Below are 263503 nucleotides of genomic sequence, written 5' to 3' on the forward strand. Positions count from 1 at the left end.
CTTTTCATTTAACGGGGTCTATCTTCACCATAGAAACGACACCACATTTCATCAGTCCCCTTAGGAATATGTGTTGCATTCTGTGCAAGTTCCTATAGGGAGAAGTAACACGAAATAGGAATGGGCTCTGTCCTCAAGGACTCTACAGTCTAGTAGAGGAGATAAATGTGTACAAAATAAATGAGTTACAAATTATTATGTGAAAAGTACCAGAGGAGAGATAAAGTGCTCTTAGAGTTCATCAAGACAAGGCAAGAATTTCTTGCCAGTCATGGACACAGTACAGGATGATGGACATTTGGGGGAGCCCACCACGGGGAGAGTACATGGCAGGCAGAGCAAACAGTGGGAACAGAGTCACAGAGACGGGAGACCGCAGGATGTGCCTGCAAAGCCATTTGGTTTGGTGCCATTGTGGGGTGTCGAGTGGTAAGTGCTGGTGAAGGACTGGGATGGAGGTTGTGGATGCCCTGTTTCCTCCTTCCCTTGCCATGTCTCTGCATGAATGTGACCCTCACAGAGGTTTTTTTTTTTTTTTTTTTTTTTTTTGGCTCTGTACTAGGTTTGTCTGGTGCTGTCTAAAGACTTCTGTGTGGAGAGCTCCAGCTCTGTAAAAAGATATCAAATTTGATCCCGGTGAACAATACCAGGAAGAAAGCTTTCAACTCCCTCATGCTCCCAGTCTTGTGAAAACAAATGATACTCCCCAGTCTCATTCTCAGCTTATCAGGTGGAGCTGGGAAGCCCTGGGAAAGAAAAATTTGGAGGCTAAAGATTCTGTGTCCCAGTGAAAGAAACGTCCTTTCGCCTTCTACCTTGTCACCTTGCCTCTAGGTCCGTTTGCACCATGGCCACCAAAGTGAACATTCCACGACCCCAATCAGATTCCCCATAAAAATATGTGATGGCCCCCCTCTGCCCTCAGTGTAGAGTCCAAGTTCCTTATTATGGTGTGTGGGGTGCCTTCTTCACTGACCCCCTTCCTCGGTGCAGACAAACAGCTCAGGAGACCCTGGGAAGAGTCAGAGAAGCCACAGATCGGGTGTTCAGACCCGGGTTCTTGAACTGACTCTGTTGCTCTGTGCATCTCAGTTCTTTTGTTGGGTCGTCAATGTTTAATTTCCTATTTGCTTCTCTCCTTGCCTCTTCCTGGCCCCCCAGATTGATTGCAAGCAGTGTGAGGCTGGGTGCTGTGTCTTACTCCCCGATAGCTCCTACAGCCTAGTTCAGGGCCTGGCACCTGGTGAGCGGACATAAGTACTGTGGAGTGAGTCCGTGAGTAATTGCTCAAGGGCTCCTGAGGCTTCTTCTAATGCATGTGTCCTGGAGGGAGCCGTTTATCCTCTGGGAGTGTTTGTTTGCTCACTTATTTGCAGGGGGAAATGAGATAGCAGCGAGGTGTTCTGCAAGCACTATGTCTCTGCGTCCCAGCCTTCCTGCATGCAGCTGGGGGCAGGCAGCCCAGCCCACTGGGCTTCTCCCCATCTCAGGGCCCCTCTCCCAAGCTCCTTTGTGCAGGGTGAGCTGCAGAGCCCCCTGTTCGAGTGGCTGCCCAGGGCTGGTGGCCCGATGAAAACTTCTCTTGTTCCACTCGGCACAATGTCGCCATTATGGCCCCTACCCAGGGAAATGACACACGTCTGCTGGTCCACCCCGGGCCCCGGAAAGCAGATAGAGATATGGGTGGTGGCTGCTGGGAGAAAAAGAAAGAGTTTCATGGCTGAAAACCCCTCCTCTGGTTGAACCTTCGGGTTTCTGTTCCAGGGCACGGGGCTCCTACCTGCACCCGGGCCACCGGGCTCGGCTTCAGTGGGGAACGGAGCCCAGTGCGCTGGTTGTGTCTGGAGGAAAAGAGCTTTTGTTTTTATGCCCAAAGGCTGCACCTATTTATGTTTTTATGCCTAACACTGCCGCAGGGGCTACCTACCTCTCTTCTGAAAGGCTGCGTCGTGGGCCCCATTTTCACCTCTGTGCTGCAGGATGAGACCAGGCTGCAGCAGTCCACAGGGAATTTCTGAAACCTGGAACCACAAAAACTTGAGAGCAGAGAGGAACTGGAGAGGTAGTCTCTCCACTGGTCAGGTAAGGAAACTACAGCCCAAAGCACACAAGGCCTAAGAGGCAGGGCCAGGAGTGGTGTCCAAGGACACCAGACTTGATGTCGCCAGAGCCACACTCCTGCCCCCATAACTCATTCTCTGCCATTTGTGGGACACACTGGGGGAAGAAAAGCATGATCAAAGGCATGATCTTCAACCTCTCTGAACCCTCGATGACTCATCTAAAAATCATCTAAAAATCAGGGGCTAACAACAGCCCCCTCACAGGGGGCTTGTGAGGCTTCAATACGACTGTGTATGTAGTGTGCTTGGTGCCTGGCCTGGCACAGAGGAAGCGTTCTCCAAATTTAGCTCGCACTCTTCAGGGAGGTAGTTGTTGTACGGTGGCCAAATTCATGGGCTTCGGGGTGAGACATCCCTGAGTTCAGGTTCAGGCTCTGCTATGTTCAGGCAGCTGTGAAACCTTAAAACGAATTACTTATCGAGAGCTCAATGTCCTCATCTGTAAAAGAAGTACCTAGAGGATTAAATGAGATATGTCAGGTGCTCACTCCAGTGCCTGACGCATTGTCAGAGTGTGAGTTATTATTGCAATCAATATGGGTTTCCTCTGCAGAGGTGGTCAAATGCTGCTGGAAATGTTAAGGGAGACTGACATCGCAGCCACACACCCAGGCTGCCCCCTGCAGGCGGGTTTATGTAAATCAAACCATTGGAAATGTGATAGATTCTGCCAGATTCTTTGCCTTCCCTGCAAGAACACCTCATATTCTTAAATAGGAGGCTGACAGAGCTTCCAGCTACTGTTACCCACAGGGTCTGTCAAAGGGTGGAATTTTGTGTGTATATTTTAAAAAAGTTAAATAGTGCTGCTATTTTGTCAGAAGGACAAATTACACAGGACCATTTCTCCTGGTCCAGGTGGGTAAGACCCTGTCTGTGAGTTAGACAGACAATACCTTCTTTATCCACACGAAGGCATAGGAGACTTCACTTGAGACTCCCCTGTTAAGGTTAATTTTCTCTAGGAGCAGGCATATTGGTCACGACTCCTTTGGTGGCAAGTGACAGAATCAAAACTCAAACCAGCTTAAACCAAAAAAGGAATTCATTCGCTCAGAGGTAACTGGGGAGCTGAAGGGAATGAGGCTGGCAAGCAGAGCAGTCACCGCTTTGTCTCCATCTCCTGACTCTGCCTTCCTGTGCTTAGTCTTCATCTTCAGGTGGTCCCTTTCAGCCTGTGGGGAAGAAGGTCCGGCCACTGAAGGCCTGCTGGTCTTTGTAGGTGGAGAGTCCAGGGGAGAAAGTCATTCCTCTTTTCCTGCAGTTCCAGCACTGGCCAGAGGTGGCACTGGTAGTCTGGGTAAACCACCTGATCAAGGCATGTAGGAAATGCTGAAGGGTCAAAGGCACACAGGACACCTCCCCTGCAGCCAGGTACTGAGCTTGAAGTACATGATTCCGTCCTTACCACCCTGTGAAGTAAGTGCTGTCATTCCTATTTTGCAAGCTAATTTCACATGGTATATTAGTGTGCTAGGGCTGTCCAAACAAAATCCCACGGACCAGGGCGGGGGAGGGGGTGGGGGCTTAAACAATGGAAATTTATTTTCTCACAGCCCTGGAGGCTGAAAGTCCAAGCTCAAGGTGCCAACAGAATTGGTGTCCTCTGAGGCCACCCTCCTGCTGCGTCTTCACATGGGCTTTCCTCTGTCACTTGGTGTCTCTGTGTGTCCCAGTCTCCTCTTCTCATAGGGGTACTAGGCTAATTGGAGGGCCCACCCTAATGGGGAATGCACGTCTCCTCCCCTCCCACTTCCCTCAGACAGAGCAATGCTTCCCATAGTGTGGAATTCAGACTACTGGTGGAAATGTGGTTGGATTTAGATGTTACACAGACCACCATATTGGTAGAGTTACCAATTTATTTGAATTTGTATTAAAAGCATATCTATCACTGGTCCTTATGAATCCATACTTTCCCTGATGTTGCTTTAAAATAGAAATGTCGGGGTGCCTGGGTGGCTCAGTTGGTTAAGCGACTGCCTTCGGCTCAGGTCATGATCCCGGGGTCCTGGGATCGAGTCCCGCATAGGGCTCCCTGCTCGGCCAGAGGCCTGCTTCTCCCCCTCCCACTCCCCTGCTTGTGTTCCCTCTCATGCTCTCTCTCTCTCTCTGTCAATTAAATAAGTAAATAAAATCTTTAAAAAAAATAGAAATGTCATGGAATGCCTGGGTGGCTCAGTCATTAAGCGTCTGCCTTTGGCTCAGGTCGTGATCCCAGGGTGCTGGGATCGAGCCCCTCATTGGGCTCCCTGCTCAGCGGGAAGCCTGCTTCTCCCTCTCCCACTCCCCCTGCTTGTGTTCCCTCTCTCGCTGTCTCTCTCTCTATCAAATAAATAAATAAATAAATAAATAAATAAATAAATAAAATCTTTAAAAAAAAATGTCAGGTATGAGTCAATTGAGAGAAAAATACCAGGTAAATAGCATCATGTAAATAAAGAATCTGGTGAAAATTGAGAAGGTTGTGTTTGAGTGACTGAAATTCGGGGAACACTTCTGGTCATGGGCATAGAAGTCACCTTACTTTTGACCCGATTCATCTGCACACTTGGCCCCAGTTTGAACCATGTGAGAGGGTGGGTGAGTGTGTGTGTGTGTGTGTGTGTGTGTGTGTGTGTGTGTGACTGCAGGCCTTTGGTTTCTCTTGCCTATGCTCCTGTACCAGTCATTTTGGACCAGACCGGGTGAAGAGGCAAGGGGATCCTGGGTGGTAACGAGAAGCTGGCCCTTGTCTTCATAGCTTCGGAATTTTATTTATTGAGGGTCTCCCTCCAGGGCTCTTGAGTGGCTTGACCACAGCTCATGGCTGTGTATATAAGTAGGTGTTTATCATTGTGTAGGCAAGATTTTTAATTTTTTTTTTAAAGATTTTATTTATTTGAGAGAGAATGAGAGATAGCACGAAAGGGAAGAGGGTCAGAGGGAGAAGCAGACTCCCTGCCGAGCAAGGAGCTCGATGCGGGACTCGATCCCGGGACTCCAGGACCATGACCTGAGCCGAAGGCCGTCGCTTAACCAACTGAGCCACCCAGGCACCCTGTGTAGGCAAGATTTTTGAGCACCTTGAAGTCGATGTGAAACGAAGCATTTAAAACTTAATTCCACGTGGGGTATTAACGGAGCTGGCATAGTTCTGTGGAGTTAATTACTATGAATTTTAGCAGTGCTTTCCCCTCCTTGAATTTCAAGCCCTCCTCCATGTTGGGCTCTTCGGCAGCCAGCTGCGGCTGCTGACACCTTCCACAGCTTGTTCCCCGTTTCTGCTCCAGGGGCCTGGTGTGAGGGACGGGCCCCAGTGCAGGCGAGCTGGCGGCTTGTCCTGCTCTGCTCAGATGCTCCGTGGGCCTGTTTCTGTGGCTGCAAAATGTGGCCATTGTATTGACTTTAAGCTCTCACGTTCTGTGATTTCTGTGCTCCCTCCCCCTTATATTCTGCTTTATTAGCGTAAGGTTGCCCCCCAGTGTTCAGAAAGGTCATGTGCACGGAGAAAAGTTCCCTTCTTGAACTTCGGCAAGGCTGGTGTGGTGGTGTTTGTCCGTAAAAGGAAGACGGTTTAGAGCAGCACTTCCCTAACCTCACTATGTGTGTGAATCACCCGCAGTCTTCTTAAAATACAGATGTGGATTGAGTTGGCCAGGGGTGCGGCATGGAATGCGGCATATCTCACAAGCTCCCAAGGTGACTCCAATGCTGCTGGCTGGGGACCACACTCCAAGGAACAAGGCCCAGAGCGATTTTCCCTGCTTCTAGTAGGTTAGCAACCACAGTGCAATCCAGACAATATCCACAAAGCCTGAATGAATGAGAGGCATTCAGTCTCCCTGCATGTTCTGGACCCTGCCTGCCTTTCTCCTTCTCTTTCTTTTTAAAGTAGGCTCCATGCCCAGTGTGGAGTCCAATGCGGGGCTTGCACTCATGACCCTGAGATCAAGATCAAGACCTGAGCTGAGATCAAGAGTTGGATGCTTAACCAACTGAGCCACCCAGGCACCCCCCACCCCTTCTAATCTCATTCTCCCCTTCACTCACTCTTCTCTGTCTTCACTGGAACATTCAGTTCCCCAAATACACTGAACTCTCACCAACCACAGTGCCTTTGCACATGCTGTCTCTATGCTTAGAGAGCTCCTGCCCCTACTTTTCCTTTGCATACTTCGTTTTCATCCTTCAGCGAGTATGTGAAGCAAGCTCCTTTCTGCTCCTCTCTGTGGTACTCCATCTGTTGTCTGTGCAGCCGTTATCTTTGTGTGTCATCTCTTTTCCTGTTACTTACTTACAGTCTGTTCCCTCCTCTAGACCAGAGCTACATAAGAGCTCACACTGCCGTACTCACTGTTGAATCTTCAGTGCTCCTGCCTCCCCCTAGATGCTCAGTAAGTATTTCCTGGGTGTGTGTGTGTAGGCAGGGAGCAAAGGAGCATTCTTTAGTGTCCTTTTGCACATTTGAGCCACCTGTCTGGAGGGGCCATGGTGGGGATGATTCTTAGAAGAATCATCTGATGAGAGGTCAGGAAAGGAGATACTTTTAAGCCACATTTCATCTTCAGAGATGTCAGAAGTGAGATAAGTGTTTATCTTAGGATACAAATAGGAAATACAGTAGAAAGAGAGTAAGTCTAACATATCTTAGAGTTATGTCAAATTAGTTTATGAAACGTTGGATTAAACAAAGGACAGGCCTTTGTGGGATTTTGGCAGTGTACACTGTGGGTCTCTAAGGGGAGGGACAGTGACTGTGGCAGGGACACTGTGATTCACTTATCCAGAGGCCCTTCCTTGTCTGCCTGTCTCTTTTCTTTCCCAGCACAGCACTTGCCACCCACTATCGAGGCTCAAAATGCCAAATACTCAACTTCCCAGCCTTCTGTGCAGCAAGGGCATGAACCTATTCCCTAGTTCTGCCAGTGGGACCTGAGAAGTCTACTGAGGACTTCTGGGATAGTTTTCTGATCAAAAGAGACACATAAAGGGAAATTTCTTTCCTGTTTTTTGATGTGGTGGTGTGAAGACACGATGCCTGGAGCCACAGCAGCCTTTTGTAAACATGAGGAGTCACATCTCAGGACAAAAGCCACTGTATTGAGGATGGTGGAGTGGAGAGATGTAGAGAACCTGGGCCCCTGATGGCATCATCAAAGTGTTGAATTGATTAGCCCTGCACTTGGATTTCCAGTTGTGCAGGACAATATGGACTTTCATTGTTTAAGTCACTTTTAAGAAGGCGCTCCTTACTTGCAGCTGAAAGCATCCTGACTGCTAAGAGGGTCTAAGCTGGTGTCTCTAAGCCCAAACAGGCTGGACTTGGCTTCTGGCTCCATCACCGTAATTATAAGTCCTCTTGAAAGCTGTTTTCTCATCTGTGAGTTATAAATAATTATTCTTATCTCCTCCCTCTTGGGTTGTTACAGAGGCTGACGTGACATGATGGGTGTAAAGTCTTCAGTATAGACCTCGGTACACTGTCAGTACTCAATAATGAAAACTATTATTATTATTGTTAGTTTTTGGATCATGGAACCATAGCTGTTGGAATATCCTCCACCATCTTGCAGAACCCCATTCTGCAGGACACAATCTGGGTGATGCTTACCTTGTCACATTTTCTTAATTTACAGAAGGAGAAACTGAGGCCAAGAGAGAGCTGCTCTCTAGACTCTTTTATTTTGGAAAATGTGCACAGTTCAGCCTCTTCCCATATCACACATTTCCACTCATACCAGAAACAACAGAAGGACACGGGTCTGGGTTGAAATTATGTGCTTTTATGGGAAACAAAAATACCCAACAACAATAACAAAAGCCCTTCATCTTGCCAAGTTCTCAACCAGTGAAAATGAGGCAGTTTCGATGATTGCGTCTGGCTGGGGACATTTCTAAGGGGTCAGGACAGTTGAAAGACACTGGCCAAAAAGAGAGTTGCAGAGAGGGTTGATGTTTTAAATGAGAGTATGTTAGACCTCCTTCTGGCCTCTCATCCTATCACCCTTTCAAGTTACAGTCTCCTTTCAGTTTACAAAGATCCTTCCTGAACTTTGCTCAAATGCAAGCTCTTCCAGAAAGTGTTCCTTGGTCTGCACCAACTTGCATCTGCTTTCTCAGTAATTTCACAAACACGTTCTCATGCCATCTCCCATCACTTCCTGCCTTGCATCCATCATGTGTGAGTCCATGCCTGACGACACCCAGGGTTAGCAGGCATGCCCCCCAGCCCAGATCCTGTGTTGATCATCTCAGTGTCCCCATCTCCCTCCCCCATTCAGTGCTCAGGATACAGCAGGTGCTCAGCTTCAGCAGGTGCTCAGTGAGGGTTTGCTGGATTGGAGTCAGTTCCCTATTTGCCACGTCACATCACCAGCCTCTCGAGAGTCCTAATGGTTATTTCCATATTTCCACTTCTTCACCTTCCCTCTATGACCTCAAAATGATCTACATCAAGGCATCTCCAAGAAGGAACAGACCCCACCAAACATCACCAACTGGGGGGGTCAAAGGTTTGGGGAAGGGAGGAGAGAAGTTAACATCAAGCTTTCGTCCCTGTTCAAGAAGGCAAGAGGGCAGGAAAGCAGCCACCGGGGAAATCCAGGGTGATCATGAGCAGTGCTGGCCACTGCTTCATTTTGGAATTCCATAAGCAGCCATTCTTCCAAAGGTTTCCCCTATGAAACACGGCCAACTTTGAAGTGGGAGCTGATGACTGGTGGGGGACTGGTTCAGTTGCCCTTCTAGCCCAGGGACCATCGGGCCTAGACCGGGAAGCTTTCTTTGGGACGTGGCCTGTATTATGTTTAGAGGGGTGTTAGAGGTTGTCTGTCTAGTTGTTCTGTTGGAGCTATGATGGGAACGTTAGCCCTGTGGTGTGTTGAGTTGTCAGGCACATAGATCGTAGTAAGGCTGAAGAATACGGGCTGTAATAATGGGCCTCTCCTCCAAAGTGGGGGGGAAGGGTCAGGAGGTGCTGGGAGCAGTGAGGGCGAGCGGAGGGTCGCAAGAGGTCCTGCAGCTCCAGTTCTAACAGGTGCCCTGCTCTGGCCCCTGCTGCCAGCTCCCGTGCCTTCCCTTGTCTCCACGTCGGGGCCAGGCAAAGGGGCCAGCTGGAAGTGGTGGAGGGAAGGGAAGTGCCTTGTCTTCTCCTACCATGAAACTTGGACAAGGGAGAGGTTAGGATCCAGGGCAGAAGGAAGAGGACTGAGGAGCTTCAGAGAGGCCAAGGCCCTAGCCACTTCTGTTTGCTGCTGTCTTGAGTAGATCCGAGGCCTCCACGGCGAAGTGCATCACCCCTAGAGAGCACCGAACTCCTAACTGGGGGAGATGAGAAATTTCTTCACGGGCTCTCAAAGGTGCTCAGTGACTTTGGGAGATCACTGTGGATCCTCCCATGTGAGGGCCCCTCTGGGGCCAGTAAGGTGTGAAAACTGCATGGTCAGCATCTACCCTGGTGACTGGGGAAAGAGCCGAGAAGCAGAGAGAAGAGAGACTTCTTCAGGCACCTCCTTTAGGAAAGAGAGTTGGACCTTGGGGGACTCAGGTTAGGACAGATGTTTCAGTATAAAAAGGATCCCCAGTAAAAGGATGGGAGTCTCCTCAAATCCCTTCCCAAACCCTAGAGCACTTAGAAAAGAGAAAGTAAGGAGCATAAAAATATCTCGATGACGTGGGCTTGCCTGACAGTACAGAAAAGCAAGTCTCATGGCAGGCAGTGTGTCCCATTACACAAGAGAAGATTATACCGAGCTTCAGTATAGAGATTTTACATATATCTTTATATAAATGCATATATATTTATAGAGCCTCTGCCTAGAACAGCCGGGCTTGCTTCTTCAGTTCATTCCTCTTCCAGAGGGCCAGCCGGTCAAACTCGGAGATGGTCATGCCGAAGACCTGGTAGAACTCCTCCTGGGACAGGTGGCGCTGAAAAGAGGTGGGAGGGGACAGAGAGGGAACAGCCTGAGGATGACAGGTGGAGGCTGGGGGCAGGTGTGGGCAGAAGCGGACCCTGTGTGTTTCCTCTGGGTGTGCCGTGCCTGGCACAGCATCTGACCCGCGGAGGCGTGGGATGAGAAGTGGTGGAATGCAAGACTGTGTGCATGAATGTTTCCTGGAAGGGGCCTCCGTAGCTGGTCTGCAGAGGCCTTCCCTGCCCAAGACTCAGGTGGGGATTCGGCCTCACCCAAGTGCCTCTCTATGCCTCGTGGCCTCCCCTGTCTGCATCCTGCGCCTTGCATTCTGTGCCCCGGAGGGTGTTTGAATTAATACGATTCTTCCTAACTTTGGGAGTAAAAGGGGGGCATGGCCAAGGTTTTAGGCTGTACTTCCTCTTGTTAGTATTTTTACAAACGAGCTGGAAGGCTATTCCTCAGGCCAGTCAATGAAAAAAACTGATGTTCATATTTCTCCACCCACTGAAATGTCATTTTGTTTCTTTCTTACATGAAAACAAATATGCCATATAATGAAACAGGGTTCTGCATTCCTTGACAGGTTTTCTCCCTCCTTTCTGCCTGCCCTCCCTCCTGCCCTTCCAAACAGCCCAGGAAGTTGATACATTGTCAAAAGCTTTCAGAGTTAGAAATATATGGCACCTGAAATGTGGCAAAATGTTAACAATTTGTGCATTTAGGTGAATGGTAGAAGGAGGTTCATTTTACTCATCTTGCAACTTTTCTGGAGGTCTGAAATTTTTCAAAATAAAAATTTAAATTATGTTTGAAAGGAGATATATAGGGTATATATCCTCCCTGAAAACCTCCTGGAATCACTGAGATGACCTGTTGGTAGCAATCATGGTAGCCCACTGAATGTTGAAGGAGATTCACTGAGAATTACGTATACAGCCACACGGTAATTAGCCCATTCTCTGGCCTACGTGAACTGATATTTTGGCCACATTTCCGGATCTTGAGGCAAAGGTAACTTTGATACTTTTGATATATATCATTGGTTGCTGGTGGCTTTGAGCTGATTTTCCAATACCAGGAATTCCTTGCATTGCATTTCTGTCATGCCCATGAATATATATATGGTCGCCCCCATTTTCTCACTTAATCCTTCCAACCCCTCTGAAAACCAGACATTATTTCTTTCTAATTAAAAGATGAGAAAACCAGAAGTCAGAAGTCAAAGAGTTAAAATGACTAACTTGACGAAGAGGGAGGGCGGGAAGGAGGGAGGGAGGGACGGAGGGGAGCTGGGTAAGTAGCAGAGCTGAGACCAAAGGCCAGGCCTTCTGCTTGCAAACACAGTGCACTCTTGCTGCCCCCTTGGCCAATCCCATTAAACATTCATAAATAAGTCTTTCTATTATGAAAAATTTCAAAAATACTCAAAGGAGAGAAAATAGCATAATGTACACCCAGGCCCATTACCCAGATTCAATAGTTATCAAGAGTTTGTCACATTTGCTTCACCTACTGTGTTTTGCTGAAGTATTTTCAAGCACACTTTTAGACAGCGTATCGATTCCTGCCTCTCTACCACACCATCATCTCCCCCACATACTGGATATTTTCTTAGGTAACCATGAGGGCATGAGCAAACCTAAAAACAATTGACAATAATTGTTGCCCATAATAAAATTCTCCCAATTGTCTCAAAACATCTTTTTACAGTTTGGCTGTTTGAATAAGGCTTCAAACAGCATCCACATATCACAGTTGGTTGTTGTACCCCTTCAGTGTCTCCAGGCCAGACAGTGCCTTCTTTGGTCCATGCTGTGTACTTGTCAATGTTTGTCTCACTGGCACTCGAGCGAGGGCTGAGAAATGCTGTGGACACGGGGGAGTTCTCTTCTCAGCTCCTTCCACGGTAAAGACTGAGGGGGACTGTCGGTTAGTCTCATCTGTTCTTTTTTTGTTGGAGGGTGACGGTTACTATTGATTCTCTAGCCCATTTTCTCTGCTGTGCCCCAAAATCTTTTTCACGAGTTTCGATGCCAAGGAATGGCTGACTCAACTTGAGTCCAGGGTCCGCTGCAGAACACGCTGGAGTAGCCTGAGGCTCCCGGCTCCCCCTCTGTGAAGGACCAGCTGGAGCCTCCTCTCTCTTGCGAGTTCTCAGAGCCCCTAATGCCGGCCTTTTCCCTATGACGCTCTCCACAGGCTTGAAAGCATAAAGATGAAGTGCACGGGCTTTCGAGCCAGGCAGACATAGGTGTGTGACCTTGGACAAGTTACTTCAGTCCACTGAGCCTCGATTTCCTCTTCTGGAAAGTGGGAGCTTGCTAGCACCTACCTCCTGGATATAGTGAGGGTGAATGCGACCGCGCAGGTCGTGGACAGCGGCCCGCACGAGGGAAGCACTCAGCTGCGGGTCCCCCTTCACTCCTGCAACGATCTCTTCACGTGTCTGTCTTGTGGGGGAGTCTGGTCCTCATGCCCTTTGATTTCATTTCCTCCTCATCCTCTTCCCTGTGCTCATGTGGCGCAGCCACGCTCACCACTTGCTGTCCTCGCCTGGGTTGGGGCCTTTGCCGTGGCTCTTCCCTCTGCCTGGGATGCTCTTCCTCCTTGTATAAGCATGGCTAACTCCCTCTCCTATTTTGAGTCTTTGTTCGCATGTCAGGTACTCAGATCTGCTCTGACCACCTGGTTTAACCCTGCCGCTTACCTCTCCCTCCAACCCCCAATTCTCTGCTCTCCTTTAACTTCTTCCCTCAGCCCTATTCGTTTCCCATGTTCTAGATCATTTATTTATTACTTGTGATATTTGGGGCCTGTCTCCTCAAGTGAGAATGCCAGCTCCAAGGGGGCAGGGGTCCCCATTTTGTTCACTGATATAGTGCAAGCACCTAGAACAGGACCTAGTCTATATAACAGACTTCCAATACATATCTTTTGGGTGAATGACAATCTACACTCTGAGCTCCTTGAGGAGCTCTTCAGTCCTCCCCTTGAACTGGTGCAGGGGGTTGGGCAATGTTTGTAGCCCTGCGCTCTGGGCTCAGGCTCCATGGTAGACATCCCTGGGAGACTCTGAAAAATACCAGTGCCTGAGCTCCTTCCCCAGATCGCGATTTAATTGGTCTAGGCTGGCGTGTAGTATCAGTATTTTTAAGAAGCTTCTGATTCTTAGGGCAGGTTACGCTTCCCTAGTGGGAGCTTCTGGGTGTCCTGGAGGATGTAAAAGGGCAATCGGTCCTCCGGGATGAACTAGGTTTCCATCCCTTCACGCTGGCTCCACTGAGCTGCCCTGGGAGCTGTCCCCTTCAGCACCGGCAGCTACTCGCTGCTGGACCGTAAAGGAGGCCCTTGTTATAAATGTGGGGATAATCACCCGCTTGCTGGGCTGCTAGCCCAGCCTGCTAGAGCTGGAGGGACTCACAGAGCTTCCTGGCTTGCTCACATTCCCCTCTCTCTGCCCCAACCCTTTATTCTGGGCAAATTCCCAGCAGCCAGGTGAATGGTGGTTGATATGCTCATCCCAAGGGGTGCTGAGCCTCCTCTCTTAGAAACCTGCATTCGATTCGACATTTTCCAGTACTTCCCCTGGTCCAGGCCTCATGGTAGAGGACTGACCATTTTTGTCAGACAGAGGAAATGGATAGCTGGGTGCTCTGATACAAAGGAAGGGGGAGAGGTGTTTGATCTGCAGTCTGGACACAGGGTTGGGAGAGGCTGGAGGAGGGGTGAGGGACACATCCTGGGGAGGTCTGGGGGGCCCTGGGACACACAAGCATCACTACAGGGAGGCCCTAAGGTGTGAGGAGGCTGGCGAGATGGGAAGGGCATTCTAAGAAAGGGAGAGGCAGGGAGAAGCACCATAGAAAGGGCAGAGTGTGCTCCAGGATCGGGGCCCAGGGACTGGAACTCCAGGCCAAATGGAGTGGACCGCTGCAAAGCCCGATGCTGTGCTCAGCCCTGCCTCTGCTTTATTGATGCTGTCCCACTCATCATGAAGCTCTCTTTCCCCTCTCCACCCATCCAAACCTGCTCCTTCGATGTCTATGCATCCAGGACACCACCAGACTCTGTGCCAAGGCCTCTGTGGGTAGTGCCTCACTTACTTCCATTGGCACCTTGAAGGAAACACAATTGCCCCACGCCAAAGGGGAAAAAACTAAGGTTTGGAGAGGTTGTTCCTTGGCCAAGATGGCTGTCTAGGGACGGCAGGACCAGGGCTGGACCTGGAGTCTGATGTGAGACCACTTTATGCTTTTACCTTCTACACAGCGCTGACTCCCCCACGCTCCCCACGAGGAGCACCAGTTTTCTGTACCATCCCGCAGAAAACCGGTGCTGTGTTTCTGCTTATCAACCAGACTGCAGGCCCCTGCCGGCAGGGACCAAATCCAGCTCTTGTCTTAAGTCTACAAAAGCATCAGGTGGGGACACGCCATAGCCGTGCACCACAGATGCTAATTGAACTGAGAAGGCAGCACAACAATGTTTAGTCTTAGGCTAAAGATACCAGGTTGGCGTCTCCGTTTTTTCCACAAGGATGTGACCTTAAAGCTCTTCATTCTGCCTGCCCTCCCGAGCTGGGTTACATCAGGCAACTTCTGGAACCCTCTTCAAACCCAAAGGCTCCTGCTCAGTTTTCTAGACTCACCTCTAAACGTGTCCGGTCCACATCCTTGGGCAGCCGATTTCTTCCTCTTGTGGTCACCAGCAGCAGCTCATAAGGGTAGATCTGGGGAGAGAGGACGGGGTGGGGCTGGGGCACGAGGCTGGCTGAAGGTGGTGAGCTTATCCCTCCAGCCACATTTTTGTGTCTGGGCACCTCCTCTCCCCAGACAGGGCCAGAGATGAAAGTCTGGAGGAAGGGCTGCGTCTGTTCTCCTTGGGGGTGCCTGGAGGCCTCAAGGTACCTTCTCCCCAAAGGCAAAACCCGAGTCCCCTAATACTGCTAGGAATGAGCTTGGTGGCATTTGACATTAATGTGGCATAAGGCTTCCTAATTGTAAATGTCTAATGTCTGGTGATTGGCAAGCCTCCAGAAAGTCTCTGAGTCCCACAGGGAATTGTCTGATTTTAGTGGGCAAGAGACATAGGGCAGAATTCAGGGAAAGGAGGCCAAGAAGGGACTGGAAATGCTGGTCTGAAGAGGACCCTTGAGGTTATTTATTTGATGGTCCCTTTCCTGTGTAGATAGTGCTGTCATCTTCCTGCTGGGTCCCAGTGGAGCAGCATCCGGGGTCTCAGAGACCCCCAGAGTCTCTGTGTCTCCTTTACCTTGTACTCTGTGGAGAGACAAGAGAGACACACAAAATGGAAATACATTGGTTTTTGCTTTGCATCACTACACTAGACACTAGTCTTAGAGACTCTGTCCTTGTCGAATTCACCCCGAATCAAGGCTGGTACAAGCACAATGGATAGCTGGAGATACGGGTTGGGCTGATCCAAAGATAGGGTTTTAGACGAAAAATGACTTTTGTGATAATTAGAATAGTAATAAGAATCTGAGATTGTGAAGCACTTGGGCAAGATCCTCCATCCTCCAGAGGAATCCCCCAGTGTTTTGATGCAGGCTTGTCCTCCTGCCTGAGCCGGCTTATACAAGCTGGGGGAGGCAAGCAGGAGAGCATCACTGGCAGAGAGCATGAAGCTCATGGAACGTGGGCTGGGAACAATGTGCATTTGGCTCTGAGTGTTTCCCTCCACCCGGGGCTGGCAGGCGACTCTAGCTCAGCAGTACGACCCTGCAATGGCTCTGGGAACCCAGATGAGACAGATGGCCTGGAGATCACCCAAGGCCAGGGACTTGAGAGGGTGAGGGAAGAGGAGGGGAAAAGGGAGGGAATGGGAAGTGAAAGGGAGTGTGGGAACTCGGGGTTTGGACAGAGCCCAGCGTGGGGCCAGAATCTGTAGTGATCGTTGGTGGAAGGTCAAGCCACAGTTATCAGCAGTGCATCCAAAGCTGCTGCGAGTCCCAGGGGAGGCTGGTACTCACCTCGCATGCCCCAGTTGACGGCGTTCATGCTGTCATAGTGGAAGAGGTCTGCGCTGGGTGTCTGCAGGGGAGACAGAACCAGGGCTGGCCTGAGCAAGCTCACTGCTGCCTCCCTGAAGCATTCCCCCACCTCCCGAAAATGGCCTGGGGTGGACGGGACACGGCTCTTCCAGAGAAGCCTCGGTCTCAAGTCAGGGTGACCTAACTCGCAGCCACATCCCTGGTGCCTGGCGGTGGCACGCAGTAGGCACTCGATAAATATTCATTTCTTGGTGAACTACATTTCATGCTTTCTTTTGCTGCTCTAATACCACTTTTCCTATGAAATCTGCCCTGGCAGCTCTATTTAAAATTGCAAGGGGCGCCCGGGTGGCTCAGTCGGTTGAGCGGCTGCCTTCGGCTCAGGTCATGATCCCGGAGTCCCGGGATAGAGCCACACGGCAAGCTCCCTGCTCAGCGGGGAGTCTGCTTCTCCCTCTCCCTCTGCCCCTCCTCCCTGCTCATGCTCGCTCTCTTTCTCACTCCAATAAATAAATAAAATCTTTTTTTTAAAAAAAGATTTTATTTATTTGAGAGAGAGAGAATGAGAGCGAGCACGAGAGGGAAGAGGTCAGAGGGAGCAGCAGACTCCCCGCCGAGCAGGGAGCCCGATGCGGGACTCCGGGATCATGGCCTGAGCTGAAGGCAGCCGCTTAATCGACTAAGCCACCCGGGCGCCCAAGAAATAAAATCTTTAAAAAAAATAAATAAAATTGCAAGTTGCCCCCTCCCCAAACTGCTAATCCCCCCTTACCCTGCTCCACATTTTCCTTCCCCCCCTCCCCCGGCACGTTATTACCTTCTACATTCTCTGTAGTGTGACTTGCATACTATTTACTACTTGCTTTCTGTTTCTCTCTGCAAGAATAGAAGCTCCAAGGGGCAGGGCTCACTGATGTATTCCAAGTACCCGGCGTATATGAAAGCTTTCAATAAATATCTGTTGCATGAGCAAAAGTCACGTCTAGGCTTTGAGAGTGTGGAGCTAATGCTGGAATTGCTAACATCTTGGGAGCGACGGTCCCAGCACAGCCTCTCTTACCCTGTGCAGCCCGTTCCTTCGGTAGGCAGGCAGGGAGGCAGATTTGGAGATGAGGGGGTCTGAAAAGAAACAGCCAAACAATTCCCAGGAGCCCCAAGCCAGGGGTCCCTGTCCCGGATGCTGTCTGGCTACACATGGCCAATACTGTTCCCCGACCTCGTGGGAAGTGGGAAGGGGCAGAGGCCACCAGCTCCTCCCCCTGCTCTATAGACATGCAACTGACCATCTCAGGCATGCCTCGCCCGGGCAGAACTCCAGGCCGGCCCAAAGCCCATGTGCACGGTCTTGTGGCCTCACCCTGCGCACATCTATGCTCCTGTGATGAACCCCTGTGTCCTGGCCACAGCTGCCTCTGGACAAAGGCCCTGAATTTGGATTTGAGCTCAGAGCCCAGACAGGCAGGCTCCCAGGCAGGTGGAAGAGACGCATGTTCTTTCTCTCTGGGATCTATTGGGTATGGCAACCCTGGTTCCAGGACCAAAGATGGAGGTCTATGTCTGACAAACACAATGGGGTGGGCCATTTGCGATCAGTACTGTGCTGGGACATCTCAGCTACAGGGGACCTGCAACCAACTTGGCTCTGGCTCTCACAGGACACGACAGGCTGAAGGTAGGGCAGGCAGAACCTACCGCTGTCAGCCAGGTAGTGGGACCGAGGGGCTGCAAGAGAGAAAAGCCAGAGATCAGCATTCATGGGGACAGATGGACATGGTGGAAAGTTCATGGGGACAGACAGACATGGCTCCCATTCCTGGGCTACCCTAGCTGGTGGAGAGGAGGAGCCTCCTTCACTACCTCCTTTCTCACTGGTCAGTTTCCAATTGCTGCACCTGTACGGCATCCTCTCTCCCCTGCCCAGCACCCGGTGCAAAGCAGGTACTCTCTGGTATTTGCTGCACAGATGCCATTGAACAGAAATGGACTTTGAGCAGCACCGGTGCACTGCACAGAGCCCAGAGCCAGGGGCTGAAAACAGTGCCCCTAGGTGGTCGAGCAGGGAAACAGGTTCATCAATTTAGCCTGGCTCTGCCATTAACAGATACTTAACTTCTATATGTTACTCAATCATGATTTGGTTTTCTCATAGTAAAATGGAGAAGGATAGTGTCTCCTTTATAGGGTTATTGTGAGGAATAAATGACATATAATACCATAAGGTATTAGCACAGTGTCTGACAACACACAAAACCCTCAATAAAACTGGCTTGATCATCTTTACTATCACCATCTTCAGTCTCACCTAAGGTCAAGGTGCAGTATGGTAAAGATGGAACAGCTTATGGCCTTGGAGTCCCTCTGACTTGGGCCTGATTCTGGCTCTTTCATTTACCAGCTTATTGATCTTGGGCAAGCAGTAAGCTCAGGTCTCTCATCTATAAAGTAGGTGATGAGAATCCCTCTATATTGCCAGTCTTTGTGAGGACCAAGAGTGATAATGTATTTACAAATGCCTGGCACAGAGGACTAACCATCAAGTATTGAGTTGAGACAGGATTTCCTGGTAGGACTGACTCCCACAGGGGTAAGGAAGGGAGGGAAGCATGTGTTTGTCCAGAAAGAGGGAGAAGTTTACAATAAGAGGATCTCTGGGCAGAGTGTTTGCATCAAGCTTCTGCTTGTTTACCTCCTATGATGAGGGCCTCACTACCTCAAGAGCCAGTCCCTCATATCTTCGAGCCATTCAGGCTATTACAAGACATTTTTCTTTACATTGAGCCTGACTACAAGTCACAGCTTTCAGATACCCCAAAGAAACAAGTGCCTGCTCATGGCAGAATATGGTCTTACTTAGTGTCCCATACAGCACCTTGCCAAGTCTGTATTCTAGACCCAGGCAAGGCCACAGGAGTTCAGATTCTTTGAGGGAGGTGAGAGGAAGTGCCCCCAGCCTGGCGGACTTCCAGGGTGGTGCTTACAGCCATTGAGGGACATCTCATAGCCAGCTGTGTGCAGGGCCTCCCGGCTGCTGGTGGAGCTGCGGGGTGGGGTCCAGGGATCCGCATAGGAGCTGGACCGGGCCTTCATCTCCTCCTTCAGAATCAGGCGGCCGATTCCGGTCTGGAGCTGGGCGTCGGGGAGGAGCAAGATGAAGTGGGAAGGAAGCAGAGAACGTGAAACAGAACAGGCTTGGGACAAAGGCCGGGTGGCCAGATTCCGGGGAACCGCTGTCATTTTCGCCTTTCCAGCATCCCTCCCTCCCCGCAGCCTCACAGCTTCCTTTGGGACTTCGTCTCTCTTCACAAGTGGTCCTGTGCTCTGGGGAGGGGGAGGTGGGGCTGGTGGAGGGCACCAAAAGCCGGCCTGGCCCACGGCGGGTGCGTGGAAGGCTCCAGCCGGGCCAGGGAGGGCCTTCCTTGGGACTCTGGCTGTTGTTGCTGGCACCCATCTTTTTAAAAACACGTTTTATTGTGGTGAAATTCACATCAGATACAATTAACCACTTTAAAGTAAATGCTTCAGTGGCATTTAGTACAACCACCACTTCTATCTAGTTCCAAACAGTTTTTAACCCCTCCCCCAAGAGACCCTGGACCCAGGAAGTAGTCATTCCCTCTCTCCCTCCCCTGCCAGGCCCTGGTATTCACCAGCCTGTGTCTGGCTCTGTGGATTTACCTATTCTGCACATCTCGTATAAATGGAACCATCCAATATGTGGGCTTTTGTGTCTGGCTTCTTTCCCTCAACATAATGTCTTCGAGGTTGTCCACATGGTGGCCTGTATCAGTCCTTCGTTCCTTTTTATGTCTGGGTAACATTCCACTGCATGGATGCACCGCATTTTGCTTCTCCATTTGTGAACGGATGGACATCTGGGTGATTTTCCCTTTTGGTTCTTGTGAGTAGTGCTGCTATGAAGATCACGGACGTGTGCTTGTTTGAGTCTTGGTTTTCAATTCTTCTGGGTAAATATTTCCCCAGGAGTGCAATTGCCGGGTCATAGGGTAAATCTGTGTTTAACTTTTTGAGGAACTTCCAAACTGTTTTCCCTGGTGGCCACACCATTTTCCACTCCCACCAGCAGTGCATGAAAGCTGCCAGCACCCACTTGCCACCACAGGAGAACCTGCACAAGCATGAGGCCAACACAGCGGTGAGCCAGCACAGGAGAAGAGAGAGACAACTTTCCTGTGGCAGTTTGCTGAGCAGCTGGATCTACCCATACATGAAACTCCTCCTACCGTTTGACTTTTTGGTTATGCAAAGCTACAGGTTTCTTTTTTCTCACATAAGTGGGTTTGAATTTGGTTTCCGTCACTAGCAAATGATCAAACCCTTAGTAACACACTGTCTAGGCATCTCATCCAGGGTGGAGCCTGCTCACCTTGTGCATGCTGCGGTCAAAATCGTCCTCCTCGCCTCCAGATGAGAACCTTCTGGCTCGGGGCACTGCCAAAAGACAGCTAGGATCAGCTCCCGCGTGTGCTCTCCACTCAGCCTGCCCCCGGCAGAGGGCACAGAGGGACGCAGAGCCTCGACAGGCGGGGGTTTCCTCTCGGCCCCAGCACTTTGTAGCCGAGTGGCCCTGAGCGAGTGTACTTTGGTGAACCGCCCCTCTGCCAGGGGCCTCCTGTACGGAGAGGCCCAGCAGCCCTTCCCTTTCTTGGGCGTGAGGAGCAGGGGAAACTGACGGCCCAAACACGGCTAATGAGCCTCGATATTGGGACTTTTGCTGTTGCTGGTGGGAGAGAGAAGTCCTCTTTCTGTCCAGGGTAGGATATTAAGCCTAGATGGGCTGGAGCTCATCTTGCCATGACCGGGGCAGGGCCAACCTGAGTACGGAGACACCCCAGGGACAGGACACGCTCTGATGACGGCGGTCATTCACCTCTGCATCCAGCTGTGCCTCACAAACTTTCACTCTCGTGACCCAGAAAATCCCTGTTTTGGCTTAAGCCAATTGGAGCTTTTTTTTTTTTTTTTTTGGTTTGTTCTTTTGTTGAACAAAAAATCATTGAAATGATGTAGGATCCCTCTTCCCACCACGCCTCCCCCCAAACACATGTGTCTCTCAGAGATCTCTGTCTCCTTTGGGGTGTAGTGGTGCTTGCGTCTTAGGTCCTTTTCCAAATGCAGAAGTTTTGGAGGGCAAGGAAGGGACCATCTCCGAGCTCCTGTGAAGCTTTGCTCAGAATGGACATTCAATTAGTAAAGGCTGTGTGCTGAATCAAAAAGGAGCTTGATGAAAATGCCTCCCCGTGCTTGAAAGAAACAGCTTGAGATGGCCGACTGGGTGGGATGGCGCCCCAAGGACCATGAAGACCCCATCAGGGTGCCTACGAGAGTCTTCCATCTCGCACAAACTGCCTTTTCTATCTTCCAAACCGCTTTCCACCCCACAGCCAAAGTGGTCTCTTAAACCCACACAGCTGATCTCGTCACCTTCAGTGGCTTCCTACTGTTTAGGATGGAGACCCAAATCCTTGCTTCAGCGCACAAGGCCTCGTGGGATCTGGCCCCTCACCCCCCACCTGCCTCCCTTCTTCTCTGGCTCCCAGTTAAGCTGACAGCCTTTCTTTTCCTCCAGGGGAACCTGCCCTCCCACCCCAGGTCTTTGCAAATGTGATTCTATACTCTGCTGGCTTACCTCCGCCCCACTCTTCCTGTGGCAGTGCAGTTTCTGCTTTGAGAAGGTTTTGTCACATTCCAGGCTGGACAATGTGCCCCTGTCATCATCTCCCACCTCCTGTGTCACCTCCTTCCTGCACATCACCTCCCTCTCCAGCTACAGCCTAGGTCTCCTCCACGAGGGCGAGGACCTGCTCTATTTTGCTTCCCAGTGACTCGCTAGAGCCCAAGACTGGCCCTCAGTACAAATGCTTGCTGAATGAATAAATGAACGACTGTGTGAAGGAGGGGGCAGCCGTCCTAACCCTGTGTCCTTGGTGCAGGTGACAGGGCTCTGGTCCAGGCTCCTCTGTGGGGTGCGTTACCTTTGGGGGACCCATGGTAGGTCCAGAACTCGGACTCTGCAGCATAGTAGGGGTCCGGTGAGTAGGCTGGACTGTACTTGGAGGCCTGGCTGATGTCCTCACTTGTTTTGCTCTTGGTTGCTGTTGACAGATCACCTGCAAAGGACCCAAGGAGAGAGCTTCAGGGAAGCAGAGTGTCCTAGAAGAGTGTGCTGTACACTTTTTACCTACCCTTACAGGCTCCAGCCCAGGGGAGTGAGGACACTTTGAGGCCAGGGTTTGAGACTTGGAGCATCAGAGCTGAAATAGCCCTGAGGCCAAGCCCCTCATGTTACAGCTGGGAATCTGGACGCCAGAGAGGGGAAGGGGCTTGCTGAAGACCACACGGCAAGTAGACCAGACTTGGACCAGACCCCAGCTCAGGGCTTCTGCTACCACATCCCATGGACCCCCAGGTCTGCTCCCAAGTGAACACTAAGGCCATGGCTCCCCCAAGTAAGATTAGACAGGTCCCAGGTGATCCCATGCCCTTACCTTCCTTAGCCTCTAAAAGCCTGTTTCGTTTGGGATTTGAGCCATACCTAGGGTGGAAATGGCCAGAGAGAGCCATGCGGCCTATCAACTTTCTCCTCGCGCTGAAATGCCAAACCTTGCTTGGGGAGATGATATGGCCCAAGGAAAGGAACACCGGACAGGGAACCAGCAATACTGGCTTCTGGCCCCGGCTCTGCCACTTAGCTGTAACACTGGGCACATCCTGCCCCTCTCTGCCTCAGTTTCCTTATCAGTAAATATCGAACCGGTCTGCTGGGTCAGGTGCCACCCGGCTTCAAGCTTCCACGACATGGACCATCAGACCTACACAAAACCTGGGGCAGTGACCTTAGCATGGCCCGAAGCCTGGCAAGAGGCTGACTGGGGCCGAGAGAGGGCTGGGGCAACAAGTGGGCCCCTGACATTTCTCAGGAGAGAAGGGACAGTCCCACACCCCGTGCAGCCAGAGCAGCAGAGGGGCCTGGGGTCGGCCCTTGGCCAGCTCCAGCCTGTGTGCCCTCCCCCAGCAGCACTGGCTTCCAAAGCTTCCAAAGCTTCCAAAGCTTGCAGATTCTTAGACCTGGGTCCTGGGCAGTGCCTCCCACCCCAACTGATGTCATTCAGCCTTTTCAGGTGCCCGCTTATCCAGGCAATCTACCTCCTCCCCAACTCCTCCTGAGCCTGCTCTGGTGCTGCCCCTCAGAGCCCATCTGGAAAATCCCACACAGTCCCGAGGCATTTGAGACCTGAGGGCCTCTTTTGGACAAACTGGCTTTGTCAGGGTCGGTATCTTTCTGTGGCCACTCGGGGTACATGGCTTGCCCTCCACAGCCATACAGATATATGCACGTGTGCACAGACTCACCTGGAGCCCAGCCCGGGCTCCTCTGAAACTGAGGACGTTTGTCTAAATTGTCAGGTCTTAAGCCAGAGCCATCATTTATATTTGTATGGCCTCTCCGCCAGCTCAGTGAGCTCAGATCCCAGTACTGGGCTCTTTGCACCTGTGTTTCGAGGCTTCTCCAATTCTGCACTCCCCTCTGTTACCCAGGTAGCCTGCAGGCATGGGAGGGTGATACAGGGTAACTTCTGCACCTCTGCATCCTCAAGGCAAAGGGTGTGCTTTGTCAGCTGAGGCTCAGTAAGTGCGTTTGCAAGAAGGAACAGGGGGTCTCCGTGATGCCTGACTCGGTGGTTCTCATACGGAGTGCAGGTAGGAATCATGAATGAGGCCAGTTACCGTGTGGATTCCTAGGTCACGCTCCCAGTTTTTCTAATAAGAAAGTCTAGGGCAGGGGAGGGGCCAGGGCACCTGCTTTTTAAATAAGTCTCTCAGGTACAGGGGTTCCATAGACCGTTCTCGAAGAAACACTGAAGGAATGAATGGAAGAATGAAGGCACCCTCATTGAAGCCCTGCTCCTTTCTCATCCACATCTCCTCCCCAAGCTTTCATTTACTCTTATGACACCATGACGGAGAATAGCTTAGAGCAGTGGTTTCCAAGCTGGGCCGGGCTTTGGAATCACCTGGAGAAACTTACAAACACAAAATTGCGATGCAGTAGGTCTGGGGTGGGGTTCAGGAATCTTAATGCATCCCCCATGATTCTAATGACCGTCGAAGTTTGAGCAGCCATGCCTTGGAGTGCTCCCAGTGGTCCGTGCATTTGACAAGCGTTACCCTGCCCGTGGAATTTAGGACACCAGACAGCAGGGAAGGGGGGTTGGAAAGGAGGTGGGCAAATATTCAGGGGACATGAGGCCTTCCTTGCTCTTTTGAAGGGACACCAAACTCCTCCCCAGTGTCACCACAAGTGATTGGGGGATAGCCACCAAGAAAGACCGAATTGCAGCCTTGCATGTGTCCCTTCTGGTGGCCCCTGTAGACCATCGGCACAGATGGTTAAAGGCCCCGCCCCCTGTCTGGCCATGCCCTCTCTGCCCGGACCGTACCATGCCTTTTGTAGATCGGGGGTTTCCGGTAGATGTTACTTTCTCCAGCTGCCAGGCAGACAAGGAAGGGACCATAGGGAGGAGAGAGAGAGAGAGAAACAGAGAGAGAGAGAGAGAGAGAGGAAGAAGGAGACAGCAGTTGGTCAGCTGATCTCGGAAAGAGAGGCAGCCAGCATCTTTCCCGAGGGTCCACCATCTTTCCCTGGTGGACATGCTCTTCCAAAACTCAACTTCCCACCTCAACCCATGAGGTTCTAAGAATGGTGAGAGGAGAGGAATGGATGGATTCTAACGGTGCTGAGGAAGGGACTTGGGCTTGAATGGTGGGCATGCAGGCACGAGGTGGCGCGTGCTCAGCAGGATCCCATGCAGGGAGGTGCCCCCTGCCTCCACCCAGCAGCCACGCCTCATTCCACATGGAAGTCCCCAGAATGCTGCAGCCGCCCGTTCAGCATGATCCGCCTCCCACTCCCTCAAAAATAGATAGGATGGGACCTTTCTGGGGCAGTTGAGAAAGGTATAGATGAAACAGCAGGATGAGTTCCTGGGGAAAAGCGAGTGGGGAGTAAAATCTGAGCTTAGAGTTGGGAGACCCGGTTCCAGGTCGGGCTCTGCTGAACTCAGGGTGAGACCCTGTCTAAACCATCTACAAGGTCACCTAGCCCCTGGCTGCCTCTTATCTCCTATCACGCCCCCTCCTGCTCACCATTCCAGCCACCGTGGACTGCTACCAGTTCAGTGTTTTAGGGCCTTTGCACTTGCTATGCCCTCTGCCCAGGATTTTTTCCCTAGGATCTTTACATGGCTGGCTCCTTCTCATCTTTTGACTTCAGTGTCGCCTCCTCCAAGAAGCCCTTCCTGACCACTCTACCTAGCCCAGCCTCCCCCACCCAGTCACTCTATCACGATGCCCTGTTTTATTATGTTTACTGCACATATCATTTACCTGAAATTACCCTTTTACTGGTTTGCGTACTCATTTATTAACTTTCTCCCCATGTATAAACACCATAAAGGCAGGATCTGGGCTAGTTTAAGCACATTTGCAACCTCAGGGCCGAGAACAGTGCCTGGCTGTACAGAGAGAACAACAGAAAGGCTCAGGGAAGTTAAGGAACCGGCCTGAGGCCACAGGCTTCTAAGTGGTGGAATTGGGATTCGGTCCCAAGAGTTGTGATGCAAAAGCGCGTGACTTTCAGCACGGTTACTGGGTTACTGCCGCGTGCCATCAGGGCCCTCAGGCACAGAGGCACTTCTCCTGCAGCTTCCTGGCGGGCTTGATCCGAGCTGGCTGTGTCAAAGGGGTGGACTAAGGGCGTGTCAGGACTGGAGGGTGGGTTAGTGTGGGGGACTGGTTAGGGAGGGTCCCTCGCTGCCGGTGCCAGCGCCCAGCGACCCCACGGAGCATGCACCCATGCCCGGGATTGTGGGCTGGCAGCCTACCTGGGATGTGAAAGTGCTTGGGAGCCTGGTAAGAGGTCGGAGTGGAGGACCTCACATCTAACTGGCTATGGTATGGAGAGCTCCGGCCACTCTCGGGCCCTGGAGCGCGCAGGCAGTGGTCCCCAGAGAGAACAGAGGCACAGAGAAAACAGGCATTACCGCGGTGGCACTGAAGGCAGCAGTGACATGATGACAGCAGGGATGGTAGGAAGGGGCTGTGCTCTCATGCACCGTGTCTGCAGAAACAGGCTCGACCCGCTTTTCTGGCCTCACCCCGGAGTCAGAGTTCGTTGTGGTAAGCATCAACTCCACCGGGCTTCAGGGAGGTGTCTTTGGACCCCTTGGCTCCCCACCACCCTCTCAATTGCGTCTTTCCTCCACCCAAGCACCTGCTTCACCCCTAACCTCCAGGCGGCTGTGGATGACCTGACCGGAGGGGGTAAGGCTGGGCCTGTTTCTGGTCCCCTGGCCCTCTGGAGGGGGCAGGCCAAAGGACAAGGACAGAGGAGTCTTCTTCCAGCCCGGGCTGCTGGGCTGCCTGCCACCCTCTTCTCTTGGCAGCTTACCACCCACCTTCTTGCTGCTTCTCAGCTCCATGTGCCCCTTCTCTCCCCCGGCCAGGGGCATGTCAGTTAGGCCTGGCTGGTGACCTGGGTGGCCACAGGCCTCCAGAGGGCCCTGGTGTGACGGAGATCCTGGGGGAAGCCCTGGGCTGTCTCTGCAGCTGGCGACAGTCAGCCACTGCATGGTCCCCCTGGCTCTTCCTGTTCCTTTGGGGTCTTCCCCCTTCCTTACCGGAGCGGTAGTAGTGGTGAGGCGAGCGGGAAAAGGTGGGGGACATGCCCTGCCGGCTGTAGGTGGGGGAGTCGATGTATCCTGGGCTGGAGGCCCTTCTCTGTCGGAGGTCCAGGTGCTCGTAGATGTCCTGGGGGAGGAAGTAGGCCATGAGCCAGGCCGGCAATTAAGCAGGTCTGTGGCCCAAGGGTCTAGCGGGCAGGTGGGGGAGTGACGTGGAATCCGGGATTCTAGGGGGCTGAGGATCCAAATTCATGGTACTGCCCTTCTGAATACCGAGGCCCCCTCCCTGGGTTACACATATAGCCCGAGGAAAACTGCAGGCAATTTTGGGGGCCTTCACCGATCACTCAGTTCCTTGAATAGAACCCGTGGGTCAGGTGTCTGGAATCCTGAGCATCAGGATACAATCCAAGTATCCCAGGAGCATCAGGGAGGCTCCCTTTGGGGAGAAAAGGCACATCCTCTACCATTTAGCTACAGCCACTTCCTCCAGGTTGTGCTCCTAAGGCTCCCGTCTGTGCCCTGGTCGGGGAGCACCGTGCGGAGCTGGGGTGGGGGGGGGTGAAACCAGGGGTCTGCTACGGCCAGCATAAAGGGACACAGTTATAGAAAAGGTCTCCCCGGACCAGCTCAATTACCTGGGAGTAGGGAGATAGTGTTCCCAGCGACTTAGAAGCGAAGAGTTTGAAGGCCATCGTGGAAGAAGCAGAGGAGAGAGAGGAGGGAGAGAGGGAGGGGGGTTAGGTAGCTGAGCGGAGAGCACACCTGTAGCAGCTCCGGGGGCCTCCCTCCCCAGACAGCAGCCGTGCTAAGCGGGCTGGAGCACTAGCAGTGCCAACACACAGTAGGGAACCCTGAGATCATGCCCTTCATTTACCAGTGGGAAACCAAGGCCCAGAGAGGGAACGGGGTGGCTTGCGGCCTCTCAGGTACAATGTGGTAGGGTCTTCACTTGGACCCAGGCTTCGCCACCACAAGCTCAGAGCCATTTTGTGATCCTGCCCTGTCTCTCTACCAGTTCGTGACCCCTCTGTGGTTCATGAGGACAGTGTGCAGGTCCAGAGACCCGAATGTAGGGCCAACCAAGGGCTGGACTGCTGCCATCAATGTGGGAGTTGGGCTGGTGGGTGGTGTGGCAGGCTGGAGATGGAATGTTCCGTCTGCAAAGGGCAGCGGCGGCTCAGCCCCTGGGACACCTGCCCAACAATAACACCGCTCCTTACATTTCCAAGACAAGTCAGAAATGCAGGTTCTTATGTGAAATCTCTGCATGTTTAAATGATGGCAACTCATTTACATTTTTAAAAGATACTTAGTGAAACAAAACAAATCTGGGAATTGGCTTTGACCTGTGGGCCCAGTGTGCCATTTCTGGCTTCAGGGGCATCAGTCTCCACCTGGTACCCCTGCCCTGGTCCATTTCAGGGGCCAGAGCCCCGAGACTCTCAGCACTGGGCTCTCCAACCAAATGAACCCTAATTCCTTTAGAGAGGAAAGGGACAGTGGTGGGGTGGGGACAAGAGCCTGGGTCCCTGCTCCCCAGGCCAGGGCTCCTTCTTTCAACAATCTTCGCTCAGGGGCCCTGAATGGGGTTAGGACTCGCCGGAGATATAGCCTGCCAGGACCTTCAGGGTAACGGCCACCTGCCTTCTCCAGAGCAAGCTTTCTCTTGTCCAGCAACCATTTAATTCTTTCAAAAGCCATCCGATGCTGAGTTCTTAAAAAGCGTCTCTTGCTTTGAACGTAGGGGCTTAAGGTCAGGTGCAAAACCCAGAGAACCTACCTACCAGGGATTGTAAACCTAAATGGCCACTGAGCCTGTCAGGGATGAAAGCCATGGGCTGTGTCTAAAATTACTCCACTAGAAGAAAAACAGTAATTCAAGTGATAAGTGGTCACAGGTTCTTGGCTTCAATGCTGGGGTTCTCAGGGGGTGGTGGAAACAGGGGAGAACTGGGGAGGCTGTGCCCTGCCTATAGGAGGCGCTGCTCCCTCCTCTGGATAGTGGAAATACACCTGCTCTGATTTTTCAAGAAAAGCCAGATTTTTGGGTGAAATCACTTGATTTTTAAATGCTGACTATACATTCTAGTTTAAAAGAGTGCAGGGGCTGACACTGTGGAGGCCAACGTGTCTGTGATGGAGTGGCTGGGGACCTTGCGGGCCTTCTCTCCTCCAACAGCCCTGGAGAGGGCCAAGACGCCGTACCTCTCCATAGCCACATCTCTCCAGCATCTCGTCGGACGTGTATCTGGAATGAGGCTCGTAGGAAATGAGGTCGGGGCGTTGTACCTCGTAGATGGACTTAACCTTGGGGAGAGCTGCCAGGTCTTTGTAATTAAGGATCTCATTATCCACTTTAGCCTGGGGAAGAGGAAAGGTACAGGAAAGAGGCAGAGAGATAAGAGGGAAAAGAGAGAGGAAACAAAAACCAGGCACAGGGGGGATGAGCTTCTCCAGTTTCCACTAAAAACAGAATATTGGGATGGAAGACGCACAGAATGTTAGAATCAGGCAGGTCTTAGAGGCCACCCCTTCCAACAGGGCTCACACTGGTTGAGCGCATTTTATGTGTGAGGCCCTGCACTTTGCAGGTATTGTCTCCTCCAAGGGTCCTGATGCCTCTGTGGAGTCAGCGTCAATGTTATTACTGTTTTCCAGATGGGGCTCCGATGGTTCTGCACTTTGCGCTACTTAGCCAGTAGGTTTGAATCCTGTCTGAACTACCCAACCTGGGTGGGGACTGCCTTCCAACCCCATGCAGGGGGGACATCTTCACTCACAGCTCCTTGAAGGTGATGGAGGTGGTAAAGACAGAATTAATCACAGAGAGTGAAACCCGAGCTAACATTTGGTGAGTACTTAGGATGAGGCAGATGCTGTCTGAAGTCCCTGGTAGGGCTATATACAACTCACGGTGCTACTTAGTGGGCACTAATATCATTTTCGTTTCTGAATAAGGAAAGAGGCACGGAGAAGTCAATGAACTTGCCCAGGGTCACACAACTAATAAGTAGCACAATCAGAATTCAAGCCCAGCCAGTCTAGCCTGAGGACTTGCCTTCCCAGTGGCCCCTGCTGGCTTTGCAGGGTGGGGAGCTCACTGTCTTACAGCCGGCAGAGGGCTGCCCTCAGAAAACAGGCCCTACACTGAACTGAGACAAGCCTCTACCTACTACCTGACCTTGGCTGAGTCCAGCCCTCTAGAACAGCATGGATTAAGAGACAGCTTCCCCTCGTGTGGGACAGACCACTTCTCATGGCTCCCGAGGCCCTGTCCTGTCCATGTCTGCATCCTCCAGCTGCTCCCTCTGTGCCTGGCTTCTGCTGTGGTCAACCAGGATCTGTCCCCCCATAACTACTGTGACTTGCAAGGTCCTGACGTGAGATAAATTGAGAGGCCACTAGACAGAGACTCCAGGGAAACTGTATTATCCAAATAACATTCTTCCAGTGCCTGGGGGCCCAGGTGAGTCTCAAGGCCAAAACTACTGGAGAGAAAGCAACTCTCATAAAGACCTTACAAGCATTGCTCCTCGAAACATATTCCAAGGCCCTTCCACCATTCTGTCCCCCGTGGCAGCCCGCTGTTGTTTGGACACTGGGCTGTTCATTCTGCATTGCCTCCAGATCCACCATGCATTCCTCCTTGCCCTGATTTGGGCTCCCAGACCCCATGGGCTGCATCAGAAGCTCCCTGGCTTTCAGCTGGGCGGGGCGGGGAGGGCACCTGCCGACTGGGGGGTGGTGGAGAGAGAGGCTGCGCACCTGTCCCCTGGCACTGCCCTGGCATCAGCGGCTGTGGTGGGCATGGCGCCCACCTGGGAATGCCTTTCACAGCTCTAGCTTCTGCCAGACCTTCTCTTCAGGTCGAGGGTGGCGACAGTGCCTGCTGTTGTAGACCCTGGATGCCGGCACGATGTCTTGTGGGTCCCCTAACCCAGCCTAGGCCTCTGTAAATGGTCCCTTCACAAAACCGTCCTCAGCAAAACTCTCAGGAGTGTGCCATCTCATTTCTGCCAGAGCCTGCCCGGGTCAGGCACCATGCTTGAGCCAATTTGGGCGTGTGTGGGCCAAGGGAACCTTATTAGGATGGTCCCCTTGCTGAAGTAACTGCCGCCTTTTGTCGCGGGATGTTAGACCTCGTCCTTGAGAGCTCTTGGCATCTTGCAAACTTGTCTCGACCCATCGATATTCATCTCAGTGCTTTAGTCCAAACCTCAAAAATACTATATTTATATGTCTTCTTATAGCTACTATGTTTATAGGGTTATAAATGAGCTTTAGATTTAGAGGCACAGTGACTGAACAGAGGCTTCACAACATAATGAGCCAGGAAGGAAGGAAGAAAACACATGGAGCTGGTCGAAATCAAACCTCCTGAAGATGATTCTAGCAGTCAGTGGGGGGTGAGGCAAAGTTTGAAAGAAACTGCTCCCCCCAGGTTCATTGATAATTCTATTTTTAATACCAAACCTCAGTATTTATGAAAATCAAACCCAATACTCTACCTCTCTGCCTGTTACTGCATGTCCTGAAAGTGGTCGGGTGGTTTCTTCCCTGAGTTTGGAAGCCATGTTTAGAATGGTCTGATTTAAAACACGGCCCACGTGACATGTGCGGTCATTCCCCAGAGCAGCTGAAGGTGAGGTGGTATAACGGGCAAGCCAGGAGACACATGCCTATGGCAGCATACACGGGTAGCTGAGCTCAGTGTACGAGCCCCCAGTTGGACGGCACAATGGCAGGTGTCCCCAGATGCTCTTGTTCATCTCTGTGGAGCTGACCCTCAGAGGGGCAATCTTTCTCCAGGACTCCAGGGTGAACATCATTCATCATTAGGGCTAACTTGTTTCACAAAGGTAGCAGGGAAGACCAGCCAGGGATTAAAGGTATCAGAGCACTGCTGTATATATATCCCAAGTTTGCATATCCTGGTAACTCTCCTGGGGACATGCTCACTTTGTTAATAACCTTCTCACGGTGTAGGCCCTGAAATTTAGCTCATTAATCCTGCTGTGTCTGGCCCCATTCATAGCACCGAGGGGATAATCGTCTGTTTTTGTTCTGGACAGGAATCTTCAATGAGGATGGCCTGTGATCAAAGCGCTTGTTTTCTGTGGGAGCCGCAAGGCAGTATTGACCATATGAAGTTGCTGTCAACGATAACTCTTATGTCTGATTTTCATTTGAACAGAGGAAGAAAGGAAAGGAAGCAGCCCCATTAGTGGGCATTATCCGGGATCAAGGAGGAAACTGGATGTGGATTTGGGGTAAAATAATAATGGAGCAATGGTGGTCAGGGCCCACCCAGGGCTGGCTGGTTTGGGGACTGTATCTAGAACTTCTTATCAGGAGCAGTCTTCCTACTCTAGACCATTCCCCTCCCTCCACCCCTCCACCCAATTTTGGTCTTCTTGGCCCCTCCAGCTTGGGGAAGGCTGGAAGAGTCTACAGTCAGATGGCTCATCTCCTTTGCTCATCTCTGTCCTCCCTGGCTCTGCCTCCCTCACCTGCTTTAACTTACTTCTATTTCTCTCTCGGGTCTGAGCTTAAATGTTTCCTCCTCAGGATTCTTCTTCCAGTTGGCCCGAGACTATCTGTCCCTCTGTCCTTCTGTAGCCTCATTAGAGCACCCTGCACTTTTTCTTCCTAGCACTTACCAGAACTGTGACTGCTTATCCATGGGTTATGTGGATAACACATATTCAATGTCATGAGGCGGTTCACCACCATTTTCCAGCACAGAAGCCAGCACTTAGCCCAGAGGAGACACTTAGCACACATTTGTTGAATGAATGAATGAATGAATGAATGAATGATATATCCAAAGGACCTCTGAGGTCATCTGACTCAACTCTTGTCCTTTCTGCCATGTCCCTGCAAATGATGAGTGTCTCTGTTTGAATGCCTCTGAGGATGGGAGCTCAGATACATGCCTGTGGTCTTCTCCATCTCTGAACTCCTTATGTCACTAGAAAGCTCTTCTTTACATTTGCAACTCCTTTATGCCGTGTTTCCATATTCATACGGCTTCTTCTTCCATTCTGCCTTCTTATCACACACCCCTACCTCTACATTGACCTCCCACCCAGTCCCCACTCTGAATACCACTCTGACCCCAGAGTTTTGTCCCACTCTTAGCTCGGTTAAGCAGTGGGGAAGGAGGCACATTGCGATGGTTTCAGAGCTCACCAGGGGCTCTTCTGTCTTTGACTTTTCTGTGCTCCTGCTAAACTTGACATCAGCCCCGTAACTCTGTGTTTACTAGGCTCTGTGCTCCATGCGGGCAGGGTCCACGTCCTCCCTGTGCCCCACTGTGTCCCCAGGACCTAGCACAGAGTCTCTAGCACATGACAGACACACACGAGATATTAGTTGGATGAAAACCTGACAGCTGTCTTTGGCTGTCCTTAGAAACGCTTTAGGTAGCAGACCTGCGGATAAGAAAGGCCTCTGGGTGGCTGAAAATTGATACATACGCAGATGACTCGGTTGGGTGACCCAATGCTGGATCCAGGGGGTGAGATGGAAGTTTCGGATGTCCGCCTATGCTGTGGGAGAGACCAGACAGAAGGAGTGAGAAGCTGTACCTCCAGCCGGTGGGGAGGGGAGGAGGGGCGGGGAGGAAGAAGGCAGCTCTGTAGGGAACAGCGACAACACGGTTAAATACACTTGCTGGCTTTCTGTACTTTCTCTTTATTTTCTACCTTTGTAATCAATGTCTGAGTGTGAATGAAATTGGAAATACACAGGACTTCAGGCTGTTGGACAGAATTTGGATTTGTGGGTTTTTTTTTTTTACATATTTGTAATTGACCTTTTAGATAGGCTTTTATTCATAAAACTTTTCATTTGGGGTTATCCTGCCAATAATGTATTTACTTGAACGGGAACAAAATTGGTTAGTACTCACTCCTTAGCAGTTTGTTTATATAAAATGTACAAGCAGGTTAAACTTCCTGTAATTGCATAAAGTACTGATTCTTTACAGTGTATCCCTTGCAAATTGACATCAGCCTAAGTGATAAACTTAAAAAATCTTTCCCTGAGCAACGGCAACGATGCGTTAATGGCTCCCTCGGCAGAAGGAGGGACTATGTCGACCTTCCTGCAAGCTGCGAGAGGGACGGCATGCTGGAGTCAAAAAGCGAACAGACTGGGAACTGAGGGCCCCTAGTGAACTATGTGATTTTAGAGATACCAGATTCCCGATCTGTAAAATGAAGGGGCTGGTCTGAAGGATTGTGAAATTGCCGGTGGATCTCTCAGGCCACAATTTAGAATTAAAGCATTCTACCTGGGGATCTATAGCAGTGTCTCCTAAACTGTGCATTGTGAACTGGTGCTGATTCTGGCAAAATGAATTTAGGGGGAGCATTTGATGACACTGAGTTGCAAAATGGGAGAGTAAAATGCAAAATTTCATTGGTTTAACCAAGAGGAATGTATTTCATTCCTCTTGGTTAAATCAAGGAGGAAGTCTTAACTTAGTGCTGATGTATTTCAGCAACTTTCTCAACAGCTGTTCATTTCCTTTTTTTTTTTTTAAATAAAGAGAGTAGAGGCAAAACCATCTAGCTGGAATTTCTAAGATTTATTTTTAAGAAACATTTCCTTTTCATTGAATGTATTTTATAGTTACCTTCTATTTATAGCAAGTAATACTGGCTTTCTACTTGGCGGTATAAAGTTTTATTTTAAAATAAGTTCTGTTAAGTGAAGAGTAGTGGGTTGATTTAAAGAAGAATATTAAGTATGTAATGATACGGGGGTGCACAGATGTGGCAAAAGCATCGGGGTTGTAGAAGGATAACTGAATTTGAGAAATGCCACCAAAAAGGTAGAAATTGAGGAAAGAAAGGGCAATTAGGTCTTTTTACATCTTAAATGGAGAGGACTTGGAAGAAACAGGAGGAAAAGAGCCCTCAAGGCTCAAACAAAATTATACATCAATAGACCAGTTCTTCTGCAAAATGTAGAGGCACTTCGGACATCATCAAGTGCCTGTCCACAGCATGTACCCAGCTTTCTCCTCCACAGCGTCAGGGACTCAGGAGCTGGGCTCCTCCCTGCAGTCCTTGGATCAAGAACCCATATTCACAGGACTTCTTGGTACTAGTCAGAGCACAGGACTTCAGAGGGACGCAGGACTGCGGTGGCCCAGTGTGTGTCTGGGGACACCGGCTGTGCTCTTGCCTGCTGCATTACTGTAGGCAAATCACCACCCTCTTTAGACTTTGAATTTCTCACCAGCAAAGAGAAGATACAATTCCTTGCCCCATCCGATCCACAGGCTTAAAGAAAGCAAATCAGACAGTGGCTGTGAAGATGCTTTACAAACTGTCAATTCCTGTATCAACGCTATTATTCCTAATAAATGACATGAGGCTGGGGAAAACCCCCAGTGTGTCAGCTTCAACGAGGCTACCATCTTGGTGAGCAATGCTAAGGTGAAAGCCTGGCCCCAGAAATGCTAAAAACTCACAATTTTACAGTTTTCAAAGTGCTCTCCCATCCAATGTCTTTATCCCCTTAAATGCCCCACGAGGCAGGTGTTACCGTTAAGGAAATCTAAGGATACGGCCATACATCTGGGAGTGTGCATACTAAGGAAAGCCTCCCTACTAAAGCACAGTCCCCCCAACCAAGTGGCAAAAAGTGTGGTCTGGTACCACTACCAGCTTACTTACCTTTAACTTCTTCTCTGCCCGGGCTGCCTGTTTGCAGATGGGGTGCCAAACCTCAGAACCTACGGGGCCAGCAAAATAACAAAGGCTCAGACCTTTCACATCTACTAGCTCTCTCGCCACCCCTCACCTCAGTTTACTCCTTCGGCAGGACATGCCCTACACAGCAGCCAGGAGGACCGCCCCTGGTGAACCAGGCTCTATGCTGCTCCATCGATCAGCCACTCCCGCTCTTTCTGCCTGTCCAAATCCTACCCATTTCTCAAGGTCCAGATCTCACACAGCATCTTCTTGCAAACTTTCTTACCTGCCAACAGGGAGTGACTTCTCTCTTCTCTGCGGTCCATAGTTCTTTGTATCTTTCTTAACACATACGACCTCAAATCACAGTGGCTTGTGGATTCATGACCCTAACTAAATTAGAAGCTCCTCCGGGCAGGGGCTGAGCTTTATTCATTGCTGGCTCTCCTGTAGCATCCAGCATGGGATCTTGCTCTCAGCAGAGGCCCCATCCATGTTTGCGGGGTGAACAGATGAGTGGATGATTGGCAGTGAGTGACACGTAGCAGGTGGTCAATAAATACTTGTTGAATGAATGAATGGCAGTGGAGGTAAAATAAAGCGACAGATCATGGTGACCTCTAGCCTTCCTTTCCCTTCAAAGACTTCTGACAGTGTACAAGAGCTGTCATACTGAAGGGGGGAGGTGTCATGATGTATAGTCTGCTTGAGGCCACTGTCTTGACCTGCTAATTCCTAAGAGGCTCCAGACTCTTCAAATTTAGTATATTGCAAATGCCTGCATTTTAGTGTGTGTGTGTGTGTGGGGGGGCTGTCCAGTTGGCCAGCCCCAAACTTGAGAGGCCAGTTTGGAAAGGCATGAGCAACAGGTGGCTGGTCACATGTTGAGAAGAAGCCCCAAATATTACACATTCCCCAAAGAAGAAACAGGTGTCCTGGATTAGAAGGAAAAGTAGGAACATATTATCCCCCTGGTGCCATTGCTCTGATTACCAGCCCGAAAAGGAAAGGAGCCAGCAAATGGCTGGATTCCTGAGCACCCAGATGGTATTTGTTTGTCTGACTTTGTTTTTAGGATATACTTTCCATTATGGTTTGTTGCCTGGAACCCTGGGACTGGAATGCTGGCCAACTGATGGGGGTGGTGGTGTGAAGTCGAAAAATCAGCCCCTGAAACGTGATGCAGAGAGGATAGGCCCGAGGTAAGGAGCACGGGATCTTGTTTCTGGAGCCTGGATTCTTGCCTCTGCTTGGCCCCTAACACATTCTCTCTTGCATCCCCGTTTCTTCATTGGAATAACAATGAGGTGGAATTGGGACAGTCTTGGAGGTTGTTTTCATCTCCAAATTTTTAATTCTAGTCCCAGTTCGTCATTTATGAGATAGATAGGGATCTTTCAGTTTCGTTGGCTGATTTTCTTGTGAGCTCCTAGTAATTCAACATGAATTTAATGCCTGCTAAGGTAAAGTGCAATGGTTCCTGGAGCCCAGTAGAGGGACTCCAGGACTGTGGCTTGAGCAAGCCGGGCTGTCACAGGGTGTGTCTGCTCCCAAGCGGTGGGTGGGGATCCTTGCTTCGGGGAGTTTTAGAGAGAGCATTTCCGGGTCCCGGGATGCTGCTGAATCCACCAGGAGCTATTTATCCCCGTGGCTCTGGCAGGAAGCCTATGTCACAGGTCATTGTAGGAAACGGCTGAGGGAGTTGTCTAAGAAGGACATGAGATGAAGAGAAAGAGGCATATGAAGGGAAAGGGTCAGGCAGAAGTCCTCATGGGGGGAAATGATGTGTAAAGAGAGGAGGTCAAACTTGATGGTCTCTCCACGCTGCTCACATAATCTGTTCTGAAATAAAGCTGAGCCGCAAATGGCTTCAGCACTCAGCTCACAGGAAAGCAGGTTTATAGAAGAAGTGAGGGGGGAGAATCAAAAGGGAGAAAGAAAATATAATTAGAGATGAAAAGAAATCAGAAGTTTGGGAGTTGGCAGGATAGCATCTAAACTAAAGAGGGAAGGAATCTGTTGGTTGTGAGCAACAGACTTAGGTAAATTAAGGCAAGAAAGGGTGATCTGTTCATGAAGACCCCTAGGAAATGGTGGTTGGCTGAGCTTTTGCACCAGCCACTAGTTCAACGACATGCCACAGACAGAAAGACAGTGTCCAGAGTGAAGAAGGTTGTTACTCTCTTCCATGCACTTTCTCCCCAGAGCTTAAGACAGCACCTGGCTCAAGTGTGTTTCCTAAAGACATAAATGAATGACTGGTTGGATCCCACCTCTGTATTTTCTTTTTTCTAAAAAAATATTCTATTTATTTACGAGAGAGAGAGAGAGAGAGAGAGAGAAAGAGAGAATCTCAGGCAGACTCTGCGCTAGTGTGGCGCCTGACTTGGGGCTCAATCTCACGACCCTGAAATCATGACCCCAGCTGAAACCGAGTCAGACACTTAACAGACTGAGCCACCCAGGTGCTCCCACCTCTGTATTTTAAAATGAGACACAGGATGAAAGGCACCCAGAGGATGATGGTAACCAGGATGGAGAGGGGACCTGAAATTAGGCCATGAGGCAGGGTCTTCACCACAGAGAAGAGAGGATTTAGCAGAATAGTGAAAAAGGGTTTTGAGTATTTTAATGCCTCTCTGCGGGAAGAGCAATGATCTTGTTCTGCATGTCTTGTAACATAGAACAAGGACCAAGGGCAGAAGTTTCAGGGAAAGAAAATTCAATGTCTGAGGAGTGAATGGGTCCATTCTGAGAGTGAGCTCCCTGTCCCTGGAAGTATGTAAGTACACACTGGGTGGATACATGCTCAGCAAGGATATTATAGAGGAGACATATAATGAGGTATTTACACTAGTGGATGTTTACTTTCCCTCCCAACCCTTGGAGATTCTGTATTTTCATCTTCACAGATTTCTCTGTATAGAAAAAATGAATTATTTGCCCCTATCCAATGAATTAGCCTGGAATGTAAGTTCTATAAGGAGCGGGATTCACCTCTGTCTTATCTGCAGATACAGCTGCAGGGACTGCAGATTCTCAATAAATACTCATGGAGTGAATGAATAAGAAACATGTTATTCTGTTTTAGGCCAGTTGAGTTCTCCAAGCTGGGCTCAGCAATTTGGACAAGCAGTACAATCTAGACTCTGATTTGACAGCTATAATTTCAGAGTGAGTTTCTATCAGAATATTCACTAGACTGGGGTTTGTCCAAGTGTGAGCTGTGGCCCAGTTGTCTAGAAGCCTGGTAAAACGCAGATTCCTGGGCTCCCATGGAGCCCCTGAAGTCACCTCCTGGGGGCGGGGCCTGAGAATCTGTGATGCTAACAAGCTCCATGGTGACTTAGGACTCCAAAGTGGAGAACCACAGGACTGAATACTAGTTAACACTCCAACTTCGTTCCTTTGGAATGGGATGGGATAAAGAAACCAATTGTATAAGACAGAAGAACGTTTTAATTTCTTGTAGGAAGTCAACCCTTTTTGCTGGTTAGATTCCTGGTTCCACGAGTCATACCCATCCTCTGAGACTGTCCCAGACAGTTCCAGGTCCTGCGGTTAAAAATTCCTGTTAAAATTATGGAGTGAAGGGATTAGCTATTTCCATGTGAGCTGACTCAGAGGCCGCGATCGGAATCTCCAAAGCTGTCCCTCAGCCGGTGGTAACGCTCTTCTTAATTCCTAGCAGAGGCAGCATCAGCCTTTTCTCTCCGACTGGTCACAGCACACCCCACATTTTGGGTCATTTTGGGGGGTTCTTTAATGTTTGGAGACCCACCCATCTCTCTGCTGAACCTTGAAGTTCAATTTGCCAACATTCTTTTTTTTTTTTTTTTTGTATTAGTGGAGATTTTAATGCCAAAGCCAGACCTGGCACCACAGTCTTCCAGACCACGCAGTCAGGGTTGCAAACACAGCAGGGACTGAAACCGGCCCACCCAAAGGTTCTATTTGCCCAGCACAGCGTTTTTCAGTATCTGAATGCTTTTAGACCCTGCAGATGACCAGTGACCCTCCCTGCTGTCTGCCTCCCAGCCCTTCTTGTCCATTTCAGCAGGCATTTGGGTTAGCACGTTGCTTCCCCGGATTTCTCTTGACCGTAGCAGGGTGAGGTTTCTCAAAGTTCTGCCTGTATGTCAGCGGCACAGCCTCTGTGACCTAGACTTGCTAGGATCTTGGAATGGTTCTTTTAAAATCCCTGCCCGGACACACAAATGTGCTGTATCCACAGAGTGGAATAGCATTCAGCCATAAAAAGAAATGAAACACTGATACATGTGACAACATGGATGGATCTAGAAAACATTATGCTATGCTAAAGCGAAAGAAGCCAGACATAAGAGCCTATGTATTGTAGGATTCCATCTATATGAAATTTCCCAAATAGGTAAACTATAGAGACAGATAGTAGATTCAAAGTTGCCAGGCTCTACGGGGAGGGGGAATGGGAAGAGTTTAATGGGTATGGGTTTCTTTTTGGGGTGAAAAAAATTTTTTAAAGATTTTATTTATTTATTTGACAGAGAGAGACACAGCGAGAGAGGGAACACAAGCAGGGGGAGTGGGAGAGGGAGAAGCAGGCTTCCTACGGAACAGGGAGCCCGATGCGGGGCTCGATCCCAGGACCCGAGCCGAAGGCAGAAGCTTAACGACTGAGCCACCCAGGCACCCTGGGGTGAAAATGTTCTGTAACTAGTTAGAGGTGGTGGTTGTACAGCATTGTGAATATCCTAAAAGCTCCTGAATTGTACACTATAAAATGGTTAATTTTTTTTTTATGAGAATTTTACCACTCCTGTAGACCACAGGATACTCTGCTCTTCACTTATTACTAAAAGGTCCCAAACTCAGCAATAGGGAGAAGAGTGAGCCTTTCTGCTGAATCTGACATACAATAACAGCCGTATCATCTTTAGTATAATCTTGGGTACTGGTAAGTCTTTACCATGTATCAGGCAATCTATGCCTTATTTATTGTAATATTCTTATGGGGTTTGAAGGCCAATTACATCACTTCCTAGCTGCATTGTCGAGAGCAAGTCAGTTACCTCTCTGTGCTTCAGTCTTCCCACTGGTAAAATGGGGATGATAACAGTATCTGCCTCAGAGGTCTGTTGTGAGCAGTAGTGAGTTCATATTTGTAGAGCACATAGGACAAAGTCTATTGGAGTTGGCACTATGCAATGTTAGTTGTTGTGATTATCATCATTTGCCCTCCCCTACCAAAAAAAAAAAATCTCCTTGCCAGGATCCAGTCTGGGGAAGGGGAAAGGAGTACTGGAGAGACCTGAGGGCAGCGGGGTAGTATTTATTTTTCTACTCCCGGGAGCCTTGGCTTGGGGGAGCGAGGGGCGTGCAGCAAGCAGGGCTGGCTGGGCGGATGGAGTCGGCGAACAGAAGCCCGCCTTAGCAGCCAGCACACCCCTCCGGGAGGCTGGGCGTGGGCCCAGGGACAAAGGCAGCTCAGAAGTGGAAAAGATTCGTTGGCCTGGCGCTGATAGGATCAAGTGGGCTTGAAGCTTAATAAAGAGGTGGAGGGAGCAAGTGCTTAGCTGCCAGGAAGCTGGTTAGCACGCAGGATAGGAGGAGGGTGAGGTAAGGGGTGTGGCAGCACCTAGGTGCAGAGCAGCTCACGGGAAATACTAACTGCTGACTGTAGCAGTGAGGCCGGCAATTAAATTGCACGACGTGCTTACTATGTGTCACCCACTAAGCTTTCTTCCTATCGTTAGTATTATAACTCATATTTAGCAATTAGTGCCTATGCCAGGCCTTAACGCTATACACTATAGAACAGCAGTACTTAAGTCAATGCTCACCACGGTAACTAACATTTACTGACTGCATAGGCTAAGCCCATAGGTTAAGCGTCATTAATAATGACGGTAATATTGACAATAGTCAGCATTTGGGGCGCATGGCGTCACAGGGAATGGCCATTTCTACATTCCTGGATGTTTACATGAGCTCAGACGGGCAGACCTGGCAGTACCAGGTTCAGTGTTAAGCCTTTATCACGTGTTGGCTCACTTAATACCACAGCCTGGCAAGGTAGGCCTAGTGCTATCCCTGTTTCCAGATGGGGACATTGGGGTTTAGGGAGCTAAGATGTCCTGCTCTGTCCAGCACAGTCTCCTCACCCTGGCCTGGGGATGCACATATGCCTGAGTCAGGCTCCACAGAGTCTCTCCGGGACTTCTGTGCTGAACCTGGCACGGAATGCTTCCCCTGTGTGTGCACGGAGGCAGGTCGGAGCAGGGCCGGAGACTGTGAGGCCACACGCTGAAGGAAGCAAGGAGCAGAACCACCTGCTGACCCCTGCAGGCTCCTCAACCTCGTCGTGCTGCTTCTAGATGCTTCTCAGTTCTGTGAGATGATCAATCCCCTTTTACCTAATGTTGTTTCTGCCGCCTAAAAAGTCCCGACTAATAAAACATCTCATTGAGCAAAAACCCGAGTATCTGACAAGTTCTTGACTTGCCCAGTGGGCAATTTTGTTTCCCAGGAAATTGAGGAAGCAGCCAGGGAAATTGCGCCTCTGGACCTAATTCTGACCAATGCGGACAAATTGGCTGGCGAAGTAGATGTGACATGTAACTGGCAAGAAAATGGCCACATCGTCTCGAGTTTGAGGTTACCAGAGAGAAGAAGCAAGTTGCAGACTTTAAAATACCAACTTTAAACTACTACACTATAATATTTTCTATAGGATTCAAGATGTTTGGTAACCCTAAAATCTAAAAAAAATATTGCAGCTCATCCAAAATGAAAATGTAGTCTATTTAAAGTGAAATACGCTTAGTAGATTCAGACGTTAGGAGATATCAATTTAGTACAGTAACAGGGTATGTTTGAAGAGTCTAAAATTATGTAGCAGGTTTGGGGAAACATGAGATTTAAAGTTTTAAAGCATTACTCCTACAAGCTAAGCTGTCAGTAGAGAGATCCAATTTAAAATAACAATGCTAAACTACTAGCTTATCACAACCAATAGTACGTTGGCACCTTTTGAAGTGTGGTTTGATGAAACACGTAGATTATGACTGAGGGCTGGTGTTCTACAATCCATAATAACGGGAGGCACCTGCCTCGAACATCTGCTCCATGCACCTTTTTTAAGGTACTTGTCAGAGGAAAAAGAAGCCTCCGCTATATGTCAGTGGCGTCCCCAGCTGTGCCGGAAATACACACCTCCTGGTACCAGGACCTTGTATCATCTGAACTAAAAGAAATGTGATCGAAATAGACTCCATTATGAAAGAGAAGGTTTTGGGGGTAATTATCAAAGCAAGCTTTCAGGGCTCTGTTTTGGATTTGCATTAACACAGAACTGAGCCTCCTCACTTGATTTTGGGCCCTGGACACCTCTGAAAATTTGAAAAAGTTTCAGACCCTCTCCTTAGAGAAATATACCTACATGCAAACTTTGACAAGACATTTCTAGGAGATTCATTGGATTCAGAAGGCCAACTACAAACCACAGGTTAAGAGTTCTGGAAATAGGGGCGCCTGGGTGGCTCAGTCATTTAAGTGTCTGACTTCAGCTCAGGTCATGATCTCAGGATCCTGGGATGGAGCCCCACGTTTTGGCTCCCTGCTCAGCGGGGAGTCTGTTTCTCCCTCTTCCTCTCCTCCTCCCTCTGCCCCTCCCCTGCTCATTCTCTCTCTCTTTCAAATAAATAAATAAAATCTTTAAAATGAAAAGAGTTCTGAAAATAAATGAGAGAAACTGCCTTAAACAAAGCCTGGTAAGATAGGCCAGCTAACTTTGGCCCAGGGACATAATCTCTCTAAAGGTTCTTGTTCTCTAATGTGGGGATATTCATGGCTCTTAGCTCACAGGGCTGTTGTGGGGATAAAATGGGAGATTGCGTTTAAAACTCAGTACAGAGCTTGGCACATTCTAAGTACTCAACGAGTATCAGCTGATGGCCTATTATTATTATTAGCAGGACCTACAGTTTGTTACACTTCTTCTGTTAGCAGAGCAAGGTTTGTCAGGACCTCCTGCCTGTGGGTTTTCGTTAACTACACGAATGCTAACAGAGACCTGTTTAAAACTCTGCAGCCCAGCTCCTGGGCTCCCAGCGTCCTTCCCTCTCAGACCCTCGGAACAGGGGTGTATGTAGCGTAGAAAGAAGGAGAGGAACAAAGTCTATCTCTCCTTTTCCCTGGGTACAGGCATTCTTAGAATAAAACCAAAATCTATCTCATGAGCCACATTTTGAGTTTAGAAAAACTCCCACTGATCCAGCAGCTGTAACCTTCGTGATTTCAGTATGTTTTGCCCGAACCTGCAGCATCTTGGCTGTTATTCTGCTGCACGAAATCAATGACGTGATTTCCTGGTGAAGCCCAAATGAAGGGTTTGGACAACAAACAGATTAGAAATCTGGCATCTTTACAGAAACAGTTAAAAGACTGAATGCACAGCAGAACTGAAAACAAATAAAAGAACACTTGCTTTGGTCTCGGGGGGCCCAGAAGTTCTTCTCTTGACAGACGTCAGCCTTCTCCCAATTAGAGCTCATCAGAAAGCCATCGCACAGTAATTAAGACACAAACAAACCGACCCGAAGAACCTCCCGAGGCGGCTGCTAGTGCCTCGCTGTGTCTGCTACAGGACAGACAAGATCGGGATTTTAAACTTTGCAGCCTTCCTCACGCGCGCGCTCTCTCTCTCTCTCTCATGTATGTTGCTTCACGGGGCCCTTAGCACCTTCACATTCATTCTCTCTGATATTCACGAGGACCTTGTGGAGCACACCTGCTTTCTGTAGGCAGGGCGTGTGGGCCTGCCTCTGTTTCTCTACCGCATGATGCTTCCACCCACCAAGGGCCTTTGCACCTGCTGCTCCCTCTGCCCCCATCATCTTTCCACCCCTCTTCACCCGCCCACCTCCTACTCATTTCCAAGATCTTGGCTTGAAATTTCCCTTCTTCAGCAAAGCCTCCTCTGACCTCCCAGAACTAGATCAGGAGCCTTCTAAACACACTCCCATTGCTCCCAAGCTTTGCCTTCTCTGCATTTATCACAGCTTGTTGTATTTACGCTTCTATTTGATTAAAGTCGGTCTCCCCTCCTGATAGTGAACTTCACCAAGGAAGCAAGCACTCCTGCCTCGTTCATGTCTGAGCACCCAGCACATCACAGGGAGCCTGGCACATAGCATGACCCCAGTTTGAATGTATGAATGAGAGACAGAATAATTATTCTCATTTAGCAGGTGAAGGAAGAGACCCAGAGAAGGAAGTCACTTCTCAAGGTCACAGCCCATCCGCAGAAGTGCTGGTGCTTGAATCCAGGAGTACTGGCTCTCCTCACTTCTGTGCTGCATACAAGGAGAGTTTTCTTGCCATTTCTGGGGAATATCATTCTGAGTCTTGGTACCCCCACCCAGGGAGGGTATCCAAGACAATCAGAGGCCCGGCTCTCAGTGGTAGCAGAACCCCCTGGTGGCTGCCACCCCTAAGACACCCACAGCCCGAGTCAGCATGACTCCGGCATGGGATGGCCTGGTCCCCCTCACTGTACAATCACACAGCATCCCTTGAGGCAGGTCCTTGAACACCCTGCAATTACTCCCACTCTCCCAGGAGCCAGGAGGGCAGGAATAGGGATAATTAAAGAGGAGGGTGACAGGCCCTTCTTCATCACCAAAAATATCTCCCACTTCCTGCAGGCATCTCTGTCGTAGGTTTGATTGTGGCTTCTCTCGAATGATCACCAAGCTGTTCACCTCATCACTTAACCCTGGCAGCATTCTATGAAGTTCTGGCCAGAAGCAAGGCTTAGAAGATTCTGATACGCAAGGATGTGAGCTCCGGGAGGGCAGAGAACTTGCCAGACCTGCTCACTGCTACATCTCCAGTTGTTAAGGGAGCACTGGGCACACAGGCAGTCCTCAATAGGTATTTGTTGAATGAATGAATGGACTAAGAGCTTTCCATGTGTCACGAACTTATCACATCTTGTAGGAACTGTTAATAGCCTATTTTACAGGCTAGGTAACTGAGGTTCAGTGTTAAGAGACTTGCCCAAGGTCAAAACCTTAGTAAGCAGTGGAGCCAGGCTTCAAGGCACCAAATGGGGAGATTAGGATTGGGAATTCAAGCAGGGAGATAAAGATGTTGATTATTCTAGTGATGTGAGTGAGAGAGTAGTTTCAACACTAGGAAATGTGTTTACCAGGGAAAGGGGAGAGAAATACCATGCAACGAATTTCCAGATTCTCTTGGTGATTAGGGTCCACGAAGATACCATGCAGTGTGCTGAGACTCCGGGGGACTTCCCAGCACATAACCCAGTGTCCTGCAGCAGGAAGCGCTAGGGATCAGTACTGATGAAAGAGGAAGGTCCAGTCCTTGTGGGGATGTAAGTAGCAGGCAGGTCCTGGGTCCCAAGAAGTGAGGTGGAAAGAGCCCTGGGGTGGGTGTCATAAAGCCAGTCTGCCCCTAATGCTCTACATCTCTCTGGGCCTCACAGTTCCCATCTATACAATGAGGGTTGTTACTTAATAGTCTAGAGTGACCTCTGGGACCCTTCCATCTCCAGTGCCTGTCTGACTGTACATATAAGTAGGTAGTTGTAAACTCAACAGCATCTTAGACATGGTCACCTAGTCCAATCCAACAGAGAATTCCTGCTCCAGCATTCCCAGTAGAAGGTATGAGATTCTCTTGACTATATTTAGGCCAGTGGTTCTCAACGGAGAATAATTTTGCCCCCCCCCCCAGGGCAGATGTCTGGGATATTTTTGGTTGTCACAACTGGAAGGAGTATGTCATTGGGATCGAGTGGGTAGAGGCGAGGTATGCTACCAAACCCTGCGCAATGCCTAGGACAACCCCTACACCAAAGACTTCTCTGGCCCGAAGTGTCGACAGTGGGAAGGCTGAGAAACCCTGCTCTAGGCAAAAGCACGCATTGCAGGGTGAGGGAACTTGTGGCCGGGCCACTGCGGCTATAGCACAAGCGTGACAGGGAGACACACTCTCTGTGACTGCTTCCCAGGCCTTAGTTCTGCCTTGTGGGGAAATGTGGAGGAAGGGCCCTCCTGTGGCTACTCAAACATCTGGGCATGCCTAACCACCCAGCTAGCCAACTAACCAGCCAACAGTGACCAACTGTAGAGTGAGTACTTAGTGGGGTCAATGTCAGGAGCAAAAGGTCTCCCGGAAAAGGCCAAGGACTCCACTGCAAGCTGGAGAGGACCGGGATGGAGGGAGTATGTTAAGTTGTGGGCGGGGTCAGGGGCACCTGAGGGGGTCATGAAGTCGGTAGTGACCCACCTGGGGCTAGAATGGCAGGATTTCCAAACGAGGGCATGGGAGACTGGAGTGTGCCAGGACGCAGGCAAAGAAAGCGCAACAATGAGGACACAGCGGGGCATGAGTTCGCTGTCTGCCCCTGCCCCCTGCCCATCCTGACTTCTCACCTCATCTGCTCCCCAGCTGTGGTCTCCCACACCTGCCGTTTCCTTACCCGCCTCAGAGCCTGGCAGATTCTGTCGCCTCAGGGGGCGTATCCCAGACCACCCTTCCTTTGGGTCCCAGCTTCTGGCCCTTCCTCAGGAATCTTCCCTGACGTTCACCCCACACATTAAGTGCTCTCAGAGTCCCATACCTCCCCCCTTCATGAAGCTTATCACGATGGATAGTTATCTGTGGGATTCCTGACTGTGCCCCCCCCCCGCCCCCCGCCCCGTGCGGGGCTGGTGCTGGAACTCACTAAGGACCCTGGGGCACAGCCCACACAAGGTAGCGTCTCAAGAAATGGTTGTTGAGTGGATGGAGAGGCAATTGCACTCGGGCTCTGGCAGCTGAATGTTGAGTTTATTCAAGGCTAGAAATAGAAAGGCAGTCTGAGACCTCAGTGAGAGGGTCCTGAACGCTAGGCTGAAGGGCCGGTACCTACAGTGGTGGGCAGCCAGGGGCCCTGAAGACAGGGATCCGCCGAGAACACTACGATATCCTGGGAGGTTGGACTGGGCCAAGGTTGGAGCCTAGAACAGAGCCTGGGGACTGAGTGGGAGACTGGCAAGAAGCCTGGGGCCAGAGGGCTGGGCCCTGGGAGGTGGCAGAGGGAGACCAGTCCCTCTTTGCTTCTTGGAGACTGCCGGTTCCCTTCCATTTCTTTTCGTGTACCCCGAGAGGCTGAGGGGAGACCTGAGCAACAGCCTGCGGTGGCGCTCTGAGATGTGGGGGGCGGGAGAGGAGGTGGGGTAGGGGCTGTGATGCCGCAGATGTCCTGCAACACCCGCATCTTTGTGAGGTTCTCTGACCCCTTGGCCTGGTTCTGCTCCAGCTCCCGTGCCCAGGCAGAGCCAGGGGAGTCTGCTCAGAGCCCTGCCCTGGAGGCAGGCCAGCTGAGCAGCGGGTGGAGGCGCGCAGGGACGGAAGGCAGATTACATGTCACTTCGTATTAGCCACACCGGCAACTTTCCCAAACCACCCAGAGAGGGGCGAATTAATTGCAATTTTGAGGACAAGCCAAAAACAAGGATAACACTGAAATGAAGGAGATTGTATCTGCCTTTACAGACGCAGGTGGATAGCGATGCCTTCCAGAAGGTCAGATTTGCTCACCTGTGAGGTACATCTCCTCTCCTTCCGTGAACATCTGGTGACAGCGGACGCACCGGGCACAGGTTGGGTGGTAGTGCTTCCCTCCTGCCTGTGGAAATAAAAAGAAGAAAGAGGAGGTCAGAGCTGGGGCTGCTGTGCACGGGGCAGGTTGGGTTTGAACATCTCCTAGGCACATTAGCCTTGCTGGTGCCTTCATGACCCTAAAGTTGGTTGGGAGTCAACCTAGGGGAGTCCAGAACCATCTGAAAGCCCACCCAGGAAGCTTGGTGACTCCATACCATGGGTCCCCGAAGGCACTTCAGGGGACTTACCTGGACCCCTGAACTTCTATTTTGGCAGTGAAAGGACCCCTTTGAAGGCCACTGGTCCCACCTCCTCATTTCTAGATGAGGAAACAATCTTGCTTTGAGGACACCCCAACATTTCCCTAAGAATGGGGCCCTTACCACTAGCGGTACCTTAGTGACTTTGAGTGGTACATGGACCTGGGATTTAATAACATGGGATCAATGAAGAAAAGGACCTCCTTTTCACTCCTCTGCCAATTCTTCCATTTTTAAAAAATTTTATTAATTTGAGTAATCTCTACACCCAACATGGGGCTTGAATTCACAACCCCGAGATAAAGAGTCATATGCTCTTCTGAGTTAGCCAGGTGCCCTGAATTCTTCTGGTTTTCTCAAGGAGAGAGTACCAGTTTGGGGCTACTGTGTCTTTAACATCTATCTGAAATTTACTAACCTACCTTTTTAAGAATGAGAATAGGTTTGAGGCTTGGAGCCTCCACAAGCAGTAGAATCCAGTTATATATATATATATATATATGTTACTGGCAATAGAGCAAGTGATCTTGGTTTTCCTGTTACATGTTTTTTTTTTTTTTTATTTGTAAGTGAGTCAACTTAAAGACAAATGAAAGTATTAAGTAAGAATTCATATACAAGGTCCACAGACATGGCAAAACTTCTGAGAGTGGCACATGAAAGACAGGCTTTTAGGGCTCGGACAAAAATGGGCCCCACAAAGGCAGGACCTGCTAGGGAGTTTCTGACCCTGAGGCTCCAGGCCTGCGACGGCAGCACCCTCGTGCCTCTGCCCCATCCCCCATTCACCCCAGTCTGGTTTTGGCGAGCCCCCTTGACTATTCCCACTTTCCTTTCCTACAACTACTTCAAATAGAAATGGAAATGATTTGCAGCTGCAAATTCTTCTATGGGGGAAGAAACAGCCTCAGAGAAGGTTATGCCTCTAGGTGTCACTGGAAACCAGTAGCAATAGCAGCTGGACCCGGGAGGGCAGGTCACCCGGGAGGACAGGTCACCCATGTATTACTCACTTCCACGCTGACCGTTCTGACACTACAATCCCAGCCCAGAGGACTTGGTACGTAGGGGTCCTTCAGTGGTGGTTCCAGACACTCCATATGGAGGAACTCAGCTCAGCGATGGGGCTGGAAGGTGGGGCTTGTTTTGAAGGTACACCTGACCCTTGAACAACATGGGTTTGAACTGCGTTGGTCCACTTACAGGTGAGGATTTTTTTCAACAAATACAGCACTGTAAATGTGTTTTCTTTTCCTTATGATTTTCTTAATAGCATTTTCTTCTCCCTAGCTTACTTTATTGTAAGAATATCGTTATATAATACATACATCACACAAATACGTGTTAATCGATGTTTATGTTATGGGTAAGGCTTCCAGTCAACAGTAGGGTATTAGTAGTTAAGTTTTTGGGGAGTCAAAACGATACATGGATTTTCAACTGTGTGGGGGTCAGTGCCCCAAACCCCACATTGTTTAAGAGTCAAGTGTATATTTTGCATGTTAGGGCAAGGTTAATTTGGGGGGGATATGCCTGAGGGAAATTGATGGATATTGGGGGGTTGTTAAAGGCCCCTTCCCAAGCCATCACTTGGCAGGATGCTAATGGGTTCCTTCCAATTCAAAAATTATAATTGAATAATGCTGAAGGCTTATTTCTGAATCTTTTTTGGGCGTGGTGGATGGGTAGGCATGGGCTTGCCTATTCTGGAGATTTATTCTAAAAACTTAGCAAGAATGAAGAAAGGGCAGATTTTTCAAAAAAGAAAAAAAAAATCTCCAGTGTTCCTTATTTCCGTCTGCTTTATGTGGCTCCCACCAATGATAAAATGCCCTTATCATCATCAAAGCAAACTGTGTTCAAACTTTGGAAGGAGCCTGCTATTTTCCCAAGCTGAGATGTCGTGGGACTGATTCTCTCCTACCATGACAGGGATGATCGGTTTAATTAGTAGCCTCTTCCTACTTTGTGTCTCTTTATCATTTCAATTATAGACCTGTTTTCCAGGGAGGCAACAGTGCCTCACCAAAACTGAAGCTTGGCATCTTCCGAAATGTCACGCCCCATCACCCCACCCGGGCTGAGAGACGCCACGCACCATCTCAGCGAAAACTTGGAAGCAACTTGAGGGAGGGAGGCTGCCATGGCAGCCGGCATCAGCATAAGGGAAACCAAGTCAGCAAGGTAAGATCGGACACTCTGTGAAGAAACCGAAATCAAGAAAATAGTGCAGAAAAACGGGGCATATCGGAGAGGGCTGAGAACCAGAATGAGGTCAGGAGAGGTGGTACTGGGCAGTGTGGTTCTCCTTGGAGAGGACATAGACTAGGAAGAAAGAAGTGTGACTGTCATTCAGCATGTTGAGCTCTGTCACTGAGCAAGTACTTGCGGGGTGGCCCAGGGAGGGAATGGGAAAGGGGAAATGGAATTTAATTATGTACCTATTGTGTCCCTGCAAATGTCCCAGGCCCTGTAGTGGGCAAGTGTTATTTTTGCCTGGCCAACATCCTTCTCCCTTCTTCCAGAAACAGCATCAGGCCTTACTTGGGTGGGACTACGCATTCTCCACATCAGTCCATGTGGTTAAGTAGGGCTCACCCCACCAATAAGTATATTCCAACTCTATGGTCATGGTTATTGGTTTGGAGACGGGTCTGAGATTGTCCAGTGAGAGCCAGTTCTGGGCTGAGCTATGAGAAAAGAGAAGCTCCCCTTCCCCTGGGGGATGCTGTCTGATAGGATGTAAGCCTGGAGTGACTGGTGTCCAACTCTCCGAGCATCATGAAGGAGAGCCTTCCTGAGAATAAAGCCAACACGGGACAAAGTGGAGCCAGGATGGCAGGATACTCAAAGTGCATTCATTTGAGCACTGGATCCAGCTGTGCCTGAAGCAAGACCTCCTTCTGGGCTTTTTATTGTGGGAGCTGATAAATTTCCTTTTTGGACTGAGCCATTTGAGTATAATTTCTGCACTTGCAACCAAAAAAGTCCTGACTACCTGTAAAGACAGTCCTGTATGTGTCCTTTACTCTCACATGACTACCCTACTCACAAGACGTCTGACACTAGATGTGTGTGTGTGTGGTGGGGGGGTTGTTCCATAGCAAGGAATTCTCTGAGACACCGGTGGGGTGCCCTACCACTTAACTCAGTTCTGACACTATTTACCTGGAAAGAGAGTCAGACCCCACAGGTTAAGGGCTCAGGCTCCCAAGGCTGCCCCTCCCCCTCTTCAGATGCCAATCCCAAGTCCCAGGTTGTTAACTGTGCTTCTGGCCGACTGGCTATAAATTGGGGTTCCTGTGACCCCCAGGCTGGGTTCAATAATTGGCTAGAATAGTTCACAGAACTCGGGGAAACATTTACATTTACTTAGGATAAAGGATAGAGAGGAACATCCAGCTGGAGGAGATTTGTAGGACAAGGTGTGTGGGAAGAGGCTCAGAGCTTCCGTGCCCTCTCCCAACGTACCACTCTCCCAGAACCTCCACGTGTTCAGCAACCTGGAAGCTCTCCAACCCCATCCTTTGGGGACTGTTATGGAAGCTTCATCACATAGGCATGATCCACCATTACCTCAGTCTCCAGCCCCTGTCTCTCCCCCTCTTGGCGGATGGGAGGTGGGGCTGAAAGTTCCAAGCTTCCAATCATGGTTTGATCTTCCTGCTGATCAGCCCCCATCCTGAAGCTCTCCAGGAGCCCACCTAGAGTCCCCTTATTAGAACAAAAGACACTCTGATCACCCAGGAAATTCCAGGAAATTTAGGAACTCTGCGTCAGGAGCCGGGGTCAAAGACAAATATTAGAACAAAAGACGCTCCTAGTGCTCTTAACACTTAGGACATTGCAAAGGTTTTAGGAGCCCTGTGCTAGGAACTGGGGGCAGAGACCAATAAATATATTTATTTTCTATTATTTTACATTAACATATCCATCAGAAGTTGAATAATAGAATTTGCCATGATAGATAAAGAGTCCAAGTCTTGGAGAAAGTGACTTGCTTCAGGTTTCATGGCTAGAAGTGGTAAAATTGGAATTCAAGTCTGTTTTACTCCAACCATGTAGGTCATGACATCATGTGACCTCAAAGCTCCTCCCCTTCCCCCCCCCCCCCCGCCCCGAGTGGCTGAGAGCCGTGGGCCCGTGTATGGGATATAGGAGTCTGGAGTTCTAGATTTTAGCTCCTGCTTTACCATAAACACTGCATATGACCTTGGAATAGCATCACACGTCTTGGGGCTCACTTTTCTCATCTGTAAAATGAGGAGGGTTAACTAGTTAATAGCTAAAAGTCTCTTCCAGTGCTAAGAAAAAAAAATCAATAAGTCCACGATGCTAATGGAGCCTTGTACAAATGGAATCAATTGAAACCCGGTTACAATGGCAGCCCGAATGGAGGCTCCCATGATGCTAAAACACAGTAACACAAGGGAGAAGACAGCCACCGCAGGCACAGTTTCAAAGCAGCTTGGAAATGCTGGGATGAATTCCCGTCTGCAGCCCTGCATGTGATCCAAGTTTCCTCCTTTTCCAAAGAAAAGTCTGCTTTGGGGTGCCTGGGTGGCTCAGTCCATTCGGTGTCTGCCTTGGGCTCAGGTCATTATCCCAGAGTCCCAGGATCAAGTCCCACCAAGTCCCACCTCGGGATCCCTGCTCAGGGGGGAGTCTGCTTCTCCCTCTGCCCATCGCCCCTGCTCATGCTGTCTCTCACTCTCTCTCTCAAATAAATAAATAAATAAATTAATTAATTAATTAATTAATTAAATCTTTTTGAAAAAGTCTGCTTTTATGACCTCTTATCCCACGGACCCTTTACCCCACTAGGGTGCAGATGCCTATAACCCCTACAATCCTGCAGATTATAATCCTTCCCCCTCCCCCCAGCCTTTTCTCAGCCCACATAGTCCTCACCTGCTCTACAGAATCTGACCAACTCGGGCGGACCTCGCCCTCCTTTCTGAAGCACTGTCCTCTTGTGGCCTGGCCCCCATTCTCCCCTCACGGCTCTTCTGTTTCTCTGATAACTCCTCAGTCTTTCTGAGCCACCGGTAAGTAGCCATTCCCCAAGGCTGCCTTCAACTCACTCTTCCCTCCCTCCCCCTCCCTCTCTTCCTCTCTCTTCCTCTGTTCCCTGCCACCCCCAATCCCGGTGACTCCCCTGGTGCTGACTCTTATGCAAATCCTAGCCTTTCAGAGATTATTCCTTCCCTGCCTGAGCTGTGTTCCTGAGCTTGGCTCCACATTTCTGACTGCCTTCCTGAAACCTTCCCGGAATTTCAATCACAACCTGTCCCGAATGGAACTCACTGTGTTTCTGCCCAGATCAGCTTCTTTCCCTGCCACCCCCAGTTCCACAGAGAACAGCACCAGCCTTCCTCTCATCCAGGCTTGATGCTTTGGTACAACTTTTGGCCTCTCTTCCTTCAATCCTCATGTCTACCCGTGGCCCCGCCGCAAAGCTACGGGAATTCCACTCCCATCAAGTGGGACGCAGGTGGGGGCTCTGTCCGCTGCCACTATAGGTCTTGAGTCCTGCCCGTGGGGTCATGGCCTCCTCGCTGGTCTCCCACTTCCAGTGTCTTTCCTCCGAATGTAACCCGTGTCCATCATGTCATCCCTCTCTAAGGAGCAACTCTAAGGGGATCGCTCATGCTCCGTCTTTCCACAATGCCTGTTGCCCAGTGAATCCCATACAAACTCCTCACCCTGGAATGGGGTCCCTGGGAAACTGGGGCCAACACCCTAGCTGTGCTCCTGTGTCTTGCCTTCTCCTCCACACTTCACCCCTACTGCTCCCTGGAAAGCGTTAATGGTTTATCAGCTCTGTGCCTTTATCTTATTCTCTCTGACTCCCTACAATCTTACCACATTGCTCCTTGGTTTAAAACTCTCCAAACCTTTCCATTGCACTTACTACAAAATCCAAACTCCTAAACGGCTACAAAGCTATATGTGGTATGCCCCGTGTGATAGACCATCCTCCCCGAACCCCAGTTTACATAATTCAGCCGCACTGGCTTTTTTCTCTGTTCCCTGAATCAGTCAAGCTCTCTGCTTCCTCTAGCGCAAAAGAAGACGGCCTCCTTCTCATCCTCGGGGCTCAGCTTCAGTACATCTCCTGGGCTCCTCCTTCCCTGGTTACAACAGTCTCTCCTGCTGAGCCCAGATGTGGCTGCAGAATCCTTCTCAACACAGTGCTGACTGCAGGTGACCACCACCAACCGGACAGCTTTGACACAATTAATGATTTTGCTCTCAAGAGCTGCCCCAGCCTGCCGTCCCCCGAGCCACTGTCAGAAGGGAAAACTGAGGCCTAGAGAGGCAAAGACACTCACCCCAAATGTGAACATGAGTTAGCAGTTGAGTCAATATCCGAACCCAATTGTTCCTGGTCTTAAGCTATTGTTTGTCCTCTGCACCAGACTCTTTCCTGTTTTTAATTCCTCAAGGTGGGTGGTCCCAAAGCATAGGAAGACAGCTTTCTGGGCCCACAGGGCGTGGGAAGGAAGGCCAGGAAGGGCGACAGACAGGGAGCTGGGGCAGGGGCTCAGAAAGGGTGCTGGGGGTTGCCTGTTACTGGAAGAGCTAGCCGTGCATCGGAGGCAGGGGAGAGCTGTTGCCATGGCGATGGACCAGCCAGAGCAGGGCGCAGGGAGCAAGCTGCTAGACAAGCTCGTTCTTAAATCAGCACATTACCAAATGCTTAAAAAATTAAAAATGGCTTCCATCCTTTAGCAAGGTTGGGAAGAAAACCATAATTGTCCCTCCCCAGTAATCTATCTGGGTCTGAGTCCAGAGAAGCCACTGATAGTCCCAGCACAGCATTTTTGGAGCCAGGAATAATTTTGTCCAGCTTCTCATTTTAGGGGTGCCCAAAGAGGCAAAGTTATCTGCTCAAGTCATGTAGCAAGCTAAGCTGAGGTCAAGGCAGCAGGGGAGGCGGGGTGCTATGGAAGAGGGGTCCTCAGTGACGACCTTTTGGAGTCACAGGCCACCCTGTGCAAACATCTTCACAGTTACTTGGACCCACTCACCTCCAAGACCCTGCCGCTGATGTATCGGTCACAAGTCTCGCATTTAATGCCAAACTGGGAGTGGTAGTCGGACTCGCAGTATGGAACGCCATCCCTGCAAGAGGAAATCCACACAGGGAGAGGAAGTTGGAGGGGGGGTCCATGGGGGTGTCACGTGTAAGTTCCCGGACCTGCAGCCAGTGGTGACTGGACCAAGATTAGAAGCACTTGGGGAGCTTGTTAAAAATGCAAACTCCCCAACACCCATCAGATCTATGGAATCAGAGATCCCCTGGGAGGGGGGCCCAGGAATCTGCCTCTTGACAAACTCCCCAAGTGTACCTGGGAGCCACTGGTCTGGGCTGCTGGCCATGGATATCCCTTTTCTATTCCCCTTCTTTCTATTTCTCCCCCACAAGTTCTCCAGACCCACTTTCTTCTCTTTATCCCAAAGGGTTCTTGTAAAAATGTATTGTAAAAATGGATGAAGTTTTATTTTACTTAGAATAGGTAGTATATGCATTTGGCACATTACAAAGGCATAAAGGGAAAAGTCTTCTCCCTCCTCCCAGCCCCTTCCAGGAAGTCATCAATGGGGTCAATTTTTGTGCATAGCCTTCAGGGCTCCTCATTTGATAAAAAATTTTACCTGTAGTGAGAGAATCATCTGACTGTGCTCTTGGGTCAGGCAATAAGAGGAACATACCCTAACCACTTCCAATGTGTTTCATTTTCGCCCGGTGCTTCCAACTTATCAGGCAGTAATAAGATTATTGTGAATTATCTCACACCACTTTCTGCTACTGATAGCCACTGATGCTGATTTCTCGGTGTGTGGCAGGCTCTCTGATGGTGTTTCACATAGATGATTTCACTGAATCCTTACGGCAGTCCTGTGAGGTCAGAGCTATCAGTCTCCCCATTGTGTTGATGAGAAAACTCAACTCAGAGGACCTGAAGCTGGATTCAAACCCAGGCGGTCTGGGTCCTCCCCGAGGTGGTCCTGCGGCCGGAAGGACATGGCCGCCGCGTGCCCTGGGGCTCAGGCTCAGTGCCCGGCCTCTAGTGAGCACACCGCAAGTGGCAGCCAGAGGAATCTCCATGACTGCGGATAGGCGTCTTCGAGGAGGACATGGAAATAGCTGGGGGCATCAGACAGCTCACCCCAGCTCTGGGCCCTGCCTGGCTCTAAGGACCAGGTCTGATGACACAGCTCTGTGCTGCTAAAGGGTCCATGAGGAGAGAGGGACACTTCCCCCACTTTTGGGTGCAACAGAACCGGCTGACGCAGAGTGGCCTGAAGGACAGGCACGCAATCATTTCATCTCCAAGTTGTTGCCATGCTGGGCTTGCTGGGAGCCCACCCTGCACAGCAGGGAGCGTGTGTTCTCCTGAGGGGGAGGGAGCAGTGACGACCAATGCCCAGTAAGGCCAGCGGTCAGACTGTTGTTGGAAGGCCCCGAGACAAACCTCCTCCCACCCCTGCCAACACTTCCACACTCCGTGGGTGTGGGAGGGTGACTCTGCAGGGGGACAAAGTCATTTGTCAGGAGGTGGGTACAATGCGCCAGCAAAATTTGTGTATAAATGCCAACCCCACCTCATTTGGACCCATGGATTGGGAGGCCTTGGGAAATTTGAAATATCCATGATTCCAAAAAGAGGCAGATGGCCAAATTAGTATTGACTAGACACTTACTAGTATGATGTCTGAGCCTTTGCACCACCCTATGAGGTAGGTCTGCTCATCCCTGTTTTTATAAACGAGGACATAGACTCAGAGAAGTTAAGTCCTTTGCCAAGGTCACGGAGGCTGGGCTTCTAACCCAGGCATCAATGCCAGAGGCAGTGCCTCGAAGCACCCGCCACTCTGCCAGCAGCCAGATGAAGAGCCCAGAGCCAGGCTGCCTTAGGTGGGATGGGCAATGGGGGCTGGGCCTTCCTGAGAGGAGCTCTGAGCAAACCCTACACCCCTGACTTAGGCTCACAGACTCAAGGACTCAAGGTTGGCGACTCACTAAGGGCACTTCTTATTTGGCAGGCTCAGAGGGAAATGCCAAGCTCCTACTAACGTGGCATTCAAAGCTCTCGGTGATGTGACCTCAGCTCACCTCTGCAGCCTTGGACCCTGCTTCACCTGTGCACACGTCTGAGCCCCAGCCAAGATGGATGTGTCAGGCACCAGCCTGCCCTTGCCCAGGCCGGGCATTCTGCCTACAAGCTTTCCTTCTTGGCATTTTCAAATCTTACCCTTGTTTTCAAGGTCTGGCTCAAATAGCGCTACTTTCCGTGAAGCTCTCCCAGATTCCACATTTCACTCCCTGCAGGTTAGAAGTGCTCCCTTCTTTCTCAGAATATTTGCAGACAGTCACTTGGACCTCTGACCCAGACAGTGCTGTCTGGTGGCATCCATGTCCCCTTTCTGCCCATAGCCTCGCCTGGTTTTCCTTCCCACTCACAGTTACTGTGGGTCACAGAGGGCTGCTCTCTGGCTCTAGGATTCACATCCTCCTGGCCAGTGACTGGTCAGGAATGGGAGTGTGACCCAAGGGTGGCCAAAGCAGAGGTAGCCATGGGACTCTCGCTGGGGTCCTTGGGCAAGAGGCCTCCGTCTCTCTGCCAGGCTTGCTACGCTGGTAGAATGAAACCCTAGAATTGCTGGTGATCATCTATGCTACCCTTTGGGGAGGGCTTGTTTGAGAATAAACCCAACACAGAGGAAGGGAGAGCTGCGAGAGAAGGGGAGGGGGAGAGAGAGAGAGACTTCTGCAGTGCTAGTAACCTCTTTAAGCCCCTGGATTCAGCCGTGCTGGAAGTGAGTAGGCCTCTGGCCTTCCTATTTCTGAGTCAATAAACTCATTTTTGCTTAAATGAGTTTGGATGGGGTTTTCTGTCACTTGTGATCTAAAGGGTCTTAAAGAACAAAAGTCTTGGGCTCCCTATCACATAACTCCTGGTGCCATAATTCTTTATGTATCTAGTTTATCTCCCTTATTAGACTATCACTCTCCTGACGGCAAACCCCATACATGCTACAGCTTTATGTGCTCACCACGTCCTAGCAGTGGGTCAGCACGCCGCCTCAGCAGTGTCTGGGTCATAAAACATCAACGCTGTTAGGGGCTGTGGCCATCACTTCTTTTACATACTTGAGTATGGGAATGTGGTCATTAGGGTCTAGTGGCAAGGAGGGGGGTTTGTCTGGTGAGGCTCTGTGCAGCCACTGGAGGTGGAGCCCTCTCTGCTGATAGCTTCAGGTGTCCGTTGTATCTCATCTCAACTCAATTCATTCAACAACTGTATTGTTGGCCAGGGGCTGGGCACGCGCTGAAGGCCGCAGCGGGTCAAACAGAGGCCCCACCTCGGCAAGGACAGATATTAAATATCATCATGGAGCAAGTTACTTACTTCCTCAAGCCTCAGTTTTTACAGCTTTTAAAATGGGGATGGATGCCTCACAGGGGGCGTTGTGGGGTTTAATGCGACAACCCATACACAGCCATTAGTATATTGTTTGTACATAATAAGAACTCCGTAAATGGTAGCTAGTATTACTATCATTATCAAAAGAGTTAACATGGATGAGTGTATGACTGCAAACGGTGTTAGCCTGTGTGAAGGGAGCAAACAGGGCCCCGTGACGGCTGGTGTTAGGGGAGCAGAGGTGGCCCGGGATGGAATGAGACCGCCTCCGGAGAGCAGGTGTGGGACACAAGACCAGAGGGAGGGGAGGAGTGAACGCATCCAGGAGCGGGAAGACCATCTCAGGCAGAGGAGGCAGCACGGAAGGGCCAGGGGTTGGGGAGGTGCTGTTTGTGGCTGTGGGAGGGTGGCCGCTGGAGGCAAATGGAAGGAGGTGGCCTGGGAGATTCAGGTGCAGGCCCCCCGGGGGCAGGCCACTAGAATGCGGGGGTCCCGGAAGCCAGGTGGGGATGGGGGAGACACCCACTTGCTGATGTACTCCCCGGTGAGAATGACGCTGCAGGTCTGGCACTTGAAACAGCTGACGTGCCATTGCTTGTCCAGCGCCAGGAGCGACTGGCCGTGCTTGATCTCCTCCTTGCACCCAGCGCAGTCTGCAAACACAAGAGGACGCCACTGAGCAGAACGCCCCGGGCCCCGCCCACTGCTATCATCTCGGCCCAAGTGAGGGAAACCCCTCCCCGAAAACCAGCTTTCCCACAGCAGCTCCCACCCTGGCACGGACACCTGCCCAGAGCTCCACCAGGTGAAAGCAAAGCCCGCCCCCCATCCCCCGGAGCCCTGGCTTCTGGACAGGAGGTCTTGGTGTGAGGGAGAAAGAAAGACATGGTAGGATTCCCCCAGAAAATTCTCTGTCATCCTGACCGAAGTTCATCCCACACAGACAGACCCTGCTCCGACTCTGGCCTGCCCTCAAACAGCTCACCAAGCAGGCTACTGTCTGTGCGCTGGGGACTGCAACAGCAGCGGCACCTGAGAGTCTGCAGATGTGCGGCATCTCGGACCCATCCAGACCTACTGAACTTTACCTAAATCTCCAAGCAGAGTCAAGTCTGAGAAGCACTGCTACAGGGGATAAGCTTAACATCTCATTTTTCCTACCCTTGGGCTGTATGCGCAATGGCAAGGACCCTGTCTGGGTTTTGTGGTTAAATCTATTCTCTTGCCTTGTGCTGTGCTCAACACATAGTAGGAACTCAGATCATATTTGCCAGACCTCACAGTACCGAGGCAAAGGATGGAGTTTCCTGTGCCTGTGCCCTCCCCAACACGCTTATAATATGCCAAACATCTTCTTCCCCAAGGATTAGAGAATCTGGTAAGACCGTCCCAAACCAGAGGGGTGTTCTCACTCCCCATCCTCATCACCCTGGAATGCGCACCAGGGCCACAGAATGTGGGGGCCAGGCATCTGTCTGTTGCTCAATCCGTGTCTGGGGAGGGGCAGGAAATGGAGCCAGCGTCCAAGGTACTTGGGAGATGCTGGGAATTCAGGCCTACCCAACCGGATGGCCCACTCTGGAGGAGGAAAGGGTCATGGGACAAAGTTTACCAGAGGACAAGCCTCTCTATCGGCGCCACAAGACAGATGCATACTTTGGAGCAGTGGGGAGAAGAAAAACTGCATATCAAGTTGGGAGAGCCTGGCTGGAAGCCCTCATGTCCAGCTGGGAGGCAGGCCTGGGAGAGAGGATGATGCGTCTGCCTGTCGAGGAAGGGGGTGTGCCCAGCCAACTGTGGGGAGGGTCTGGGCCCTGATGAAGTGCTTGGATGAGGCAACTCCCACAGTTCCCGCCTCTTGGCTCCCTAGTGCCTTTCTAATATCCCTTAGCACAGGCTGGGGGCCGGAGGGTCTCCGATTGCAAAATGCTTCAAGTCCCACGCCTTCAGATGGGGGTTGGGAGAATAGTTTTGGAATTTCTTCTCCTTCCTCACTCCTGGAAAAATTCTAACCACCTCCAACCCAATAATCACAGGCTTTAGAATGTAATTGTTTAAGAGACGTCAGGCACCCCCCTCTCCTTTTATAGAAGCGACTTGCCCATGCTCAGCCTAGAAGAACCTGACAGCTCAGGGGTCAAATACTGAACCACAAATACTGAACTTGTGTCTGTTGGCCTCCTTGATAGGGTTAAATAATTCCACAGGGGCTCAGAGTTCGCAGAGCACTTGGTCACAGTCCCACCTAATTCAGGAATCTACAGCATTCTTGACTGCTTGATTGCCTCCAGGGGTAGGAAGCTCACCCCCTTTTGAGGAAGCCCACTTTGCCTTTGGACAGGCATGATTGTCATGAGTGCCTTCTTTATTTTTTTTCATTTTCATTTTTAAACATATGTATCACATAAAGGTTTATTCTTTTTTGTTTTGTTTTGTAACTCCATTTTTAATTTCCTATCTGATTTTTTTTTTTATTAAAGTATAGTCGACACCCAATATTACAGCATTCTCGGGCATACAACACAGTGATTCAACAACTCTATACCTTATGTTGTGCTCAGCACAAGTGTAGCTCCCATCTGTCCCCACGCACCGCTATTACAGTATCATTGACCATAGTCCCCACGCTGTGCCTTTCATCCCCGTGACCTACCCACTGCATAACTGGAAGCCTGTGCCTCCCACTCCCCTTCACCCACTTTCGTCCATCCCTCTTCCCCTTCACCTCTGGCAACCATCAGAGTTTGTTCTCTGTATTTATGGATCTCTTTCTGCTTTTGTGGTCTGTCTGTTCATTTGTTTTGTTTTTGAGATTCTACATATAAGTGAAATCATACCGTATTTGTCTTTCTCTGTCTGACTTATTTTACCTAGCACAATACCCTCTAGGTCCATCCATGTTGTTGCAAATGGCCATATTTCATTCTTTTTTTGTGACTGGGTAATATTCCATGGTATATATATGCCATTTCTTTATCCATTCATCAATCAATGGCCACTTGGGCTACTTCCATATCTTGGCTATTGTAAACAATACTGCAATAAACATAGGGCTGCATATATCTTTTCAAATTAGTGTTTTTGTTTTCTTTGGGAAAATACCCAACAGTGGAATTAATGGATTATATGGTATTTCTACTTTTAATTTTTTGAGGAACCTTCATACGGTTTCCCACAGGGGCTGCACCAATCCACATCCTCACCAATACTTGTCATGACTGCCTTTTTTTTTTTAGAGAGGGAGAGAGCATGTGTGAGTGGGGGTGGGGGTGGGGTAGAGGGAGAGGGAGAGAGAATCCCAAGCAAGCTCCATGCTGGGTGTGGGATTTGATCTCACGACCCTGAGATCATGGCCTGTGCTGAAATTAAGAGTCAGATGCTTAACTGACAGAGCCATCCAGGCGCTCCATGACTGCCTTCTTTATATGGTACTGAGACCTGACTCCTTGTGATGCCCCTTACTTTATGCAATAAGAATAGCCTACCTCTTTTGCCTCCTGACATTTCCTTCAAATATTTAAAGACAACTGCAGTTTCTCTCTTCTCCCTCCTTTCTTACATGTCACTTTTCCTTGCTTGATGTGGGGTCATCCACTGATCAACTTCAGTTGTCGACCCCATGGAGCTAGGTATATTAGGGCCAACAACACAATTCCCTACCACTCCAATACATCTCATTTGAAGAGCTGCATCCTTTTGTGGCCACATTCTAGTAATGAGTTCCATCTGCTTAAGTTGCAATGATGCGTCTGGGATGGACTTGGCACTTTGGGTTAAAATTCAGGAGGCAGTACAGTGTCGTGGTTAGAGGCTGGGCTGGGAGGACAGAGTGAAGGGTGAGAGGCTGGCTGAGGGCAGAATCCCAGCTCCCTCGCTTTCTAGTTGTGTGACCGCTAAGCCCCTGCTTCCTCATCTGAATATCTTCCTTACAACACTGGTGTGAAGATGTACTATCGTCAGGCCTGTAAGGACTCAACACACGAGCTCAACAAATGGTCGCTGTCATTCTTATTTCACGTTCTTGTGTTCTTAACCCATATTCTCTGCACTGTCCCACCTCTGATCTGAGGCCAGAAGAATATTCCTGTTGCCGGGAAGGCCTGTGGATGAGGATTCTGGGATGCCTCCTCCATGTGGTTTTGCTTTTCATGGCATACTGCGGGTCCTCCACTGTACTGGCCTCAGATTGATCAGGACCCTTTTCTCCCTCTTCTTCCTCCTTTCGGCCTTGAGCACTGGTGGAGCTTCAGGCATCCACCCAGGAGCCCATGAGTCTAGTACAACAAACAGGCACGGTAGGAAAGCTATACCCTGCCCTGTGCTGGTTGCTGTGCAGCCAGCTGTCCGCTCCTCATATGTTCCTCTCTATTCCAAAATTACAACCTTCAGCTGGCAGAAAGTACAATGTCACCACCTGTTCCCCCAAATCCCTCACTTTACTGAGGTCTCTAGAGACTCCAGGCAGCCATTTTTAGTTTTTCTTGACTGTGTCATGCGTTCCATTTAGATCAACGAAAATGAGTGGGTTTTGTGAGTCATAGCAGGCTCCCTTCCTTGCTTTAGATAACTAATCCAGGAAGACGGGCCCCTGCCCAATTAGCAAGTCATGTCTCTGGTATAGGGTGTGAAGGGAATAGGCTCTGGGGCCAGACTGCCTGGGCCCACATTCCAGTTTCTTTACTTACTATCTGTGTGACTCTGGGCAAGTCATTTATACTCTTTGGGTCTCAGTTTTCTCATCTATAAAACAATTACTTGGTAGTGACAGTTGTGATGGTGATGGTGGTGGTGGTGGTGTTGGTAGTGATGGCGGTGACAGTTGTGATGGTGATGGTGGTGGTGGTGGTGGTGACAGTTGTGATAGTGATGGTGGTGGTGGTGGTGTTGGTAGTGATGGCAGTGACAGTTGTGATAGTGATGGGGGTGGTGGTGGTGACAGTTGTGATAGTGGTGGTGGTGTTGGTGGTGTTGGTAGTGATGGTGGTGACAGTTGTGATAGTGATGGTGGTGGTGGTGATGACAGTTGTGATGGTAATGGTGGTGGTGGTGGTGGTGTTGGTAGTGGTGGTGGTGGTGGTAATGGTGGTGGTGGTGGTAGTGATGGCGGTGACAGTTGTGATAGTGATGGTGGTGGTGGTGACAGTTGTGATGGTAATGGTGGTGGTGGTGGTAGTGATGGCGGTGACAGTTGTGATAGTGATGGTGGTGGTGGTGATGACAGTTGTGATGGTAATGGTGGTGGTGGTGGTGTTGGTAGTGGTGGTGGTGGTGGTAATGGTGGTGGTGGTGGTGTTGGTAGTGATGGCGGTAATGGTTGTGATAGTGATGGTGGTGGTGTTGGTGTTGGTAGTGATGGCAGTGACAGTTGTGATGGTGATGGTGATGATGACAGTTGTGATAGTGGTGGTGGTGGTGGTGGTGGTGTTGGTAGTGATGGCAGTGACAGTTGTGATGGTGATGGTGATGATGACAGTTGTGATAGTGGTGGTGGTGGTGGTGGTGTTGGTAGTGAGGGCAGTGACAGTTGTGATAGTGGTGGTGGTGGTGGTGGTGTTGGTAGTGATGGCGGTGACAGTTGTGATGGTGATGGTGGTGGTGGTGACAGTTGTGATGGTGACGGTGGTGGTGATGGTGACAGTTGTGATGGTATGGTGGTGGTGGTGGTGTCGGTAGTGACGGTCGTGACAGTTATGTCAGTGATGCTGATGTTGCTACTGCTGCTGATTCCTCTCAGTGAAAATGGTGAGGAAATACTTCTTATTCTTGTAAAAGGTAACACAATTCTTTTCTCTTGATAGTGCCTGAGTATTCTTCTTAATCTCTTTTGAGCAGATAACTGCCCCTGCTGTTCCAGAATGTCTTTATTCACCCTCCAGCGTGAAATGTCACAGCCCTGTAGATCAAAAATACAGCAGGTTTTTCCTCCTTCTTTTTCCTTTTCCATGATACATTCTTCATCTTAGCCCTCTTTTGACTCTGTTTTGGTTCCCTCTATCCTTCGGGAACTCAGCAGACCTTCCAACACCCCCTCTAGTTATCTGCAGCATGGACAGTGACCACCTTCGGGGAGAAAAGGTGTAGATCCACAGCTCACTGTCTTTACGTTGTGAGTAACAAGATGAGCCGTGACCCTGGGTACTCCCCCTGGAGACTGCTTATGTGCTCATTTGCTTCTCATTATTCGCTCTTCTTCACCTTCCTCTGCCTTTGGACTTGCAGAATGATGGTGGAGACATTTAGTACTTCTCCTCAAGGACACGTTCTCATGCAGGATTCCCACACTCAGCCAAGGAACTCTCCCACCTCTCCGAGGTCCCTGATGCATGTAGTAATGCAGTACAAGCCAAGAGAAATAACAGATTCAGGAATCATATTCTCTCTTTGGTGTGCTTTCCAGATTAAATCTCTGAGTCTGCAGCATCCTCGCGTTATATTTAGAGAGCGTTTTACACACTATGGCGTATGCTAGTCTGGCTCCTGGATACTAATACATTTGCTTTCCATAGAGCTGGGTAAATGGAGCCCCAGCGAGGCTCTGTGTCTGCTGTGTTTTACACAGAGGGTTGGCATGCTCCTGGCTCTAGCCAGCCTCTCTCTACTGCCTCACACGCGGTCCTGCTGGTCTCTGGGCGCCTCTGCAGCGTCAGTCACAGGGCCGTGGTCCTGCATCCCAGTACTCCAGTCCTGCTGTCATTCTGCACGATGCTTTCAAGGAATCATGAGCGATAACAGCGTGTTCACTCAGCCATCTCAAGATGGAAACCTGCTCAGACCAGCAAACTGTTCTTGAATGTCACCGAGGACGCTGAAGGAAGTGCTCTGCACATTCTGTGAGCAGATCTGATTAGATCGAGAGGAAGGAAGGGCTAGGGAGGAAGCCCTCCCGTCGTCTTTCTCCCCAGTTCACCACACCGGGCGGGCTCTGATGGAGCCCCTCGGGGCCAAGCCCTGCTGACTCGGGGTGTTCTGTGCTTACCCCCTCAGCAGGATGCGGCCCAGGCACGCTGACTCTGTCGGTGCCACGCCCGCACAGTGATTCAGGGCTGGCGGCTAATGGGTTCTCATTGATTCTCTTGTGGAGACCAGTGGGAGTGTCATGTAATGTGAAAGAACACGGGAGCCTAGCGTGGCTTACGGCGGGCCCCGGGGGCCAGGGCCGTGTCTGTGTGGGCACCTGCCGTCAGCAGCCTGACAAGGGCATCTGGGAACAGTGATTTAGACATCTTACCACTAGACACACTTGAGGGGAATGGATGTTCCACGAATTCGAATGACTGTCCCGAGGCACACTCTTGATTCTCAGTTTCCCCCCAAATCTATAGTTCAGTGATGAGACATAACATTTACTCTGGTGAGGCAGATGTTCCCCTTATCTCTAAATGGCGGTTCTCAGTCTTAGGAGGCACAAATGCATCACTCAGGAAACTTATTAAGAATGCAGATTTCTAGGTTCCTTTCTTAGAAGTCCAAAGGGGGGAGGGGTCCCCGGGTGGCTCAGTGGGTTAAGTGTCTGCCTTCGGCTCAGGTCATGATCTCAGGGTCCTGGGATCGAGCCCCGCGTCAGGCTCCCTGCTTAGCAGGGAGTCTGCTTCTCTGCTTCTCCCTCTGCCCCTCCCTGCTCCCCGTTCCTGCTCTCTCTCTCTCTCTCTCTCGCTTGCTCTCTCTCTGTCAAGTAAATAAATGAAATCTTAAAAAAAAAGATGAAAGAACATTAAAAAAAAAAAGGCCAAAGTGGGCCTAAAAATCTGCATGTTTACAGTTACGTAGTGAAGCTGATGCAGTATTCCCCGGGACACTTTCTAAGAGACACTAGCACATTCCTTGTGGTTTGCTTCCATATTTCTCCTTCTTAAGATGAGTCTGTGTACACTTTCTGGTGGAATTTGTACAAATTGAGAACCACTGGTGGCTTCGTCAGCCCTGTTAGGGTGCCCTGGGGAACATGGATCCCAAGGGGAGATAAGATAGGGAGCCTAGCTCATCCTAGAAGAGCCCCACCCAAGTGGCCAAACGTGGTACAGGCTGTCATGGTTTATAATCAGCAGCCTGCTTTCCCTGCATTTCTGCTTAAGGAAGCTTGTGAGTCTGGGCTGAATGCCAACTGGGTCAGGCTTCAGGAGTCCTCCAGGGTGGAAACCTCCCCCACTTCCCTCCGGGCCTGCAGGAGCGGATGACAGAGCTGGGACAGGGAGCCCTAGGGCACATGGCCTGCAGACAGGGAGGTGCCCACGGGGAGGACTCACGGCTTGGTCCGCGGATCTTGATGGGCTTACTGCTGGTCATGGACTGGGAGCATGTCTGACACACACATTCTTTCCCGCTGAAGGTCACCTTGTCTCCAATGGGGAAAGGCTTCCTACAAGGGAGATGGAAGAGAAATGCAACACCTCTTCTTCACCATGTCTGTTGGTGAGCTGACAGCAGATGTGTTCAAAGCTCATACACACAGCCTGCCTTCTATTATGCCGGGTAAATTCAAGTGCTGTTCACGGTGCCAGGCTGACCAAACCACTCAGTTGGGGGCGGCGACAGGAACTGGAGCCCCACTTGGGCCATTTATATGATTTTAACCCAGGGCACACCATGACACTTAGTGAAGCTTATATGTCTCATCTGTAAATAAATTGGTTAATAATTCCTCCCAGAGTTGCCCCTTCTTTCTGGAAAGACTTTTTCCATCCCAACCTCACCTATCCCCATATATCAGGAAGAACTCCGTCAACTCCTAAATTCACCAAAATTTCTTCCTTTCACTATCCAGGACATTTAGAAATCCACAAATAATCTCTTCCTCTCCCCTGCGTTTGTGCAGTTTGGGTTTCTGAGTCCCAAGGTCTCAAACTGGTCCATGTCCTGCCTCCCTAAACAAAGATAAACTGTACATCGAATCCCTGGCACTGTTGAACCCATTGTTCAGCTGCTCTCGTGCATGAAGTCGGGGACAGCCTGTTATACAGACTCTGAGTGCCCCTGACATAGGCTTCCAGTGGCTCCACTGCCCTTGTATTAGCAATGTGGGACATGGCAGGGGGTGCTGGCTTGAGTTGGGGAAGCTGTGTTCTCATCGAGGCCCAGGCACTGACTTGTGGTAAAGGACACAGCATGACCTTGGGGAGGCACTGCGTCTGTATGGGGCTTGACAGAAACTTCACTTTAAACCATATGGACCCTACTGTGGGTCTGGGATTCTGGGACCCAAGACCCAGGTTTTAAGAGATGGATGAATGAATGAATTCTACTGGGTGGTTTTATTTTCTTGTACACTGTGTCATTAGTCTCAGCAGGAACCCTAACCGGTAACTAACAGGTAGTTATTTTATCGGGAGAATAATTAATTATAAATTCCTTTCCTAATTAAAAAAGGCATACATTTATTCCAAACCATGTTTCTACGTACGACTTAATCAGGGCAGTCCATTAAATTTTAATGTATTTGTGGGCAAGGCTGAGGTCTCCTTTATTTTTTTCATCTCCTTAATGTGGTGCTTGGCATACAGTGGACCCTTCATGTACGTCTGCTAAATTAACAAGGAACCAGGATGCAGGGCACGAGGGAGAGGGAAGGGCGAGCTTTCCATTGCCTACCAGGTTGCCTGAGAGCCTAGATGGTTATCATGTGACAATGACAAGAATAGCAAAAGCAGACACAATTATGTCCCAGTCACTGAGCTATGGTCTTTGCAAACACCATCTCGTTTATCTTCACAAAAACCCTACAACATTGGGATGGTTTTGATGCCCATTTTACTGAGGAAGAAGCTGAGGCTTACAGAGAGGGGATCACGTGCCAGGGTCATGCAGGAGGGCTACAGACAGATATGTCTACACTACATGAGGCTGAGGGGGCGGGAGCTGCCCCACATGCCTGGTTTCCAAAATGGGTTCAGGGAACTCAGTAGTTCCTCTGAGGACTTCTGATGGGAAATGGGAGGCTGAGGGTGGTGGCTCAGGTCCTCACTCTGTCTTGATCGCTAGACAAACTAGTGTTTTACATGAGATCGTATTTGACAGACAGGATTCAGCTGCTAAAAGGTTTGAAAAGCACTGGCCTGTCAGATCGTTCCACCCACGAGAGCCTAGAAATCCAAGTGTTCAGTGCACAGCCCTGTGAGCCCCCACACCGCCAGAGGGCTCAGGCAGAGGGGCCCAGCCCCTGTTGGCCACCTGCCCACCTGCACAAGCTGCACACGAAGCACTTGGGGTGGTAGGTGCGGCCCAGGGCAGAGATGACCTCGCCGGTGATGAAGTCCCTGCAGCTGTCACAGCGGGTGCCGTAGAGTTGCTGGTAGTCCTGGGTGCAGATGTACTCCTGGTTCTTGAAGAAGAAGCCCGACTGGGCCAGGCCACAGCCACATACTGCGGGGAACAAGGAGAGAATCAAGGGCAGGCTGAGTCCAGGGAAGGTGGGCAAGCATGAGGTTCTCAGGGGGGAAAAGGCTGACGTCTGACTTGGTCACCAGTGGCCCGAAAATGGTGGCACATCGGACCTCGTGGGGCTAGTGCTCCTTAAAGTGTGTCCTGAAGACCACTTGCATTGGAGTCACCTGCGGGCTCCTTAAGATGCAGACGCCTGGGCCTGAATCAGACTCCCTGGGGGCCAGGGCCCAGGTATTTGCGTTTTAGCGCACTCCCCAGCTGATCCTGACGGGACCACTGGTGTTGTACCATCTTCTCAATGCATGGATGAAAGTTTAGGACTGCCTAGCTCACACAAGGCCAAACTGGTGGTATTATGAATTGGATAAGATCATTCAGTTAAAATTTCCCTGGGCACTTTCTCTGTGCATGGTTCTGTGCTAGGTGAAGACAATTTAGGATGGCAGTAGGATGGATGATTTGAAGTTTATAATCTGCTCTCACCATAGACATAGAGAATCGGTCTGTTCCCAGGCAAGAATGATAAAACACGATCCCTGAACTCTGAAGAGCTAACACTATATGCCAAAAGACGACCTTAGAGAACATACATCATGGGCGATAGGCCATGGGCTGGTGCGGGCAGCAGGTGCTGTGAGTGCGGAGGAAAAGGGAGCAATGTCAGTGGCGGAGGGATCATGGTAGGCTTCTTGGAGGAGGGGGCACTTAAGTTGAACTCTGAAGGCCGAAAATGAGCTAAAGCACACAAGCAGGAGGTTGCAAGTGGTATTTGTGGGGAGGTGGGACTGGGGTAGGGGTGGTGTTTTTAGGGAGTGGAGGGCAGTAATACAGGAAAATATTGACAGACCAGTTGGAGGAGGGCCTGAGTCCAGCTTTGTGGGATAATGAGAAGCCACGGATAGTTTTTCTCCTAGTTTTTCAAAAACTTAAAAAAAAGTTTTTTGAAACTCTCTGACATAAAAGAAGAAAGAAGGTTATAATGATGTCCCATCACCCAGTTGCAAAAATGACCAATTGCATTGATAGCTTTTTCATAGATAGGCAACATGATGTCATAAGGTCTTATGGGATATCCTTGAGGACAATATGAAGATGTGTAGGACCGATGATAGAGGAGTAGGTGGATGTAATTCTAGGTGCTTGAACGACTGAATCATGTGGGACTCCCTACCTCCAATGGACTTGGAAACGTGGCAAATGAAATTTCCCTCTGAGGCTTAAGTTACGAAATCAACACCTAATGGGAAGGGCAGAAAGAGGCAAAGTTTCTTCCAAGAGATCGAATGGCTCTCAGGGCCACCAGAACTGCTGAGTGTATCGGTCTGGCTAAAGCAGGGCTGGTCAGCCAAGAAGGGGCTGGCCAGCAATCAAAGGAAGGCCACTGGGAAGCCCATCCCAACCCTATGACCAGCCCCCTTGTTCTGAGTCTGCATTCACTAAGTGGCTGATAGTTTGACTTACTACATAGACCTTTGGGAAGCAGCCGGTCAGGGCAATGCAAACTAGTACAATGGAGAATGACAGCTCTTATTTCCATTAATAAAAGGGCACTCTGATTTTATACATTGGTTTCTTGAGGACTTGGTTAGCACAGATCAGCTTTCTGAAGCAAGCTCAATGGTGTGGAAACAAATAAGATGGAATTCCAAGCCTGTCATTGCAGGGACCTGGTCTGGATTGGTTGATGCCACCCCAGTAAATACTACCCCCTTGTCCATAGGGAAAGTTGTAATGCAAAAGCAGCCAGGTTAAAGAGAGGATGGACTTCTAGGCGCAGGGCAGAAGCATTCGCAAGTGTGTGTTCACCTTGCAGGCCAGAGGCAGGCTTATGGGGCCAGGATGAGTGAGGAGGAGGGGAGCCCCAGAGGTCACAGCATTAGGGGGTCTGTGCAGCACAGTGGGAGATATAGTATTCTGGGAGTTGGACCGCCTGGGCTCTGAGTTTGTCACTGCCATTAACTCTCTTGGGTGACAATGAACTTGGTCTCTGTTCACATGTATGTAAAATGAAGAAGGTGGATTAAAAAGTGACCTGAACTTTTCTTCTGACACTGATATGCCGCGAGTCTAGGAGAAGCAGAGTTTCCTTTGGGGCTTACCAGGTGCCTAAACATTTTAAACTCAGTGCGAGGTGGGGCTGGAGGGCCCTGGAGACCAACCCTGCCTGCAGAGAGGCAGGGGCCTATTAGTGGAGGTGGTGGTGGTGGTTGACGGCAGAGGGTTCATCTTCTACCAGGCTTTGTGAAAATTCATCACATCAAACAATGCCTCAAGAGCAGGCCAGGCCAGAGTACAGGGAGTTCTGGGGCGTGCAGGTGGCAGATCGATTGACTTCATGGCTGTGGAATTAGTGAGGTCATGGCCTACGACCTCATTGGAAACAGCTCCTGTTTTTTTCCTTCTTTTCTCTCCTTTGTTTCCCCGGCCAGCTCCACCCTCAGAGCCACCTTTCCCAGTAGACAAACCCAGGAGGCCATAAGAAAACTTGGAACAATCAGTTCCTCCATTTCCCCCAAGGAGTTGAAGGAGGAAGTTTTTGGTAGAAAGGATGTAAAGGTTGATAAGAATCTCAGGGGGTGCCTGGAAGTACAGTGGGGAACATGGGGCTAGAAGGCAAGCTGGACAGCGGGAGAGACGTATTTGAGGCTGAGCAGAGCCTGACAGCCAAATAACAGGAAAGGCCTCGGAGAGGGTCTACAGTATGGAACTGATGTGGAATTTAACACAACACCCAGGACAGGCGTTATTCTGTGAATCAAAAAAATAAAATCTATTAATAAAAAAAAAAAGAAGATCATTTGGTTTGACAGTAGGACAGGATATGAGAAGTTAGAACTGCTTTGAGAAAATCCAGAATGAATGTTCACTGTTAACATAACGCCCAGAAAGAGACCTTGCCTACAGTCACTGCCTGTTTCAGGGGAAAACGGACTGTGTTGGGGGTCGCCGGACCGTGGTCCATGCTTCTGTTCTACCACTCAGGTGCTGCGTGGCTTTGAAAAACTTACCTCACCTCTCGAGCTCAGCTGCCTCATTTGTGAAGTGAAGGGGCTGTGTGGTAACTGAGAACGCACCCACACCCGAGAGTCCGCGAGTCTGTCATGGGATTCTGTTGATTTTTCAACTTTTCAAATGAGACGGAGTTTTACGGAATTTCAAAACTGAAGTGTTAGAAGGGCTCCTGAGGGTGATCTATTTGACATTTAAACGTTTAACTGTGAACTATATTATGCATACAGAAAATGTAGTAAATATACAAACACCATTTAAAGAAGAAGAATAAAATGCATTCCCAGGTACCCGCTCCCAAGTTTATGAAACAGAACATTCCCGGTGCCTCTAAAGCCTGTTCGCATATCCTGAAAGCATCCCCTCCCCATGTTGTCCCTAATTGTGTGTTTGCCATTCTCTTGCTTTTCTTTCTACTTTGACCACCTCTGATGTAACCACAAATTATGCATTGTTTAGTTTTGCCCTTTTTGAACTTTATATTGATGGAACCCTACTGCATTTATTCTCCTGTGTTTGCTTCATACTTTTAGGATCATGTTTTTGAGATTCGTCCATGTCGATGCATGTAACTGCATTTTTCATTTTTACTGCTGTGCTGTATCCCATGGTCTGTATCACGATCGAACTACTCCACTGTTGAAGGACATTTGAACTGCCTGCAGTTTTTTGTTGTTGTTGTTGTTGTTGTTTTATGGAAATGCTGCTTTGAACATTCTTGTATCTGTGAGGTGAAGCCTCACCGTTTTCCAGAGTTTTTCCCATTTGCATTCCTACCAGCAGTTTCCACTGGTCCATATCATCATTAAGCTGATAATATATGTAGTCAACATGGTGGCTATAAAATGTCATCTTATTGTGATTTTATTTAATTTTTTTTAAAACACACTCTTCTTTCTTTTCTTTTTCTTTCTTTCTTTCTCTCTCTCTCTTTTGAGAGAGAGGGAGCACGCATGTGCATGAGCAGTGTGTGTGTGTGTGTGTGTGTGTGTGTGTGTGTGTGTGTGTGTGGTGGGGTAGGGACAGAGAGAGGGGGAGAGAGGAATCCCAAGTAGGCTCCATGCTCAGTGTGAGCCGGGCTTCGGTCTTGATCTCATGACCCTGAGATCATGACCTGAGCTGAAATCAACAGTCAGGCTCAACCGACTGAGCCACCCAGGTGCCCCATCTTATTGTGATTTTAAATTTCACTTTAAAATTTTCACTTCCCTAATTTTTAATGAAATTGAGAATCTTCTTACATGTTTATGGGACATTTGTGCTTTTAGGGTTCATCCACGTGGATGTATTGTTGCAAAATGTTCCACCACATTTTATTTATCCATTCATTAGTTGATGGATATTTGAATTGTTTCTAATTTTTGACTTGATGAATAATCCTACTATGAACATTCATGCACAGGTTTTTGCATGGACATATGTTTTTGTTTCTCTTAAGCATACATCTATGGCTTTGAAATTGTTAAGTCATATGGTAACTCTACATTGAACTCCTAGAGGAACTGCAAGACTGCTTTCCACAGCAGTTATGCACTTTGCATTCCCACCAGCAATGGAGGAGGGTTCCAGTTTCTCCACATTCTTGCCAACGTGTTTGTATTCTCTGTCTTTTTTAATATGGCCGATCTTGTGGGCGCGACATGTGTCTCCTTGTGGTTTGATGTGCATTCTTAGATGGCTAATGACTTTGAGCATTTTTTTCCATGTGTTTTCTGGACATTTGTAGAACTTCTTTGGAGAAACCTCTATTCAGATCCTTTGCCCATTTTGAAATGGGATTGTCTTTTTCTTAGTAAGATGTAAGACTCCCTTATATAGTTTAGATACAAGTTCTTTACCAGATGTATGTTTTGCAAATTTCCTCTCCCATTCAGTGGGTTGACTTTTTACATTCTTGATGGTATATTTTGAAGCACAGAGAAGTATTTAATTTTGATGACACCTAATTCATCTATTTTTCTTCTGTTGTTTGTGCTTCTGGTGTCATAGCCAAGAAGTCTTTGCCTAACTCAAGGTCACGAAAACTTACTCTTATATTTTCTCCTGAGAGTTTTATAGTTTTAGCTCTTACATGTAGGTTTTTTACTTATTTTGACCTAATTTTTGTGTATGGTGTGAGGAAGGAGTCCAACTTCATTTTTTTTTGTTTTGTTTTTTTTTTTTTGTTTGCATATGTACGTCCAGTTTTCCTAGCACCATTCGTTGAAGACTCCTCTTCCCTGTAGAATTGTCTTGGTAGGTTTGTTGACAATCACCTGATCATAAACCTAAGGGTTCATTTCTGCTCTCTCAACTCTATCGATCTGTATGTCTATCCGTGTGCCAGTACCACACTGTCTTATCTCTTGGAGCTTTGTAGTAAGTTTTGAAAGCGGGAAGTTTGAGTCCTCCAGCTTTGTTCTTCTTTTTCAGGATTGCTTTGGCTATTCTATATCCCCGGCAATTCCATATTAATCTCACAATCAGCTTATCAATTTCTTCAAGGAAACCAGCTGGGATTTTTATGGGGATTGCATTTGCTGTGAACGGAACAATGTCCTGCCCCGAATTTGTATTTTGACGCCCTAACCCCCAGTGTGATGGTATTTGGGTATGGAGCCTTGAGGAGATACTTAGGTTTAGATGAGGGTTTTAAAGGTGGGACCCTCATTATGAGATTAGAGCCCTTTTTAGAAGAGACATCAGCCAGTTTGCCATCTCTCTCTCTCTCTCCCCGACATGTGAGAACACAGTAAGAAGATGTCTATCTGCAAGCCAAGAAGGGAGCTCTCACCAGAACCCTACCATGTTGGCACCTTAATCTTGGCCTCTGGAACTGTGACAAAATAAATTTCTGTTATTTAAGACACTCAATCTACAGTACTTTATTGTGGAAGTCTGAGCTGAGTAAGATAGCCTTAAATCTAGATCAGTCTGAAGAATACTCCCATCTTAACAATATTAAGACTTCTGATCCATGAAATGAGATTTCTTTTCATTTATTTAGATCTTCTTTAATATTTTGTAATTTTCAGAGTATACATTTTACACTTTTGTTAAATTTATTCCTATGTATTTTATTTTTGACATTATTGTAAATGGAATCATTTCTTAATTTTATTTTCAGATTGTTCATTGTAAGTGTATAGAAATTCAATTGATTTTGGTATATTGATCTTTTATCCTGAAACTCGGATTAACTTGTTATTTCTAAGAGTTTTTTAGTGCATTCCTTAGGATTTGCTATATATAAGATCATGTCATGTGCATATAGAAATAACCTTACTTAATTTTTCAATCTGGATGTCTTTTATTTCATTTTCTTGCATAACTGACCCAATAGGAACCTGCGGTACAGTGTTGAATGGAAGTAGTAAGAGCAAACATCCTTTTGTTACTTTTGACTTTAGAGGCAGGCAGGCAGTCTTTCACCATTAAGTATGATGTTAGCTATAGGTTTGCCTTTGTCTAGAAAAATACTCTTGCTGAATACATAATCCTAACTTTACAGTTACTTCTTTCAGTACATACAGGAATTATTCCACTGGTCTCTGGCTTCCTTGTTGCTACTAACATGTTAGCTCTCAGTCTACTTACCATTTGTAGGCAGATGATCTATTTCTTCTCTCTGGCTGTTTTTAAAATTGTTGTTTGTCTTTGGTGATCTTCAGTTTCATTCTGATGATGTATACAGGTGGGTTTCTTTTATATTTTTCTACTGGGATTTATTAGGTTTCTGGATCCAAGGATTTGTGTCTTTGAACAGTTCTAGAACATTGCATAACTGTCATGTCTCCAAATACTGTCCTCCCACTCACGTATTCTATTACATATCTCTAGAACTCTGAGTGAATATATGTCAAACCTTTCCACTATTTTCTCCATGTATAAACTGATCTTTTATTTTTACCACCTTCTTATATTTCTGCACTATATGTATATACCTTTTTCTTGGCTAAATCCTACAGTTCATTAATTCTCTCTTCAGCAACATCTAATCTGCTATATAATCCATACACTGACTTTTAAATTTTAAACATTATATATTTTTATTTCTAAAGTTTTGTTTCTTTTCCAAATCCACTGTGCTGTTTGTTATAATGTGTTGTTTCTTGCTCTTTTTAAATAACTCTTCTTACCCATTTAGATGTATCCTATGTAGTCATCATATAATGTCACAAAATACAAATTTATGAAGCCTTTGAGGTTCTGATTCTCTCTTCATTGTTTCTGTGGCTCTCCCTCCATTATGATTTGTGTGTTTTTGACTGCAAGTTACTCATTTTGCTGATAATGTTACCTGTGGGAGTTCTTTGAGGTCTGGAGTAAAGCTGAGTTCCTCCAAAGAGGAATATCACTTGTTTCTGCCATTTGCCAAGTGTGGGATGACTTTCTTTTAAATTCTGTTTCGCTTTTTTAAAATTTATGCCAAATATATAGCATGAATATAGAACATGAATCCATGTTCAGGGTGGATTATAGGTAGACGTTTTGGTACAAGTTTTATTCTCCTCTGCCCAGTGCCAAAGTTAGTACAGACAAGTTTCATTGCTGTCTCCTTCTCCAGTTTATTTCTCATCCATCCATACATTGAAAGTAAGATTTTCGTAGGGGAAAATTTCAGCTTTACTCAGAGGTCTCCTATTAGATTCCTACTTAGACCATGCTCTAGCCTCTACTTCCTACGTCTCTATGATCTATACAGCCGTCAAGGCAAAAGCACAAGGTTGCCAAGGTTTAGCATAAACCATTAGGATTAAATCTGGCATTGGCAGTCACACGAGGATTTCTGCTTTTCTTTTTGTTTTTCACCTCTGCAGATTCTTTCATTTCATGTCAGTGCAGTAGTGCATGGTAAAAGAACTATACAAAAAATTCATAGAGATTTTAACTTTTTCAAATGAGGCTATTTAAGGGTAACTATAACTGGTTACTGCTGGAAACAAAAATTCTCTCATTTGTTTCACTTCTAAGCAAGTTGACATTGAAAACAGTCAGAAAAGTAAATCTATTTTTTCCCTTAAAATCTCCATGAAAAGATATTCTACACCCTCCCCGTGGCTGATTGTCAAAATGGCCATATTCTTCCTTTCTCTGCATTCACACCCTTGAAATCTTCAAATCCTCCCACCAAAGGCAAAGTTTATTTCTCCATGATTGTGAACCTGGGTCAGCCACTTGACTCGTTTTGGCAAATGGGACATTGGCAAGTATGACATAAGCTGAGACTTAAAAGGGTCTTGCTTTCTGAAGCTAGCTCTCTTGCTGTACTTGGAACTCTGAGACCATCATGCAAATGAATCCAAGCCAGGCTGCTGGAGGATGAGAAGCCATATGCAGGCACTCAGCCCAACAGCCTGCCAACCACTGCCAGGTGACCCACCAATACCATCGTGATGAGGTGAGTGGAGAGAAGCAGAGCCAGCTCAGCCTGGGAGAACTGCCCTGCCAACCCAGAGGATCATGAGCTAAACAAAAAATTATTTAAACTACTAAATTTTGGTCTCAGCAAAGGGTAACTAACATACTTTCTTAAGAATACAATTGCACAGTCCTAGCTCAAACCTCCTTAGAACAATTTTGTTGTTTTTACCCTTTTTCCTGCCTCAACTTCTAGGGATGTAAAAATGGCCACTCGCCAAGGCCCTTTCCCAGGTCAGCTTACACTAAAGGGGTTTGCCAAGTCTCAATATAGAATTTAAATCACATCAATTAAAATATATTCCATATGTGCTTCCATTAAAAACATTAGGAAATGTGAATATGTAATTGATTTGCTCAGTGCAGTGTCTAGTGAGATCCTGAGGAAGAAATCCAGAATTTTTCTCAATAGCAGTGTAAGTCAATCTCAGACACATGAGACTGAGGTTGGAAGCAATTACTAAAATGAAAAGATCTGAGGTTTCAATTGACCTTAAATTCAATATACGTCAATTCCGTGAAGTGGCTCCTCAGGAGGTCAATTCAACATCAATCATATTAATGGAAAGGGTGCCCCCACTGTATTTGGCAGACCTTGAGAACCGTGGTCTGTTCTGGGCACTATGCATTAAGAGTGATAGTGACAAACCAGAACGGATCAAGGAAGACTCCAAGATGATACAAGTTGGAATCATTTCAGATGAGGTTCAAAGTAGGGACCTGCAGTGTAATCAGGCATGGGGTGACCTGGCTAGAAGTATGTGAATGGCATGCACAGGGAACAGCACACGTGCAGTATTCATCAAACTTCATGAGAACAAATCTAGAACCAACAGGTGGAAGTTACTGGTTTGGGGTCAAACATTTTCTAAACCCATGGGGCCATCCAACCTCAGAATGGCTGCCTTGTGGAACAGAAAGCCTCAAGAAGTGGAAGCTGGAAAGGCATCTATCAGGGACCACGGGGGGTGGGGGCTGCCCTGCTTGGGCCAGAGGGCTCCCCGGGCTCTTTTAGCAGAGTCCTTCTTTATTCCTGCTGCTAGTTATCCTGCTTCTTTAGGAACTCATAATTTAAGAGTCCAGAGGTAACCCAACATCCACCTGCTTCCAAATTACGGACCTTAGTGAAGTCATAATGTACCTTCTCCCTTGTTAAACCTAACCTTTGAGGATTGCCACACGGTCATAGAATAGGTGCTCATCTCAGGGCCACACGGAATTTTAGCCAGGAAAGCTTGCTGTTTCATTCACTCTCAAACGATTTATAGGCACAAGACAGGAGTCTCTCCGGCTGTGTAGGTTAAGCTTGCAGGATTGCCTTTTTCCTCCTGGGTCAGCACTACCACTCTGAGGTCACCAGCTCCCCTCCCTCCCCCACGTCCCAACTCTTCCCTTCCTCTTCACTCCACACTGCCTAAGGGAGAGTTCTCATAAAGGCTCAAGGAAAGTTTCTTTAGGCCTGTAGAGGTATCGGCCTGCATTTTTTCTGCCTGCTCCTGTGGCATGTCCTGTGGGTGAAACCAGGGCCTGCAATCTGACAGGGGCGATGGGAGTCTGGGCCTCCTACCTTGACAGGTGAAGCATCTGATGTGGAAGTGGTTATTGTGGACACGGACCACTTCCCCTTTGCAGGTGTCTCCACACCGGTAGCACTGGATGACATTGGAGCTGCCTCGGGGATTGTAAAGATTCTGCTGATAAGGAACTGCAGAAAGAAACAAAGAGATCACTATCCAGAAGGCCTTTCCTCTTTAGGAATTCTGCTATAAGACATTATCATAATCCTAACTGGGAGAAAAAGCAGAAAGCGTGCAGGTAATTAGCCAAGTACCTTCAACACATCACCAGGCTGCATATGCCAAGCTAAGGCACCATCAAGATGTGAGTCCATAAATCTCCTGAGGCAGGCAGAGACTTATGAGTGAGCGTAACCTTTCTTTGCCATAATAGAGGCCAAATTCATGGAAGAAGAAAAGTAAAAGAAGAAGTAGAGTATTTCAAAGTAAATGATCCAGAAATACCATTTCTTGGATGATTTCTGGATCAAAACCAGGTTCCAAATTTCTCAAAGAGAATTTGGTTTTTCCGGTTGACATGGGTCTCAAAGAAATGGGTGACTGATCCTGCCTCCAACTGGCCTTTGAGCAAAGCCAGTGACATTCCCTCTCTGGGGCTCTAGTTTTGACATCTATGAAATGAGGGTGGTCAGTGGTAGCACAGGCTTTGTACAAAAGAGGCATAAAGGGGAGACACTCTAGTTGGAAGGAGGTTGGTGAGGGGACTCATCTTAAAGCTGCTTTTGAGTGGCACTTTCCATAGCACTGAGAAAATGTCAAAAGTATATAATTAAGAAAAAAGATCTGGTAGAGATTAAGAAGGGGCTGAAGTCAATAGAAGTTGGGCATTTGATGATACCGTAGAGCTCTACTAGCTTATGAGTCTATTATCCCCTTGCCCAGACTCTCTCATGGCTACTTTTCCAGATCGCCTGTCCCTGAGATATACTTTGCTTGACCACTCTAAAATCTGGTTATCTGGTATTTAACAATAGTAGGCACCTGCTTAGAATAAAAAAAATCAGGGTTGGGATGGATATTGACAGCTGTCTGGTCCAATCTCATTATGTATAAGCTACTGAGATAACGTTGCTAATGAGGAACCAAATCTTCTCTCTTGTAGGAAGCCCCTAGGGGGATCAGGAGAGAACTCAATTCCTCAATTTTCAAAGTTGAAGCAATAGTCCAAAATCTTTTGCTCATATCCTATTAGGAGAAGGCTCACTCTTGTCCTGGCTATAAAGATGACCCCCTGATTGGAGGGGAATTTTATGTCTACTATTTAGACATGCAGGTTTACTGCCTAAATTTTGAATAAGCATATTATAAATTAATCTGGACTCACATGAACTTTGAATTGCAAAGTAACTTAGAGAATACTCGATTCAGGGCTTCTTGACCTAGTGTGGTCGTTGTTAATGGCTGTTCACTGAAAGTTGAATCTTTTATTCTAGGCACAATGAAGGATGGCACATGGTGTCTTGCTTGGCAATGAAATGTGAATGGAAATTGTGTGTGTCACTTTCAACTGGAGCCAGTTTGTGATCTGCCATATTGCCTTTTCCATAACCCAGCAACCAGTGATACCCCAGATGGTGTGCAGGATGCATCAGCTTGGATCCCTGATTGAGTCCTGGAGCGCAGCTCCAAGGCTAACCCAGGACGAACATCTATGGCGAGCAAGGAGGGATTTTTGTTGTTATGGCCTTGTTAGTGCAGCATATCCTGATGGATACACCTGGGATCTAATATTTCTAATTAAATATAAAATTTGGTGTTATGTACATTATCCTACAGCTCTCTTCAGATTCTCAAAGATGGCCTCTGTAATTGATCTCAGCTGCCTTCTTCCTTTTAAAGACAAGTAACAGAAAAACAGGACTTTTTTTTTTTTTTAAGATTTTATTTGAGAGAGAGAGATTGAGAGAAGGAGAGGGAGAGGCAGACTCCCTGCAGAGCAGGGAACTCAACACAGAACTTGATCCCAGGACCCTGAGATCATGACGTGAGCCGAAGGCAGATGCTTAACCAACTGGGTCACCCAGGTGCCCATGGACTTTCAATTATCTTCCACTTACACGTCTCCTGAAATCACCAGTGCCCTGTAAGGCAAAAAGCTGGTTACTGAGCCCTGAAAATGTTGCATCTGACAACTCTGCTATCTGAGGTGGGAGATAATATTCTTCTCACAATCTTTGTCTTGAGGAGTCCATGCCCCTTATTCAACTTTTCTCCTGTCTTAAATTTAAGGCAAAATTTAAGTGAGTTAGCTAGTTAACGAAATCATTAATTAATTCACTAAATGGGTTAATACATGTAAAGCATTTCGAAAAGTGCACGAAGTGCTCCGTAAATGTTCACTGGTACCATGATCATCACATCCGCCCCACAGCTCAGAGCGATCCTTCCCCACCCCCAGAATGTCCATAACCATTCATCCTGTCTCCTCTTCTTTCTCTGATTCGTGCTCACCAACCCTGGAAAATATTTCACTCTCCCCTCTCCCACCAATTTGTGAGAAAAATGTAGATCCTGTTTATATGAGCAGTGTAGTGATCCACAATTGTTGAGGGAAGCAAAGCTGGGAGTCCAAAAATCAAGTAAGAACTAACAGGATAATCATCACCAACAGTGATGAAAAGTCTCAAAAGTATCCAAAAGTCCCTCCAGAATCACTGCACGAATTCTCATTTACCTCTTCTAATTTAACCTGCCTTATTGCTCAAGAACCAATTTCCAAGATCAATTTGATTTTTCCCTGATTTGATTTTCTGGGGGAAATTGATTTGTGATCATGGTCTTCAGTCAAGACTCAGCCTTTGAACCACTCAGATAAAAAGGTGTTAAATCTGAGTGAGGGGACAGATTAGGAAAATGGGTTTTCTAGGGGCAGAGCTAGTGGTGGGCCCCCCCAACCCTAACTCTTCTGCTTCCCTCAGGATGAGGGTGCTGCTTTGGTCCTGCTAACTGTGGCTGGAAACCCACAAATGTCCGATGTTTGTAAATAATCCCAGAAATAGAAATGCAGCCATCGTTTGTGCGAGTTCTTCCAGATTGTGGATGTAAACTGTGATTATAAAAGGGCAGCAGTATAGCAAGATTTGAGCTTATAGACAGGCCCGTGAAGACCTTTTCTTATCTAGATAGTGCCAATAGGAGCTCTAGGGGTCAAGGGAAGCTAGGCTGAGATATGCCATATCTGCTCTTGCCCTGAAAGCCACCTCGTTTCCAACAAGATTTTGTAGCCTTGGGTAATTAAATCAATGACATAATCAAACCATACTCTGTGTGTGTAGGTGTGTAGAGAAGGTGCCATTTTTTCCCACCAATCTCTAGCCACCCCCCTCCCCCGCAAAACATTGAAATTTTATTGTTGATTTTCTGCTGGTTATTATTTCCACGAACTTTTATCTCAGAAAGTACTAGAAACCAGTCACATGATTCATAACATTTGTCTTATGTACAAATGTCTCTTGAATTCAAATTGACTTGTACTTGAATTTTGAACTGCTTGTCCTTGACAGCAACATTTTAGAGCAGCCATGGGCTTCAAAGGACATTAGCTTTGCTGACTTGTGAAATAACCCATGAAGTTACCAAGTTTAGAGACCTGGATCATGTGATATGTTTCTAAAATGCATGTAGGGAATCTCTGGCTTCTTAATGTTATTTGGCCAGTAAAGGGCACCTAGGAGAGACACTGACAGTTCCGAGTCTGTAAGGAGTGCTGTCCAGTAGATTTCTGAGTATAAAAATGTTCAATATTTACACTGTCCAATATAATAATTACTAGCCAAATGTGACTGTTGGGTGCTTGAAATATGGCTAGCGTGACTGAAGTACTGAATTTTTAATTTTATCTCATTTTAATTAATATAAATTTACATTTAAATAGCCACATGTGGCTAGTGGTATCATTATTGGACATTACAACTTTATAGAGCCACAAACGGAACACCAGGCTGAGACTAGGGAACAAGAAATGAAGTCTGGTTGAATCCTATTTATATAAAAATAACATGTACAAATTAATTCGGGTGTACCACCTCAGACTTAAATTATTCCTTTTCATCCTTGAAGAGTTTTAAAGTTGTACTCAAAAGCAGTTTGCAATCGGAACCAATTACACACACATTCACCCATCCTGAATTTGATCTGGAGACAAAAGATTCCAAGCAATGAAATAAATACTAATTTTTTTAAAAAAAATCACAATTTTTCAGTTACTGCGAGACTGGACAATCTTAATTTTTCCAAGAATAGAAGCAAAGAAGTCAACTGGCAATGGTTGTCAGTCTACTTTTTTAAGACAGAAAATCAGCTGGCCAATGCCTTTGAGATGAAAAAATGAAGGGTCTGAAATAGACGCACAGCAGACCTTTAGTTCTACAGGAAAACACAACTTAATTCCACGACGAAATTTGCAAGTAAAGCTCTTCCCAAAGGCGACAGAGATCATTTAAGAGTGTTGGAGAACAACAGCAAATCGGAAAGGGAGGGTGGCTGGCCTTCCGGTAAGTTGAAAGGAGCACCCGAGTCAAAGAGCAAAAAATAAGCTCAGCACCCAATTCCTGCACCTGACTTTTCTCCCTCCCTCCGGCTGGCTGCCGCCCCTGTCTCAGGAGTTTCTCATCGACAAGTCCGGGCTGGCATCAGATTCGTCTCTTTTAAAAGCAGATAGTAGCATGCTTCCTCCCTCACAGATAACACGACCTCAGTTACGTTCTCCTTACTGAAGTGGTGCCTGCACGATTGGTCCCTCCTCCCCTGAGGGTGGCCTGACCTTGGGGAAAAAGACATCCCTCCATTCTAATCGAGTCATCTTTAAAATTGTCTTTAGAAAGTAGAAGCACCTATGCTATCCTGGGGTATAATTAAAAGAGTGACAAAGCTGACTTGGAGACAGCACAACAGCTGTGAAAAATGGCTGGAAGCGTAATAAAAACAGCGGTGCTTCTGGTTGAACAGTGAAACATCAAGCAGGGAGAATCAACCAGTTCCAAAATGAGCTTGCAACAGCCTAGGGCCCTGGGAAGCGGCTGGGTAATGCCACTGTCACACGTCGGCAACTCACGGCTCCATTAGGGCCCAAAGTACCCGGAGTGTGTTCACAGGTATTTCCTAAGTACCGAGGAGGAGAGCCGACTATGGATCCAGGCATTTCACCGGTAGAAAGCCGTCTGCCTGACAGGTTAGTGTGGGGTCTGTATAGAAGAGTCTCTCGTCGTTTACAACATGACCTTGAGTTTGGTTTTTGGAGTTGAACCGGGGTGTGCAGCCCGGATTCCGTCTCCTGGGGCAAGACGGCGGTGACATGGGATCTCTGCGCTGAGAGGCACCAGGTGCGGGGGTTCAGGGTGTGGATGCTGGAGTCAGGAGGGCTGAGTCTGTATTCTAGCTCTGCTGCCTGCCGGCTGTGTGACCTTGAACAAGTTAAATGCATGACGACACCTGTCTCAGTTTGCTCATCTCTAGAATGGGAACAACGCAAGTCATCTGTGAGTATTAAATCAATTTAATTATATAAAAGCGCTTGGAACACTGCTTAATAAATAAAAGCAATAATTGATATTAAAGGATCTCTGAAGTCACGCACCCCCACCTCCAACTCAATGCAGGAATTCTTTCTGAATTGCCCCCTGCCACTTACCCCTGACTTTGGCTCAAGCATCATCAAATTCATTTTGGGACCAGTCCAACTTGGGCAAAGGTTTTCTGGTTTTCCCTCCCTGCTGCTGCTCAGGAAGAGAAGCCCCGGCTGCAGCCCGTTCACCACCTTAAAGCAACCTCTTCTTTCTCTCCACCCCCCGCCCCCCCACTAATCGCTGAGCTTCTGTTTATGGGTTTCTGTGGGCTGTAGAAGTGGATGGCTGACACGCTTTGGATGTATCCTGCAGAGGAATGTGTGAATTGGGTGTTTCCTGTTGTGGGAAACAGAGGCTATGATCTATGTTTTCCTGGGGCGGAATATTTTGGGCACATCTGCTGTTTCCAGGGGGACGTGTTGGTGTGTCAGTTGTGTGTGCATACTCGGAAGAGGTGAGTGATTTGTTTTCTGAAAACTCCGCTAGGGAGACTGTGAGAGCTGCTTTTGGTAACCCCTAAGGGCCCTGTGTGTATATCTCATTTTGTCATGACATCTGTGTTCATCGTGTGGATCCCTGGCACCCATCAGATCTCCCTGGACTGGGAGGTTACCTAATACAGGAGATTGTGAGCCTCGGGGCAGGGACCAGGTGTGTCCTGTCTGCCTCTGCACTGTCCGTGCCTGGCGTGTAAGTGCTCAATGAGTACTTGATGGATAAATACAAGAAGGAATAAGATGAGTCCCATGGTTTCATTTAGCAAATGAGCAGGCTGAGGCCCAGAGGGAGAGGGAGAGAACTTAGGCTTCCCACGGCATTGTCTGAGGCTGTGTGTTCTAGGATAACAGGATAAAAGAGAGCGCAACCTGCAGCATGGCCCATGAGTCACAGAAAGGTGAGGGAGAGACTTCACTGAAGAATATATTTCCATAAATCTGGAGTCGTGCTGAGGCTTAGCATTAGCCTAAGTGGGCTGAGCGGGGGCGGATCAGTGGTCCAAGATGCAGAAGCATAAAGAGGGAGCTTGGAATGAAGCCGTGCATGAAGAGCGAGCAGGGGCAAATGCCCAAGGAAAGGCCTGGAAGGATAAGAGAGATAGTATTTGCAGAGTGGTTACTCCATCAGGAACTGGGCTCAGCAGTGTACATATGCCATCTCACTGAGTTCTAGTAATTCAGGAGGGGGCAGTATTATTACCCTATTTTACAGATGGGGAAGCTGAGGCCCAAAGAGCTGAGGTCCCTTGCCCACGGCCATACCATTAGTAAATGACAGAAGGAGGCATTTCTCACCATGAAGCTCTACTGCCTGCCATGTAGAAGTGCCAAGGGCGGGGGTGGGGGGGTCCCTCTGGGGAGGGAGTGGGCTTGGGGGAGGCTACCAGGGGTATCTGATTATCCCCCACACAGTAATCATCCATCCATTATCCGGCTGGTTTAAAATATGTACATAAATTTCACACAGACTGAAGAATAATGCTTGCGGGGTACAGACCAGGAAACTGGGCGCAGTAACTGAGCATCTGTGGCCGAGGAGGAGGATGAAGGAGCCGTGGTGGCTGCCCCCGGGGCTTAGGAGATGGCCGCCTCGAGCCCTTTCCCTGGCGCCGGATGGACGGCCAGACAGGTGTGCGTGTGGGGCTCCTCAGGTGCTGACAGGTGCCGCAGGGCGGAGGCAGGAGCGCCCTGGGGATCCCCGGGGCCCTGCCCAGATGGCCCGGCCTGGCCACGCTTTCCCGTGTCAGCAACATGGTCTGTCACCCCAAAATGCTACTGTAAAACCGCCGCCGCCACAGAAACCCTTCCCCAGCCTCTCTCTCTGCCAGGCTCGGCAGCGTGCTCTGTGGTCATGGAGTGTAGCTGGCAACATGGCTCGAGCCACCTTCTCCCGAAGTGTGCTGTCAGGACACGTGTCAGAACGGCAGGCTCTTGGCCAGACAGACGGCTCTTGCCCGACAGCCAGCTGCCGCACGACGGCTCCCGCCGACGGACCTGCTAGACCCAGCTGCGTCCTTAGCACGACCAGGGCCCGGGCGAGGAGGCCTGCCCCGCGGCCCGCGGCTGGAAGGTGTTCTTCACGTGATAGTGAAGTCACTCGCTAAAATGGGAACTGCATGTTCGTTATTGATTTGGTAAGTTCAGAAAGCTGGTCTAGATACAGAGTCATAGAATTAACTTCCCACTTATTTCTATGTTCATCTTATCATTGTAACAAAAAAGAAAAGAAAAAACCTGTATACTTCTGATTGAATTCAATAAAACACTTTAAGATAAAAAAAAAAAAAAGCCCTCAATTCTTTCTTATAAGTCAGCGTGGTTCCTATTTCAAGATAAGCAGAACTAAGTTGCAGCCAGTTTGTGCCCCCACCCTCCTCTTCACTGGGGGTCTGGTCCAGGGCTCAGCCCAGCGGGGTCTAAGGACTCAAATAGATCTGTGTTCTCATTTCTTTCCCTGAGATTCTCCTCCTCACCTCTGGGCCAGGGAATCATTTTTGTTAGCTGGGGCTAAAGGAGCCCTTTCTGCCCTCTCTAGCTTACACTTTCTCTAGAATATTTAGCTTTGTAATGGATCCTTCCTGTTTTGAGGGCACAGACTTGAAATTCAAAAGCCAGGAAGCGACCTCTTTTGTCTCTGCTTTCTGCTGCCCATCCTGGCCCTGAGGCCTCCCTCCCTGAATAGAAGGGGAAGGAGCAAGATGGGTGGCTGAAGGAAATACCAGTTAATATTTCAAGAATATCATCTTGCTACACTGGGGCATGGGGTTTTTTAAAAATCTGATCTAGAGCTAAGGGTTATTTGACACCTGATGGAGAAGGGGAAAATCCCTAGCGTATCTGGCATTTTTCCCGCAATCAACACCAAATCTCTTGTCTCTGCTGACTCTGTTCCTCACTACCTTTACCAAGCCCCCAGTCAGGGACCCTGAGGGGCTGTAAGAAGAGCCCAACACTAACATGAATTGGGCAATTACTTTGTGCCAGGCTCCTCGCTAAGGCTTCATACCCACCATCTCATTGAATTCTCTCAGCCCCAGGAGACAGATACCATAGAATCCCTCTTTTATCTATGGGCAATCTGAGGCACAGAGAGGTTCATTAATTTGCCTGAAGTCATACCACATGTAAACGTTGGAGCTAGGGTTCCGACAGGCACTGTAGATCTAGAAGAGGCTTGATTTTCCCTCCCAGGGGGCATTCCCAGCTGGGCCTCCTTCTGCCCAGTGTATCCCGAGGGAAAGAAGGGGACCTGCCCAAGCATTGCCAGCAGGCAGCATGGGGCTGCCCTGCACTGGGGCCTTGAGGCATCCTTTCCAGCATCTCTACAGCTTATCTGAAAATACAATTTGGGTTTCGAATGAGGTCCTGGAAGCCATGTTGGAAGTAGAGAACACCAGGAAACCAGCAATTGTCTTGTGCTCTGAGTGACTCAGTCCCTTGGCCTCTGAGCCAGAGGTTTGAATACTTATACAATGTTTGTTTCCTGAGGCTGGCAGGCCATCAGGCTCTGAGATACTGTTGAGAAATGCAAGAAACATCAGCTGTCACCCGGGCTCCCCTTGACTTACAGGTTTTTAACATCAGAGCAGAAGGCATATAGAAAACATCGTCTAGAGGTTTCTTTTTCGTTTTCCTTTTTGTTTTTTTTTTTAAAGCTTCAAACCCTTCCTTGAAATGATGAAATGGCCTCCAGGTTGAACTGATTCCATCATAAACCATGCATGGAATGCAAACATCCGGTGACCTGGTGGGCATTCAGGGACATCCCCTAGACCAGGGAATGCTTGCATTGCATGGGGCTCCCAGACACGCTTTACTTGGGCCGCCTGGTGTTTGTTTCTAAATCCTTCCAGATCACCATGGTTCCTACCTCTTCCTTTTTGCCTCACCCCTGGCCAACTTCTCTCCCACACTGCCAGGCACTTAAAGGCCCCGCCTGGGGCCCACAGAGTTTCTGTGATTGAAGAGGAGTAGGGCCTGACATGGAGCTACTTATGATTCCCTTTCTCTCCAAGCTGTCCCCCAGGGCACCTTGGGCTCCATCTCCTCCACAGTCACACCTTTACAGATGCAGCCCTGAGGCTCAGAGAGGGGAGGAACCTGCTCAGAGTCCCCATCATGCTGGCAGCACCAGGACCAGCAGGGAAATGCTCTCGCTTCGGATCAGGACAGTTTGCCTGAGAGGAGGCCAAAATGAGGTGCAAGTGACACAAGTCAGGGGATTCTCAAAGCCGTCCCAAGCAGCCTCAGTGCTCAGAGGGCAGAGGTGCCCCGGAGGCCCCTCTTTCATATCCAAAGTGCTTGTCCCATTGCTCCAAGCTCTAGAGGGCTCTCCTGGATGACCTCTGCCACCGTCCATTCACCTATGAGCACGATTACTCCACAGTAGCCTCTCCCCAGCCCCAAATCTGAGCTGTCAGTCAGGCCCTCCTTTCCCCAGGCTGAGAGGACGGCTCCCACTGTGTTCCATCTCTTCCCTCCCTCCTTCTTCCTTTCTCTCTCCCTCTCTCCTTTTCCCTTTCTTCCTTCCCTCCCTCCCTCCCTTCCTCGCTCCTCGGTCCTACCAAGACATCTGCTAATACCTGGTTCTTCCCTGAGAGGCGGAATCGGTTATTTTGTGGGAGGCCTCTGGCAGGACACGCCCCATTCCTGGGTCACTGTCTTCCCATCTAAAAAGAAAAAGGCTTGCATTCTTTTTTTTTTTTTTAAAGATTTTATTTATTCATTTTACAGGGAGAGACACAGCGAGAGAGGGAACACAAGCAGGGAGAGTGGGAGAGGGAGAAGCAGGCTCCCCACTGAGCAGGGAGCCCGATGCGGGGCTCGATCCCAGGACCCTGGGATCATGACCTGAGCCGAAGGCAGACGCTTAACGACTGAGCCACCCAGGCGCCCCAAAGGCTTGCATTCTTGGATCTCTCAGTTTCCTTTCAGATCCAATATTCTATGCATATTAAACAAGGCTGCAACACAAAAGGCCTTCAGGGGCCAGGCAGGTAACGTTAGCGGAAAATCAATCCAAGAGGCTGAAACCCAAACCGGGGAGATTGGCTCACCTAAAGGAGAAGAAGCTGCTGGGTCCCGGGGGTCACTGTCCTGCAAAAACAAGTTAAGGTCCCCAAAAGGCTTATCTGTGGGGGTGTATTCTGCCTGTGGGCCACCAGTTTGGGATCTCTGCATCCAGACAGATAGATGACCACAAAGTCACTTCCAATTACCATCTGAGAAGTCACATGCTCATCATATGCCTGTAGGGTCTGGAAGAACAGAATATTCCTAAAATGAGGTCTTGCAGAGCCCCAGGCTGGATAAAGGAGCACCATACGAGCCTGTCACTCTCAAGGTCTCTGCGACATTACTCAGCGACAGGCAAAGGTTTTCAAATTTTTTTGACCATGAACTACTAGACGAAATTAATTTTGCAAAATGACCCAGTACACAAATATGTGAAACAAAAGTTTCGCAAACAAAACTTATTTTTAGTACACATGATATGTCCTGATATTTTTTCTTTCTCTATTCCCTTCTAATACCTCATGCCATTTCATTAAAAAATGTTGTTTGCAACCTAATAATATGTTTAAGATCAGAAGTGAAAAGAATGATAGAGATCATTCTAGGTTTGCCCTGTCCCATATGGTAATGAGTCTTTATATGCGGCTATTCAAATTAAAATTAAGTAAATTAAAAATCCCATTTCTCAGTCACATTAGCCACATTTCAAGTTCTCAATGGCCAGCACGGGGCAAGTGGCAATTATATCAGGTAGCGCAGAAATAGAGCATTTTCACTAGTGCAGAAAGTTCTATTAGCCATCCTCATCTACAACAAGCCTCACAGTTTTGCCAATGAGGAGACCAAGGGCCATGGTCCTTCAGAGAGATGCATTTGAAATTGTGGACGAAAGGGTTGGGGACAACTGGCTGTAGCCTCATAGATGTCTGCCAGTGTCACGAGAGGAATAAGATGAAGAGTGGCCCCTTGCACATTCACCCTCACAACAGGACCCACAACTCAAAGGCCACATCCTGCAGTCTGCACCTGAAGTGGTGGATCAGAACCTTACCCCTCACAGAAACATAGAAGCAAATTTTCATTGCTATCCATGACATTTATGGAGTGGTTTCGGTGAGCTGGAGAGAGAACAGGTTATGGAACCTGTCAAATCTGGGTTCAAATCCAGACTTCCTCTTGCAGGCTCTATGAGATTAAGCCACATGCCATGTCACTGAGCCTTAGCTTCCTGATCTGTAAAATGGGAATAATATATTTGCCTTTCAGAATTTCTGAATGGAGCAGAAGTGGTGTACACATAGTGCCTTTCTTTTCTTTTCTTTCTTTCTTTTTTTTTTAAGAGTTTATTTATTTATTTATTTGAGGGAGACCGAGCACAAGCAGGGGGAGAGGGAAAGGGAGAAACAGACTCCCCGCTAAGCACAGAGCCTGATGTAGGGCTTGATCCCAGGACACTGAGATTATTACCTGAGCTGAAGGCAAATGCTTACCCAACTGAACCACCCAGGTGCCCCAACATAACGCCTTTCTTCATGGAAGTGCTTTTTGCCCCATCACCTTGTGCATTGCAAGTGCTAAGCCGAAGCCGTCTGTAATGATCATAACCATGATAATGGAAGCAGCAGTAATGGTAACAAGAGGAAGCTAAATATTGCAGAGATGTAAAACTAAAGTAAATACATCTCCCACTCCAAAGGAAATTCCAGGATGGAGTAGGGAAGATTTTTTTTTTTTAATTGCATCTTTAATGCTACACCCAGTCCCTGGGACTAGTAAGCACTCCATTCATACTTATCAACTGAATGAATAATGATAATGTGTCCCTAAATGCTACAGCCTCAGGTAGAGTTTGGTAAGAGAATCAGAGAGATCCAAAAATGGAATGCTAATATTTTTATGAATTCTTTTTTTTCAAAGATTTATTTATTCATTTTAGAGACAGAGAGAGAGAAAACACCAGTGGGGGGAGGGGCAGAGGGAGAGGGAGAGAGAATCCTCAAGCAGAGTCCCCACTGAGCGCAGTGCCCAAGGTGAGGCTCCAACCCAGGACGCTGAGATCATGACCTGAGCGGAAATCAAGAGTCCCTACCTCAACCCACTGAGCCACCCAGGTGCGCCACGAATTATTTCTGATGGAAAAGGGGAGGAGAGAGAAAGAACACAACTGGAGGCGGCACCATTTTGTATTTGATAGTAGGTTGTTGACACATGGTACCTGGGACAAAGAAGTCAAGATGCGATAAGTAACCAAGAAAGAGACAGAATAAAAAGACTAACAGATAATTAGGAAGAAAGATGAAGAATACACTTCCTTTTGAGATAAAATTTTATAAAAACAAAGATCATTCCCCCCAAAAGTCAACAGGCAACAGCTGCTTTTTGTCTTCAGGAAACAAACCATTGTTTGAAGTTGAAAATTGAACCTGTTTAGTCTGGGGGATGAGGGGGAAATGTTTACTTTCTGTGTGTATAAGCAAGTAGTTCTCAATTATCATTTGGCCCGTGTAGAATGCCCTGCAAACAGCTTTTTCCATCCATAAATGTAGTGGACATCTGTTGTTTTGCCTGCTCAGCATCTGCTCAGCGTCTTCTGGCAACACAACCTCTTTTTCCCGGGGGGAGCCCAATCCGTGGAGTTCGGGTGGGCTGACCCTCTTCCAACACAGGATGGGAAAGTAGCCCGGGCCCGGCCAATCAGAGGACCCCAATTCTCTTCCATATGATTGGCAGGCACGTGACCATGTCATCTCTGGGGTTTTTCTACAGGAGCTGTTGGAGGAGCCATCTGGGTGGCTAAGGTGGGAGGAGGTGGTCTGGGCCTCCTGCTGCCATCTTGCTCCCGCTCTGTTGGGAGAGCCTACTAGAGATGGAAAAAGAGAATGGACAGGTTCCTGAATCCATCACTTGAGTCTGTGGATCCAGATGGGCCTGAAGTCACTGGCATTTCTGAACTTCCCAATTATATGAACCAATATAGCACAGTCCCTTTCTAAAAAAAATATGCGTTAGTTTGAGTCGCAGTTTTGTCACTTGCAGTCGACTACTTTATGTTTTAATTAATCACAGTTTTCCCTCTAAATCATCATCTGCTATCAATTTAAGTTAAACACATTCCAGGACCATTTCATGCTGGACCTCATCGATCTAACACGACTCACAGCATTTAGCTGAGGACACAAGGACAGACGGACGAGGTGGACGTGGTCCCTGTCCTCACGTGACACACTCTGGTAGGGAAAATAGCGGGTAAAATGCTCCAAGAGAGGAAGAGGGGTCTGTTGCCGGCTCAAGAGCCATGCATCTCTTCGTTTGCAGACAGAACTTTTCTTTCCTGGAGGAAATCCACTTTTGTTTATCCTCCCCTGAGCAGCCCCGTCTTCCAGTCTTTACCCGTCTTCCAGTCTTTACCCGGGGAGGGAATCTTGATTGGTGAAATTGATTCCTTTGCCAACTGACTGACCTAGGCAAAGGCATGTGATCTACTCCTGGCCAATGAGACGCAAAGGGAGGGCAGGTGGAAGGGGAAGGTTTTCTTTGCTCTTCCTAGCCTCTGGAGGTTTTTGTCCACCCTGGATGCTGGAACCGCAGCCCTGCTGCCCATGATGGATTCTGAGGGGAGCCACCTGAATTGTGAAGCATCTGGGTGCTTGAGGATAATGCTGAGCCTCTATCTAAGTCAACCTGCCTTGGATCTGCCCCTCTTTGGCTTCTCTATTCTATGAAATAAACATGGCTAGATTCCTTTTTTTTTTTTTTAAGATTTTATTTATTTATTTGACAGAGAGAGACATACTGAGAGCAGGAACACAAGAAGAGGGAGTGGGAGAGGGAGAAGCAGGCTTCCCGCAGAGCAGGGAGCCCGGTGCGGGACTTGATCCCAGGACCCTGGGATCGTGACCTGAGCCGAAGGCAGACGCTCAACGACTGAGCCACCCAGGCGCCCAAACATGGCTAGATTCTTTAAGCTTCTTTTATTTGGGGGCTGTCGCTTGTTGCTGCGGGCACTCTATGGAACCAAGGGGGCTAAGCTATGGAGCATCCAAGCAGTCAGGGGAAGTTTCTGGAGCCACTCTGGAGATGAAAAAGTTAGCTGAGCAGAGGGGGATGTGACAAGGTGGTTGTAGAGTGGAAGTCAGTGGTGCAAGTGAACTGGGAGCAAATTTTGTCATGGTGGTGCTTTTTGCTGTATGAGTGTTTCTCAAAGTGATCAGCTAACCACCTGCTGCTTCAGAGTCACCTGGGGACTGTTATGGATTGTCAAAATGCAGATTCCTGGGCTTTACCCCATACCTACAGAATCAGACTTTAAATTTTAAACAAGCTCCTCTGGAGAGTCTTTTGTTTACGGAAGGCTGAGAACCCTTGGGTTAGTGACTAGCAGACTCACACACTCTCTGGCACCGAGATGAGAATTTTAGAAATCTTGATATCCGATTCTAGTGCATATCAAAAGTGTTGTCACAGATGACTTGATGCCAATATCCTTCTGAGCATTACAAAGTATATTTTCTCCGATGTGTTTGCCAATCTTCACAAATGTTTAAGTCATCTGGCAATGAAATAATGTCCTAATACAAGTAGATTAAACATCCATTTAATTTACTCAGCCCCTTTCTTTTCTCAAGTTGTCATTTCTTTTAGGAAGAGCTGTTTCTGGTCTGTTATTAGAGCTGTCCCCCGTCAGGCAGAGATGAACAGTGGTGGCTGTGTGGGTAGAGACATAAGCAAAGGGGTTTCCTCTCTTTCCAGTGTGTTCTGAGGAACGCACTTCAAGGTCTCAGAGCCAGCTTAGAATGGTGTCATTTGTCCAAACCAGAGTCAGGTCTTCAATATGATGAACCCTGAATGTGTGGGTTTGTTGAAACTCTCATGGTCAATCCACTATCAAGGCATATAGATGGATCTCTTACTAAGCTCCCCACTTCAGCCTTTTCTCTCCGTCTCTACCAGCCCTGTCCCAGCCATAAGCATCTCCCACTTAGACCACCTCAGTGAACTTCCTACCACACATCTTTTCTCCATCTCAAGGAGGGGCAATTCCCTGATGCCCCTGATCCTACCCACTGGGGGGCATTTCAGTGTCTTGACATCTTAGCTCATGGTTTTGTATTTCAATAGCATAGTCAGGACTAGAACCCAGGACTTCTGATGCCAAGTCTAGTGTTCATGCTATGGCGGCAGGATCCGCTGCACCAGATAAAAGATCTGAACTTAGAGGAGAATGGACTGGGTGGAGTGAAATGGAAATGGGCAGTGCAGACAGGAGAGCCAAGCCGACCGTGTGAGCGGGGAGAGAGCTCAGCAATAGGGGGTGCAGTCAACCTGACCAGAGCTGCATACAGAGAGAACACAGTCCCTTTGGATCCCATGAGCAGCTACTCAAAGGTCAGGAGCCAACAGATTCCTGCCTAACTTGAGCTAATCTGAATTTGCAATCTAAGAGTTCTTGCAAATACAGTCTGAAGGAGGGGCTTAAAATTTTGCGCCACTGTAGCGCGAAAGCCTCCACAGACAATAGGTAAATAAATGGGCATGGCTGTGTTCTAATAATACTTTATTTACAAAGATAGGCATTGGGCCAGAACTGACCTTTGAGCCCTCATTTGCCCAGCCCTGCTACAGAATCATTCAGTGGGCTAGCAGAAGTGTGTCTATGCACGGGGTCCTGATGCCACCCACATTTCAAGGCCAGCTCAGAGGCGCTCTGGCTGGGTATTAGACTAGATGATTTGAAAGATCCCTACCCGCTATGAGAATTCAAGGATGCTTTAGCCTGATTTTACCTCAAGGGTATAGAGGTAGAATCTCCACCTCCAATTCAAGCTATGTTTGGAATGGAAATTATTCTCCAACAAAATGCCTCCAATCGTAATTGCCAGTTCTATAACTGAGCATATGTTGGTGGAAGCTTCAATTCATAGCGAGCCAGTTAAAATGCAAGGAAGGGACAGCAAGCAGATCTTTCAAGTTAGAGTCCAGGCTGTTAATTACTTTTGTAAAAGAAATACATAAACATGCAGATGGCAATTGTAGTAAATATGATCATCTACATTTAAATATAAAAATTCAACCCACTCCTCAAGGCCTATCTCGTATGCAACATACTTTTAGAACTATTTCCAGATCCTCCCCTCACTCTCCTCTAAATGTGAGCTCTCTTCTTCAAAACCTCATGGCATATACTTTTTATGACTAAGCAGTGGTTCTCAAACTTGAGCTTGCATCACAGTCCCTAAATGTCTTGTCAAAACAGATTGCTGGGCCCCACCCCCAGGGTTTTCTATTGAATAGGTCTGGGGTGGGGGCTGAGAATTTGCATTTCTAACAAGATCTAACCAGTGATGCTCCTGCCACTAATGTGGGGAGAGCCACAGACCCAGACCGTTTTCTACCTTATGACAGCGTCACTTTTGTGCTGCTTTATTTCCCCTAGCAGATTTTAAATTACTTGAGGAGAAATGCTACAGTCTGGAGGATTCTTGTGGGTCCTGGACAAACATTTAGACACACCCATGGGATGAGATGAGGAGTTACGTTTTTGGTCAGGATGAACTTGAGAGCTGTTTCCTATATAAGGTATTTCTTGAACCCACAAAGAAGGCAAATGCAACAGACTTGCTCCCAAGAAGTAACCAGTAGCCAGTACAGGAAATTTCTGTGGCTAACCCACGCTGTAAATAGAAATCACAACATGGTCAAGTTCACCATTCTGGTGGAAGACAAAAACCCAAACGAAATCCATCAAATGGGTTATACAACTTTTCCTATACACAATGTGGTTACTGGGTGTGTGCGGGGGGGGAGGGGGGGTGAAAATGACAACAGAAACGCCAAAGCTCATCTCAGTACCCTTTATAAGGAATCCAAAAATAAAAGTACGTTGGGAATCAGAATGTGGCTGTATTTGAAGCCAGGGACTTTAAAGAGATGATGAAGTTAAAATGAAGTCATCAGGGTGAGCTCTCATCTAATAGGACTTGATGTCCTTATAAGAAGAGGAGATCAGGACATAAGCAGGCACAAGAGAAGCCCGAGTGAAGACACAGGGAGAGCACAGCCGTCTAAAAGCCAAGGAGAGAGGCCTTGGAAGAAACCAACCTCCATGTCCCCTTGATCTCAGACTTCCTGCCTCCAGAACTATTTCTCCTGTTTAAGCCACTCACGCGTGGTATTTTGTTATGGTAGCCCTAGCAAACTAATACAGGCTCCAGAGCAATATTTTAGATAGTTTAAAGGGTATAAAAGCTGCCAGGGTATCAAGACGATGTAATGCCCTGCACCGTCTGAGCCCAGACATCTCTGGCCTGGAGGATCCCAGTAGATCCAGACTGGACCTTTCCCCCACTCACTCTCCACACAGGAGACACAGCGATGCTTTCAAAATACAAATCTGATGATGCTTAGCCTTGACTCCCATCACTGCCAATGGCATTTAACACCATTCAGTGGCTTCACTTGGCGTTGGGATAAAGCCAGACTCCTCACCGTGGTCTGCAAGGCCCTGCGTGGCCTGGTCCCCCACCAGCTTCCCCATCTCCTTTCAGACCCCTCTCCCCCTGCAGCAGCACGTGACAGCCACACTGGCTTGCTTTATTTTTCCTCAAATGCATCCTGCTCTCTCTCAATGCCAGAGATTCCAGTGGGAAACGGACAGACCAGAGGCGCTTCCATGTTCGGACCGGTGACGTGCCTTGGAAAATGCATCTCGAGGCAGATGGCTTCCAGCAGGATGACGTCCTGACCGGTCTTGCCCCACTGCCTTCATCAGGCTAGTCACCAGCAGAAATTGTCCAAAGAGCAGCTGAAAAGTGTCAAGAGCTTTGAGCGAGGGCACAGTAAAAGATGAGGCCTACTGAGATGTACGCAGAATGTCCTTCCCGAACTAGACACCGGCGTCATCAGGCACCACTCACCTGGGAATTGTAAAAGGAGCTGAGGGGTAAAATTCTGGGCCTGGTGGCCAAAACAAGTCACCTGCTTTCACGGGCATGATGAAAGGGTTCTTTCTTTTTGGTCTGGCTTGACCATTGCCCTTCTAGACACAAAGAGAAGAGCAAAGCCTCTATCCTGTGATCACTGTCCTATGTCCTCTTTTTATCATCACTTAATTATAGAGACCGTGCTTTCTGAATGAGAGACTGAACTGCACAGTTGGACGCACGGTCTAACAATGGGATGAGATATTTAAAATGAGGACAATTGTACGTAAGGACACTAGACCCACAATGGACTGACTCTTTTTACCTTGCCCCATTTACCTATAACCCAAATAAACCTTGATTTGCCTTGTGCTCAACTGCTGTGCAGAATTGTATTAAATTTTATGATGAAAAGAAACACAGCCAGCAATCAAAAGTGACAACAACAACAACAAAAAAGCCAAATATATGCTGGCTTCTCTTTCAAAGACTAGTCAAGGGAAGAAGCTAGCAAAACAGAGGCTAACTCAATGGTTTTCTCATTCACTGCTTTATTTGACTGTCACCCAACACGGGAGTCAGGAGAGGTGAGGGTCATGTTGCCTGTTTTATGGATGAAAAACTGAGGCTTAGGGAACTGGAGAGATGTGCCCAGACTTCCGTACACACCTTCTGACCCTAGTTCGGTGAGGTTTCTTTCCTATGCTTGCGTGCATGTACACACACACGTACTCGCACACGCACCACTAGACCCCCTTTCCACTATTCTGCATCCTAAAATACTGTTTTTTATTTCCTGGCACTAAAATTGGCAAAAATGGTGATTGCCAATATAAGTTCAAGAAATCCTAAGAGATTCGTTAACATTTGGTTCTCAAACCCCAGTTGAATGGATCTCAGACAAGAAAGAGCAAACATCAATGAAACATATAAGCATTTTCAGTCTCTCAGCCTCTCTAAGCTAGATTAATGCTTTAAGAAAAAAAAAATCCTACCAGACTACCTCTCTTCTAGCCAAAAAGTCATTCTGTCCCCAGTCAACTCCAGGAACCCTGGTACAATAATTAACATGTGGGCCAGAGGCCCAAACTCATTGGCACAGGACGGATTCTCATATGAGAAACAGAGAAGCCCCAAATCCCACTCACATAAAGGGCTTATTGACATTATCTGTTGAAAGGAATACAGATTTCAATGGACACAGACAGAGAGAAAGCAGAATTTTGGCTATGGAGGAAGTAGGCGGGGGGCAGAGGGAGACTTCTCCCCTATTTCAAAATCCCTACATTTTCCCTAGAGCATTCTCTACCTTCATACACTCATGTGGACTTTGTAACTGGCTAAGGAGCATTTCCCCATAGCACTGATATTACAGAAGCCAAAATAATCCGGGCCAGCCAGCACATTCCAGTTGTAAAACAGAAGGTTTCAGGGAGTTCCCACAGGCAGATTAGCTATGTGTGATGCTCAGGTGTCCTGGGCTTAGGGGGCAGCCCACTCAACCTGGGTCTAACTCCAGGAAGAGAGATGACCTCAGTAACAGCAATGACATTCAGAGCCAGAAAACTAAAAAAAGACAGTGGTTTGATTATTGGAGAGAGAGGGAGGGGATTAGGGCTAAAAGACCCCATGACAAGCCAGAGGTCTGAAAAGTGCCAAACAAGAAGATGGACACAGACATTCATTCCATTTTCTCCTGGTCCCTGTGCTGAGTGTGGGATACAGAAGGCCCTGGAGCTGGAGGACAATTCTTGCATATTAGATCGTTAGCCTATTGGTGCTTCAGATTCTTCTCAAACTAGAGGTGCATGCAGAACCCCAGGCGGTAGTCCAACAGACAGACTATAAAGCATTGCAATGAAGAGAGGCTGTCTCAGCCTTGCTAAGGACAAGATGTCCTAAGGTTTCCATGAGTCCTTGGCACAGAAAGTTTTCCCATGTGAGCACACTACAATGACACTAACATTATCCTGGTGTCACTTTTCTGGCACCCACCAAGCCCCAGGGAAGACCTGGCTCCAAGTCCCGAGTCAGCACAAACAGATTTTAAAGTCCATGTACTAAAGCTCATGTTTGTTGGTGTAGTTATTTATTCAACAATAAATTTGTGTCATTTCTTGTGGACTGGGTAATTTCTATGTGCTAAGTACTCGGGATTCACCAGTGAATAAAACCAGTATGTTTCCTATTCTTTGGGAGTTCACAAACTCCCAAAGTTTGTATGGGAAAGTCTGTATGGGAAAGATACATGGTAAGTAAATAAACAAATAAATAACTATAAAGTAGGACAAGTAAAATGAAGGAAATGAATAAGGGGTGGGGGACACATAACACATTTCAGCTGACACAGCAAGAATTCGAGGAAGACAGTCATGGAAAACCAGGGAGAAGAACCATTTGGGTGGAGAAACAGCATGTGCAAAGGTCCTGAGGCTGGAAAGCACATGGCGAGTTCAAGGGGGGCCAGGGAGAGGGCTACACAAAGTAACTTGGAGAGAAGGCTCTTGAAATACACAATTAAAAGTTTTCCAAGCACTTTCTCAGATGTTGTTATAGTTGAAACAGCCCTTTGAGGTAAGCAAGCTTGACAGGATGGGTCCATTGAATTGAGACGAGGATACTAGCAGATACCACAGAGTTATTGGGAGAAATGAGATTTGGAGTCAGTTCTTCTGTTCCTAAGCTTAGGAATCTTTTAAAATGTCTCTCTCTCTCTCTATATATATATACTTATACATATAAGTCATATTTATATAATTATTATATATTTATATATAATATGTATTTTATATACCTATATATTTATATACCTATACCTATTATATATTTATAGACCTATATATTATTTATTTATATATAAAATACAGAATATAAAAGTATATTTAAATATATACAAATTGGGTATAAATTATAAATAATGAAATACGTAGATCTTAAAAACAATGAGTTTTGACAAATGTATAAACCCGTGTAAACAGCATCTCAATCAAGGTAGGGTAGTTTCCAACACCTCTGATAATTTGCTGCAACCTTTTGCAATCAATCACTCTTTTTCCAACCAGAGGCAAACTCTGTTTTAATTCCCACCCACATAGATTAGTTTTGCCTGTTCTTGAACTTCACATAATGGAATCATACAGTATGTGCTCTTTTATGTCTGGCTACCTTTACTCAGTTTTTGAGTAATGCTTTTGAGATTCATTCATGCTGTGGCATGTATCAATAGTTAGTTCTTTTTTACTTTTTTTGGTGAGTAGTATTCCACTGTGTAAAACGTAAAATAATTTGTTTATCTATTTGTCTGTGGATGAGCATTTGGGTTGTTTTCAGCTCTGGGATATTATGAACCAAGCTGCCAGGAACATTCCTGCACGAATCTCTCTGCAGATACATGTTTTCATCTCTCACCGGTAAATACCTAGGGGTGCAAGTGCTGGATCATAGGTAGGCATAGGTTTGGATTTTATGAAAGTCACAGTTTTCCCCAGTTGTATCAGTTTATATTCCCACCAACAATGTATGAGGAATTTTAGCCATTTTAGTGGGTGTAAAATTGGTGGCTTTAATTTGCAGTTCTCTGATGAGTAATGATGTTGAACATGTTTTGTATGCTGACTGACCATTTGTATATGCTCTTTTGTGAAGAGTCTGTTAGAATTTCTTGCCCATTTTTGCTGCTTTTAGTGCTCTAAGAAGTTATTGCCTACCTCAAGGTCATAAGATATTCTCCTATATTCTCTTCTAGAAGCTGTACAGTTTTAGCATTCAGTTTATTTAGGTCTTTGATCTATCTCAAATTATTTTTTGTGGGTTGACTAGTGATGGACAAGTTTGTCAAATATGAGGACTCCTTTATTTTTATTTAAAAAAATTTTTTAAAGACTTTATTTATTTATTTATTTATTTATTTATTTATTTATTTATTTATTTATTGGGGGGGCTGAGGAAGAGGGGGAAGAAGACGCCCCGCTGAGCAGGGACCCGGATGCCAGGACCCTGGGATCATGACCTGAGCCGAAGGCAGACGCTTACCTGACTGAGCCACCTAGGCGCCCCTCCTTCATTTTTATTTTAGTTTTACTTTTTACTGTGGCATACCTTGCATAAAGTACACAAATGTTAAGTGTAAAACTCAAAAGTTATGCACATATGTATACAGCCATGTAGCCACATTCAGATCATTTGAGGACTTGTTTTTATTTTTTTTTAAGATTTAATTGAGAGAGAGAGAGAGAGAGAGAGGGCACGAGCAGGGAGAAGGAGCAGAGGCAGGGGGAGAAGCAGGCTCCCCGCTAAGCAGGGAGCCTGACGCACGACTCAGTCCCAGGACCCTGGTATCATGACCTTAGCTGAAAGCAGATGCTTAACCGACTGAGCCACCCAGGCGCCCAGAGGACTTGTTTTTAATGTCAAAAATGTTTGCTAGCCTCTCTATATTAGTATTACAATTAGTAATAAATAGTTATGGTAGCTTTTTGCCATATTGAATTTTCTCAAATACATGCATTTGATGGAATGCTTGCGTTAGAGCCACACATGGATTTATAAGATCCAGCACTAATTCTCTGGCTCCCCAGTGGTCTGTGGCATGCAGTTGGGGAGCAAATATACTATATACCCTACTGACATATGGCTCCTGTCCTCAAGGAGCTTATAATCTAAGAAGAGTGCTAGGATATACACATAATTAAACCATGTTGACCTATAGCAAATGACCTATAACCATAAGAACATTTTAAATCAAGGGCCAGGGGCTTCAGAAGAGGGAATAATAAAATCACTTCAGGAGTGAATGAGAGGAAGCTGGGGAATGGAAGAGTCTTGTAGCCTAAAGATGACTAGGATTTTGACAAATGGGAATAATTGTGGGAGGTAATTGCCAATGGGAAAAGTGGCTAAAAAAGAAGTGCCTTAGTTAGGATCCTTTCTGTTGTAATTTACAGAAACCCAACTGAAATTAGTTTAGGCAAAAAACGAATGTGTTGGTTCTTGTAACTAGGAGGTCTGGGGGGTGGGGAATGGTAGGTAGTCTCTGGCTTCAGGTCTGGCTGGATTCAGGGGCTTTGCTATATGGTCAGAGCTATGACTTTCTTTATTTTTCAGACAGCTTCTTCCTCCCACATATTGGACAAGAATGGCCACTGGAATCCCTAGACCCTCCCAGAATTTCCTCAGCTCAGCAACCTCAATGAAATGAATACTTCTCCTTCCCAATATCTCCCTATTCAATTTCAAGGAATACTCTGATTGGCTTCTCTTGGGTTCACTCATGAACAGATCCTTGTGGCCAAGGTAGATGGGAAACTCTGATCGGACAGTCTAGGTCATGTGCCATCACCTGGGTGAGATGCGGAACACTACACCTGACAGCCTCTTAGTACTACATGAAATCGGAGGGAAAGAATCAGAGGAAGGGATGATAACTGAACAGGTAATTGGCTGCTGTATTTCATTCCTACTCAAAGTGGGCTTTGAGTAGGAAATGTGAACGGGGAGCAAAGCAGGAAGAGACTCTGCTCTAGACATGGAGCACAGGCATGGACCATTGCCCTGGGTGTCTTTCCCCAGTATTATTCTCTGCAGCCCAAGAACCATCTACTGAACCAATCCCAGGGCAGCCTGTGCAGCCTGACATTTAGTGGCCCCTTGGGAAGAGTGTGCTGGATATGAAGGTAGCATGAAGACTGCAGACAGCTTTGTACAGGCCTTTCTGCGTCTATCTTCCCAGTGCGTCTTGTCTATCATACTTGAAGTAAATTCCTCTTGTAGTTACAAGGATGAACTAACTAGGGATTAGGCATTTCTGCGTCATCGTTTTGGAGTGCAATGTCAAAGCTGGAAGAGCTCGTGGAGGTCATTTAGCAGAGGGGTCAGCAAACTCTGGGTCATGGGTCAAATCACTCGCCATCTTTATTTTTGTGAATAAATTTTGACTGGGCTGAAGCCTTGTCCATTTGATTATACACGGTCTGGGGCTGCTTTCATGCTGCAAAGACTGTAGAGCCTACAAAGCCCCATATCTTTACTATCCAGCCCTTTACAGAAAAGTGTGTCAACCCCTGGTCTAGTAGGACATGCTCCCTCTCAATCAGGATTTTCCTCTACAACATTAATTTTATTTCTGACTCATGCCTAAGATCAAAAGAAACAATTCATGGAGAGTTTAGAATGTAGTCTGACATATAATAATTACTCCTTAAATGCCAGCTAAACACAGTCCTGGGTTATCAGTATATACCTCTGCTCCCCTTTCCCAATGGAATGACCAGGAGGTGACTGTATCGTAACATCATGTGTTGATTAATTCCTTATTTAAAGGGAGTTTCCCTAACACATTCAAATGCATTTCATTACTCTACCACTATTAACCATTCCTGGGTGTTTTCATGTGCCAGGCACTGTGTTAAGCATCATACATCCATTCCCTCACTCAGCGCTCCCCAATATTCCCATCTTGAGAGGAAAAATGCAACTTTGGGGACAAAACAAGGCACCGAAGGCTGCATGGCTAGTGAGTGGCTGAGGTGGAATTTGAACACAGGCAGTCTGACTCCACAGCTCAAGTGTTTATCAAATACACTATCTAGGCGGCTCGATTTGGTTAGTAACCTAGTTTTCAACGTATCAGTTCCCAGTCCCAGAAATCAAAATCAAATAACAGGCCCACCTGTGGGTATAAGAGCAGTAATGCGGAGCGGGCTATAGACCCGTGGCCTCCCTCCCTGCACCCCCCCCTCCCGCCGCACCGCTGCCCTTAGCCTGCCTCCCGCTGCCCTTGGACTCTCCCACCCATCAGGTATGTGTTGCCAGGGAGATCATCCTAAATAATGCACAGCTCTGGTCGGGCCACTGCTTGGCTCAAAACCTCTCACAGCTTCTCATTGGTCATAGACTGTAACAAACACCCTCTAGGCTGGCATTTAAAACTCTCCAAGATCTGATCCTCACCAAATGCTCAGCCTTAATTCCTCACTGGCCACCTAGTCATATTCTACAGACCAACTGGAGTTCCTGACATTTCCTGGAATACTTGGCATTTATTTATTTCGCCCTCCACCCAAGCCAAGGGCCCAGGACACAGGCGTTGTGCAACGTGGACTGTGGACTCTTGCTGGAGGATTGAGTAAGCCCATCTGGGATGCCCCAACTTTCCCTTATGCTCTGCCTAACAAAAGTTTATTCACTTCTCAAGGTCCTCTCTACAAAGGAGGTCCTAGGGCTTCCAAAGGAATTTGGCCTGTCTTCCTCATCACTCCTTCCCTCTCAACACCCATGACGGCTTCTCCAGCAATTCCGTCACATACCGTGTCCACTCCTCGGTGACACTGGAAGGACGCAATCGGGGTCATGCTCTCTGTCCTGTGCATCTTCCATCCCATGGCGCCAGGCTCGCTGCCATACCCAGAACATGGATTTGTGTCATCATCCCAGTGAATGGGACAGCAGTGCTGGGACACGGAACAGGAGATGGACTGTAGGTTCAGCCACCTCGACCCACGCCTTCCCCCTGTGATGCTCATCAGTGTAAAATTTGGAAAGATGGTGAAAAGGAAGAAGCAGGAAGGAGTGAAAGGAGATCAGGGTCAGATGGACATGGTTTCAAACACCTGCCTGGGCGCCTGGGTGGCTCAGTCGTTAAGCGTCTGCCTTCAGCTCAGGTCATGATCCCGGGGTCCTGGGATCGAGTCCTGCATCGGGCTCCCTGCTCAGTGGGGGGCCTGCTTCCCTCTGCCTGCCGCTCTGCCTACTTGTGCTCGCTCTCTATCTCTCTGTCAAATAAATAAATAATCTTAAGAACAACAAACCAAAACAACACCTGCCTGACACTTCCTAGCTCGTGTGAGGGTGGCCAGGTGACTTCGCCTTTGAACCTCATTTCCCTTTCATGCAAAATGGAGTATTAAATATTCCTTGTTAAATCTGTCCGTTCACATATTCATTTAAGGTTTCATCACTTATTTTTTTTTTTTTTTTTTACTGAAGTATAGTTGACACACAATGTTACATCAGTCTCGGGTGTACAATATAGTGATTCAACAACTCTATACCTTATGTTGTGCTCAGCACAAGTGTAGCTCCCATCTGTCCCCACGCACCGCTATTACAGTATCATTGACCATAGTCCCCACGCTGTGCCTTTCATCCCCGTGACCTACCCACTGCATAACTGGAAGCCTGTGCCTCCCACTCCCCTTCACCCACTTTGCTCATCCCCCAGCCCCTTTCCTTTCTGGGAACCACCTGTATGTTCTCTGTATCTATGGGACTGTTTCTGCTTTTTTTCATATTTGTTTGTTTTTGTTTTTTGATTCCACATATAAATGAAATCATATGGCATTGATCTTTCTCTGTCTGACTTATTTCACTTAGCATGATACCCTGTAGGTTGATCCATGTTGTTGCAAAAGACAAGATCACATTATTTTTTATGGCTGAGTAATAGTCCATCATATATATGTATATTATTCCATCATAAATATATATATGATGTAATATTCCATCATACACACACACACACACACACACACACACACACACACACCACATCAGTGGACACTTAGGTTGCTTCCAAATATTGGCTATTATAAATAATGCTTCAATAAACATAGGGGCTCATGGATCTTTTCAAATTAGTGTTTTCATATTCTTTGGGTAAATACCCAGCAATGGAATTACTGGATCAAATGGTATTTCTATTTTTAACTGTTGAGGAAGCGCCACACTGTTGTCCACAGTGGCTGCACCGATCCACATTCCCACCAATTGTGCATGAGTATTCCTTTTCCTTCACATCCTCACCAACACTTGTTATCTCTTGTCTTTTTGATGCTAGCCATTCTGACAGGTATGAGGCGATAGCTCATTGTGGTTTTGATTTGCACTTCCCGGATGAGGAGCGATGTTGAGCGATTTTTCATCATTACTTATTAAATGTGACGTTTGGGGCCAATGACCTGGTCCTTGAGGCTCAGGTTCCTCCTTTGGAAAATGAGGGTACTATTAGTACCCATCTCCTACAACTCTCATGAGGGTTAAGTGAGTTTATGTCTTTGAAGAGCTTAGTTAGCACTGTGCCTGGTACATAGTAAATGCTCAACAAACCTGAACCATTCTTAGCCATCATCCCTCTGGGTCAAGCACTGTGATGAGTTTGGAGGACTGGGCAGTGAACGAAACAGACAAGCCTGTCACACAGTCATCATGACGTTTACAGTCAAAAGAGAGTAAGAGACAAAAATAAAGGAAATGTGCTCACGGACGAAGCAATTACCGACTTTGGTAAGTCCTGTGGAGAATGGCGAGAGCCAGCATTACACGGGGACCTGTCTTAGGTACAGAATACAGGGAAGGCTCAGGGAGGATTGTTGCAAGGATTAACTAAATAATATATGTAAAACATGTGCACTCAGATAGGCTATAGTTGGAAAAGAATGTCTCTTGATTAGGAGGAAGATAAAAAAGTGGTCGGAGGCTGAGAAATCTCTGATGGGGGTTGGGCTTCGTTTGTTCCTGAATTGCTGCCTCCCTAGGTCCCTTCTCCCTACATGTAATGAGTCAAGGCTCTGTTTCTGTCCCTTGAAAGAGGCATTTTTGTTCACTTGAGGTGCCTGCCCCATATAATCCTGGCATCACAGGCAATTCTCCTTCCAGAATAACTCATGCTGACCGTAAAAATATCTAATTTTACGGTTGCCTTAGATCGTCCTTGCACGGGCAGGGTCCGGATCCCTGAGCTGTTTCCCCAGATTTCAAAAAGCAGGAGCAGACCCTGGGCTGCCTGTGGTCCTACATGCTGAGAGCAGCTTTCTGCGGGAAGATTCGCACTCGGTGGAGTGCGTTTCAGGTGCTTAAAATAGATCAACTGTGTCATTAGACAGACCATCACAAAGCAGTCATTTCATTGGCTCTGCTGGTGCTGGGGAGGGCAAGAGATAACAGCCCATGGAGAAAGACCTGAGCTTTGCACAAAATCAAGCAGCTGCGAGGAAGAAGGTCTGGAAGTGATACAGGCAGGAGACAGTGGAATTCTGCCAGGAGAGGGGGTGGGGGCCATTGCGGGAGCACACAGCCGTAACCACAGCACCAGGAGCAATGGGGACTGCCAAGGACAGCCTGTCTGGACCCCTTGACTGGCTAGTGATAAACTTAGAAAAGAAGCTAGAGACTTCTGGGCTGCAGGGCACATCCCAGCAGCGCTGTGTGAAATCGTCAAGGGGTCCTCCATACTCTTCGAGGGACACAAAGCCCCTCTGAGGGGCTGACTCTGGCATCTCCCTACTCTCTCTCTATCATTCTGGCCACGCTTTCCTGGGCACACTCCGATTGATCACTGTCTTCCCTGAGAGCCATGCTTCAGAGGCAGCCTCAGCAGGGTTCTGCAGAGAGATGCTATGACCCCCTCCTGTCCATGCAGCCTAGAATCGCGTCGTCCAGCAGTCCACATTACTCCATTGCCTCCTACTGAACTTGAGATCAACTCATCCCCTCCCCCCAACCTTTCCCTCCGGGGGCCACCATGCCTGGTGTCATGAACAAAGGGAAGTGCCGGCAGCTGAGGAGCGGAAGAGGTCCGGTTGGGAGGTAGGGGTGACCAGAGGTGGACACTGACCGAACACAAAAGCGTGAAGGAAAGGGACATGTCGACCAGGACTACTTTCTAAGGACTAACTTCGGTGACTGTTTTAGCAATCAACTGGGACCATAGAGTTGAAGTAGTTTTTCTCTTATTTTCTTTCACAGAGAATGAATTTATTAAATTTTAGGTTGAATTTGAAGTACCTTGGAATATCCAAGTAGGCAACTTAGCTGATGGTCAGAAAGACAAACCTAGAGCTTAGTAGAGAGATCTTTATCGTAAAGACAAAGAGAGCAGGCTTTTCACTAACAAATGAATTCATCAAATATCTTTTGAGCACCTATGGTGGGCGAGGCACTGTGCTTTGCCTTCTTTGAATTATTTGCCCCCCTATTTCTTCTACTGGAATGAAGAAAAATCTGCTCTAAACTGCAGAAATTATGTTGGCATTATCCACTTACTTGTTCCTTTCTTTCTCAAGCAGGAGAACCTCATACTGACAGAGAAGTCTTGAAGAGCCCTATGGGATCAATGCTGTCTGGGGTCAAGTTCAGTGATTACCTTTCAGTAATCACTCCTTAGCTGGGATACACTGACCTTACTGACACAGAACTCATGCTGTTGACTAGTTGTCCTCAAATGGGCCGGGCCTGCCCCATCGGTCAGAGCAATCTCAGGAACAGTTCAGCCTTTCACGGTACCTTCCTTTGGTCTGGAAAAAGTACCCTGAGGTGGGATCGGTTATCCAGAATTGCCTTCCTTTGGTCTGTGCCCCACCCCCCACCACTAGGTTCCCCTGGAAACAAAACTGACCTCTAGGAGACGGGGGCAGGACATGTTTGCCCAACTGTATCAGACAGGATATGATATAACCCTTCTGGGAATGGGTCAGCTGGGGAAATCCTTATTTATGCAGCAGGATTTTGCTCACTTCAAGAGGACTTGCATAGCATGGCGGTGTTAATCAGTGGCTAACTCTAGATAGAACTTTCTCCAGTAAAAATGAGCAGATATGCTGCAGTTTCTGCATCTCTGGGTGAACACACACTTCTCCATGTTTGATGTTATATTGATGATCTACTAGACTGGGGGTTAAAAATTAAAATGCCTACAGCGGCAAGGGAACATAAAAATACAAAGCTGTCCTTGTGCAATCTGAGAGGATAAGTGGGCAGCCTAGAGACCAGTACATGCCCCACGGAAAGCAAGCTGTCCTGCTGCTATTGTCATACAGGAAAACAGGGGCCGGGATGCAAGATCTTCCCTTGCCCCCCCACTTTTTAAAGATTATTTATTTATTTATTAGAGAGAGAGAGAACATGAGCAGGGGGGAGGGGCAGAGGGAGAGGCAGAAGGAGACTCCCTGCTGAGGAGGGAGCCAGACATGGGGCTCGATCCCAGGACCCTGAGATCATGACCTGAGCCGAAGGCAGACGCTTAACCGACTGAGCCACCCAGGCGCCCCTGCTGCCCCCCCTTTTTAAGAGAAGCTAGACATTCCAATTTTTATATCTCAATTTCCCAATTTCTCACCATTGGCCAATAATTCAAATTCATTAAAACCTCATGTAGGGCAAATAAAACATGTCCTATCATGCTGGTCACCAGGTGGCCCATTTTTCAGGGCCTGTGTGACCCACGAAGGCAAGAGCCACGTCTGTTATATTTACGGCTGTGTCCCCAGCATCATGCCTGGTGAAGAGTTGGCGGTCAGTAAATATTTGTTGAGTGAACAAATGAACAATCCAATTCTTATTCCCCATGTTGGACATTCCCAGGAACGAGGCAGATTGAAGACCAATACCGTGACTATAAATTCCGTTACACCATCGAGATGCTACAGTTGTGCATAATGACCTGGATAGGGGCTGGAGTGGGAGTTGCGTTTTCTGCAGACAGACTGAGTGTGGAATACTAAGCCACCACAGTCCTCCCTTCCGGGGACCTCCTACGTGTGAGCATTACCCTTCAGGTTCTCAAGGAGAGGCTTCATCCCTGCTGGTCAGAGGTCAGCAGCCTCCACCAGCCCTGGGGAGTGGCTGATATTCAGGGGAAACCAACCCACAGGAAAATCTTCTTCTTGATGAGTCATTTATGTAACAAACACCGCATTATGGATTGTATTCACACGTTAGAGTCGTAACCCCCAGTTCCCCAGAATGCGACCTTATCTGGCGATACAGTTTTTACAAAGGTAAGCAAGTTACAGTGAGGTCATTAGAATGGGCCCCGATCCAATATGACTGGTGTCCTTATCAAAAGGGGAAATTTGGACACAGAGACAGAGGAAGGGGCACAGGTGGAAAACGGCCATCCACAACCCAGGACAGAGGCTAGAAGAGATTGTTTCCATGGCCCTCAGAAGGACCCAATCCTGCCGACGCCCTGATCTTGGACTTTTGGCCTCCAGAGCTGTGAGACAATACACTTCTGTTGTTTAAGCCCCCCAGTCTGTGCTACTTTGTTGTGGCAGCTCTAGCAAACTAATATGCACTGTTTTTATTTGTTTTATAAACATTTGTGACCGGCCAGGCAGTGTTTGAAGCAATTCACAACTATTAGCTCACATATTCTTTCCAATAGCTCTGTGAGACAAGCTCCCCTGTGATCGGATGAGGAAGTGAGGTACAGAGAAGGTAAGTGACTTGCTCAAGGACACACAGCAAGTAAAGGGTAAGTTCCAGTCTGTGCCCTTAAGGGCTAAAGGAGAACAATTTAACTGGTGAAATATTCAAAAAGTCAGAGGTGCTTACACACTGCGGGTTGTTTTCTGTTCTTGTACAATGGTATCTGGCCACTGTTGGGGGTCCGCCAGTGGCTGGCCATTCACCACACCAGATGTGACCTCAGCAAGATAAAGCCTTTGCCAGACAGGAACGCTGGAGCTCAGAATGGGTATCACTTCCTTTGTGCACTACAAATACTCTTGAAATCACATTGTGATTTTCTGAGATGTGTTATACTCATTTTGGATGGTTTTTTTTAAAGATTGTATTTATTTATTTGAGAGAGAGATTGAGAGAATGAGTGGGAGGAGGGGCAGAGGGAGAAGCAGACTCCCTGCGGAAGAGGGAGCCAAATGCGGTGCTCGATCCCAGGACCCTGGGATCATGACCTGAGTCAAAGGCAGACGCTTAACCGAGTGGGCCACCCAGGCGCCCTCATTTTGGATGGTTTTAAAATTGTTCCCTACGTTATTCCTCAACCCTGCTCCTAGCCTCCAGGATTCATTTGTCGACAACTGCTTCATTCATTTGGGAAACATCGTTTAAAAAACAAAACAAAACAAAACTCCATCCTTATAAAGTATACAGTCATCTCTATTTTATCTAAATTTTGAAAATGTAAAATTGCTTTAGAGGGCAGCCTACCAAGTTTGTGTTTGTAATGGATCCTTCTCGTAAAGAATTCCAGGAGTCCTGACCTGGCAGAGGCCGGTCATCTTGCTCCTTGTGCTGGGTGTCCTCCATTCTGAGCTCCCATGTGTCTCCACACCTGCTGCTGCCTTCTCTACTCTGCACTGTGCCCTATGAGGCTGAATATTATGGGCCCATCAACTGCCTTCCTTGCCCGTTGGCCCCTGGAGGGATTGGGCCAATGGGGAGTAGAGTGGGCGACGGGAGGAGGGAGGAGAGGGCAGCCAGGCAGTCACCAGCCTTCTAGTACTGGGCCGTCCTAGCTTCTGGTCTGTTTCTCTACACCCGTTCTCACACACTTGCAAAGACTCCTATGTAGCTCCCTTCAAACTGCCCATGTGTTCCCTGCCAGGACCCTAACTGATAGACTCCTCCCCTTCTTTTTTATCCTATCATCCAACAGCTGCGAGGCCATGCAGATTTTCTTTTCTTTTTAAATTTTTTTTTCTTTTTTATTTCTCTCTCTCTCTCTCTTTTAAAGATTTTATTTGTTTATTTGACAGAGAGAGAGGCAGGAGAGAGGGAACACAAGCAGGGGGAGTGGGAGAGGGAGAAGCAGGCTTCCCGCTGAGCGGGGAACCCAATGCGGGGCTCGATCCCAGGACCCTGGGATCACGACTTGAGCTGAAGGCAGACGCTTAATGACTGAGCCACCCAGGCGCCCCAGGTTTTATTTTCTAAAAGATCTTTCCCCCGATCTCTATTCTTACAACCACCAAAATCCTGGCCCTCAGACCTTTTCTGAACCAGGGTGATTGTCTCTCAGCTAAGATCCTAACTTCCTGTCTTGCCTTTTTCCACCCATGCCCTATACAATACCGGGTTAATAATCTTCCCGAAGGTTTCCTTCAGGAAGCTCTGGCTTTCTATGAACAGAACCGAGTGCTAGCTACAACAATGGCAAAACATGCTCACTTTCAACCAGAGGGTTTGGTTCTTCTGATCCTGTCATTTCAGAACTTTGCTCTATGGCCAATTCAACTTGAGATTCAACTCCATCCCCCGGGACCAGAGGCCAGTGAGCTTCTCACGTTGTTTCTCTTCATCCTCACAACAACGCTGCACTTTGGTATTATCATTCGCATTCTATACGTGATAACATTCAGGTTCAGAGACGTGAGCTATTTGGTCCAAGATCACAGACTACACCATACATCTTACGTTTGAACTCAGGAATCCATACCCCCAAACTCAGGGTCTTACAGCCCCAGGACGGTGTCTGCTTATCTCATGATAAGGGTGATAGGAACCTTCGATGCTCTTTTTAGCAAAACAGTCTACTCCAAAACCGTAACCATTTGGCATGCCAGTCCATGACAGAAACCAAGGAAAGGGTCAGAGAACAGGAGGGCCAATGAAATAAAGGAGGATCGCTCTTGGCACAACTGTGCGTGGTGCGCGTGATGCTCCCCAAGCTGAAGGCTGGGCCATTGCTGAGCTCTGTGCCTACAAAAGCCGCAACTCGCAGGAGCTCTGGGTGTTCTGACTCGTGAGGAGAATGAAATTTTATGGGACAGAGACTCGACTCTGGAGCTCAGGGCCTCTGGAGCCTGGGGTAAACTCAGTTTCCCCTGGCTTTGGACCAGGAGGCTTGGGAATTCCTGGGGCCAACCTGGGAATGGGAAACACCGACAGGGAATAACCAAAGATTTACTGTTGCCTAACAATTTATTGTTGCACGTTAGATGCTGGCGCCTCCGTGGCTCCAGGCGTGTATGAAAGTGATGGGTCTGGTGTCAGCTCCTTCCTTGCTGTGCGGGTTTGGGAAAGTGGCCAGCAGTCCCGTGGACGAGCGAGGGGTGACAGACAAGGCTCCGAAGGAACAGAGCCCGGGCGCACGGGCAGCATACATCAGGGGACGTTCCCTCGTACCACCTGACTCCATCATCCCCAGAATTACCCCTTCCTCTCACAGTCCTGCTCTGCGGTGTACTGAAGCTCAGCTAGATTTTGGAGGTAAGGATTCCAAAGACACTAGAAGAGCACTGAGAAGGGGCCGATAGAGCACTCCCCTGGTGTTACCATCTGAGCCACGCCTGTCTCACTTATGATTAAAAACAATTCACTTATGTGTACAAAGCATTTTCTCCTGATCCCACTTAACCCTCAAAATCACACTTCTGGTATCCTCGATTTATGACCAGCCTCTGAGAGGCTGAGGGATCTGCTGGCTGATGACATAGAGTCCACAATGACAACCACCACAATGACCACTGGGGTGACAAGAACAGCCTGACCACCGTCGCTGATACGAGGCCAGCCAAATACCACACTCTGTATTTTGCATACCATGTTAATATTTCTCTCCATTCCACGCACAGCTAACGAGTGAAAGACGAGGACCCGAACCTGGGACCAGCTGAGCCGAGAGCCTGAGCCCTACCAGCTCTCACGTGCTGCTCTGAGACCTCAGCCCAAATCATCTTGCCCAGATGAAGCAATTATCACTTCATCATCATCTCATGCTTTGCCCTCACTTCAGGGGTGCCGTCTGAACCATTGATTAGGAATGATGCACACTGTCAAAATGCAGTGCATCCAAATACCTTTCATAACCCAACAGCTAACTGCATGTCTTGAAGAAGTTAGTGAACGTTATCAGCTACAAGGTGTCACCCACGAAACTGGAGTAGTAACACCATCTCCCACGTTGGGGGTGACAGTTGGGGAGATCATACAGGTGCAATGCTGGGCACAGTGACTGGTAGAGGGTGAGGACCCAATACATGGAAGGGAGAGAATAACTGAGTGAGATTGTCTCTTAGGTTCATGAGAATTAAGTAAGAATTTCAAATCCCAGAGGGGAAAGCATTTTTGCTCCTGCCAATGCCCAGTCCCTATAACCTTATGACCTTGTCATTGCTTCACTCATGTGAGGTCTGATTTCTAGTCTCTCCATTTGCAGATTCTCAGGGTTGGGAGCAACCTCAGGGATGATGGAGCCCCTCCCCCGAGCCCTGAGCACAAGTGGCCAAATTGTTCCTTCAGAGAAGCACTTCTTATGGAGAGCTCAGTGGCTGCCCAAGTCATTCTACTCTGTTTATTTTCCACTACTCCTGGAAAATAAACACACTGTCCCTACTTAGAAAAAGTATATGAGGCTGGAATCACATTTTTGTTAGCCCTCATCTTCTGTGGTATTCAACTCTATTGGTTGTTATTTCTTAAAAAAAAAAAGTAAAAGCTGTTTCCTTCTTTCAGGAATATTCGGTGTTACTAATGGACAAGAGAAAAGGGCAGGGCCAGCTGCTTGTGAACTTATTTCTTAGTTTCTTGAAAACTAGATGAGCCATCTTTCTCTCCTATCATTTAGTGAGAAAGGACTCCCATAAATACATCTTCCCCCTGGAGATAGTGAGAAGTGACAGGCAGCTCACATCTTTACTTCTCTGAAAGCATGAGGAGGCAAACATGTGGCCCACTTAGGTGATCAGGTCTATAGAATTTTGCTCTTTTCTGGAGCCTGGTGTAAAGCCAAAGCACCGTCCCTGACTGTCAAAATCAAAAGGAAAAATTCTTTGGCTGGAAAAGGCAGAGGGAGTTCGGCCACACTTGCTTAGCAGAGCTATGTAATACACAAAGGAAGACAGCAGAGAGATGAGTCATACAAATACATAGTAAATAAATATATTTCATTTCCATCTCCCTGGCGTTTGCTTTGTTTTCCTCCCCTCCATGCCAACAGCCTTGAAATGGAGGGAGGGTGGAGAAACAGTGGCTTTGGTCTGGACCCAGCCTCAGAGGGTACGGATTTTTCTGGCCTTGCTGTTCAGCTCTAGCTTTTTAAGAAGAAACTTACAGATTTAGATTCAGCCCTTCTCATTTTACAGATCAGCAGTCTGGGATCCAGAGAGGAGACTGATAGGAAAGTCGCAGAGCCAGGGAACCAAATGTTCCTAGGGTACTCTGCTTCAACAATCCCACCTGCTACTGGAAGGACCCAGACAAGCTGAGCTGATGAGGAGGCCGGAGGGGGAGGACTTGAACCCAGACCTCCTCTCCAGGGTGCTGCTGGTCACAGTGGGTGCCCATGGTCAAAGGGACTACACTGAAGAGAAACGGACGGGGCCTCCTTGTATTTCTGCCTGCATTTCTCAGCAGCGGAGGCCCAGCCCAGCAGCAAAATGTCTGGTCCTGTCTCTTCAAAGCAGTTGCTGCCTCTGGCATGTTAGCGATCTTGGCCAAAGGGCTTGTCCCTTTCCTCTCTTCTCAGGATGGCTACCCAGACTGTAGATGTGTGGAGAAATCAGCCCCAGGCCCATGGGGCTGCAGGCACAGGATATTTCACAATCTCTAAACCCAAAGGTGGCTTCCTGATGATTTGTTTATCAAACTGCTCGCTCCCAGCCCACTGCCTGCCCACATCCACCCACCACCAGCCCCAGGGCCAGCCTCCCTGCTCCTCCCAGCTACAGGACAAGCCAGGCCCTCCATGGCTCTCCAGCTGTGTGCCGGGAGGTCTCCTCAGAGCCCCCACAGTCAGACAATGGCCACGGTAGTGCTTCCTAGGCCTTCCCAGGCTTTGCTAGAAGGAGACAAGCAGCCTTCCCCGCAGAGGCAAGTGTTGCTGCCAACAGAACATGAGCAAAATTGTCATGGAAAGCCGGACCCACATCCCTCTTCTGGGGAGCACAGAAAGGACCAAGAAGGAGTCTGGGGGCCATGTGTCCACCCCGATGCCAGGCTGCCTTCCTCCTTCCAGGCAGCCCCAGCGCAGGCTCCTGCACCTCCCGCCCCCACCCTGTTCCCATGGCAAAGGAGAGGAGGACCCACTTACTGCTCGTGTTCATGGTGATGCCTTTGCACTGGGTCTTTCATTCAATACGGAGGACCCGGTTGCTTTTTAAATCTTGCGATCTTCCGACCTCACTCATCACCTGGGGGGTGAAAAGGCAGTCCAGTGCCAGATCTGTATCCTCAGGTGCTCTCTCTCCCTCTGCCGTCCCCTCGGCAGTCTGCGCTGCAGCCACTGGCCTTGAAGGCGAGTGGACTAACAGGCGCAGGTGAGAGCAGGGAGGAGGAGGCGGCGGCGGGAGGACACGCGCGCCGGGTCCCGCGGCCCCTGGACCCCCGGCGCCCGGCAGAAGCGGGGCTGGCAGCGCCGGCCCGCGCGCACCCCCGACTACTCCAGCCCCGCGGCTCGGGAGCCCAAAGGGGGTGTGGACCACGGGGAGGCAGGGCGGGGGCAGCGCGTCCCCGCCCGGCCTCGGGAGCAGCCACCGCCCCGGGACCCACCTCTCGGCCAGCGTCGGGAGCCAGAGGCCCCTGCCTGGGCCCCTGCGACCGGCTCATGAATCCTGGTCCTCGTCTGGAGTCTCGAATTCCAAGGCGAGCAAAACGAAATAGGAGAGCTCGACATCCATGATGCGGGCTCGCGGGGTGGCAGCGCGGGGGGCGCGGCCGCTCGCTGCCGCCACCTGCTGGACGCGCCGGCGCGTGGCCAGGCCCCGCCCCGCCGGGCTTCTCCCGGGGTCTTGGGGTGTGATGGCGGGATGGAGGGGTCCCTTGTGCCCTGGGGCCGGCGGGGGGCGGGGCTCGAGCGCTGCTTTCCCCTCCCTCAGTGCTGGGGTCTATGGGCTAGACAGTGTTAGGAAAATAAAGCCGTCATTGGGAGGGGCTGTGAAGAAAAGATGGGCTTTGCAGGAAGACAGTTCTCACTTCCAACTCCGCTTCTAACCAGCTCCCTTGTACTCTGGTCTTGAGCAGGTCACTGCTGTTTCTGCCTCATTTTCCTCATGTGTCTGAGGTGGCGGCTGGACCGAGTGGATGAGAGGTTAGGGGTTCCTCCAGCGTCCTCACTTGTATCCCTACCTCCCCCTTTATACTTCTTATCACTGATTCATTTGGGACAATTGTTTTTCATCTCCCTACCCAGCTAGAATGTTAGCTCGGTGAGAGTATGGGTCTTGTTGGTAGGGTTCACACGGGCCCCCCGTACCTAGAACGGTGCCTGGCACACAGTAGGTATCAATAAACATTTGTTGATAGAATGCCCCAGGTCTTTTCTGGATCTAAAACTGTGTAGCCCCTCAGAGTGGAAGGTCTAGGAATCCCCACCTTGAGATACTTCCCCATATGAGGCAAAGGCCGGTATGTGGCCTCAACCTCACTGGTTCTCCCAGTTTTCGTAGGGCCGACTGACTCTTGTCCAAAGTATTGTTATTATTATTTTTGTAATTAGCTCTTGTAGGTGTGTATTACAGAAACCTATCTTCTGATTTTTTGGTCATGATGAATTCAGTGGGGTGGGGCTCTTTACATTCCCCTGACTACTTACCCTCTCACCTTCTGAACCTAATTCATGGTCACAGAAGCATGACTTTTGAGTATAGCGAGACAAGACCAAGAGACTCCATGATCCCTGTCCTTAGAATGATTCTGGTTGGAGCATGTGTAGAATCAACATGTTGTGAACACTCCCACCCCGGACGTATAGAGAAGGAAACAGTGGGTCACAGAGGCTGAGCTACCTGCCCTTGGACACACCACATGTCGCGGCGGAACTGGACCAGATCCTCTCACAGCTTGCTTCCATATAAGAGTGACTCAGTGCACAAGAGTCTTGGATGTTAGGGCAAGGGCATGGAACCACCTTCTTAAAAATGGGGAAAGAATATTTTGTAGATAAATGCAATGTTTCTGCCTTACACGGGGTTAAAGAAATTGTTATGGCTCATGATCCCTAGATCTGACTGTGCTTCAGGAATCCTGAGATACATTGGAGGGTCACTGGTTTTGAAACACATTTTGATAGCTTGTTAGGGTTTGTTTTCAATGGATGGGGAATAACCTTCACCTCCTCACAGTGGGCCTCAAAGTTTTGTTTATGTTACAAGGGAGATGGCTGCAAAATGCAGCTTTCCAGGCTCCTGGTTTTTCTTGTTCTGCATTTTTTTTTTCTTAAAGATTTTATTTATTTATTTGACAGAGAGAGAGCAGGGGGGAACGGCAGGGAGAGGGAGAGGGAAAAGCAGGGTCCCTGCCTAGCAAGGAGCCCTATGCAGGGCTCGATCCCAGGACCCTGGGATCATGACCTGAGCAGAAGGCAGACACTCAACCGACTGAGCCACCCAGGCGCCCTTGCTCAGCATTTTAAATAAGTATCCCAGGTGATTCACAGCCCACTTTCGCTACTGAAAAAGGCAGGGGCCTAGAACAGCTTTGTAAGTGATTAATACATATTTATATGATTCCAAAAGAGCTTTTAAATTTACATTTTCTCTTTACATTTTCAGATTGGGATTCCTTATTCAATTCCTGCATTTCATGTAACTTGCTAGGTTCTAATGCTTGGAAAAAGATTTTTTTTTTTTCTGGGAGAAAGCTCAGGTAAGTTAAATGGGTTAAAATTAATAGGACTGTTGGATGAACATATTTAAGTATCACCCAAAGCCTCAGTGTTCAGAATTTTTCAGATTACAGGACATAGTCGAATAAAAACATAGTATTCATTCATTCATTAATTCATTCACTCAGTAATCATTTATTGAGGGTCTACTTTGGGCTAGGCCCTTTGCTGGCGACTGGGGAGACAACAGGACAGATAAGGACATGCCCTCCTGGAGTGCAACTTCTACCTGGGGGAGGATTGGTAGACAATAATTAAGTTAGCAAAGCATGAATTAGGCAAACCCAGGGGTGGTGGCTTGGTTAAGAGCCCAGAAGCTGTTTCCAGCCTGGCTGATTTTCAGTCCCAGCTCCACCAGTTAGTATCTGTGTGACCTTGGGTGAGATATTCTACGAGCCTCAAATTCTTCACCTGTAGAATGGGTATGATATGGTACCTGCCTCATGGATTATTGTGTGTATTAAAATACTCAGTGTAATATTTAGCAAAAGAAGATGATGTGTGCAGATTGTTAGTATCATCCCTCACTTACACCTACCCTCAGAGACAGTCTTGTCATTTTCTATTTATGTAAACCTGGTGGGCTTTTCCATAGGGTGATGGCCATGAAAATATGTCTCAGAATTTTCCAACTGCAGGGAGCTTAACAAATAGGTTCTTCTCCTCTAGGGTTCTTTTTAATAATATCTATAACTCGATGCTGATGAATTCAGCTCTTGGGAGAGAACTTTGGTCCACTCTAAAGGCCCCAAGTTGCTTCTGTTGGGAAAATAATCTTATTTTCCTTGCATAATTATAAAGATAGGAAGAAAAGAGTTAAAAAGAGCTAAAAAAACTATGCCCGTGAGGATGTCCACAACAATTGGAGGCAGCCAGGAAAGACGCAGAAGGAAGCTGGGGGTGGGATGTTCAGTGGAATTGGCTGTGAAAGTCATCAGGAAAGCTGAATCTTGGCTCTGTCCTTGCAAGAGAATGAAGCTGAAAACCGCAGAGCGGAGGGTCCCTTTGTTTGGAAGTTTGTTTTGAACTTTGAGACTCCAGAATGGAGATAAACACATCTCACTCGGAAACATGCAAATGCTCCTGGGTGTTGGAAAACCAGGTGGGAAAACCATTGGGAGACAGATTTTCCACCTTCTTCAAGGGCTGGATGCGCTGCCTCCATTACGCTTCTCTTCTACTCCAAAAGCCCCCTTGTCTCCTGACTTCCGGTCCCTGACGGGGCTGCTTTCTGCCTCTTGTCCCCATTTCCTGACCCTCTCGTTGCTCTCCCTGACTAACCCAGCCCTAGGCTCCCCAACCTTTCTTCCCAGTTGCCTTCCTCTCCATCCCTCCGGCTGCCTCCCACCTTTCTTGCCTCTACACAAGCTTGTCCCGCCCCAGCCCACCCCTGCGCTCTCCTGCCCATTCACGAATACGCCCTCGCTCACCCTCATCTGGACACGAAGTCCTTCTGGCCTATGAGGTGTGGCAATGGTGGGAAGAGGTGCTTGTGATCCGGTGGTTTGTGCTTGCCATTCCTAGACTATTTAACTATCTCACCAAGAGTGAGTACTCTTCTTTTTATTTTTGAAAAATAATAGGTAGTTGTTAACAACATGAGACAGGGCGCCTGGGTGGCTCAGTTGGTTAAGCGACTGCCTTCGGCTCAGGTCACGATCCTGGAGTCCTGGGATCGAGTCCCACATAGGGCTCCCTGCTCAGCGGGGAGTCTGCTTCTCCCTCTGACCTTCTTCCCTCTCATGCTCTCTCTCTACCATTCTCTCTCTCTCTCAATAAATAAATAAAAATCTTCATAAAAAAGCAACGTGAGACAGATCTACATGTGGTAGTGGGGAAAGACTTTCACAGTATGTGGTTAAATCAGAAAATTGCAGAAAATTATATTCAGTATTTTGGGGGGATAATGTATATTTGTGGACATATGTATAATATAATATAGAGACCATACAGAATATAAATATCATATAATATAGTTAAATCAAAGTGGGATCCCATGTAGGTACCACATACACATATATCTATAACGCATAGGAAAAAGACCTGGGAAGACACACTCTTAATTTTCAGGCTCTTGGATCAAAGTAAAGTTTTGGATTATGTAGTTTTAACATAGTCACTTGGGCAAGTGTAAGCTTTTTGGCAGACATTTATTTGAAGAAGAACTAAGGTATTCTTTTGTTTTCTAGTTCATTCATTCATTCGTTCATTTATCCTACAACTTCTAATGGAGTGTCTATATCCATGCCAGGAGCTATGCCTGCCAGAAACACAGGGGAGGAGACAATACATAAATAAACACACAGACTAATGATTACAGTCTGGAAAGCAAGTGAAGAGAGAGGGCCATAAAGGACACTAAAAGATGGGTGTCTCTCTCAACAGGTGACATTTGAGATCAGCTGAAGAAGAAGGAACAGCCATCCTGATTTGGTGTAGGGCCGTGGGGAAGGAGAGGGTACAGAACTAAGTGAAAAAAGAGAAAATCACAGGTCCAGGGGGAAGCAGAACCGGATGCAGGTGATAAGTCTAAAGGCTTCTTTGTGGAATAGCCGAGTGGGGTGCAGATGGTCAAGACCACATTCAAGATGAAGGAACCTGGGATGGGAATGTCCTACTAGAGTTCTTGGTTCTCAGCTTCTGGGTGTGTTGTGGTTGGAGTTTGGCAGAAGATCTGACCATGTTCCAGGCTGAGGCAGAGACCTTTGATCCCCCAGGGGCACCACTAGTTTGTGGCTGAGCCCCAGGCCCTGAGCAAAGACTAGACTTCCCACCAGGAAATGGTGCTTTGCATGGTGCTCCCTGACTCCCTTGCAAGTTCTGCTCCCCTTTCCTCCCTGAGGGAGCTCCCAAACTGGGGTAGAATTGGCAGGACATAGGCCTGTTTTTCTGGCCCAAACAGTTTGGTGATAGAGCCATGCTTTTCTTCTTATTCCTTACATTGTTTTGCGCAGAAATGTTTAAAAAAAAATCAAAGGGGTTCCCGAGGTCTTTGGGAAGCTTCTGGGGGGCGGGGAACAAAGGAACTGGCTTTGAGATCAGAGCACTGGGGGCTGCAGCGCTGACTGCAGGGAGCTCTGGGCAGACGGTCCCACCACAGGGTTCTGCTGTGGCCTCGTACTCACATCGGACCACAGCCCGAGCCTCCTTCCTGATAGTCGCCCTGCCAGCAGAAGCCCGGGAGCTGGGGTGGAGCCAGCTCCGGATGAGAATCTGGGAGATCTGGGAGCTGGACTCAGCCCTGCTATTCCCTTGGTCAAGCTTCCCTGGGTTCAGTTTTCTTATTAGGATCTAAAAGGGATGTCAGTGAGCCTTCTAACCTACTCTTCCATTTTTGAGATTGAGGGACTTTGCCTTACTCATTATTCACCAATCATCTCTCTTCTGCCTCCAGTACTGCTTCGTAGCAACGTCCCTGCTCTGCCTTCCTTTAACAATGCCAGTCGTTTCCTCATGATGCCCTCAAGTCCTGTCTTCTCCTGGAAACCATCCTCTGAGCTCCTCTAGCACTGACTGCCCAGGCCAGCCATTATCTCCTACCCACCCCTCCTTTTGGCTCCCTACACAGAGGGAGTCCCTGGCTTTGCAGTGAGTTTGTCCATCTTGGAACTTTGCACATGCTGTTCCCTACACCTGCTTTGCTTTTCCCCTGTTTATTTGCAAGGCTGGAAGCGCCTCTTCCTCTAGGTCTTCGCTTTAATTGCTACCTCCCTAGAGAGGCCTTGCATGCCCAGCTAGCTAAAGTATCCTCCGAATCTTTAATTAATGGGTGGAGTGAAAACCTCTCAGACAACACGGACTCACTCATCTCAGAGTTCAGTTAAATTAACTCCCATGCCCTCCTACCCTGAACTGGCTTGCTTCCTTCTTTATTCACTTGGCTCTTTAAGACGTAACTTCTATCTCAGAATATGGTCTTCCAGTATATCCTTTAGAATCTGCCGAGGGCGCCCCTCTCTCATAGGTATTAAGAATTACACGTGGGTCTTCAGGGTGGCCCAGCTGGATTGTACAGCGCTGTCCTGTGCAAGTGAAAAGCGTTGGGAATCGGAGGACCTGAGTTTCGGGTTTGCCCTCACTTCCTAGCTATGCGACCTTGGGCAACCAATTAATTCTTGTTGCTGAATCTACTCAGCCATAATGAATAACAGTGGCCTTTAAACATTATTATAACACATATTATAATTATCCTTTTCCTGTGTGTACCTCAGGGTTGTTCCAGGAATGCAATGAGAAACTGCGTGCTTTGTGAGCGAAAGTCTATGCAAAGTAGGTGATGATTATTTTTCCCTCATCTCATTACAAATTAGCCATTCAAGCTCAGTTATTTACACAGAATTTGCAGAAGGTAACATCCTATACCCTGATGCCCAGGAAGGCCATGGCAAAGGGCAAGCAGAAGGCTGCGGTATGTGTGTGCTCGTCATTTCCCCAGGAACACCACTCACGTGCACTGCGCTGCTTGGCCTGACTTTGCAATCCACAGGCCTCCTGCAAGCACCTCATAACCCTGGAAAGGGCAGCAAGCCTCTATTTGTGAGAGCATCCCACAGTTGACTCCCCAGCATCGGCGAGTTTTGGGTTGCCCTTGCTGTGCTAACTTTAGAGCTCATCGAAAAGAAGTCCCTCCTTCTACAGAGCCCCAGCGGCACTGGGGGACTCGGGCAGTAACCGTAAGGCAAGGCCTCTGGGGTCTAGAGGATCACTAGGGGCTTAGAAATTCCCAGGACCCATTCTGCTTCCATTTGGGAATTGCATCTAAGAGTCGAGGCCTCCTTCCACCATTGAGCAATCCTCACAAGGTTTGGGCAGAGAGGAAGTTCCATTGCAGTGGGATTGTATTTGTGATACAAAGAGAATTGGAAACAATATAAATGACACTGCAGAGGGAGCTGAAGTGATATATCGTCCGAAGGAATGGGACACAGCAACTAGCCGCATGAGGTGGGTGCTGATGATGTCATAATCTGCTCAAGACCTGGTGTCTGGTAGGGGCGAGGGCAAGCTGCCGACCCGTACTTACAGTACACCACGAATGATTCAGACGAACATGCAGAAAGCCCACTTTCTTCCCTAGGAGTGCATGTTAGGGCATAAGATGTGGTCTGGAATAATGACAGTATTTAGCTCCAGGTGAGAGAGACGTGGGGCCCTGACAGATGGCCAGGACTGGGGGAGAGGTGGCTTAGGGGGACACTGGACTTAGGGACCATGTTTCATTTCATGTTTTTAAAATAAGGGAAATGTATTCATGAGTTCTTGTGTGATTAAAAATTAATAATAATGATTTAAAAAATTAGCCTTAGGCTCTCTTGAGCTCTTTCTCTGGGCTGGCAGGGCTGGTTCATGACTGACTAAACTTGTATGAGTCAGTCATGGTGCCTAACAGGGAATGAGGGGCCCGCTTTCCATCTCCGTGCTGGCTGGTCCTGGGGGCTCCCTTGTCCTTGGAGGCCTGTCCCGTGCCAGGTGCTGAGTGTAAGCACAGCGTGGCCAGAGTCCTCCTGCTCACTCTGCCTCCCTCGTGTGCCTCGGGCGTTTATGGTTGCTGTTCCTTTTCACCAGAACCCTCTTCCCTCTGACTTCCACATGACTGGCTACGTCTCAGGGGTCAGATCTCCTCTCCAGCTGCCTCCTAGAGGGGTATTCTGAGTCATCCCCTCCCTGTCAGTCCTTCTCCACCAACCCGTGCTATTTTATTTCTCTGAGAGTAGGAAACACCACCAGAATAATGTTGTAGAACAGATTTGTGCACTTTTATGAACTGTGTGGCTCCCTGGAAGGCAGGTGCATTGGGAGCGGGCACCTGCCCTGTCCTTCTCTGTAGCTCAAGAACCGAGAATGGCGCCTGGCACATAGTAAGTGCTCAGTAAAGAGTATGTGAATGAATGTACAACCTTCACAAGCCCAGTGAAAACAGTGCACCAGGAGAAGCAGGATTCCAAGGTCCCTTCCAGTCCCTTCTGGTCAAGAGTCAAGTCCTTGAGCAAGGCAGGAGTGGCTGAAGGAACAGGCCCCGTGGCTCTTCTTCTCAAGTCAGCTGCTGCAAGGCTCAAAGTGTAGGGCCTTTTACTTAATGCCCAGATGCTTCAATTTGCTCATCTAGAAGATGAGGGATTGGACTATATGCTTCTTTCCGGCTCCAAGTTTTACTATGCTATAAAATATAAATGGTTTGGGTTCACATGCTCAAATCAAGATATATGCTTGAATACACTTTCTTTAATATGCCTTTAATATCAGTTTGTGTTTTTCCCCCCGTTTTCTTCTTTCTCATAAAAAGTGGAATGCAGCGTGTGTGCCAGTGTGGTCTCTGGTGCGCTGTAATCCCGAGCCCTCGGTGCAAAATTCATTATTGAATCAAAGGCTGCAGTTTTCTCTCCTCATTTGTTTCTTCGCTCTCCAAACAATTTTGAGCTTTGACATCTTTATTAGTGTCCTTTGGCCTTTTAGCAGAATGAGAATGCAGTGTATCTAGTCATTGGGGCTGTATTCTGAATATGGCCAAGTGGGCATGCAGGAAAGTACGGGATATTTGTTCCAGAACCCCTCGTTCGGCACGCGAGCGGGCGGCGAGGAGGATGAGCTCCTAACTTTCCTTGCAGCAGAAAGGAGCTGGGTCAGCTTGGTCTCTGGGGCTGGGCTCTGATTTTAGTACTGTGTCTCTACGTCTGTTTGGAGAGGTAACTGAGCAGGTGCCCTTGATTTGGAGGCGGGTGGCCAAAAGCATGATAAAGCCTCCTTTTACGGAGAGCTTGCTGTGTGCCAGGCGCTTGCGCTCATTTCACTTTAATTTTTCCAAGTGCCCTGTGAGATAGGAATCGTTATTACCTCCATTTTTCAAATGAAGAAACCGAGGCTTAGAGAGGGTAAATCAAATGTCTAAGCTCATGTAGGGGAGCTAAGATTTGCACCCAGGCCGTCTGATGTTAGAGCCCTCCGTCTTTCCTACTGCCAGTACTGTACGTGCACAGTACGGGATCCTGGAGTGCCAGTCTGGCTCTGCCAGGACATGGTGCTGTTAATAATAGTAATCCCTAACAGTCAAGTCTCTCATCGAGATTTAAAAAGTAGCAGTCAACATCAGAGTTCTAAGAAAAGATTATGTTATAAGCAAGTCAGGTATCATTCGTTGCTTCAAGAAATGCACAAGTGCTTACTATAAGCAAGGAGAATGTATGTACTTTGCTGTCCAAAATAGAGACTCCTCCATAGAGACCCTTGCCCTCGTGGGCCTTCTAGTCACTTGACATCTGAGGGAGTTAAAGCTGAGAGATTTTGTATAACTTGTCCATTCCATCCAGCTCGTCTGTGGCAGAATCATAATGCAAGCCAACCACTGGACCCCTCAGGCACTCAACTTCCCTGTGTAATGGAATGCAAGACCTCGAAGGTCCAATATGAAAGGCTGCCTGTGATCTTTTTCTTTCCCTGAATCTGTGGCAGTATTCAAATAATCATTCAGTAAGTTGCCAAAGATAGGGATCAGTATGAGTGGATTGAATAGGGCCGGGCTTCTTGACCCTGGTGCCATCGACATTTCGGGCTGGATAATTCTTGGTTGTGCATTGGAGGAGGTTTAGCAGCCCACTGCCCACTGGAATGTAGTAAACAGTTGCTACAACCAAAAATGTCTCCTGATATTATCAAACGTTCCCAGGAAGAAAATTGCCCCTGGTTGAGAGCCATGGGAACTGAGTGACAATAAAACAAAAATTCTTTCTTTGCTTTAAGTCATTGACAGTGTTGCACTCATGGGACTCACATCATATCAGAAGATTGGACCTCAACATCTCATAATAGTTAAAATAATCCTTGGGATGACGTGGAAGCCTAGAGCTTCTTAGTTTCATAGATCATAGTTTCTTCAGGTGAAGTTGAGGTTAATTGATGGGCTTGGTTTAAGAGTCGTGTATGAGCAAAATGTGCCTTTAAACACTAGAATTAAACAAAACAAAACAAAAAACACTGGAATTACTCTCAGTGTGGAGAGATGCTCACACAGTGAAAGGTAAGGAACTGAGGGGTCAGCAGCTCTGTTGCTCCCATCTCATGCAAACTAGAGGGAAAGGAATGGCAGTGGGTGACATGGGCAATAGCCTTACTACTTAAAGTGCGGCCCGTAGACCAGCAGCCATTGGTCGCCTGGGAGCTGGCTAGAAAATGCAGACACTTGGGCCCTCCTTCAGTCCTACAGAATCAGAATCTACATTTTATTAAGATTCCCAAGTGGCTTGTTTGCACTTTCATGTTTGAGAAATAGTCTATGGTACTAAGACACACTTTAAGAACTGAGAAGAACTAGCCTTTATATTTAAATGGTTCTCCCTCTCTCACTTTTGCTGACTGTGCATGAAGGTGTGTGGATGATACGTCTGTTCTGCTTGTTTGCTTAACTGCTATAGGAAAGTGGTTCTGTGTAGGTTAGAAGCATCCAGACTTTATTATTTGGCAGAATTGTTGAAGATGGATGTGAGGTTTGTGCTCTGGGGTGTGTGTGTGTGTTTCCGGTTTATGCTCCCGTTTAAGTTTTAAGTGATGAAGCTACTGTATGTGTATTCTCTGTCACACACGCGCCCACCCCCATATGTGAGAAAACGCATCTCTGCCAACTATTAGAAATAAGACCTCAGAGAAGTCAGCTGACATACTCCTCACTCACACAAAGTGCTGCTTCACAGGCACGGTGCGAGGATGTAAGGAGTCGATGACTTTGGATGAGCTTTATTAACAGGGACCTCCTGTACAATCACAGATTGTTACTTGTGATCACTGCACCTGCAAAGAAAAAAATAGATGGTCTCTGGAGCTCAGATGCTCTGTCTGTGCTGCCCCCTGCTGGTTAAGGCACCTCAGACAGCGCACTTAGCCATGCATTTCTCTTCTCCCCACACCTTCTTTTGTTTATTTATGTATTTACGCACTTATAATCACAAATTCACAAGTGAATTATTGTTAAAAACTTCAGATAACAGAGTAATTAAACAGAGATAGTGCGCTTTCCCTCCCCCACCCCCTCATCACTAGGCTAAGGAGGCCAGGCTGGGGTCTGCTCTGCTCCCTGCTGATGCCCTCACCCAGCACAGGGCCCGCTGCACAGGGAGGGCACTCGCATGCACCTGTGGAGTGAATAAAGGGACTGCCATTGTCAGGCTGATGCGGTCCTTTTCGTACACATTCAAAATCATATAGATAGTCTACTTTTGTACATAATTGGGTTCATACTGTAGGCACGTTTCTTTAGTTTTTGCTTCATAGTATAAGTTGGGGATCTTTCCTTGACTGATATCTGGACTTACTTCATTCTTTTTCACCACTGACTAAATATACTGACAGTGTGATGGCTCCCATATGGATGGTGTTGAAGTTCCTTCTATTTCTCACTATTTCCAGCCATGCTGCTTGCACAGGCCTCTTGCAGCCCAGACACAGGTGTTCCCAGGAAAGACACCTAACGGGGACTCGCTGGTGGCAGGACTCCTCCTTCCCATGCCCTTCACTGGGTCCGATGACTGAAAACCTAAATCTCCCTGAAAGACAAGCTGGACTGAGGGAAATTTCTTTCCCTGGAAGTGGTGTGGAGTGTCAGTCCTGGGCTCGTGCGCTGTGCTTGGCCAACACGCTCACATGCGCGCACACACACATGCACCCACGCACCATCCTATCCCAGCCTGCTCGCTAGGGAACCTAATTTTAAAACCTGAGCTGATTAGTGTTAGTATGTCCTGTGGAAGCACACTGAACTGAGAGTGCTGAGGTCTGAGTTCTAACATAGGCTTTGCCACAAAATTGCCTTAAAGTGTTGAAGAAATGATTCCGTCTTTCTGGGCCTCAGTTTCTTTCTCTTTAAGGTGGGTCGGGAAGAGAATGAGTAGGCGCGGACACTTGCGCTGCCAGTCTTCCAGGGTGAGGCTTCGGTGGCCTGCCCTTGACCCCAGGTTGGCGGCGGGAGCCAAGAAATAGGAAACTGACATGTTGAAAGAACGTCAGCTGTTCCCGGGTGAGGTCAGAGCCGGCCCCTGGTGACCTCCGCTGGGTCAGCAGGTCAGCAGCACCACCTCCCCCGGAGCTGCGGCCGGTTGTGCCTCCCCTGCCCCTTGGCATGGGCATGATTCGCATCCGGGCAGAGGAAAGCCAGGAGAGCACCTCCCCCACTCGTGGCTTGGTAATCGGCTACCTTCTGAGGGCTACCCGGCCACAGATCCTGCCAGAGTGATAGGCACTAACCAGAGCGGTAAGGACGGAGCCCCCGGAGTCCCACTGCCTGGGCTCGAACCCCGACCCTGCTGTGCCCAGTCAGCTGAGTGAGCTGGGGCCAATGACTCAGACTCCCATTTCCTTGTCTTTAAACTGGGGATAATGTTCATAGAGCTTTGATGGAGTTTTGTAAGAATTCAATGAAAGTTCTTTTTCTTTTCTTCCCCCTTTGCTTTTTACTTTGTTGACGAACATTTATTCCAGCGATCCATATAACAAAAAGAGTTCTCATCATGAAAATATAAAATTTGAAATAAAGCATTAGTTATAAAACTCAAACGGCTGGCATCTGGGAGACTTGATGCAGAGGGTGGAGTAGAAAGTGGGTGGGAGGTGAGAAGCTCTTGGAGGAGGGCTGTAGGTCCCTCTTCAGGAGGGACACACTTGCCAGGCAGGTCTTTGCTAAAGCTGGACAAACTTTCCTCTGAAAGTTCTGCAGGAGCGTGGATCTTGGTCTATTTCATTCATTGCTCTATTCCTAGTGTCTTCAAGAGTGTCTATAGCACAGAGTAGGTGTTTAGGTGTTTATAAATATATATATGTTTAAATTTCATGGTTCTTATATTCTTTTATCTTTTGTATTACTTTTGTTTCCAGCTTTATTGAGATACAATTGACATATAACATTGTATTAGTTCTAGGTGCACAACATAATGATTTGTTATATGTATGTGTTGCAGAATGATTACCATAATAAGCTTAGTTAACATCCGTCACCTCAGGTAGTTAAATTATTTCTTTTCTTGCAATGAGAAGTTTTAAGATCTACTCTCTTGGCAACTTTTGAATGTATAATACAGTGTTGTTAATTATAGTCATCATGCTGTGTGTCATATCCCTAGGACTTATTTATCTTGTAACTGAAAGTTTGTACTGTTTGACCACCTTCACCCATTTCGCCTACACCCCACCTCCTGCCTCTGGCTACAACCAATTTGTTCTCTGTTTCTATGAGTTTGTTTTTTTTTAGATTCCACATAAAGGTGACATTATACAGTATTTGTCTTTCTTTGAGTGACTTATTTCACTCAGCATAATGCCCTCAAGGTCCATCCATGTTATTGCAAATGACAGGATATCCTTCTTTTTTAGTGGCTGAATATTATTCCATTAAAAATAGATATTTAAATATATACATTTGCTACTATATATAATTATATATATCTCACATATATATTTATATCTTACATTTTCTTTATATATATTTATGTCTCACATTTTCTTTATCCATTCATCTGTCCATGGACACTGAAGTTGTTTCCATTTCTTTGCTCTTGTAAATAATGCTGCAATGGACATGGGGTGCAGATAGTTCTCTAAGGAGCGATTTCATTCACTTCAGGTAAATACCCAGAAGCAGAATTGCTGGATCATATTGCTGGTAGTTCTATTTTTAATTTGTTGAGAAACTTTCATATTGTTTTCCATAGTGGCTATACCAATTACATTCCCATCAACCATGTATAGGAGCTTCCTTGTCTATTCATACTTACTAACAATTGTTATCTCTTGTCTTTTTGCTAACAGCCATTCTAACAGATTGAGGTGATATCTCATTGTGGTTTTGATTTGCAGTAATCTGATGATTAGTGATATCGAGCACCTTTTCATGTACCTGTTGGCCAAATGTGTTTTTGGAAAAATGTCTATTCCATTCTTCACTGATTTTTTAATTGGAATGTTCGTTTGTTTGTTTTTTAAAGCGTACCGTGCCTCTATTTTTTTTTTGAAAGATTCCATTCATTTACTTGACATAGAGAGAGAGAGAGAGACAGCGAGAGAGGGAACACAAGCAGGGGGAGCGGGAGAGGGAGAAGCAGGCTCTCTGCTGAGTGGGGAGCCCGATGCGGGGTTCGATTCCAGGACCCCGGGATCATGACCTGAGCCGAAGGCAGATGCTTAACGACTGAGCCACCCAGGCACCCTAGAATGTTAGCTTTTTGCTATTGAATTGTATGAGGTCTTTAAAAAATATATTTTGGATAATAACTCCTTATCAGATATATAATTTGCAAACATTTTCTCCCATTCCATCGGTTGTCTTTTCATTTTATTGATGGTGACTTTTTTCCTTTGAGTGCATAATTACTGCTCAATACGTATTTTTATTATTAATATTTAGAACAGAGCATAGCACCTAGACCAAGTAGGTGGTCCAGAAATGTTTGATGAGTATATGAAAACTGCATGAATAAGCTGGAAATGAGGAGCCATGTTCTAGCTCCATTTCTGCCTTTGACTTCTTTTACCACCAAGCTTACAGCAAGCACCTCCTGACTCTACCGGCCTTCCCCAAACCTGCCTCCAATTTCTTATCCTAGCATTTTTCCTCGGGTTTTTTCCTCTTTCTGGAATGCTCTTCTCACTTATTTCTGCTGTCAAAATTCCATCCTTCAAGAGGCAAATGACATGCCACCTCCTCTGTGAAACTTTCTCTGTTTCTCCATTTGATAGTGCTTCTTCATTCTCATATTTCCAATATATTTTGCCGTTGATGATTCCCAAATTTATATTTTCAGTCCAAATCTTTCTTATGAGCCCCAAACTAGTGTCTTCAAGTGTCTACTCAGTATCTTCATTTGGATGTCTAATAGACTCAAATTTAATATGTCCACCACCCACCCAACCACCCACACAGCTATGTTAGCTCCACTTGCAGGCTCTCCCATCGCAGTTAAAGGCAACTCGATCTTTCTAGGTGCCCAGGCCAAAACATTAGTCATCCTGATGCGTGCCTTTCTCTTACATCCTACTCTTAGTCCATCTGGAAATCTTTTTAGATTTTCTTGGAAATATCCAGAATTAGAACACCACCTCCTCTGTTACCACCATGATCCAAGTCAGGGCCAATGGACTCCACCCCTGCCCTTCCCTCATGCACAATCCATTTCTAAAAAGCAGCCAGAGTGATTCTTTGTAAAATATAAGTAAAACCATCAGTGTCCTGCTAAAGATCTCACAGTGGTTCCACATTTCACTTAGAGGAAAAGCCAACATTCTTGAAACAGCTTATCAGGCTTTACAAAACCACACATCACTCTGACCTCATCTTCCACTGCTCTCTCTGCCCTGGACAGTCTCCTCTTGTCTCCCCAGATTCACTCTCCAGCCTTTTCCATCCTGCTCTCTTCTCCAGGACACTGGTCCCAGGAATCTTCAAACTTTCTCCACAGTCTTTGACCTGTAGTCTGGTCAGTCGATGGCAGGTGCTGGTTTGCAATGGGGAGACGGGATGCGAGAGAGGTTGGGGTATTTATCTGTTTCATTCCCTGCCAAGCCTGGTGATGGCCATGACTCTGTTCCTTTACCAAGGACCCCATCTGTCAGCCCTCTCCTACAGTCGGCCTTCTCCAGGCTCCAGGAATCCTGCTCTCTGCTGGCCCCTTCTGGCCAAGCAGTGCTACTGCTAACTCTCCAGAGCCTGACCTTGTAGGTTTACCCTACCTCTGTCCACAGCTTCAGAAATAGTCTTTATAGGGACGCCTGGGTGGCTCAGTCCTTAAGCGTCTACCTTCGGCTCGGGTCGTGATCCCGGGGTCCTGGGATCGAGTCCCACATTCAGGCTCCTTGCTTGGTGAGGAGTCTACTGCTCCCCCTGCTTGTGCTCTCTCTCTCTCTGACAAATAAACTTAAAAAAAAAAAAAAAAAGGAATAGTCTTTATACTTAACACTCTTCGGTTACTCCTTTTAAGGGGCTCTCTGCTTCCTGCCTAATCTCGATTGATCCCTTATCTGGCCTCATGTTGTTCAAGCAACAGTTTTGTGACACTGTGGTTTATAAGAAAAATATATGTCATTCAGATGATCAAAATATATTTCTCATATATATTTGGTCTTCATCCGGGGTTCACAACTCTCCAAACCCTTGGAACTTCCGAAGTGCTGAAAGTGATAAAGGTGTCTCTTTTATGTTAATGAGGTGACTTTTGAAACTAACCTAAGGATGGGTTGTCAGGAGAACCAACTATGTGATTAGACAATTAGAATTTTTTTTAAGTTTTTATTTATTTATCGGACAGAAAGAGAGAGAGAGAGAGAACATAAGCAGGGGGAGTGGCAGAGTGAGAAGCAGGCTCCCCGCTGATCAGGGAGCCCGATGCTGGACTCCATCCCAGGACTCTGGAATCATGACCTGAACCCCAGGCAGACATTTAACCCACTGAGCCACCCAGGTGCCCCTGGATGATTGGAACTTTCAGTCCCACCTCTGACCTCTGGGGAGGGGAGAGAGCCTGGAGGTTGAATCAATTGCCAATGACCAATGATTTAACCAATCATGACTTTGTAATGAAGCTTTCATAAAAATGCAAGAGAACAGGGTTCAGAGAGCTTCCAGTTTGGTGGATGCCTGGAGATTTGGGAGAATGGTGTACCTGGAGAGGTCATGGAAGCTCTTTGCCTTCCCCATTCCTTGCCCTATGCATATCTTCGATCTGGACGTCCCTAAGTTATACCCTTTTAGAATAAACTAGCAATCTAGTAAGTAAAATGTTTTTCTGAGTTCTATGAGCCATTCTAGCAAATTAGTCAAACGCAAAGAGGAAATTTTGGGAGCCTCTGATTTATAACCAGCTCGTCAGAGCATAGGTAATAACCTGGGTTTGCAACTGGCATCTGAAGTTGGTGTGTGTGGGGTGCAGTCTTGCAGAACTGAAACCTTAACCCATAAAATCTGATGCTGTGTCTGAGTAAACAGTATCTGAATTGAGTTGAATTCTTGGACACCCTGATTGTGTCTGAGAATTGTTCATTGGAGGTGTGGGAAGCACCACTCCCCCCACATTGGAATTGGTACCACAACCAATTTTACTTTCCACCCTGGTCTTCCTCTAGCATGCTAGGCACACTCCTATCCCAGGATCTTTGCACTGGTTCTTCCCTTTTCTTGGCATACTCTTCTGGATGTCTATGGATCCCTCCCTCCTGCCTTTAAATCTTTGCTCAGTTGTCACCTTCTCAGTGATCATGTTTCTTTGTCCTAATAAAATTGTGTCCCTTCTACCTTGGCAATTAGTCTTTTTTTTTTTAATTTTTGTTTTAAGATTTTATTTATTTGTGAGAGAGAGAATGAGAGACAGAGCACATGAGAGGGAGGAGGATCAGAAGGAGAAGCAGACTCCCCGCCGAGCAGGGAGCCCGATGTGGGGCTCGATCCTGGGACTCCAGGATCATGACCTGAGCCGAAGGCAGTCGTCCAAACAACTGAGCCACCCAGGCGCCCTGGCAATTAGTCTTTTTTAAAAAAATAGTGCTTATCATATAACTCATGATGTTATTTATTTATTTATTTGTGATTTTCACTATCTTTATCCTCTCAGTAGATTATAAAATCCTTGAGGGCAAGGATTTCATCTGTTTTCACTGATAAATCTCCACTATTAGAATAATGCCTGGCATATGATAGGTAAGTGAGTGTTTGTTGAATGAGAAAATGTTTGAATATATCCCAGTTGTTTTTAATGGGTCCCACCATGAAATGTGTAACACAAGTGCTTATCTCATTATTCCAACTAAATAGTGAGTTCTCCAGGAGGGATAAATAGCATTTATACCTGAGGTTGCAAGGCAGAAGGCTTTAGGCTGGATTTAGCCTACAGACAAGTTTGCTTAAAGTCTTGGTCCACACAACGTTTCAAATACCATTTTGATTTATCTTTCCAACATTAAGAAATGGGGGATATTTCACTTGAAGATGTGGATTTTTGGTTTCTAGGCGAAAACAAGTTCTGGTCATATTTTACATCATGTTTCTCATTCTTTAACAGCTGAGCAGGGCCTTTCCCCCTTCGACTGGGCATGTCCCCTCCTGTGCATCAAGTCTGTACCTCTTCCTAGTTTTTCCCCGACCCCCCTCTAAAGCTGCGTGTCTGCCAGCCAACTCCACTTCTTTACTCACCTGCTTGGCTCTTATAAACAAAGACGTCTGCAACCCGTTGTGGTCAAGTATATACTAGGGAGGCAATAAGTGTTTGATAATGATGATGTGCTAATGATGATGTAGAAATATGAGTCAAATTTCCATTTCTTCTACTCTTTTCTCCGGCAACTTCTCTTCATTTACAATTGTGCTGGTGCCTCCAAATATAATTATGGGTAAGTCTTTTTCTTTTTTTAGTTACATCATTTTGCTTTATGTATTCTCCAATTCTATTATTAAGTTCATACATGTTTGTGATTATGTGACTCCTGAAGAAGACCTGAAAGATTCCAGAGGAACTGAAGGACACTGAGGACACGATCAACCAACTTGTGGTTGATGACCTGAGAGACACTATCTGCCAACCTGACTTAATTCACACGTATAGAACCTGATGGCAAAATAAAAAAATAGCAAAATAAGCATTCTTTTCAGATATACCATGGAACATTCACCAAGGTAATTCATATTCTGGGCCACAAAACTAATCTCTACAAATTTATAAGAATTTAAATAATACAAAACATGGCCTTTGAGGATTAAACCAGATGTGAATAAAAGAAAGTTATAAGGAAAAGCCCTAAATAATTGTAAATAAAAAAAATACACTTCTAAATAACCCATGGGTCAAAGAAGGAATTATGAAGGAAATTCTAATGCATTTTAAGTTAAGCAAATGGAAACGCAACATATAAAAGATGTGATGTCGCTAAAGAAATGCTCAGAGGAAAATGTATAGAATTAACTACTTATGAAGAAGGAAAGTCTCACGACAATGATCTTAGCTACTACCTAAAGAAATTATAAAAGGAAAGCAGGTTAAACACAAAGGAAGCCAAAGGAAGGAAATAGAGACTGGAAATCAATGAAGTAGAAAACAGAAAAACAATAGAGAAAAGTCAACGGAACCATAATTTATAAATTTCTAGTCAGTCTAATCAAGAAAAAAGAAGAGAAAAGATAGTAATTATCAATATCAGAAATGAAAGAAAAGATTTTATTATAGCTCCTACAGCAATTAAAAGGTTAGTGATGGAATATTATGAACAACTTCATATTAATAAACTTGAGAACTGACATGAGGTGGAAAAATTGCCTGAAAGACCGAAATTTCCAAAGCCTACTCAAGAGGCAAGAAATAGGGGTGCATGAGTGGTACAGTCAGTTAATTGGCCGACTCTTGATTTCAGCTCAGGTCATGGTCTCAGGGTCCTGGGATGCAGCCCTGCATCAGGCTCCGTGTTCAGCGGGGAGTCTGCTTGAGCATTCTCTCTCTCCCCCAGTCCCTCCCCAACTTGTGTGCACATACACACTCTTTTTCTCTCTCAAATAAGTAAATAAATAAATCTATCCTAAAGAAAAGAAGAAGAAATATAGGCTGAGTAGTGTTATACATGTTTAAAAAAAAACCTAAATTTGTAGCTACAAACTTTCTGAAAAAGAAAACTCCGAGCCCATATAAGTTTGGTGGTGAATTTTGCCAAACACTAAAGGAAGAAATAATACCAGTTCTAGGGAAATTTTTCCAAAAAACAGAACAGGGTAGAACATTTTCCAATTTATTTTATGAGGCCAATATTAACCTGATACCAAAAACCAGACAAAGACATTACATGAAAAGAAATCTAAAGCCCCAATATACCTCATGGACAGAGAGGCAAAAGTCCTTGGCAACACATTAGCAAATCAAATCCAGCAACATATTAAAAGGTAATACATAATGAACAAGTGGGGGATGCAAGTGATAAGGAAAATCTGTGTCCTAAGATGGCTGACCAAGCCAGCGAGAGAGTCCCAGTCCTTGCTCGGGGCTCTTCCGGGTTCTTCTCCCTGCTCTGCTTCCCGGGTGCACCAATCCGGGTCCTTCTCCCTGCCCCGCTTTGCGCACGCACCAAAAGTGCCAAGTATGCGGAAGTAGAAGTGTATAAATTGCCCCCTTTGTGCCCCGGGGCTCAGACCTTTGGAGACCATTCTCCTCTGAGCCCACCGGTGTTGAATAAACCTCCTATCCTCCAAGATCTCCGGGTACCGCTTGGTTCTTCCATTGGGTGATCCAGTCCAGGTTCTGTAACACAACGTTGGTTCAACATCTGAAAATCAATCAATGTAATTTACCATATCAGCAGAGAAAAAAAGAAAAATAACTATTTCAATGATGCGGATAATGTATTTTAACAAAATTCAACATCCATTCATAATAAAATCTCTAAAGAAACAAGAAGCTATGAAACTGAGAAATCTGTTCACAACGTCCCTTTGCCTAAAATCCTATACCATTTCTATTGTTCCTGTCCCCTCTAACTCTAGTACTCTGCCAGCTTCCTACACCAGCATTCACTTATTCATTCAATATCTGTCAGTATCTACTGTGTGGAAGGCACACAGTTGTGGGTGCTGGGACACAGAGCTGTGAGCAAAATAGTAAAAATTCTCTGCCTTCATGGAGCTTACATTCTAGCAGGTTAATGTAGCTCTTCATGGCTCCCTGCACACTCTGCTCAGTGGCCTTTCATTCCCTCACACTCGTCATTTCCCTCCTGGCACAGGACCTCTGAGGGACATGCTGGTCCCTCTGGAATTCTTTTCCTTCCCTTTTCTTTTTTTTAAAGATTTTATTTATTTTAATAGAGAGAGAGAGAGAGAGAGAGAGACAGCTCGCATGCACGAGTGAGGGGGAAGGGCAGAGGGAGAGGGAGAAGCAGGCTAGCAGGCTCTCCACTAAGCAGAGAGCCCGGTGGACTTGGGACTCTATCCCAGGACCCTGGGATCATGACCTGAGCCAAAGGCAGTTGCTTAACCAACTGACCCACCCAGGCGCCTGTCTCTCCCATCTTTGTCTATGTAACTCTTACTTATTTTTCAGATGTTAGCTGAAGAGTCACTTCTGTAGGGAAGTCTTCCTTGAGTTCCCTGCCTAGATGCCCTCCCCTTTCCTATGTTCTTACTGTGCTTACTTTCCTTCTTGTTATAGCCCTTTTTGTATAATTATTTATGTGACACTTTGATTGACCTCTAGGTCTCCAGTGGATTATGGGTTCTGTGAAGGCAGGGGCTCTGTTTTCACTCAACAGTGTCACTAGTACCCAGTACAGAGTAGGTGCTAATTCAGTATTGTTTAAAAGAGTGAATTTGTGCCTTCCTCCAAAACTTTATTAAATTTTGACCTGGAATGGAATAAGAATTGGACTGAGAACCTGCTAAGAAAATAGCATCCAAGATGTGGAGAAAAGGGAATCCCCATGCATGGTTGGTGGGAATGTAAATTGGTGCAGCCACTATGGGAAACTGCAGAGGTTCTTCAAAATATTAAAACCAGAAATACTATATGGTCTAGAAATTCCACTGCTGGGTATTTACCCAAAGAAAATTAAAACAAAACATTAATTTAAGAAGATATGCAGCCCTATGTTTATTGCAGCATTATTTACAATAGCCAACATATGGAAGCAGCCTGTGTCCACCGATAGATAAATGGGTAAAGAAGTGGTATATATACACAATGGAATATTACTCAGCCATAGAAAGAATGAAATCTTGTCATTCCTGACAACATGGATGAACTTAGAGAGTATCATGCTAAGTGAAATAAGTCAGACAGAGAAAGACAAATGCCATATGATTTCACTGATATGTGGAATCTAAAAAATAAAACAAATGAACACACATATATGCACACACAATAGAAACTGTCTCATAAATACAGAGGACAAACTGGTGGTTGCCAGAGGGGAGGGAGTGGGGGATGGGCAAAATAGATGAAGGGGATTAAGAGGTATAAACTTCCAGTTGTAAAATAAAGAAGTCACAGGGATGAAAAGTACAGCATAGGAAATATAGTCAATAATATTGTAATAACCTTGTATGGTGACAGATGGTAACTACTTACCCTGGTGAGCACTGCAAAATGTATAAAATTGTTGAATCCTTCTGTTGTATATTGAAACGAACATAACATTGTGTGTCAACTACACGTCAATAAAAAAAGAAAGAAAACAGCATCCAAGGAAGCATTAAGTAATTTATTAGTGGTCTTTAAATTAGTCATCAACCTGTCTAACCATATTTGGATTCAGCCCATCGTTTTTCCACTTCCTTTGTGGGATCTCAGGGGAGGCTTTTGAAGTTCAGCGCACTATGTGAACTGCATTCCTCTGCTCTACTGACTTATTCACAAGGCAAATGAGGTTTGTTTTGTGTAACTAGATTTTGTGCATACTCTTACCAGACTTGGTCCTCCATCCTCTCTCATCTGTAAGGTGCTGGGCTCCATCAGGCGATTTCCCACATTCCTTCTGACCAAAGCTTTAGGAGCAGGGGCTGGGGCCCTGCACACTCACCAGTGAGGAGTTGGCTCACTGGTGCTGCTGGGGCCCAGGTGAGATGCAGCACCCACAGCTCCAGCTTCACCCAGAGAGCCGCGGGAGGTGCTTGCCGAGAGAGGCTGGGTGGGAATGGCTTTCTCATTGGCAGGCAAGACAGTGTGGGCCAAGTCAGTCAGGGGGAACAAGAACAGCAGCTTTGATTCCTGGGATGCTCTCTGCCCTCCTCCCCCACCCTGACCTCCCCCACAGGAACCTAACTATGTATCTCAGTCCTAGAATGTGAGGAATGTGCCAGAGCCTGATAGGCCTGAAGCAATCTGCAGAGAGGCAGGGAGAAGCGCTGCTCCCCAGTCAAAGGCCTGACAGTGTAAGGACTCTGGGTCCTGAGGGCTGGGCTGCCCCTCCCCTCCTTCCTGGGCCTGTTGCTGCAGCCGGATCTCAAAGGCTGCATTGTGCATTGAGCCCGCTCTAGGTCCCTCCCTTGTCTGCTAGGAGGTTGGAGAAGGAGCACTGTTAGAAAGGTGCCCCCACCAGCCTGTTCAGACTCATGTCCCTTGGTCTCTCAGCCCTGGAAGGATGGTGCAGACACAGGGGTTTGTTTCTGAGTCCCAGGAAGCAGTCTGTCCTCTGTCCGTTGGTTTTTACTATTTTTTCCCCCCAAAGAAACAGCTGTTTAGTTTCATATTCTTCATTTTTTTCCAGTTTTATTGAGATGTAGTTGACACACAGCACTGTAGAAGATTAAGGCATACAGCATAATGATTTGACTTATTGTCAAATCACAATAAATTTAAGTTAAATGTCTATGTGTTTGTTCAGTTTCTATTTGATTTCTGCTCTTCCTTTACTATTTTCTTTCCTCCTTCCCCTTGCTTGTTTTGTTGGCTCTGCTTAGACAACTGATTTGAGACTGTCTTCTTTTCACATGTAAGCATGTGACGTGTTAAACGTTCCCTTTAAGCACTGCTTTTGCTGCATCCTCCAAATTTTTATAGGTTGATTTCATTGCATTCAAACTATTTTTTAATTTCCCTTGTGATTTCTCCCTCATCCCTTGAGTTATTTAGGAGTGTTTTGTTTAATTTGCACATATCTGGGGATTTTCCAGATATTTCTCTTTTATTGATTTCTAATTCAATTCCTTTGTGTTCAGAGAACATTTGTGGATGATTTCAATTTTTTGAATTTCTTGACATTTGTTTTTTGTCTCGGAATATGTTCTTCTTGGTGAATGTTCCATATGTGCTTGAAAAGACTGTCTATTCTGATGTTTTTTGGGAGCATTGTTATATAAATGTCAATTGGGTCAAGTTGATTGAAAGTGTTGTTCAAGTCTTCTGTATCCTTACTGATTTTTTGTGGTGGTGGTGGTTGGGTTTTTTTTTTTTTTTGGTCTACATGTTCTATTAATTCCTGAGAGAGAAGTGTTGCAATATCCTGCTAAAATAGTAGATTTTATTAGTTATTTCAGTTTTGTTACTTATTGCTTCATGCATTTTAAACTGTGTTGTTAGGTACATGCATTTTTTTTTTAAAGATTTTATTTTTAAGTAATCCCTACACCCAACCTGGGGCTCAAACTCACAACCCAGAGATCAAGAGTCGCGTGCCCCACTGACTGAGCCAGCCAGGTGCCCCAGTACATACGCTTTTTTTTTTTTTTAAAGCAGGCCTCACACCCAGCATGGAGTCCAACGTAGGGCCTTGAACTCACTCACGCCCTTGAGATCAAGACCTGAGCTGAGATCAAGAGTCAGATGCTTAAACAACTGAGCAACCCAAGTGCCCCAACTTTTAAGATTGTTAAATCTTTTTAATAAATTAGCCCCTTTATTAATGTCCCTATTTATCCTTGGTCATGTTCCTTGTTTGGAAATTCACTTTAATTGATACGAGGCATTTCCTTTGGTGTTTGAATGGCATTTCTATTTTTATCCTTTTACTTTTAACCTAGTTATGTCTTTATATTTTTCATTCCCTTTATCCAATCTGGCAATCTCTGAATTTTAAATGGAGAGAGTTTAGGCCATTTTTATTTAATGTAATTATTATTTGGTTGGGTCTAAATTTACCGTCTTGTTATTATTATTATTATTTACAAGACCAGTGCTCTAAACCCTGAGCTATGGAGCCAACCACTTATTATTATTATTTAGAGAGAGAGAGAGCACATGTACACACCCGCAAGCATTTGAGGGAGGGGCAGAGGGAGAGAGAGAATCTTAAGCAGGCTTCACACTCAGCACAGAGCCCAACTTGGGGTTTGATCTCAAGACCCTGAGATCACGACCTGAGCAGAAATCAAGAGTTGTTGCTTAACTGAATGAGCCACCCAGACACCCCAATTATTATTATTTTTTTATTCCATTTGTTCTTTGTTCCTTTTTCCTCTTTTCCTGCCTTCTTTTGGTTTGACTATTTTTTAATGATTATATTTAATATTAGGTATACTTTTTTAAATTTTAAAACACACCTTAACAAATTTAAAAGAATAGAATAATACCCAATTTTTGCTATCACACTACCATGGAATTAAGCTAGAAATCAACAATAGAAAGATAACTGGAAAATCCCAAAATATGTGGAGATTAAACAACACACTTTTAAATAACACATGGATTCTAGAAGAAATCTCAAGAGAAATTTAAAAAATATTTTGAACTCAATGAAATTGAAATATTAACTTATCAAAGTTTGTGGGATGCAATGAAAGCAGTGCTTAGAGAGAAATTTATAACACTGAATATATCAAAAAAAAGGAAAGATCTAAAATTGATAATCTAAGTTTCCACCTTAGGAAACTAGAAAAAGAAGAGCAAATGAAATCCAAAGTGAGTAGAAGAATAGAAATGATAATAATTAGAACAGAGACCAATGAAATTGAAAACAGGAAATCAATAGAGAAAAATCAATGACACCAAAAACTGGTCTTTGAAAAGATCAATAAAACAGATAAAAAGTAAAATAGATGAAAAAAAGAGGGAGGACACAATTCACTAATATCAGAAATGAAAAGGGGTCATTATTACAGATCCCATGGAAATTAAAGGATAATAAAGGAATACCATGAACAACTCTATGCCCACAAATCTGATAATGTAGACAAAATGGGCTAATTCCTTAAAATGAACAATCTGTCCAAAGTCACACAAGAAGAAATAGATGATTTGAATAGGCCCATATCTATTAAATAAATTGAGTCAATAATTAAGAATCTTCCCAAACAGAAAGAACCAGACCCAGTTGGGTTCATGGGTGAATTCTACCAGATGTTTAAGTTAGAAATTATACCAAAGCTCTAAAAATCTCTTTTAAAGGATAGAAGCAGAGGAAATTCTTCCTAATTCATCCTATGAGACCAGCATTACCTTAATACCCAAGCCAGACAAAAACATTACAAGAATAGATGACTACAGACCAATATCTTTCACGAGCATAGATGCAAAAGTCCTCAACAAAATATTAGCAAATTGAATCCAAAAAAAGTATAAAAAGACTTATATACCATGACCAACTGGGATTTATCCCAGATATGCAGGTAGGTTTAACATTCAAAATCAATTAACGTAATCTATCCCATAGAATAATCACATGATCATGTGAATAGATGCAGAAAAAGCATTTAATAAAATTTAACACTCATTCATGATAAAAACTCTTAGTAAGCTAGGAATAGAGGGCAACAGTCTCAACTTGATAAAAACTATCTACAAAAAAACCTACAGCTAGTATCATACTTAATTGTGAGAAACTCAAGACTTTCCCTCTAAGATCAGGTACAAGGCAAGCATGTCCCTACTCAACAATTCTGTTTCAACATTGTACTGGAAGTCCTTGCTAATGAGTAAAGCAAGAAAAGGAAACCAAAGGTATACAGGTTGGGAAGGAAGACTTAAAACTGTCATTGATCATCTGTATATAATACGTGATTATAGCAAGGTTGCAAGATACAAAGTTAACATATAAAGGTCAATTGCTTTTCTAAATACTAACAATGAACCAGTGGAATTTGAATTTAAAAACACAATGCCATTTACATTAGCAACCACCAAAAGGAAATACTTTTAAAAAAATATGTACAAGTTCTTTAGGAGGAAATCTATAAAACTCTGAAAATGAAATCAAAGAAGAACTACATAAATGGAGATAATATTCCATGTTCATGAATAAGAGGAAGACTCAATATTATTAAGCCGTCTGTTCTTTCCAGCTTGATCTATAGATTCAATGCAATCTCAACCAAAGTCCCAGCAAGTTATTTTATGCATATTGACAAACTGATTTTAAAATTTATATGGAGAGGCAAACAACTCAGAGTAGCTAACACCATACTGAAAGAGAAGAACAAAATTGGAGGACTGATGCTACCTGATTTGAAGACTTACTATAAAGCTGCAGTAATCAAGACAGTGTGGTTTTGGCAAAAGACAGACAAATAGATTAATGGAACAGAATAGAGAGCCCAGGAAATAGACTCCTATAAGTATAGTCAACCGATCTTTGACAAAGGGGCAAGGGCAAAAGAATGGAGCAAAGATAGTTTTCTCAACAAATGGTGCTGGAATAAGTGGACATCTAGACCTGTGTCTGGTCTAGACACAGACCTTACACCCTTCCCAATAATTAATCAAAATGGATCACAGACCTAAATGTAAACTATGAAACTATAAAACTCCTAGATGATAACATAGGATAAAACCTAGATGACCTTGGGTATAGTGATGCCTTTTTAGGTATGACACCAAAGACATGATCCATGGAAGAAGGAAGAAATAATTGATAAGCTGGACTTCATTAAAATTAAAAACAAAACAAAACAAAACAACTGCTTCTGGGAAAGACAATGTCAAGAGAATGAGAAGACAAGCCACAGACTGGGAGAAAACATTTGCAAAGAATATACCTGATAAAGGACTTGTGTCTAAAATATGCAAAGAACTATTAAAACTCAACAATAAGAAAACAGCCCAATTAAAGAATAGGCCAAAGACCTTAACAGACACCTCACCAAAGAAGATATGCAGAAGGAAATAAGCATATGAAAAGATGTTCCTCATCATTTTTCATAAGGGAAATGCAAATTAATACCACTACATACCTATCAGAATGACCAAAATCTAGAACACTAACACCACCAAATGCTGATAAGGATGTGGAGCAACAGGAATTCTCATTCATTGTTAGTGGAAATGCAAATGGTACAGACGCTTTGGAATACAGTTTGGTGGTTTCTTACAAAACTAAATACACTCTAATCATAAGATCCAGTGATTACACTTCTTGGTGTTTACTCTGAGTAGTTGAAAATTTATGTTCACATAAAAAATTGCACATGGATGTTTATAACAGGTTTATTAATTAAATTGCCAAAAGTTAGAAGCAACCAAGATGTCCTTCAGTGAGTAAAAGGATAAATAAACTGTGGCTCATCCAGACAACAGAATATTATTCAGTGCTAAAAAGAAACAAGTTATCAAGCCATAGAAAGACATGGAGAAAACTTAAATGCATATTACTAAGTGAAAGAAGCCACTCTGGAAAGGCTATGTACTGTATGATTCCAGCTATATGACACTCTGGAAAAGACAAAACTATGGAGACAGTGACAAGATCTGTGGTTATAGAGGATGGGGGTTGTGATGAATAAGCAGAGCACTGAGGATTTTTAAAGCAGTGAAAATATTCTCTATGATATTATAATGATGGCTCTATGTCTTTATACATTGTCCAAAGCCATAGCATATCCAACACCAAGAATGAATCCTAAAACTATAGACTTAGGGTGATTATGCTGAGTCAATGTGGGTTCATCCTTGGTAAATATTGTACCATTCTGGTGAGTCATGTTAACGGCGGAGGCCGTGCATGTGGGGGTGGGTAGTAGGTATATAGGAAATCTCTGTATCATCTTCTCAATTTTGTTGTAAAACTAAAACTGTTCCAAAAAAGTTTAAAAAAATCAACAGAGCCTCAGGGACATGAGAGACAATATCAAAAGTTCTAACACTATAGACTCCCCACATAATTGGACTCCTCAAAGAAGAGGAGAGATAGAATGGGACAGATGTCTTCTCAAAGGTACAAATTCAAGAAGCTCCATAAGATAAATTAGAAGAAAACTATATCTAGTCACATCATAGTCAAAGTGTTGAAAACCAAAGGTAAAGAGAAAATTTTGAAGGAGCTAGGGGAAAAGACACACGACATACAGTGGAATATGACAGACTTTCTACTTTGACCAAACTTGAATCAAGTGCCTCTGAGTCTTTTTTTCTGATTAGGTCCCAAACTTAGGCTCTGTCCTTGGTCCACCTAGTTCAGGGTTAGGAAGAATCCTGCTGAGTCAGTTTAGCAAAATTCCTTACTTTGTATCTGATCACCCTTGATGTCTGATCAAATTCCTCATCTACCCTCAATATCTTATCATCCTGGCTTGCCTTCAGCAAGAATTCTGTTGAGCAAGCCTAGCAAGAATCCTCCTAGTCCTGATGTTTTGTCTCAGTAATTTTCCATTTACTTCCCCCTATCCTACTACTTGGCTATAAATTTTCACTTTTCTTCATTGTATTTGGAGTTGAGCCTAATCTCTCTCCCCTACCGCAAAACCCTATTGTAATAGTCCCTTCTTGAATAGACTCTTTCTTATCATCTTTAACAAGTGTCATGAATGTTTTTTCTTTACAAAATATCAATTCCAAAGACGTCTGATTTCCCATTACAAACCGTGGGGGCCAGAAGACTATAAAACAACACTCTAATTGATAGGGAGTGATTCTCAGAACTGATTGAAAAAAGGTGAGACCTAATGAATGCTATTCATGATATATACACTTTAAACATAGGAGAGATTAAAAGCAAATGGATTGGAAAAGATACCATGTAACCTGTAAGCACAGGAAGGCTGGAGTGGCTGTAGTACACAAAAAGATGCAGTCATTAATGTGTGGGCTCAATAATAGATCCTTAAAGTATACAAAGAAGCAACTGAAAGAATTAAAGGGAGAAAAAGAAATTCTACAATCACAGTTGGGGGTCTTAACACCCTCAGTAGTGAAAAGAACAAAAAATCACACATAATTGAAAGAACACAAAAGTCAGTAAAAGGAAAGGTCATCTGGAAAACAATCATCTTGACCTAATCAATATTTAGAGAACACTATATCCTACCACCATAGAATAAATATTTTTTTTTCTCATGCACATGGTACCTTTATTGAGACAGACCCAATTTGTGGAAGAATATGACCCATGCTCAAACACATACTTCATCTGCATATGGTCTAGACACAACAACCGGATACATTGTTGTAAGGATATTAATTTTGGCTATGACATTTATTTGTTTATAAATCTTCCATCACTCACCACTGCCTACAAGGTTAATTTAAATCTCTTCAGGCTGACATACAAAATGAAGCACAATCTGCCTGCCATCTTCCACCCCCTCTCATCACGACTCATAATGCACCGTTTCATATAATTTATTTTTTTTTGGCCATAGTTCATGCGGACTCTGTATTATCTGCCAAACATACATTGCACATTTGACTGCCAAGTCTTCATCCATTTCTTTCCCACTACTTTTTATACCCTCCCTCACGTTTTCACCTAGGATCATCTATATCCTCTGAGGTTCAGACTGCCTCAAAGGTATTTGGGGGCCATGTGAGAACATCATGTGTTTCCATCAGTTCACCAGCTGCATGACTTAGGACACATTAATTTCTCTGCCTATGCCTCGGTTTTCTCATCTGTAAAATGTGTATAATATTAGTACTTGCCTAATAGGATTGTCATGAATTTAAATGAGCTAATGCATGTGAGACACTTAGGATGGTGCCTGGCACAGTGTGTATGATCAATATGTGCTAGTTCTTATTTTTGTGGTTATTATTGGTGGTAACTTTTGAGAGACCATTTTATTTTATTTTATTTTTTTAAAGATTTATTAATTTATTTGACACAGAGAGAGAGACAGCAAGAGAGGGAACACAAGCAGGGGGAGTGGGAGAGGGAGAAACAGGCTTCCCGCTGAGCAGGGAGCCCGATAAGGGTCTCGATCCCAGGACCCTGGGACTGTGACCTGAGCCGAAGGCAGCCACCTAACCGACTGTGCCACCCAGGCGCCCCCCAGAGACCATTTTAATTAGATGGTGGGACAGGTGTCAGATTTTGTAATTTTCTTATGGGCTTCTGCATCTCAGCCAGCATTTCCTTAGCATAATCTCCAAACTGGCTGTCGCTAGAGAGATTGGAAACATAACCGCAGCTCCGTTTGCAGAAATGAGGTGGATCTAACCAGGTCTAATTTCATCAGGGCCTTTTTGTGATGAAATGGATTGTCTACCCTGGCCCTTCAATATCCTCTATCCCCTCCCTGAATTTCAGTAAGTCAGTACCACTAAATTAATTCATCACATTTTAGCTGGCTTAGTTGTAGGGGATACACTCTGGCCATGAAGAACATCACCCCTTGTATTGCAGTGGTGGCATGAGAACTTCTTCTTATTTCTGCAGTGTCTTCTGTGGCCTCTTCACCTGGTCACCTGTGGGACCCCATCACCAGAGACTGCCCATTGCATAGGGAAAGGGGAGAGTGAGCCAGGAGACGGGGAGAGGTGGAAGAAGGAGGGGAGAGAGGAACTGGCTCATTGCCCCCACCCAAACACACTCTAGATCACAGACCTCCCCAAAACACAGCAATGAGAGAAAAAGCCCACAAACCACCTGGCCACAAAGCCCCGGCCAGGATGTGGAGTCCTGGGAATCATCCTGTGTGCTATGCAGGTGGTCTGGCCACTGGGTGTCACTCTTAGTCTGTGGTCCTTTGGTTTGGTATCAGGTTTCTGGCATTTGCTGGTCTCTTTCTTCTTCCCACAGGCTCCCTCCCAGTGTTGGCCTATCTCCTTTGGCAGGCTTTACTGACTGCGTAGACAGTGCACTGAGAGTGAAATGACCCCAGAAGCAGATTTCTGATCTGCACCTGGGAAAGCAGCCTGTGTGTCACAGAAACAAGCAGTAACTAGTTCTACAGCCACAGCACCCAGGAAGTGAACTCTTAAAACATAGAAATATTTCATTAATTTTATCATTTATTGCTGTTATTTCCTCCTTTATATAATATTTGATTTTTATTTTATTAATCTATATTCTTATCTTTTTATTTAGTTCTTTCATTCTATCAAATTGAACATTTAGATGAAGTGGAAATAAGCCCAGGCAGAAGGATTGGGAGGAAAGACCTGAACACAAAAAAACCTTTAGAGAAATAGAAATCACATTTAACAAAACCTATTATTTTTATTTACCCTCTTTAGAACTTGGTGTGCATTTTCAATCTGAAGATTCATGTCTTCAATTCTGGAATATTCTCCATCGTTTTCCTTATGAATACTGACTCGTGAGTCTCTCCTGTGGAAGTTCTAGTAGATTATGTTGGACATCTCATTCTATCTTCCAACTTTCTTGGTTAATTCTTCTGTTTTCTTGTTTCTCCATGCTATCTGAGTGATTTCTGCAAATCTATGCTCGGGTCCATTAGTTTTTTCCTCTGCTGTGCTGAATCTTTTGTTTAACTTATCCAGTGAGTCCTTAATTTCAGTGACTTTGTTTTTTGTTTCCAAGAGTTGAATTTTGTTATTTATCAAATCTGCTTGTCCCTCTTCCTATAATACTCTATTCTTTCATTATTGTTCCTAAGTTAAAAAATTTTTTTAAGTAGGCCATGCCCAGCGTGGAGCCCAACGTGGGGCTTGAACTCACGACCCTGAGATTGAGATCTGAGCCAAGATCAAGAGTCAGACATTTAACCAACTGAGCCCCCTGGGTGTCCCAGTTTAAAAATGTTTTAAATTACTTTGACCTGCTTGATCTTTCATTTCCAGCTCTATTATTTCCCATTCTTGCAATGCTGATTTACGGGCTGGCTGTATCTGCTGGTTTTCTCTCTCAGTAGTTAATTTCCTTATGTGATTTGTATCTCTTTATGATCTATGGTTGACCCTTGAACAATGCAGGGGTTAGGAATGCTGACCTCCTGTGCAGTTGAAAATCTCTGTGTAACTTTTGACTCCTCCCAAACTTAACTATTAATGCCTACTGTTGACTGGAACCTTTACTGATAACATAAACAGTCGATTAACACGAATTTTGTATGTTCTATGTATTATATACTGTATTCTTACAATAAAATAAGCTAGAGAAAAGAAAATGTGATCAAGAAAATCATCAGGAAGGAGAAAGACCAGGTCTCCGGCTGGCAGAGGGAGCACCGGGGAAGCCTTTATGACCTTCTACAACAAGGTGAAACGAATAAAGAAGAGAGATTCATTTCTAACATCCAAAAATCAGTTTGAAAGATTGACCTGTCCTGGTTCCTCTGACTTCAGTTTGAACCCATTTGAGGTTTTCAGATGGATCCTGAAGTGACAGATGCAGGAATAAAAAAGAAGTTTCAACAGTGATCCATATTGGTGCATCCTGACAAAAATAAAGATGATGCTGACAGCACAAAAAGCTTTTTGAAGCTGTGGACAAAGCTTAGAAGTTGCTCCTGGATCAGGAACAAAAGAAGAGGGCCCTGGATATAATTCAAGCAGGGAAAGAATACATAGAACACACTGGGAGAGTGAAAAAAGCAATTAAGGGGGAAGGAAAACCTACAGATTTGGGGAAGGATGATCCTGAGCTGTTCAAACAAGCAGTATATAAGAACAGACCAGGGGCGCCTGCCTTTGGCTCAGGTCATGATCCCAGGGTCCTGGGATTGAACCCCCATCAAGCTTCTTGCTCAGCTGGGAGTCTGCTTCTCTCTCTCCTTCGGCACCCCCCCTCCCCCGGCTTGTACTCATGTGCTCTCTCTGTCTCAAATAAATGAATAAAATCTTAAAAAAAAAAAAAAGAACAGACCATAAAACTCTTTGCTGACCTGGAAATTAAAAGGAAAGAGAGAGAGAAGCCAATGAGATGCATGAAAGGAAGAAGAGATAGAAGATGGAGAAAAAGCCAAAGGAGAAAGGGAGTGGCAGAAAAACTTTGAGGCAAGTCGAGATGGTCGTGTGGACAGCTGGTGAACCTTCCAGGCAAATCCAAAGGTGCAGAAAGAGAAGAAAAACTGGACCTTCCTGCCACCACCGAAAGGAATAATGGAATGGCGTGAACCACAGAACCTTCCCCCAACTGTCTCAACTCTTGCTTTGAAGGACTCATTCTTTCCTCCCATTTCCATCCCAACATAGAGTAGTATTTGCTTTTTAGTCCACTTTGTTTTTAATACAATTTAATGGTGATCAGAATAAGTCCTTTGCACATTGAAATGAGGAGTTGGGTTTAAAAGGAAACCTCCCCCCAACCCATGGACCAGTTGCCTTCCTTTGCTGTAGTCCATAATGTAACATTTTGTACTTCACCGAATTGTGATGATTGGAAACTTCATGTATAGTTTGTGGAAATCAACCAATTAAATATTTTGAATAAAAAAAAAGAACATCATAAGGAAGAGAAAATACATTTACAGTACTGTATTTATCAAAAAAATGCACGTTAAGTGGACCCATGAAGTTCAAACCCGTGCTATTCAAGGGTCAACCATACTCCGAGCTACTCTTTAACATTAAAATTTGGGTTTCTCATGAACCCTACATTGTGGAAGAGTAGTTTTTGTGATTGTTTCTGTTGTCTCTCTAGAGAATTAACACCCAGGGGCTAGTTTTTGCCCCTTGACTGGGATACCTACAGCCTTTAGAATAAATTCAGATCCTATACCTTCTCAAGGAGCAGGACTGGGTGTTCAATTTTTCCATACAAGTCCTCAGACAGACACATAGCTTCTCCAGGGTGTCCTTGAAAGGTGGAAGGAAGTTTTTGAATCCCTTTTTGATGGAATAGCAACACTTCAGATTTCAAGCTTTATGCAGGGAGCAGCCTTCCAGCTCCCCTGCTTGATCTAAGCCCCAAGTCATCTCTAAGAAGGAGGAAGGGAAATTAGAAGGCCAGCCCCAGCTCTGACTCATCTTCTGGCTGAGAACCCCCAGGGTCCCCATGGCATCTGCTCCCATTTATTCATAGGGCTTTGATTTCTGTGCTTGTTTCTGGATCCTAAAGATTTCCCTTTCCTTCCTCAAAAGAACGTATGTACTAAAATATTTATCTGTGTCACATTTTTATCCTACTTTGACCTTTAGTGATTCAGTTTATCTTCTGGTTTTCTTTCCTTCTTTTATTTTTTCCCCCCGTGGAATGATCTAGGTTATTTATTTAAGCCATCTCCTGCCATAAGCAAAGGGATGGAAGATCGGTATACTGGTCGTTACTTGATACAAGTAAGAAAGTTGAACTTAAGGTCCCATATACTTTCCTGGTCTGTATGCAGAGTGATGGTCCAAACCAGTGTTGTGGTCCCCACTGGGTAGTGGTCTGGGTTCTCTTTATTCATCTTTTCATAGCCAGTCGGATTACCATCTCCCCAGGGAAGGGGCTTGGCCCTCATGTGGAGACGGGGTAGGTGACGCACTGGGGTCTCTCGTGCTCTCTGTGCTACGACTTCAGGAAGATGTTCAGCACGCTCACCCCCAAGCTGGGGAGTGCTATAGAGTAGCTGAGGGCCTTCCACCTGCCAGCTGACCCCTCCTCACCGTGGCTACCACCCAACATGAGCAGCCTCAGCTGTGCCCTGGACCGACCTAGAAGCCCCAAAACTCGGGACCCAGCTGCCACTGCCATTTTTGACCTCCATCTCTTGGTTTTCTTATGAGAGGTCTTCAAACAGTGTCATGAGCTGTGGGGTGAGAAGGATAAGCTGCAGGGATACGGACAGCTTCCTCATTCTGAACTCTGCCCTCTACCCTGCTTTCAACAGGGAAGCTCTTCTTGTGTCCTGTGCTATAGCAGCCTAGCTGTGTGACCCTGGCAAGTACTTCATCTTTGTGTACCTCCGTTTCTTCATCTGTAAAAAGGGAACAATAACAGTTCTGCCTCCCTGGACTACTGTGAGGACAAATGAGATATGCACAAAGCACTCAGGGCCTGGTTCAAAATAAGCATGCAGTAAGTGATCTTTGTTGTTAATTATTGAGCTCCAAGTTATATTTCTTCTAAAAAAATGGTTCTGAACTAAAAAAAAAAAAAAAAAGTCTTTTCAGATGTAGATGGGGCTTTAAAAGCTATATAGATATGTTCTAGACTGGGTCTTTTCTAAAAGAATTTCTAGTTTGAAAATTCTTTATTTCTATGCTAATTCTACCAGCGGGAAAGTTAATTTGAGCCAAGCTTGGCTAGCAAAGTTAGTTTTAGATCGCTAAACATAAAGATCTCTATTGTTTGTGATAATTTTCTTCCAGCCCCCTGACATTCCTTCAACCCTACTTCCCATCCCATAGTAATTCTTTTCTTTTCTTAATGCTTCACAATGAACTTGTTGTAACAGTTGTACAAGCTTCCTTTTGACTTGAGTCAGCCTTGCTTGCTTCATGGTTTGTCAACGTTGTGTCACCAGTCCCTAGATTTTTTGCTGAAATTGCCTAACTATAAAGAAATTGCATCTAATGGACCCTTTCTAAGCTTTATATTTATGGTAACCTACCTTTCCTATGAAAGTGGGGGACTATGTAGTCTCCAAAAGAATAGGGTTAGAGAAAGGGTTTTGCTCTGTTTTCTAAGAGAAAGTGCTATTGGGAGGGGCATTTTCATTCTCACTTCAACCTACTCAGCAAATGTTCAGTGCAGGTCCACACTGATGAGCTGGTGACAGCACTACTTACTCGCAGGCATGATTATATTATGAATCGATGAGATGATGAGTCAGGATTCAGCCATGAAGAGCGAGGGTTGATGGTCTCCTATCACCTCCCAATGTGGAATGTAAAAAGTGGCAGGTCAGAGGCTTTGCACTGACTCACCCTCTCCTCCCCACCCTCCTTGGGCCTTCATTCAGGTGCAGAAATGCTATCATTTTCAGTGATGAGGTAAGATGTTCTCTTTAGGTTTAGGAATGTGACAGAAGATTGGAGTGGGCCTGCTTCTCTGTGGGTTGCTCGTATTGATATGACATTTGCCTACCAGCTGATTGTGGGATCTTTTTTCCCAGTCCTTTTGAGGGCCAAAATTTGACACTTTCTTCAGAAGGCCAAAAGCTGCCTCATTATCAAAATGAACCAGTTTCATTAGTTAGAGGCAATGTTATGTTTCCATTACTGTGAATTAATTTATATATATAGTGTGAGGTAAGGATCCAAATTCATTCTTTTGCATGTGGCCATGCAATTCTCCCAGCACCATTTGTTGAAAAACTATTTTTTTCCTCCATTGATTCGGTACCTTTGTGGAAAATCAATTGACATGGGCTTATGTCTGGACTCTCAATTCTATTACAATGATCTATCCTTATATTAGTACCTCACTATCTTGATTACCGTTGCTTTACCAGTAACTTCTGAAATGGAGAAGTGTAAAACTGAGAACTTTACCCTTTGTTTTCAAGACTCTTTTGGCTATTCTGGGTTCCTAAGTCTCCATATGAATTTTAGTGTCAGCTTGTCAATTTCTAGAAAAGAAGCTGCTGGGATTTTGATAGAGATTACGTTGAATCTGTAGATTAATTTTGGGAGTCTTGCCATCTTAACAAAATTAAGTCTTCCAAATTCGTGAACATGAGATGTTTGTCTTTCCTTGAGATCTTTAACTTCTTTCAGTGATGTTTTGTGGCTCCCAGAGTATAAGTTCTGCACTTTTTTAAAAAAGATTTTATTTATTTTTTGATAGAGAGAGAGACAGCCAGAGCAGGAGCACAAGCAGAGGGAGTGGGAGAGGGAGAAGCAGACTTCCCGCTGAGCAGGGAGCCCGATGCGGGACTCGATCCAAGGACCCTAGGATCATGACCTGAGCCGAAGGCAGACACTTAAAGACTGAGCCAACCAGGAGCCCCAAGTTTTGCACTTCTTTTGTTAAAAATATTTCTAAGTACTTTTATTATTTTTGATGCTATTGTGAATTGAATTGTTTTCTTAATTTCATTTTTGGATTGTTCATTGCTAATGCAGAGAAAAAATTTGACTTTTTTTTTTTTAGTAGGCTCCATGCCCAATGGGGGATCAAACTCATGACTGTACTCACCACAGTACTCACAATGGTGAGATCAAGACCTGAGCCAAGATCAAGAGTCAGTCAGACCCTTAACTGCCCGAACCACCCAGGCGCCCCCCATTTATTTATTTATTTTTTGTATATTGTTCTCATATCTTGCAATCTTGCTAAACTCCTCTATTAGTTCTAATGGTTTTAAAAAAATTGGATTCCTTATGATTTTCTTCATATAAGATCATATCACCTGAGAGTAGAGATAGTTTTAATTCTTCCTTTCCAACCTGAATGCTTTTCGTTTCGTTTTTGTTTTGTTTTGCCCCAGTTGCCTTTAAATCTTGCGATCTTCCAACCTCACTCATCACCTGGGAGGTGAAATGGCAGTCCCGTGCCAGTTCCGTATCCTCAGGTGCTCTCTCTCCCTCTTCCGTCCCCTCGCCCCCTCGCATTCTGGGCTGTAAACACTGGCCTTGAAGCTGAGTGGACTAATAGGCGCAGGTGAAAGCAGGAAGGAGAAGGAGGTAGTGGGGAGGAGGGCGAGACATGCGCGCCCCAAACGCCGGGTAGAAGCAGGGCTGGTAGGGCCTGCTTGTGCGTGCACCCCTGACTATGCTCATGGCTCGGCTCGGGGACCCAAAGACGATTGCCACAGAGACGCAAGGTGCCGGGCTCCGCAGGGTAGTGTGTCCCGGCCAGGTCAGTCTCAGGGAGCACTGCCACGCCCCAGAATCCACGTTTTGGCCAGCATTAGGAGCCAAAAGCCCCAGCCAGAGCCCTTGCGACGGGTTCATGAATCCTGGTCCTGGTTTACAGTCTTGAATTCCAAGATGAGCAAAATGAAATAGGAGAATCTGCTATCCGTGACGCGGGATCCCAGGGTGGTTAGGTGGCCTGGGGGCGCCTGGGGGCGTGGCCGCTCGCTGCCGCCACCTGCTGGAGACGCCGGTGCGTGTCCAGGCTCCACTGTGCCTGTACTTCTTCCTGGTTCTTGGGGTGTGATGCAGGGATGGAAGGATCCTTTGTGTCTTGGGGCCAACAAGGGGGTGCTTGAGCGCTTGTTGCCCTTACCTCAGTGCTGAGGTCAATGGGCTAGATAGTAATAGGAAAATAAATCCATCATTGGGAGGGGCTTGGTGTGGTCTAGTCTTGAGCAGTGTCTCTTGTCTTCCTCAAATGTAAAAGGTGGTGGCTGGACAAGTGGATGGAGACATTAGGGGTTTCCCAAGCCTATTATCTTATGTCCTGGCATTTTCTGTCGCTTTACCTATCCCCCTCCCACTTCCATTGCTAATTAATTTGTTGCTTATTTGTTATCTTTCTGCTCTAATGGAATGTTAGCTCCATGAAAGAATATACCGTGTCTGTTGACTCTACCACTGTGTTACTCTCTCCATCCTGACCTAGACCCCAACCTAGTGCCTGCCCATAGCTGGTACTTAATCAAGATGTTTTGAATGAAATCCTCAGGTCATCTTCAGGATTTCTTCCACTCTCCATACTCTGGGACTCTATAAATGTAGATTGTATTATTCTTTGCCAAATGCAAAAATTAGGCAGACTCAAGTGGTGCCCCAGTCAAGAGCCCAGCTCCGGATTCAGTCTGCTGCGTTCTGAATCCCGACTCTACCACTTGCTAGTTATGCGACCTTTGGAAATTTACTCAGCTTCCCAGACCCCCAAATTCTTCATCTTTAGATGGAGATAATGACAGGACCTGCCTCTCCAGGTGGTTGTGTGCGTTAAATGAGTAAATCCATTAAAATACTAGTGTGGTGCATCCATATGAAGCTGTCCGTGTAGTTAACTAGCATTATCATTATTCACTTACGCCTACCCATGTGACAAGCCCATCATCTCTCTTCTCATGCAGGCCTGCCGGACCTTCCCAAAGTTTGTTCCTGTCAGCCTTTCCCTGCATGGGAATGTGCTGGGAGCTCTGTTGCCATGGGGATTGCAGGGTGTGGTCCTTCCTCTGGGCCAATTACAGTGATGCTAAATGAAGCTGGTCTGTGTCTCCGGTTTCCATCTCTTTGCAGAGAAGTACTCAGGTAGGGACTTGGCGGAGGAGAGCTGGTCTCCTTCTCAGTCCCCATCCCTTCTCTTGCAAATGCAATAAGCATTTCACCCTGCCTCTTCCTTTCACAGGCTTGTGAGGATCTGAATGAAAGGGCTTTCAAAGCAGCATAACTTCATAGAGGAAGGCGACCTGGTCTTGATTTCTTTCCCTTTATTCCAGGCTGAGATGAATTTCCCTCTCTTTGACCAAATATTTCCCCCAGTTGTGTGCACTCAGTTTAAAAAAACACACGCAGTGCTTCCCAGCGCTTCGAATTAACAAAATGCTTTCAGGGATCTTTCTACTTTTCTCTTCGAAGCCACTTTGTAAAGACCTTAAGTCAGGAGTTCCATTCCCATTTGATGGCTGATGAACCCCAACCTCGAACCTGCCGCTCAACCTCTCAGCCTCACGCTGAGGCAGATGCAGCATCTGGCTTGAATGTGGGGCCCCTCACCTCAGTCTAGACTCTTTTTCACCTTGCTCAGCTGGATACTGGTGGATTAGGCTTTTAGGAGAGACCATCGAACGCTGGACCATCTAAAAGACCTGAATAATTTCTATCGGGAAAACAGTCTCTCTGCATCATTATGAGGATGTGAAGAAAGGGGTTAATAGAAATAAAAACTACCCCCATGAGGATGATCACAACAATTGGCCACCAGGAATGTGCAGGAGGAAGGCACGGGGCTCTGCTGGGAAAGTCGTCAGAGGAGGAGTATCTTGGCTCACTCCTCTCAGGGATTGGAATCGAGATCTTGGGAAGCAGAGGATCCCTTTGTTTGGAAGTTTGTTTTGAACTTTGTTTAGATTCCAGGAAGCGAGACTAACAACTCTCACCCAGAAACAGGAAAATGTTAGCCATCCGCGAGGCTAACCCATCGGGACTCACTTGTTCTGACTTTGTGCAGGGGAAAGAGGTGCCCTTTCTGGGCCAGCTTTACCCATGGCTGTTGCCGGGGCTGCCCTCATGAAGCCTCTCTTTCCCACAAGAGTTCCCATCTTTTTAACTTGAGGCTCCAGCCACGAGTCAAGAGAAACAGGCCAAGTCAGAATCATCATTCTCACAATGCGGGCTAAGTCCAGGGCCAAGAGTGAGGCAGGGGGCCAATTAAAATATATGATAATATATATAATTATGATCCTCTAGAGGAGTAAATATATTATATATATAAACCATGTATATAGAATCTATGTATAAATAATCTTCCTTGCAGAAATGGGATCACATAGGCGTGTGTCTAGGATGCAGAGCCCGAGTTCAGAAGGATACTGCAGATTGCCTGTGGTTGCCTTCAGGGAAGGGAGTGGGCTTTGGTTAGGAGCCAGGTGGTTTGAAAGTGGACATGCCTTTTTATTCAATATGCAACCTGCACTTTTGCTTACGTATGTGACCGTGGCTGTGATACCACTGTTTTAAACAGAGTACCTGGCCTTCCTGCAGGACAGTACTCCCCGCCACGCGCTTCACGGGCTCCTCTTCACCCTCCACCACTACAGGTGTGGTCTCCGAAATTCCCTTCGGCAGCCCCCAACTTTCGGCTCACCCGCTCCCTGAAATCTCCCCAAGCTGCTGGACAGTCTCCGTAGGATCTTGTGACATGGTCTGTCTGATCGCCTATCCGTCCATCCCCCCTGGGCCTCCTCATCGAGCCTGACTCCGAGGTGGTCCGTTTCAGTCACAGTCTCACCAGCCCCCCAGATTCTTGCACCCTAGTGCCCCCCCTGACACTCCTGCTTTGCCAACTCTGAACTGCTGTATGCTGTCCCTGCTCCATTTCGAGGCTCCTGGAGGAGAGATATAAACCCCCACAGCTGGGCCCCTGCAAACTTTTAATGGCCAGCCCCACCCTGTCCTTCACTGCGACCAGCAACCCGTCCATTCCTTTCGGATCAGCTTCTTATTATGCTACCCCCGTGGACCCCCTTGGTCTCCTCCTCCCTGGTTACACTGTAGCCTTCAGCTATGAGCTGCTCCAAACGCATACCTCGTTCCTCCAGACTCTCAACGCCTTCACATGACCCATCTCAGAGGATCCCTGTCTCCAAGACGGGCTCTGTGCCCACCCTCCAGGCCATCCCCGTTCTCCTTCTTCTGGACTCTTCTACATCAGTGTGCTTCTTGCTGCATCTTTAGTCTATTCCTCTCTAGTTCATATTCGTATGACACAAAGCTCTATTCTGGGCTTCGCTTGATTTAATAGTTTCTTTTCCCCCAGTGCCTGAGGAAACAGAGGGCATGCGTGGTGAATGCTGTGGAGTCTGCCTGGAACCCCAGCTATGACGACTGGCCCACTCCTTCCCCCAGCTGCTGGAAGCTTTCAAGGTCGACAGTTCTCAGCTGATCCCTCTCTGGGGCTTGCCTGGAACAGAAGAGTGCCCTCTCCAGTCCATGCTCCCTTCTGGGGCAGCTGCCCTCAATGACTGACCATTGCCAAGGACGTAGCCTGTCCAGTGACTGGTGGTTGTCAGGAGCCCTTGGCCCAGGATGACTCTGCAGGGCCCGCCGACCCCTGGGCTCCCTTTGGGAACCAGCTGAGCATTCTCTTGAGTCTGTGTTGCAGGCCACTCCATCCTGTCTTCCCTGCCCCCACCCCTAGGGATCCTGTGAGCACAACCCTGTAAGCTTCCTGCCTGCCAATGTTCCTCTCAGAGCCTGCTTCTTGGGAACTGACCTGCCGCAGCAGGCTTTTCAGAGTGGGGGAGGAATCTTGAACAGGGATGGAAAAGATCAGTGTTCAGATTGATTTCATCTGTTTGGAACATAGAGGCCAGTCTGAGAAAATTTAGCTTCTTGGATCAGTGTAAACTTTTGGATTAAGTAGCTTAAAACAAATTCAGTTGTACAAATACAAGTTGTGAGAGATTTGGTCAGGCATCTATTTGAAAAAAGAATTAAGAACTTCCTTAATTTTTAGTTCGTTCGTTCGTTCGTTCGTTCGTTCCTTCCTTCCTTCCCACAAGAGTGCCTATTCTATGTCAGGCACTGTGTTGCATGGTGGGAACGGGGCAGCAGACATGTGAGGGGGAGATGATAAATAAACACCCAGACTTAGGACTATAATCACTCAAGTAAATAAGCAGGGAGCAGAAATAAGAATAAAAGGAGGTACCTCTCAGAGTAGGTAATACTGAAAACGAGGCTGACCTGAGGTCCGCACCAGGTGCGATGGGACAGATGCTGGGGCAGTCAGAGGTGAGGGACTGAAGGGTCTGCAGGATGTGCTCACTGAAGCCTCCAGACACTGAAGGAGCAGGTGCAGGGGAATTCTGATGGCCTCGACTCTCAAAGCGTGGTCCAAGCACCAGTGCACGGGCACTACCCGCAAGCTCCCCCTAGGACTTCTCACCCCTGAGGGGAGCCGGGATTAGGATCTGCATTTTACCCATTCCCAGGTCTACCCATTTCCCATGGCTGCTGCAACAAATGCAGACTTAGTGGCTTCAAACGATGCAGCTTTATCATCTCGGAGTTCCAGGTGTCAGAAGTCCCAAGTGGGTCTCCCTGGGCTAAAATCAAGGTGTTGGCGGGGCCGTGTTCCTTTTGGAAGTTCTAGAGGAGAATCCATTCTGTGCCTTTTCCAGCTTTTAGAGGCTTCCCCCATTCCTTGCCTTGTGACCCCGTCTTCCATCGAAAACCAGCATTGAGACAGCATCTTCAGATCGCTTTCTCTGATTCTGACCGCTGGCTTCTAGTTTCCTTGTTGTGTCTTCTTCCGACTCTGACCTTCCCACCTCCCTTGTGGTTACGTGTAGATGATCCAAATAATGTCCCTTTCTCAAATTCCTTCACTTAATCCTATCAACAAAGTCCCTTTAGCCAGGTAAGGTAACATATTCCCAGGCTCTGGGGATTTGGACATCTTTGGGGGGTGTTATTCTGCCTATCATGCCAGATAATTAATATCCATATTAAAGTTTGAGAAGCATTGGCCCATTGTATTCAGATGGTTTTCCTTTCCTACTTTCCCAGGATGTTCACATATTGTTGAAACCTTTTAAATTAAGTGCATGGATGATAAACTTGTTTTACTCGTTTGCTTGACCTCTATGCATATGTGGTTCTGTGGAGGTTAAGAGAATTCTGATCTTTCTTATTAGACAGATGTTGCTTGAGGGAGGGTTTGGGGGTTGGGATGCTGTGTATATGTGTCTGGTTTATATCCTCCTGGCTCTCTTAAGTGGTGAAGTATACTGTATGTGCTGGTGCTGGCTGGAATGTTTGAGAAAGCTATTTCTGTCAATTACTAGCAGTAAGACCTTGAAGTCACATGATCACTCTCACCCAACACTTTCCTTGCTTATAAAATGGCAGGTCCAACTCCTATGTTACTAATATAGCTGTGAGGATATAGTAAGATGGAGGATTTCATCAATAGGGAACTCTTGAATAAGTATGTCATTTTTTGGTTATCTGTGAATGCTAAACCTTGGGGATGAGAGGGACCCTCTCACATTCTTTTCTTTTTTCTGTTTTTTAGAGATATACTTATTTATCTGAGAGAGAGAGAGAGAGAACACAGTGGGGAGGGGCAGAGGGAGACGGAGAGAGAGAAGCTCAAGCAGACTCCATGCTGAGCATGGAGCCCTACTTGGGGCTTGATCCCACGACCCTGAGATCACGACTTGAGCTGAACCCAAGAGTCCATGACCCAACCGACTGGGCCACCCAGTTGCCCCCTCACATTCTTTTCATTGAGAGAGCCAGAGTCCCTGCATGTGGTCCCCCCTTGTGGTTAAGACTTTTAATTGACTTTGGCATAGATCAGGGATACCTGGGTAGCTCAGTTGGTTAAGCCTCTGCCTTTGGCTCAGGTCATGATCCTAGGGTCCTGGGATCTAGTCCCACATTGGCCTCCTTGCTCAGCAGGCAGTCTGCGTCTCCCTCTGCCTGCCACTCCCCCTGCTTGTGCATTCTCTCTCTCTCATAAATAAATAAATAAATAAATAAATAAATAAATAAATAAATAAATAAAATCTTAAAAAATAAAACAACTTTGGCATAGATCAAAAGAAAAGGAGAGCTAGATGGACATTTAGACCCCTGAAATCTACACCTGGGCCTATCCCTCATCCCTGCAAAAGAAACCCCCGGGGCATTATTTGCTGAAATCTGGATGCACGTCAGAATTACATGGAATGGGTCTAATCAGAGATTCTGTTTCACTGGGGCTGGGTAAGATCTAGGCATCTGAATCTTGATAAATCTCTCCAAGTAGTTAGAATGTGCGCTATCTCCTGACTCCTGTAGGCTGATGTAAGCTTGGGATCCATTAGCAGAAGAACAATATGTGAAACAAAGGAGGGGACAGTGCCTCAGATCTGTGTGCAGAACACACAGCTCTGTTGGGCGGTTGGATGGAGATCTGGGGACCCCACTTCCAGAGGAACTTGAACAAGGTCATCACGGGAACAAGACCTGAATGGATGGGGACACAAAGTGACTTTTCATAAGGAAAGCACCAAAGAGGAAATGGTTGACTTTCTGAAGGTCACCCAATGAAATTTATCAATGAAAACACCTAGAAAAGAGACATACATTTCCTTTTGCTTGAAACCGATTTACAAAATCACAAAAGCCAAATACCATAGAGATGAAAATAGTTGAGCATGAAGTTTCATTTTTCTTTCTTAAGTAAAGTGTTTGCAAAACTCATGTCTATCAAAAACATTGGCCAGTTGAGAATTAAGGAGAGAAATGCAGCTAGGGTGGCTAGGCTGGATGCCTTTGTCTGAGGTAGTGAAAGGTATCTTCCTGATTATCTGAGGACAGGCAGACCTGATTTTACTTGAATGCATTTCCTTGTAGGCTTTCTGATTGGAACTGAGATTTTTGTCTCTGGGGCTGGTAGGCACATTCTACTCACCAAGGATATCTCTTCTTCCTCAGAGTCCGGATGCATGGACAATATGCCAAAAATTAGCATAACAGTGATCACACACACACACACACACACACACGCGTGCATGCGCAAGATTTGCACAAGTAAAAAACCAACCCCTATAAACTCCTTTTAAAAAATCCTGACAATCATTTTGTGAGGTAGAACTTTTTTTGTGATCTTGATGTGACTATTACCATCATTGTTATTTGCAAAGGAGAGAATATAACAAATAACATCCAACTTGGAAGTGGCAGAGCCAGGAATTGAACTTTGGTCTTCTGACCACAAATCTAATGCCCAAACAGAACCCCAAGAGGTAAAAACACAGCACTGTGGAGTTTCCTGGGGCAGTCCTAGTAAACTGCCCAAACTGGGGGGCTTCAAACAACAGAAATACATTGTCTCATAGTTCTGGGGGCTGGAAGTCCCAAATCAAGGTGTCTGCATAGCTCTGCTCCCTCTGAAAAACCTGCAGGGAGAAGCATCCCTTGCCTCTTCCTGACTTCTGGTGGTTTGTTGGCAATCCCAGGCACTCCTTGGCTTGTGGATGCGTAACTCTACTCCTATCATTGTTGCTGGGGTTTTTGCTTGTGTGTCTGTCCTCACAGGGTGTTCTTTTTATAAGGACACCGGTCATATTGGATTGGGTCCCTCCCTACTCCACTAGGAACCCAACTTAAATAATTATATCTGCAACAATCCTATTTTCAAATAGAGTCACATTCTGAGGTACTGGGGGTTAAGTCTTCAATATATCATTTTTGGAGGGGACAGAATTCCACCCATGACATAGTCTTGCAGTTTTCCCCTTGAATTATAGTTCCCCAGTACATATCTTATTATCCCAACTAGATTGTGAATTTCCCAAGAAAAAAAATTCAGTTTTACATCTGAAGGGTCCAACTGGCTGCTCTTGGGTTGGATTTGGCCTACAGGCATCTTTGTCTGCTCTGAAGTATTAGCCTACACAGTACTTTGGGAGATTTTCTGAATTAATCTGTGAGTATTCATTTTTTAATTCTTATTTTTCTTATTGAAGTATAATTAACATACAGCGGTATATTAGTTTCCAGTGAACAACATACTGATTCAACAGTTCTATACAATGCTCAAAACGGTGGATGCTTCACGACTTTGCATGTCATCCTTGTGCAGAGACCATGCTAATCTCTGTACCATTCCAGTTTTAGTACATGTGCTGCCGAAGCGAGCCTAGTTTGTGACCATTAAAAAGTTTGGGAACTTCAAGTGAAAATCTTGATGTCTGATTTCCACGACAAACCAGAATGTCTGGTTATTTACCAGAGGAACATGGCACCATAGTTCTCATTGCCTGAAGCCTAGCAGGGGGTTCTTAGGTGGGGCAGTGCCCTCCTTGTACCACAGATATATTTATACCCTATTGGTTCTGCTTCTCTGGAGAACCTCGATTAATATACTCTTCATTCAGAAATATGTCTAACACCTAAGCCCCTCTTGCGACCTCCATCGCTGTCACTCTGGTGCAGGCCATCATTATCTCTCTTCTGGATGTTACAATTGCGGCATACCTGGAATCCCAGCGATAGCCGATTTTTCTTTTGTCTTTGTCTTCTTTTTTTTTTTTAAATAAGATTTATTTATTTTAGAGAAAGAGAGAGCATGTGCGAATGAGCAGGGGGAAGAGGCAGAAAGAGAGGGAGGAGAGAGAGAATCTCCAGCAGACTCCCTGCCGAACGTGGAGCCCAATGCGGGGCTCGATCCCAGGACCCTGAGATCATGACCTGAGCTGAAATCAAGAGTCAGCCACTCAGCCGACTGAGCCACCCAGGCGCCTCCAGCCTATTTTTCAAGGAGCAACCAGGGTGACTCTTTAAAGTCGTAAGTCCATCATGAGACTCCTCTATTTAGTATCCTCCATTGTCTTCCATCCCACTCACAGTAGAAGCTGAAGTCCTTAGAGGCCTTCAAGGTCCTATGCAATCTGGCCTCCAACTGCTTTCTCCAACCTCATCTCTATACCCTGCCCTGCCTCATGGACTCCAACCACACATGCTTTTCCTTCCACTTGCCACCCATGGTCCAGCCTCAGGGCCTTTGCACCTGCTGCCCTCTCTGCCTGGAAAGCCCTTTGTTCAGGCTAATTCATCTGAGTTACCCATATGCAAGATAGCACTAGTTTCTTGCATCTCAAGAGAAGCAACGACTTTATCCAGAATGGACTTGCCAAAATGTGTGTCTCAGCCAACTGCCTCAGGGTGTCATCTGGGACAGATGGGTTTCCTTTGGTTGGTCTTGGTCATTTGCAATTTTGGATCTCTGTTGCTGCACCTGTGTAAGAATGGTGTGCAGGCTAGTCAAGGAGAAATGATAAGTCTGAGCATTTGTCATCATGTGCACGTTAAACCATGGTTTCTCCTCATTGTCTGATTCTCATGTACCTCCCAAAATTTTAAGTGACTACCGTCTAAAGAAACTCTTGGCTCTTTTATATTAAGTCCAAGAAAACATCCTAAAACACTGCTTTGGTGAGGGAAAAGGCATGGGACGTTATGGGAAGTAGATACTTTAGACAGATGTGCACAGAGGAAACAACCCCCCTGTGATCCCCCATGTGATCGGAGAGACCCTGTACCCTTGGCCTCCCTGCCCCTGCCCTAGCCCTCCTCTCCTGGGCCTTCCAGAGTGATCACCAAGCTCTGAGAGTTCACTATCAGATCATCTAATTGTTTTTCACTGTGGTCATGGCACGAGCTTGTATATTAGAAAAGAGAAGCTCCCGAGCTGTGGAGTCAATTAGACCTGGCTCCAGTCCTGAATCTGACATTAGTAGATAGTGGGGCTTTGGACGAGTTATACGCCCCTCTTCATGAGTTTCCTCACCTATGGAATAGAGCTGATAGGGCCTCCATTATGGGCCTGTTATGGGATTTAAAGGAAGTCATGTATAGTGAGTGCCTTCCCGTGACCAACATTCAGGGACTGGGAGTCAAGATGAGTCAGCATTGAAACTGAAGCCAGACTCTTGTCACCTGAGGCTGAGCTGCTGTGTGCAGTGGAGACTCGTGACCACTGCAGGGAGACTGACCCGTGGGCTATCCTTCATACTGTCACCCCAGCGCTCCTCCCAGACTATAAACATGGCCAGGCCACCTCCCTCCTTAAAATGCATGTGAGACTGACCTTCAGTCCAGCCTGCACGGCAGCGGTTAGGACTCTGCCTCCTCTCGGCCGCCCCGCCTCCCTCTTTGGTCCACTCACCACTGAACTTTGCTCTAGGCATTAAGAAAATAATACGTAATTAGTGATCCGTGAGTTTGGTTGTTAGATCAGTCGTGTCTCTGGCCAATCTTGTGGACATTCAACCATATTTTCTCTGTCTCATGTGGAAGATGTCATGGGAGGTTTTCTGCACTGTGTCCACTGCATTCTCTGGCTCTGTTCCTTGTCCAAAATGGAAAAGAGTGTGGTCTGGGGTGACCAGGTTTTTGTGCACACTCGGAGACTTACCACACTTGGTCCTCCATCCTCTCTCATCTGTAAGGTGCTGGGCTCCATCAGGCGATTTCCCACATTCCTTCTGACCAAAGCTTTAGGAGCAGGGGCTGGGGCCCTGCACACTCACCAGTGAGGAGTTGGCTCACCAGTGCTGCTGGGGCCTAGGTGAGATGCTGCACCCACAGCTCCAGCTTCACCCAGAGAGCCGCGGGAGGTGCTCGCAGAGAGAGGCTGGGTGGGGATGGCTTTCTCATTGGCAGGCAAGGCAGTGTGGGTCAAGTCAGTCAGGGGAAACAAGAACAGCAGCTTTGATTCCTGGGATGCTCTCTGCCCTCCTCCCCCACCCTGACCTCCCCCACAGGAACCTAACTGTGTATCTCAGTCCTAGAATGTGAGGAATGTGCCAGAGCCTGATAGGCCTGAAGCAATCTGCAGAGAGGCAGGGAGGAGCACTGCTCCCCAGTCAGAGGCCTGACAGTGTAAGGACTCTGGGTCCTGAGGGCTGGGCTGCCCCTCCCCTCCTTCCTGGGCCTGTTGCTGCAGCCGGATCTCAAAGGCTGCATTGTGCGTTGAACTGGGTTTTGGTCCCTAGTGTGCCAGGGAGGAGGCGGGAGGAGGGACACCGTTGGGAGGCTGTCCCCTCCCAGTGCTCTTCTGGCTGGTGTTCCCAGGGGCCTTGGCCTGGGGAGAATGATGCACACATGGGTGGCTGCTTCTGCATTCCGGGGGAGCCGAGTCTGTCCTGGGGCCCAGGTGAGTTTCCCGGAGGGGCCTTGGCATGTGGAGTTGCTGAGGTGGTTGGTCCAGTGAAGACTCAGGGATCTGCTGGGTTGGGAAAGTTACTTTTCCAAAGACGGGGAGATGGCTCTGCTTTCTGGCCCCCTCTCCTCTTTCCCTTATTCAGTATTTGTCATTCTGGCTTTGCGAAAAGGGAGTAGACCCTGGGAAACTTCTACTTTTCCTGATGAGAGAGACTTTGAGCTCACTCTGTGAGAAGCCAGTGCTGCTCTTGGCTGCTACTCGCAGGGTGTGACTAACCCCTTCCGTCTTTTCTTCCCAGGATTCCCTAGGTCAGGAAGGAACCTCAGGCAGTGAATGCCTTTGGGGCCTGCGGGTGGTCGTAAATTTGGCCTTCGTCACTCAACCCTATTTTCATCAGTGTTGCTATCACTAGAGAAAAACAGGCAATTTCCTGCCTCCCACCTATTACAGTGTGATTTTTCTTTTCTTTTCTTTTTTTACGTCAACTTGAGGCCATGGAGACTTGTTGCCCAAGAAATTGTCAAGTCATCTGAGACTTCACATCAGGTGACCCACCATCCCAGTTTGTCTGGGCCTGAAGACTTTCTCAGGATGCAGTCAGTGCTAAAACCAGAAGAGTCCCGGGCAACCGGGGTGGTTAGTCACCCTAATGCAAGCTCCTTGCTTCTTTTCAGAGCAGGACCGAGGTGGGGCCCTGCCATCTGGAGCAGGGCATTTATCAGGATGTGTGACGGCTTTGAGGGAAGGTGGCAGAGTCAGGGAGGACTTGCTTGGGAGATAAGAGAGCACCATGCCAAGGAATCATTTCCCAACCCTTGTTAGGGTTCCATGTCTTCCTGGAGTTCCAGGTGGTTCCTTGGAAGGGGAACTCCGGAGAACCCCTAGCCAAGGCAAACAGATTCGCAAATGATGCCCTTGGCACAAAAGGCACAACCTTTAGCTATGAAAACATTTTGTGTCTCCAGATTTCTAAGATTTAGATACTTTTCAGACCCTTTCGCTAAATCGTGTTGCCATTGTACCCTACGGGAGCAGATGCTGAATGGAGTGTGGGGGAACATGAAGGACCACTGGTCTACCAGCCAGGGACCTGGGTTCTAGATCCAACTCAGTCTACCCTCACTTGGGCAGGCATCATCATGGTGAATCCCCTGGTCTTTGAGGGCAAAGTGTCTGGCTTGATCTTGGTTCTTTGACTTAACTTGAGCAATTTACTTACCCTCTCTGTTTCAGTTCCTCCAACAGATTTGTGATATAATTATGCATTGCTCATAGAGTTGTGGTAGGGATTAAGTTTCACACTTAAAATGACCTGGCACACAGTTAATTAAGCACAGGAAATGTCAGCCATATTAATTACATTTCTATGACCCTAGCTTATCAAGCTCTCTCTTTAGGCCTTTGTTTGCTCATCTATAAAATGAGGGATTGTAAGCTTGGCCAGCAGAGGTGCCCTGGGGAGCTCTGCTCCTGCTTTCTGACCCCCAGCCACAGCTAGAGCAGCTCTGCTTCTGTCTGACATCCTGTCCTCAGCCCAAGATTTCATGTACAAGAGTTCTGTGGCTCCAAACCAACCAGCCAACCAAGCAACACTGAAGAAAGCATCCTCAAAGTTCTTATCATCCAGTGATTTTATTGTTTCACCTGATTTGGGGCATCGATAAGTGGTTGGCATCCTGAATCCACTATTTCTCTGAATCAACTTGCCATTTCCTTTATCGAGGCTTTTCATGCTATTTCCCCAAGCTGTTTTCTGTGCTTGTCAGCCCCTTTCCCTAGGGAGGATGATATGGGTGTCGTAGGTTTGAGGACCGTTGATACAAACATCCCTTGTTAGGCAACCCTATTTATCCTAGAGAAATGGAACAAAGTACGAGACATATCCTGGAGGGACTCCATAGTTCTGTGACTTTGGGCAAACCTCTTATATTCTTTGAACCTCAGTTTTCCTGTCTGTAAACTGGATCTAATGATACTCTCTATCAATGGAGTTTTGGGTGAGGATTACATCAGATAATTCATCTCATGGATTTAGCACAGGGTCTGGCTTCTGATAATCCCTCAGTAATTATGGGTTGTTTTATTGTTCCCTAGTAAAGACTATTCCCGTAACCCTTCTTCCTAATTCCTGGCCCCACTGTGCTCCTGTTTCTGGCTGCTTCTGCCATTACAACTGTTTAAGGGGGAGTCAACAGGGAGGACCAGCAGTCCTCAGGGGTAAGAGAGGCAGGAAAGGGGAAGGCTGTCAGTAGCACTGAGCCCTGGACGGATGCCTAGCTGGTTTGCCACAGTGTCACACAATGACGAATGTTGGCTCTGGCCACCCCAGGTGACCTGCATTTTCACACATGGGCCCTGCCTGCAGCATCTGTTCCATAATATTTCTCATTTGCTCACATAAGTCTCCCGACTGCGCATGGTGAGAGGTACTGGTTCTGGTCAATTGCCCTCATGTCTGTCTTCCTGGACCCTTGGAGATTCTTGCTGCTATTTAATAAATTATAGTTGCTCACTGAGGATTGCAGAGTAAGTCATGTCAAAGCTCATTGACCTAAAAAAAACTTCTAGCACTGCCCCGTTATCATCAACACTTTCTTGAGGAGATTTGGCAGACTGACACTTTTAAACAGGGGCTGTGAGAGAGAACATTTGCCTATATTGATCGCGGGTGTTTTTAACTTTCAACATTTTTGGTAAATGTGAATCATGAGTATAATAATAGGAAATCGAGGGAGAATGCTGGCAATAGTGAACGATGCCTCATATTTGAACTTTAGAAAGCTTGCGAGGCATTTTGAACTTACTGATAATAGAGAATTTCAGAACAATAAACCCACCATCTAGCTCTAGCACATTTCTACATTCTACCACATCTGGTTCAGAATATCTTTATTTCATTCTCTTAAAGAAAAATAAAGCGTTGCAGGTGCAAGGAGGGTCCCCCTGTAGTTCTCTCCAGTCTCGTTTCCCTTCCTCCTCTCCTCCCCAGAGTTAATGACTTTCATGAATTCAGTGATTTTGTGCTTTTATTACATGTTCCTGTGCTCCTAATCATTGCAAAGAATTTTTTTCTGAAGATTTTGATGCTGAAACAAAATGGTAGTGTTATGCAACTTGCTTTTCCCCCCCTCCCTCCACATGATGATTGGAGATGGAGCCGTGGCTATGATTTAACATCTGTCCTAACAAGTGTAGGTTTACATCTTAAAACTTGCTGGTGGTGTGACCTTCAGGTCAAAGAAGGAAAAAAAAATATGTAGGTGGAGAAAAAAAGCACGCAGGGAAACACTTCTTCAAGTTTTCTTCTTAAAGTTGGGGTGGAAGGTAGGAGAAAGGAGAGACTGAGAGAGGAGAGAGCTCATGTCCAACAAGTTGCTGAGAGTGAGATGTTTCCAGATTAGAGCCTGCAGACCTCAGAGATCTGAGGTCAGGTTAACGTCATGGTGGCAGCATAGTCTGCCCCCAGGGATCTGGGTGGCCTCTGACTCTGTCACGGAACGTGCTATGTGACCTTGGTAGAATCACTACTCCTTTGTTTCTTCCAAGTAAAATGAGGAGTAGAAACGAAATGATCTCTTAAATCCCTTCTATCTATTCATTTGCTGTAATTATTGCCTCTTCCTTATTTTATCCCTCATACTCAATATGTCAAGATGCTTTCTCTCTTCTAACTTTAAAATACCAAGTCATTCACGATATTCCCTCACTTCCCATTTGCCAAAATCACAGCGCACAGTCTCACGCTTATACTCCTGGATTGCCAGACAGCTTTTTGGCTGGCCTCCCTGCCTCTCGTCTTTTCTTCTCCCCTGTCCTTCTTGTGCCACCCCAGGTAGAATTTCCATTGTTATTAGGCCATTCCCATGAAGCATTCCCTCGAGAATGCTTCATGCCTCCCTATTGCTTGCTGTATCTATTCTAAATTCCTCTGCTTGCCTTGAAATGCGGTCCCTATCCTGACTCTACCGTATTTATCAATTTTAGCCCCATGATCACTGACCTCTCTGGTACGTACAGGCTGGCTTCTGCTGTCTCTGTGTATGCAAAGTTCATTCCCCCTTATCTTGCTGATCTCTTTGCCAGTAATTTCGCTCCCCTCCCTCCCTCCCCCCATATAAATCTACCGAGAAAGTGAAAAAGAAGCCACAGACTCAGGGATGATACACGAAAACCACATATCTGATACTTGTATCCAGAACATTAAAAAAACAAAAACAAACAAACAAACAAACAAAACCACCCTGGGACATCTGGGTGGCTCAGTTAGTGAGGCATCCTCTTTCGGCTCAAGTCATGATCCCAGGGTCCTTGGATCGAGTCCCACATCAGGCTCCTTGCTCAGCGGGGAGTCTGCTTCTCCCTCTTGCAGCTCTGCCTGCCACTTGCTCTCTCTCTGACAAATAAATAAAATCTTTAAAAAATCTCACCCTTATAACTCAGTAATGAGAAGGTAAATAACCTAATTAAACGGAACAAAAGGTTTGTAAGGCACTTTCATTCAGAAAATGTATGTCTGGCAAATAAGCACATAAAAAATGCTCAATATCATTAGTTATTAACGAAATGTCAGTTGAAACAGTGAGATAAAACTACACACCTATAGAATGGCTAAAATTAAAAAGCCTGATAATATCAGAGGTTGGTGGGGATATGGAGCAACTGGAAACCAGAACTCTCTTTACATTGCTGATGGGAATGCAAAACGTTATAGCTGCTTTGGAAAGCAGTTTGGCAGTTTTTAAATAAATCTCAATTTTTTTAAATTAGTAACTTTTTCTCACCCATAATAATAACAAAAATGATACTAGCTTATACCAAAAGTAATTTATTGATTCATAAATGAAAAATCCAGGAGTTATATGCTTTACGTATGGCTGGATCAAGATATTCAAATGATGTTATCAGAAAGTTATCTTTCCTAAACTCCTAAACTTTTGTTGGGTTGGCCTCAACCTCAGGCAGACCCCCACCCTGTGGTAGGTCCCCCCATTGCAGGCTGTCATAGTCACAACTCCTAGTGCAATGGAAAGAAATCTCTTCCTGCAGAGTGCTGATGAGGGTCCTACGACTAGTTCTCATTGGCTTCACCTTGGTTATGGGGCCATGGCATAACATAACATGATTGGCTTATGCTTGAGTCCGCTGCCCACTTTTGGAGCTAGGGACGGAGTCATCCCCACCTTAAGTACATGGACTGGGTTTACAAGGCTCATCTGACTAATGAAGAAACTCAGGGTTGAGTCTGGGACTGTCTAATTGCAGTCTTTGTTCTTAGCCACTTCTCTACCTGCCTTCAGTGTTAGAAAACAAATGTGTGTCTATTACAGGATATTTGGAAAGTGGACAAAAGTAGACAAAAAGATGATGAAAAATGATTCAGCACTAGCCACTATGAACCTTCTGGTCTATTTCCTTTCAGTCATTAAAGAAATCATACTTTTTTTTAAACATATTTCATTCCATATGATAGCTTTTTGTTGCCTTGATTTGTCTCTAGTCCGTTTTTTTAAGGCCCAGCTAAGTCTTCATTCTTTCATGTTGAAATACAATCCATGTGCAAAAGAGTTCTGTAAACTATGAATCCCTGTGCAGCTATTAACTGCTCTTCCTATTATGTGGCTCACCCAAATTTTCCAGATTCCTTATTGTGTCTCAAATGGTTGTCTTCTGGCTCATGGGTCCCCAGGCAGCTGGTGAATAGGCTCTCTCTACTCCAGAGATTCTCATACTTTAGAGTACAAGAGAAATCCTCAAGATACTAATTGAAAATGCACATCTCCAGACTCTACCCCTAGATATTTGGATGTGATGTAGGTAGAGAATGGCTCAAGGAATATTTCTGAATTTTTCTTCTATCAAAATTTACCATTTATACAGAACTACACACAAAATTACATGTGTACAGCTTAGTGAATTTTCACAAGGTGAACATATCCATCTATACTGCTTCCTGGGGTTGTCTTTCATTTATTCTTATTGCTTTATTGTACTTAATTGTATATACTATCACTTACTTGTCCATTCTTGTGTAGATGGACATTTGGTTTGTTGCCAGGTTTTGGGTGTTGTATTTTGGTGAACACATCTATGTATTCTTTTGAGTATATGCCTAGGAACGGAATTGCTGAATCTTACTGTAGGCATATATTCAGCTTGAACTGATATGTCAAACAGTTTTTCCAAAGTAAAAATTTTCAAGGCTTATTCTCACACTTTCAGTATATGGGATGGGAGTTCCAGTTGCTTTGTATCCTTATGAACACTTGGCTTTATCTGTCTTTTTTATTTTAGCCCGTCTGTGTGGAGGTGTTCCACTGTGGTTTTAATTTTCATGTACCTGATGAGTTTGAGAAAATTTTCATAAATTTATTGGCCATTTGGATATTGCTTTGATAAGTGCTTATTCATGCCTTTTATCCATTTTTCTAGTGGGTTGCCTACTTGTTTCTGAAAGATGCATAGCATTCTTTATATATTCTGGATTTGAATTCTTTACATTCTGTACATTCTTTATATTTTCTTCTACTCCATCACTTACTTTTCACTCTCTTAATTGCATCTTTTGATTAACGAAAGTTCCTATTTTATCCATTATTATTTTTTTTGTATGTGGGTAGCACTTTTCCATCCAGTTTAGGAAATAACTGGCTACTTCAAGTCATGCAGATATTCTTCTCTATTTTTCTTTCCTTTTTTTTTTATTTTAAAGATTTCATTTATTTATTTGTGTGTGTGAGAGAGAGAGAGAGCACAAGCAGGGGGAATGGCAGAGAAGCAGGCTTCCCACTGAGCAGGGAGCCTGATGCGGGACTTGATCCCAGGACCCTGGGATCATGACCTGAGCAGAAGGCAGATGCTTCACCGACTGAGCCACCCAGGCGCCCCTCTTCTCTATTTTTCTACAAGTTGGCTAGGACAGACAACTTTTTAAAAAGCAGCACCTAGGTAACTCTGATGCAGTCTATAAATTACGTCCTTTTTAAGGACGTATAATTAAGTGGACTTTATAATTAAGTGAGGGACTTGCAAACATTGTAATTTTCTGCTCTAAACCTCACACATCTTTTCAGAGCTTTTTGCCCTGCCCTCTCCCTCAAAGCAGGGTGGCCATGAATGTCTTTCTTCAAGGTGGGCTTACCTGGTGGGCATTCACCATCCTTAGGCTGTTGTTTCTTTCCATGCAGTGTTGCGATAGGGACGCACTCTCGAAGCTTGCGGGGGCTGGATGTGAATGAGTAAATTTGACGGTGTGCAGACTATGGTGGACAGAGAAGGAAGGCCGCAGAGGGGCAGCAAACGCTTGGCCCCAGCCGACTGTGGCCACATGAGAATAAGGGCCCCAAAGTACAGATCTTCCCGTTTTCAAAGCGAAGCCAAGCATCTGGTTATGTAAAACTCGAACTTTAAAAATTCACTGCTGGGGAAAAGAAAAAAAAGAATAACAAAAAAGAACAAAAAAAAAAAAAAGAAAGAAAAATGATGTTTGTGGGTTTATGATGGACTCTGGCCTCTAGCCTATCAGTTTTCAAACTGTCGTAGAGTAAGGAAGGAGGCAGCCACTCCAAGTGTGATCCTGGGAGCAGCTGGAGCCCCCCCACCAACCCAGAGCACATTAGACATGCAGAACCTTAGGCTTTCAACCTACTGAGGCAGAATCTAAATTTTATCAGTATCCTCAGGCCATTCGTACACACATGAAAGTTTGAGAAGCACCGGTCTAGATGTAGGGTTCCCAACACTGGCTCAAATTAGAATCGTTTGGGGAACTTAAAAGAATTTCTATGGCTGGGCTTCACTATGAACCACATAAATCAGCATTTCTGGAGATGGGGCCTAGGCACTGCTATTTTTGAAAAGCAATCTGAGTGATTCAAATAGGCAGTCAGAGTTGAGAACCACTAACTTAGATTTATCTGTCATTTGTGAGTGGGAAAAGTGAAACTTCAGAAAAGGGAAGGATGGAATGCCTTGCCCAAGGTCATTAACTAATGTATAGGAGAATCTGATGTGTGCTCAACCTCTTATCTCATGATTCCCAAGCCAGTGTCCTTTTGCTACAGTTGCCTTTGGTTCCTGGGGGCAGAAGTACAAAATGATCCAGTTCATCCATAGCTCATTACTGCCAGCTTCAGCTAAGCGGCTTTCAACACCGAACCTCTAACAAGACTGGATGATGAGCTGTGAGCTGATGGGCGCCTCCTTCTGCCTATTCAAACCCAAATCCACTTCATTCTCCCTATGCATCACCCCAAAAAGTGCTAACTGCTCCTGCTATGAAGAAATGGAATGTCCTCCATTTGGGACTCATAATCTCACTGTGTAGGCATGGAGCAGGGAGGGGAGGCACAGACATCTGGGCAGCCATGTGAGGATTTGGGGTCAGCATTCATCAACAGTGAGTGGATGGAGTGTGATGGCTGGTCCCTATCCCTCTTGGGCTGCCTCAGTAGAAGAACAGGTCCACAGTGCAAAATGGGTTGGTCTGTTTAACTCTGATCTAGCCTAATTTTACAATTGAAGAACCTGGGAGAATTAAGTGAGGGACTTGCAAACAGTGATTGAGCCAAGATTCTTAACCCCTCTTTCCAGGCCCAGGCAGTGCTTATAGTATTCTGACCCCATGGTATAGTCCTTGAACAGTTCCATGGTCAAAGGAACAGACTAACCAAAAGTAATGTGTTACGGACTTGAGTTTTCTTGTTGTATTTTGGGGATACCATGAGGGAGGCCCACATTTCATAGTGATGCTTGTGAAATTTCCTTCTATTCTTTTATATCCACTGCCTCGTGCTTTACAGCTTCTTCTCTTCTCTTTTCAACTGTCTGCCATCAAAATAGCCTCCTCCCTAAGCCTAGCCCGTGCCATGATCTTCTTTCTTCTCCTTTCACTACAGTTCGACAGTGGCAAAGACAGGAACGTTTTGGAGATCTGAGGAGAAGTCCCACACAGGACTTTTGGGGGCAAACAGTCTGGTGACCATCAGTATGTTTCAAGTCCATTACAAGCATGACCAGCCATCTCCCTAGTGATGCCACCCTCCCTTGCTCTACTCCAGCACTTCCGTTATCTACCCACTGACCTTAAACCTTGCTGCAGGCAGATCTATAATGACATTTTAGGTTCAACGTATATTGAGCATTTTCAGTGTCCTCAGCCGTGGGACTCAGTCTGACCCGTGAGTGGGACTCTGTCTTATTTATTTATTTTAAATAAAACAGGGATCCTCAGGCTACTGCAGAATTGAGATAGCAGGTATGACAGGTCTTTGATAACGGTTGAGTACAAAATAATTATTAAGCAATTGGTGATAGCAGGGAGAATTCTTCCATGCCACCTGCCCTGGAGAAAAAATTGTCACTTGACAGCGACTTGCAGTCCATGCTTATATCTCGCTTACACTCATACAAATGATCTTTCATTTGATCTCCTCCAGGTAAAGAAACTCCTTCCAAGGATCCAGCCATATCAAGTGAGTTTATAGTCTCATCTGAAGACAAGGAAAGATGTTTCCTGCCACAGAACATGACTCCAGGTATCTAAACCCCAAAGAGAAGCCCTATTTTTTAAAGTATTTTTCATGTAGAACACCACAATATCCTCCCTATCTCTCCCATCTGCAGGCTCCTTTCCTTTTATCCTTTCTAGGCACCACCATCTTTGTAGGTATGACCTTGAATGTGGTATTCACTTGCTTACAAATCTTCCAATGCTCTCCATTGCTTGCAAGATTAAGTTAAAGCTTCTCAGGTGACCACTCAAAGCCCTTCACAATCTGGCACATATTAGGAGCTCCGTATATATTTGCTCTACTGAAGAAAGTATATCATCAATTAAATATTAAGGTGCTGGAGGGCAGAGGTAATTTTTTGGAAGACTTATGCATTTATTCTACATGGTATCTTAAAGATTTATTTGTGCATGGCTGGTTTTTCAGAAAATGTTTGGTAAATAAATACACAAATTGTTGAATAAATATGTGGAGGTCATGTTCGTATTCTCTCTACAGTACCTTATACATAGCAGGTTCTCAATAATCACTTGTTAAGTAAATGCATAAGTGAATAAAGGGTTGAATATGTGGGGTGAGATGGGCCAAGCAGAAGAGCACCTGTATGAATCTTTCAGAAGCAGAACAAGATTTTGAAATTAACATGAAAGAAATCCTATTCTCAAGACACAACTTTCACAAGGTTCCCGGTAAGAGACCTCAACGGAGCTGGCGAGACGTTGGCAGCAGAGGGTGGTGTACCTGGGCTGGACTTTGTGCCAGAAGCTCTGGGGATTAACCCGCAGAAGACCCAGGGTCTGTCATATAGTAACAGGGACCATTTTGGGGGACAAATCGTGTGCCAAGCAGGTGCTAAATGATCGCCTCTCATTCTCACGTGTGCACCTCTAGGAGGTGCCATCAAACTCCCCATTTCAAAGGTGGCAGAGTCTCAGAGAGGAAGGCAGCCTCCCCACTGCCACACAGCTAGTCTGTGATGAGACAGGGGTTCAAACCCCCATCCTTGTTCATAGCCACGATGCTTCATTGCCCCTCCAAATATATACTTCTCTCGGGCAGACAAACGATAGATTTGTGAAAAAGATTTACATTAAGAATGGTTCAAAGGACATAGACCAGGTAAGTGGATGGTGTTTACATGTCATACCAGGTTCTTTCTTTTCCTATTTTCAGATTCGGTCAAACTGCTGGGCTGGCCGTGAGAAAAATCTTGCCCTTTCTTGTTCTTGTATCAGTCTGCTTCTTTGTCTGTTAGCTTGGGCTGTCCTCTACAAAAGGTGACTCGCCACCTGTTGTTTCTTGAATGCAGTGCAGTCAGCATTTTGCCTTATCAGTGCATGAAGGCCAATGAACAAAGGAGGGGCTGAACTTGTCTGTCTTTTAGCATTTTCCACCATGATGAACTGTTTCCAGGAAAGTCACTGAGTGAGAAGGGAACATTCCACCCCAGCCTCCAATCTCTCCTTTATGCAGAAGAGTCACCAACAAAATCAATCAGATACATTAGCATGATTAAATGACCGGTTTTCAGAAGGACTTAGAAAAAAATGACAGAGTGTATTTCATACTAACACTGGATTGAGCTTGATTTATTCCCTCATCTGGTCTGCTGAGGGCACGGTAGGATCTCACAGTGGGGTCCATACAGGAGGCTCTTGAGTGTCAGCTCTTAACTGTTGAGTTCTCAAAAGCAGTTTGCTTATTTAAATCCAGGTCTTTTGAGTGACAGATCCAAGGATTCATATGCTGGACAAGGAGAGCCACACCGAAGGGGCTGTCATTCACTGGGGGCTATTGTGAGAGATTCTAGAAGGGAGTTTGGATCAGGCTTTGGAAGGACAGGAGAGATGGGTTTGGTGAAAAGGAGAAATAGAACCAGTCAGAGTCAAGGTTGATTACAAGTGTGACAAGATGAGGGCAGAGGGAGCAGTAGAGTTAACAGCTAATGCTTCATGTGTTAATTGAATATTTATTGTGTAGGAGGCACCGAACAAAAAGGTTTAAATGCATAATCTCATTTGTAAGCCTCGTAAAAGCGCCGTGAAATAGGTACTATTCTCATTTTGCTAATGAGAAAAGTCAACTGTAGAGAGGTCATTAACTGCTCAGCACGGCACAGTGAGTGAGGGCAGAGCCAAGCCTTGAGCCCAGGTCTGTGTGACTCCGCCTCCCTGGGCTTCACCTCCTCCTAGAGGTCAGTGTGCTGATCGCTGAGGCTACCAGACAGAGGGCTGGGTCGGACAGCTGAAGATGGGGGGCTTGGCTGAGGTTAGAACACAGGCCATGGAAGAAGAGAGTGGAACAAACATCTGCCCGCAGTTCACACCCATGTCAGGTCGGTGGGGTATGTCTTATTGCAGCTGGCCAGAAGCCACAGCATTTTCAGGACTTCTTGGTTAAAAAGGGGCCTTTTAAACGTGGGAGTCCAGGCTGCCTTGTGTTACCACGGCCCAGCAGGAGAGGGGCTGTCTTTAACGGGCTCAGGGATTGGCAAAGTCCCTGGCAAGTTAGGGCTAGAAGAGAGACCTCCATGATTATCCAGTCCAATGCCTGTTTGGTTCATTGTATTTGATAATTATTAACGCGATAGCTACTTATTGTCTAAAGAAGACGTGGCAAAGTGCAATTGTAAGATGAACCTCCTCAGGGTGGCCTTTTCCAACAATACTGTCCAAAGGCATACCCCTGAGCCTTGCACTGCTCCATCATGCTGTCTGTTAACCCAATTACACTGCTTTCTTAGCACTTTTCTCCATCCGAAATTATTATGTTCGTAGAATTGATTACTTGCAGAGAATACAAGCTCCATGAGAACAGGGACCACCTCTCTTTTGTCTCCTGCTGTATCCCAGCACCTGAAACAGCTTTTGCTCATAGTATTGGTGCAATAAATGTGCATTTTGAAGAAATTAAAGATAGACTTTAATACATTAAGCAACTACCCTGGCAAACATTAATAAACTCATTATTAGAAACAGTTGAGAGAAAATGTATGGTGTATGCATAATGCATAAAGTATAGACTATTACATATCGTAAATTTGACACATAAATAATTTCCATATATATGGAAAAATTAGTATTTGTTCAAAACTTTCACAAATCATCCACAGGAAGATATATATGTCTAGTTCTTCTTGTTGGCACTGTCACCTCGGTGCCAGGAAGCCTAGGAACATACCTTGTTCAAAGCAGAAATAACAACAGCAACTCCTGGGATTCTGGAACACTCCCAGGCTTCAGCCTTTTCTTTCTTTCTTTTTTTCTCTTGGGGGACATTTTAAAGGAGGTACTCAGGAGATCGTTAAGATTACTTATAATCTCTAATTAATGAGGACACTAATTTAAGATTTAGGTGTGGGAAACATTGGGGTTCACCTAATTCTTTTTTCTCTTTTGTTCCATTTCCAGCCTGACCTGATTGCATTTCTCTCTGTGTTCTCTTTAAGATCTGACGCTCTCCTTCAGTGTGAAGAGCCGCTCCCGGAGATGCGTAAACGGCCTCCTGCAGGAAGCGGCCAGGAGGCGGCTCTGGGCCCTGGAGAATGAGGACCTGGAGGTGCGTGCCCTGTTTCAGGTGAGCTGGGGTGGCCCGGTGCAGTTCTGAGCCTGCCTTCTGTCCGGCCGCTGCATGGCTTGCCAGCACCTAGGACAGCGCCAGGAACAAAGTAGGCCCTCAAGATTAACAGCTGAAGGAAGGAAAGAATGATGAAAATGTACACATTTGTTGCTCAGCAAGAATAGGCACAACTCGGAATGGGGCAAACTCTGAGTTGCAGAGTCAGAGAAAAAACGGTGTCAAATCTGCCACTCATCGCTGTTTGGCCTTCTACAAGCGACTCACCTGTGTAGGATGAGAATTGTTATGATTATTTACCTCATGAAGTATAGCTTAAAAAATGTGGTAAATTGGAATTTTGTTGTTTTTTTCATGGTGATAAAATAGACGTAACATAAATTTTCAACGTTAATTATTTTCAGTGTACAATTCAGTGGCATCAATACATTCACATTGTTATTCACCCATCACCACTATCCATTCCAGAACTTTTTCATCATCCCAAACTGAAACTCTGTATCTACTATACAATAAGCCCCTCCCATCCCCTTCCCTCACCGCTGGTAACCACTAAGTATACTTTTTTTTAAGTACCCAAATTGCCAATCAAAAATTAATAACTATAAATTTTAGAATGAGAGGAGTAAAAGGCAATCAAGTAAATAAACCAGTTCCTCCTTTCATAGTGGGTAGCTAGTATCTTCAGTTGTTAAACCAAGGAAGAAGGGTAAGACCAAATTATTTACAGTTTAGGAGAGATTCTTTTTTTTTTTTTTTTTTTTAAAGAACTTATCCGTTTATCTGACAGAGGGAGCACAAGCAAGAGGAGCGGCGGGTAGAGGGAGAGGGAGAAAGAGGCTCCCTGCTGAGCAGGGAGCCTGACGCAGGGCTCTATCCCAGGACCCTGGGATCACAACCCCAGCTGAAGGCAGATGCATAACTGACTGAGCCACCCAGGTGTCCCCTGGGAGGGACTTAGGAAGAGAACCAAAGTCAGAAATGGTTAAAAGTTGTTGCAACTGGAGGGGAGAAAAAGAATATTACTTCATGTAATAAACTATTATGTTCTAGTTATTTTTACAGTCTCTGAATTAATTTGATACAAATTAAAAAGGGAAATGTGTTCTATTAATCTGTCATGTAAAAAAAAAAAAGACTGGTTTGTCGGGAGAAGTCGGTTGGCACTTTGGGTGGTGGCATGTTCTTCCTAAATAGCAGATAAATTATAAATAGTAGGGTTTTTTTTAATTTCCAAAATTCAGAAACTTGGAGGCATGAGCTGCTAACTAGCACCATCATTTTTTAAAATTTGAGGCACTTTTGGCGTGGGCAGGAGCTGGGTTTGATTGAACCAGGTAGTCTGCTGGGCTGAGGGTTGAGCCGGGCCAGCTTGGGTGTGGGAGCAGAGACCTGGAGTCAGCTGGATCTAGGCTCCAGTCAGTGGGGCCGTTGCCTACGCTCAGGGTGACCCGGGGCAAATTGCTTAACCTGTCCGTGCCTGGTCCTCCTTGACTCTAACACATGGATAATGCCATTTTCTATTAACGCTGAGATGCCGTTTGATTATAAAATGCAGCAATATTTTATATACCTCAAAGAAAGGGAAATAAATGCTGCCAATTAAGTAGGATGCCATGCTTCCTTATCTTTTATTTCAGAAATAATTAAATGTGGTAAAAGTGCATCTTAGAATGGATTAAATAGTGTAATTGTACTCTCTGCATAGGGTTATTGTGAGTTAAATGAAGCATTGTTCATAGATTGGTGAAGTGCCTGTCAATTGATGAATCTCCTGGAAATCGGTTTTTATCTAGAACCCCTTCCCTGATAATAGGCTCTGGGGACTCCTGGGGCCTGGTATGGGAGAACCCCGGAGTTATGGCTTTGCTGACCTAGGGGCTCTTCCTCTCTTCCTTCCTCTCTTTCTCTCCTCTTCTTTCCACAGGATTCCCCCAGAGCAGCGTTCCAGGGGTCGATCTTTGATCGCAGGACCTGGCCTGGGGGGAGGAAGGATGTTCTCACCATCACTCATTGTAGTCAACTCTAGCAGCTTGGACAAGCAACAGAGAAAGATTTTAGGGGAAAACCAAGTCTGTACAGTAGGTCAGGCCTATTTTCTCAGGTATTAAAAAAAGGGAGCGGGGGAGCAATGCAAATTGGCACCACCCAGCCTTTCCGGAGGGCAGTATGGCTCCTGCATTTTAGGATTGGAAATGTAGATATCTGCATTCCCAACTGCCCTTCTCAGAATTATTTGTGTCAAAACAATCAAAGATGTGTACAAAGATTGAGGGCGTTTATCACAGTACTGTTTAGTATGGTAAATGAAAATAACTCAATCGTCTAACCATAGGAAATACTAACTAAGGATTACGTTAGTGTAACAGTGACATGTGTAACTGTTGAAAATAATGTAAATTGTTTAATGACGTGGGAGATGGTTCCCGAAATATTGTTTAGTTTCAAAAGATTATAGAACAATTTATGTCATGTGATTCTATTTATATAAAAACAGTTACATGGAAACTCCTGCATAGGAAAAAGGATTCAAAGTTAATACACTAAAGTGTTAACACTGATGAGCTCTAGGAGGAGGGACTATGGATGGTTTTTGTTTTTGTGTAATTTGCTTTTTCTGTTTGTCAGCTTTATAAAAATAATCATTAGACATAGATTCTTGCTTCCAATGTGCCTTCTCTTATTTACCCTTCCGCTTCCCCCATACACCTTTAAAAAAAAAAACACACTCGAAAAGTAGCGCTCTTTGCACACAGTTCTGCATCCTCGTTCCTTTCTGTTGCTGCTATACATCTAGCAGTGTATATTTGAAGGCTGCATCAGTGCACAAAGAATTTCCTCATTCTTTTTTATGGCTGCATAATATCATAATATTCCATTGCACGGATGAATCAGAATTCATTTTAACCAGTCTCCCATTGATGGACATTTAGGTTATTTCCTTTTATTTCTTTTTCTATTTTTTTTTTTTTTGTGGTGTAAAAAAAACCCAGCGCTACAATCAAGAAAATCACATGAAGCATTTTGCACTTCTCTGAGATTATTAACAGGATGTGGTCATCCCAGGCTGACTCACTGTTCTCTTTACCCAGGACCTCTCAGCCAGGTTGGTGGGCATCCAGTCCCAGAAGGCTCAGTTCCTCATCACCTTCAAGACCATGGAGGAAATCTGGAAGTTTTCCACCTACTTGAACTTAGGTATGACATGGAGCAGGTGGGTGGAGGAGAACCTACATCTTGGTTCAGCCAATTTGTAAGGGCTTGACATTAGGGAATCGGCCTGGCTCTGATAATTAAAAGAGGTAGAGCCCTGACACGGATGGTTAACTTTTGGAATATCACAAACTGCTTAGAACTAAATCTAAAGCGAATATTAACTATTACTCTCAAATGCAATGTGCAACATTACTTTGTTTTCAGGGAGAGACTACTTTCTTCAATAATCAATCCATTGGTAAACAGTTCTGGGTGATCACTAAATTTGAAGGACTGTGAGAGATGCAGAATGATGGTTTGAAAAAAAAAAGAAACCCGTCTTGGGTCAGATCAAAGTAGCTGCTCAAAATAGTACAGTTGTGGATACTTTAGCCCATGTTTTTGGAAAAGAGTCAAAGAAAGAGATGGGGGAGTTATCTGCTAAAGGGGATTCGGATTGCAGGGTTTTCTAGGAAGTGACCCTGTGTAGGGGTGGAGGGTCAAGATAGCTCTTGGCTAGAGGGTAGAACTTCTCTCGTGGTTATGTTGATTATCTGCTCACCACACTGTGCATCTCCTTCCACGATTGTTTATAGAGACCCGTCTTCAATTCAAAGTGTGCTCCATGGACCAGCAGCATCAGCACCACGCGGATCTTGTTAGAAAAGTAGAAACCCAGGCCCCATCCCAGATCTACTGAACCAGTATCTGTATTTTAATAAGATCCCCAGGTGATTTGTGTACATCTTAAAGTACAAGAAGCACATGAGGCCTAAGTAGATAGAACAGAGTCAGAATGGAAAGAAACAGGTTTTTGCATCTTAAGAAAGAGGAAGTCAAAAGAAGCAAAATGTTAACACAAATAATTCACATTTGTAGGCGTGTTTGAAATACTATCCATAATTGCAATTTGCTTAGTATCTGGTCTGGTTTTAACAAGGGAGAACATGCTGGGCATGAATGATGGAGAGAATCAGAGAAGGGAGGGTAAAGTGAATCCCAACTCCTTTGTGGGTCGCAGACACCCCCCCAGCCACTGCATCATCAAGGGTACAGGCATTTGAACCTCAAGTCAGGAAAACTTTAAGGGGGGGGACCAGGACCCCCCCAGAGTCCAAATTAGAATCTCGGAAATTCCTCTATGGACGTATTAGAAAAAGGTAATTAGATTTGGTCATCTCATTATGCATTTATGGAAACCCATAATGGGCTGAAAGGAGTAAATGTCATTTAAAAAATGACTTGTGTTTCCCTACAGATGCTGAGAAGAATCAGTTCACTCTAGAAATTTTCTAGCTACCTCTCTATGTTCTTCTAATTCCAGTTAAATGGGATCAGGTTGGGGACGAAGGTCTGGGAGGGAACTTCAGAAAGGAGCTTTCTCACCCTTTTCTGTGCTCAGCTAATGGCAGAAATCATGTTGTTAAGGAATCATGTTGGCTTGACCTCTTAGGCTATGTGTCTGCATGTCTGGAACATGTCCTCTTTGACCCTAAGTACTGGCTCAACTGCAGATTGGTGGAAGATACAGAGATCCAAGTGTCAGTGGATGAGAAACACCTGGAGACAATATACCTGGGACTCCTGATACAGGAAGGTGAGCATGGAGGGGGGGTGGGATGGGTTTTTATCTGGATATTTATTATCAGAGCCCCTGAAATAATTAGGATACAAAGGGAGGCAAAAAAAATGTTCAAAGGTGAGAATATTCATAAATGACCCCATCTGTTACAATATTACTCCAAACATCTCGCTCAGGTCGACACTGATATCACATGAACAGCTATGTTTGTCAGTCTCACTGATTGTCTGATGTGAGAACCCCTTGGGGAGTTTTTATTTATTCATTTATTTAATTTTTATTTTATTTATTTATTTTTAAAGATTTTATTTCTTTATTGGACAGAGAGAGACACAGAGAGAGAGGGAACACAAGCAGGGGGCAGTGGGAGAGGGAGAAGCAGGCTTCCCGTGGAGCAGGGAGCCCGATATGGGGCTCGATCCCAGGAGCCTGGGATCATGACCTGAGCCGAAGGCAGGCGCTTAACGACTGAGCCACCCAGGCGCCCCCTTGGGGAGTTTTCGGAAGATGCCCTTGCCAGGGCTCCATCGGGGCCAATTGAATCTCCAGCGATAGGGGCGAGGCTTTGGTACTTTTTGAAAGTTGCCCAGGCAATTCTAACATGCATCCAAGAGTAAGAATCACTTTTTAAAATATATGATATCATTTAATTGTGAAATAAAATTGCAAATCTTGCAAAACCTGCAAGATTTCCTGAGATGGAGGCAAATGGTATTGGGGAACTTCTTGGAGCATAGGCCAAACTATTTACGAGGAAGGATCGGATCTGGGCTACAACCAACCAGTTAATGACAGATGACATCACAGGCACATTGAAAGAGCCAGATTTGCATAGACTATTTTGCAACAGGATTCTGTTTATGGTCATGTTGCACAAATCACAATTGAAGGAAAGAATTTCATACTGTGCTACTATAAGATCTAGTTGGAGAAATTACATTCACCCATATCAGCTAAATTTATGCTTTGTTTGGCCCTAAGTTTAAGCAGAAGGTTGCAGTTGTAACTCAAGTTCTGTTAAATACATTTTTGTTAAGTTTTGTTTCATTTTTTTTTTTTCAAGGTGAAGTCCCAATTAAACTTTATTCTCACAAACTACTCTGAGCTTATGATGTCTAATTCAAGTGAATTCCCTCCCCGGGGTTTTTTTTACCCTGGTCTAGTTTTTCTGGGATCACAGAGACTTTCTGTGGTGCCTCGCCCTTGGCGGTGTCCTTTACTCCCAGGAAGAAAAGTAGCCGGGCTTCTGGTTAGAAACGTTACATTGTGTGATAATCCCTTTCCACCTACTGCTTCTCCTTGGAGGGGCTTTTCTTATTATCTACAGGCCACTTCTTCTGCAGAGCCATGAGCTCCGTGGCTCAGCCAGCTGAGAAGGAAGGGGAGTATTTGACGCTTTGCAAGAAGGAGTTACTCTCCGTGAAGATAGTTGAAGGCGAATCCGAGTGCGAGGGCGTGTCCCTGGTGACGGGTCAGCGGGGCCTGGTGCCCCTGTCAGCTCTGGAACCTCTGCCGCTCCCTTTCCACCAGTGAGTAGCCAACTGCATCTTGGGCGTGGGTCCCAGAGCAGACTGAGATCTGAACAGAACAGAGTAGATAGGCCTGCAGATATGGACATCTACGGTGCTAGGGAGGGAACAAAATCTGGGCGTGTGTGTGTGTGTGTGTGTGTGTGTGTGTGTTTGTTTTGCGCTTTTTTTGGTCTTTTGTTATTTATTTTTTTAACAGTCAAAATTTGCACAATGTGGTGAAATCGGAGACAACTCAAAATTTCAGATGGACATTGTACCTAAGAGGAAACCTACTGCCTGGTCTTCAAATGCAGTGTTTCTCAATATGGGGACTGGGGACCACTTGTATCAGAATCACCTGGGGATTTATTGCGAGTTCAGCTCTCCTGGCCATCCTCAGACTCTTTTGGGATTAGATTCAGGAATTTGCATTTTATATAAGCTCCCCTTGAATATAAGGGGATGTATTCCATACTTAAGTTTGAGAATCTGGGCCTGAAGGTTTTGTAAACTCAAACATCCAGAGTGCCAATACACATGATCCCAGGCTGTGGACCCTGTGGTTCGCCCTGGCAGAGAATCTGACAGTGAGAATTGGAAAGAGAGCCCTTGTTAGTTATTTAACTGGCAAACTAATTTAGAGCCAGAAAACATCTTAGGCCTGCTGAACTCCTCTCCTTTTCACAGCGCCTGATACAAAGTAAGTTCTCAATAAATGTTTGCTGTTGTTATAATAGGAGTACTAACCATGATACTTATGATCATTGCCATTGTTGTTATTTTAATGAACTGTTCTGCTCGCTGCTGTCATTTTTTGAAATCGTGTTTGCAAACCCCATGTTTCCATTGGCAGATGGTTCCTAAAGAATTATCCAGGAAGCTGTGGCCTTTCCAGGAAGAGGGATTGGACAGGCTCCTATCAGATCGGTATGGCTGAGTTGAAGACAGTGTTGTCAGGAAGATAATACTGCCCTGCCTCCTAATTTTATCTGCAAGTTTGGAGTCAGTTGATGTGAATTCCTGCTTAGCCTCTGCTGCTGGCTGGACACGGAGAAGCCAGTTGCTGTCTATAACATGGGTTTCCTTCCTTCGAGATGAGAGGTCTCAATCCAGGGCTGTTGGTACAAATGCTCACTGTGGCAGACAGAACAAACAGATTCATGAGAGCCTGGGTGGAAGAGATTAACGAATGGTGGGGGCCATGGGGATTTAATGATATATCAGGTGACTAAAAAGCCCAACGTGGGCCACATGGGGCCTCCAGGTTGCCTGTGTTCAATCTCGGGTCAAAACGTTTTCAATTTCCCTTAAACTTTTGTGAAATTGGTCTTGAATTTAGGAAGAGTAGGAATGCCTGGCACATGATGGAAATACTCAGTAAATATTTGTTGAATAAATAAATGAAATATGTATATAATAGTATGTATTATGTAAACATGCATGTATTTTAGGGAATCTCTATGTGAATCTCTATGTTTGTGGGTACCCGTGCATATACATACATATACACATGTATCTGTAAGCACATATGTATCTACTGGAAATGAACTTTAATGTTTTCTAGTATCTAGAACATATATTCCTTTCATCTTCATCCTTAGAGCCCCTCCCACCACCAACCAGCCTAGCCCAAGTGCAATTTTGTAAGCTGTGAGCCCAAATAACACTTTTTAAAAAAGAAATAGAGGTAGGGGCCCCTGGGTGGCTCAGTCTGTTGAGCGTCCGACTCTTAATTTTGGCTCAGGTCATGATCTCAGGGTCCTGAGATCGAGGCCTGTGTTGGGCTCTGTGCTCAGCTGGGAGCCTGCCTGAGATTCTTTCTCTCCCTCTTTCCCTGCCCCTGCTCACTCACTATCTCTCTAAAATAAATAAATAAATTTAAAAAAAGAAATGGAAGGGATTATGGAACGCAGACATTAAAGCTAACCAATTAACTGACCATAAACAAGATTTTTGGCTATCTGAGGCAGTATAAGCATTCCTTGGAATTATGAATACAGGGCTGTGAAGTTTGTTCTCAGTTCAAATACTGGCTCCACACCTTAAAATCAGTGTGCCCTCGGCCAATTCATGAGCTCTCACTACGCTACAAGTTTCTCATGAGTAAAATGTTACCGTAAAACTGACTTTGAATGCCATGAAAAATCAATTAAATGACGTCTGAAAATCACTCAGTACAGTTTTTTCACACTGCAAGTGTTTAACATGCTATAGATCCTATTAGCCTACAAAGTGGTGGGAATTTCTCCTCTTGAGGACACAATCAATAGAAACTTGATCGAAAACGTCAGGGGGAGAAAGAAAGCCAGTAGCTGTAGCAGAGAAGCTAAAGCAAACATGGAAACCAAGACACACAAAAGCCACTATCTCTAGCAAAGCAGCATTAGTGGGAAGAAGGGTTAATCAGCAGTTGGTTAACCCAGCTCCTTGGACAAATCACAGACCTTCTCCGTACTTCCACCTTCTAACCTACAAAAAGGGGAGTCTGTTGGTTGCTCTACCTAACCTTAGGACTCTTGGAAAGATCTGAGAAAACAGGCTTACATGTACTTTGTAAACTGGACAGCACAGAGCTCATAAATATGTCATTACTAGATCTTAGCTGGGCGACTCATCAAGCTGAGCAATGACCCTAGTCAGAAGGGGAGTCTTCCAAATCCCTCTGAGGCCTGAGCAGTTTTCTGTTTACCAGTAACGGGAGGCTAACATTTTTTGAAGGGTGATTAGGTACGAGGCATGGTACACTTAATCTCTTTGACTTTTCCTAATATCTATGAGACAAGTATTTTTACTATTCCCATTTTACAGTTGGGGAGACTGAGGGTCATAGCCAAAGGATCTGGAAGGAAATGGAGAGATCCCACAATGTTTCTCACCGTGGTCTGTGGATTTGTGCTAACCATGATGAAGTATTTACATGATAATGGCAAATCAGACACAGTAAGGCAATATAGTAAGCTTTCCAGTTTCCCACGAGTGAACTTTATTCAGTTTTAGGTATTCTGAGATGATCTTTCCTCCATTTGTTAAAACATCCTTTCTTTTGTAAAGTGATGGTGAAAGTGGATGGTAGTTCCTTTCTTTGAATGTCCTAGTTTGGCAAAATTAAAAGCCAGTTACACTGTGTCATTCCTGCCAATTTCTTTTTCTGGGGTGGGGAGATGATGTTATTGGTCCTCGAAATTCTAAATTCTGGGGACCCTTCATTTCATATTACACCGAGAGCAGTTTCTGTGTTATTTGGTTGACGTGGATGTTATTTCTCCACAGGTCGAGGAAAATGTAAGGCCTGGAAGGAATATGAGAGGGAAGAAAAGGATGAGCTGAATTTTCACCAGGGAGAAAGCATCGAGATCATCGGCTTTGTCATACCTGGGCTTCAGTGGTTCATTGGGAAGTCAACACGCTCAGGAGAAGTGGGCTTTGTTCCCACCAGGAGCATAGATCCTGAGTCGTATTCCCCAATGTGAGTATGGCAGAGGGGCCTTCTGGGATGTCCTGGAGCGGGCCACCTTCCCCGTCTCTCCGGGGTGGCCATCCTGCAAGGGGATAGGAAACAGGACGAAGCCTGGGCCCTGAAAGTCCCAGGGGGAACACAGAGTTGGCTGCTAGCACAGAGACACTGGGAACATGTGGCCCCAGGATTGTCCAAGGCGCTGCACACGCAGACTAGAATGTCTTCCCTTGTACAAAAGAGCCACCGAGGAGAGTGGATCACGGTCAGAAGCTCCCTTTAAACCCTGCCCTTTGTAGGCGGAGGAGACAGAAGGTCATTTTTCCCTACACAGAAATGTGGGAACTCAAGTGACTCTAAAGGAGGAAGGGCGATCGCCGAGCCCCTAGAAGATTATGAAGTGAACGGGAGTTTATAAGCTGGAAAGTGGTGTCAGGAGAACTTTCGTGAAATAGGCAATATCTGAGTTCAACTTTGTAGGACGCAAGGTATTTCAACAGATGGAAATGGGGAAAAGCGATCACAGGTAGGAAAGTGAGGGGCTGTGTGAGGAATAACTAGTGTTGGTTGAGAGGCAGGTTACCAGGAGGGCATTGGTGTGGCAAAAGTCAGTGGGACCGTGACATGGCAGAGAATGCCAACTCAGCCACTGAGTATCTCTGAGCAAGAGTGACGAATGATGAGACTGGAATCCTGGCTTTAAGTGAGGTGTGCGAAGACAAGGGAGAACCTGGAGGCAAGACACCAGTGAGAAGACCAAGGCTGATACCTGGGAAGGGGTGGGGGAGGGGGAGGAAGGACACAGCTGAGGACCAATCAGCAGGAATTTAGAGATTCCAGGAGCTTCACAAATCTGGACGCCCGTGTTCTGCCTCCAGAGGTTCTATCTCATTGGTGTGGGCGGGGCCTGGCAGCCATGGTTATGAAAGCTCCCCAGGTGGGGCTAATGCGCAACCAAGGGGCGAACCACTGCTCAAAGCACCCCCTCATTTACCGCAGAGGCAAATGAGGATCCCAGGAGTGAAAGGGCTGAGCCCCAGGCCTTGGGTCTGGAACTCCAGAATCCTGATGTTAAATCTAGGGTTCGTTTTCTGCCATACAGATCGGCAGCTGATGTCCGGTAAAAGGGGGAAAGAATAAAGAGACAGAGATTTGGTGAGGAAGAACAATTTACAGAGCAGAGGAAGAAAGAATGTAGCAAAGGAGATAAAGGAACAAAGGAGCCACATGAGAGGAAGGAAAGGAGTTGGGTGGGGGGACAGTTAACACTGTTGCAGACTGCAGAGAGGTAAAGCAGGGCTGCCTGCTGAAAGGCCTTTGGGATTGGCCCCTGGGAGGTCACTGGTCATTGAGAGGTCAGTGGCCATTGGGAGGTACCTGGTCATCAGGAGGCAGAGTAGCTTAGTAATCAGACTTCCAGAGCCAGACTGCCTGAAAGGCATTTATGGCCATGGAAGCACATTGTGTGTCTCCATTAGCTGACCAGCTTAACGACCTTGGGCATGTTAACTGGTCTCTCTATGCCTCAGGTTTCTCATCTGTAAAATGCATACGGCATTAGTATTTGCCCATAGGATTGTAAGGAGTTGACATGAACTAACACATGTAAAGCACTTAGAATGGTGTCAGGCACAGTGTTTGTGTGTATGATCAATATGCATTAACTCTTCCTATGGCTGTTCCTGCCGTGGGTGGTAATCTTTGAGAGGCAATTTTAATAGGACATTGGGTGCAGGTGTGAGATTTCATAAACTATATTCAGACTTCTGTACCTCATACCGTGCCCCAAATTGCAGTAACTTATACCACTAAATTAATTTGATTATCATATTTTAGCCGGCTTAGTTGTAGGGGATACACTCTCGCCATGAAGAACACCACCCCTTGTGTTGAAGTGGGGGCATGAGAACTTCTCCTTATTTCTACAGTGTCTTCTGTGGGACCCCATCACCAGAGACTGCACATTGCGTAGGGAAGGGGAGAGTGAGCCAGGAGACAGGGAGAGGTGGAAGAAGGAGGGGAGAGAGAAACTGGCTCATCGCATCCCCCCCAGCACTCTCTAGATCATGGACCTCCCCAAAATACAGCAATGAGAGAAAAAGCCCACAAGCCACCTGGCCACAAGCACAGCCAGGGTGTGGAGTCCTGGGAATCATCCTGTGTGCTGTGCAGGAGGTCTGGCCACTGGGTGTCACTCTTAGTCCGTGTTCACTTGGTATAAGGCTTCTGAAGAAAGTCCTGCATTTGCTGGTCTCCATCCTCTTCCCACAGGCTCTGTCCTTGTGCTAGTTAGTATATTTCTCCTTAAAGTGTATTCATTGATTGATTGATTCATTCATTCACTAATCATTCATTCATTCACTCATCCATCCATCCATCCATCCATCCATCCATCCATCCATCCATCCATCCATTCAGCCAGCCACCTTCCCTCCTGTTCATCTGTCCATCCATCCATCCATCCATCCATCCATCCATCCATCCATCCATCCATCCATCTGTATTTATTTAACCAAATCGGCAGTATATTGAGAGTGAAATTTCTCAGAAGCTGTTTTGTGAGTCAGATTTAGTCCGTGCCTCTGACACATGGGAAAAGGATCCCATTTTTTCCACGGCAGCAAAGTTGTGGGTTTCCTTATTTACAGCTCATATTTCAACACCAGCTAAAACTTGGGGCAGGCATTCTGTCTGAATAGATATGGTATTTGTTTTGGCCAGAGTGCCTTTAGAGATTTAAGAGTTGCTGATGGTGACAGAATGCCACACCTTTCCTTTCCTTTAGTTTTATGCTTTTAAAAAATATTTGATATGTGTATATTTGTGTGTGTGTGTGTGTGTGTGTGTGTGTGTGTGTTGAGGGGAAAAATGTCTTTAGATATAACTGAAGACCCCCATTACTCCTTCCTTCTTTGATCCTGTGATCCTGATTCTTACCCCAGGGGCAGACTCTAGTTGAAGCTGGTATGTCTCTTCCCAGTCATCATTCTGATTGATACATTTTAGAAATGGGTATTTGTAAAAAAACACACAAGAGTTTTGTGTATTTAAAAATGTACATACACATTTTTTTTTCTGTAACTGGCCCCTTTTTTCAGTTGATATGGTAAATTTAGGATTTATTCACATTGTGTTAGATATGGTTCATTTTAGTAAAGTGTTATTTAAAGGAAATTTATATATTTAAATGTGTAAGTTAAAAAATAAGCAAGGTTGAAAAATTAATGCACTCAATACCAGAAAAAAGAACACAGGAGATAAGCCAGCATTTCTTAGTATTAGAAATTTGAAAAATTCTATTTTTCCTATATCCCTTTTTTTACTTCATGTTGTTTATCTCTGTCTTCTTGATAATTCCATTTCTTGTGGCATCTGTTTTTGCTGGTAAGAAGTTTGCTGTTAGCCTCATAGCCATTTCTTTGCAGGTAGGCGGCTTTTTTTCTCTTTTTTTTAAAAGTTGTTCTTACGGATGATATATCTAGATGTGATATATTCTGTTACATATTTATCACAAGGTGTCCACTGTGTATCTTTTAGTAGTTATTTTAGTGGAGATCTGTGAGTTTTAACTACTCTCAGTCTTTACTCCTTGTTTGTCTTAAATATACTTAAGATATACTTGTGAATGATAATTTAGCTAAGTGTAGAATAACCTTCAAAGTGGAGCGGAAAATAACTATTAGTATAAAATTTCATATTTGTTTTGCCAGGATTTTGTCCATTTCATTAATCCTTAGAGAAAAACAATTTTTCTTATGTTGACCATCTTTATTGTTTCATTGTTTTCTATTTCACTAATTTCATATTTATCTTTATTATTTTCTTCTACTTTGTTTTTATTTCATTGAGTTATGCCCTTATCCTTTCTGTTTAACTCTTTCATCCTGTAAATTGAACTGTCAAGTGATAGATTATTGAACCCCAAAAGAAGGATCAGGAGAAATAGAAAACACAAAGAGAAGGGTAAACCTAAAGAAATGGAAGTCATGTTGAAAATGATATTATTTTTATTTATTTTGCTTAGGATGTGGTGTACTCCTTCAGTTTGAAGACTCATGTCTTTCTTCAATTCTGGAAAATTCTCAGTCATTCTCCCTTTGAATATTTGCCTCTCTCTCATTCTTTTTAGTCTCTCTTCTGGAATTCCTAACAGAGGTATGTTGGACTTGCCATTCTAGCTTCAGTCTTGCCTAATCAGTTCTTTTATATTTTTCATCTTTTTGTCCCTCTAGGTGCATTCTGGGTGATTTCCTCCAAACAGTCTGAGTTTCACTAATTCTCTCCTCTGCTGTGACTCAACCTGCTGCTGAACTCACTCATGTAGTTCTAAGTGTCCATGCCTTTGTCTTCATTTCTAGAGTTTCTATTTTGCTATTTTCCACATATACTTATTTCTGCTCACCAGGTTCCATATTCTCCCTGTAGCTTCTAGTCAGTCTTTCATGTCATCATTTTAACCATGCTTATTATAAGTTAATCTTTAGATTGTTGTTATTTCTAGTTCTTGTAGTGTTGATTTACCTATTTGTGCACCTGCTGGTATTCATTGTCAGTAGTTCCCTTTCTTGTGTTTGTAGTTTGGTTATGTGAACGGATTTTCAACATTTTACTTTTTCTTATTTTAATTTTTTAAAAAAGATTTATTTATTTGAGAGAGAGAGTGTGTGCACGTGCAAGTGTGTGAGTGCATGTGTGAGGAGAGGCAGAGGGAGAGAAACTCAAGCAGGTTCCCTACTGGGCATGAGCCCGATTCGGGGCTCAATTCCATGACCCATGAGATCATGACCTACCCGAAATCACGAGTTGGATGCTTAACCGACTGAGCCACCTGGTTGCCCCGAATTTTCAACAAAGACGCCCTGCCCTGACTTTCAAAGAGTATTTGCATGAAGCTTCAACTGAAGAAAACATCCCAGGAGAGCAGTTTTGGCCTTTGTTTTCCCTGGAAATTTAGGAACTCAGTGGTCCAGGGCTGGTTTTTTAATGTAAAGTTCTTTGATTGTACTTACACTGTACAGTGTAATTCAGAGCCCACACCTTCTAATGGTGTAAGTCCAGGTGTTTGATTTTTTTTTCTGGGGACGCAGACAGATGGAAAATGTGTTGTTGGTAGGTGAGTTTTCCCATCTCCTCTTCACAGAAGCTGCAGTTCTTGCTGACGTCAGGCTGTAGGGAGCTCAAAGGTATGTAGGGAGCTCAGTTCAGCTTCCCTGCTTCACATAGACCCAAAGTCCCATGTCCTGTCCCTGGGTGGCATTACAGGGTGAGCCCCAGCTCTGAGGCCAGGGTCCCAGCTGAGAACTGCAACCACCCCCCCACCCCCAACCCAGGCCATCTGCTGTTGTTTTACCAACTCGGCTTTGGTTTCTCCTTTTGTTTCTGGCTCCCAGGCATTTCCCTTTCTTTCTCTCAAGTCAAAGAATGTATTAAAATATTTATCCTTGTCACATTTTATCTAGGATTTGTCTGTTTGTGGCTCCTGTGGAGCACCTCAGCCTGCCATATTTCTAGAAGTCTTACCATTCTAACCCCATTTCCATGCTAGGAACACCCTATTGTAATTTGTCAAACTTCTTGGATTCTTTCTACATACCTGGGACTCAGGACATGAGCAGATCAGCTGTGAGGAAATGGGCTACAGAGGTGGAAGATCAGTTTCTGTTTCAGCTTTACCACTTGCTAGCTGTGTCATTCTGAGCATGTCACGAAATGAAATAGTAAATTCAGGAATGCTTTGTAAAGTTTAAATGTTCTGCAGAAATTTGAAATCATATAATGATTTTATATAATCATATGATGACTATAATGATTTCTTCTCTCAGATGAGCTTAGTTGTAGATTTCAACTAGATGCTCTTTTGAGGATGGCTGGTGCTGGGAGAATCTGGAAGTCAGGCCAGAGATATGTGGGCTCAATAACTGTCCTGGAAAGAGTCCTGGACCAGATGTCAGGACATAGCTCTCGTGCCGGGTCTGTCACTAATTAGTGGTGTGATCTTAAGTAGTTCATATTAGTTCCTGCTTTCCTCGTCACTGGCTTTACCTGAGTTATGAGGACAAAATGTAGGTGGCAGACCATGGCAATCCCATCCCCGCCCCTCCCTTAATTCTGCTTGAACTAGAGAAGCTTTTTTTTTCTTAACCACTTCCTAGTTACCAACTTTATTTTTCTGTGCCTCAGTTTCATTCTCTGTAAAAAGGAGTAAGAATAGTACCTGCCTTATTGGGTAATCGTGTAGATTAAGGAGATAAGGGTGTCTGATTCATAACATACTCCCCCGCTCCAAGTATTAGCTATTGTAACCTCTTGGGCTTCCAAGTTATTTTTGTTAAAAGATTGGTTCCTGAGGTTACTCTCCACCCCCCCAACTTTATTTAGACCTGAAAGAGATCTTAAAAATTGTTCGGGTAAATTTTGGATTGAATGTTTTCTGAGGCACTTCTAGATCTCTATTATTTGCAGTCATTTCTTCCAGCCCCTGGCCTTCCTTCTGCCCACTTCCCATCCCCTCTCTGAATGCCACATAACGCTCTCATTCTGTGCCATGGAATCAGGTGTCACCAGTTGTGAAAGTTTCTTCTGATCATAGTCAAACTCTTTTCATTGCTTCTCTAGGTTGTGTCACCTGTCCCTCGTGTTTTCTTGAAATAACCCGACAAAGAAACATCTTTTCATGGTCCCTTTTCAACCCTTAACCTTTGGGGCAGTCAATTTGTATTTCTCTATTAAAAATGGGAACCAGGTGGTCTCAAAGAAAGGGTAGGGGTCAAGAGAAGGGGCTTTGTTTTTCTCGGGAGATAGAGTTTTAACAGGAGGGGTGTTTTCATCCCCACTGTGACCCGTTCAGCAGCCACATAGCTCGTTTCTTCATGAACGGGGTGCTCAGAGCTCTTCTCCCTGGGCAGCAGAGATAAACAGATTGTACAACAGTGGGATGAGGAGTCTGGTTGCAGCTGTGGCAAGCACATCGGAGGCTTCTCTCTGTCCTTCACTCCGTCCTGGGCTGGAGAGAGAATGGTTGTGTCTGGAGCCTTGCACTGATCTGTGTCCATGTCTTTTGTCTCAATGCAGGAACAAGAGCTCCGCCTTTTTCAGTGATGAGGAAAGATGCTCTCTGTGGGTCCTGGGAAGTGACAGGAAAGCTGAGTGTGCCAGCTTCCTCCACACGCTTGCTCATACTGACATAGCATCTGTCTACCGGCTTAGTGAGTATTTGCTCCTCAGACCCCTTTGAAAGCTCAGCTCAGCGATAGCATGAGCGGCCAGCCCTACTGAGCCTTCCATTCGAATCTTGGAAAGAAAAACTCCTGAGTTGTGGCTGAGGTCGCTTCTTCTAGGGCTGAAGGAGGTCTAGGTCCCCAGTGATATAGGCAAGACCATAGAATGTTACAGCTTCTAAGAGGTAATTTCTCCTCCCATTTTACAGCTTGGGAAACTGAGGCCCTGGTGAATTAGTGCCTTCCCCATTTTCTAGTCAGGACCCTCCCTACTCCACCACACTGCCCCCAACACAAACTGACGCTGGACTGCCGGGTGGGGGGAGGGGGCCGTTGGCTTTGGGCGGGGGAGGGCCCTCCGTGCGGCCAGTTCTCATCATGTCTGAATGACTAAGCAAATGAATGCCATGCCTTTCCCTTACTTTGGAAGCGCCCACTGCTCTGTGTCAGGAAGTACATTCACCTCGTGGTAGTGGTTTGAGGAAGGATTCGTGTTTCCCCCATCTCTTCAGCGATGGTGGTATTTTGTCCACCCCTGTGTGGCCAGATTGGACGGGGCACACTGCATGGGCACAGAAGAAAGATTCTGCCGAAGGAGCCCTCAGGCCTGCTCCCCAGAGCAGAGGTGGGCATCAGAGTCTCTCACCCTGCACAAGGGGCATTTGAGAGGAGCACCTAGCCACGAACTTTCTTGCCACCAACAGACCACACCACCCACCAGGGTGAACCAGGAAGCTGAAGCTATGGGCACTGCCTGGTGGGGGGACCTGAGGTCTGAAAATCCAGGACAACTTCAGGTGTGCCTTGGACAGGGGTGGGCCACAGGCTTGGATCTAAGAGGTCCACTCACTGTGGATCCAGTGGTAGGGAGCGATCTAGGAACAGGTCCCAGGCAGCCCATTGCCTCCTATGTAAAGCCCAGGAGTGCAGCTCTGCTGGATGCAGGCCAGAGCCTCATGATGACGCAGGCATCCCCTGACACCACGGCAGCCAGCAGAGGGGCATCCTATTGGTAAATTCCAGCTTCCCCAAAGCCTCTGACGTGGGGAAGGAGTCCCTTCTGTAATTCTTCCTCCCAGAGGGGGCATCATTTTGTAACTCATGCACCATTTGCGTTCTCGGTGGTCCTGGCCTGGAGTGAGGCTGGCACGGGCTCCCAGTGTCAGCGAGGGCTGGGCCACAAGGCAGCTCCCTAGCTGTGCCACGTTAGGCACGGGGCCTTCTACCGCTACAGGTTACAGATCTCACGTAGCTACGGCGACTCTCACAGAAGGTAATAGGCGGCGGCTTGACTGGGTGTGGGGCCCGCTGTCCTCAAAGTCTGTCAGAGATCCCAGGGCGAAGGCACAGGCAGTTGGCACCTCTCTGCTGGGAAGAGGTAGAATCTTATTTCCAGCAGCCCCTGTCCTGGGGGGCCGTGAACCTGGCCTTCACCTCCACAGTTAGACCCAAGAGAGTTCAGTTCTTTGCTGCCAAACCCAAGCCTCCTTTCACTTTTGTGACGTTAGGTGGCTGTCCCAGAGGCACCTTGGTCTCCTTGTCTGTGCCTTTCCAGACTGTGCCTTTCCAGTCCCCTTTGCTCCCTCCCACCTGCTGGGAAATGCTGACGTTTCTTTGGCTCCTTCACAAACTCCCCTTCCCCAGCTGCTTTGCCTTCTTGTCTGAATGCTTCTCCTAGGACTTGGACCCATTCCTCGTGGCCCACTGGGGGTTCTAAATCTGTATTTGCAAGGCTCAACTTTTTTTTCTCTGGCTACAGATCTACTTCCTTCTCAGCCTAGAGGTCCTGTGAGTACCTCAGATGCAGAATGTCTGAAGCTCTGCTCCAGACTGTCCCTTCTTCCACCTCATCCCATGAAGTGACTTCAGGGAACAAAACTAGGACCCTCAGATGCCTCTTCACTCTCTTTTCTTCATTAGTCACCTTTGGTCACCTAGTCCTGTGGCGCATTGTACAGCTGAGTCAATGACAGTTGAGAGGATGGATGATGTGTGAATGGGGGAAGGAAGAAGGAAGGATGTACACATGAAAATGGGAGCCGATGCCACATGTTTTGTTCATGGCTCTGCTGTCAGCTAGCTGGGGGACTTGGTTCTTTAGATGCTGTCATCCTCTCCATACCCACACCTCCTGGAAAAGAACTTGTGTTTCTAGCTTCTCTGCTTTTCTTTTCTGGCTCTGGGTCTAATTTCTACCTCAGTTCCCAACTCTAAAGTGAGTGGCTTAAACAAGATACTCTGCAGGTCCCTGCAGCTCTTAAACTGATGATGAAGGAGAGAATTCTACCCAGGTTCTCAGAGGAATTTAAACACAAAGTGTCCTCAGGGACCGCGGGTCTGGGGTGCACCTGCAGGCATAGGCATGGTGGCCCATTCTGACCTAACACCGGTGTGTCCTTCGTCTCTATCCAGGTGGGTTTGAATCCATCCAGAGTCTTCCAAACGATCTAAGTGGTGAGTAGAGATCATGCTGAACCTGACTTCCAGTCCTTCAGAACAGCATCCTGTCATCTTGCCAGGAGCTGGCCACCACCGTGGCAGGTGCTCATGGTCGCTCAACTCTGCCTGTCCCTTACAGCGTCCCAGCCTGAAGGCTTCAAGGAGGCCAGGCCTGGCAGAGCCTGGGAGGAGCGTCAGGCCGTGGGCTCCAGACAGTCCAGCAGCTCTGAGGACTCCAGCCTGGAGGAGGAGCTCCTCTCAGCCGCCTCGGACAGCTATCACTTGCCAGAGCCTGATGACCTTGATGACCCGGAACTGCTCGTGGACCTTGCTAGTCAGGAAGAGGAGGAGGCTGAGAACTTCGCCCCCATATTGGCTTTTCTGGATCACGAGGGTTACGCTGAGCACTTTAAGAGCCTCTATGATTTCTCCTTCTCTTTCCTCACATCTTCCTTTTACAGCTTCTCTGAGGAGGACGAACTTGTGGCCTACCTGGAGGCCTCAAGGAAGTGGGCCAAGCGGAGCCGCAGGACCTGGGCCCACGCCCGGCTCTGCTTCCTCCTGGGCCGGCTGAGTGTCAGGAGGGTCAAACTCTCCCAGGCCAGGGTCTACTTTGAGGAGGCTATGTACGTCCTTGATGGGACATTTAAAGACCTGTCCTTGGTGGCTGCTCTGTATATCAATCTGGCTGCCATCTATCTGAGGCAGAGGCTAAGGCATAAAGGCTCGGCTCTGCTGGAAAAAGCAGGGGCCCTGCTGGCCTGCCTGCCGGACCGTGAGTCTAGTACCAAGAATGAGCTCGACGTGGTGGCCTACGTATTACGCCAGGGCATTGTGTCAGGCAGTTGTCCCTTGGAGGCCAGGGCCTGCTTCCTGGCCATCCGACTGCTCCTAAGCCTAGGCCGGCATGAGGAGGTCCTGCCCTTCGCCGAGCGCCTGCAGCTCCTCTCTGGACACCTTCCTGACTTGGAAGTTACAGCAACCATCTTGAGTTTTCTGTATGATAAGAAATATCTCCCACACCTCGCAGTGGCCTCTGTCCGGGAACGTGGTACCCAGAGTGGCCAAGGGATGTCCTTTCCAATTTGGCAGGTCTACCTGGTTCTCCAGAACACCACCAAACTCCTTGGAGTTCCCTCTTCAAGCTGGGGTGAAGTTTCTGCTCTGGCCTGCCCAGCACTCAGCCAGGCACTGGCTGCCTGTGAGGAGCAGGCCAGTCGGAGCACCCAGAGGGCCCTGTGTCTCATCCTGTCCAAAGTGTACCTCCAACACAGGTCTCCCGATGGTGCCATTCACTACCTGAGCCAGGCCTTGGTGCTAGGGCAGCTGCTGAGTGAGCAGGAAGCCTTTGAGTCTTCCCTCTGCCTGGCATGGGCATATCTCTTAGCCAGCCAGGCCAAGAAGGCTTTGGACATCCTCGAGCCACTCCTATACTCTCAGAAGGAGACAGAGAGTATCACCCGAAAGGGGGTGGTCCATAACCTCCTGGGACTTGCACTTCAAGGTGAAGGCCGGGTGAACAGGGCAGCCAAGAGCTATCTCCGGGCCTTGAACAGAGCTCAGGAAATGGGGAATGTGCGTAACCAGGCGGTGACGTTGGCCAATCTTGGCCACCTGACCCTTGTGTCCTGGGCTCAGCAGCCAGCCAAGGACTATCTCCTGCAGGCCATCCGACTCTATTCTGAACTCCAGACCAGCATGGAGACAGACATGGAATTAGTACAGGTCCTTCTCTGGTTGGCCCAAGTCCTGGTGCGTGGGCGCCAGCCAGCCAGTGGCCGCCTTTGTTATGAAATGGCATTGCTGTTTGGCTTAAGGCATCGACACCTGAAGAGTGAGTATGCCCTGTGCTACTGGAAGCTTTAGAGAAAAGTGTGAGAGCACGTTTTGCCCTCATCCTATCTCAAGCGATCTCATTCATGTCCCTGCTTTATGTTCAGGTCAGCTTCAGGTCACCAAATCCCTCTGCCATTTCTACAGCTCTGTATCCCCAGACCCCAAGGCATGCATCACTTACCACGAACACTGGCTGACCCTGGCTCAGCAACTCAGGGACCGAGAGATGGAGGGGAGGCTGCTGGAGTCCCTCGGGCAGCTCTATCGGAACCTGAACACGGCCAGGTGAGTCGGGGCTTGGGGACGGGTCTAGAAACAGCTTATCTTCCTTCAAGAGAAACAGCATTCTTTTCCTCTGGAAGTAAAGTTCCCAGGCTCATGGTGTGTTTATGGCATCATGGAAAAAAGTGTGGGACCTGCAGCCACCACACAGTGTCCTCTTTCACTTATTGGCTGTGTGACTTTGAGCAAGCTACTTAATTTCACCCTACCTCAACTTCCTCATCGAAGACAATAATGGTGGCATCTACACTATAGTATTCATGTGGGGAATCAATGAGTTGGAACCCCTGGAACAGTGCCTGATCCGTGGAGGGGGCTCGGTGATGTTGGCTGGGTTGCAGTTACTCCCTTATGTCCGTAATAAGCATCACGTGATCCTGGCTGAGGGTAACTAATTCAGAGAGGTGGCAGTTATAACCAGGCTGGCCCCCTCAGGAGGCCTTGGTTATTTCCACCGTTTTGTGAAGAGACTTAGGTGAGAATTGCAGCCATGCGATAAGTCATGGGATCAACCGCTAAAGAAGTGTTGACTTTTAGCTTAATTGTGTGGACAGAATTGCATAACAGCCCCATGAAATATCCTTTGTGTTGTGATCGACTTTTCAGCCCTCTCTTCAAAAGCTCCTTTTTGCAAAAATACACCAAATGCAACTGTTTTATCCCAAAGCTCCTTTTAACCTCTTGATCTTTCAATTATTCCTACGTGAAGTATCCTGCCATGTCCTGCTGCCTTTCTCTTTTCTCATCTCCTTGCTGGGTGGAATCTGCTTACCCCTCATTCAGTTCCGCTTCCCCACAGGCCTTTAACTGATTCCATTACATTCTGCATGGTTTGCAAGATGTCCGATTTCATTTTGCAACAGATTAACATCGTGGCATTGTATTCATAATTATGAATGACATCTAAAATAGAGCCGGGATCATTGCTATCGTTGAGCAGAGAGTGGTGGTTGAGGAGAAGCTAACTGAATGACAAGTGTTGCTTTTCCAGGCAACGTGGCAACCTTGGGACCCCTGACAACCAGATCACTAATAATCAGATAACAAATTCTCTCTCTCTCTCTCTCTCTCTCTCTGTCCCCCTTACTCTGTCTCCCTCTCCCTCACCTTTTCCCTCTCTTGGAAGAATCAGGGGTCCTCCAAACCTCCCACTACCTCTGCCTCCCATTCTAGGAAGGGAGTTTCAGATCCTTGCAGCATGGGAGGGGACAGGACTTGTGGTCCCAGAGCGACACTGCTTTCATTCTAGGACACCCTTCGCATGTCCTTTTATGGGGGAGTGGGTTTTTGGCGGTCCTTATGCCATCGTTCTGGAAGTTGATCCAGATGGGGATCTTTTTTCTTTTTTAAAGATTTTATTTATTTATTAGAGAGAGAGAATGAGAGATAGAGAGCATGAGAGGGAAGAGGGTCAGAGGGAGAAGCAGACTCCCCGCCGAGCAGGGAGCCCGATGTGGGACTCGATCCCGGGACTCCAGGATCATGACCTGAGCCGAAGGCAGTCGCTTAACCAACTGAGCCACCCAGGCGCCCAGATGGGGATCTTTTAACCCTAATCTTCTATAAGTCTAATCTCTGAGATTCTGGCTTGTATAACTGGGGGAGGACATAAACCTCCCCTGCTCCTGCTTTACCACCAATGTGAGTGATACGAGGAAGTAGATCGAGAAGTGCCTCAGGTGTCAGAGGAAACCCTGCAAACATAAGGTCATTATCCCTTTGCAGAATGCTTGGTTCAGCAAGGAGAACGTGCTATAATGCTACATTTATTTAGCATGTATAAATCACCTGCTCCTACAGAGTGCCCGGCAGACACAGGTAAACAGGTATTTGCATGCACCTGGAGGTGGTTACTGTAATTTTGCTCTAAGCTTCCTGGTAGCTGAGGTAAAAAGGGGAAAGCCACAAGAGGTTCTCACTGTCTGATAAAACAAACAAACAAACAAAAAAACCAAAAAAAAAACCACAACATAAACAAATGTATCTGTGGGAGCAAATGTTTTTCTGGCACTGATTTCTAGGAGGTATTTAGTCAGTGGCGCTTAATGTACAGACAGATTTCTTCAACTAAACTCGCCCCACAAGATTTCCATCCTCGCGGAGCTCAAAAGTAGCAAACACTCCTGGGCAAGATGGCAGGCGACTGCAGGGGTGAATGAGTGTGGGTGCGGGGGGGGAGAAGAGGACACTTGCCGCTGAGGGTTGGGGATCTGTCACAGAAGGCTGCGTGAAGGCGGTAGCGTTTGAGAAGGGCCATGGGGGATGGGTAGGATTTTGGAAAATGGAGGAGATTAAGAGAACAAGCATTTTGGGCCGAGGGACTGGAAGTAGCTGTGGAAAGGTGAGGACACATTTGGAAGGCATTCTGTAGGTTTGAGGAAGGTGGGTGTTCACGTGCATGTGGGTAGTAGAGGAGAGAGAGGCCTCCAGCCCGTGCCCTAGGAGGTGGTGTAGGGGTGGGCTGGGGTGGGGAGCAGTGGGCCTCTGGACTGGCACAGCGAGCAGCCGTAGTGAAAATGGTGGTCGTAATGGTGACTGACGGTGTTCAGTGAGCACGCGGCGTTTCCCAAGCAATGTGTAATCTCAGGATAACTGCGCGGGGGCACAAAGAGCTGTAGAAACAGAACGAAAGAGGCCAAGTAATTTGCATGAAGCTGCACAGTGGGGATCGACAGCCAGGCTAAGTCTAGCACAGGAGTCAGCTAACTTTTTGGTAAAAGGTCAGATAGTAAATGTTTTAGGCTCTGTGGCCATGTGGTCTCTGTCACAAGTATACTGCAGGTGCGGCATGCAGACGGCCGTCGATCACGTACATGAATGAGTGTGGCTGTGTGCCGCTGAGACTTTGTTTACAAAAGCAGGAGGAAGGCTGCATTGGTTCATGGGCCATAGTTCACCATAGTTCGCCAACCCCTGGTCTAGAGTCCATATTCTTAACTACTCTGTAGGTCTTCGGCCTGTTCAGCCAATACTTTTCACCCTCAATAAACCATAAGTGTGGATGGCGATAGTGTGAAACCTCTAGGAGGTGTATGGATGAGAAGGGCCTCATTTTGCCTCTGGTCTGACCCCTGCCTGCTCCAGAGCATCCAGACTGCTGACCCACTTGCTTGGTCACACTGGGATCATCCCAGATCCCTGCCTCCTCCATTTAAGATGGTTTCACTACTCCGTGCCACCTTGCTACTCATGTTAATTCCTCCTCTTTGAAAGATTTCTCTAGGGTTTAGAGGTGGAGGATGGTAGGGGAGGGCAAGAAGATGGCGAAAGCTGTGGCCCAGCCTTTGGGGTTTTGCCTTGGAACACTTTGCTGTGCCTTTGTCCAGTACCGTTAGAGTCTGGCTCTCTCTGCCTCCAGGGTGACAACTATAGGATCTGGTGTTTTCGATCTCTCAACGCACAGTCCTTGGGGATCTTGTTTTCTGTCTTCAGGTGACACAATACAGACTGTACCTTGTTCTAGAGTTGAACCAGGTGGGATCCACGGGAATTTTGAGGCTCTATTGAATCCACGCAACAAGTATTTACTGAGCATTTGCTATAGCCCAAACACCGGACAGAGAGATATGGTCCCTGAGCTCACAATGATTATAGACTAGTTCAAGAAACTGATGATATTTATATACATATTCACCAAAGGTATCCTCTAAACTGTGGTAGGTGCCACGAAGGATGTGCATATTATCTTTAGAAAGAAGAAATGCCTTGCGTGCAATAGGTCCTCACAAAATAACAGTTCTTTGCATATGAATATAATAGTAGCCTAGAAGTCATTACTCCTGGCTTTTATTCTTATTTTTATGCTTCTTATTCCTGTGGAACAAAAAAAGAAATGCCTCAACATTTGGTTTTCAATGTAACGAATATGACCAATAGCTAACATTTCTGAAATCCCGAGCCAGGAAAGAACTGTTTCAACTGACATGTTGTCATTTGAGCACTAGGCTAGATGTACTTCACCACCCCACTTTTGCAGGTGAGGAAACTTTGTTCAAGGTTGAAAAGTAGCTTATGTTCTTCAAAACTTCTAGGCTGTTAGAGGGGTAAAAGCAGCAGAAACCTTCCCATGTGCTGGTTTCTGAGCCCGAGATTGAGCACTGCTTGAGGGTGCGTGTGGGGTTCTGGAGTCAGATTCTCAGGGTTACACTCTGGTTTAACCAGCGTTTATTACCTGGTCCCTGTCACTTACCCCTTCTGCGCCTTGTTTTTCCCATTCGTAGAATGGATGTAATAATGTTACTGCTCGCTTAGTTCTGTTACGATGATCACATGGGATAATGCATGCCAAACGCTCAATAAATATCAGGGAACCATTCCTGTCACGTATTACAAGACAAAACCGCAGAGGGCTCAACATAAAGCTTTAGAAATGAACAATGCAAACTTGGACAAAATAAAAAGGTCCCCATTGGGTTTCTTTATTTGCGTAATGGGCTAAGATCCCTCGCGGCTTGGTGTTTCTGAGGTTTAAATGGGAGAACGTATACTGAAAATTCACATCCCAACACCTGGCATGGGGTCAGCTCTTGGTGAGTAGCAATTCTTATTATGGCAATGGGGCAGGACCAATGAGTGAGAGGTCAGACGCTCATTCGGGCAGGGCAGGATCTGGAAAGCCCCGGTAAGGGAGGGAAAGAGGAAGTCTGGGAATGCAGGTGCATCAGAGTTCCTTGGTCACAAGTTCATGGCTGAGGGCCAGGTGGGAAGGAAGAAATAAGGACTTAGCTGTAAAGACCAAACCTTTGGGGCAGGAAAAGTGGGAAACAGAGGACTCAGGGTTGAAAGAGGAGAGATACCCTGACAGGGCCTGGGCATACGCGGCCCAGGAGTGCATGACACTTGGGATGAAGGCTGTCCCCCCCCAGCAGGCTCCTTACTTCTTTTGATTTGGGAGCTAAACCACACCTAGAGCCTGCTGCAGGTGAGGCTGAAGGAACTGGGATGTTGAGCCATTCCAGGCCAAGCCGGTGGCTCCTCCGGTGGGTGATAAAGCACTGCCATTGTCATATGCAAACGAATGGGGTGGTGAGTGCTGACATGACAAGACCAAGGAGGCTGGAAACCACCTCCCAAGTTCAGACCTTAATGCATGTGTTTTTACTGGATATCATGGCTCAGGTGTACATGCTGGTGGGAGGCAGTGGTCTTTGGAAAACCTTGCATGCCCAAGGAGTCTTGATGGTGCTGTGTGGGTAGCTAGGCTTCTGTAAATCCTGCCTCCCGCAATGGGGTGTTTCTTGGAAATATTGATCTCTCATCCGCAGTCATAGTGAGCTTGGAGAGAAAACGTCTAAGAAGCAAAGTTCCTCTCCTCCTCTGTAATTGGCTTCTTTGTAATAACCCAAATCTCGCCCCCTGGGGGTCTGGAGAAAACAACCATAGCCTAAGTGTCTCCCAGGACAGCAAGTGGTGATAAAGAAAAACAGAGCAGGAAATAGGAGGATGAGATGTATGAGTCCTGTCTTCATCAACTGTTCCAGTGGGAGTGGGGAGAGCAGTGCTTGGACACTCTGCTGGAGGTCGGGGAGGGGGGCCGTATGAAGCAGGCAAGAGAAGGACAGGGCTTCTATGATAAAAGAATTTTTATCCTAGCTCCACCAGGGAGACTGGCGACCAGCTCGGCATCCTGTGCAGCTTCTCAGCTCACGGCATGGTCACAGCAGCAAGTCTGACATTCTAACACTTAAGTGAGAGTGGCCTGTGACCATCCTGGATGTCATATCAGGAGCTGGGCAGTGGGGAAAACCTAAGTTCTTTCTTCTCAAAACTCCCAAGGGCCAAAACCTGTCACTTTCTCTAGAAGGCCAATAGCTGCCTCATCGCCAAGATGAGTCAGGGCCTCATTAGGCGAAGGTGATGCTTGTTTCCATCGCTGTGCACAAGGGTTTGGGGCTGAGTTGCCCATAATGAGGTTTGATGAGGACCTCGTAACTGTTCATACACTTGGTTGATGATGATCAGCGTTTCTAGAAGGATCTGTATGGTTTGGAGTAGTGGTTCTCAGACTTTGGTGTGCATGAACAATAACCTTGGTGCATTAGAAATCCAGATTCAGGGCTTGCATCTGTAATTATTTGGACTTAGTGAGTCTGAGATAACTCTAGGAGTCTGTGTTTTTAATAAACTCCCAGATAATGCTGCTGCAGGAGCACCATGAGTCTCAGAGGAAGGTAGGCGCTGTGGGATGCATTCCGGGCTGGGACTCAGGAGAAGGGAGTTGTGGCCCCGGATCTTCCCCTCATGTGTTGTGCAACCTTGTGCAAATTACTTCCCACCCTTGGGCCTGTTTCCTCTATAACATAGGGGGTTGGGTTGGATCTGCAAGTCTCAACCCACATTCGCAGTCAAAGTTGCTATTGAGCTTTGACAAGATGCTCCCAGAGTCTCCCAGGCTACCATGGTGTGTCCATGCATTGGGGTCACTTTGCCTGTGTATGTATGTTCAAAAAGCTTCTGGGTGATTCTAATTGCTGCTGGAACGGAGAACTACTAGATGATACCCGGTGTTCCTTCTTGTTCTAGAATTCTGAATCTGTGCACACTACAATACCTATGCCTCATTTCTTCATTAATCCCTGTCGGGGAGGAAGAGTTTTCTATATAAGACAATTTTCCAGATAATTAGAGTCCTCCATTAGGCACCAACCTCTTAAAACTTTTGCCCTTCTTTGATTTTTCTTCTTAAACAAAACATCAACATCTTTTTGATGATTTAAAGTCACCACCACGGTCATTCATTTGTGCATTTATTCAATAAATATGCATTTGGCATCCCCTGTGTGTTATAGGTGCTTATGGGAAAAAATGTCATAGTGCAGTCGAAAGATGGTTGGGCCATGGTCCATACTAATGAAAGTGACAACTAACATGAGCATTCATCACTGTTACTTACTCTGTGGGGGCCACTGTTCTGGGCACTGCAGTTTCTCCATCTCATTTAATTCTTCCAGCAATCCTCTGAGGCAGGTACCGTGATATCCCCATTCTACAGATGGGGAAACTAAGGCACAGAAAGGTTCTATACGTTCTCAAGGTCGCACAGATGTTTGAGGCAGAGCCAAGATTCAAATCAGGCCCCAACCTCTCTGTATGATCAGGGTCAATCTCACTCCCTCCACGAGCCTCAGTTTCCTCCGGTGCTGAGTGACTCCAAGGCCCCTCGGAGGGGTCCCTTGACTCACACCTAATGGGTCTGTGTCTGTCCCCCCAGGTCTCTCAGGAAGTCTCTCACCTGCATCAAAGAGAGCCTGCGTATCTTCATCGACCTAGGGGAGAAAGACAAGGCTGCTGAGGCCTGGCTCGGAGCTGGGCGACTCCACTACCTCATGCGGGAAGATGAGCTGGTGGAGCTGTACCTACAGGTAGGCCTCCCGTAGAGCTCATCTGCCCACTTGGGCCATTAGAGGAGACAGCTGTACCCTCCAAAGTGACCGGCTGTAGCTAGAGAGTGGTGATATCCATGCTGAGCACTTGGAGGGAGGGTCGACCCTGGGATGCTCCCTGGGCACAAGATGGAATCCAGGGAGGTCTGGTGACCAACAGTCCCTGAGTCCCAGATACATGCATGGGCTCTCAGAGAACGTGCTAGGAGACTCACTCATCTGTCATGTCAAGTAGATCTACTTTTGCTAAGCTCAACACACGCCTTGCCTTTGGGGTTCCACTGCAATGTGAGGCAAGGCTGATGTGTGCAGGGCGTTGACAGTACTGTCCCCTTCCAGTGTCCCTTTAATAGCTGACATATGGTAGAGTGTAGTGGCTAAAAGCCTTGGAGAGGCACAGGCCTGGAATCCAATCACAGGGCCATCAATCATGGACTGTGTGACCGTGGGCTTGCTACATCAGCTACTTCTGCTATGTCGTGGGGCCTCAGTGTCTTCATGGGTAAACCCGATCTCTTAGGGTAAGGGTTAGGTGTGTCACTTGCATAGTAAATGCATATGCAAAGCAAGCATTTACTAAATGCTTGGGACTTAGTAAATTCTTTTTTTTTTTTTTTTGCAAAAGTTCTTTTTTTTTTTAAGATTTTTATTTATTTATTTATTTATTTGACAGAGAGAGACACAGCGAGAGAGGGAACACAAGCAGCGGGGGGAGTGGGAGAGGGAGAAGCAGACTTCCCGCTGAGCAGGGAGCCTGATGTGGGACTCGATCCCAGGACCCTGGGATCATGACCTGAGCCGATGGCAGACGCTTAACGACTGAGCCACCCAGGCACCCGTAAATTCTTAATGAATGGTATTTTACTATTATTATTAAAAATCCCTTGGATTTTTTTCTTTTTAATCATCATTTCTGTTATCTGCGTGAGGCTGACATTATGATGGTATATATTATTTGTTCCACTGAAAATATGCCAGTTATCTTTTCTTCCTTCCCATTTCTTATTTTCTCCCTATTATTCCCTTTATTACTTAAACTCACACAAACCCACTTCCACCGAGGCTTAATTATGGCTGTGTGGCATTGGGTGTGCACTCACTGTGCACAGGAGATTTTGCCCGCATGTCACATACCTGTTGTAGTTGAACCCTCATTCCAAATGCAGCAGGAGTTTCTACTCAAACTCCCATTCTACGGATGTGGCTCAGTGAGCCCGAGTAACCTACTCGAGGTGATCTGGCTGGTAAGTGGTGAAAACTGCACACGGACAGTGTGACATAATGCCTTCACTCTCAGCCTCTACGCTAGTCTGCCGTGAGATGTTAGAGGCTGGGAGGGTTTTCAGAGAGCAGATAATTAGGTCTTGCCTTTGGCTCTCCAGGAGGCGAGGCCCAGAGGGAGCTGAGCCGTGGGGTTGTTCGTTGCTTGGCGGCAGAGCCTCTGGATGGCAGGATCCCATCTCCCTGCCTGTTCCTCTGTACGGTGGGGTCTTGCCCCAGAGACTCCCTGGCCAGGCCTGGTCCCAGGCCCGCACAACCCCAGACTGGTTCCTGCTGTTCTGCAGGGCCATTCTCAACCTCAGGCTCTCTGAGGTCCCCTAGTGGTGCTGCAGATGCTGTGGGGTCCATCCACCACTTCAGCTTCCTCTCCGCCTTCTGTTTAGATGTGGTATGGAAGCAAGAGATAAAGAGGTCCTAGGTGCCAGGAGAAGGGTACGGGGCTGGAAGGCACTAGCATTTCTTTGCCACTAACTACTATATAAACGCAGAGTTCCCGTCTCCTTTCTGAGCCTCAGTTTCTCCATCTGCGAAGTGCAGGTGTTGGATGAGATCACTGTTTTCCAAACTGCAGCTATTTATGGGTGAAGTTCATGGTTTTGCCATGTTCATGTATTTTCTGTACCATTACTATTTTCTTTGACTCAGCTTCAAATCAACTTAGTTTTTTACACTAAATAACACTATCTGAAATCACAGGTGTGGATGTATTATTAATCTTTTCTCTAAAACACATTAAAATAAATACTGAACTATTAAAACATAAGATGTTTGTCTATGTACTGCTCAAAATCGTCTCTCGGGCTACCACAGCAGTCTTTCATACCGTGGTGGGGAAATGCCGGACTAGGGAGTCGCAAAGGTTTCTTACCGGTCCTGTGAGTGTGGAGGACAGTTCAACGTTCGGAGGATGTGAGCAGAGGGTTAAACCAGGTGGTCAGGATCTCATGCCTGTCGCTCCTGTGGATATTTGGAAGGCCTCTCTGCCTTTGACACCTGTCTCTGTCCCATCCAGGCAGCCATCCAGAAAGCCCTGAAGTCTGAGGAGCCCTCTCTGGCTCTCAAACTCTATGAAGAAGCAGGTGATGTGTTCTTCAATGGGACCCGCCACAGGCACCGTGCGGTGGAGTATTACCGAGTAAGTCCCGGGCTGCTCCGTGCACCAAGCTGTGCCCTGGTACAAATGTGGGCAGGGCAACGTGGCCTGGGGTCCCCTTCCCCTCTCTTGCTGGGATTCCTTTTTCTTTCCTTCCTCATCCAGTGCCCACCTGCTCTCCCTTTTTTTCAATCAACGGGCTCTCAAAGAAGGGGTTGATAAACTCTGTCATTCCTGGGCTTGATAAATTATCCTTTCTAGGAAAACACACCAAAATAATTACACCTCTTGGGTGCATGGTACTTTACCATTTCTAGCATAATTCTGTGTTTACCAGAATGTTCCTGTGTACCACTGGCGGCATGATAGGAGATGATGGATCCCCGGATGAACACTTTCGTTTTGCTATGTTTTTATCAAGTGTGCGCATTCAAATATTTTTTTTTATTTTTTTTATTTTTTTCTGCTTAAAATATATTTTATTCTTTTTTTTAAATAATTTTTTGTTATGTTAATCACCATACATTACATCATTAGTTTTTGATGTGTTCCATGATTCATTGTTTGTGCATAACACCCAGTGCTCCACGCAGAATGTGCCCTCTTTAATACCCATCACCAGGCTAACCCATCCCCCTACCCCCCTCCCCTCTAGAACCCTCCGTTTGTTTTTCAGAGTCCATCGTCTCTAATGGTTCGCCTCCCCCTCCGACTTACTCCCCTTCATTCTTCCCCTCCTGCTATCTTCTTCTTCTTTTTTTTCTTAACATATATTGCATTATTTGTTTCAGAAGTACAGATCCGTGATTCATCAGTCTTGTACAATTCACAGTGCTCACCATAGCACATACCCTCCCCAATGTCTATCACCCAGCCACCCCATCCCTCCCACCCTCAAATATATTTTAAAAATTAAAAATGTGTAATACCAGCACATCAAACCCATGACTTCACAGATATTATTGCAAAGGATGAGGCAAAGTAATAAAAGACAGTTGATTTAAAAATGATAGTAATTAAATAATTGTGCAGATGTTAAACAGATATGTCAAAATCATAATTGTTCATCACTGACTGAAGGTTGGAAATCTCATTATCTTATTTGACCCTAAAATTTCATTTATTCATTCATTTGCTCATTCAGCTCTTTATTCAGTCATCAAACATTCATCAATGTGCCAGGCACTGAGCTAGGGGTGGGGAGAACAAGAAGCATGTCCCTGACTATTGAGCTACTCATTGTTCTATGCACTTTAGAGATGAGAAAATTAAGTCTAGAGGGATGAAGTGACCTGCCTACAATTCCATCATAATAAAAGTAATAGAAATGACCATTTGTTGGGCACTCTCAGACACCATGTGCATACTCCACAGATGGTGCTGTGGTTGCTAATGGATCATGTGCCTGGGAGGTGAATACGTTCCCATGTGGCCTCAAGAAATGTCATCTTCCTTTTCCCCATCTCCGTTTTTCTGGTCTTAGGAGGTCTGATGACCTTTAGTTCTCCTACCTCTAAAATCTGGGCAGAGCAACCAAGAGCAAGGGCCAGGAGAGCGAGCTGTGAAAAGCCATGGCCATCCCCCCAACCCCTACCAGCAAAATGTAAGCCTCCTAGAGTACGGTCTGTACCAAGGATTCTTAGCTGGACTATGTTTCCATGTGCTTCTGTTCTCAGGCCGGGGCCGTTCCTTTAGCGAGGAGGATGAAGGCCCTGAGAACAGAGCTCCGGGTTTTCAATAAACTGACGGAGCTGCAGATCAGCCTGGAAGGCTATGAGAAGGCTTTGGAGTTCGCCACCTTGGCGGCCAGACTCAGCACGGTCATAGGTAGGTGGTCCTGATGGTCGGCCATATTGAATGGGAGGGCTACCCGCTTATCCAATGCGGGGATAGCATAGTAGTAACAGCAGAGGCTCTGGAGTCAGACTGCGTGGGTTCAAATCCCAGGTCCAACTGAGATCTTAGGTGTAAGCAAGCTGCTTAATGTCTATAAGCCACAAGTGTGTCATTGGCAAATGGAAATTAAAAACAGCCCCCACCTCATGCAGTTGTTACGAAGACCAGTGATTATCCGTGTAAAACCCACAGCACAGAGCTTTATACCTAAGTCCTTGCTGAGTGTTACCTGCACCATACTGATTATCATTCCACCGTTGGCATTGTTCCCCAGTGCAGGGTAAGTGGTATTTTATCCTGTGCACAGGCAGTGCCCCTGTTACCAGAGGCCTCTGCCCTAAATTTTTAATGGGTTGATTGTTAGTCAGAAGCACATTTTCCACACGGAATTGAAAAGTAAATGAAGATCAAATTCCCATGAACTTAACTCACTGTGTAGCTGAGAAAGCTTGCAATGACCCCGGAAGCTAGTGGGAAACAGGAAAAAGGCAGAATAAAAAAAAAAAAGATGAAAAAAAAAACCCCTCCTCTTGAATGTTGGTCTTGAGGAAAAGCAGGTTTGATTAGAGAAGGCTTGATTTGATGGAGGGGCAAATGGAGTCCTCTGGGAGGATTCTAGAAGGGACTTCTGGGCATTCTCAAGGGCCTGAGATGTGGATGGCACTGGACTTTATTGTGTCTAATTGCACTTCAGAGCTCTCTCTCTCCTTTACCTACCTTTTTCTTTACTGCAGAAAATCTTATCTGAGGGACAGTCCGCTATCTCAGGAAAGGCGGTGGGAGCCCCAGGCAGCTCCCGCTCTGAGCACTCCTTTATCCTTCCCTGGACAGAAGCTGAAAGGAGGCTATATCCACCCTGTTATGCACTTCCCCGTGACTGGATTTTTCCATATCGGAGAATTTTCTCTCCCTTGGATTTTTTTCTTTTATTTTTGGCTTTTGTCTCTTTGAAGCTTAAAAGTGATGTTTTTCAGATTGCATCAAACAGCCACCTTGCAAATATTCCAAAACCACAATGGGAAGCCTTTGTTCTCTTTAAAAGGCCACTTTGTATTAAAGGAGTTGGTTATTAAAACAACAGACCCACCAAAACCCCAAACAACAAATCATAGACCCATTAGACACCAAGGTTCTAAAGCATGAGTTAGAAGGGGCGTTGGTGGTCGTTCTCTGTAGTCATCTGAGACTTCGAGCTGGTGAAGGAGCCAGAGGGTGACTGCTACTGGGGGCAGCCCCAGGGAGCTCTCTGAAGGGGGAGGCTTTCATGTGGAGAAGACCTTTGTGCTACAGAGTTAGTCATTACAAAGAATCCTTAGCTACCCCATCAAGCTAGTCTTGTCACCATGTCTCATTACAGTGATTTGGGAATAATCATTTCCCAGAATCTTGAGTTACAGAAACATCTGTTAAAAAGAGAAAATTTTTTTCAGGAAATCGTCCTATAAAATCTTGACGAGAGCACACGTGCTCCAAGCAGTCACTCCCAGAGCCTGGTGTTTTCTTTTGCATCACTTACCACAGGTGTAATTTTGCCTTCGTGTGTGAGATTATTTAAGGGACATCTGTGTCCTAGGAGACAGTGAACCTCACACAAGGGCAGGGACCTCTTCTGCTTTATTTTGTGTATCCCAAGCACAGTCCCCGATCCTTAGAAGACCTTCAAAAAATAGCACAGGATGGGGTGAGCGATCGGATGCCCGTGAAGCATTGGCTGCGAGATCTCTCCCTTAGTCTTGCAATTCCTAGGAGATCAGAAGCAGGAGCTGGTGGCCTTTCACCGTCTGGCTACAGTCTACTATTCCCTGCGCATGTACGAGATGGCTGAGGACTGCTACCTGAAGACTCTGTCTCTCTGTCCACCCTGCCTGCAGAGTCCCAGGGAGGCCCTATACTACGCGAAGGTGTATTATCGCCTGGGCCGACTCACCTTCTACCAGCTGAAGGTAAGAGCGAGGCTTACAGGCTGTGTGAGAGCGGCAGTCCTACCCTATTCTTCCCTGACCCCACCGCCTTCAGGGTACAGTCGCGTGGCCCAAGATGGGGAGTCACATCTCATAGGGTGGGGAGTGACTCCTCTGGGGACATGATGGTTCTTTTCAGCCCCAGTGGAGACCTCAAAGATGCTCCTGTCTGCTGAGAGGGATCCTAGCTCCCCTTTCTCCTTACCCTGCTATGACTTCCATAGCCACTTTATCTGTCAGGTACTATGGGGACATTGCCTTGTCCCTGTGAGTTCCTCGAGGGCCTAAAGAAATGTGTGAGATGCAAAACAAAACAACTGTAAGCTCCAACATTGAAATAAAAATTAATGCTTGGTGTGCGGCGGCAGTGTCGGCAGCGGCTGCAGCGAGAGCGTTTGGCGCGATGTCTCACATCATTTTGCTGGCACAGCCTACCAAGAGGCCAGAAGGCAGAACTTATGCTGACTACGAATCTGTGAATGAATGCATGGAAGGTGTTTGTAAAATGTATGAAGAACATCTGAAGAGAATGAATCCCAACAGCCCCTCTATCACATATGATATCAGTCAGTTGTTTGATTTTATTGACAATCTGGCAGACCTCAGCTGCCTTGTTTACCGAGCTGATAGCCAGACATACCAGCCCTCTAACAAAGACTGGATTAAAGAGAAGATCTACGTGCTCCTTCGTCGACAGGCCCAACAAGCCGGGAAATAGCTTGAGTTAGAAGCAGTGGGGGCTGGGGGTGGGCTTCGAACACAGGTGTGTACAGCGTGCTGCAGTGGCGGCTCTGTATTATAGTAATCCTGTCTCCATCTTGGTGTACTCTAGCCAGGATGGAAGGTATTAGATGAAATGTGAGGATCTTGTTCAATCTGAAACCCCCATTGCCCCCATCCCCTCCCCTTTTTTTTTACTTAAACATTTTTATGATAATTTAGATGGAAGTTGTTTGTCAGTTAATCTTGGTTCCAGTCCTTCAAACTGTTCATATCTACTTTATAACATTCGCTGTACTAACCCTTCAGGTTGGGGTGGGGGGGGGTAGTGACAGTTTAGTTACATGCTCAAGATAAAGTCTTAGTGAAAAATGAATATATGTTCTTTAGTTATAAAAAAAGAAATAAAAATTAATACTTGTGTGTCTTCAAAATATTATAGGTTAACTAGTCAGTTGTGACATATTTCTTATAAAGTTATATAAAACTCTAGGAGAAATCTGGGTACATGCTAACATGTTTGAGATAGTGAGGTGGGGTCTAGGAAGGCAGACACGTCTCTGTCCTAATGAGGCCTTAGCCCTGACTCTCATGTTTGCTCGGTGGGAGTTGAATTCTGAGCTTCTTATTTTTCCAGCCACTTCTGGAACTGTGTTGGCGGTCTGAAAGTCTCTGTTACAATTCTGGCCCTCGAACTTTGTCCCCGGTATTGGCTTCCCCTTACCAGAGGTCTCTGTCTGCACCAGCACAGCCCTTAATCTCTTAATATCCTCTGAGACACGCATGTGTTTGGCCCCCAGGGGAACCTCAGGGCAACCCTGCTGTCCTTTTCTTATTTACCAGACATTGTTTCTGGCCTGAATTAATTATTGACTTATGAGGGTTAATGGGAACCAGACATCCCTTTTTGAATCTCACCCAAAGAAGCATCTGTTCCTCATTCCTACCATGTGGGGGAGCCACGACGGTAGTGACGGGCTCCCCAGCCATCTTGCCTCTGTTCCCTAGCTCCCCAGAAGTGGTTCAGGGAAAAAGAGTGTATGACCGTATTGACTCAACCAGGGGATCTAGGGGCCAGGCAGAGGAGTTCAACTCAAATTAGCTTAAACAAAAAAGGCGATTTATTGGCTCAAGTAACTGGGAAGTTCAGGTATAAATTTAGGAGTTTTAGGTAGTTCTGGATGCTGGTACTCAAATGTCATCACAGATTTCCTCACCTTTTCCTGTTTCTCGTCCCTCTGTATGTTTTTACTTCTCTCTGTTTCTTGGTGTCCTTTGCATCCAGCTATTGGCCGGCTCAAGCCCATGGCTAAGAGGGTGAGGGACCGTTTGCTCTGTGAGGTCACGCTGAGAGGTCCCAGGGAATGACTGGGCTAGGTCGGCCCGAGTCATTTAGGAATCCCTGAGGCCCTGGGCCCAGGATGATGCCGCTTCGTGATTGGCTGAGCCTGGGTGAGGTACCACGCCTGTGCCTGAGGATGCAGGGCCACTGAGGGAGCAATGTCACCTGTCCGGTCCACAGTAGACTGGGGCAGGAGGTCCCCTAGGAACCCGGAGGAGGGGCTGGGAAAGTGTGTGGGGCAGACAGAAGCTTGAGTTCTGAGTCCCCGGCACTGCCTCTTGGCCTCTCCCGGAAATGTTTGCTTACAGCTGTCTCTTCTCTGCCCCCTTGCTGTGCGGTTAGGATGCCCATGATGCCACCGAGTACCTCCGGCTGGCCCTGGCAGCAGCGGTCCTGCTGGGTGACGAGGAGCTGCAGGACACCATCAGAAGCAGGCTGGACAACATCTGCCGGAGCCCCCTGTGGTACAGCAGCCCCTCCGGGCGCTCCTCAGAGAGGGCGCGGTGGCTGAGCGGCGGGGGGCTGGCCCTCTGAGGACAGCTGTCCCAGATCTGACAGGTGGCCGTGGCCAGAGCTGCCTCCCCACCCAGGGCTCCTCCACCCCGACCTGGGGGGTCCCTGTCATCACTTGGCCCAGCCCTTAATCTTCCCAGGGGACAAGCACACAGCCCAGAGGGAGAGGGGCTCATTCCAGGTGGGCCACACAAGGAGCGGATGATAGAGCAGGGATCGGAAGTCCTGGCTTTGTGTCCAGAGCGTTTCCAGTGGACTCAAGTCCACGCGTGCAGCCTCTGAAAAGCACTTTGTCAATACACAGCTCTCCTAGAGAAAATGAGAAAGCTTGCCCCTAGGGGGAGCCTCTCTCCTGCCCACAGTGAGGAAATGAGGCACACTGACTTCTCTCAGGGAAAGCCCCCCTCCCCTTGCCAGCGGAGAAACGGGTAGTTTCTTGCTTCTCTTTCTTCAGCCAAAGGAGGTCCTCCTCCCCCTGCTCATGGGGACTGGTGGGTGGGAATTCACCATGCTCTTGGCTCAAAAGACGGCCTCAGAATGGCCAGCTCAGCGCACAGGGCCTGGGGTCTCATGCGGATTCACTTCTCCATCCTGCCTGAAGCTCTGCTCCTCCATAACCTTCCAGAAACTCCGGGAGGCTCCTCAAGGGCCAAGGCTGAAACACTGAACACTAAGAAAATTATGACATAAATTACATGTAAATTGTGTATATTATTAAATATTGCTCATCTACATTTATGCACATTTGTCTCCTTTATAATGGGGAGAGATGAGATGGGGGAGGCTTGAAGGTTGGTTTAAATACCAAGGTACCATATGGATTTCAGGGCAGCTCCTCAACAAAGCATCTCTATCAGTTATCTGTCACTGCAGAACACATGTGGTGGCTTGAAACACCCTTTATCTCACGATTTCTGTAGGAAGGCAGGAACCCAAGCATGGCTTAGCTGGTCATCTGGCTCTGGGCGGCTCACAAGGCTACAGTCAAGGCTTGTCAGCTTTGGTCTCCTCAATCTTAGCTGGGGGAAGGCTCTGCTTCTAAACTCACACCCACGGCTGTTGGCAGGAGTCGGTTCCTTGCTTGCTGTTGGCCAGAGGCTGCCCCCAGATCCCCGCCATGTGGGCCTCTCCACAGGGCAGCTCACAACATGGCAGCTGGCTTCATCAGGGAGCAAGTGACAGAGAGCCGAGTGAGAGAACAGTCTCGGCTTAACCTCATCTCAGAAGTGACATCCAATTAGTTTTGCCTATTCTATTCATTATAAGGGATTTGCTAGGTCCAGCCCACAGGAGGAGGGAGAGGTATACCAAGGGTGTAAATACCAGAAGACAGGGAATCACTGGGGGCCTTTTCAGAAGCTGCCTACCTCAGTATCTGAGTGCTTTGATAATGGAATCAGGAATTCCCTAAGGCAGTGAATCCCAAGTATGGTCCGCTGACTGGACCAGCAGCATCAGCCTCACTTGTGAGATTGTTTGAAATGCAAATTCTGGGGCCCATCTAAGACCTCTGAATCAGAATCTCTGGAGCCCTAGCTTTTGCCTTGCTCTCCAGATGATTAACTAAAGCATTAGAAACACTGCTTTGGAGCCATGGTTCTCGGATAATGTGCAAAAGAATCGCCTGCAGAACTTGCTGAAAATGAGCTTTCTGATTCCTACTCCAGTAATTCTGATTCAATAGGTCTGGGAGATGCTCCAGGTACATGCATTTTTAAATGAGCGACTCAGGTGATCCTGATGCAGGGGGTTCACCTTTGTTCTGAAATGCGGGAACATACAAGACGATCTAGCCATAGGGCTGGCCACCGATGCCCAGCAGCTTAGATTTTATCGGACCCTCTGCCCTTAATTTCTAGCTTCTTGGGCCCACCAGATGGTTGGTAGTGCGGTGGGTTGGGTTTGGGGTGTTAAGTTGAGTCAACATGGCATCTTCTAGTCATCAAGATCGTCTACACATCAGGACATCTTATTTTCTTTTAGGAGCTTGGTTGGTTGCCAAAACGGTCTCTGTTCTAGAATATTTTTCTCTAGGAAGGAAACGAAGTGACCTAATCTACAACCATGTAAAATAGATGTGATTTTGTTCCCACCACAAACTGTAAAATCCCTGAGCAGGGAGGAATGTTGTGGATGGGTCTAACCTCCCAGGCAGCATCCTTTCAACAACATTCCTGGGAGACAGACAAGGGCACATGTGTTCCAGAACAGTTATGCATCTTATTTTGAAGAGGGCTTGTTTGGCCCTGGAACCCATGCCATGAACCATTCCCCATTTGTCTCAGGTTTCAGCCCCTTTCCCTTTTCCCACTGACCTATTACTCTCCTCTGGCCAGATGCTAGTTTCAGCTCTGAAAGTGTGCTTCCCATAATGCACCAGGCTTCGGGACTGGCTTGTGGGGAGAGTAGAGAGAGAGGTTACTGTACTTAATGTAATTTAGTGTTGTAGTTTAACATTGCATTAAGATTTTTATTCTCTCCAGCAGTCACGTCTTACCTCTGGCTCACATTCAGCTTATGATCAATTGAAACCTCCTCCCATGTGAGCTTCTGTTTCTCTAGATCTTTCTTAACTGCTACAAATCTATATATGTAAAAGAAAAAAGTATATATATACACACACACATATATATATACACCCTATATGTATGTATTTATTTTTAAGTGAAGGGTGTTTTATCTACCCATTTTATATTTCATTCGGAATTTTAGCAAAAATTTTCTGATTCTATACACCTTGGTTCATCTGTAAACCTGGTACCTTTGCCTCTACCCAGATCATTTATAAAAATGTTCAGCATGTTTCCAAAGACGAGGGTAGGATTCATTTTTAAATGAGAAAAACATTGCACTGTAGCATGGCAATTACTACATCCTATATGAAATCGCTCTGCTAAAATAGTCTTTAAAAGTGTTTCAGAGGGGCGCCTGGGTGGCACAGTCGGTTAAGCGTCTGTCTTTGGCTCAGGTCATGATCCCAGGGGATTGAACCCCGTATCAGGCCCTCTGCTCAGCGGGAAGTTCTGCTTGTCCTTCTTCCTTTGCTCTTCCCTCTGCTTGTGCTCTCTTTCTCAAATAAATAAATAAAACCTTTGGGAAAAAAATGAAAGTGTTTAAGAATCCCATTTAAAAAATATGGTTAACTGGGGCACCTGGGTGGCTCGGTTGGTTAGGCGACTGCCTTTGGCTCAAGTCATGATTCCGGAGTCATGGGACTGAGTCCCACATCGGGCTCCCAGCTTGACAGGGAGTCTACTTCTCCCTCTGAACCTCTCCCCTCTCATGCTGTTTCTCTCTCTCTCTCTCTCTCTCTCTCTCAAATAAATAAATAAATGAAAAAAGTCTTTAAAAAATATGGTTAACTATTCCCCTTGAAATCATGTTGATGCTCCCCTCCCCCCCAATCTACAGAGTGTGGAGTGGTGATTGGATCTGGTCTGTATTGAAGCAGGTTCTGTTGTATATATATCGTGGCCAAAGGTGAATGACTTAGTTACCCTTTTTAGCCTTGTCCTCCCCTAAAAGTTGGGAGGGGTACAAAGCAGCTCCCGGCTGCTTGTACCTAACCTGAATAAAGAACAAGGAGGGGATTACACATTGTGGAAACCCCTGTAACGTGTTTTCTCAACTTTCAGGTGCATCTCTATCCTACCCAACAGTGTTACCACTCTGAAATCCAGTATTGCTGTGATCTTTTGCTTATTTGCTTCTTGGTTATTTTAAGATGTCTTCAAATTGTGTCTCTGTGTGCATATGTGTGTGTGTGTGTGTGTGTGTGTGTGTGTTTGCTTGTGCTTTGTAAGTAACACCTGGGGAAGGGAGTATGTAGGGGTGGAAGGTGTCAGAATTAGGGGGAGAAACAGATCACCAGATTAGGTGAGACCTGTATTTTGGTCTTGAATTGGACATTAAATTGCACTGTGACCTTGGGCAAGTCACTGAGTCTCAATACCTGTCAGATCTCTGATCTGTGATATAAAAAGGATAATCACCTCTGGGTTCCTTCTCAGCAATGTTGTTCCATACCATATGAGAGCAGGAAAAGAGATTTTTACCTGGGAGATATATATTTTTATGACCCCATTTTATTCTCTTCTTATATAGGTGAGTAAACTGAGAAATAGAAAAGTAATTTTTCCCCGTTACAGAGGATGTTAGTGGCAAAGACAGCTACTCAGGATCTCATGACCCAAGGACTTCGCAGTACTAATGACAGTGCTTCTCTCGCTCAGGGTGACCTTCCAGCAGGGATGCATGTGAGTGTATGCATGTGGGAGTGTATGCATGTGAGTGCGTGCATGTGTGCATGCATGCATGCGCATGTGTGTATGCACATGTGTATGTGTGGGTGCATGTGTGTATGCACTTGTGTGTATGTGTGTGCATGTGAGTACATGCATGTGTGTATGGGTGCATGCATGTGAGTGTGCACATGTGTGTATGTGTGTGCGTGCATGTGTGTAGGCACATGTGTGTATGTGTGCATGTCAGTGCGTGCATGTGTGCGTGCATGTGCGTGCATGTGTGTATGCACATGTGTGTATGTGTGTGCATGTGTGTAGGCACCTAGGCATTTTTTACCATATGTGCCATCTGAGCAACCATTTCTCAAACGTTTTCTAAATTGATTTGTTTTCTTTACTCATATAAATTAATTTATAAAGGATGACTGGTCTGTGTGAAAGGAAAACACAAGTTTTGCTTTCTAGAAATAGAATTTCATAAATGAAAACAAATACAGTGAAAACAAAACAATGCACCACATTCAAACTAGGTCCTGTTGCCCACAGCAGATGCCTGGCCTCGGCTTGATCTGGTATTATTTGACAATAAAAAAATGAACAAGTGGCAGGGAGCGTTGTAGGCAGACTAACACGGTTCTCCTGGAGCAATCAAAGAAATGGAGAAAGCAGTGCAAAGGACTGAAATCCTCACAATGACAGTCAGTGCTATTCAGTGCCATGCCTGACACGGACTTCCCACTTCAGGGAAGGGGGAGCTCAGTGTCGTAAGATGGAAGGGGAAAATACGAATGTAATCCAGGATGGGAAGCTCTGTGGTAGGAGCTAATTACAGAGTGTTAAGGCAACTCTGGGGAGGGCACTTACCCCAGTATGGGACCCAGGGCATCAGGGAGGACTCCCTGGAGGAAGTGACATCTAAACTGTGTCGGGGGCGGGGAGAGAGAGAGAGAGAGAGAGAGAGAGAGATCTACTTAATTCTGATTGCAGGCTGGGTATGGAATTGACAGGGTATGTGTCAAGCAAAATTCCAGAAGGTGGAGGGGACTTGGTGATTTCTGAAAACAGCAGTGAGTTTAGTAAAGCTGGAGCAGAGTCAGGGAGGTAGGGAAGGGGAAGTGGGAGAAGCTGCTAGAGAGGGAGCTGAGGGTGAGGGGGAGCCATGGAAAAGTTATAAGCAGGAGAGAGAGACATGGTCAGATTTATGCATTAGAAAGATGATTCTGGAAGCCGTATGGAATGGCTGACAGGGCCTTGGGAAGGCAGCTGGGAAGCCCACTAGGACCTAGCTATGACAACACCACACTCCAGCCTTTACTTGGATTTCATCCGTTTCCCCACTAAAGTCCTTTTTTTGTGATCCAGACTCCCAGGGTACCAAGCTACATTTTGCTGTCATGTTCCCCTAGTCATCTCTGGTCTTCGATAGTTTCTGTCTTTTCGTATTTTTCATGACCTTGGCTGGCCATTGTGACCTCCTTCCTTTTTGATAACTGCTCCCATTGAGATGTGTGGACAAGGGGAGGAGAGGAAGGAGAAATCCCAGGAAGCGGACCGGCCCTCACCCAGGCAAGAACCAAGGGGGGCAAGGGAGGCAGGCAGACTAAATCAGAAGATGTGCCACCTTTAGCACGTTAATTAAGTTCTCTGAGCCCAGCGACGCCAGAATGAGATGAGATGGCACACAAAAGTCCCGAGCACACAGTGCCCGGCACATGGTATAAATGCTGGATGAACTGACAGATTTGTTGACCTTCTCTATCTCATAGACAAGGAAATGGCTGAAGCACATCTCTTTGGGGGCAGGCCTTTACCCAAGGAAGAAAGAAGTTTGATGCAAGACTCAAAGCAAACGAGGCTATTTTTAAAGGGGCTTAATACAAATTGTTTACATTACAAAAAATGCCTGACTCTATCCATCAGTTTTATTTTAAAGCCAAGATTTAAACTTTCTTTCCTAATATGTCTTATTTGCCACTTTGCAATTCAATCCTGTGTTTCTTGATGGAAGCCTAGAAGTCTCCCCCAGGGAGCACAGACAGGTGGCCGCTCAGGGGCTGGGGAGGCTCCGTGCAGCCCTGAGATGTGATGGGGTAGGGCCGGGGCCAAGGAGGACTTGGGCGGCGGGGCTCAGACTCAGTCATGGAGCTGCTCAGCTTCGCTTTCCAAGAGAGATGGGTCGGGGGAGGTGGGTGGGAGGGAAGGACACTGCTTTCCAAACGATTTTAGAGGTGAGAACTCCAGCTCCCACTTCTGGGGCTGCCTTTGACTCGTTGCTCAGGGCATCGGGATAGATCCAGGGAAGAGTTCCCTCTGGGTGAGCTTCCAGACAGGGTACAGGGAGGATGACTGAGGTCACATGGGCAAAGGGAAGCAAGGCTTTTGCTCATCTGTGGCTGTCCCTCTTTGTGAGAAATCAAGAGTTCCAATAGGGGGCAGTAATGTCTTCTTAAATAGTATAGTGTTACCAAAGAATGTATATAATGGCTCTGGATTAGCCTCCAGCAGTGGCTTTCAGACTTTTTTTTTTTTTTACTGCGACGCACAGTGAGAAATGCATTTTACTTTGGATCTCAGTATGCATGTGCACAAACATGTGTATAATACACGTTTGACAGAACACTATTTAGTCCTTACAACATGAGGTGCACTGGCCTATTCTAAGCACTTTAAAACTCTTCTATTCTAATTTAAAAATATCCAGCTTATGACCTACTAAACTGGTTTCTCACAGACTCACTAACCTGCAGTTTGAAAAGCACTGACCTGTGGGGAAATCACAAAGAGCACAAGAGATAGCTGGCCTTTGTTTTTTCTTATATATCATTTGATGGACAACTTTATTGAGACCAGAGAATGTGCACATATCAAAATAAAAATAGAGGTTGATATTTTTGAATGAGTATTATGCACTAGGGTCTATCTAAAACTTTTCTCATGTAATCCAACATTTGGAGGAAGATACAATTGCTTTTAATCTCCAATGAGATTGAAAGAGTGGAAGTGGCTTAAGTCTATAGTTAGTAAGTGGTGGAGGTGAGATTTGAACTCATGTCTCCCTGATACTGAAACAAAAGCATTAACTTCTTACATTATATTATGGGTCCATGTCAGGTGACACGTCTCTGGGACAGACACCATCACTAATATGATCACCAATAGGAACAAGATTAAGACTTGCTTCATCAGCCTGGAATATTGGGCTGAAATCAACATGGTGAGTCTGGTGGGTCAGAAAATGACCTGCTCCAGAACAGGATTGGAGAGAACTGATTTTCTAGGAGGTCTTAAGAAAAATATGAAGGTTATCATTGACCAGTCAAGCAGGAGCCTAGAAGAGAGGGTAAACCACCTTTCCCAAAAGGAAAATGAAAGGAGGAACAGTACAATGGCATAGTGGTGATAGATCAAAACAAATTACAATTTAGATTTTGGAGATTCCAGGTGAGGAGCGGGGTGAGTGAAGGGAATTTGCAGGATAGCTCAGAGCCAACAGTGGACATGTATGGACACCTGAGCAAGGGAGGAGCCAGGTGGAGCCTTGAGGGTCTCACTCATCATGCTACCAGTGGCTTGAGTGGCAGAAATGAGATCATAGACATGTAGTTTAAAAAAAATTTTTTTTAATTTAAATTCAATTTAGTTAACATATAGTGTCTTACTAGTTTCAGGGGTAGAATTTAGTGATTCATCAGTTGCATATGACACCCAGTGCTCATTCCATCAAGTGCCCTCCTAAATACCCATCACCCAATTACCCCATTTCCCCACCCACCTCCCCTCCAGCAGCCCTCAGTTTGTTTCCTATAGTTAAGAGTCTCTTAAGGTTTGTTTCCCTCTCTGTTTTTATCTTATTTTATTTTTCCTTCCTTTCTCCTGTGTTCATCTGTTTTGTTTCCTAAATTCCACAGATGAGTGAAACCATATGGTATTTCTCTTTCTCTCACTGGCTTATTTAACTTAGCATAATACCCTCCAGTTCCATCGAGAATCGCCTACTTTTGATATCATGAAAGAGCTGGTGGGAATACCATCAACCTCCAGGCCGTCTCGTGAAACAAATACGCTGGGGAAAGCCATGCTCGTGTGGAGATGCTTTCATTCTTATGGATAAAGAGTGCTAGAAGCAGTTTTTCACGGACTCACAGTATTTAGAAATGCTTACCTATTCTCTTAACCTTCTATTTTATTTAGGATTACAAAATTTTACCGATTATGAATTATTTATCTATGGAAAGAATTTTTATAATAGGTGATCTCTTCTGCCTTTGATGCTAACCTTTCAGATCTAGAGTATGATATTAAACATGATGTGTGTGACTCTCAACTACTTTGCCATTCCTGCATGGGCCAACTTTTGTGTGTGAAGGTGAACTCTTTGTTTTTGAACTATCTTGTAAATTGAGGGCTCTTGCTGTTTGTTCATCTGGAGATAGATCGGACATTTGCTTCATAGAGATGCTCACCGGAATGCCCCTGACTTCTCTGCACAACGTACCAGATAGCAGTGACACCCGCTACATCTGCTTTCTCCCTGGGGACCTGCTGTGGGACAGGCTAAGTAACAGCTGCCTGGTAATCCTGGTGACCACACAGCTACTTATTCATGAAACAAACAAAATGGACTTTTGTCTGCCCTAGAACACGTAGCTTTGGGACTCTGGTGGATTGAGGGAGAGAGGGCCAAACGGACAGATGGCCTGGAGAATTTGCACTTTGGATTGTTTTGAAGTCTTAAGTCTAAATGAAGTCTAAATGGATCTTCTCCACTCTTTCAAGTCCTGTGACATTCCTTTCTCTTCTTTCCAGTTAGGTAAAATCTGTGTCTCTTTCTTTCTTCTAGTATCCTTAAATTAAGTTCTCGCTTTTGCATGCCCTCAAGGATCCCTGTATTTTTCCCTCAGGGAACTTATCACAGTTTATCATTATACTATCTGTGTGGCTTTTAAACAAATAATCCCATCTCCGTTGGAAGCTCCATGAGAGCAGGGACCTTGTCTGGGTCATTCAGCTCTGTGTTTTCAGAATTGTGCCCAATAACACATTGTAGCATCTCAATAAAGGTTTGGTGAATGGGTTAATAAAAAAATGAAGGACTGAGACTTTGGGTTGAGATTGTGACCCCCTCTTATCACTTATGAGAGGGAGAAATTATTGCTGCTTTTCACTTATGAGAAGGAGAAATTACTGCCTATTGCTCATGAGTGACTCGGGACTTGGGTGGTAGGCTCTGAGTTTGCACTCAGAGCAAATGCTTAGTTGGAGTTTATTGAGAATAATGAGCATAATTTTCATTTGTTTAGGATGAGTTGCAATATATGTCTTGGTGGTGTCTTCCTAATGTTGAAGAAGGTAGCAGTTATGACCAGGGATAATCATGGTCTGTTACTGAGCACCTGCCCTGTAGTAGGCACTGTGCTAAGTAATTCTCCTACAGTATATGACTTCATCCCCCAAATGGCTCAACAGAGAAGTTGTTATTCTTTCCACTTTTTGGGGGAAGGAATCAAGGCTCAAAGTCATTAAGACACTTGCAGACATTTTCTGAACCTGAAAATGAGCGCTTTTAATAACCATGTAATTTTGGCTTCATATTTTCTTGTTTAGAACTTAGGATCTTCAAGAGAAATATTTCTCTTATGAGCATGTGCTGGTTCCCCTTTGTCTTAAGGAGGAGCAGACCAGGAAACCGGGGGCAAGACCTTTGGTTTACATAAGCATCGCGCCATCAAACATCACAGGTGCTTCAGTGCTGAAGGTCTATGGAATAAAGAGCACCAGGTGACAGGTGATACCTTTAGGGTATTTTCTGGCCTAAGTATGCAGAGTATTGTTTCAGAACCCCCAGGTTCCTTCCTTGGGAAATTAGAAATTGGGGATTTGGTGAGATGCATGACAAAAAACCCAGTCCCTGATTTTGAAGATCTGTTGGTCGGCTTGGAGTAGACTGGATACCCATGTGAAAAGTTTTAGGAGGAGATTCAGGGGATAGCTCCTGTGGGACAGAGGAGGCACGAGCCATGTTCCACTCCTTCCCTCCCTCCCTCCTTCCCACCCTCCCTTCCTCCAACCAGTCACCCACCCACTTAACCAACCAACCAATGTTCAGCACCTCTCATGTACTGGGCTTATACTCCAGTAAGCAAAGTAATCACAGTCCATGACCCCATGGAGCCTATGGTTTCTGGGTGACCAAGGTCCTCTTATGAACTTCTCCAACATTCTTGCCTTCACAGCTGAGATTTGAATGCTCACTCTAGACACTGTGCTAAATGTGTGCTCCCATTATATCATTGACTCCTCCTAACAGTCTCTCCCCACCCAAGAAGTAATTGTATGCGATAGTTGTTCATACAGTACATGAAAGGAAACACATTCAGAGAGGTTAAGTAAGAGATGAACTCTTCCTCAAAGTCCTATAGGTAGAAAGCAGCAAAGTGAGCAAAGGAATCTAAGCCTTGTCCATATTGCTATTACCAAAACTGAAGCTAGACTTTTGCCAAATTTCAGGGGACTTCAGCCAGATTGATCTTGTTCACTTATACATTCTGCCCAGGACGAATGGTGGTACCAATGAACAACTCTACAGCTTATCAGATGTGTGGCCTCAGACAAGTTTTTAGCTCTTGTTGCCTCACTGTCAGCATTGGTAAAGTGAGGGTGATAATAGTACTTATCCCATGGGGTTCTTGGGGGGGTTAAATGAGTTAATACATGTGAAGTGCTTGGACTAGTGCTGGGCCCATGTCATGTACATGGTGGCTCTGATGGCTGTTGTCCTACTGATAGACATTGCAGAAGAATACTCGTTTGGGTGAGGATCAGGAATTCAACTTGGAACATGTGGAACTTACAGTTTGCATCTGACCAGATGTGAAACCAGCTTAATGTCCATATTGTCCACCTGACCTCATATGCCTGAGGCCAGAGATCATCTGGGTCCCTGATGCACCCACAGTACAAGAACAGTGCCTGACCCATCGAAGGTTCTCAATATTGATTGATTGGACAAATGAATGAATGAATAAATGAATGGACTGTAGACATTACTTACAGTATAAATTATACCTAGATAACATGATGAAATAAAGAAATATGCCCTCGGTGGGACATCAGCAGACCTGAATTAGAGAGGTACGTGAGTGAGTAAGTACGGGCTTCCTGCAGAGACTCTGTAGGACGTGGGGCCTCCAGGAAGAAGCGAGGTCATTCTCTTTCCAGTTCTAACATGAGCTGTCATTCCAGGGCTCTGGGAGGTCCTGGGCCAGGCCTTCACAGCATCCCGAATTTCTCCCCTGGCCAAGCCCTGTGGCCAATCCCTATGAAAGAAAAGGACCTTTCTTCCTGTCCTTTGACTTTAAGCTGGGGTCAAAGGCGTTAGGCTGGTTGGAAAATAAATAAAGTCCCTGGGCAGACAAAGGCCATTCTAAAGCCAGGCCTCACTGTAAACATTGGCTTTCCTTTTCTTTGGCCTGAAGCTTCCGGGTACTTCCCTGGGCCCACCATGACCTCACTTGGCCTAAAGGCCTGGTGGCTGCAGCAGATTCTGGTGGTCTTGTGGGAAGAGTGGAGGGGCTTATGAGGGAAATCAGAGGTAAGTGTCTAACAACTGGTCCTCTGAAAATGTGTGTGTGTTTATGCACACTCAAGTTGATCAAGTTAATCGTAAATTTTCCTTTTGTAAAAGATGTACAGCAACAATTTACAAAAGCAATAAATATGAATACCTTCGTTGTAAATTTTCATATAGCCGATTGATTCTCAGACAGTGCATTCATTGATTTATGTGGAACTCTTGTATCTAGAGTCAACTATGGTTGCAATTGGATGACAAGCATAGTTTTGATATGAATATTGATTGATATTTACAAGTAAGATAAAGGAGGTTTGAAATCACTTGTTTGTCAATAGCATGAGTGACTATTTTGCATTTGAATTTGAAAAAATATTGCCTCAATTTTTTTGTGCTCATCAAATGGAATGGCTATGGACTTGACAATTTTAAGTATAATCTGCGTTGTTAGCATCACTTTCTTAAAACTAGACAATCAATGAAGCCATCAATTAAGTCCTGATTTATAGCATTTGCAAATTTCTGTGTTATAAATACTCCCACCTTGGCTGATTTCAAGCTATTAATGTGATGTCGCTGAGTATAGGCTGGGGAAGATGTGCATATAACCGTATAGTATTTGTACCACACAGAGATGAGGGGTGTGAACAAACTCCAGAGCACATCTAACAGCGAAGACTACTAAGCTAACTAGGAAATGATGAATATTGAGTATTTATGACCTCTTTTTAATGTGATATCTGAAATCATGAGTTTATATTCTTTGTGTAATTTAACCGTTAATAGTGGTTATGTTTAACAACCAGCTTACAAAATTCTTGAAATTTAACAACTGGCTCTCAGAAGTAGGTTCAAGCCAACTCTAGCATACCACTGACCCCAGGTCCAACAAAGAAGATGAAGGCATGAGTGGGCCAGAGGTCTGTGGATGAGCCAGTGCCTAGTACTGGAGATGACACGGGACAAGTAAACTGATGGGGCTACCCGAAATGGAAGGTAAAGAAGGAAGAGATTCCTCTTGTTCAGGAAGTAAAGGAAATTCCCCAGGAACCCTCCAACCGGCTTGGAAAGTTCTTCACTCACTCACTCATAGCATATATTCTTTGGTGTTTCACTTAATCATTGACCTTGTAGGATTAAAGCACGCATAAGAAGAATGTAGTCCATGCTAGATGCTTTGCTCTTCAAGCGAGCTTTGCAAAGGCAGTGATTAGTTCAGTTTGCCTGCCTCATCAGAGCATCGCCTGCAAATGACTGCCTCCTTACTTACCAAACACAGCTGCGAGAAGTTTTGTCCTCCTTATGTTGCAGCTTTCTTTTGAGCCTTTTGTTTAATGTGGCAGACATTTAAAAATTTTTTTTTCTTCTTTAGAGAGGGAGAGAGAGCAAGAGTAGGGGCAGAGGGAGAGAGAGAGAATCTTAAGCACACTCCACACCGATTACAGAGCCTGACACAGGGCTCCATCTCACAACACTGAGATCATGTCTTGAGCTGAAATCAAGATTTGGACGCTTAACCGACTGAACCACCCACACGCCCCTAATGTGGCAGACATTCTAGCCTCTGTGATTTGGCACTGAGGGTGGTTTGATTCCATGCTTATAACTACTGACATTTAAAGGACAAACACGGCTAAATTTTTGTCAAGAATTTTCTTAATTAACTCTCATTAAACCATTTTAATTTCAAGATCCATGTTCAACACAGTGCAGTGAAACTATTTCTACTTTTTGCCATTTTCCTTTTTATTTGATCAAAATAATTTTATAGAGATTAATTCTATTGCATGTGAGTTTTTATAAGAACGTCCTAACTTACTGAGTGTGATTTTTCTGTATCAGATTTAATTGTATCACATTTTGGCTTCTGCCCAAGTGAATTTTGCATTGTGGCTTTATTTCTAGTAAGTCCAGTTTCCCCAGTTCACATTTGATCCATCTGAACTTTGTCAGAACAATTTGATTCTTTCACCAATGTTTAGTCTTTAACACATTTTGCTTTGTGTGGTTTAGCTGTTGCCAGTTTTATTTTGGACTTATTATTTCAAGCAAAACACTGAGACACAAGTGCCCAACCACCTTCAGCATCTTTGGAGAAATGGGCCTAGGTACAGGCCGACTGATCAGGTCTGAGTGAAGTGCCATCACCTAAGTTTCATCTAGAGCAGACAGGTGGATCAGTGAGTAAATATCAACAATAAGAACTTAAGAGAAACAGTGAGATGCAGAGGCCCAAGACTAAACTCAAAGATACACATGAAGCACAATGTTTCTAAATGATACGCAAAGCCCGTGGGCTGCGCATGGGATCTTCACTAAGGCACCTTGAATCTGTCAGGGTTTGGGTGTTCAGAGGGAACAGAGTAAGGTCAGTACGATGCAGCTGACAGCCTTGGGCTCCAGGTTAGGTGCTCTGGGGTCTGAACCCAGCTCTGTTACTCCTTGCTGTGGTCCTCAGCCATTTTGGTTACTCCTTGCTGTGGTCCTCAAGTCCATTTTCCTCTCTAGGTCTCAGTTTTACCAACTGTCAAAGGGTGGATTGGTCCTAAAAGTTCATAGGCCCTTTTGAAAATCTAAGGAAATCTTTGAGATCTGCCCTCGGAAATATGCACACACACTCACATTTTGTATACATCTTCAGAGAGTCCCTGGACCCTTTAACACATGCCCCAGGATGATGAGTTAGGAACACCCAGCCTAGGTGATCTGCTAGGACCTGTCCAGGGTTGACATGCCAGGACTGAGGTAAGTGATATATGTACATCTGCCAGGTGATTCCTGAGAGCTGACGCACACACTGTTTATAGATAAAAATGGAGAAATCCAGAAAAGAAGGATCTGGAATCCTTTGTATGCATGGCTGGTTCATTAGTATTTTCATTAATACTCTAAATGGTGAAGAGCTTAGACCTTGGGATTATATCGTTCGGGTTAAAATCCCCATTCTGTGCATGATCTCAGGCAAGACACTTAACCATTCTGGACCTTAATTTCTGAATCTGTAAAATAGGAATATTATAGTATCAACTTCAAAGGGCTCGTGCATTAACCAGCTAGATATTTGATTAAGTCACCTCCTATCACCTCTTATATGAACAAATGTTCAGAGAATTTTATGTCATACAAGTGGTTAACTGTTACAGCTGGTGGGCTTTGGAGACCATCGAATTCACCTCTCATTTTAGGAAGAATCACAAAAGGGAGGAGCCTCACCTGAGGTCGCCCTACTCACCCATGTCAGTTCAGGGCTGCTCTCTGACACTCCCCTTAGACAGTGGAAAAATTTGGCAACTAACGTGATATCATCGGCACACCATTTTTCAGTGCAAGAGGAGGCCTATGCCCTCAGACCAAGTCCCATGTGATTATTTGCTGTATTTGTAGAGTTTTCCAATACCAGCTGTTTCTGCATGTGAGCACAGAATGATTCAGGGCAGGTTGAACACCGGTGGGTATGACTTCTACAAAAGCAATTTGTAGGAGCCTCTAATTCCATTGGAAATTAGTCACACTAATTCTAATTACAAGGTTTCTATGACCTTGGCTTCCATGACTGGCCGCCCCTCCCAGAACAGGCATTTCAACTACCCAACTGCAATATCAGGGGCTGTTTAATGTTACCACTCCTGGAAGGACCAGAGTCTCTGGGGGAAACCCTTGTGACATAATCACCTTATTATCTGACTCAAGGCAAAAGCCAAGGTAGAAACCTGCTTGAGAAATTTCTAAATTCAACCAGGCACTGGGACATACCGGATGATACCATAAAGACGGGGTTAACTTTGCTTTTGAGGGAACTGTGGATTATAGAACCGGTAGAATGACACGTGTGTGTGTGTGTGTGTGTGTGTGTGTGTGTTGACAAAGGCCACCCCACTTGTGAGAAGATGTATGAACATTTACAGACCAGGAAACTGAGGCTCAGAGAGTCACATGCTTGCATTTCCAAAGAAGAACTGTTGATCATCTTAATGTGAGTATATTTTAAACAGCCAATGTTCTGGAGGGAAAGAAGGACTGCAGGTGTGACTAGACACAGGAATAAGTCAGAAAAAAAGAACAAACAGAGCAACCCACCCCACCCTCAGTTCCAGCATAAAGTCTCACTCCAAGGCTCTCAGGCTGTCTCAGTTCCCCCAGGACGGTCTGTCTATGAGAGAATGCGGAGCAAACTGGCTTAAGGCGGAGACAGCTTGCAATGACTCAGGGAAGAAAGCAGGTCCCACCCCATCCAACACACACACACACACACACACACACACACACACACACGTACACACATGTGTACCTATACACCCACTCCAAGAACCCATTCTTTTCTGTTTTGTATCCCGGTCTTTCCCCAGTGGCCATGGATCACTTCCTAGTGACAGTTCTAAATACTCTGGTTGCTACTTAGCTTTTCTGCTGTAGCCCATTCCCGCTGCTTCTGAGTTCCAGAGTGTTGAATCTTGTGGGTCTCTGTGATTATCGTGCCCCTGTCCAAAGCCCCCTGAATGAATAATCCCCAGCATCTGTGCACTTGAAAGATGACACAAACTCTTAATCGGTAGAGAAACCACCAGGACAATCGGGACAATAGAGAATTGTGGCAATGGCGCTTTTAATACAAGTAAGCAGTCGGAAAATGTCAACACTTTGCAATCTCCCAAACTCAGATTTAAGTGCTTCCCTCACGGTGATCCCCAAGGATACACAGTTCTGTTGGCCAAGCTATGGCTCCTGCCCAGGGATTCCATAACTCAGGGGTGATTTCTGGGTGTGTGGGATTTCAGATATGTTTCATTCTGCTTGAGAGGTGGACCTAAGTTCAGATCCCAGCTCAGGGTACTTAGTATCTGTGAAGTGTTAACAAATTATGTCACTGTCCCCAGCCACGATTCTTCCAACTGTAAAGTGGGATAATAAATGTATCGAAAGCACTTAGCATGGTGCCTGGAATATAGGAGATATTACCTTATGACTCTGTTTAAGCCTATATATTTATCTGGGGAAAAAAAAAACTCATAAAGGGAATTCAACAACTCCAAAAGGAACCCAGAGAAACATAAAGAAAATAAGTTACAAAACAACCTTGATCCCCAAGGTCTTCCATGACCCAAGACATTGTTTTATGTATGTTTTGTGTGTTTGTTTGAATGTGTGCTTGGGAGTTGTTTTTATTTCCCTCCTCCTTGGGCTCAGTAGGGCCCAACCAGTCCAGATCAATCAGCATCCCAAATCCAAAGAAGAAAGCAGAGTAACAACCCTGAGAAATTGGAGTTATAGGGATTATGTTCTTTGAACTGTAAAAGGAAATACTTGACCTGACCTAGAATTTCTGTACAATTCTTTGGTGTGAGAGACAGCTTGCAAGATGCAGATTGGATGCAGAATGGTGGTTGCAGTCAGATGGGGGCTGTGGCTGAGTAATCCAAGGACTCGAAAGGGCCAGACCTCCAAGATGGCACCCTTGTAGGGCTGGCAGTCAAAGCTGGCTGTTAGCTGGGAGCCCAACTGGGGCCATGGTCAACTGGAGTGCTGAGACATGGCTTCTCTACATAGCTTGAGCTTCTTGCAGCATGTGACTGGGATCCAAGAGTGAGCATTCCAAGAATTGACATTCCTGGAGACTAAAATGCGAGCTTCAAGACTTCTTATGATCTAGGTTCAGAAGTCATACAGTGTCACTCCTGCTGCATTCTGTTGGTTATATAGGTGTGGCCTCAATTTGATGTGAGAGGGCATGAAAACTGAGAGGTATGTTTCCTTGGGGTCACCTTTGAAGACTAGATATCAAAGGACTTTTTTAGATCAGATAGCACTGTTATCTAGGTAATATTTTTGAAAATTATTTTTGTTTCCATGGAAAAGGAGTAAAGATGCTTCGCTGCCTGTTTTTCATAAAATTCAGCTGGTTATCTTGAACGTTCCGTCATGCAACTCCTAGCATGCATGCACAAGTTTTTATTACCTAGTGAGGCCAAAAGAAACCAGCCTTGTCCTTAAGAGCTGCAGGAAGTATATTAGGCCAGGTACCTTCTCTTCCCCAAGAGGGCAGGCAGGCATGACTCTCTCCCCAGCCAAAGGCAGGTGCAAGAGCATTCTCAGACCTTTCTTATGGGCATCTCTGAAGGAGTAGCAGACGTGTAGATGGATTCAGCTTTGGGTGCAGGGTATATAAACTTACTCTAGGCCACAGAGTGGAGATTTTTGGATGAAAAAATTTAAGATCTAAAGAACCCCTTCAGTTTTTGAATGAGGTCTCAAGTGAATACATGACTTAGCAAGCTTCACACACTAGTTAAGTGATGTGGGAGTGACCAGAACTGTGTTCTTATGAGTCTTGACCTGATGATCCTCACCTAGTCACTCTACCTCCCTCCTTGTAAGGTCTCCCTTTGTTTCTGTAGTGGTTCCTGGCACCTAGTTATTTCAGGGCTTGTATGTAGTGAGGCTCTCAGAAAAGGACCATAAGTTAGCTTGAGTGGCAAGCCCAGCTAAACACCGCATTCACATGGAATATGCCTGAGATTATTGATGTAAAGGCCACACAGGTCTCCTCTGGGACAGGCCTGGGAGCTGGAGGCCCAGTCTAATCTCTGCCTGAAGAAGCCATGGGAGGGTTTCAAAATGAGTAAATAACCCCAACTTTATTTATGCACTCAGCCAATAGTTATAGATTTCTCCCATGAGCCTAGCACTGCCCCAGGCTCTGGGAAATAGACCTGTAAACAAAGTCTATCAAGCCCCTGACCTCCTGGAGCATAGACTCAGTGATGGCAAACGGTACCAACCTTTGTTCAGAACAAAGATGGTTGGCAATTTGGGGTTTCTTCTCCACACAGATGGGTTACAACGGCTAAAGTTTAAATTAAATTTAGAAGCATCTCCTTCATATATATATATATATATCTTTTTTTTCCCCTAAAAAGTGAGACTGGAGCACCTATGTGGCTCAGGTGGTTAAGTGTCCAACTCTTGATCTTGGCTCAGATCTTGATCTCAGGGTCGTGAGTCTGAGCCCTCCACGCCCAGCTTGGAGCCTACATTAAAAAAAAAAAAAAAAAAGAGAGAGACCATAAAATGATTATGGAATGGATTTAAAATAAAGAATTTCAAGTTAGAGAATTAAGAACAATGAATTCCCATGAAAGAGATTAGTTGACTGAGTTAATTCTTCGTTTTCCAAAAATCATTTCCTGAACAATAGCTCCCTGGCATGGAACGGGAGTCTTTGAAAACTCTGCCTCTCCTCAGAATTCTTGATATGACCTCATCTTATTGCATTGTTAAATAATCTCAATCCTTTTGGGTGTAACTGATTTAACAAGTTAACACTTGATGCTGTTTAGACAACATGTCCCTCAAAGGAGCAAGACGGAGCAGGACTGGGTGATTACAGCATGGGAATGGGATTTGGGCCCCTCACCTCTGGTTGTCTGAGCAGTTTTTATGCTTTGGTTTGGCCGGTGACACCCACAGGGCACCCAAACAAATGGCTTCAAAATTTTGTCAAAGAAGATATGTGTTATTTAGCCAAACTTATTTAATCAAATGAATAATTTGATTAAAGTCGATATTCCTAATCATCATTCAAGACACGTTTATTGAGGACCTATTATGTACCAGGCAACATAACTGCTAGAGGTGCCTAACCCAGCAGATATGACCTTGATATGACCTCCTCTTACTGCATTGTTAAATAATCTCAATCCTTTTGGGTGTAACTGATTTAACTTCCAATCCAGTGGGTCAAAGAGACAGTGAAACAAATGAGTGAAGGTGGGAATCAGTGCTATGCAGTTGGACAAGGATCTGGGACAGGGAATGGCTGGGGGTTATTTTAAGTTGGGTGGTAAATTCATCCTGGCTGGGACTGGCCTCACTCTTGTGAGTGATTGCTGGTTAAACCAGCCTTTGGAAGAAAGTCGTGCAGAATAATGAGAACAGGGGGCATAGGATCAGAAGTTTTGAATTCTCTCCTTAGCTTTGCAGCAGTGACTTTGTGTGCCTTTGGCCTTGCACAGCCTCTGCTTCTTCACTGAGACTGCCATTAAGAGCTACGACTTGGTGGACGATCTCAAACGTTCTTTTAGTTCTAACATTTAAAAATCACGTCATCTGTACTTGAGGTTTTAAGAACATTTGGGCTTGGTAAGGTTGCCCATAGAGAGCTAGACTCACTAGCAAGGCCTCTTTTTCTAACACTTGATGTTTAATTGCTTTCTGATTCCAGACCTCTTTCCCATACATTTTTCTCTTGATCCTCACAAAAATACTGTGGAGACGAAGAACCTGAGGTTTAAATCAGCTAAGTAACGTACCCAGTTTCACATGGGCAGTAAACATAGGGTCTGTGGAGCAGGGTCTTACTGAGTGACAGCTGATTACGATCAGATCAAAACAGCCCTACTCCAATCACAATATTTCTTTCTTTTTTTTTAAGCCTGAATGTATATGTGTATCCAATTATATATGTGTCACATTTTCTTTATCCACTCATGTGTTGGCAGACACTCAGGCTGTTTCCATACCTTAGCTGATGTGAATAACACTGCAGCGAACATAAAGAAACCTGCCATTTGTGACGACGTGCATGAACCTGGAGGACATCATGCTACGTGAAATAAGCCAAACACAATAAAGCAAATCCTGCATGCTGCAACTTACATGTGGAATCTAAAAGAACTTGAACTCTTAGAAGCAGAGAGAATGGTGGTTAGCGGGGCTGAGGGTGTGGGGAATGGGCAAATGTTGGCCAAAGGGCACAAAGTTCCGGATTTTCAGGATGAGCAAGTTCAGGAGGTCTAATGTACGGCACGGTGACTATAGTTGACAGTACTGTATTGTAGAATTTGAAATTTGCTAAGGAGTGGATTTTAATTGTGGTTACCAAAAAAAAGCTAATTATTCGAGGTGATGGTATGTTAATTAGCTTGATTGTGGTAAACATTTCACAATGCATACATATGTCAAAACATCACCTTGTACACCTTAAATATATGCAATTTTAATTTGTCAATTATACCTCAATAAAGCAGGGGGGAAAAAACGAGCCCGCCCCCCAACTCAGGTCAACTCAAAGATGTTGAAACAGTGACCTTTGATATCCTTCCAACATCAAAGTTCTACATTTGTGTCTTTAAAAAAAAAAAAAAACCCGCTGTGGAGCTAGAATGCCACAGATATGATTGATTGAGTGATATCTGTAGGCTACTTTGCCCCTACCACAGACAGGAAGTTCCTTAAGCCTTGAAGGCGGCATAACAATGTAGCAAAACATAAAATGACATTCACCCATTGAAACATGAAGGTGGGCACATTGTTGCTGAGAAGGTTAAATGGAAGAGTCGCTTTGGAAAATGCTTTGCCAATTTCTTTTTTTTAATTTAAATTCAATTAGCCAACATATATCACATCATTAGTTTTTGATATAGGGTTCAAGGATTCGTTCGTTGTGTATAACACCTAGTGCTCACCACATCATGTGCCTTCCTTAATGCCCATCACCCAACTTTGCCAGTTTCTTATAAATAAACATACGCTTAGCAAGTGACCCAGCAGTTCCACTCCTAGGCATTTATATGAAAGAAATGAAAACTTGTGTTCACAAAACCCTGTATGTAAATGTTTATAGTGACTTTATTCATAGTTCTCCCAAACAGGAGCACCTGACGTCCTTCAAGTGGTGCATGGATAAACAAAGTGTGGTGTGCCCATGGCTATGGGATACTGCTCAGTAATAAAAAGGGATGGATTGCCAACACATGCAATAACTTGGATGAACCTCCAGTGCATTATGCTAATTGGAGGAAGTCAGATGCAAAAGGTTACATACCGTATGATTCCATTGATGTGGCAGTTTAGAAAACGATGTGTGGTTGCTAGGCATTGGGAGTTGGGGGAGGGGTTGATGATCAGGGGACCCAGGGAATCGTTTGAAGTGATGGGACTTTTTTTTTTTAATTTTAATTTTTTCCCTTTTAGAGGGAGAGAGAGGGAGTGTGTGTGAGTATAAAAAAGTAATTATATTTGTGTGTGTTTTGATTTTTAAATATTTTGAGTTAATAGTCAATAGTTAATGTCAGCAAAGCACCCCATTTTTTTGCAGTGTCTATTTTCTGAGGATGTCAGATGGGGTCAGAACTAATAAAAGTCCTGTCAGGAAGAATCTTGGTTAATCAGATCAGGTTGCCCAAGTTGGGGGAACCACGAAAACCAGGCTGGAAATAATCAGCCAGGAATCTTTACTGCTTTGGTCCCTAGGACTCACATCCTATCCTCTGTTTTATAAACTTGTAAAATGTGACTTCTATACTCCGTTATGTTTTGAGCATCCTCACTCATTCCAACCATATAGAATTGGCAAACTTTTTGAGGTCAGGGAAGTGAGTGGAGCACAAAGCATTCAGCAGAAGCAGATTTTCCCTTCATAGTATAAATTCTTTGAGGACAGCTACTAGACACTAATTTGCTTATGGCACCAAGCATAGTTCTTTGAGGGCAAGAATGTCCGCTAAACCTCGAAGCAAATGTGGATGTACATTGCTCCGAGACACATACTGACAAATTCCTCCCCGTATCCTCACCTGAAAGACCACGCCTTGGAAAAATATGAAACACTGCCCAGTCCAGAGTGAGGCAGAGGACTGAGTCAGGGGTTTCATCTTAGTCGAAGGGATGCACTACCTTATACATCTCCTTTTCTGTCTCCTGGCATACCTTCCTCATGAGTAGTGAGCCTTGAGAGGGCCTCCAGGTTCTTCTCAATATTGTTCTCATGCCGTCACTCTCAGACTGCTGGAGCTGGTCCTTATGACTGCAAGAAATGTTAGGTGAAACCTAATTACGAAGGAAGGGAGGAAGGAAGGGAGGGAGGAAGGAAGGAAGGAAGGAAGGGAAGGGAAGGAGGGAGGGAGGAAGGAAGGAAGGAGCTGGTTCATGTGACTTAAAAACCAGGCCAGTTCCAGGAATGGGTTAACGGTACCCATGATGTCACCATCTCTTGTCTCTTCTTCCCTCCATTCCCTGGCTTCATGCAGTGTGAGTGTGGTGACCGGCAGCTCCACTTTGCACATCCCCTCCCCCAGGTTTGGTTGCAACAGCAAAGAGAGCATCTTGTTCCCAAGGCTTTGCACAAAACCTCCGGATCTGATGATGGCTGTGGCAGGGAGGGAGGATTCCAGAGTTGGGCCAGCCTGGGACACCCGGATCCAAGGATGGAACACATGGCCTGGGGACAGTGGGAGTGGGCAAGAAACCTCCCCCATAGTAGACTAGAATGTGGTTACTGGAAGTGGAAACATTCACTTCGGTGAGATGAAACCCACGTGTCTGACCTCATCTCAAATCTGATTACTCAGAGCGGGTCAGCTCCCAGCTATGCGGAAGCGGGAAGAAGGGAGCTGCATTTGGTTTCTTGGACCATCCGGCTGGGAAAACTGAGGCCAGGCGTTTAGCATGCATCTGAGAGGCTGCTCCCATCCTAGTGAATTTGGTTCTTGGTGCTCCTTGCTCTCTGTCTCTTTTCGGGTCATCTTATACTCAGGAGCTGGCGTGTCTTCTCCATCACAGCCTGGGCCATAGTCACCTTCATGGCCCAGGTAACCTTCAGCAGAGACAAGGTGAGTGTTTCTCAAAAGAAACCCTTACTGAATAGGTAAGTGGCAATTTTTAATAAAGGAAACAAATGAAACAGAGTAAAACAAAATGCAGAGCTCGTGATGCCTTTTCAGGACCTACTTTACAGAACATGTGGTTTAATTCAAATTAAGGAAAGTGTAGTCATAGATTAGATCCCAGAATGTCAGAAGAGTAAGGGACCTTTAAAAAAGTCCCCTAGCAGGGGCGCCTGGGGGGCTCAGTCGGTTAAGCATCTGCCTTCGGCTCAGGTCGTGATCTCAGGGTCCTGGGACATAGGCTCCCTCTGCCCCTCCTCAGAACCCCCCCAACTCGTGCTCTCTCTCACACACACTCTCTCTCAAATGGATAAATAAAATCTTTAAAAAAATTTTTTAAATTAAAAAAAAAAGTCCCCTAGTCCACCCTCATTATCCTATAAATGAGGGCACTGAGCCTGGGGAAAGGAGTGACTTCTCCAGAGTTCACATCAGCATCAATGTTGGTGTCAGTGTCAGTGTTAGAGTTGACCTAGGACCAACATCTTTTCAGTATGAGCCCCAGTTCTGTTTTCAGACACAATGTTTCTGTTGCTCCAACCTGAAATGATCTTCCGTAGGGTCCACACATGTGGAAAGAACTCATTTTTATTTAAAAAATACTCTTTTAGCAATATATATGAACAGATAATGCATTCTCATGGTTCCCAAATCAAAAATTAAATAGGGAATGGTAAGCATATAAAGCTTCTTTCCCTCCCTGCTTCCATTTCCCTTACCCATGGGCAACACATTTTATTAATTTCTTGTGTATCTTCCAGGAATATTTTGTGCATATACAAACCATTCAATGACATACTTCACATTTTTAAAAAATACATTATAGCACACTATATGCCCTGCTTTGTATTTTGCTTTTTTCACTCAGGTGCTTATCTTGGACAACTTTCCCTATGAGTATGTAAAGACCATCCTCATCAATTTTACAGCTGCATAGTTTTCCATCGTGAGATGGGGTCATAGTGTATGCAGCTGGTCCCGTAATGGTGGCAGGTTTGATGACATTCAATGTTTTGCTATTCTCAACAGTGCCTACCACAGATGCCTTTATAAACACATCATTTCACGTGTCTGTGATTGTACGTGCAAGATGATTTCTCCCAAAATGAAATAGCAAAATCCTAAGGGTACGTGCGTTTGTTGTTTTCATGGATGTTTTTGAACTTGCCCTCCATGATAGTCCAGTCAGTGTGGGCTCCTCTAACATTTGAGGGGGCCTCTTTCGTCAGGTAACAGCTTGTTACCAAATTTTATATCTTTGTATATTTGATCGTAGTGAGATGTTATCTCACTGCTTTTCAATTCAAACTACAGAAATGCAAACAGTCACTGAACGTCTCTTCCTCATTTCTTCCATGGGATCCTGGAATCCCATTTCCAGGATAAATTTCTATTACCACTCTGATGTTAAGGGTCCCAGGAGTACTGGCAGCTTTTTTTTTTCACTCAAAATACATCATTGTCATCATTCAGAACATACAGATCTGCCTCGTTCATTCATACGATAGCTGTTTCCTGAGCATGCACTGGGTTTTAGACCCTGGAGATAAAGCTCCAAACAAGACACGCATTCCCTGTCTTGTGGAGCTTATACTCTAGTAGTGAAGACATTACAAGATGGTTGAACAACGAGACTATCATTCTGGATAAAGTTAAGTGCCCTGAAGAACACCGGGTGATGAGGTAGAGGGAGCAGAGGTGGGGGCAGAACCAGCTGCCCCCCCAATTCATTAGGAGCAAAAAGGTCGGTATGTAAAGTGAGCAAAAAGCTCTCACAAACCTACTGCTAATAATAGTAATTTCATTTATTAGTTTTGGCCTGAACTGACCTGTTGCTTTGGTGTTATGTAAACAGAACTTTCAGATTGCCATTAAGACGGCCCCCGGGGGGCGCTGAGCTAGCGACAGAAAAAGCCATTCCGGTCCCCCCAAGTGGGCTGGTGCTAATTCCGGAGATCACGAGGGAGAAACCAGTTAAGAAAAAAAAATTATTTCCTCCCTTTCACCAAGCACTCAAGAAACAATACATTGTCTCTTGCAGGTTTAGAAAATCCTGTCTGGATTTGGAATCTCGTTCGGTTGGCCACACACGGATCAGGTTGTGCTAAGAGCACTGTGCAGAGGATCTGGTAAAGGGAGCTGCATTTCTGATGCCGCCCTTGCTGCCCACATGACGGCGGACAAGCCTCAGTGGGAGACTCAAAGACTTCTGGAAACGTAGCTTGATTAAGTCAGCTTGTGGCAGTTGTGACTCTGGCTTTTGCGTGGGTCATGGTTCTCTTTTCAGAAACCAACCGGATCTCCACCTTGGACTTCAGTTCTGGTCTGAGTTTTGTCTCTCAGAACTGCTGGAAAATTCGCTGGCCACCGCCAGCTCCCAGGCAGACAGTTCTGTGTGCCCAGGACACGGGGAGGGCCTGTCTCTACCCCATTTTGCTGGGTCTCCGTTAGGCTGCCCTCTCTCTCTGGCTAGCACCCCATGACTGCCCTTCCTCAGACATCGTTTCTCTTTCTCAGAGGGCCTATCACCACCTACAGCTGGTCTGCTTCTTCTGTCCCCAACTCCGAGGCATGTCTAGTTTCTACCTTCTTCCGTTCTGGCCCATACCATGGCCAAAGGCAGCGTCTTCCAACCATCTTTTTCTTTTACACATAAGCTTTTAAGTGGAACCCCAAACAGAAAACAGTAAAAAAGGAAAAAACAAAACAAAACAACAAACCTTCCTTAGGCTAATTAAATCTTCCTTAAGAGAAACACATCATGGTTTGCTGAGCCAAGAGGCACCACAGACCCCTAGAACCCTCAAAATTTAGTTTGAAACTCTGAACTAGGTGACCTAGTCTATTGCTTTCTACTTTGTAGGCAGCAGAGAAATTTAAGGGGCTTGCTCAGATCACACAGCGAGACTGGCCAAATCCAGTCTCTAGAATATGTTCCTTTCAAATAAAATCCTGCCTCTGGGAGGGTAGAGACCTTCGCTGCCATGTGTCACGGCGGTGGGCTTCGTGTATCGTGTAACACGTGGCATCTTGTAGGTGCTTGATCAATCGTGGTGAATGAAGAACGAGTCTCATTGAAGAGCTTTCCTGTGCCAGGCTCCCTGCCCTTAGCTCTGGGAATAGAACCATGGATGAGGCTGACCAATAGAACCATGGCTCCTTCTTGTACTGAGCCTAGGGATAAACTGGAACTTGGACCTGAAACATTACCACGGAGGTTCGTGCAATAATTACAACTCTCTGACTCTTGACAGATGGGAGGACAGGAGCCAGGCAGCCCACTGGGGGCCCGCTGGGTGAGGAAAGGGGCGAGGTCTGACCCTGAAGCCCACCTGTCCCCTATTAATGCCTTGTCTTGCTTCAGAGAGCTGGGCTGCGTCATCTTGGCTAAGGGTGTGGCAAGGCCTGCTTGAGGGAAGGCAGTGACCTCAGCTACTCAGCTGCAGGAGCCCTGCCAGACACTGTCACACCTACAGCGAGGGCTGCCTCTGCCTGAAGCCCTGGGCTGGGCAGGGACAGGGCAGGTACCGAGTCTCCACCCAGCAGCTGTATGTTGTGTTCCCTAAGCCCTCCCACTTGGTCAGCCTCTGCCCGAGCTGTTCTTTCCTCCTGGGGTGGCCGCTCCACTTCTCATCACCCAAAAAAGTTCTTCCCATGCTTCGAGGTGAAGTTTAAACACCACCTCCTTCAGGAAGGCTGCCCTGATTACTATATGCACTTCCTCATCCAGGAGGAAACGATCGTTCCTCTTCTGGCCTCACACAGTGCTCAATCTCTCCTTTTCCTGTTGTAGCCACAGGGGCCAATTATGGGTTCTTTGGGGTGTGTTAGATTATCCATCTCTTCATTCCAGAGCTATTTATTGAGTACCTACTATCGGCTGGGCATTGTCAACAATGTCCCAGCTTTCATAAAGTTTCCTTTTTGATAGGAGAATCAGGAAAAAAAAAGAAAATATTTTCAGGTTGATAAGGGCTAAGAAAAAAATTATGATAGAGAGTTTTGGGGTGGAGTGTGTGTACCCCGGGTTAGACAGGTCAGTCAGGGATGGCCTTGCTGAGGAGGTGAAATCTGAGGTGAGGTATGAGTGATGAGAAGCAGCCAGCTATGGAAAGAGCTGGAGGAAGGGCATTCCGGGTAAAGGGGAGAGCAGGTGCCAAGACCCTGAGGCAGGAAAAAGCTTGGTGTGTTTGAGAAACAAGAAAAGGCTAGCGTTGTGGAAATGAGTTGGGGAGAAGGAAGAAGGGTTCAGGGAGGTGGACAGGACCCAGGTCCGGTCAGACCTTGTCGGCCACGATGAGTCTCATGGGATTTTGTAAATCTGGGATTGCACGACAGGATTAAGCAGGGCACAGGTGAGAACTGACTGGTATCCATTCACTCATTCAGTGATGACACACGCCTCCTTTGCGACAGATACGGAACAAGGTGCTGGCCCACGCAAGGAAGGCGGAGATGCCACCAGCTCTCTGGGTATGTGTGTGGAGTGGATGCTTCCCCTAAATAGCATCTCCCAGCAAAGTATGGTTTTCTATTTGGCTGATTCAGATGTTTGATTTGTCAGGTTCCTTGTTATTGGGAGTGTGGTCCATGAGCCCTGCTGTATTACCTGAGAGCATGTGAAAAATGCAGACTCTGGGGCCCCATCCCAGACGGATGGAATCAGAATCTATATCCCCATTTGATTTGTATTCAGTACTAAAGTTTGAGAAGGACTGGTCTAGAAGTCATCACAGCATGGAGGAATAGACTCTCACTAGCCACACTGGGAGGACAGTGATGAGTCTACTAGCAGCTCAACACTTTGGAGTGGTGGCTAGTGACCGCGCGTATATTAGCGCTTCTCAAAACTCTAAAGCGTGTACACATCACCTGGGAATCTTGTTAAGATGCAGATTCTAACTCCATAGGTTTGGAAGGGGACCCCAACTTCTGCATTTCCAACCAGCTTGAAGGGGATGTTGCTGTTCCTGGCCCAAGGAGCACAGAGCCTTGCATGACCCCTGCATGAGCCCACTTGATTTTCAAGACCACCCCATTGTGAGATGTTTGTTCGCGCGATGTGGATCAGGAAACACACTTACAGAGCTTAAATGAAGATGTGTGACCTTGAGCAGGGGACTAGGCTCGCTTTCCTCATCTGTAAAGTGAGGCTGATGGTACGAGCACTTTAGAGGGTCTCTTGCAAGAGCAAATGAAGCAAAGCATACCATGTGTTTAGCACAGTGCTTGGCACATAGGAAGAGTTCAATATTTGGCAGCTTTTTTGTTTCCCTTGAGTCCAGGTTTTCTGACTTTAAAACTGGGGTTCTCTCCACCACGTTAGTAGAAACCAGGGTTTGGCTCAGCTAGAAGATGAAGTTAAGGCTGAAAATATTTAGCAAGAATAAAGATGGATGGAGTTGGTTGGGTACATTTCCCAGGGAAGTGGGACAAGTTCACTTCTCCACTTGGGATATTTGTGTTCTTTTTTTTTTTTAAGATTTTATTTATTTATTTGACACAGAGAGAGAGAGAGAGCGAGAGAGGGAACACAAGCAGGGGGAGTGGGAGAGGGAGAAGCAGGCTTCCTGCCGAGCAGGGAGCCCAATGCGGGACTCGATCCCAGGACCCTGGGATCATGACCTGAGCCAAAGGCAGACGCTTAATGACTGAGCCACCCAGGCGCCCCTGGGATATTTGTGTTCTTGGAGCTGGTTACCTATCAGGACCTCCGCTTCTCCTGCCTGTGCAGGAGACACATGGACACATGTTCTTTATTCTCTCTTTTCCCTTCTGCACCACACGCTCACAGCCTGTCTGCTCTGACAACAATCATGCCCTTAGTCGACTCTCAGAGATTTGTCCTGTTCTGAGCATGGCATCTAGAAGAGAGGCCCTGATTCCTGGCTGGCTTCGAGCATGTCTCCGTGGCCACCTCCATTTCAACAAGGAGGCCACCTTTGAGACCAGGTCACGGCTCCATTCACGAGCGGCTCGGCTTCAGCTTTAGATATTGACATTTCTGGAAGTGCTCCAAATCCTGGGGATATACTCTGTCAGTAGTTCCTTAATAAAAATAATCTATAGAGCCCTCAATGACTTATAAAGTGCTTAGTGTTATTTCACCGCTTTGAAAAAGACATAGAACTGATATAATCCATTCTGTAAGTAAGAAAATGAAAGAGGCAAAATGATTCACCCACTCCCACTCGTGCGGTACCTGCCTTCCGATGTGGAGTTCATTAGTTCCGCCAATATTTGCTGAGCAGTCCCAGTGCAAGCAGGTCCTGTGCTGGAACATGAGATTTGAACATGGAGAAAAACAGACAGGTCCTTGTCCTCCTGGAGCTCACATTCTAGCGAGGAAGGCTGCCACTGTGGTGAGAGCTATGGAGGAGAGACACATGTCCCTGTGAGCACCTAACAGAGATCTGACGTAAAATCGAAGGCTGATGTGGCCACTGAGCTGATGTTTGAAGATGACCAGAGAGGGCCCTGACAAGGACCTTTGACTTTATCCCCACAGTGTTGTGCAGCCACGGAGGGGCTGAGGAGGAGTGGTAAGTCAGGCATGAGTTTTTTCATAGAATCTCCTTAGCACCAATCTTACCGCAACTTTTTCAACCTTGGCGTGTTCTCCTGCTTCCTTGAGACATCTCTGAAGATAGAGAGCAGGTTTTCGGTGGCATGAGACCCATTGGGATTACATTTGAGCGGGGTGACTCGGTCAAGGCCACGGCCACGCACGGCATCCTCAGGGAAGGTCTCAGCATGTACGTGGCAAAAGTCAACATTCTCAACAGGCAGCGAAGTGGATGATATTCTGTCACCTGAGCCTATGCCTGAAAATGGGGAAAGCAAAGACTCCGGAACACCCTGTCTTGCCCATCCTTTCATGGAAAGTCAGGGAGTGGAAGGCAGTCAGACACGGGCGTGGCAGATTCCTGGGTTTAAATCCCAGCTCTGCCACCTAGCAGGTGCTGGGTCAATCGCTTCTCTTTTCATCTCCATTTCTTCAAGTGGGGACTCCTCAGGGTGCTGTGAGGACTGAACAGAATGGTGGCTGGGAGCCCTAACTCGGGGCCTAGCACAGAGCGAGTCTTTAGAAGTGGCAGCCATAGTTTTAATGGTGCTGGCATAGAGCCTGAGTGGTTTCATAGAGTGAACCCTGATTCTCTGACTTGTCCGGGTGGAAGACCTCCTGTGAAATATGAGTAGCTGCCTCCTTCAGATGCAGCTGAAGCATGACCTCATTACCGCCCTAGAGAAAAAAAAAGTAAAAACTCCTGAGGTGGCAACCAAAGATGATCACCATGGGGTCCCTGCTTCAGCCTCCATTTGGATCCCTCCCCGAGTATGTCACTGCCTGCCCATCATTCTCCTCATGCGCTTCGTGTCTCGGTTTGGGAACTGCTCACCTGCATAACTGTTCACCTGGCAACCTCCCAAAGTCACATCCTCCCGAAGCCTTTCCTGATTTCTCCACATAGAATACTCATTCATTCAATGATCAAGCAATTACTGTTTGCATATCTAATCTGTGCCAAGTCTGTTCTAGACATTGAGGGTATAGTGATGAACACAAGATTCAAAGTTCTGCTCTGGTGGAGATTGTGTTTTATTCAGGGGAGAAGAGACAATAGGCAATATAGAGATCAATAAACAAGGTAATGGCAGAGAGTGAAAAATGCATCCGGGGGTAAAAGGTAATGGGATAGGTCTTTGAGGAGGATGTATAATCGAGGCTGATTGATGATAAGGAACTGGCAAAGTGAAGAGATGGAGAAAGATCATTCCAAGCAAGGGAAGAGAAGGACAACAGAGGCCATGCAAGGAAGGACAGGGAGGCCAATGCAGAGCGAGAACAAGAGCACTGTGATCCGAGCTGGAGAGGCAGGGGATGCCAGATCATTCTGCCTCCCTCTCCAACACCCGCCGTGCTTCAATAAGTCCTTTCCATGTTGGAGTGCAATTGTGGCACTGGGGACCAGGCCCTTCCATGTTGACTGAATGAGGTGCAATTGGAGACAGGGACAGAGAGTCTGGTATGGATTCTGGATGGTGCAGCATGTCTGAGGCCGTCTTTGCTGTTCTGGAAATGAACACAGGTGGCTGATCAAGACCTAATCAATTTCAAAATAGAAACTGGAACGGAGTGTAAATTACATAAGAGTAAGGACAGAGGCGTGGCCTCCCCAGGAAATCAAATATGCTGGCGGGACATTGAGCATTGGCAAAGAGGGACTCCAACGGCCGAGCATGATAACTGGAAAAAAGTCAGATCCAAGCAGGATGAGTGAGTGCCCAGGAGCAAGAGTCTGAGTCACCGCTAATGAAACATGGAGCCACACTCAGCTTTTCCTGCCTGCCTAGTGAAAACCGTTTGCTCAAATCCTGTTCTATTTCAGGAAACACCAGCTGCACCATAGGAAGTCCTGCTTTTTCCACATTAAGAACAAGAGTCACTTCTCTTTGCTTTTGGGTGCTCTCACGGCACCAGCCCTGAGGCCACAGGGTTATGCTGCTGAAACACTATAGATAGGTCTAGTCTGTACTGGGGAGTGAAGCAGGAATCCTTCCCTCAGGGAAGGCAGGGAAAAGCTGAACTTAAGAGTTGTCACCATAAAACATGGATTTCAGCCCGCCCAAGGAGCCTTAACGTGTTCCTGCACCAGCTTCAAAGGAAAGAGGGAAAAGGGGCCAGATTTCATGAACCGCCATATCTCCCTTTCCATCCCTCCTGTCCTGCAAGAGGAACTTTGAGACCCTGGCTTCATCTTCCCAGAGAAGCAGCATGAGCAAGGATGCTGGAATGCACCCTCCTTGATAGACTGATGGCTTCTGTGTACTTTGATATCCAATTATTTCCCAGGGACTGTTGCTGAAAGCAGCTCTTTGAGGTGGACTGAGGGCAGGCAAATTGCAGGTGACCTTCTTAGTGGGGCAGAGAGGAGTTTTTCTCCTTTTATCTCCTACGCCTGATTTAAAATGTTATAATCAGTATGTGGTGAGGGCCTGAGCACAGGAGGTGTGCACGGAGTGTTGTATAGGACAGAGTCCGTAGGGGTGGGGCTGGCTTTTCTCTCCCCACTGAATTCTTTTTCAAAGCAGGTTAAACACCCTGTTTGAGCACTGGGATGTTCAGAAGTCTCTACACACTTTCTAGGTTTTACTTGGAATCTTAGTGGATATTTCTACTACAAGGACCTCCAGAACACATGGAAAATGAGTGGATTTGCAAAACAGAAAAACAGAAAAAAACTTTCCATTTTTGCTAATGAGAGGGATTGACGTGGCTGCCAGTTTGAGATGAATTTTGGTTTCTTCCAGTCCAAAAGTAAAGTGGATCAAGGCTGGTCTTCAGTGATGGTGAATTACAAATATAGGAATTTGTTTAGATGTTAGTTTGGTGATCTGCTGCCCACTATAGTGGAACATACTGGTCTGGGCAGAAGACAGGGTCTTGGTGTTTGGTATCCACTCTACCGCTCAGTTGCTGTTTATCCTTGGTCAAGTTGCCACCCGTCTCTGGGGCCCACCTTCCTTTGGAAAATGAGAAGCCTGAATTAGATCATGATTCCCTAAACACTGTGACTAATTATCACAACATCATAAACCATTAAGTCACATAGTAGAAACCTGTGCATAATTTAATCTTCCTTTAATCCTCCTGATTAGGGAAAGGAGAACTCTCAGGAGTGTTCATGTAACTTTAACACCTTTCAACACCTTCTGATTTTCCTTTTTTACAAAGTGAGAGCAGCCTTTGGGCTCAGCGTCTTCCTTGGACTGCACGTAACTATCCGGATGAGAGTTTAATCATACTGCTTTGTTTTCATTTTATTTATTTTTAGGGTTACCTTTTATTTATTTATTTTTGTTAATGACAAGTGATCCTGGTTTTCCATTTATGGCAGTGATGTAGAGTTTTCCCTTAAAATAAAAGGGTTTATGTAGGTGAGAACATTTAGAGAAATATATCAGGGTGGTGTTGGCATAATGGCAAAATCCCTGCGGTTGGTGGATGAAAGGCTGCCCTTTGGAAAATTCTGGTCGAGATGACCTGCCAGTACCTTTCCAGCTCTGAAGGTCCGTGGATGTGAACACCCCAGTTTCAGCACGGAGCACACACTGCTGGGCTCCAGCTACCTTAAATGTAAGCTTTGTGTGTGCAGAGACCATATGTGGCTTTTTGGCCACTGTATCTGAAACACCTGGTTCAGCAGGTGGCACATGGTTGGATTTCAATAAGTGACTTTGAAAGAATGAATGCATGATTCAGGTGGAAAATACGGGGTTGTGACATCTCAATATGTTTGGGAACAAAAGAGAAGGAAACGCGTGCATTTCACACCCTGTGGAGCAGTGACAGGCACCCGTGGGCATGCGTGCACGCACGTGCAAAAAAAACACGTTACGTTTTGAAGGTCAACCCAAGTTGAATTTTTGTGTTATCATTGAAATTTGTAGAACACATGTAGTACTGTTAAAAAATATATATAATTTGTCTCTTGACATTTTAGATCCTCTCCGGAAAAAGGCAAAGTTTAAGTAATGAATGAATGAACAAACAACTACATGCATTTACCTTTTCTTTTCAGTTTTCTTTGTTTTCAAGTTTCATTGGTCCTCTGCCTGGAGTACTTTTAAATTGACTGGCTGTTTGGTTCAAATTATGTTTTAAAGTTTTGGCGCGGGCTACAGACCTGGTGTGTCTGCCGAGCTGGAGTTTGGGCGTGTCACCAAGTTGCTTTGGCTGGGTGACAGCTTAAACATAGCCAAACAGCTGGTCCGGCCGGGAGAGTCATCGGTGGGTAGAGTCCCCAGCAACAGTGCTGGCCTGAGCATCCCTGCACCTGCGGGGGACATCTGAGGGGCCAGATAGTCTCTTCATGTCCAAGGGAGAGCACTGGATTCAGGGGAGTCTTGCGGACGCCTGCCCATCTCTGGTTTCTCTTTCTTTCTTCACTTGGAGTTGTCGTTGGCTCAGACTTCCAGTCGTCATGGGCAACTCTGCCGCTGGAGCCAGAGTTGGTGGAACCGAGAGCCAGAGGTTGTACTGTCTCAGATAGGACCATCCTGCCCCCCTCTGTCCAGCTCCAGCCAATTGGCTTCCTTTAATAGCCTTCTCTGAGGGCCAAGGAACATCAAGGACATGGAGGATGGGAGCAGAATTATTGCAACGCACTGCAAAGTGGTCTGGTTGCCAAGCAGCACAGACAGTTATTACAAAAAGAATAGAGTGCCACGCTCCCCAGGGCTATCATGGTGATGAATTGAGACAATGTGGATCAAGCATTCTGCCCGTGAGAGGCACTCCAGAAATAACAACCAGGAGTTTTTCACTCTTGACGCAGTAGATGGCTCCCAGTGGGTCTCAGTCTACGATTGTGGAATGAGAAAATGATGAGCTGGCTGCCTCCGAGGGAGGAAGCCAGAGGTGTCCAAGCTGAAGATGTGTGTTACTGAGTCACGGTCCTGGTCCTCGCATCAAATATCAGAGCAGAATGAAGTGAGCTCAGATCTCAAGCTTGAGATCTGCTACCTGTCAGCTGATGCTGATGTCCTTCCGGGCAGGGTGTCTTCGACTGGCCAGGCAACGACTTTCCATTTACTCTCCCCTGTCTGCATAATTGATTTTGAAGGCAGAAGATGCCTCAAGTGAGGCCACCATGTCTTTAGAAGCCAGAGTCTCGCAGCAGCCCTTTAACAAGGCGTAGTTGGGAGCAGTGAAGCAGGTGGGCGGGCATCCCCTGTCTGGCACATGCTTTTAGAGTTTTCGAGGTCTGGCTGGAGGGTCCAAGGAATCTGCTCGGGTCTCTGTGGAATAGTAAGAGGAGATAAGGTCTCTAAGGCTGTGTCTTCTGAAAGGGTTTCTGGATCTCCTTTCCTGACCTCGGGGTGTGATGAAGCTAACTAAGCTTTCAGCACCAAAAACTTTACTCAGACTGCTTGGGTTAGAGGCCAGCATATAGAACATTGCTGGAATGATGGGGAGAATAAAGTCTACGTGAAATTCTCTTTCTGAGCCATGGTCTGTCCCATCCCGGATACCGTTGGGTGCTCAATGGCATGGTCAGTAAAATCTCTGAAAGTTTCCAGCCAATTGGCCTGTACATTTAAGGAACCTAGAACCACGATTCCCAAGGGGAAGGGGTCTCAGTGGTTAGGCATGCTGTAGAGGGGATCTAGCTCCACACAGGAGCACAAGTGACAACGGAAGGCACTAAGGGTTAATAAAAGGCTCACTCTGTGCCAGGCAAGATGTAGATGTCTCTGTCATTCCTCTGAGTGGCCTATGGCAGGTGCACAGTTGTGGGATGTCCATGTTTATGGTCCCAGGCAGCTTTCCCATATGCCAAGAGCCCCTGGTTTCCCTTTGGGAGTTCCGTCATGTTCAGTGTTTTGGTCTTGTTGGGGGTAAATCAGATGTCTACGGTGCCCAAGGTTTTCTTCAAATCACACTCGTGAGGCAAGGGAAAGTCCAATGGGAATTTCTCTCTTCCAGGGCTTGGAATCCTGAACTTATCATCTGAGAGCAGAAGAAATCCTCAGGACTTGTTGATTGCAGCTCATTTTTGGACCAGATAGCCAGATAACTTCTGCTACCTGCCTTGGGTTTGTCCTAAACCTTTTCTTGTCTTCTGTCTATGAGCTGCCCCATGCCCTCCAGCAAACTGATTTTTAGCCGAAGTCTTTGGGTGGTCCTGAGTTCAGGTCTGCCTGCCTCCAGAGCCCATGAACCTAGCAATTACACAATATTTGTGCCTCTCTGTTTCCTCCTCGGCGTGAGGTTGTAAGCTCCTGAAAATCTGAGAATATAGGATTCTAATATATGATTAATTCCTTTTCTGTTCTTTCAGAGCTGGTCAGTGTTCATACCTGCAAACCCCCCTCCCAAATTAGCTGTCGGCTTGAGCTGGCAGCTGAGTCAGCAGCAGGGCGTGGAGGGCTGGTGGACTTGGGCTCAGCAGCCAGAACACATCCCTTTACCCATGCCTGCCTCTCCCCGGGGCTCCACGTCACACAGCCCTGCCAGAGGAGGCCCCTGGCTTGTCCATGAGACCCGGGGTTTCCAATTCCCTGGCAGAAATCTGCAGATTACACAGAAGAAATACGAACTTGAGCAACAAGGTGGAGATCCCAGGAGCGGGGACACGCCAAGAGATTTTGCCCCGTGCAGTCCCCGGCGTGGCCCCAGCATGGTCTACCGCCTGGCAGGGATGAGCTAGCCCTCCTGGTGACTTCGAGAAACACTTGACAATCTACTTGCAGATGCAAGATTAGAAATGGTCCCCTGTACCGCCATTAAGCAAATATAAACAGATATTCCTATCTAAGTGGCTACAAAGTGATACTCATTTCCTCACTGTTAGTCTCCTTTATCAACTAAGTAGGTAATTTGAATTGTGTGAAACTTTTTCCTATATGAGACACAACAAAGCTATTTTTATTTTCAACAAAAATTTGGCCCGAGTTTTCCTGAATTGCCCTTTGCCAGAAGATGTTGCTTACCGTAGGCAATCCTATTGGCTTCTTTGGTGTAGGGGCTTGGCTCCTTCCTTCTGCTTTAGGCACCGTGGCCAGCAGAGGGGCTTTCAAACCTTTTTTTTTTTTTAGCAATGGAGTCAGGTTTTAGATCATAGTTTTACGGGGGACTATAATATACAAAAGAACTAAGATGGAGCTGCTTTGTTGAAGTCACTCCTGACCTGCGGCATCTCCTAGAATTAATTCTCCTACCTGGGTCCCCGAGACATCTCTGAAGAATAACAGCTGTTGAGAAAGCATCGGACAAAGCAACACTGGACACCTGCTGGCCCAGCACGTGTCTGATTTGAACTGGATTGGGTTTGGTGGTCATACGTCTGAATGACATCTGAGCTAAGAAGTTTGCATCTTTTTTCCTCCATCTCTGTCTCACCCTCCTCTCTCTTCCCCCAGAAATGGCTGAAGGAATCAATAGGGGGGTTTACAGAGAGAAGAGCAAAGTGTATCCTTTAAAGCTGAAGCTCTGGGCAGACAAGGGCAGAAGACCGGATGATGGAGAGGTGAGTGGGGCGGGAGAGGAACTCAGGGCTCCTCGGATTTACAGGAACAGGTGGGACGAACAAAGTCAGTGACTAGGTGAGGACAGTAGCTAAAAGACAGCCAAGGATCCCCTGAGCTGTCTGCGGCCTGGGGCTTTTGGGTGGAGCCTGGGCTTCCTCAGAGGCCATTCAGACACAGATTAAGGGCTTTCGTACCAGCAAGCAATCTTGTTGAGTCCTTCTGCTTTGCGTCTGTCCTGCTGTTGGGCTATCTTGACGTCTCTCTAAAAAATATACTCTTTATCAGAACCTTTAATTTAGTATTTGGGGCTCTGGAAGCCAGAAAGGTGACATGTATGTAGTTTTATGGTTTGCAAAGTACCTTTCTACACATGACCACATTGCTCCTCTGAGGAACGTAAGGGAGGTCTGGATGAGGAATGTTCCTCAGCACCTGATGTCACAGAGCCCTGGTGATGCCCCACCATGCATGCAAAGGGAAACATGAGCGAGATAGGAAGAGAAATACAGCACAGGCTGGCTAACTGTTGTCTTTTCTGTGTGAGGCCTGACATACGGCCGGCCACCCAGGCAGGATGGTAGCCACGATGCATTCCATTTGCAATAGGTCACACTGGCTTTGTGCTAAGTTTCCTGGATTGTGTCACTCACATGTGTCATGTGTACTTGGTTGTCAAAGCACGTTGCTCAAGAAGGATGATCTTCTAGGCCAGAGGTCACAAACTGGTTGCCCCCAAGCTGTGCTGGTCCCCAGATGGGTTTGGTTTGGTCTGCGTCGTCAGATTTAAAATTTGAATTGATTGCTGACACTTAAAAATGAGAAGATAGAAAGAGCTGCATTTCTGCTTTGCTTGAAAAGTGGGAGGATCTGACAATATTGGTTTTTGCAACTGCCCCCTTTGCATGAGTCACGTGTTCTCCACATTGCCACAGACCCCACCCAGCCTGCTTCACTTCTACACCTGCATAGACTCCCCTGCATTGGAGTTTAAAACCTGTAGCCAAGGTTGTTGTCTTATGTAACTTGCCATGTAGAGCAGGCCTTCGCAAACTGTGACCTGAGGGCCAAATGTGGCCCTCCACCTGCCTGTATAAATTAAGTTTTATTGGAACACAGTCATACTTATTTGTTGACATATTGTTCATGGCTGTGTTCACATTACTCAGAGTATAGCATTGCAAAAATGTTATATTGTCTACATAGCCTAAAATATTTACTATCCTGCACTTTATAGAAGAAGTTAGCTGATCCCCGACCTAGACCCTGGCCGGAGGGCTGACTTTTCATTACAAAATGACCCATCAAAGTGTTTTCTAAACAAAAGTTTTCTCCTCTCAGAGAAAACCATTTCTTAAACTAACTTTATTTTTTTTTTCCCCTCCAGGCTTTATTTATACCTACGAACTGAGAGGGGAAGTTGGTGACCAATTGTTCCCTGGGTCTGGGTTATTGTGAGGTCATATAATGTCAGTGGTAGTGGTCAGGGTCATGAGGCAGTTGGCTTCCTTTCATGTTTCCTTGCCTGCCACATCCATAGGGAAAGAACGGGACTACCTAGAATTACTGGCATCTTGCTTTTCTGGAGACTGTACCTCCAAGTCGCAGGGATTAGCACTGCTGTTATTATTTATGAGAACAATATCTTCAGTGTGTGCAGGTAGGTTTCACACCATTCATGTACCTTTTCTCTGGTTTCCTTCTCAAGATTATTCTGCAAGCCAGGTTGGTTGCTCATTCAACAGCTCTTCTTCCTCCCATCCTCTCTGCCGTAGAGCCCAGTTGTAGGTAGTGACTGAAAATAGCAGAATCGTGCTTTTCTAGCCTTCTGCAGTGGGCTAGAAATTGGACCAGGGCAATCACATAATCCTGTTCTGGCTAATGTCAGATAAGAGAAGTCTTCTGGGAGGTTTCTAGGAAATATTTCCTTTCTTCATAAGAAAGCAATAGGTTCAAGAGAGATCCCCATGTTCCTTCTTTTCTGTTTCTGGGTGTGAGTTTGTGAGGATGTGATGCTTGGAGCTGCTGCAGCCATCTTGGGACATGAGGGGAAGCATCAGTGATATGCAGAGGATATTGGGAGGAAGGATGAGAAGGTCCCACGTTGCTGGAGATATCCTTGCACCTGGAACTATTGCCCTTCAAAGGGTTCTCATTATGGAAGTAATAAAACCTTCTTGTTAAAGCCACTTGTCAGGCATTCTGTTATTTTGTAGCAACTGTCTTCATTCAAACAATCAGGTACTATTAGCTCGTTTGAATAATTTTTTAAAAATCTAGCAAAAATGTATATAGTTCTTACCCTGTGTGAGGTACTGTTCTGGGTGCTTTCCAAGTAGTGACTCATTTAGTCCTCCTAATAACACTATAAAATAGGTATTATTATCTCGATTTTACAGAATAGGCAAGTAACACTCAGTAAATGCTAATCCCACATGGGGTCACGCATCGGGTGAGAGCAGAGCCAGGATTTAACTCTGGGCAGTCTGGCTCCAGAGGCTCTGGGTTTAATCGCTCTCTGGTGTCCCCTCTGTAGAGAACAGGAAATGGTTTGCTCCATGTCACACGACACAAGTTACCTCATAGCATCTGGCGCCACACTGAGCCTGGGAAAGGCACCAGAACAGTCTGTACGGCTGTCCATCCAGCTCCTCACCAGACAGGGAGCACTCTATCACTCCATCTTTACCACCCGGAGCTGGCCGGGATCTTAGCGGCTGCTCAATCCTAGGTCCGGATTTCAAGCCTCCCTACTGCTCACCCACTCCTCTTTCTTCCTCCTAAGAAGACGCAGACACCAAACCATCGACAGCCTGGATGAGCTCAGAAGGAGGGTAGTACAGGGCTTGTCCCCTGCACCCTGTATCCTACCGAGGGACATAGCTTGGTGGTCCTGCGGCCTGGGTTTGGAGTCAGGCGGAATTAAATTCAAGTATGGTTTGGTGACTTCTGTGTGTGTTACCGTGGGAAAAGCCTCTTTGAGCCTCAGTGTCCTCTTCAGTGTCCCCTTCCATAGAATGGCATAAGAATGACCATCTCAATGAGGTGGTTTTGAGTATTAAAGGATAGGCACCTAAAATTCTTCACAAACTACCTGGCACTGAATGGTCAGTACATACTGTTGTTAGTGAGATTGCTTTTTTATTCTTACTGTCGATGTTTGGGGTGATTTGTGGGCTAAATTGTCTCAAGGACTCATGGTTCTGTGTGAGGTGGACCTGACACCTTGTGGTATCTGGGAGTAAGGGAGTGGGCTCACGGTGCGAGGCGGTGCCCTAGGAGTCAGGAGAGTAGAGGTCTATCGCAGCTTTGTGATCTCGGGGGTTCTTGTGACCCTTTCCTTCTGCCTCCCCAACTGTCAAGTGCATGTGTTGATTGAGATGACCCCCAAGGGCCTGTCCCAGCTCAGACAAGCCACACCGGCCGACGCCTGCTTTCTCTCCAGGGTTCTGCTCCGCCCGGGAGCAGCTACCATCCCCGAGGGCTCTGATTCAGTGTTCTCTCAAATCAGCCAAGCCTCCCACGGGTTTCCGTCCCCTCAGCCACCAGCATACCGAGTGCCCGGTGGCTGGTAGCTGGTGCATAGTCAACAATAGTGAGTTGCATAAGTGAATGAACTCCACTGAGCCCGTGAGTGGCACCTGTGGCCCCAGAATGTTGGGCAGGTTTGGTTTCTTGCAGGATAAATATTTAGAATATGACCGTGATTACAGTTTCTGGCAAGAGTGAATTACTTACTCATGGTCATGGCCTTGAACCTAACAAAACTGTGAGCTAGTACCAGAATAAACTGCACTGAACCTCTTGGCCTCAGAGCCAAAGGAAAACTAACTTTCCATTGACCCATGAGTCAGGTCTGGTTTTAGAAAAAAATTTTTACAAACCAATTTCTAGCAAACATGGTCAAGCCAGATGCTTCCTTACATTTTCTTCTAAAACACTGAACTGGAACAAAATCAGACCCCGAATAATCCTGACTTCTCATATTGCACAATACAGGCAAATCATAATATGAGCTACCATTTGCAGGGCAATCCCTTTGTGCTTGGGCATTATCTCATTTATTCCTCCAACAAACCTATGAAGTAGGTACTATTTTTATTCCTGTTTTATGAGCAAGGAAAGTTGGAGAGTAAAGTAGCTCTTGCCAAGGTCACATGGCCATGAGAAGGCACAAGGGGACATTTGAACCCAGGTCCGTTGGATTCTTGGCACCAGGGACAGCTGCAGTTTGCTGAGCAGGCATGATGAGGCAGTCAGTGGGCTGAGACTTCTGTGTGCGTGAGCCGTCAATCCCGACGACAGCCTGTCTGGGGAGCGCTGCTGCTAGCTTCACTTTAGAGATGAGGAAACAGCCTCGGAGAGCTTATGTGATCTGCCCACAGTGTGTGGGTGGGGGAGCCAAGCTATCACAGTGGAACAGCAGAGCTCAGGAAGCTCTTGAGAGCCACGAAGGAGGAGGGACGTTACCAAGGTCACAGGGGGACTTGGCGGTTGAACTGGGACAGGGCTTCACTGAAGACTTTTTCCATTCACTGCTGGGAGGGTGTCGGGATGGGGGGGGCACCTGCCATGTGGGCCTCCACTGTTGCCCTTGCCTTCCTGATGGGAAGGATTGCTCAGTGAACTAGAGCGCACGCTTCGAAGTCAGACAGACCTGTGTTCCAATCACAGCTCCAGAGCTATCTTGCTGGGCAACCTTGAGAAAGACCCTTCTTCTTCCTGAGCCTCAGTGTCCTCTTCTGCAAAATGGGACAGCAGTCATGCCTGCCTCCTGGCATTGCTGGGGTAGATGAGAGAACACACAGCAAGGGTCTAGTACAATGGCTGGCACACAGTTAACGTGGACCAGCTGGTGTTATTGTTATTGATACGATCTGCGAGCCAAAAATGTACAGAGAACCACTGTTCCATGCAGAGAAGCCCTGAAATCTGCATCAAGACAACCTAGTGTGGTGGGAAGGAGGGCCAAGTGCACACGCACACACACTACACCAATGGCTATTGCTCACACGTGTTTGCGTGCACCCACAAGTATGTGCACGCACACACATCACACGTGCACGCACACACATCACAGGTGCACACACTCTGCTTTTTTGCCTAACGAACACCTACTCATCCTTTAGCTCTCAACCGGAAGGTCCTGGAAGGTCCCAGCCTCGGGGCAGCTGCTGACCTCCCAGGTGAGCCCGGGCCACTCAGGTTGTGTTCTCCTGGCACCTTGCCCATTTCCTCCCTGGTCTACATCTCAACTGTGCTCAAATAATGTAATAAGTTGCTTAATTCTGCACTTCCTGCTAGAGTGGGAGCTCTAAAAGCCTATCTTCCACTGATTGAAAGCACCGGCCACATCCTGGAGCATAGTAGACCTTCATAGATAGGTGCCCTTGACTGAACAGAGCCACCAGGATCCCTTTTGCCAGGAAGCCGGGGGATAAGCTGCTTCTTTGTGGAGCCACCTTATCCAGGGTTTTTGGCCCTGAGGTCTGTTCTGGTTTGCAGGTTCACCCAGAGAGAGCCAAACCTCAGAATGCTTGGAAGTGGTAAGAAAGAAAATCCACCTCTCAAGTGCATTCCCCCAGATAACAAGTGTTGGTGGCAGATAGAAAGCCTGAGAAGTCTAAAATGCAGACAGCTCCTTACTGCTTCTCACTCCGCTTTCCCCAGGAAGACTGGGGGACACCAGCAGTTGCCACTAGTGATACCGTTGATGAGTTGCTGCCTGGGCTGGGATGGAATGGTTTTCTTTCTCTCAGACCAGAAGATTGCAGTAAGCAGGCCTCTTTAGATGTCAGAGGGCGGAGGCTGATGGACTGATGGGGTTGAGAAAGGCCGCGTGGGGCGGTGAATAGCAGGCGATTCGGGTTAGGGTAACCTACTTGCCTTCATTTATTTGTTTAAGGAATAGTTCTGGGCACCTTCTAAGTGCCAGGCACTGAGCTAGCTGCAGGGGACACAGAAGAAAATGAGATATACATAGCCCTGACCTCTGGGTGCTCAGGTCTGCGGGAGAACGCAGTGAGGTCGGGGCTCTGACGGGGGAGTCCAGCAGAGGGGCTCCAGGAGAAGATGATGGCCGAGCTAAGACCCAGAGCATGAGCGGCCGTCAGCCAGGCTGTGAGAACGGAGAAGAGTGGTCTGAGGGAGAAGGGTCTGTGGGCAGGCCCCACAGGGAGGGAGGGCACAGCATGCCAAGGGCCATGGCAGGTACTGAGTGTGGCAGCTGCTGGTGGGTCCGGGCTGGGGCAGCTTGGAGGGCAGGGTCGGGCGGATGGGTAACTTGTCCATGTGGATGCTGAAGCGTCCCGCCCCTGAGGTGGTCGCGGATGGGTCCCAGGACGGAAGTACTCAGAGGCTGAGAGGGAGCATTCTGAGGAGATGTGGGGGGGAGTCCTTCCGAAGAACTGGAGCTTCGTCTGAGGCTGGGCCACCAGGTTGGAGCATCTCGGCCACAGTGAGTTCTCCAGGCCTGAGTACACGTGAGGCGGGAGAGCCGGTGCTTTGCCATTCCCTGCGACACCAGTCTCCATTCTCCAGGCGTTTTCTCACTTGTCGGATGGGCAGGAGGCTGAGGTGACCTTGCAAGTACCTTCCAGCCATTGTCACCTGAGTGCATGTTGGGCTGGATGAGCTGTGGGTTTCCCTCTTTCATTCTCAGGCCACGCAGTACCTCAGTCGTCTGGCCGACCCCACAGCTCTTTCTATCCTGCGGTATCCGCCCTGGCCACCCTCTACGTCTCCATCATTACTCGGGAGCCGTGTCACCACAAGCAACTCATGTCCCATCTCTGGGCCTCAGTGCCCACATTAACGGGAAAGAGGTGGGAGTAATAACACAAACCCACTTCTTCAGCCTCAACCTGCGCCCTTCTCCGCCCCTGGCCACCTGGTCTTCTCGGGCTCAGGCTCACAGAACTCTTCCTTGCCTAGGATTCTTTGCCTTTTCCTTCCCTCCCACCCACTCCTCACTTTTGCCTTGCTAATTCTTTCTCGTCTTTCCCATCTAAGCTTAAGCCGGATTTCTTCAGAGAAGTCTTCCTGAAGAGGGCCCATCGCTTGTTATATTTTCTATTCACGCTCTGTATATTTTCTTCCCGACACTTGTAACAGGGGGCTTTCACCCAGTTTTGTGTGATTACTGAATGCCCCAGTCCTCCTCTAAGACAGGAGGGCGCAGGGGATACATCCGACATGCTCCTTGCTACCTCCTTTTAGCTGACACTGTTCCAGGCGTGTGTTAGGCAAGGCGCCTAGTTGTTGAGTGGATCCATGACTATCTCAACGGATTTAATACATTTCGTTTATATGTAAATGATTAATTATACTCAGGCCAGGCCTACCTATAAATTTATTTAAGCGGTTTTTTGATGAACATCACACCCTCTGGGGATGTATCCTGGCCACTAGAGGGCGATGTGAAACCATAAAGCTGGGTGGCCTCAGGGACCCCCGGCCCCTTTTGGAGAACGGGAAGGGTGAATCTCCCTCATTTTCTCTTCCGTCTATGCCCTAGACTCATCAAATAAAATTTAAAAATATAGGCTTGCCAGAGACTGTTTGATCCATCCCTGGATACTGGGGCCTGCGGGAGAGCGTCTCCTCTGCCTTCATTGGCCCCATGGCACAGACTTGTTCCTAGCTATGGGCAAACCCCTCTCCTTTTCAATATTCCTCTTTTCCACTATGTAGGAGAGACAATTGTAACTTCTGTGTGTCTATCCTTCCAATTAATATTTATTGACTTTGTACTCTGTGCTAAGTCCTATGTAAGGTGCTAGAAAGTCCAGTGTATAAAAGAGGTCCCTGTCTCATGGAGTCCACTGTCTAGCTGGGAAGAACATTGAGAAATAATACATAGTTGCTAACTATGATTAGTGCAGAGAAGAAAGGCGGAGCCTGGGGGCAGGAGGTAACAAGGGCACCTGATTGGTTCTTGAGCTCACTCTGGAAGGAAGGGCCATTTCCTGGAGACGTAGAGGCTGAGCAGCCACTGGCAGAGGGATCAGCAGACAGGGCCTTCCGCCCACCTGTCCAGCCGGCTGCCACACGCTGCTGGGCAAGTCCTTTCCCCTTTCTGTCCTCTGCTCCCTCATCTGTGTAATTGTAGAGCATTTCAATCCCGAGCTTCTGCCTGTAGCAACTGGTACCTTAGATACCTAGGGTGCTCGTGTATGAGGCTCTCAGTCACAGGAGCTTGAGGTCCAACTCTTGGTTGAGAAAAGGCATCAGAATTGATGGCCTCTGACTGAGCGTGTGCCAGGGGCTGAACCTCCAAACTTACAAGCTCTGGGGAAACTTGGTTCAGGTGTAGGACGACGGCCACCTCAAGACCTAGCCCAGGGCCTCTCTCTGTGTGGCTCAGATTGCCTGCTCCCCATCACTGGGGAGCTGGTTAAGTATGTAGCTGCTTGGGCTTCATCCCCCAAATGATGATCAGGTAGATCTGGGGGGAGTCCCCCAGA

The 263503-nt window shown here is 46.5% G+C and overlaps 2 protein-coding genes, 1 non-coding gene and 2 pseudogenes across 4 annotated transcripts; 3 read left to right on the forward strand and 2 right to left on the reverse strand.

The window, feature by feature from the left end:
- Positions 1-7868: 7868 nt before the first annotated feature.
- Positions 7869-117000, reverse strand: ABLIM3 (actin binding LIM protein family member 3). The gene is made up of 21 exons (XM_088023693.1): positions 116881-117000; positions 116423-116522; positions 79149-79286; positions 68968-69151; positions 67039-67151; positions 59322-59448; positions 55394-55487; positions 48037-48124; positions 35428-35486; positions 33217-33288; positions 26732-26861; positions 24494-24541; positions 22028-22162; positions 20419-20483; positions 19013-19160; positions 17727-17756; positions 17095-17153; positions 16014-16074; positions 15293-15300; positions 14670-14750; positions 7869-10034 (listed from the first exon to the last, which is right to left on the reverse strand). Exons 2-21 carry the CDS (start codon positions 116433-116435, stop codon positions 9921-9923), a joined length of 1767 nt encoding a protein of 588 aa, XP_087879819.1. The 5' UTR covers positions 116436-116522; positions 116881-117000; the 3' UTR covers positions 7869-9920.
- Positions 117001-123932: 6932 nt separating this feature from the next.
- LOC114211868 (dnaJ homolog subfamily C member 8-like) lies at positions 123933-158642 on the forward strand (annotated as a pseudogene).
- A 4973-nt stretch (positions 158643-163615) lies between these two features.
- LOC114212000 (U6 spliceosomal RNA) lies at positions 163616-163719 on the reverse strand. The gene has a single exon (XR_003609876.2). It is a non-coding gene; the product is annotated as a U6 spliceosomal RNA (small nuclear RNA).
- A 427-nt stretch (positions 163720-164146) lies between these two features.
- On the forward strand, positions 164147-217554 carry SH3TC2 (SH3 domain and tetratricopeptide repeats 2). Of its 2 annotated transcripts, XM_028106660.2 has the most exons (18): positions 164147-164171; positions 166597-166735; positions 176179-176277; positions 179702-179829; positions 182922-183027; positions 184478-184621; positions 185934-186135; positions 186971-187044; positions 189388-189583; positions 196643-196776; positions 199201-199242; positions 199367-201061; positions 201168-201348; positions 208556-208706; positions 211021-211143; positions 212778-212928; positions 214744-214940; positions 217363-217554. In XM_028106660.2, exons 2-18 carry the CDS (start codon positions 166684-166686, stop codon positions 217552-217554), a joined length of 3867 nt encoding a protein of 1288 aa, XP_027962461.2. In that variant the 5' UTR covers positions 164147-164171; positions 166597-166683. The 2 variants fall into 2 exon arrangements, with proteins under 2 accessions (XP_027962461.2, XP_087879820.1); XM_088023694.1 differs by lacking the exon at positions 164147-164171 and having other exon boundaries at positions 166684-166735; positions 214729-214940.
- On the forward strand, positions 215362-215676 carry LOC114211942 (enhancer of rudimentary homolog pseudogene; annotated as a pseudogene).
- Positions 217555-263503: the final 45949 nt, after the last annotated feature.

This window comes from Eumetopias jubatus, unplaced genomic scaffold, assembly GCF_037043125.1.
Source record: "Eumetopias jubatus isolate StellerSeaLion01/CBP00866 unplaced genomic scaffold, mEumJub1_p1.0 scaffold_5, whole genome shotgun sequence".
Taxonomy (NCBI): domain Eukaryota; kingdom Metazoa; phylum Chordata; class Mammalia; order Carnivora; family Otariidae; genus Eumetopias; species Eumetopias jubatus.

Bases quoted from the DNA above. Each gene is read 5' to 3' on its own strand.
- SH3TC2 (XM_088023694.1), top strand. From the start codon at position 166,684: ATGGGTGGCTGCTTCTGCATTCCGGGGGAGCCGAGTCTGTCCTGGGGC. The intron at 179,830-182,921 runs GTGAGCTGGGGT...CTCTTTACCCAG, and splicing joins AGGTGCGTGCCCTGTTTCAG to GACCTCTCAGCCAGGTTGGT. The intron at 184,622-185,933 runs GTGAGCATGGAG...TATTATCTACAG, and splicing joins GGGACTCCTGATACAGGAAG to GCCACTTCTTCTGCAGAGCC.
- ABLIM3 (XM_088023693.1), bottom strand. The intron at 48,125-55,393 runs GTGAGTGGGTCC...TTATTTCCACAG, and splicing joins TCAGCGGCAGGGTCTTGGAG to GCAGGAGGGAAGCACTACCA. The intron at 33,289-35,427 runs GTAAGTAAGCTG...TCTCTCCCACAG, and splicing joins GGGCAGAGAAGAAGTTAAAG to CATAGGCGGACATCCGAAAC.